Here is a 217,597-nt window from a genome sequence, read left to right on the forward strand (position 1 = left end):
GGGGGGGGAGGGAGAGCCGCTGGTCTTCCTTATGCGTGCGCCTCGGGAGGGATTACATCCGAGCTGGTGCACATCCTCGAGCTTACCTTACCTTGTAGTGCCGACAGGCGATGCTTAGAAATCCACAACGACTGCTGCAGCACAAAATCCAACAGGGTGGTGAGATTTCCTGTACATCATCGAAGGAAAGTGCACATGTAGATGCAAACAAAGATGCATTTCAAGATGAGAGAGATAGAGTTCATCAGCCTCAGATGGCAGATCTCATGCCACGCGCAACAACGACCAATCGGGACTGGGGTGCAGACAGCGGCTCCAGAAGCTTAAATGGACGATGACAGCTTGCGCTTTGCAAATAGGGAAATGGCCTTCTTCGTCATTCAGCAATACTATGGCGTGATCCCAAAGAAGAAGACTCCAAGTCCGATGAAGCCAGCGTGCCAGCGTGCTCTCTATGTATCCGTGTGTGTGGGGGGTCCACGGGAAGTGGAACTCTACAAGGACGCTATTCCCGGCGGCAACAACGAAACAAACACCCGCCAACGTGGGCAGTTGAACCCAGGCAAGCGAGGACAGCTAGGTAGCCGCCATGCAAAACACAAAACAACGTTGGACATATTGAAAATACGAGCGAGTTTGCTTGCTAATCAATGACGCAAAGGCCTTGCACAAGGGTCTCAACCGTGCAACTTTACCCCACCGTCGTGGCCGGTTAGGTATCAGTCACCTCCGGCCCGGCCCGGCCCCGACAACGCCAACCAGCAGGCCCCAGGGTGTATCATTTCCTTGACTCTCTCAAAATGCAACGACATGCTTTGCGCAGCAAGTCTTTACGCAGCAAAAAGTACTAGTTAGAAAACTCCATCTAATCGAGCCGGCATGAACGCTGACTCGGAGATCATATTTCTGTTCACTCGCTCTCTCAGAGATCATCCGACAGGGTAGATGAGTATAAAAGACCAACACCAGAAGCAAGATGCGCTTAAATTACTAACATTCAGTCAGTTGAGGATGCAGTAGCGTTCGGGCACTGCCCTTCCGCCCGCCCATTCCTTGTGCAACTTGGGATGTTTGCCATTTGTAATCAGTGTCTTTCGTCCTCAGCTCCTTGACTTGATCTAATTATTCGCTTCTCATGAAGTCGCTTATGGGTCATAGCATAACGTCTCACGGAAGTACCAGATGGCTACTAAGCAATTGCTCCTTCACAAGCGAATCTTGACGGCTACAAACGACGAGTCGACATGATTCCCAAAACGTAGCAACTAATAATTTCACCTGATACAATGTTGTCTCAGCTAGGTTTTCTCAATTTCCGACCTCCGCACCCAAACCTCGTCAATAACATCACCGCTGCCTTTGACACAAACCCATTGCCCTATTCCGTACTCCTTGGGCGCAACTCGACAGCCTCTGCCACCTCCGCCGACAATCAAGTTCCCAGGTCTGTAATTCTCATCACGCTCCATTCGCCGTATCACGCTTCCGTGAATCCTTACCTTGTCGGGAACATCGCGGACTTCCCCTCGCGGCAATGGCCATCTGATTGGTTTCCAACTGCCGTCTGGCCTGAGGTCTAGTCTCCTAAATGGGAGATACTCCATCACTCGCCACATGAAGACGCTGGCTCGATGCATGCCACATCCAAAATCAAGAGAATCGTGGATTTTGGCTTCATGTGCCGTCTGGATCATCTCGTTGAACGGTGTGACGGTGCAGTTGTGTGTTGACGTTTCCGAATCTCCTGCGTTCTCTGTCACCGAACCGGTTGGCGATGCGGGCCGAGAGCCGATAGGGGGAGAAGGGGCGTCGACATGAATTTCCGGAACTGCGATCGCTTCACACGGCGTGGGAGTCGGCGACTCTCTTGCAGTCTGGGGATTTGGTCCGGCTACTGATTGGACACAGCCCAGGTACTCGAGTTGGCCGAGGTCAAGAGTCAATCCTGCTCGCATAGCTTCTCTCACCATCCACACCAAAGGTATATGGCTGGCGTTCTTACGGCCAGGAACGGCATCCCATCCTCCTCCGATGTCGCCGTGCCCTCCAGAGAACCACACCTCATCAACATCCTGGTCGGCTTCGTCGTCGTCCGAGTCGTAGGTGAGGTCCTCCATGGGCGGCTTGGAGTTGATGGACGATGCGTCATGATCCGTATACGCGTGGCCTGTCCGATCTGTTGCTCGAGATCTGGATCTGGAGCGGCTGCGGAAAGGAGCGGGATGGTCTGCATCTTCTTCTTGTTGATGGACTCGGCGCCTACCACGGTCTTCTTTCGCCACGGCGTCATCGGGTGCAAGTGTTGATCGCCGACCTGGTCGATACTTTTCTTGAAATTCCTGCACTTTTTCGTTGAAAGGGTGATGCTCCATCATTCGCTTGGCTACGGTTTTCTTCCGACTCTTCTTGGGCTCTTGGTAAATGAGGTCCTGTCGAAACTTGGCGCGTCGCTCATCAATGCTGACAGCATGTCTGATGACCTTTGCAGAGGATCGTGCTGTATACGGGAACTTGCTGCGCTGCATCCACGCTGTCTCGAAGCGCGGTACACTGTTCACGGTATCGAAGAGCCCCAAAAAGCGGATTCGTCGAATCGGTCGCGAGAATGTCTCCCTAAAGCCTTTGAGAAACTGATACATCTTCTCTCTGTCTTCTTTACCTTCCGGTGTCGAGTTTGTTCTTCTGCATTGCCATTGAGAGAATGAGCTCCAAGCGAAAGCGACCATTTCCTCATTACCATGGGCAAGAAGACCGACGAAGTCCAACATCTCTGCTAGGAATCTAGCAACATAGGCGCCTCGGGAAAAGCCGAACATGTAGATATCGTCTCCTGGCGAGTAGTATCTCATCAGGAATCGGTATCCCCCCACAACGTGCTGATCGAACGAGGAGCCAACCGCAGAGTCCTTAGCCATCTGGTACCAGGACCTGCATTTGGCTCTAACACCGTTGTGCGTCAGGTTTTCTGACACAACGTATGTCCCGATACCGGCTATGATGATGAATATTTTCAGTGACATGGAGTTTTCACGCAATTGCGGCGGCACTCACGCTGATAGTAATGATCTAGAAACCCCGTCAGCCTCATCGTTCCAAAAGCAATTGATTGTATGCAAAAAGTCTTACATTGGTCATCTGCATTGCTGTCGAGCATGCGGAAAATTTTGAGAATATTGCTGTCACTGTCATCTCCACGGAATTTGTTGCCGGTACCATCAAAACATAGGATCAGCTTCCTACGACCACCACCATGCTGACCTCCCCTACAAGCTCCATTGCCACATTGACCATCTGCAGCGGCTGTGTTTGGTGGATGTTGATTGTTCCTTGATGGATCGCGTAAGTGATTCGGCATTGTGAAAATAGAAGGAGACAAATTTTCAAAGAAAGCAGTTCTCGGAACCCAACAATAGCTGGACACTGTTGGTGGGAGGTGAAGCAACCAATGCTGGCGAGGGTTAATTTTCATATACAATCATGGGTACTACAGAAGGCTTGGCACGATGCCCTGGATTGAGACACTCCGTAGCCCGTTATGTACTGATTGAGGTGCAGCGTAAAGTCAGGAAGTCTGCATGTTTCTAACTAATGGCCCTCATCGAAATGCAAGCAGACAATTCGAATCTGATTTGCGTCACCAAGCCGAACTAATACGTCTGTTTCACTCGAAGGATAAGACAAGATATCGTATTAGTAGACAGGCACAACAGAACAGGTAAAAAGTCCTACATACCGTACAAACTCGCCAGATCCTCCCTACGCTAGCACGTGCTTTCCTTCCGTTAAGCTGTATTCAGGATAAGAACAACGCTGATCTTCGCCAGCAGTAGAGGGTTGGATTCTGAATAGAGGCACTCATTGGCCAAAAGCCTTCCGAGACACGTAAAGCACGGGCTAGCGCAAGTACGAGTGTGACGAGTCTCTACGGCATGTCAAATTTTCAAAAACTCGCGAGTCGGCGAATCAACAAGAAAACACAGGTGATCACATCCGGCATTAACTCCGGTCCTATTGCTCCCCCAGCTTACGCCCCATGAGATTAGTTTGAGACAGATCTGCTATCCGCGCCCAGGAAAGGAAGTTTTCGGACCGCGGATAATTCGCACTAGCATTCTGAGGCGTGCCTGAGTTATTCTTTCAGTGAAGAGAGACACAATCATTTTCCATGTCTTGGTGGGAAGGGAGAAAATTTTCGAGCTTAGCAATCCTCGAGACATGACACCAGAAACGGAAAGCGTAAGCTCTTGTTTCGGACGCGCTTGTTCCGAGACCTGCCCTTACGCCCTACTACCTTAACTCATGTTGTCCAAACCCTGAGGAAAGATGCGGGTATGCGATAGGGGCACGAGACATGGTTGAGCCAGGTCTCACTACTACTCTAGCATCCCGCGCGAGACAGTTCGAATAGGCAAGATAGTGATTAATGTGACGTCAATGACGCCCGAAAATAATTGCCTGATCTGCGATGAATTGGGTTCCAAGACACAGCTGATAGTTAGTCAAACTCTTTTTGAGTCTTCAGAACGCCACATGCAAACCATTCCGTTGGAGGATGCTACCTCGAAGGAATCATAGCAAGTAATGGAGATTGAGCAACACTGCAACAGTGAAGTCTGAACTCACGACGTTCATTGCACAACATATACGAACAGAACGTACCGAAGATCGGGTACACGTGAAACGTTCTCAAGTGCTATGCAAGCTTCTAGTGGTCCGAACAAGCTCCTGTTGAGCGGCAGAGTAGCTTCTTAAGTTGAGGGAGGAGTTCCACTCGGAACACCATGGACGTTGTGTACCACATCCGGTAACTCTCCTTATCCCACTATCCCGTTAAAGCATCGCCGCGCAGCGGTTCCCGAAGAAACGTCTCACAACACCAAAGTAGTGCTTCGGAAGCTACCGCGAGGAAATGATCGGCACCGGTCAGGTCGATCAATCTCCCTTACGCCGGTACCACATGTAAGGCGGTACGGGCGTCAGGTCACGAACGGAGCTATCATGGACGGTTGCAGCTGTTTATTTGACCGATCTACCACCGGTGTCGCGTAACTGGCCGCCGACGTGGAACATACTTGTCTTAGACACTATCTGAGACAGATAGAGACGATCGTATTGTGTCACATTTGGCATTTGTGCTCATAAACCATTTTCCACCACCGCTGTAGTAAGCAATTATGCATGGACCGAAGCAGGAGATATCGAATGGCGGACATATGGATTACACACATCTTGCTCCAACTGGAAGGTATAATAAATAGACGCGGTCGCCCTACAAAACAGCGCTGACAGAGCGTTGCACCTGATCACAAGGATTGCTCACAATTGATGATTGCACGATGAAATCTTACAGAAACGGAAGCAATTCAAGCGCTGGCGCTGATGAGCACGAGCGCACCAACGCTGCTACCAGCAAAGAGAAGCCCCAACCTGGCCCAAGCCGAGCATCCGCTCGATATGGCTCACATGATGTCAAGAAAAAGGGATTCTCGAATCTACGCCAAGCCTCCAAGCGACCAATGCCTACCCAGCGCGGGGATGGGACTTATCCTTCAGAAGTTATTCGACCTACCATGGTCCAGAATCTGAAAGCCCTACAGGCCGCAGGTTGGTAGATCCCCTTGCTGGTACTGTGAAGTTGGGCAAATACTAACGTCGAGAGAAGATCTCAAGACACTAGTCCAGATCATCAAATCCAAGATCAAAGGGGAGAAGATCCAAGATGACAAAACCATGATCATGGAACGGACCATTCAGATTGTCGCCAAGCTCCCACATAACTCTCGCCTACGAGAGCAACTAACAAACACCTTCATTGAAGAACTGTGGGGATCACTCGATCACCCTCCGATGCTGTATATGGGCGATGAATTCAAATATCGCCGTGCTGATGGATCTTATAATGTGAGTTGAGTGGTAATAAAGTTCCATCAATGTGATCTAACGATAAGGTTGTAGAATCCAATGCTACCAAGGCTAGGAGCCGCCGGAGGGCCTTATGCCCGGTCTGTCAAGCCTCGCATTGTCACCCTCGGCGCTATGCCGGATCCTGGCTTGATCTTCGATTCCGTGATGGGCCGCACCAGTTACAAGAAACACCCCAATAATGTTTCGAGTATTCTGTGGTATTGGGCGACCATCGTCATCCACGGTGAGTCACTTCCTCATGACGAAACATCGCCCGAGACATAATCTGACGAATAGCAGATCTTTTCTGGACGGACTTCAAAGATATGACCAAGTCGAAAACGTCTGCATATCTGGATCTCTCGCCTTTGTATGGAAGCAACCAGGAGATGCAAGATTCAATCAGGACGTTCAAGGATGGCAAGCTCAAGGCCGATAGTTTCGCTGACAAGCGTCTGATCGGAATGCCACCAGGCGTTTGTGTCCTCTTGATCATGTTCAACCGGTTCCACAATCATGTGGCGGAGAATTTGGCTGCAATCAATGAGGGGGGAAGATTCACACCACCAGGTGACAGTCTCAGCGGGGAGCAGTTCACCAAAGCTCTGAAGAAGTACGACGAAGACCTGTTCCAGACCGCACGTCTTGTGACATCTGGCCTCTACATCAATATTACGTTGGTCGATTACGTACGCAACATTGTCAATTTGAACCGGACCAACACAACTTGGACTCTTGATCCCCGACAAGAGGCTGGTATCGATGCCGGCACACCTGATGGAGCCGAAGCAGGTACTGGCAATGTCAACTCCGCAGAGTTTAACCTTTGTTACAGATGGCATTCGTGTATCTCGGACAAGGACGACAAGTGGATTCAGAAGTTCTACAGCAAGCTTCTGGGCAACAAGGGGCAAATGTCTCCTCAAGAGATGGCCTGCGTTTTCGGACAATTCGAGAAGTCTATTCCAGATGACCCTGCACTGCGTACTTTTGCGGAGTACGAAAGAGGCGATGACGGAAAGTTTGACGACGACGACCTCGTGGACTGCATCAGCTCCGCGATCGAAGACTGTGCCGGAGCGTTTGGAGCTCGAAATGTTCCCCAAGTTATGCGGCCTGTGGAGATCATGGGCATCTTGCAAGGACGCAAGTGGAACGTTGCTGGTCTAAACGAGTTCCGCAAGCACTTTGGTCTCAAGCCCTACGACCGCTTTGAAGACATCAACTCGGACCCGGCTGTCGCAGACCAGCTCAAGAATCTATACCAGCACCCAGACTACGTTGAACTGTACCCTGGTCTCGTCGCTGAGGAGGCAAAGGCTCCCTTAACACCCGGTGTCGGCATTGCTCCCACGTACACCATCTCACGTGTCGTTCTTTCGGACGCTGTGTGCCTTGTTCGCGGTGACAGGTATTACACCACTGATTACAACCCCCGACACTTGACCCAATGGGGGTACAAGGAGGTGGAGTATGACTTGAATGTCAACCACGGCTGTGTTTTCTACAAGCTGTTTCTCAGAGCTTTCCCCAACCATTTCAAGGGTAACTCTGTGTACGCGCATTACCCCATGGTGATCCCGCCGGAAAACCACCAGATTCTCACGGACCTGGGGAGAGTCGACCAATTTGACTTTGAACGCCCCAAGCCCACCCCACCGAGGACCGACATTGTGTCGTTTGGCGGCGTCAAGTACGTTTTGGACAGCCAGGATCGATACAAGGTGACATGGGATGATGGTTTGTCCTTCCTCATGGGCAAGGGTGGAAGCCGCTTCATGCTTTCCGGAGACACTGATTTCCACACGAGCCAGAAGAAGTGCATGGGCGCCCAACTCTATCAAGACGACTGGGGTTCTCATGTCAAGAAATTCTACGCCGAGATGACGGAGCAACTCCTCCGCGAGAAGTCATACAAGCTTGCCGGTCAAACGCATGCTGACATTATCCGGGACGTGGGCAACATCGCCCATGTCCACTTCGCCGCCAGGGTGTTTAATCTTCCTCTGAAGACCAACAAGAACCCCAAAGGCGTCTTCACTGAGCAGGAGATGTATCAAATCTTGGCGGTCATCTTCGTGTGCATCTTCTTCGACATCGACCCAGCCAAGTCTTTCCCTCTCCGACAGGCTGCCAAGGAGGCAGCACAGTCGCTAGGCAAGCTGATTGAGACGAATGTCAAAATCACTACGAAGACCGGGCTTCGCGGGATCTTCACTGGTTCGGCGGATAAGCAAGATCCCCTCGCATCATACGGAACCAACATGATCAAGGGCCTCGACAAGGCCGGCCTCAGCACCTATGACATCGCGTGGAGCCAGATTCTGCCTACATCAGGAGCTATGGTTCCGAACCAAGCCCAAGTCGTAAGTTCTTGTCAATGCTAGAAATCATGTTCATGTACTAACCTACGCCCAGTTCGCTCAAGCGGTTGATTACTATCTCTCGTCTCCAGGCTCGGCCCATCTTGATCAAATCCATGCCGTTGCCCTAGCACCCTCCACGAAAGAGTCCGATGCGGTATTGCTTGGGTACGCCATGGAGGGTATCCGGCTTGCAGGCACATTTGGTTCCTACCGTGAGGCAGCCCAAGACGACGTCATCGTGGAGGATGATGGTCGAGAAGTGCCTGTGAGACGGGGCGACAAAGTTTTTGTTAGTTTCGTAAGTATCCGTACCGCCCACCGAGACTATTGTGAATTTCCATCTCATATGATTTCCAGGTTTCTGCTGCAAAGGATTCGAAGCACTTCCCGCAGCCGGAGGAGGTCAACCCGCGGAGGCCGATTGACTCTTACATACACTACGGCCTCGGCCCACACTCCTGCCTGGGCCGCGATGCAAGCCAAGTTGCTCTCACAGAGATGTTCAGAGCGCTTTTCCGGAGGAAAAACGTCAGGCGCGTACCGGGCCCTCAGGGACTTTTGAAGAAAGTCCCAAGGCCTGGTGGTTTCTTTGTGTACTTGAAGGAGGATTGGGGCCAAATTTGGCCGTTCCCTGTCACCATGAAGGTGATGTGGGACGATAAATGAGTTGCACGATCTACAGATACTCTAGATCTATACTACGTCATGCGACCTAGCGACGGGTAGCTTGCCGGCCGTGGAGAATGAATTTGAGCCTCCCAATCAGGTTGCTTTACTTCTGTCGGTGATCAATGTTCAATTTTGATGAATGGAATGAATTCTCCATTTAACAATCTGTGAAATAATGGGTTCCTTCAGCTGAGACTGACCCTTTTCGGAGAGTATCCGTGGACCAGTGTCACACGTCTCGGTATATCCACTTGCCATCCCTGCATATCCCTGCGTTGGTGATGGCCAGTTAGGGGCGATCTTTGGGTTGTGAGATGGGGTCGGTCCCTCATCCCTTGACAGCGGTAAGCAGAGACACACCGGGATCGGCATCCCAATCAGGCACTTTTGGCGGAGAGGGGTCCTTGTCTTCAAATGTTTGTGAACGCCTATCCCTTTGCGGCAGAACACACAATTGCTCCTGGTCAAATGGGGGATTTTGATGCCAAGCTTCGAGACAACAACCGCCTTGCGGCTTTGAACCAACCGAGGACAATTACGGTATACTTGTCAAGCTCCTGCCTGCTCTTGCCATAATGCAGACTGGGGATATACAATCCTGTTTTGCATTTTGTTGGTGATATTGACATTGTTCTTGTCCAGTACGCTTCTTGGGGGGCGAGAATTCATTAGTTTGCGCCCGGCTGTCTTTGTAGAAACTGAAGGCTTTTCCTAGAAGTGAAGACCAAAAAAAGGATCTGCTGGGCGCCAGATTGGACCAGGGCATTAAAAATCCCAGTTTCTGCAAAAGCTCTGAACATGCATGGCATGCAGCAGATCCGCAGGGAGGGGGACGGTGAAGGGTCAAAGCACGCTGCACTTCGCATAAGAAATGAAGGAGGAAGAGAAGCGGTGGCCCCAGCGTGCCTAGCGGTTGATGGATTTAACAATCTTGAATCAACTTGACAGTTTAACTTAGTAGGCTGACAGCTTTCGAACGTGCGGCCCGTGTTGTTAGGTTGAGCTGACCAAATCAGGCGCGCGGCCCATGCCACCCACGCCCACAACGTCAGTTTATTTCCAATTTATTTTCTGCCTTATCCCTTGAAATGCGTGGGAAGACCTGGAGCTAGAGATTGAGAGTCCTTGATCTGGGCAGTGGGATGCCGGAAGCGGGTAAGTATTTTCCCCCTCCTCCCCCTTTCTTTGGATAAGAGCACTGTTTTTGGACCTCGGGCGGCTGAACCCCCCACTTGCGGCCCTGATGTTGGCCAGTGATGTTTGGGTGCGTTTATTAACTCCGGACGACGTCGCATTTTTCTGTTTCGCATAGCCAAGCAACCCCTGAGTTTTAATATATCTGGGGTACAGCACCCAACCACGATATCCACCCTGGCGCGTGGACACTGGACCATCACATCAATGATCAGAGAACGGATAGACGGCCTACGTTGTAGCTGGGTCAGCCTCGTAGACCCATGTCCGTCCTAGGGGGCCATGTGCTGCAAGCGCATCATCGAACCTGCCATGTCGTAAGGTAGAGGGCACTCAATCCCGGGCCGTAGCACCGGCATTGCTTGCCTACCTCGGCCGGGTCTGGATCGCGCTCCGGGATGGCCCTCCGAGCGGACGTCACCCGACGGACCTCGCACTTCTATCCGAATGACTAGTTTTACTATTGAACATTCCCCTATTCGCCCAACTTCGTCTCCCGTGGCTCATCTTCCATTCGTCAGGCCATGATACCAAGCTACACCACTTTCCACGCTGCCGGGTCCCGACGATTCCCACATTCTTGGCCGGAGGAGTGCGGATCTACAATATCAGATGCATATTGCTGACCCCCTCCCCTCGCCTAAACGGGGCTGGAAACTGGGGCTAGGCTCTAGCCATGGCACCTCGAAGCAGTCAGTCCCGATTTGGGGCTTCCTTAGCCATGCCTTGTCGTTGAAGAAAACACATATAATCATTGGCACACCTTCTCAGGCAGCCCTCCTTTGCTCTTGATCCTTCTCTCCAACAACTTCATTTCTGTTGCCATTTGCACTGGTTGCTGTTCCACTTTCTTTTGCCCATCTGTGACGGGTGTACACTCTCTTTGACACTCTTGTGTTCCGTTCATTTCCCATCAAACGCCTCATTCCCACATAACGACGTTAGAACCACACATTCTCTTCCAAGCAGCAAACCTTACAATCATTCATCATGTTCAAGTCCCTCCTTACAACGGGGCTCTTGGCTGCGGCTGCGGTCGCCCAGCAGACAACCTCGTATGTCGACTCCGCAACCGGCATCACCTTCCAGAGGTACACCGAGACTTCTGGATTCTCCTTCGGTATCGCCCTGCCATCAACTGTTGGCAAGGACTTCATCGGCCAAATCTCTGCTCCCATCACCGCGGGATGGGCCTCCGTCTCGCTTGGTGGTCCCATGACCAACAAGCTTCTTGTTGTTGCGTGGCCCAACGGAAAATCTATCCAGACTTCCATCCGCAAGGCATCAGGATACTCGAATCCCGACGTTGTGACCGACTCCGGCATCACTCTCAAGCCCATTGAGTCTGGTACCTCGATCAATGCCACTGCCTTCACCTACACCTTCGTCTGCGAGGGTTGCATTACCGGTGACTCGACAACCTTCACCGGTACCTCCGATGATACCACCTTTGGCTGGGCTTACTCGACCACTGCCCTTTCCGACACCACCAGCGCTTCCGTCGCTCTCAACTACCACGGTGCTGGTTTCGGCCTCTTCGGTGCGAACCTCGCCGGTGCCAAGTCCGCTGACTACGCTACTTGGGCTGCGAAGGCATCCGATGCTGTCGCTACTCCCACCGCTGGCAACGGAACCTCCACGGCCGTTCCCGCCAAGATCACCACCACGATTTCCAACACTACCTACGACTACATCGTCGCTGGTGGTGGTGCTGCTGGTCTCATTGTCGCCGAGCGTCTGGCCGAGTCCGGCAAGAGTGTTCTTCTCCTTGAGCGCGGAGGACCTTCTTTGGCTTCCAGCGGTGGCAAGGCTACTGTCGACTGGAACAACACGGTCACCCAATATGACGTCCCTGCCATGGGTTACTACCTCGCGACCGCCAAGGAGACCAGCGAGTACTGCACGGATACCGCTTCTCAAGCTGGCTGCCTTCTCGGCGGTTCTACCATGGTCAACGCCATGATGTGGGTTAAGCCTCCCGCTCATGACTTTGACGACAAGTGGCCTACGGGCTGGAAGTGGAGCAACGTCGAGGAGTCTGCCAACAAGCTCTACGAGCGCACCCCGGGAACCATTCTCGCCAGCAAGGACGGAAAGCGCTACGACCAGGGCGCCTACGACGTCATGTCCCAATGGTTGGCTAGCAACGGTTTCTCCGAGGTCGACGGTCTCGCTGAGCCTAACAAGAAGGAGGCTGTCTTCACTCACCCCCCTTGGTTGATCGAGAACGGCATGCGCGGCGGCCCCGTTCGTGACTATCTTCCCCTTGCCCAGGCTTTGCCCAACTTCAAGTTGCAGCTCAACGCCAAGGTCATCCGCGCCATCCGCAACGGTACCACCATTTCTGGTGTCGAGATTGAGACCGCCCCCAACGTTCGCCAGATCATCAACTTGAAGTCTGGTGGCGCTGCCATCCTCGCTGCTGGCGCCCTCTCTTCCCCTCGTATTCTGTTCAACAGCGGTATCGGCCCCAAGGAGCAGATCCAGACTGTCCAGAGCGGAACTACCCAGGTCACTCTTCCTGCCGAGGCCCAATGGATCGACCTTCCCGTTGGCAAGAACCTCAAGGACCACCCCATCTTCACCGTCAACTTCAAGACCAAGTCGACTCTCAACTCTTTGCCCAGCACTGCCTTCACCGCTCCCAGCCAGACAGACGTCGACGAGTTCGCTCAGGGCTCCGGAGTTCTCAGCCAGGCTGGACAGCGCCTCAACTTCTGGACCAGCATCGAGGGCTCTGACGGCGGAAAGCGCTACGTCCAAGGTACTGTCAACTCTCCCGCCAACGACACAATCCGCGTCAAGGTCTACCTCACCCACGGTCTCACCTCCGTCGGTGCTCTCGGCATCTCTGCGGACGGCTCTACCAAGCTGACCACCGAGCCCTACCTCACCACCCCTGAGGACAAGGAGGCCATCATCAGCTTCATGAACCAGCTCATCCAGTACGCCTCCAAGTCCAACAGCACCCTGACTCTGTCCGGCAATGTTACCGCTGAGAGCCTCATCTCCGAGCACACCACTGGTAGCCACTTTGTTGGCAGTGCCATCATGGGTTCCACCAACGATGGGAACAGTGTTGTCGACACCAAGACCAAGGTCTGGGGCACTGACAACCTCTACGTCGTCGATGCCTCCATCCACCCTGACTTGCCTACTGGTAACACCCAGGCTATTGTCATGGTTGCTGCTGAGCACGCTGCCGCTCAGATCCTCGGAGGAGCTGGAAGCGCCGGCAACTCTAGCTCTGAGTCCAGCTCTGGTTCCGGCTCCGCCACTGGCTCCGGCTCCAGCTCTGGTTCTGGCTCCGGCTCCAGCACTGGCAATGGCTCCGGCTCGGGCTCCGGTTCCGGCTCGGCTGGTTGCAAGCGCTCCGTCAAGCGTTTCGAACGCCTCCAGCGTTTCCGTCGTGCTCGCCACAGCTTCTAAACATGTTGTGAATATGCTCTTATATGTGTATACTTCTTTCTAGGTGTGAAGCACTGCCATTTGTATATAAAAGTAAATAGTACCAAGACATGATTTCAGTATAGCTCTCTTGCCATCGTTTTCCATTTCTTCATATTCCAGAGGTAATCCAGAGTCCTGGGTAAGCCCGCTCATGAGATAAATCTGGTTTTCGTTGACGTCATCCAAAGGCAGTCCCAAGGGTAGTATTGATGCATCAAATGTCTTGTTTTGTCAATCGGTTTCCGTACATATCAAAGCCTCACAAGTCTGACAGGACTTTCGGGGTTCTGGGCTGATGACGACTGTAGCACCACACGCAATACGGGGATGTCACCCTCCATGGGCAAACTTGTCAAAGAGGGAGGCACCGATATGCAACCCGACTGTCAGGAGGGAGTAGCCATGGGTTTCGGATCGAAAGGCGGCATCCGCCAAGAAGCTGTCAGAGAGTATCTTGCGGGCGCGGATGCGGCCGTCGCATTGTCCTAAAGCTCCATGGTGGGACGCATGGCACAATGAGCTTTGGCAGGAAAAAGTAAATATGAGGGTGGGCCAACCGAAGCGATCTTGCTCCGCAATAATCAAAGGGTTCGAGACAGCATTTACACAAGGGGAGGTCATCTAGCCGGGCACTGTCATCGGCTCTTTAACTTTTGTTACAGAATTCAGCCGGCCTTCGCCAACCATAACGGATGTAATGAAGGCAGTAGACGACGCTCGCCATTCGTATGAAGTTGTACCGAGCATTTGGTGATTGACAACTAGACACGCCGGCTCAGAGGTAGGCTACCCACAACCTATCTCGGATGAAATTGTGTCATGGCGGAGTAGAAACAATGCGCAGTCCATGTAGAATCAATTCATCAAAAACTGGACTTGCGGCTCGCCATTGTTTCTCAAGCTTCTATGGTCTCTTTTGCGTGGTGTGGTTGACTTCGGCTGCGGCTGGCAGGGGTCAAAGAGGCTAATAGTTGGCCAGTTCTCAAGACCTTTCTTTTTCCACATCCTGCAAAGACTTGCAAAGAGCAAACGAGTGATTAATGTAAGCTGGAGGTCTGGAAGAGCCTGATTTGGCGCTAGCAATGCAGCTAGTATGGTGCAAGGCATCAGCGGAGGGAGGGGTTTCCAGACCAGCACACCGGGACGGAGCTTCCGAGGATCACTTGCATGAGGCCTGAATCCAAGACCCTGGGATAGGGAGGTAGGTTGCCCTTGTGATTTGACGGAGGCGAAATCTGTCACTATTCCATCAAGCACGAATAGTGCCCCAGGTTACCGAAGTGCATTGTCCTAGATCCGCGAAGGATCGGATGGCGCAACATCAACCTCTGAAAGCCGTCTTAACCCTAGTACGCAACTTAGAAGCTGGTTGCAGATTATTCTACCAGATCTATACTGCAGCGTTACATAGCCCCTCGGAAACTCATTTCATCCAATAGCCGGACAAATTAGAAACCGTCAATTACCCTCAAGTTAACTGCATGAATAGCTCACTTGGCTCAGTAAACAACGCAGCCAACCGCATTTATGATTTATGACTGCATGCATGCATGCGCTCCCTGGTACGTACAGTCTCGCCTCCACGACAAAGCTGTCTTCCGACTCGCCCTTCTGACAGATCTCTTAGAGACCTTGATCCACGTCAAGGTCCGAGACGGCATGGCTTCGGACGCTTGCTGTCAAGCGAGTGATACAAGGAGCTTTCCTAGTGTCGACTAGTCCCCGTAAGGGGCCTTGGCCACTCAGAGGTTTTATGTGATTGACAATTATACACACTAAGCCATCACATCGTGCGGGGCGACCAAGGATTACTATTCCAAAGCTTTGAATGTTTCCTTTTTGACGTGAATGGCATCCTTACCTTGCATCAACGAGGTCTGGCCCTCCTACAAGAAAAGATCCCAGAGGCCGTCCACTTGCGCAGACCCCTTCATCGGACTGCAATTCCGTCGTTTCCGACCCTTTAGCTCAGAATTTACACGTGCTATGGCCGTAGAAGTGATATATTTTTTCTTTCTTTTTCTCAAAAAGGTTTGACATCTTCATCGGAAGCGGACCAGAAGCCTCCTTAAGTTGAGATGGGCCCCGGCCGTGGAAATCATTGGTGTTGAATATGTGATTTCATTTCGCAAATTCTGTGACTTCCACAGCGTCATCATGTCTTTCCGCCCAATGAATTCAGATATTCTAGCAAGTCTTTCTAGGCGCAATAGCTCAACTGCAGCTCCATTCGTGATTGACGTTTCCAAAGACCCTGCGCCGAGGGTCGTCGGTTCGATATGGGCCATGATCTCGGTATCAACTGTTTTCTTATTTCTTCGAGTTTATTGCAAGAGAATCAGGTCGCGAGGCTTATGGATAGATGACTATCTTTTGGTGGTTTCTTGGGTAAGAGGTTACTAGAATCGTTACTATCGCATTTGTCACTGACGAACCATCTCTAGATCTTTCTTCTCGTTTCAACATCTCTCACTACGGAGCTCATGAGACTCGGGTTTGGCAAGTCCATCGCTTTCTCACCGCATATATTCACGCTCTCGTCTGTAAACGTCGTCATGAACAAAGTCGCCTTGGCCCTCAGCAAAACATCTTTTGCGGTCACAATGCTCCGCATCTCGTCTGGAGGACAGAAGGTTCTTATTTGGTTCCTGATCTTGTCTATGAATGCAGTCTTGGCAACCAGCGCTGTCGTGGCATGGAAACCCGCCTGCGATAGGCCGTCAGACTCTTATGAAGCTGTACTACCCGGATCTTGCTGGCGAGTTGAGGATTCGGTCATCATGCACATGGTATCAAATGGTAAGCGACATAAATGATGCATCCAAACACGGCTGTTTTCGGGTAGCAAGCTGACCCATTTTCTCAGGATACTCTGCACTCGTTGACTTCATTTTGTCTCTGCTTCCATGGCCGATGCTATGGAGACTGGCATTAAAACGTCGTGAGAAGATTGGAGTTGCCGTTGCTATGAGTCTTGGGGTCATTGCAGGTTTAGTCGGTGTGATCAAAGTTGTCAAAATAGTGACCATTGCCGAAGGCGCAGATATACCATGTAAGTTTCTGGATATTTCCCTGCTCCTTGGATAGTTCTGATCATTCTAAAGACCGCCTTTCGCTGCTCTTCATATGGGGACAGGCCGAAATCAACGTCACAATCGTCGCATCATCTATCCCGGTTTTACGGGTGCTTTTCACCGAAATGTATTCAACGACTAGATCTAGCGAAAGAGATGGATATTTGAAGTCAGACAGGCAAAGTGAGTTTCCATCAGATATTGGCATGAACACGTTAGAGGAGGGGCGGAAGATCGAGCTAGAGACAAGCCGCAATGTGTTGCGAGCTATGGGCCCATCAACGACTACGAACACCGCCATGAGGGCTCGGGAGACAGATATTGGATACAATGCGATGGATGAGATCACGCAGGGTACCCAAAGGCACACGCTGAGAAACTCTGAAAGCTACGAGGGCATTGAACTTGCAAGCGCGTTGAGATGATGGGCAGGACTTCCTCAGTCAAGACGTCAGAGAGTTAATGAGTAAGATTCCTGGATGACATATGCTAGTGTTCCCAAATGTCGCTTGATTTATGTGAAAATATTACCTAGACAGGTAGCATCTCTAAGCGCAAAAGTCTTGGATCACAGTCTCTATGATGGATGCAACCTCCCGAATGCTCTCTACGCTCACCCATTCCTCCTTGCCATGGATCCCGAAACTCCTGGGTCCATAGACAACAGATGGAATACCAATCTGATTCAATAAAGCGGCATCGCACCAGAAAGAACCCGCGACAGGCTCCTGTGCGTTGCCTAGACACTTTGCAGTGCCCGAGACGAAGGCCTTGACGAACTGATCGTCTGCATCCTGACCAAGAGGAGGCCGCGAGAAGGTAATACGAGGAGTCGTATATTTGAAATCCGGGTTAGACTTGGCGATACTGGACAAGATGCCTTCAATGTCATCAAGAATACTCTGCGACGTCTGTGCCGGGATGGTCCGGAACTCGACAGTCAAAGTGCAGCGCTCCGGATAACTTGACGGTTCCTCACCTCCCTGAATGAGTCCTGCATGCAAAGACGCCTTCCCCAGTCGAGAATCGGACGGCAACGTCTTTGAGTATTCTAACAGTGCCGTCTGCACGGCACCAGCGAGCAAGATTGCGTCAACGCCATCCTCGGGCCTAGAACCATGGGCTGCGATACCGAGGATGTCGATATCGACCCAGATGAATCCCTTGTGAGCAATGACCATTTCCTGGTTAGTGGGTTCCGGGATGATTGCGGCATCGGCCTTCCAACCGGCTCTGATGACCTCCTCGGTACCGAAAGAGAAGTTCTCCTCGTCGGCAACAGCGGCGAGGATGACATCACCCCTTAGAGAAGAGCCCGATGCCAAATTGAATCGAGCCATTGACGCCATGGCAGTCGCCAAACCCGCCTTCATGTCCGCGCTCCCACGACCATAGATTCGCCCTCCGTCTTCGGGCTTGAGCTCTCCGCTAAGCGGATCTAGGTCTGGCGAGTAACTCGAAAGGCTGACGGTGTCGACATGCCCGTTGAGCATGATGGACTTTCCTCCTCCCTTGCCGCGCAGCACACCAACCACGGAGGGTCGGCCTGGCCTCTCTTCCAACCAGTGCGCTTCAAGGTCGCGGTGTTGCAGCCACGCAGAAATGTAATGGGCAATTTCGGTTTCACCAGCACCAGAAGCCTTGGACAGGTCGGGGTTTGAAGAATCGATGGACGTGAGGATTTGTGTCAACTTGACGGGATCTTTGACAGACACATCCAGAGGAATCTTGTAGTTGCGCGGGCCTTCGGTGTTGAGCAGCACAACTACAGCGTCTTTGGAAAGGTAGGCCGGTCGTGGGCTCACTCGTCCAAGCCGTCGAAGCGCCGCGACCGTGGCGCCACCGCATGGCCCGCTCTTGACACCTATGGTCTTGAGATAGTTCACAGCCTCGTGGGCCTCAAAATCCGAGACGGTGGCACTGGCATCGACACCCGCGCGAAGGTCATCAAATGCCGTCAAAGAGACGGTGCCGCAGTTGAGCCCCTCCATAATAGTCCTCGAGGTATGAACCGTCACTGGCTTACCAGCTTTTAAACTTGTCCAAAGACACGGAGCAGTGTCGGGCTCGACGGATAGAACTGCACAGTCCCGTCCATCAGACTTGCAATGGGACACAACGGCATGCGCCAGAGATCCAACACCGACTGGTGTCACCATCAGAGTCGGCTTCAGCCCCTGGTCGGCTAACTGTTGCTCGGCCTCGCGGACGAGGGTGGAGTAGCCCTCGACGATCCAAGAGGGAATTTGCTCGTATCCCACGAAAGCATTGTCTTGAATCAATAGTCCGCCTTTGACTGACTTTGATGCTTGCCAGGCTTCTTCGACAGCGTCGTCGTAATGAGAGTTGCTCACGATGACGTTGGCGCCCTCGGAGACAATGTTGGTGACCGCTTCACTGCCAACACTACTAGGGACATAGATGTGCGCATGGATGCCAAGAATCTTAGCCATGGCTGCGACGGCTCTGCCATGGTTACCCTCCGTAGCGGCGTAGAGTGAGAGATTATGCGTTTGAGCGACTTTTGCGACATCGTCGAGGGGCGTGTCGGTGGGCAAGCCCAGATCAGCCGTGATGGCACGATACGTTCCCCATGATGCGCCCAGGATCTTGAAGGCTGGTAGCCCGAGTCTGTTGCTCTCGTCTTTCAGGTAGACTGCTCTCACGCCTAGTTCCTGGGCGATCTCGTCGAGGGGAATGAGAGGGGTTTTGGCAAAGGAGGGTAGTTGCTGATGAAAAGTCTGTACGAGAGATGCATCGGAAGTCGACTGAACTATCCCTGTCTCGTGGTTGAGGTACACGCTTCGGCGTGCGGTCGTCATGGCTGAACTTGGGGGTATCGTGATGCCGGAACTTCGACTGTTTGGGTTAATAATCTTGACTCGTGAGAGTGATGAATAGAACTCGGTGTTGAGTTGCGCTATCGATGGCATTTCCTGGGCTACTTATAACTTATATGGCTAACCTCAACATACTACATGGAATGATCACCATTACTGAATGATCATTATCGGACCTGAGGTGGAAAGGCAATTGGCGAGTCAATCGCCAAAAGGGGGGCCGAGAGTGGGGAAGTCTGTCGACGAAAGGCGCGGGCGATGCATGAATACTAATCAATAATGCCGCTTAATAAACCACTTCAGACTTTGTAATTACCAAGCACCAACAACTCGTGACTCACTCAATCATCCCTAGTACGACATATAATATAACCGCAGACCCGTTCTATCTGTCATTCAAGCCTTGTCGACATAGAGTTCACACATATTTACCCTCGTGGCGATCGGTCTTCAAACGACACATCGATGGAACTCCCATTCACCACCGTCGACGTCTTCACGGACAAGCCCTTTGAGGGCAACCCCCTGGCCATTGTCACGATCCCGGCCTCGGTCTCCCTGACGCAGGAGCAGAAGCAAACCATCGCCAGAGAGTTCAACTATTCCGAGACCACATTCGTGCACGAAGATGACGACCCCGCATCCACTGAGCGGCGCTTCGACATCTTCAAGACGACGGTGGAGCTTCCCTTTGCGGGACACCCCACCGTTGGCACGGCCGTCTTCCTCAAGCCCCGCGGCATCAAGAAATTGATTGCAAAAGCCGGGCCCATCGCCATCGACGAGACGGGCCCCGAGTCCGTACGGGCCGCTATACCCCACAATAACCGTCTCCATCAGAAGCGTTTGAGAGACCTGGGCCCCGGCCCGTACAGCAATGCGCCGCCGGAACTTGCCACAGCGGAGATTGAAGCCCCTGTCTTTAGCATTGTGGACGGCATGACGTTTGCTCTTGTCGAACTGTCCTCGCTGGAATTGCTGGCTTCTGCAAAGATTGGACCCATAGATTTCCGGCAGCAAGAGCTCTTGGACGAGGGCTGGCGCGAGACTTTAATTTCTCGATACTACTATGTGCGGCTTGGTACCGAGACCGTTGATGGGCGTGTTGTGCACAAGATCAGAACTCGTCTGATCGAGCCTGACTTGGAGGATCCTGCAACCGGTAGCGCTGCTTGCGCGCTTTCGAGCTACCTGAGTTTGTTTGAACTGTCTGGTGATGCACTTAGCTTCGAGATCACGCAGGGAGTCGAGATGGGCCGGAGGAGCAACATTTACATTGACACAAAGCTTGGAAAGAGTGCTGATGGTGCGCGAAAGTTGGAGACGTTGCATCTTGGAGGAACGGCAAGAAAAGTGATGAGTGGTACCATCTTTTTGGAATCATGACCAGCGGAGAACCTTCACGAGGCGGCCCCGTAGAGTACCTTAGTTAGTTGAATTTTTACATTTATACAGCAAGTGAAGTCAATGGCTATCTCGTGTAGATAATCTGACCTTAGATATTGATGTTCAAGCCGAGAGTGTTATTGAAGGTGACAGTACCCCAGTACGGCTCCTGGCCGGCGTTTCCAACATTGACGTAGGTGCTCTCGGAAAAGACACCGTGTTTCGAGAGCGCCAGAAGCCAATCCTTGATGTCTCCCTCAAAGGAGCCCTTCTCCAGGTCACCATACTGGGTAGGCGCGAGTAGTGAAGACACCGTGATGCCGGTGTCGGTGTTCTTGCCCTGGTACAGCTTCCACCCGTCCTTACCATAGAGACCGTCGATCGTGACCGTCGGTCCCTCGGCCCAGCCGATGGGAACCTGTCCACCCTCCCAGCGGAGCCATAGCATAAGCTCCTGGGCGTTGCTGGACGTGCTGTCGCCCTTGGTGTCGGAGGTCATGAAATCATAGACGACGTTGCCTTGGTGGTGGTCGGTCAGTAATCATCAGGCTAAAGATGGTGAGAATAAAATCTACCTTTATAGGCCGAAGAGTTGGAGACAATCCAGCTGTAGGTGCTTGGAATGCTCTGAATGTCACTGAGCTTGGTGTCGAGGTTTTGGGTCAAACCAATAAAGGAGTATCCCTTCACGACGTCCTTTTGGTACGTTGGGTCAATGTCCCAGATGCTGCTCCATTGGATTCGTTGCGCATCGCCAGAGCCGGAGGTGCCCCAGTAACCGGTGCAGGCCGATCCCTTGATGGCCTGGTAGGCGTAGTTCATCGAGTAGACGATCCACGGGGTGCCCGTGAGGACTTCATAGGCGTTGGGGGCACCGCAAAAGGTCTTCTCGGCGATGGCGACCGACGCGAAGGCGGCCGAGGCCAGGTGACGAGAGAAGTAAATCATTGCTTGTTTAGTTATCGGGAACGAACCCTGTAAAGACCGTGTGAAGCGACCCGCTGGTGGTGCAAAGAGAATGACAATGATGGTAGACTGGGCGTTGAATAAGATCACATTTGGGGCTGAGTGTCTGCTCTTACCTACGTTCTGAATAATGAAGGGAGTCTTACCCCAGGAAACCCCCTCCTATCGAGAGTATTTAATAGATTTTCGTGGGGAAGCAGGGGCATCTAATTAAGCAGAGAAAGCAGGTCATATTGCGGTTCGTCAATCTGAAACCGAGCGCCGATCTAAACATACCGGTCCGGACGGGAGATACACTCTCAGCCCACGAATCCGAAGACATTGGCCCTGGGCATCCGCGTCATGTGTTCTTAGCTTGATTGTGGAGCGATGTCAGCTGCGGGTTCTAGACTGTTGACATGGGAATGACCCCGGGAATCAGATCAATCGACCGGTTTCCTGGGCGTGGGGACTAGTTCGCTGAAGCGATCCCGGCTGCACTCATTTCAATGAGTTTCTCTGTATAAACCTAGATCCACCGCTCCAAGCAGCTATATGAAGGATTCGTACAATGTTGGAGCATCTGTCCGTCACATGATCGAAAGTTAGATGGCCTAATCAAAAGAAGTTGCATTGTTGCATGTAGTCTTGAGTGCCAAAACAATCATCAGACTGAAAAGGCTTCCGATCTCCATGCAGACAGATGCATGAGGTACTCGCGCAATAAGGCATGAAAGGCCGCGATAATGATTCGCTCATTAAATGCGAAAAATCTCTGGCGCCAACAAAAGTGTCAAACCCATCAGAACGGGCACGCCTCGCCAGTCGCAGATTCCGGCTGCCGTGGACATTTGCGGGTGGCGGCCCTTTTCATAGGGCGGTGAAGGCGGCAGAAACCCAACCGAAGAGTCAACCTGCATCTTCCTGTCTGCTGAAGGATCTGTCTGAGGTGCCTGGCACTAGCGGGGTCACAACAGCTCGGTCACTAGATCTGACATGCATGGCCGTTGAGAAAATTGAAGCTATTCGTACTTTAGTTCGTGCATCTGCCGAACGTGCCCCTCCCGCTTTTGCCCGTCCGTTGCTACCCTTTGCCATAACTTCCAAGATGTCTATGAATACCTCAAAGATTATTTATAAGCTTGCGGAGAATTTCTCTTGAGAACGGAGACGAGTGGACATAGCTCTACTCAAGATTAGTGATGGAAAGCTCTGGACTTACAAATCAATGTTGGAGAACAACACGGCATATCCAACTCATCTATGGTCTGATTGTCAAGCCGGGGCAAAAAGCGGAATGGCGGCGGAGAGCCAATGGACCCCGGCAGGGATGTAGCGGGTGTCGACCACGTCGAGTCAGTAGAATCCGTGCAAGATGGTAGCATTGCCGGACCCGATATGACGGTATGAGTGGGTATTGCGTCATGCCGACGCTATTTGAAGCTTGGAGCTCGCGAAACCCCACGGTTGCTTTGAAATCTTGAGCATCTCGATATAAAGGCAACGTCTGCCGGCGACGATATCATGTTTACTTAAAGAACTTTTCAAGGCAGACTCTATTGCATCAGCTCAAGTAGTCATACACAAACACACACCAAATTCATCATGGCTCCGACATCAACCAACGCCTGGTCCATCACCGGCATCGGCAAGGACAGCAGCAACTGGGACACCCTCGAGTTCAAGAAGGACGTGCCCCTCCCGGAGCTTGGTGACTACGACGTCCTCGTGCAAATCGAGGCAGTCTCCCTCAACTTCCGCGATCTGGCCATTCTGAAGGTAAGTTTGCTGCTTGACTGCGCCGCTCGTCCGGCAGACCAGCCACGGCTAACACCGAACTCCTCCAGGGCCTCTACCCGTTCCCCCTCAGCTTCCCCCGTATCCCGGCCTCTGACGGCGCCGGCCGCGTCGTCTCCATCGGCCGCAAGGTCACGCAGTTCAAGGAGGGCGACAACATCGCCACCCTCTTCAACCAGCACCACCAGTCCAACCCCATCACCCCCCTGGCCCTCGAGAGCGGCCTCGGCGGCGCCCTCGACGGCACCCTTCGCCAGTACGCCGTCTTCCCCGAGCACGGCGTCGTAAAGTCCCCCAAGACGCTCTCCGCCGTCGAGGCCGCCACCCTCCCCTGCGCGCCGCTGACGGCCTGGAACGCGCTGTACGGCCTGCAGTCCAAGGCGCTCAAGCCCGGCGACTACGTCCTGACGCAGGGCACGGGCGGCGTGAGCCTGTCAGCGATCCAATTCGCCGTCGCCGCGGGCGCGACCGTCATCGCGACGACGTCGTCCGCCGCAAAGGGCGAGGAGCTCAAGAAGCTCGGCGCGCACCACGTCATCAACTACAAGGAGACGCCCAACTGGGGCGAGGTCGCCAAGTCGCTGACGCCGGACAGCGTCGGCGTGGATCACATTATCGAGGTCGGCGGGCCGGGTACCGTCGCGCAGTCGCTCAAGGCCGTCAAGCTGGAGGGCGTTATCTCCATCATTGGGTTCCTGTCCCACGGCGACAAGCCCGAGGGAGACCAGCCCACGCTGCTGGATGCGCTCGCCAACATTTGCACGATTCGCGGGCTGTTGGTCGGGTCGAAGCAGCAGTTTGAGGAGATGAATCAGGCGATTGACGCGAATAAGATCAAGCCCGTCGTCGACAAGACGATTTTCGGCTTCGAAGAGGTCAAGGAGGCGTACCAGTACCAGTGGGACCAGAAGCACTTTGGCAAGGTCGTCATCAAGATTTGAGGTTGTCGCCGGTACGGTGTATGTACGTTAGATGGTGTAGTCTTGCGTGCTGTGTCTTGCGGTAGAGTGCACACGTGAGCGTAGTTTAATGCAGTCATGACCACCATGTTTGTTTGAGCCTGATTGTGACATTGAAATGGTGCAGGTTTCTTCTCAAGTTTCCTCGTATTGATAGCTGTGAGGTGATTTGGTTGATGATCACGCTAACGAACAACGCCTCCCGTCTCCGCTAGCGGCAGCCTCCATCACACCAAATCGATCTGCGATTGTGAAATGGGTTCTTCGTAGTGATGACAAGCGGTCCCTAGTCACCCTGTCTAAAGCAAAACTCCCCCGAACCAAACCCCAAAACTCCGTTCCCATTATGATGATGATGATTCCATCCCCGGATTCCCTCAGTTATTCCCGCTCAGAAACGTCTTCAATGCGACGATCAATCTTCTCCGCCCCATCGCTCTTGACAGCGCGTCCCTCTGGCAGGGCCCGGCCTGCAGAATCGTATTCGCGGCGCTCGAGGTAAACGGGCTCGCCCGTCTTGTAGGAGGCTGTCCGGACAGTGGTGCCCGAAGGGTCCCGCTCCGTCTTGCGCGCCCAGCGCTTCTCCTCGGTCTTGCCGTTGTGGCTGATGGACGAGGAGAAGGAGATTGACGATGTGAAGGAGAAGGGCATGGTGGATGGCTTTCGACTTTTGGTTCTGGTAGTGGTTTTTGGTCTTGGTTGATTTCTTGGTGATGGTAGGAAAGATGCTGTCAGCAAGGTCCAACGGGAGGAGGGTTAGTGCCCGGACTCAAGTCTGCACATCTGAAAGCAAGTTCAAACGCCTAATCAGGTGTATATGACCTGACCTCCTTCCTCCTCAAAGCGCACTTACATCATTGCTCCGCACAAACCACCCTGACGTCATAATATTGCATATTTTGCTTAGTCACCATACACAATTCTTATGCACAATCCTAGATGATTTTGCCAACAAACGCAATAAGTTTGTATTTATGTTCTGTGGCAAGGCTTATTGCTGCCGAGATACTTGGCAACATCAATCCAACCACATCCACAGTGTCAATGAAAGTAGTAGTGTAGTGGGAGAGAGCACTGAGTGTGAATCAAGCCTGAAGCAGCAGAGGAGACTAAATCTCCAGATATGAATGTGACGATTTAAAGATGAACATCGAATGGACCATATGGACATCAATATACACACGCATCCATATACACAGGTAAGGTAACTTAATCAGACTTACATCCGATGAACCATGAAACACATCAAATCTTCCGATCCTCCTAATTACCAATCTTAAACCTCGTCAAAACAGCAGCATGATCCGAAGTCCACTCATTCCACTCATGCCCCGGCTCCGGCGCCGGCTCCCCCACAACCACCACCTCCGACCCGACAACTTCCAACTTACTCCCCCTAAAATACACAAAATCAATCCTGTCCATCGGCTCCGGTCGCCCTTCATTCTCATGATAAATAGGCGACCACGTGATACCCGGCCTCGCCCGCGGGTCCGGATACACGACCCGATACGAGTCAACCAGTCCGGCCCCGGTAGGCTCCACGGACGTGGGCCACGGCACGTCCCCACGCCCGCAGTGCATCCCGCGCGTGGCATCAACCCAGTCGAGATGCGAAGGCGCGTTGAAGTCGCCCATCAGCACCACCGAAATCTCCTCGGCGCTCCCCAACTGCGTCGCCATGGTACCGACGACAGACGTAATCTGCGGCGTCCTCTTCGACTCGGCCTCCCGCGCGAGCACCTCCTCCACCGTCATATTATCAAAACAGAAATCATAGGGCCCGTAAGGATCGTATCCCAGATGGACATTCCACAGCGCAACCTGCTCCCCCTCCCCGTCAAGTAAAACCCTCACTGAAGCAGCATACGTACCGCCCTCGTGTGCTCCGGCCTCTGCAAGCGGATACCTGCTCACGAAGCCCACATCGCCACCCTGCCACGAGTACCACCCCAAGGCCTCCCCAAGCCGAGTAGCGTGCCCGCCAGTACCCTCCTGCACGCCAACGACGTCCGCGCCGCTGGAGGCGAGGAAGCGGATTTGCTTTGCGTGGTAGTCGGACACCTGCGTCCCGCCGTGCCACAGGTTGAAAGTCATGAAGGCCACCTCATCCAACAGCGGCGCGCCGGCAGGTTTGACGGGGATGGTGATCTCTAACCGGTCAGATGTTCCATCTGCAGCGGCAGCCAGCTCGACCGTGACTCTCGCGGAACCTGCGCGGTCAGGCGTGCCGGACATGAGTCCGTCCGCTGACACAGCAATCCATTCGCTCCCTTTGACCTTGTGAAAGGTCACCTCGGAACATCCCCCTTGGCTCCTCAAACCGTCGATCCGCGCCTCGTACCCGTCAGCGACCCGTGCATTCTTCAACGTAATCTCATCGAGGAGGAAAGCAACCGGCCCAGAAGCGTAGGGCACTCTAACCTCCGTCGGTGAAGCGAGCCATGCGTACCCGTCCATGGCGAGGAAGAAGGCGCGGTAGTCGCCAGGTACCAACCCCGACCCCTCAATCTTGACTGTCCCCTCGGCCTCAGGCGCATACCCCCAGACCAGCGACGGCTCTACAAATGTCTGGTTCTCTGGCCCGCCGCCCGAGGCGGGGTAGATGCCGATCCAGTTCTTCGCGTCAGCTTCTACGGTGGAATAGGAGAATGTGAAAAGGGATTCGTCGGGGAGGAAGGATAAACTTCCGGTTCGCCGTGTCGTCGGAATGGCGAGAGCCGGTGTTGAGTATTGTGCTAGCAGGAGCGTTGATAGAAGACGTGGAATGGGCAATGACAAGCGCATGGTGGCAGTTTTCCACACGGGTACTTCATGGTGAGCTAGGATTGCATGGTCGAAATGAATTCTGGAGAGGTGGTCAGCTTTATTCACCATGAGCTGGTTAATACAACCTCAACTCTTCAGGAGATTGATGCAATAAGCGTCAGCTTCAGTGGGTCGTTCAATCCTTTGGTGTAACCGCGCCACATGAACTCCTTGATAACTCAGAAAATTTTCTCACCTCGGAAAGCCGGTATACTTGGCGTGTCCACATGGAGGACTGATCTGCGCAAGAAATAGGAAAAGTCACGCCCGAGTAGATTCTGGTTTGGCAACATCAACAGGGGCTTAAGTCGGTGCCTGGCGAGGTATAGCAGACTGAGAGACTCAAAAAATGGAGTTACCTGCCATGTTGTGGATTAGTCTTCTTTTCTTCTATCTAACAAATCTATCCATCTACAACGAGCTCACAAATCCCGCTCACCCGCTCCAATGTACGCATACACTTCTCGCTACATGCTGACAATCTGGTACATGTTCTCGCCTACTTCTGAAAGCCCGCCTTCTCCTTTTCAAGATCGATGTCATCGTCGCCAATCTCGGTGTGATGATCATCGTCGCTGGAACCCAAATACTCGCCAAACACTCTCTGCTCAATATCCATGTCTTTCCACGCGACCCCGAGTTTCTTGCTGTTGCGGGCCCTGAAGAAGACGCGCTTGCCCCATTTCCAGGACTCGACACCAGCGAAGAAAAGTCCCGCGGCAATAAACACAATTCCCCATTCCCACGAAATGCCCTTGTGCTTGAAGACCACAGTGTTGATAACCGGGATGTAAAGTAGTGGGAACAGGGTGGCAAAGCCGATGATGATGGCCCAGAAAAGGAACCTGTTCCTCCATACGTCAATCATCCACTGGGTGAAATACTTCTTGGATCCTGGCTGCATCCGGAAGAATGACCGACGCATATCTACCAACTCCCAGGCCAAGAAGAGTGCAAACCATGTGAGGCAGGCAAAGGTCGTGGCGCGAGCGCGGAAGACGGTATCGCAAGTGTCATTGTACTTTTCGTTGCAGCTCTCTCCGAGCTCACCAGATCCGAAACCGTAGACAACCAGCGAGAAGCTTGAAAGACAAAGGGCGGTGATCCATAGACCGTAGAAAATCATATCGACTAGAAATTCCATGGTGAAAATACCCGTCTTGAGAGACTGAGGCGGGCGACGCATGATGTCAGGGACAGCGCGCTCAAAGCCAAGACCCATATCGGGCATACCAGAGGTGGCCATAATGATCCAGACGATTTCGACAGGGGCAAGCGGGAAGACTGAAAGTCCTCGACCATCTTTGAAAGTGAGCCCAACAAGCAATGTCCCAGCTTGGGCAATGTTCTCGGCAAGGACATGTAACACGAACTTTTGAATATTGTCAAAGATGCGGCGGCCCTCTTCGATAGCAGCAACAATAGAAGCGAAGTTATCGTCCGTCAAGACGATATCGGATGCATCCTTTGCAACATCTGATCCTGAAAGGCCCATGGCAATGCCAACGTCGGCACGGCGGAGAGACGGGGAGTCGTTGACGCCGTCACCCGTCTACTCATTCTGTTAGTATACTATCCAGCGAACTATGGGTGGCTACCAACTCACCATGGCACAAAACTTCTTGCGACGATGAAGAGCCTCAATCATTCGGACCTTGGTGCTCGGGGCACATCTCGCAATGACAAGCGGCAAGACGGGAAGTTTGTCAACCTCATCATCCCTGAGTGCATCAAACGAGGAAGCTGTCATTACCATGGCGTCGGCAACGTTTCTTGCTATGCGCTCCATTCGAGTAGGCAAAATTCCGACCTCAACAGCGATGGCCTTTGCAGTCTCGGGGTGGTCGCCAGTGAGCATGTGCACCGAAATGCCAGCTTCATGACACTGTCGGACAGCGGTGGCAGATTCCGGGCGGGGAGGATCGTACAAGCCAACGAGACCGCGAAATACCAGGTCACGTTCGACCGATGCCCGCTCAACTTCATCGCCCTTGCTAAATGTGCCTTGATAAGGCTTGCTAGCCAATGCTAGGACGCGCAGTCCGAGTCCTGCGAAAGCCTCCATGTTGCGGAGGATCTCCTCACGGAACTCAGGAGTAATATCCACCAAATCATCATCATCTCTGGGGGCGTATTTGGTACAGATCTGGATCACCCTCTCAACGGCACCCTTGGTGAGGGCGAAGTACTCCTTTGTTGTGTTGTTCTTCATGATGACGGACATACGCTTGACGTCAGAGTCGAACGGGAGCTCGGCAATTTCGCTCCACTCGGGCGAGTCGCTACCACTAACAAACTTGAGGCGATTCCAGTCGAAGCGGGAAGCAAACACCTGGATGGCGATTTCGGTGGGATCGCCTCGGGCATGCCATTGGTCATCTTTCTTGTTGATGGTAGCAAGATTGGCCAGGGACGCCACATAGAGAAAAGCGGAGAGAGCTGACCTGCTATTCTGCAACAGCTGGTCGGTCTTCATGATGGTTCCACAAGCGTCACCGCCCTTTTTGAAGTTGAGATGTCTAGGAGACCGCTCGTCGTAGCGGATATCACCGGTGGTGGGGTCCATCGGTGACGATGTGTTTTCAACGGTGTACGTGCCCATAGCAGGCAACCAAGCACCGCGGGCCAACATCTTGCCCTGGGTCAGAGTGCCGGTCTTGTCGGAGCAAATGTCCGTGACAGCACCCAAAGCCTCGAGGGACTTGAGGTTGCGAACGATGACGTTTCTCTTTACCATACGCTTGGTTCCAGCAGCCATAGTGATGGTGAGCACCACGACGAGACTAGCCGGGATCATCGATAGACCGGTTGCTACAGCGTAGATGATAACCTCCTGGGTAGCCTGGAACTCGTTCGCACCAAGAACAATAATGGCGCAGACAATGGCAACGCCGAACAGCAGCATAGCAAGCTTTGAGAGCTTCTGCTGTAAGGGGGTGCCGACATTGACGCCGAGAAAACGTCCGATAGCATCAGTTAGAGTCAGGGTATAGGCTTCAAGGTATCGGTGAGGCTTCGCTTTGCCATTAGGCTTGCGCTTGACCTCCCGGACCTTGGAGTCCTTCTTGCGCAGGGCAGACGCAATAGCCCCGATCTCGGTATAAACACCAGTTGCAAAAACGATGCCTTTGGCGCGGCCCTTGGTGACATTGGATGAACTATAAGCGACATTGAGACGATCTCCGGGGCCGGTACTATCGGGGAAGGTGGAGTCTTCGTTCTTTCGCACGGGGAGGGATTCGCCGGTCAACAGAGCCTCGTCGGTCTCAAAGTTGACCGCCTCGATCAGTCTGTAGCATAATCAGTTGCTCTGCTTGGTCCTGACGGTGCTGTTGATGGCATAGGATACCTGACGTCTGCGGGGATTGTGTCTCCCGTCTTGATTTCAACAATGTCACCAGGGACGATTTCACTCGAAGGGACGACCATGGATTCGCCGTCACGGACGATTTTGGCGGTGGGGGAGCTCAGGGAACGGAGAGAGTCCATTGTCTTCTCAGCAGAATACTCCTGGAAGAAGCCGACGATGACGTTGAGCAGAATGACAAAGGTGATGACGCCACCCTCGATGTAAGAGCCAAAGCCGAAACTAACAGCCATGGCGAGGATCAAGACCTGGAGAAGGGTCAGAAAAAGGAGGAATTCCGTGACAAAATTGGAGTGACTCACCATGGTCATGGCATTGGCAATCTGGGCAATGATGATCTTGATGGGCTGAACGCCCTCGGCTTCACCAAGGTCATTGTGGCCGAACTCGTCGAGACGGGATTTTGCCTCGTCGGCGGAGAGACCGTTCAGGGTGTTAGCATGGAGCTCTTCAGCAAGCAGCTGGTACGACAGCGCATGGGCTGGGTGGGAGAGGGGTTTGTTGGATTGACCCGAGACGTGGTTGTCGTCGGGCTTCGCAGCCTTTTGATTTCCCATGCCAGGCAAAGTGGAACAAAATTGAGGAGCTCAAAATAGGGTATTGAGTATTCCTGCCGACACAACAGAGAGAGACTGTCGCAGATGGCAGTGGCAAGAAGTGGCAGGAAGGCGGGATTGATAGCAGAGTCTTGTAAATAGGCGATTGAACAAGCCGGCAATGACGGGTTTCCCTGGAGACAAATATCGATCAGTCTGAAAGATGTTTGCGTGTTGAACAATGTGCAGCGTCAAGCAGGCAGATGGTGTAGCGTACTCAGCAAGGACTGGTCAAGGTGGCAACACAGAGGCAGGTTGTCAATTGAGTTGTCATTGGAGGGCTTGCAGCGTTCGTGATGGTGGGAAAGAGAAACACGGCCGCGCGGGTTGAATGGGTGGCATCGTTTGCCTTTTGAGGGCAGGCAAGCCATGAGCTGCATCGCCAAGGACTTATGGGATCCATTGATTGAGACGACGGCTGGAACGGTATCTTGGGATCAAGGAAAGAGTCGGGGGGAGAATTTGCGGACGGGCATAGATTGTCGCCCACCTAGTTGGCGACGGGGGCAGCAGCTGTTTCTGCGAAGATTTTCTTACTGGTGCGAGACTCGGCGAGGGACTCCATCCATCAAGCATTAGAGCCTTCTTGGCCTCCTTGGCCAACCTTGGCGAATGGGAACCCTCGACCTGTTTTATCTAGGGTAAAGTGCATATTTTTCAATTAGGTGGTCTTTGTGGGAAAGAAGCGCCACGCATATTGAGGTTGGAAAGTGTACGATTGGAACGATTACGTCAGATGCCAAGTCCGGGCGAGTTTGTAGGGAAAGAAGGGCGGAAACTACGGCCCCTGAGCATATATATGGTGTGGAATGGGCAGGTGCTGGCATCGGTGGGAAGGCAGGAAGGCAGGAAAGCATGCCGGTAAGGAGCGGACGCGGGCGGGCATGGGGAGGGGCACTTACCCCGGGGAAACAGACGAGGACCCTTCCTCCTTCCCCGTCGATTCGGGGCGCAGCCGGTGATGACGCCGATGGCATCCTTGGCAAACCTCACGTGCCACTACCACTCTCTCACACCTGGGGGCAACGCGAGGACGGGCATGGTGCACCGTCTGTCTGATTACGGCGCCAAGAACATAGCGGGGCGGCGCTTCCGGGCGGCGCTTCCGGGCGGCGCTTCTTCGTCGCAGGCTCCATGGCTCACAACTATTTCCGGTCCATCATCCGAGTTGCATCCGCGACGGATATCCTACCAACACCCTCCAGTCTGCCCAGATTTTGTACGTTTAGACTTCTTGGCCGTCGGGCCATGTGCCTTACCCATCGCTTCTAAGTGGACGTTACCGCCCAGCCATACCCGCTTCTTCAACCATCAAGTTTTGGAAACAGACCGCCCATCCACATCACTCACATGCGAACGTGTCCGAGTCATTCCAAGGTACTCGGCAGCTCAGCTATGAATCACATGACCCGACCATCGGTGAAGACCTACATCTTCCCACGGTCAAGGTAATGGAAATTAGCGGTAAAGCCTTGCACTGTGTACAACCTCGGTAGACGTTGTCTTTCCCGGCCTTCAGCTCCTGCGAACGCCTCCTCCATCGAGTTATGCTCGATCAGAGCACCCGGATCCGGGGTTGTGGACCCAGTTCCCAAAGCCGTCGGCACGGCCCCGAAGGTGCTCCGCTCCGGAACCAATTCGATCGGAGCGTTCATGAATCATCCGGAAACAATTCAACTAAAATGGCTCGGAAAGTTCGGAGAAGTCGAGCAGGGCGTGTCCACACAGATTCATCACTTACATTTCATGATAAATCGGACTGGACAATGACCTCCGTCCATATCAAATCTCTGTGGTTCCATTGTTTGCTACAAGTGGCTGCTGCCAATTGTCTTCCTGTGCGCCGGTCTCGAGGAGCATATAGAATAAGGTAAGCAATTTTCATTGCAGCACGTTTTTCCATCTATTGTTGGCGTTATTACAAGCAGTGCCTGTCAAGTACAGTCCAGGTGTTGCTTGCTCAATCTCTTCGTGAGGTAGGACTCCCAAGCGCACCAAGAACAATCACGGGACCAAAGTCTCCGGAGTTGAAGATTATTCCGTGGTGCGCTTGGAGACCATGTGATGGGGCTCCTTGGCAACCTGGGAACTACACGGAAAATAAGAAGTTGACTAAATCCACGTATCTTACCAACTGCTGGCAGACATACATGCTCTGACCTATAAGACGACCACTAGGAAATTCCCAAGCAGTTTGCACCTATTAAATACCGTTTCTTCCTGATTCCGGCCTCAAGGTAGCTTGCCTCGGTAGGTATGTACAAGGTTGACAATTGCTCATAATGACCTCCGCCGCGCGACACGAGGCAAAGAATCACTATGGCTGGGCTGCGATTCTGTCTCATTTCCATTGTGACTGGTATACCGGGGAAACGGCTAGTCTCACCTCAGAGATACAATTTTGCGACTGGTGTATCAAACTAGTAGTCATAGCAGCCGAAGCAACAAAAAGACTCGACATCAGCTTCGCAACTCAAGATGACCCCCCCGTGGAAAGCCCTCCTTGGTGGCATGCTAGTCATCGTATCAGTACTGCCAAATGTCACTGCTCAATATCCCAACCCGGGCGCAGTGACAGGCAATGTCAACGTCCACGACCCATCCGTCGTCAAGACTTCGGGCGGCACCTACATCATGGCCCACACGGGAACCAATATAGCCCTCAAAACGTCCACCGACCGCACCGCATGGCGTGACGCCGGGGCCGCGTTCCCGAATGGCGCCTCGTGGACAACCGCCTACACGGGTGGCGACTCCAATCTTTGGGCACCAGACATCTCCTACCGCAACGGGCAGTACTACATGTACTACTCGGCATCGACGTTCGGATCCCAAAAGTCAGCCATCTTCCTGGCCACGAGCTCCACCGGCGCGTCGGGCTCGTGGACCAACCAGGGCCTGGTCATCGAGTCGTCGAGCTCCGTCGACTACAACGCCATCGACCCCAACCTCGTCGTGGACGCCAGCGGCAACTGGTGGCTGTCCTTTGGCTCCTTTTGGACGGGCATCAAGATGATATCCATCAATCCGAGCACCGGCAAGCGCTCCGGCACGAACCTCGTATCTCTCGCCCGTCGCACCGTAAACGACGGCGCAATTGAGGCGCCCTTCATCACGCGTCGCGGGAACTACTACTACCTGTGGGTGTCGTTTGACTTTTGCTGCAGGGGTGCCTCCAGCACCTACCGTACCATGGTCGGTCGGTCCACCAGCGTGACGGGCCCGTACACTGATCGCAACGGGTTGAGCATGTTGAATGGAGGCGGAACTGAGGTGATGGCTACCCACGGCTCAATTTATGGACCCGGTCACCCGTCCGTTTTCACGGACGCCGACGCTGATGTATTTGTATACCATTACTACAATAGCGCCAACACTGCACTCTTGGGCATTAACCTCATTCGTTGGGAATCTGACTGGCCAGTCATCTATTGATTAAGCCTATTTCACAGTCTTGATAGATCTCTTGGGGGAGATTCGCAGTAGGAAACCAAAACAACTTTTACCTTGGCCCTCAATCTTATTCATCTTTCTAAAGCTTGCTGTTTAAAACCCTGAGATTATATACCGCTAACTAACATGGACTGTTGTAATTGCTGCATGAACCGCTGAACCCTTTCAGCCCGGTCAATTAGGAGCATTCTACTCGTCCTAACATGAACATTAGTTGTAAGAACAAACACATGTTCTTTGTAGATCGTGCACGACGAGGAAAATTACGTAGTCACTGTCTTGCCTCATTGTCATGGTTGCGTAGTGCCTACTACACTATTGAAATCTAAAACGGCCTTGCCTAAGGTCTCAATCAATTTTATCTAGAATTCATCGAGAACTCAGCGATGCAACTAGAGGGCTAGGCTCCGTGACTGAGCAAGCTTTCAAAGTATACATGGGAGGAGCAAAATCTCACGGAAAGGTTTTGCTACGAGATTTAAGTGTTTTCGTCTAGCAGAGGTCAATGCTTCAGTCATATTGACAGTAGGGATGACAGATAACAACCAAGTCAGGGGAATTCAGTAATCGGCCTGTCCATGATTTTTCTTAGAGATCACATGTGCATAGACTGCAAGCCTAAGATGATAAAAAAGCAATTCTGTTTCCAAAGTCTCTATGTCGTGCTATCTTTGGCTGTCTGTGAAACGTGACATGGAATATCTATAAAATATGAGAAAAATGGTCGTTCCAATTACTCCAGGAAAGTCGTTAAACGTCATCAGATACATTTGAATGGCATATTAATCTGCCTGTTGAAGTCTAGTGGCCACCACTTCCTTTGACCTGTTTCAAATGTATAGCAAGCAATTGCCTCAATGAAGTAATCAATGAGAGACGGAGTTTGTTACTTACCAGAGCAGTCATCTTCTTACATACAGCAATTCAAATCTCGTGACTTATAATAGAAATCTTTTTCACGGCGACGTCTTCACAAACCTCGACCAGAAGCCAAAGCGGCACTGCAATATCTTCAAGCTTACAAAGCTGGAAGCATAGCTGTGAAACATGGCGACCGCGACCGTCAAGGCTGATGAATCTTGAGAATCATAATCTTCGAAGGCTAGATGACAACCACCTGACAAGAGCTCCATACTGTAGTTGCCCAGAGATATCTGAATCTTGCCAGAAGAGAGCGCTCTCACATCGCCTGCTATAACATTACCCCTGCAATTTTAGGCTATCTTGGCAGCTATTTCCCCGGATTTTGTCTCGCTTTGACCACTATCGTTTGGATTTTCGCGACCCAGAGCGTTATGATTACAGACAGGGGTTCGAATTAAGTGAGATGAAGAGTTGAAGAGGATGCCTGCGATATGTTACATCGGTTAAAGATCCATCCGTACCCTTACCGGTACTCGCTTCGCCGGTCATCCACGTCTTCTAGCGTTATTGGTTGTCGAATCCACTATCAAATGTCGCTAAACACCAGAGTACCCAACACCAGTCCCGCTCTCCAATTGAACATGGCGTTGCTGTTGCTGCTGCTTATCCGTACTTACTACGTACTTCTGCGCCAACTTGACGCATTCGATTGGCGAGTGAAAATCAGTCAGCATGAAGCTCGAAGCAGGCACTCGTAAGCAATCATCCGTTCCAAACACCACCCCAAACATCCAAGTCACTAGGGAGGGCGTTGATATTTGCAGTTTGTTGTTCCGCCAAGGTTCGCAAATTGCACGAGGCGTTGATTGCTCAGTATCCGTACCATGGCCAAAATGCAAACTGGAGAATAGGGAGATGAGTGGCCAGAGCCGAACCTCGTTTAATTCGACCACCTGTAGGTAAACAAGGTCATGCATGCATGGCCTTTGCATCAGAGCGACCAAACCCCGCTGAACCACAAACACTTTTCTGGACTTTTGAAGTCTGAAAGCACAATTACCATGTAGGGAGATTGCGGGTATCTGTACTCGTCACCGGGTGGGTGTTAAGACTGCCCTTTTGGGGGGAGTGGGAGGGTCGTGTGGAGTGAAAACGTGCAGCTGCAGCAGATCCTGGGCTCGCTTGAGTGCTCGCTTCGCCATCCAACGTCGCTTAGCCAAAATGTCAAAGAGGAACTCCGAACAGAACGCTCGAGCTACTGGGGCTTTCGTCCTGCACGCGAGATCCCTCGGCTGGAGGTTGCATCGAAAATGCCACTGGACTGCATGCATATGACCCAACGTCCGCTAACCGCTTGTCCCAGAAAAGAGTCAAAGTCATCCTCTGTGCATTTCCCTCATGGCGTCGTCTGGCAATCCCCCCCCGTCTTATAGAGTCTGTTGGTTTTGCTTTTGCCTCCTTCGACTTCTCACCCAAAGCTATTTCTCTCCGCTCAGCAGCTGAGTTCCACGCTACGCAAGGCACTTCCGTCTTCTTAGCTCGAGACTTGGAAACTTCTGAGGAAGCCGTTATATCGCTCCTGCGAGGCTGTTCACCGCTCCCGGTTCGGTCTCACCCGGACGGCAGCAAGGCCGTTGATGCGCCCACTATCACTTCATGTTCCTTTCCACCCAGCGACCCAAGACATCTATCTACCTCGGGCTTTTCGCAGTTATTGACGTCTTCTAGAGGCGGGTTTCCGCTCTCGCAGCCAGCCCTAAGCGGCATGCGCCCGTGGTGGCCGTAGCTGACCGATTATCTCGCCCGCCATGTTTCCGACATCAACCCAGTCAGCCAACGATGACCGAGCCATCGTGCTCAAGATGGACAAACTCGACCGCCAGAGCTCCATCGAGACATCGGCACCTCCGCATGCACCTGAGCAACCCGACATGACGCGCTTCTCACTCTCTGGCGCCGGCCACATTTCCCTTGACGATGTTGAAGCAGTCGACGTCCAAATTCGTGATTTGGCTGTCACCGTCGACACCTCGCCTTCGTGGTGGGACCCTGCAACCTACCCCGAGCTGGTAAAGTCGAAATTCAACCTTAATCCAAGCTCCAAAAGTTTGATTTATCATGTCAACGCTTCCCTGCAACCGGGCACTCTGACAGCCATCATCGGCGGCAGCGGTTCCGGCAAAACCACGCTACTGAATACACTGTCGGAACGCATGATCAGTGCGCGACTCGCCCAAAGTGGCTCCGTCACCTTCAACGGCAACGAGGGCATTCACAATGCGCGGCACGCCTACGTCATGCAGCAGGACATTCTCCTCCCCTCACTCACTGTGCGCGAGACGCTGCAATACTCTGCCGACTTGAGGTTGCCGCCTCCCACGACGGCCGAGGAACGAGCTCGCATCGTGGAGGAGGTTATTCTGGAACTTGGTCTCAAGGAGTGCTCCAACACGAGGATAGGAGATAGACAGCACCGGGGGTGCTCAGGAGGCGAAAAACGAAGAGTCAGCATCGGTGTCCAATTGCTAGCCAACCCATCGGTCCTGTTCCTCGATGAGCCGACGACAGGTCTAGATGCAACGAGTGCCTTTCAGCTGATGCGCACGCTAAAGAAGCTTGCCACCAAGGGTCGAAACGTCATAACGACAATCCATCAACCCCGGTCAGAGATTTGGGATCTCTTCGACAACCTCATCATCCTCACAAAGGGAAGTCCAGTGTACTCGGGTCCTGCGAAGGACTGCGTTCCATTCTTCGAGGGTCTGGGCTTTAAGCTGCCCCCTTTCGTGAACCCCGCCGAGTTTGTGATCGACGTCGCCGCTGTAGACACCCGCACGCCCGAGCTTGAACAGGAGACAGCGGAACGGGTTAGCCATCTTAAGCAGGCATGGATACGTGAAAGCAAAACAACATTTGCGCCAACAGGCGAGGCAGTTGAGACTACATCAATAGGCTCAGGGGCCAGATCCAAGACCAGCAAGAACGCATCGTATGCAAGACAGCTCAAAGTCCTGACCAAGAGGACGTTCAAGGTGACATACCGCGACCCAATGGGGATGCTGGCATCATCCACGGAAGCGATTCTCATGGCGCTCGTGACGGGCTACATCTTTTATAACCTACCCCGAAATCTCTCGGGTATCCGCTCACGCCAAGGCGCGCTCTACACTGCTGCAGGCCTACAGGGATACCTGACTCTCATGTTTGAGGTCTACCGCCTCACGGTCGACATCCCAACCTACGATCGCGAGCATAGCGAATCGTGCGTCGATGCGATTCCGTTCCTCTTCTCTCGCCGCCTGGCTCGTCTGTTTACCGAAGATTTGCCCGTTCCGTTCCTGTTTTCCATCATTTTCTACTTCATGGGCGGCTTTGACCGAGACGCCAGCCAGTTCTTCGTCTTCTTCGCCATCACCGTGCTGAACCACTACATCGCCGTCACATGCGCGATTACATGTGTCACCGCGTCGAGAAACTTTCCAGGTGCGAGTCTGATCGCCAACATGGTGTTTACCCTGCAGAGCATGGCTTGCGGCATGTTCATCCAAGCGAACTCGATCCCGGTATATGTGCGGTGGCTGAAATGGATCACGTACTCGGTAAGCCTGGACAGCAACAATTTCAACATGACCGTACTAATGTGTTTTTTTTTTAGTTTTATGCTTTTGGCGCCTATTGTGGCAATGAGTTTGAAGGTTCCTTTTACGATTGCCCGCTGGATGGCGGGGCTGCAAATCCAGAATGCGTGCAGTACACGGGCCGGTTCATCATGGACTCTCTCGGGTTTCCGCGCAACTGGGTATGGAGGCCCATCGTCGTGCTGGTCGCATTCGTCATCTTCTTTTGCATCGTATCGGCCGTCGGACTCCAGTACATTAAGCAAGAAATGACCATTGCTCGTGCGAGAGTCTCCAACACTGATTTATCGGCTGGCAAGGAGAAGATGAAGACCCATTCCATCTCTGAGGTTCGCACCATTGACGTAGGACTGGATGACTTTGCTCTCGCTTTGGACAAGAGAGCGGCTTCGGGCAAAAAGCTCCCAACCAAGACGATCCTCAATCCCGTCAACACGACATTCCAAGCAGGGAAGCTGAACGTCATCATGGGCCCCTCGGGGAGCGGCAAGACGTCTCTTCTCAATGCCATGTCTTTGCGACTTCCCAGCAGCCTCAGCACTCGCTATCGGCTATCGGGCAAACTCACCTTCAACAACGCGTTGCCGTCTAATTCGGTCATCCGCTCAGTATGTTCGTACGTATGCCAGGACGACGACGCCCTCCTTCCGTCTCTCACGGTGCGAGAAACGCTCCGATTCTCGGCCGGGCTACGCCTACCATCCCACATGAGCAGCGACGAGAAATCCAAGCGCGCAGAGGAAGTCTTGTTGAAGATGGGCCTCAAGGACTGCGCGGACAACCTAGTCGGCAACGAGCTTGTCAAGGGCATCTCGGGAGGCGAAAAGCGGCGCGTCACCATCGCCGTGCAGCTTCTCAGCGACCCGCTCGTGCTGCTGCTGGACGAGCCGACGAGCGGGCTGGACGCCTTCACCGCCAACTCCATCATGGAGGTGCTGCAGGGTCTCGCCAACGAGGGCCGGACGCTGATCCTGACGATTCACCAGGCGCGGTCCGACTTGTTCAAGCACTTTGGAAACGTCTTGCTGCTTGCTCGGGGAGGGTCTCCCGCGTACGCCGGGTCAGCGCGGGAGATGCTGGCCTACTTTGAGCGCCAGGGATTCAGCTGTCCGGCGCACACCAACCCGGCCGACTTTGCGCTCGACCTCGTCACGATCAATCTGCAGCAGGAGACCAGGGAGGCCGAGAGCAGGGAAAAGGTGGAGGCTTTGGTCGGCGCATGGCAGAGACATGTCAGGATGCCTGCAGTCAATAGGACGGGCGAGTTGCCCGGCATTGACGAGGACCACGATACGATCACCTACTCCTCACCTCGGCAGCCCAACGTTCGAACTTCTCGCAAATCCTTGACCTTTGACAAGGCGAGCCTCGCAACCCCAGCCGAGCTGGGTGCCCTCGTCCGCAAACGCGCCTCCTTCTTCGTAGCCTTCCCCCTTCTCGTCCACCGCGGCCTCATCAACTTTCGCCGCCAGCCGCCGCTCCTCCTGGCGCGCATCATGCAGGTGGTCGGCCTCGGGATCGTCCTCGCGCTCTTCTTCTCGCCGCTCAAGAACGACTACTACTCAGTGCAGAACCGCATGGGTTTCGTGCAGGAGATTGGCGCCTTTTACTTTGTGGGCATGCTGCAAAACGTGGCCGTCTACCCCGCCGAGCGCGACGTGTTTTACCGAGAGGACGACGACGGCGTGTACAGCGTCGAGGCGTTCCTGGCGGCGTACTCGGTGCTCGAGTTCCCGTTTGAGATTATCAGCTGTCTCATCTTTGGCGTGCTCGCGGACCTGGCGGTGGGCTTCCCGCGGACGGCGACAATGTACTTTGTGTGCGTCTTCTCGTGCTTCGGCATCGTCTCGTGCGGCGAGTCGGTGGGCATCATGTTCAACACGCTCTTCAACCACACGGGGTTCGCCGTGAACCTCACGTCCGTGATCCTGTCGGTGGCCAACACGATGGCGGGGGTTCTCTCGATCGACATGCCGCAGCTGTTCAAGATCTTTAATTACCTGTCTCCCATCCGATACGGGACGCGCGCTCTGGCGCCGTACAGTCTGAGGTCGGTGACGTTCACGTGCGATGATGGGCAGAGGCTGCCGGATGGACGGTGTCCGGTGGAGACGGGCGAGGATGTGCTCAACTTGTACAAGTTCAACGTGGATCCGAATGCCAACATTGCGGCACTGGCTGGGTGTGTGATTGTGTATCGGCTGGTTGCGTGGGCCCTCTTGAGAGCTGCGCGGACGCGGATGGATGGGCGGAAGGGCAAGTGAGCATTTTGCACAGACACTATGAGTTGGTTAACATTCGCCCGTTTGTTGAAGAGCATAATCATAATCCCTTGAACAAGTGATGCCATACAGTTTGATGTTGCTCAGTCCAATCATCAATGACTGTCCCACATATGACTCCGAATTGGCGATGCCAATGATAAAGCTCCGATACAGGGGGACCGCATCAATTCGAAGCTATTCTGAATTCAGCCAAAAAGCCGAGCAGAGCTCAATCATCAGCTTTATCAGTAGCCGAGGAGAAGCTGCAAGGAAGACGATCCCACCACCCAGCCAGCAACATCCCAGCTGTGCGGTGCGAAACCAGCCACTAGGAGCCGATGAGCCTCCAATCCGGAAGCTGCACAACGCTGACGAACCCCGCATGAGGGGGATTTGAAGATTCGAAAATTAAAGCTCGCGCGTGAGCTGGAGAATGGAGAGAGGTGGTTTGATACGGATGGATACCTTATCGTCCATCCATCGCCAGTGCGATAACGGCGCCGATGGATCGGAGCTTGGAGGTGAATTTGACGCGAGTTCGGGTGAAACTGCGGAGAGTCGGCGGGCCATCGACACGCCGTGCCCTCAATTCGTCTCATTTGTCATACTCATGGGGTAGCACACCACCGATTGACCCCGTCGCGTCTTTCACTTGACCTCTTCATTCTCAACTTCACCCTCATCTCTCACTCACTCACTCACTCTCCTCAATTCCTGACAACACCTCATCCTCAAGGTTCCTTGCACAAGCGGGCACCAGACCCGATTGACACATTTCATAGCATCGTTCCAATTTAATCTGTTCATTGTAATGTCCGAGAAACTCCCCCTCGCGCATCCGGCGCCCGAGCTCACTGCTCCGGAACCACGCCGCGCCCGCCGGACCGCGTGGTGGTCCCTCATCCCCGCCGCCCTCCTCCTAGTCTACCTGCACAAGCCGTCCTCCGCGGCCATCCCATTCCTCGGCCACGGCCACCACCGCAACGCCTCGCCTGCCGCCAACGCCTGTCGCCAGGTCGACCCCCTCTTCCCGACCCAAAACTCCTCGGGCCTCACCCATCTGGACTCGTACCTCGACAGCCCCAAGTTCCGCAATGAGACCGTCGCCCGCCTCTCCGGCGCCATCCAGATCCCCACCGAGTCCTTTGACAACTACGGCCCCGTCGGCGCCGACGACCGCTGGGACAAGCTGCTCCCCTTCTCCGCCTACCTCGCAAAGACCTTCCCCAAGGTCCACGACACCCTCCGCCTCGAGCGCGTAAACACCCACGGCCTGCTGTACACCTGGCAGGGCTCCGATGCCGCCCTCAAGCCCACCGTCCTCATGGCCCACCAGGACACCGTCCCCGTCGCGCCCACCACCATCGACAGCTGGACTCACCCGCCCTGGAGCGGAGCCTACGACGGCACCTATGTCTGGGGACGCGGCGCCATGGACTGCAAGAACTCACTCATCGGCATCCTCGAGTCCGTCGAGCTGCTGATCGACGCCGGCTTCGCCCCCAAGCGCACCGTCGTCCTGTCCTTTGGCTTCGACGAAGAAGTCTCTGGAGAGCGCGGCGCAGGACACCTCGCGCCATTCCTGCTCGAGCGCTACGGCAAGGATGGAGCCGCCATCATCGTCGACGAAGGAGCCGGTTTCGACTCCCAGTGGGGCCAGACCTTTGCCCTCCCCGGCACCGCTGAGAAGGGCTACATTGACGTCGAGGTCATCGTCCGCACCCCCGGCGGCCACAGCTCCATCCCCCCCGAGCACACGGGTATCGGCATCCTCTCCGAGCTCATCACGCACATCGAGGCGAACCTCTACGAGCCCGAGCTCATCTCCGGAAACCCGTACCTCGAGAAGCTCCAATGCGGCGCCTCGTACGCGCCAGAGTTCCCAGACAACTTGCGCAGACTGCTGCCTGCGGACACCCAGCAGATGTGCAAGAAGAAGACGGACCAACTCGCAAAGGAAGCCGCCAAGGCGGGCCCGCAGGTAAAGTACCTCTTCACCACCTCCGTAGCCACCGACATCATCGAGGGCGGCGTCAAGATCAACGCCCTGCCGGAGCGCGTCAGGGCGGTCGTCAACCACCGCGTCAACGTCGGCGACAGGACCGCCAGCGTGCAGGACAAGCTGGCCGCGCTCGTGCGCCCCATCGCGGACAAGTACAATCTCACCCTCCACGCCTTTGACGGCGAAGCCGAGACGCCGTCGAGCATCACGCTCAAGGGTAACGATAAGGTGCTGGAGCCCGCGCCCGTGACCCCGACCTCGGTTGAGGGCGTCACGCCGTATGGCATCCTGTCCGGGACCACGCGCGCGTTGTACGGCGAAGAGGTTGTCGTTTCGCCGGGTCTCATGACGGGGAACACGGACACGCGGTACTACTGGGACCTGACGCAGCATATTTTCCGCTTCTTGCCCGGGTTCGACCCCGAGAGCGACGAGTGGGCGGGCATTCACACCGTCAACGAGAAGACGAGCGTCAAGGGCCACGTCAACCTCGTCAAGTGGTACACCATCTTCTTGAGGAATATCGATGAGGCTGAGTTTGCTTAAGCTTTTGCATCCCAGAGTCTTCGCAATGGAAGGGGCACCCTTGGTACGCAAATGAAGTCTGTATAATTTGTAGCCGCAGTAGGCGCGAGAAGGGCAGTTTCTTGAAAAGATATGGAACAGGAAATGTCATTAGTCTGCTTCCCGATTCGAAAATTGAGTTTCAATGCGCGTACGAAGATCCATCCTGCATGCCATGTTGTGAAAGCCTCAGCTTCTGTCCATTACATCACCAGTGCCATCTTACCGTCGTCTTCACCGAGACGGCGTGCATCACCAGCTGAGGAGCCATGCCTTTCAGGTGTACATGAATAATACATACTGGCGATTGAATACTATTTGTTTTCTAGAGGTCGAGCTCGAGCCGACTTATGCTCTCAACCTTTCCGTTCTTTCTTTCTTCTTCCCCATCGATTTCTTTTACATGCGTGAACTGGTCAGTCTGAATCGCAACGTTCGTAAAGCCGTAGTGAAGGGGCAAAATCGCACAAGCCGCAGAGGATGGTGGAGAACACCACTTCCTATTCTAGGTACCGGCCGCCGGCGACAGTTGATCGGCAATCTTCATCATGGTCAAATGATGGCATGAGCAGGGACAGCTCACTTTGAGCATCCTGGAGAGATAGCATTCGTCTCTGCCAGGAGAAAAGGCTTCCGGATGCCATCTGCAAGCACTACTAGCGTAGAAAGCAGCTCATACCGGCAGCTTATCAAGCTCATATATCATGTCTGATGGTGAAAGGCGGAGCATGGAATGATACCAGAGAATTGAAGAAGGGAAGGTAAACTCTCAGAGATCCCGTCACCACAAGAGTCAAATGACATCCCCGGGTTTTCCTGATCAGTGTTCTCCAAGTGGTACCACCGTACTATTCTACCATGTCAGACCTCCAAACCGCCCAAGAGAGAAATGATCTCCACGACCAGGTGACGAGAGCCCGACCGTGGCGAAGTGTAGATGGTTGGGTTACCCAGTCGACGAACAACCCATCAACCGGACGGGAGGTCTTGTCTCATCCACGTGGCCTACCTATGATCCAGCAACTGAATCCAGATGACTTCGATGCTTTGAACTGGTCAAAGTTTGAGAGAGATTACGTCTATTGCTCATTCTTTCGTACGCCGGCTTCTTATCCCTATCTATGACAACGGCACTGGTCACCTCGTTGCCGCTTCTTCAAGACAAATTCGACATCACTGGCTCCGAGAGCAACTGATCCTTGGGTCTCCCAGATCTCGGTCTATTTGTCGGCATCTTAATGTTTGCCGGGATTTGAAACATTTGGAGCCGCCGCCCCGTTCTGCTTGTCATGACTGTAGTTGCCCTGGTAGCCATCGGTTGCACGACGGCAGCCAATTTTCCTTGTGAGGCATATCTGGTGCTTCGTCTGTTTCAAGGAGTTAGTGCCAGACCAGTACTCAGCGTGGAGTTTGCCATTGTTCAAGACATCACGTTCAAACACAAGAGAGGCTTCAAGACGGGTCTCTAGATCTTGGCAATCGACGTAGAAGAAAAGCTTGTGGCGTTTGGTGAGTCCTCATCGAGTTTGGCCACAGTCACAGCCTGATCATGACCACTGATATTAGGCATTGTGGAAGTATTTGTCGCCTATACTGGAGTCCTGTGAAGGTAGTGCTGCTTTGTAATGGCCATGCCGTCTTCCTCCCGCTCGAAGTTTTCTTCTTGCCAGAAACATTTTACCCACGTATTTCAATATCCGGCGGCAACGAATGGGGAGAGCGTCCAAAAAACAAAGGTGTTGAGACTCTGGGTAAAGTTTGACACTGACTGACTCGGATTCTGCCTAATTCTCATCAATCTCAGGAAACCCGACAGTTTCCACCCGAATCCAAGAGATATATAGTCTTAAGAACTGTCCTATTGATGAAGTTTTTGGCAGAGCCTCGACTCTGGTGTGTCATCATACCGTGCATTTTCTTCCAGCATTGGTGGTCAGATAAGAGCACTAAAGAGTGCTCGAAAACTCATTGCTTATTCTATTCTCATAATGGGGCGAGTAGCATTCGCGCAATAGAACGTCCAGACCCAAGGTTTGCTGTGGCTTGGTCTCATCGCAGGCACTTTCGCCATTGAGATCGTCTGTTCCGGCCGCATCCTCGACAAACTTGCAACGCGCCTCGCCAAAAGTTCTAACAACATAACATCTAAGCACCTGCCAAGTATATATGGCTTGTATATCCCGGAGCCTCACTCGGAGTAGCAGGATGCATCTTGTGGTTCCTGTCCTTCGATCGTCACTGGCATTTGATAACCGTCGAACTCGCCTTGTTCATGTGGGAGAAGACGAACATCGAACTTCTTGTCCTGAAGTTCTCAGTTTGATTGATTCTGCAGTACTGCAGAATGACAGATGGGAAGTATGACAGGGGTAACGTTGGCGCCCACTGCATTCCCAGACCCCGTCTTGGAAATTATATCTTTGCGCGGATTTCTCCATATGCGAGTCAGCTAGTTCCTATTCAATGTATCCTTGTGGAAAAAGATACAAGCTCCTAGCTCGCTGATTTCCGCGTTCAACCCCCCTTGGTTTATCAATGATACGGTCAGCAGCTCTCGGTATGGCAACCTATGGATCCCTGATGAAATCAATACATTCATCCCAGACTAAAGGCTGTAATTGACTTTACGTGGAGCTTCGCAACACAGGGTCTTATAACTGTTTTGAGGACTCCATGCGCTCGCTGTATTCCTTCAGACATGGGGACACAAACCACGCGACGTTGGGGCGTGAAATGTAGAATGCATCAGGATAGACAAGATCCCACTCAAAAGTCTGGCATAATCCCAAATACCAGTCTACCAAGCCTTACAGCGAGAGTTCCGTACATGGAGTGAGACTTCGACGACGATGAGCCCGAGTCTTGGAGCCTTGGTCTTCGACATGGCTTCATGGAAACTCGCTACAACATCAGCAAGAATATCAAAGTCAATCTTGACGAGAATGGCGCCAGTCCAGGTTGTCTTGACCCAGTAGATCCGGAATCTGGGATAGAGCGTGCTGAAAATTATTTGCCAGTTTCCAACCATCCTGATTTGCCCTTTCAAATGGCAGTCCGCATATCATAATACAATCAAATCATAGCCGTCAAATCTTTGATCTCAAGTAGGGTACAGACAGGGTGGTGCTAGATTTATGGACAAAGGATGCTGCAGTGATGCTCGAGCACTCTCCGGCCGATAACCTTGCGTCAGGTAGTAAAAGCAACACACCGATGGCATACACTCCTGGACACACGCACCCTCCCTGACCTTAGGCCAAGAGGGACGGCGGTTGATTCGATGGCTGGCAAAAAGGCTGTTGCAAATGTTTAAACCCGAGAATGACTGAAGATTGGGAATGGGAATTTGTTGAGGCGTTGTCATGGTCCACCAGACGTTCAAATGTCAGGATACACTACAAAGTTGCTCAATATTCTTTGCTCGAAAAGCAAGCAACACGCCAAGACCATCCTCGGGATACTTTTGTCTGTGCATGTAAAACCCATACTTGGCAACATCCGAGCGAAGACAACCTTTCAGATTCTTGTCTCGTGTCTTGTGACCGCAGCGAGCCATGCTCAAGTAACGTTACGGTCCTTACACGAGAACGAGAATCAGGGACGCATACAATATCAAATCAACTCGTTCACCTCTCCCAAAAGGGAAACAATATTAAGAGCTTGTTGAGCCATCCGAACTACGTACGGGCGTGAGAGTGGCCCGCTTCAGCTCGCGCCGACTCTGATGTACCATGTGTCTCAAGTCAATCCAGAGGACGCTGATCTTGCACCGCCCCCTGAATTACTCTGATGAGCAGCCGGCATCCACATGGGCACACCTCTACATTGAGGCAAAGATGAACAAGATAAGTTTTCACTTGTACCTCTGTTCTGGGCACACTAGTGGTCAGCAGTCTCTTGGTCTCACATGTCGAATCTCGGACTCGCTGGCTGCTGCGAAAACCGAGAACCTGGAGGGTGAGGGAGCGCTTGATCATATGCTGCTGGGTTGTGGTGGTTGTCTACCCAAGCCAATGGATTGTGCCTCCGGCTCGCTATCGATGCACGCTCGTCTATGATCCGTCAACTCCTTCTCCCCGCTAGACAGAGACACTGCTAGTGGAAGTGACATGATAGAGGGAACGCCTGGAATGGCGCGCTGAAGAAATGGTTCATATGCAGGGGTGAGTCCATCTAAGCCACTCGCATGGTGCATGGTGCCCCGAATTGTAAGGTCAGTCGACCAAAGATTTGAGAAGCGAGCAGCCGGTGGGTACCCGAAGTTCGGTCATCCAGATTAGATCCTGTAGACTGCGGGAGATCTTCGTATGCTGCGAGATCCAGACTGGGCGAGGTGAGATATCGGAGCAGAAAATCACCACGGACAAAAGGACATCTAGCCACTTCCCTCGAAGAATGTTTCCGCATGTCACTCAAGACGAGTAGACTGGTAATGATGACGGAAGGCGATGCGGTGAGGCCAGGTTCCGAACCAGTTTTAGGCACCTGGGAACATACGGATGACTAGTTTGCGCAGACACCACCCTCGTGAACGAGCTAGATCTGACCTAGACAAGGTTAGTGGCAAAGAGGCGTGCTCGGGCTAGCTTGTCTCTGCCCAAAGGTGGAAATCTGGAGAAACAAATGAGGCCTTCACCGCACCTCTTGGAACGTTTTCATGGCGAAGCAATGGCCGAGAACCGCGATGCGGCCCAGAGTCTGGTGATTCGCGAGTAGACCGACGTCCATGTCATGACAGTTGGTGAGCTTTGGCGGGGTAGACGTGGTCGAGGCGCTGTCAAATGCAGGGAACTCCCTTTCCCCAAAGAGGTGGAATTGGCATGTTCCCTACAATGAGTTGACGTGTTTGGGTTTCCGGGTCTAGGCTGCTTGGAAGTTGGACACCGCCTTTTCCCGCTGGGTCAGTCCTGTAAAAGATGACGGCAGCCAGAAACAATGTCAAATTCTGGACAATGCCAGAGCCCTGCTTTTGTTTCTTTACGTTCGAGGCGAGCGCTAGACGTCGATCTAACAAGGCTGTGCGATGTAGGTCGGACACTGGAATGCGAGCAGTCGAGCGTTGGGGGCAGTGGTTGGCCAGCAGGTAATCGATTGCATTCTGTGGGGGGCCAGCTGACTTCAAAGTTATCCCTGCCTCCTTTTGCCTTGCGCTTGCGAATCGCCTCCGACGTGGTCTGGATGCTGGAAGTAAGAGGTAGGAAGAATCCAGATCCCATGGTCAAGGTTTGGCTGTTTGCTCGGCAAGCAGGATCTAGATCTTCGTCTATGCGGCCAGGATTCCTATCTGCGCTCTGTGGGCCGGGAAATCGTCAGTCAGCGCCAGCTGGAGGAGGCTGGTTCGCGCCAAAAGAAGTTTGCTACCCTGTGCGTTTGGGCCTGGCTCGAGGTTGGTTTCAATCTCGGTCTTAATGGCGGCTCGCGAGCCCTAACGAGATAGATCGGACGGTCTTGCCGCTAGATTGGCATCTGCCTGTCTCTCCGACGGAACGCTTGCCCAGGAACGTGGTGCGGGCGATCTGGCGGTGTGATGTAGCATCCGAACTTTGGAGGCACTGGCCGTCTTGAGATCCCTTTCGCTCCCGTGAGTGCATCGCCCCCATCCCCCAGCTGTGTGGGCAAAATGAACCGCTGCGCAAGGCAAGGTAGAAGCCATTACTGCATTCGCGGGAGAAGGTTGATGACGAGCAGCACAGCAGCATAGCTGACGCGGTGCATGAGAGGTTTGGAGACATGGACATGCTGGTGCCCAGGCATCTGGCCTGTTGGCCGCACAGCGTGATGAGCATGGGCGATCTTCCGCAACGTGTTGATTTGGTTCTGTCAGTGGCGACGGCGTCAGCCTGCGCTGTGTCGTGTTAAGCTGATATCCAGAGGCGCTGCGTCTCGTCAAACGAGTTGGCACTCGCTCCAGGCTTGAGTCGCAACAAGCTGGAGCTTCACGGGGGCAAATGAGGCAATCGTCAAGGACTTTGTCTCTGATGAATCATCCACTTGTTGGCCCCCTTGCGAAAATCCCCGAGTCTGCAGCGGACACCTCTCTGCAGCGGCATGGATGGTCTCAGGTTGCTCTCTGAGGAGGACCCCTTTCGGTTGAGGATGGAGACGCACGAAGGTGCAGCGGACGAACCACGAGCAAGATGCCTGCCGGGGACCAAGGACACAGGAGGAACAAGCCCGCACCGCCTTAGTCCCATTACCACAAGCCGCCAAGGGCAAGGAAGGTGAGTCGCAAAACGAGTCGAATGCGCACCAATGAGTGGAGGGTTGCGCCTGGCTTTCGGAGGGTGTGGTGGAAAGTATTGCCATGTATCTTTTTCGCTGCTCCTTTTCCCCCGCTACGGACAACTTTAGCTAGATTACCCCCTCGACAGGCATGGGCAAGGAATGGTCCTGTTGACCATGGATCTAGGGTTGACGTGAATGAAAGTAGTGAAGTAAGGTCCCCGCCCTGAGCGCGGCCATGGTAGCAATAAGGGTCGGCTAGCTGTGCAGTCCTTGTGCATCTTCTGTTGCAGCGAACTAGGCCGACGGGACTCGCGAGAGTGTGGAAGAGGCCAACATGAGAGGATGGGAGGTTAGGCTTGACAGGATGACAGGCAGGTAGCTATGTGGGTGGGTTAGCTGCACAATAAGTAGCCCCTCGCAGCATCATCTGTGTGTCCACATAGGCCCTGCAGGAAAGCCTTGAAATATAATATCCGTCCGTACTCCGTACCATCCATCGCCCAGGTACCACCAGAGAGGGGAAAGATCACAGTATCGAGATTCCGAGAGCAGCCATCAACCATGATCCATACCCAGACGTGCCAGAGCACATGTGTGCATACATAGTACACACCAACGCAGTAGTGATCAATCGAGGGTGGTGGTGGACCAGCGGGTAAGAGGTCGATTGGCATCGATTGCGCACTGATGATGATCCAATGTCGGTGGAGACCAACCGTCGACGGCACGCACCGTCTCGAAAGCCAAACAGGCGACGGGAGGTAGCCAGATCCGACAACGGGCCAAGCCTCGCGCTCGGGCGGCACCCTTCTCCGCCTTTATCGTCCTCGCTTGCTTCTTCACTATCGTCTCAGTTCAAACGGGTTCGGTTGTCGCAGGGTCTCCAAACGTTCAACTGGTGAAGCAACCCGGCGAGGTTCGGATAGCGATCGACTGCCCTCTGCACTGGACCACCGCCGTTGATGCCGTTGGGCTGGTTGGTCTTGTCCTCGAGGAGCAAAAGCTGTCGCACTGGTATGTACGTGATATGTGACAACAAACTGGGGTTGGTTGAGAAGCAAAGGGTCGAAGCGCAACCAAGTCCAGTATCGAGGCTAGCATCCTATGAAAGCCACGCTCGGAAAGTGCAAGGGTGTCAGTGGCTAGACAGCAGACTGGTTGACTGGGTTGGCCTGGCGGTCGTCTGGGTCAGCCTCGGCCAAGCAAGGACCCCTTGGCTCTGGAGTACCGAGTTAGGCAATCCGAGACAGCCCGGTATCAGATTACCCAGTATAACCAGCCGGGAGAAAGATCAAGTTGGCCTCGAGCGAGTTTAGCCGGAGCTACTGTGTGTGAAGTGTATGCTGTATTCGTACGCATGTCTTAGCCACTCGTCTCGTCCTCGTCGACGGCAGCACTAGCTAGGTAGGTACTCGATTCGTCTGGTTGGTGAGAGTGGTGTTGCGAATGAAGAAGCGCAAAAAGGCATCATGTATGAATTGTAGCCGTGGCAAGAAGAGGCTAATTCGCCAGTCCGCTCTCCCGAAGGTGATGCTGCATTCCTGGTGCCCGATCACCCTTTCAAAGCCCATGGGCCATGGCATCGCAAACCGGCCAACTTTTGTTGGAGATCTTTCGACCCAGACCCCGAGCAATACAGCGAACGGCAGCATTGCGACGAGATGCAACCATGAGGCCTGAGTCGCCAAACAGGGTATGATTGAGATGCGCAAATGGCGTCGAACCTTTCGCTACCTTGCCCTGGTACGAATATTTACCATAGTAGTTGATCAATCGCAGATGCGAGACAGCCAGGGTCTGGTCATCGTCGGCTTGAGATATCACGGTCCTCCTGGACGGGGGTGTCGGAATTATCCACTGATTGGGTGACATTGAAATCGCCAGAGACGCCATGGCGCAGTGTAGGTAGGTATCCGTAGCATATTCGGATGCCTCGCATTTTGCCGTCTCCAGGCATGCAAGCACGTTGCCAGATAACGCGTACGCGAGATCAAGTCAAGTCCGGTAGCCGTGTGGGATTCTTTCTCGTCCCATCTTGCCCCATCATGCCCAAGAAAGAAAAATGTTTGGGGCCCCGAGTCCCATGTGCCGGGCGTGGGGGTGCGCTCGCGTTGCGCCGGCAGATGTTTGCTAGCACTCCATCGGGATCAGGACCGACACAAGAGAACCGACAGCCATGCGGTCCCTCTGTTTAAGTTTGAGATAGGTAGCTCAGCGAATTTGCCGTTCGGCGTGAGGATTTTGCCGAGGCTTTAGCAGGTATGGTCTAGTGGTAAAGCGCCACCCCGTGTCGTGCTGTGACTTGAATTATGTGCAGACTCGCTGTCTTTCATTGCGCAGGTGGAAAGAGAAAGATTAATGGTGTGGCGTTGACTCAGGTCAACATGGGCACGAAGTCTTTGTAGCACCGAGTGTCGGACAATCGCCGATGGATGGGCCGTCACGTCGTCTTCCCGTCCGGCCATGGGAGCTCGGGGTGTCCAGCACGAAACGCGGAGTTTTCTCCGGCGAGGCAGATGTGGTGGAGGAGGCCAGGAGGATGCTCTCGGTTGTGGGCGGGGACGTGCTCCAGAACTGGATCAAGCTGCCTTACATAAGGCTGACATACTCGCACGAATCTGAGGCCGATTACCTAAGGTTCCGAATTGTGCATCCGTCCTCTTGATGCATCCGTATCCGTACCTTGCTTGACATTTACCTTAGCTACCTTGGTAAGGTAGGTAGCAAATGGGAGGTGCCTGCTTCCTCGGGCTGTGAGTGAGTGAAGGAAGCACGGAAGCACGGAAGGAACCTGGGGGTCGGGAGATCGAGTTTGGAGAAAGGAAGGGTTTCCGTTTCTAGGCAGCCAGGTTCTTGCTGAGGTGGGGACGGAAAGGCAAAGCCATGTCTGCTTCGTGCACAGTGCAGCACAGCACGAAAAGATGGTAGGTAGGACGGGAAGAGGAAGGGACGCACGACATGACCGGGACCTCTTCTCTTCCCTTGCCTTCCCCCTCAGGTATCCGTAAGGTAAGTAGGTGAGGTAGGTAGGCAGGTATCTTGCCTGCCCTGCCTGCCTCGCCTTGCCTAATGAAGAGAACATAACATAAGCAAATCTTACCTAGGTAAGCTACCTAAGGTACATTAGGCTGAGCTGTCTCTGGTTCGCTCCCAGGTTGTCTGTGTAATTGCCTCGTCCAGTTGTCAGCAACTGACTTTTGTCTCCTGCCATTCCGAAGCATTCACAGCAACGACAACCTGGACCAGGAACACCACTGGCTGGCATCGCCCTCTCTACATTCCCTTACTCGGCACCCCACGGATATTTGCAAATCTCTATGAGATGCAAGGATTGATGCTCCAGGGCTCCCCCATCAACAGTCAGGGTCGCCCAAGGCCCTGCAAGATTGGACTTTGTACGCACCGGGGGGCCACTAATATCCAATGCGCTAGATCCTCGCCCTAATCAAACCTGGAGTCGTTTTTCGACCAATATGTCGACATCCTCCCGCTATCCCAGTCTCTAGAGCCTCCGTGTCTCCGTGCCTCCGAACCCTGACGGCCCGCAGTCATTCGATGAGGTGCCGACCTTCTTCATCCTCTTCCGTGGGCTGGAGACCACCAAGAAGACGGGACGACAGCCCAAGACTGCCTGGCCTGTCTCTGTCACCACTCTGCAGAGTTTCCGTATAATCAAATGGATACGAATACCCAAGACAAAGTGCGACAAAGCCACCCAAGCAATGTCATGTCCACACCCTGAACCCCAGTCTCGTTGTTTACGAGCAATCACACGGACACGATGATAACGAAGAAAAATACGACAACTTTGAACAAGCACCATGGTGGCCGCGTTGAATCCCCAGCTCCCAAGCCGGAGCCCACGTCCACGCAGCCCAGCCCAGCGCGCCGCGTCTGCATTGCAGCTTGCAGTGACAGGGCGCCATGGCACCAACCAGGACGACGCAATGAGACTTCTGCCGCTCCCGACAGGTTTCAATTTAAGGCGAAATCCCGCTCGACTCCTCCACCTTGGCCAGTCGTGCGCCTCTCCTTCGCATCGCCATGCATCGCAAGTTTCCATGGCTCAGCAGTGGTGTCCCAAACAGCTGTCAACCCCACGACGCCCCCGGCCCCCCTTTCTCCTTGGGCGGCGACTTGTCTCTGCCCAAAGCTTCATTCCAGAGCTGCGAAGCTGAGGCGCTTCCGACGCCCCGTCTGGACTACACTATCTGTAAGGCCTTGCCGTGGTTGGTTCACGACTACGCGATGGATCAAGGGCAATCCAGACGGCGCTGCGTTTCCCGGCCCTTTGCGGCTTGCCTGGTCTTCCTTCACGACGCCGCATTTCGGCCGACAGGACTACAGATCCTCCATGTTTGTGACCCCGACTGGATCTCCATGCCATCCATCACGATCCTCACAGACTCCGACACACCATGCCACCTACCCACCCACCCACAAATGGCTCCGCGCACAGCACCAGCCAGTCACGCCGCACATCGCTCGCCAATTCTTTGCTGATTCGCCAACCGACGATAGACCACTCCGCCCCGTCTGTCTACATTGCCTCTGAACAGAGCCCATCGTCTTTCCAAATCCAGCCGCCTGCATATGCAGTGACAGGCCTCAGAAGCATGACCCTCGGTCTTACAGTCCACCATGATATCATGGTACAGCGCTTTCTCCTACGCTTCGCTGCCCCAACGCCCGTGGACAAGTACCGACCAACGCTGGCTCAATTCGCTTTGTGCCCGAAATGGAGCGAACCACCGTGATCCCATCTCTTCCCTGGACTCTCGTCCCGTTGGGTCCTGCACGACCAATACCATAGAGGACAAGGTGAAGAGCCTCCGATGACCATCTCCGAGTTCCTCTTCTTCTCCCCACTCTTCTTGACACAACGCGACGCGATCCTATGCGACGATGCACCCTCCCTCCTTTGTCAGGTTTGTCTCGCATTGTCCCGGCCAGTTTTCTTCGCCTCCATCACAGCTGTCGGCCAATTACCATCTCTTCGTTCCGCCAGCGGAATCAGTCCAAGGCCAAGGCGCAATATGGATAACACCATCGTGATGCCAAAGACTGGCCACTCAGCTGGCCTGACCTTGTCGACTCATGAGTCGTGTGTATTGATGATCGACTGTAGGTCCCCTCTGGACCCTCTGGGTCTCGTCATCGTCAAGACGGATGAGCGTGTAGAAACGGGCTGTCGTCTCTCATTTTTCACTCTCTGGTGGACGAATGCTTCCAACGTTCACTTATTCTCCCTCAATTAAGCAGTCGAGGTGGAGTCTCCGCGATACAACTTGGCCGCGCATGACTTGAGCCCAAGGACTCAAGCAGTGCGCGCACAGTCCAGCTTTCTGGCCAAGCCAGCCTCTGGTCAATGCGAAAAGAAAATCTACGATGACGAATCACAGCTCCTCGAGCCATCGGGGGCAGTTGTCATGCGGGTAGCGACTTGTAGTACTTGAGAGTACCTTACTGTCACTGGCAAGGGTGGTCTGCCACACTGCGCTAGCAACGACCAGGGCTGATGGAGGAGTCAGGAGGGGCCCGGCCAGATGTGGGAGCGGACAGGACATCGGCATGAGAGAGGCATCCATTCTCTCTCACACTCTCTCTGCCTCTCTCTCTCTCTCTCGGTTGCTCGTCTGTCTCTCGCAGTTCGCTCACGCGTCCTCTCCTCTCTAATTCTCGACGACAAGAAGCGCCGCTCCGCATAGTACTGCACCTCTGCAGCGTAGAGGGAGGAGAGATGCTGCCAACGATGCCCCGAAATCCACTTTTCATCCACCGTCAACGAGAGCCAAGCTGACGGATATTCGGTCATTTTTTCGGTTCCGTCGTCGTTATACGGTAACCACCGGGCTCTTTAATTAGCATGGCCTTCCTCGCGGCACTGACGGCACAGATAGGAACTGCTCTGAGGGCGGAGGAGCAAGGAAGCCGGCCTGGCGAGCATCAAGACCCCGGTTCTCCTCTTGGCACAAGTCGGTACGACGTGAGACCTCACCTCACATCCCACACCGTCCTTATCCACCCATGTTCGCCCATGTTCGCCCATCCATCGTATGGGAAACAAGACTAGGTACCCCCCATTCATTCGCACCTTGCTTGAGGGGAGCTACCCAATGTGCTAGGGGACCTTAGTGCGTGTGGGAGAAACATCGATTCTCTGCATGTCTTCCTTATTCACCTCGAGACCCTGTCGTTATCCCGACTTCCCACCCACTACCTACCAGCGCAGCTATCTGCAGATATGTATATGCATATCCCGCCTCTCGAAGCGGCTGGCCCCATATGCTGTCGTCCAACGACCCTCTTTGCTTTCCCACTCCATCTCGACGACAAGCTCGTTCCCAAATAAGACCCAGCGATCATCTCTCCACCCATCTTAGCCCCTCCATTCCACGTCGGCTTCTCAGCGATCAGCCTTTCCCTTCTTCTTGAGCGGTCCGCAGCGGTCTTGATCTTCAGAACACTTTTGTCCGCTTCCCTGTCTCATTCACCTCGACATTGGTCACTCGTCCTCAAGAGAGACACCATTTGACTGTCGTCCTTCCCCCCCGCCCTCACCCCGTCGATATCCCATGGATCTCACCAGACTCGACCATTGATCGACAACCCAAGTGTTCAAATCCCGTCGCCACCGCATCAGCTTCGAGTTGCCTTAACAACTGGCCAGAACCTCGTCGATTTTGAATATTCCGTGTTGGCATGGTCTCGATAGTGACGAGCCATGGATCCAACTTCTCTCTCGATGGCTTCGGACGAAGGGGAACTCTCGTGGTCGGATAATCACAGTAACTCGTCAGACGACAACATGCAAGACGAAATGCTGCTTCCACACCCAACAACCTCTCAAACAGCAGCGGCGTGGATGACTTCGGCCAGTGTTCCTCAGTCTCTCAGCGGGCAGCTGTCCCCAGTCAGTACCGCCATGGATGTTCCCAATTTAGACCCGTCCGGCGACCCGACAATGGTACACTCCGCATCTTCGTCCTGCACCGATTCCTGGAGCACCGGCCACGCCGAAACGTGTGATGGAGACGACGCTGACAACGACATCGTATGGGAACAGGATCCGGACGACATTCTCGCCATACCCAAAATCGAACCCCTGGACGACGACTTTAAGCTGGACGATGTCAAGGAGGCTCCATTGACGCAAGCACAAGTGTCATTAGTGTCGGCAGCAAACCCGCTGAAGCAGAAGCGGCCCCGAGGACGACCCCGCAAGCATCCCGTAGCGTCGATTATCAACCAAAGTAAGGTGACCAAGGGTCGGTCCAAGACTGGGTGTATTACCTGCCGGAGACGGAAGAAGAAGTGTGACGAGGCGAAGCCGAGATGTAAGTGCTGCCGCCGGGCGACTCCTTGGTCTTATCTGACTCTCAAGCAGGTATGAACTGCGAAAAGAACGCTGTCGTCTGCGAAGGCTACCATGAGAAGAAGCTATGGAGAAGTGGCAAGGAAAAGGCAACCAATGGTGAGTACTCATTCGTCGACATGGCAAACATGGTGTTTAACCCAAACAAAGATCATATTGGAGACGAGGAGTCACTCGTTTTCACCATGCAACCCCTGTTCAACGGCGTCGACACTATCGAGGACAAGATCTTCTGGAGACATTATGGTGTTCATCTCAGCAACGTTCTCACTGTCGAGGGAGAAGCCAAGAATGCCTTTAAAGATATTATTCTTCCTTTGGCAAACCTTCATCAAGGCGTGATGCACTCAATTTTGGCCATGAGTAGCAAGCACATTGATTTCGACACTCCATATGGCGCCAAGTTACTCGAGAGAAATCCGACGACCGACCGCGAGGCGCTTCAGGCTCGGTCAGCTTACCACGAGGAACAGGCAATGAAGACTCTGTACGCCGACATGAATCGTTCGGCTGAGGAGGACAGCGATGATCGCAACACAATATTGTCGGCGCGTTATGCCCAAATTCTTTGCCTCATCGTCACGACACTGATCGAAGGCGAACCTCATGGCGCGCATCGTGTCCACTTGGGCGGATACAAGCGATTGATCCAAGAGACGCCTCCGGAGGATCCCGTTTTCCTGGCCTTCATCACCGAATTCTTCCAATATCACATTTACGCAGACGAACTCCTCTGGCATCCCACACTCAACAGCCCACGCTTGGCTTCTGAAGACTGGAGCCCTCTTGTTCCGTTGGACTCACCTCGCCTTCTGGGTGTTGCCGATGGCTTGTTTCAATACCTTTGCCACATAACCACCATTCGAAACGCTATCCGGGAGAACATTTACAGGGGCGCTGAGACCGTGGTCACGTACCACGTTTTGTATCGGGCGCAAGAAATTCAAGAGGCAATTGAGCAGTGGATGCCTCTTTGGCCGCCAGGCGACAGCCGTCACAGAGTCGGGCTGGTTTACAAACACATGATGTTTTTGCATCTCTTCCGCACAGTATATCCCCCCACATCTCCAGAGCGACGGCCTTCTGTCTACTCTATAGCGACATCCATTGCCACCTCAACCTCATCATCTTCCTCCCGCCGGCACTCGCAAATCTCTCGGCCATCTACTGCTACAAGTTGCACCTCGTCTCCAGGCCTGAGGCCGAGCATGGCTTCCGGGTTCCCCTCTTCGATGCAACTCAAACGGGAGCCTAGCTCTCGAGGACCATCCAGGACGAGCTCGATGCATGAATCCGATGCCGGGTCCTCGAGCTGTGCTGTGATTGACGAACAACGGCCAGGCTCTCCGCCGCCAGTTCGTCGCCCGCAACAGCATGACAACCGCATTACTACTACGGTGGACGAGTCCCTATCGATCATGGAGGGTTTCAAGCCATCAGACCCAGCGCTCACTCTTTTGCTGATGCCAAGTCTGGTCATTGGTACTACTTGCTTCGATCCCACACAGCAAGAGCGACTTCGAGGCATCATTCGGTCCGTCCGGGGCTACACCGGTCTTCGCAATTGCGACAGAGTCCTCGAAGTCCTCGAAGAAGTCTGGCACCTCATGGAATTTGGTGACTGGATTGCCGTCTGGGACTGGCAGAGCGTTGCCAGACGACTGGGGCTTGACTTCTTGTGCACCTGAACTAGACACTTCGTGGAGGGTGACGCCAATCCATCCGTTCTGTCCTTGTACAAATTCGTCAGCCGTGTGTTCAACTTTTTCTTTTTTTTTTCCCTCTTTTTTTTGCTTTCATCCCGGTATACCCGCGCATTGTATTTTTTCTCTCTACCTTCCTCTCATTCACATTTTCATTTCCCTCGTCGGGTTCGCACTACTGTGGTTGGAGTTACTGGATGAAGCATGTCATGGGGACGACATCATGTACAGGGGCCACTTGCATCGCGACTTTGCACGACGCGCGGTATGGGATAGGCAACAGAGGGCGATTGGTGAAACTCGGCAAACTAGACAACAAGACGGATGACAGTTGGAGATTGCTAGCTTGTCACCCTGTTGACCCTCTTCTCCTTCCTCCTCGCATAGCGGCGTTTCTTATTGCACTTGGTAGGGTTGGCTGTCTGTCTTGTTTGGGTTTTTTTCCTGCTTGGTTTCGTGTTGGCTTTGGGTAATAGGACGGGCAGGGGATTGTCTGGCTCTGGGCGGCTCGGACTCTGTTCCGATTTGAATTTTTTCGCGATATGCGCTGCTCGTTGATAGCTTCTCCACCGATTCTCTTAGGGAAAGTTGGAAGCGACGCATGCAGTAGTTACTGTAAGCTATTGTCATGGCACTGCACTGGAGGATTTAGTCGCAACACAATACAATCTGCGCTGGTTGCGCCTTTCCTCACTCTTGCAAAGGTCCCACGGCTCGCATTTTGCCATATTTCTCACCTTCGATTGCCTCATGTTTGTCTGCCTACACCACAGGCCCCTCACCTTGTGTACCCAGTACTTTACGGTGGGATCAGACGTATGGAATGGGGTGACATGCTGCCGCGCAGCCGCCCCCCTCGGACGACTTTGAGAGATCCGACAGTCGCATCCGAAGGCGTGGTGCATGATCGGACAAAAATGATAGCTTGTGCAGTGAAGATCGCTATTTGCCGACAGGGCCACGAGAGCCGAATTGTCCCTATGGCCTTCTCCCCTTCCCCCGGTTCTCTCCCCTCGGACAGGTATCTGTACATATGAGATAAAGGTAACGGACAGAACTAACAAGAGTACAACGACTTTTTTGTGCGGATCATTACGGATACAGTCTGAGATCTGCTGCTGCTCTTCTCCGCTACCATTCTTTCCCGCAGGTTCAAGGTCGGATGGTGTCCTCCCGTTGGATGGGAGACCATCGATGGATGCGATGGATGGGAGCCGGGGTTTGGGTGGGTGGGGGTTTGAGCGCTGTGAGATCCTGCAGGGAAATGGAGACCAAACTTGCAATCTCTCTCCTCGCCGGATTTGGGGAGCTAAACTCGTAACAGCACGCTCTGCAGGACGGCGACGACGACGACGGCGGCGACGAAGACGACCACCCCGTCCCCCAAATCACATCCCCCTTGTCGTCAGTCGATGGCTGTCACTGCCAGGGGCCACGGGCGAACCGGGGGGCTTGATGGGTGCGCAATCTATTCGCAAGCTACCACTTTCACCACTAGTGCCAGGGAAGGACTCGAGAGATTCGGGGGGGGGGGGGAGAGCCCTAGTTCTCGTGGGGTTGGGGCGGGGGCCTGCCGGTTGGGGCGTGGACGGGGGGGCTTGTCTGTTCGCTGGTTTGGGGGGGGGTTGTGTTTGGGGGGTGGGGGGGGGGGGGGGGAGGGGGGGGGGGGGGTGGGGGGGGGGGGGGGGGGGGCGAGTTCGGGGGGGGGTTGGGGCGGGGGGGGGCGGTGGGAGGGAGGGGGGGGGGCTTTGTAATAGCCGTGGTTTGCTGTTGGTTTTTTTTTTTTTTTTGAGATGGCGGCAACGGACAAGACGGATGGGCCCCCCGTCCACCTCTCTCCCCCGCCCTCCCCCTAACTCTCGAAGGTGTGAGGAGGACACCACCATTTTTCGTCCCGTCGGTTACTCGGGCGGGAAGCCATGGCCGTGCTTGTTCATCCCCTCTCTCTCTCTGTCCGTCTCTCCCTCTCCATCCCTCTCTTTTCCTCATTCTCTCTGAAGTATCGGATGATTTTGATTTTGGTTTGGTCCCGCTGCAGACACAAAAGAGGTGGTGCAGCCGTTGTGAAAGCGGAGAGCTCTCCGCATTTCATTTGCCCCAGGGAGGGTCCCTGAGGAGAAGCCTAGGAGGGACCACTGAGGGGGGGCCCCCCAACGGAAGGGATCTGGTGGCACGCTGGCAGCTAAACTGCTGCTAAAGAGGGTGAGAGGTCGGCTCGGCTCACTGTGTTTGTATGTGTGCGTGTGTGTGTGTGTGTGTTAAGGTTAGACGATCTACCGCCCACGTTGCACAAAGAGTCGGCCGATGTCGTGGTGCCGGGGGGCGGGCTTCGGGAAGGTCGGCGGCGCGCTGCGGGTTGGAAAAAAATGGCGGGGGGATTTGTATTCGTCTTTGCTTTTTCCCAATCATTCACCAAACTTTGTTTTCCTTTTTTTCCAACACGTACCAGAGGTACTATTCCCACGTCTCGAGGCCGAGACATGCAGAGACATCAAACGAACGAGATGCGGTGCCACTGTGCCATTGTGCCAGTGCGGCTGACTAGGGGCAGGGGCAACGTCGTGATGTCGTCGAACAAGGGTCTACGTTATCTGATGGGCTGCTGATTGAACTTGGTCACGAAATGAGCAACCCGAGGTGCCGAGCCACCATACTAACGAATGGTACACGCGGAAAGTAGGGTTTGTACTTGCATTCAGCAGGGTAGGAAACGAATGATTGTGGAAGAAGAAGGAAATCTTAAAGTGTTAGAATCTACCGAGCAATCGACCATCGTACATGGGGGAGGAGGGGCGTGCAATATGTCGCAAAGTCCCTCCTCCCCAGGTTCTCAACGTGTTCTATCTTATCAGTACAGGACCATCACATTCCCAACCACGCAATATTTCGCCCGAGAAACGCAAGTCGCATCTGGATGAGCCACACATCCAAGTCATCACTACCACGTACGACGGACGACACGTATCCGGCAAGCCGTTGTCATCCTGTTCGTCTCTCCAGGCTTCATCCCATCACGGCCGAGTTCGCCGATCAAGTCGCATAATTGATCGGCAGCAGATCTTTGTCCGATCCAAGGGGTCCATCAGATCTAGGCTCGCACCTCACAATCCCATAGTGAGCCCTCGGTCTCGTCGGTGGACCAAGCATCGCCATCGTACTCTTGGCTACCTGCCCAACCCGGACTCAGGGGTACATGCCTCGATCTTCGCCCTCAATCAACTTGACAGTGACGCCGTTCTTGCCTTCACGGACAATCTCATACTTGCCACCGAGGACCAGATCTTTGGCGACAAGTTCGCGCGTGCGGCCGAGTGACTCAATATCACCGATGCGCTGGATCGTGGCCTCCAGATGATCCCTGAAGCCCTTTTCGGCGCAGATCTCCTGGAATGCGCGGTGCATGGGCACAGATGAGGCGCGGACGTCGGCGTTGGCAGCAATGCTGAAGAGGTTGAGCCGGTCCATGTTGCGGACAAAGTCGGCGCGCGTCATAATTTGCTGCGCCTTGTGCATCGGGAACGACGGCAGCATGTGGCCCTTTTCGTCGTCGTAAAGTTCCATGTCTTCTTCCTCATCTACGAGGGCTTGGGCGAGGACCATGGCGCCAGCCTGTCATTGGATGTCAGCTCAGCTCGCTCCTTCGGAAAATTCCATGCCAGCTTGTGACAGGGTGTAGATGGAAGAGGATTTTACGTACAGCCCACTTCTGCTGGTCCATCACGTCGTCGTCCATTTCGGCCCCGAGAATCCAGCACTGGTTGAGGAACCATGTCTTCTCGACCTGGCAGATGGATTTACAGGTTGCAATCATATCCCTACTCTTAGCAACGCGGTTCAAGAACGACAGCCGGCCGCCCACGAGGTCATACACCTCCTCAAGTTTCGTGTGGCTCAACTTTTCGTTGAAATACTTGATGCGGTACTTTGCGAGGGCTGCGATAGCTTGACGTTTAGGCAGGTCGCGCACCGACATGATCTCCATCCGCGTAGCCAGCTGCTTGAATCGCTCGTACACCCAATAGTCGTCCGTGTTGAAAACCATAGTCACGAGGTTGGACGCCGCCCACTGTTCCGCACGTTGCTGAAGAAGTTCGATCAGGTCTTTGCCATCATCATCGTCGCGGATCAGGTGCATTTGATTAATGATGACAACCAGTGGCTTTTTGCGTGTGGAGCGGTTGACCAGAGCAACTTTCTCCAGTTTGTTGAGGGCGCGTTCGATATCCAACAAGGCCGTTGTATCGCGAGGCCCGCGTTCGCTGAAATAACCGCCAATATAGTCTTCGTGAAACTCAAAGTCAAGGGCCTTGCCGAGGCGTATGCGCACAATCTCCAGATCTGCGTGAGCCTCAAACATGGCCACGCCTTCACCGTCGATTTTACGCATGGCTTCGATCAGCATGCTACTCTTGCCGGTGCCCTTTTCACCCAGGAGCAAGAAGTAGTGCCCAACCTCTGACCCATCGACTATCTTGTCGATGCGCGCCTGCTCCGGCCGCTGCACCCAGCGATCATCGGCCTCGGCGGAAGTTTGTGGTACTTCCTTTCCGATGGCGGCGAGTTCAAGAACAGGGTCACCGGGTGTGAATGCGCGGGTCATCTTCTTCAGGACGATGCGTTTGTATGTCTTGTGATAGGCGTAGCCTGCTACTGCGAAGCCGGCGGCAAGGACAAGAATGGAGGCGAAAGATGTAGCGGCGGACTCGAGCATCTTCTTGGGAAGACTGTCACCGCCATCGCTGGCTTTGGAGGCGATAGGTTCCGATTTTGAGTTTGATTGTGGTTGATCTGGGCCTGAGGTCAGCTCTGGTAGCAGCGTCTAGGTATCGCTGATGCCGGCAGGAGGATCTTTCACTTGAGATTCTTCATCCTTGGCAGAACATGCAAAGTCGATTCTACTCGGGAATGTATGGGCCGCCGGCGTTTACAAGGAAGATGTAACGAGAACCGGTTCGCAGTTTGATTTGCTGTTGAGACAAGTCGAGATCTGACCTGCAGCATCTTGGCTTGCAGAATCGCGTCTTCGGCTAAACGGAGATGTAGCATCCCTGTCTAGAGCATCCAGAAGAAGCGAGAATCTGACGCCCAGCCTCGCGCAGCCGTACCCTTTTGGAGTCTTGCAGGTGCCACATCCATCTCACCAACATGACACGAAGGGAGCAAACGAAGATGCCATGAGTGAGTGGAACGGTGCACCGACGGCGAGAAAGGGTGGGGGACGAGGAGAGGTAGAGACGGAGAAATGAGGAACATACGCGCACCAACTCACCGGATCTAACTGGCGGGTGTGTGGAGAAGTAGGCGGCGGCTGTCTTGACCGCCGATGAAGGTGGTGCCAATGCCGGTGCCGTCCTTGCCGGTGCTGACAGCGGCCCCCAAGGACGGCGGCGGCCACGCGTTCCAATCCACCGGGTCGGAGAGGGGCGCAACAGCATGAGCTGCCCACCCTTGCTCGCCAAAGCCATCGCTAATGTGTGATGAGCATCTGCAGGGCCTGCTGCGGCTCGTATCGATGGTGATCAATTGCTGAGAAGTCCTCGCCAAGTGAGAGCGTCTCGGAGTCGAGGGGCGCGACAGGTTCTGGCGCGCAGCAAATGTAGTGTCGAGAATTACGGCAGAGAGTGCGAGATTTTGGATTGTTTACGGAGCAAACAACAGGAAAATGAAAAGAAAGAAAAAAGGGCAGTCAGTATCGGTCAAGCCACAGGGGAAAAACAGGAAACACAACGTCGGTCCTACTAAAGGAGAGGACTCCGAGAGCTCCTGCCTTGCCTCTGCCTTTCTTGGCATGGTTTTCGACCTTCTTTTCTTGGCAGTGGCCCCTGCCCAGCTGAGGGACGAACGGACAAGTGGCGCAGACAGATCGGCGGAAGGTCGTGACACAGGTCGATATTGCCATCACGTGAGCAGCCGTCTTGTGAGGTGCCTAGATGTGGCTGATGCTCCAATTGTCCTAGTGTACGGATATGTACGGATATCCGTGCCTTAGTCGCCGTTTCTCGCCCCACGTGTCGAGTTCCGGATTCAGGTAGCTGTGGATCCAGGTACCGCAACGACGGACCGCCGGCGACACTTCATTGAGCTGCCGTCTGCTGCCCGGGGCACCAAATTGCGTAGATAGTTCCATGAAGCTGTGCCTTGCCTGGGAGAATTCCCACGGTTCTTGCTTACTCTTTCCCGGCGAGTTTGACACGAACACGATGAACTATCTCTTTCTTTTCCATCCCATCTCGCTCGTCCAAGATACCTAGAACACCTGTAATATAGATTATTAAGTAATTACGACTTGCAAGTACAGCCGCACATCTCCAAGACCATAAATCAATATCTCACCTTACCTCAGTCAAGCCCGAATATGCTATCTACTACCTGCGTAGCTAGAAGAACCAACGACTGGGCTTCTTACTATCCCAAGGAGTTGGGATTGATCCGTGTCTTGGTGACTGCCTGGCTTTTACATGCACTCGTGGCCCCCAAACCTCCTTCTCATATCACTCAATCTATAAAATTGCAGAGTCAAAACCAAAGCAAGAGGCCACCTAAGATGTATAGATGAATGTGACCACCAGGCTAGAGGCTATCATCAAGCCTAGGAAAACATGTTCACACAGTTTACCTTCCTGGCTGTGATTTGTTAAGGAGTGCTATCTGTCTACCTGAGGAGGTATCAGCAAAGATTGCAAGTCCCTCTTGTCTTTCATGTTGTCATTGTCAACACCACAATGCACCCTCACAGACCATCATCAACCCCTGGTCTGTGCATCGAGTTCACCATCGCTCCTTCCCTTCCAACCTGCTTAGCCTGACGTGCCTGCCCATCACGCGCTTCACTGCTTATTTTTCTCTCCCACCGAGCAGTTTTCATTTCCAACTTCTCTACCGCACACGTCAATTTTCCTCCTGTAGCCCTCACATCAACATTCCCATCTCTCGTTTCTTCACCCCTCGCCCCAAATCTTGTTCTTCCACAAGCCCTCATCATTATCCGTCGATTGGGGATATCGAAATGTCTGTTGTAGGCAAATGATATTTCTTGTTGTTGAAACCAGGAAATGTATGGTTTCAATCCTCTGTTCCTCTGATTTTCCAGACACTGATTGAACTTTGCGCAGACCGTTTTTGTCTTGGCCTCAGCATTTTGGCAGTATCTGAGGGCTTTGGTCATTGGAAATCCCGCTTGGATCATTTTATCCTGCACCGGAATTATTGCATCAGCTTTTCGATTCTTGCTTCATTGCTCCTATACTTTCCATTCGTCATCGTGCCTGGAACGTCCTCAACTGCCGGCCTTGCTCCATCGCAGAGATGGCTCCAAAGCCAAAGAAAACCGACAGCTCGCAGCTTTCGCGCCTTCGATCAGATTCAAGCCACTCACCTGCGCTCACTTCAGACAACCCTCGCCTATTTTCATCTTCCGCCCAAACACAGCCCCATCAATCCACTCCGAGATCCGATGAAGCTGCTCGATTCACTCCTCTCTCAAGACTTTTTCGACGTAACCGCACCAGTACTACACCAAATGATGCTCATCAACTGGCCTTGGAAGCCTCCCTTCCCATATTTGAGCCCAACTCCCCGGCCCCGGCCCCGGCCCCGGCTCCGCCTCTTCCCACTCCTCTCCTGGCGGGGTGCCCTGGTCGCGAGATCACAGGAGCAAAGTCCAACGGCCGCGAATGGGCTTGTGATTTGGACGAGCCTCCTGTCTTGGGCTATTCCGAAGAACTTTCCAAGACGGAATTTCATGAGCACCCACTTGCTCATTACATTGAGCTAGAAAAGGGCTGGGAGAAGCACCAGCTTGCTCTGTATGGCCTCATATTGCCTGCCAAAGTTGAGAACGGCACTCCTATCTATACCTGGGAAAGCGATCCCGAAGACGAAGAGGACATGGACAAGGCGTTGGTGCTTTCAAAGGAGAAAAGACAGCCTTCCAAGCCAGGTACACAAGGAGAACGACCTCGAACACCCTCGAACATTCTGCACAAGGTCAAGTCTTTCGCAACCTTTATTGCAATGTCTGATGTGGAGAAGGACGTTCCAGAGCTCCCAACACTGAAAGAACTGCTCGACCAGTTCGGCTTACCACCCGCAACTCCACATGAATCAGCTCCTCGAAGCTTTCTTCGTCCGACCAGATCCAGCAGCTCCCTCCGTCCAAAGACGCCCACTCGATCCGTCCCTAGTGCCACCAAGTTGCGCTACAAGCGAAGTGCCGGAATTGAAAGGTCCCAGATTTCCAACCCCATCGCCCCCGAGGAAATGAGACGGGTAGGCTCCGACTTCAGCCAGGCTATGGCTAGACGCAGCAGAAACGTTTCCGGAGGCGAGCGAGACTCGCTCTATGCGTCATCTTTGCGAAGCCCCTCGAACTTGATTTCACCATCCATTTCGTCAAGTGTCCCTCTCTATCTTCTTCAGCCTCAACACCCCACCATCTACTTTGGGAACAATGAAGCCCCTCCTGAATTCTGGCTTGCTCCCCCTCGGTTGTCTCCCATGGAGTACGCTCGGCAGTATCTCATTGCTAAAGCTAATGCAGACAGGGAACAAATGGACTGCACAGTCCGCAAGCCGGGTAGTATCTGGGCTTGGACAGAAGACTTCAAGGAGTTTCTTCTGCTTCCGCAACTTCCCGCAGGCCTCGAAAGAAACTTCTTACCAACCGATGGCAAACATTGGAAGCTTTCCAAGATGGCTCCGTCTTCCAACCACAAAGATGCTGGAAAGAGAAGTTCATTCATTCCTCTTTTCTTGGATCTGGGCCCTTCATCGCCTCTCATGCCTGCCCATTTCCACAGCAACTCATACTCTTTCATCGGCCCGGGCCATAAGTATCGTTCATCCAGTGATGGATTCTCCCTCAATCGTCCCGCTTCGGCCAGATATGAGAGCCTATTGCAGTCGACAAGGTTACTGCTAAACGATCCTTCCACCCCCATTGCTAACGAAGATAAGAATTGCTTTGTTGGTGTTTGTCTCAATACCACCAGTGAGTCGACGAACTCCTTTCATCCCGAAATGATACAGGCCTCTCCTTTGGATGGGGCTTCTGTTCATGTACAACCCCTGCATCTTGCTTCCCAACGAGCTTCCAGTGAAGCGCATTCGACCGATGCACTCACAGCCACCCTTCCTCGTCCTTGCAAGGCTGAACAGCTGCCGCTTGAGAATCATCGTCAGGTCAGCAATGACACACAGGCTGCATCGAATAGGCCAGCGTCGCCGAGTGTCTCCCTTCAGAGAATTACTGAAACATTCCCTTCTTCCACAACTAGTGTTGAGAGGAGCTTACCGACACGTCCTCCTACTACTAAGATGAAAGAAGTGTCACCATCACCTCAACATGGCTCTGCAAGTTCCTTGAGAAAAGCTCGTGGACAATTTTCAGCGACAGCCACAGCCAATAGAGACGAAAATAACGTGTCTCCTGTCAATTTTGATCACCCATTTGAACTGCCTCTCGATGGTTCTGTGTCTCCTCTCAGCGACTCACCGGCATCTGCACAGACTGAGGTTTTTGCGCCACAGTTCATGCGGAGACAAAAACTTCAACATACTTTGGACGACGCTTTGACGCCACAGGTTGAAGATGAGACATTTTACCAAAGCATGTCAGATAATGAAGCTGATATTGAAGATACCTCTTCCATCTACTCACAGGATAGTGCTGTTACAGCAGTTCGCCATCCTTTGACTGGATGTCGCCCTCCTCCTACAGACTTGATGTTGCTGGCGCCCACGACCAGTGAGTTTGGGAACGAAGAGAGTTTGACCCCGCGCCAAGAGGAGAACCTTCCTTCCAATGTCGCTCACTCTCAGGAAAGAGCCTCACGACGCTCACCGGTCCTTCAAGCTCTTTCATACACCCCACGTTCAGAGTCTGCTCAGTCTTACGCCACTCATGAGCAAACTTACGGCTTTTCTGACAATAGATACTCCCAAGCTCCATCTAGTACCATCAGCAACTTTTCGTCGCAAGCAACTGGACCTGCGGTGGATCAACACAATCGCTACTCTGCTGCTTCTCAAGTGAGTTCAGCCACGTCTGTTTCGACATCCGCTTCTTTTCGCCTTCCCATCCAGGAGACTCCGGCCTTCTTGGCAAACGATTATGCCAAGGCTAGCAGGAAGTATGCGCGCCATGCAGGCACTGAGAAGCCAGCCCCGGAGACGTCTTCCAGAATCACCCACTCGGGGGCTAAGGATCCTCTCCCGCCCTCCCGGAGCTCTGTCACCAAACATTCGTCATCTTCTTCTGGCCTCCCGACTTCAGTCACCTCACTTGCCGCCGATTCTGGAGCGTATTACCGCGAGAAGCGCCTTCCGAAACGCCCAGAGCCGGCCCAAAGAGATCCTGTCACCGAGGCCATCGAGTCTCGCAATTCAAACCTTCCGTCTCTACACGTCAGAAGACGCAGGGCTGTCCCGAGTCTTCCTCAGATATCAGCGTCTCAAGCATACCCAAAGCCGCTCCGTCTCAGCACGATGAAGAGCCCCGGCCCAGCTTCTACAGCGGCGAACTCCGATCGCGCAGTTTCCGCCGCCAGCACTGGGACTGTCGTTCCTTCAACTTCAAGACTCATCGCGGACATCGGAAATGAGTTGGACCGCGAGATGGAAGAGGTCTTGTCGCCTCGCAGTGCTGCCTTGGCTCAACGATCGATGACACCCAAGAACGATGCTGATGTTGCTACGCCTACTCGTCGACCCCGCCAAGTCCAGTCGATGAAGTCGATTCCCTTTGATGCGCCTCCTCTCCCGGCACCCAACAAACCGCTGCCTTCCATCCCAAGACCCAAGTCAAAGCCAGAAGCTGCTGGTTCTGCCTTCATCGATGCCAATTTTGGTCCAGGCCCTGCCAGGTCTTACGTTCCTGCCCGCCCGCCGCCGCCCATTCCAGTCTTGAAGCCCATTGATACCACTTCCCCGTCTGCTTTCGATACTTCTTTTGACGACGCCGTCACCCGAGCCGACTTTTCGATCAAGAGAGACCGGACCGTTCGTCCTGCAGTCTCCATGGCGGCGATGTCGCCTCGTCCAAGTAAGTTCCCCCCACGGCCTCAATTCTCAATTTGGATTCTGACAACAGACGTAGCACCTTTGGTCGACCAGCGCCAGCAGCGTGCTCATCAGCAGGGACCGGCGGCTTATGTGCAAAAGCCCGCCAACGTGCCCTCTCGATTCTTGGGTAAGATGGCATCGATGGCCGAGCTCAAGCACAGGAGAGACACGAATTCGAGTCGTTCGACCGACAGCGAGAATTCCGTGGGAATGAGGACTTTCCTTAGCGAGGACAGTGCTGCTCCTGCTGCGGCCCCATCGTCATCGAGAGACAAGTCTATGGAAGGCTCGAAGCGGAAGTTCCTGAGCAACCTTTTCAAGAGAAACCGAAAGGATGGAGAGAAGTAAATATCTGGTACGAGGAGAGTGTGAGGATCAAGAGAGACCAAATTTTGGAAGGGGATGTTCGCAGACTAAGTTGTGTTATACCTATTTGTACAATGACGGAAAAGAGGTGATACTCTGGGAATTAGGGTTTGTGTATAATGGCTTAGCAAATGCATTTCTCACTAGGGAGATATGCAAGTTGACGCAGAGCCGAACTCAATGACATGTTACCTGACCTCCCCGTCTTTCCTCTATCGTTGTGTGTCTATGCCTGTACTTGGCAAATACGGGAGAAAGACGATTTCTCGCGGTAGCGGTGCGGCCTCGGTTCCAGTCTCGAGAACCTCGCTAGGGTGTCTTGTCAATCTTGACAAAATTGTTGGTCGAGACAGTACAAGCCCAAAAGGAGGACATCCTAGTCGGAAGTCAACGATGGGCCGATGGCAAGCATGCCCAGGTTCCGGCGCAGCCATCATAATACGGGAGCAAGGGTCTAAATCATCCTTGGTGTCGATGAGCAATCGAAACATCGTTGGTGGGGTCCTTGACACCGAGGACCGTATTGGACTTTGGGGAAAGCCACCTAGAATCTGTGAGTTGGCCATCGATGCTAACAAAGAGACTGAAGGAGAAAATTAAGCTTTGATATGCAGCACAGCCACCTTGGGTTTGCGGAAGAGAACAATCGGCCGATTTCGTCATTCTCTTGACGTTAAAGATGATGTTCGTCGTCCCTAACCCATGTTTGGATCTTCTCGGTTGTGGAAGTCGTCATCCGGGCCCGGCGTCATCGGAATGAATCCTTCCGACCGCTTCGCTCGGGCCGGCAGGGGGAGACTCCCTGACCGCTGTGACAGCTTACGGCGTATGTAGGGACAAGATAAGGTAGCCAGCCATGTTCTTGTAGTGGACCACCAGGTCTTCAAAACAGTCTTTTGTGTTTCCAACGTCTACCACATACCAAGTGAACGGGAAAGAATGGACCGCGCGGCCTCGATGCTGTCCATTGTCCTCATTCGAGCTGGGCGATAAACAAGTCCCGCGAATTCGGTGACGTACGACCAACATTGCGCGGGCAGACAGCGTGGGCGGACTACGTAGAGTGTACGCGGCTGGAACACTTGTACTGCGGCGAGAGTCCCCTATCTCTAGTCTGTTTCCCAAATTTTCGAATTCCCATCAATGCACATTGTCTTCGTTTGTTTTGGCGTCGGGGCCCAGCAAGCGGCAGAGGCTGATGGAATGTATTTTGGCAGACCCGTATCGCCGGAACGGGAACGGCGCTACGCTCCTGTGCTAAATTTGGATTCACGCATACAATGTAGTACGTACGTAGTATACCTCCGTACGGCATGTCTCTATCCGTGGATTTGGAGAAGCTGAGGGTGGGCAGGGAAGCTCCTTGCGAATAAATTGATTGGACCATCCGAAAGAACTAGGGATCTTCCATTGTAATTTTAAGGCTACTATCCGTAGTACCGTACAATAAAGTAAAACTCAATCATCGACAGATCCGACACAGGCGCACCGCATACCAAGTATGCTCGTCCCTGAGATGAGAAGTTTTCGCATTCTCCTCCCGTGGAATGCACGCGCAAGGAAGACAATTGACTTTCGCTTGAGCTTTTGGTGCCGGAGCTTGCGTTACATGCCCGCCGGACCTTTCATTCGCCAGTTGAACTAGGCTGCACAAGATACCAGTGATCTGCCCCCCCCCCAACCAGTCTCCAAAAAACAAACTTTTATAGAAATTACGCACCCCACGGGGGGACTGGATATGCTGACAATTGCCAGTGGTAGAGAGAAACGGGAAGCCCGGACGGCGAGCCTCCGTCCTGACGGAACAAATCGTGACAGATTCCCACAGCGGCGTGTCTCACACGCACTTGTTTGAAGGACTCTTTTCGTCCAGGTGTTCATTCTCCATTCATTCTTTCATTCATTCTTTTGCAGACCCTTCAGACACTCATTCTTGACACACTCATTCTAGACGCTCATTCTAGACACCCTCACTATAGACGCTCATTACCTTTTGGACAAACGCGCCCGTTGGATTCGGCAACTATAAGAAAATCCACAACCACCACAATGAAGTTCTCCCTCTCCCTCCTCCTCGCGCCCCTCGCCGTCGCCGGCCACCCGACCACCGACGACGGCGCCCCCGCCCCCGCCGCCGCGGCCGTCGCCCGAGGCCACACCCACCACCACGGCGCCGCGCACCGCCTCCTCGCGCGCCAATCCCCCACCAGCATCGACAAGCTCTTCAAGGCCAAGGGGAAACTCTACATTGGCGTCTCGGGCGACAACGGCATCATGCAGCAGGGCAAGACCGCCGCCGTCATCCAGCAGGACTTTGGGCAGGTGACGCCCGAGTACTCGATGAAGTGGGACGCCACCGAGCCCACGCGCGGCGCCTTTGACTTTACCAACGCCGACTTCTTGGTCAACTTTGCCCAGACGAATGGAAAGCTGATCCGCGGACATACCTTGCTCTGGCACGAGGCGTTACCCGCGTGGGTTGCCGCCATCAAGGACAAGGCGACCATGACAAAGGTGGTTGAGACGCACGTCAAGACGGTTGTCGGCAAGTACAAGGGCAAGATCAGGTCGTGGGTACGTCAAGTCAGCGCGTGTTAGGACGGGGTTTTCATTCCGTGTTCCAATCTTTTCCCTTATTTTCCCCCTCTTTCCGTACCTTACCTTAGCTTACTGTAAAAAAGGACGTTGTGAACGAAGCCTTCAACGACAACGGTACCCTACGCAGTACCGTCTTCTCCAACGTCCTGGGCGAGGCCTACATCGGCATCGCCTTCCGCGCCGCGCGCGTTGCGGATCCCGCTGCGAAGCTGTACATTAACGACTACAACCTCGACAACGCGGGCTGGGGCAAGGTCACGGCCGTCGTGAACAAGGTGAACCAGTGGATCGGACAGGGCATCCCCATTGACGGAATCGGTACGTTTCTTACCCCCCGTCCCCCTTCACCCCCCATTGGAGCCGCCGCGAGGACGGGAGACGATCGCCGGGGGTTAAAGTACAACAAGATGACTAAACCTCCCCAAAAAAACAGGATCCCAAGCTCACCTCGCAGCAAACATGTCTGGCAACATCCAAGCAGCCCTCGAAGCCCTCGCCAGATCCCGCGCCTCCGAAATCGCCATCACCGAGCTCGACATCCCCGGCGCCCCGCCCAACGACTACGCCACCGTCGTTGCGGCGTGCCTCCACGTGCCAAAGTGCAAGGGCGTCACCGTCTGGGGCGTCAGCGACAAGCAGTCCTGGATGGCCACCGCCAAGCCCCTTCTGTTTGACGACAACTGGAAACCCAAGCCAGCGTACAACGCCATCGTCGCGAGGTTGCGTAAATGAATATAAAAAAAAAAGGGGGGTGAGGGTCGGCCAGCTGTGAGATGAAGGAATGGCATCAACTCTGGCGTTTTGCATCGCATCTGATGGCGCTTTTTATTTAAACAACGTGACTTGGACAAGGACACTCTTCATCGACCATCTCAAACCTCAACCGCTCAACTGTTCATGACTGCCGCATGGAAGTCGTCCCTGTCCAACCAAGCATGATACAGCCTCGATAAGTTGACCAGAAGCTTGTATCAGCAAAGATGGTTCACTAGGCGGCAGGTTATCTCCAGCTCCAGCCCATTCCACGTAACCCTAGAAGAGGGCAAGAAAAGCAGCCGACGACGACAAGTTCAAGAAAATGCGCCAGTACATAGAAGAGTTCTTGGGATTTCGGTCAGGCTTTGACCGAGCATGGAACAGAAAATACAATTCTACTTTTTCAACGCACGCATTTCTCATCACCATTCAGAACTATTCAGAACTATTCAGTCTGGCAAAATGTGGGACTGATCAAAAGATCTCTAAAACGGAATCATTGTGAACAAACCATTTCGTCACTTGTATGAACCAGGATTTTCCAACGTTGATCGATTAAATAATACTCATTCCTCATGAACGATGCGTCTTAAGAATACAAAAATGCCACCCAACGCCGTCGCAATGTAAGTTGTATGATACAGGACTTTTCTCTCTGGCCCAGGAAGTGCCAAGGGGAACAGAATGTAATATGTGTGTGCGGAGTTTCAAGTGTACGATGATTGTCGAACACAATAAGCAGTCCACGCGCTTAGGCAGAGGCGTTAACCTTCTCCTCCTCACTGGCGGACTCGTGGTGGTGCTTGTGCTCCTCGGCGCGCCACTTTGCAGAGGTGATGGGGTTGACGTGCTGGACGTACATGGTGTCAATCTCCTCGAGGGTGCGGTCCTTGGACTCGATGACGAAGAGGAAGACAATGACAGCCAGAGCAGCACAGCAGCCAGCGAAGACGAGACCGTAGAGGTAGTCAATCGCGTCAGTGATGTAGCGGGTGAAGAAGGATATGAGGCTGAGAAGGAGTTAGCTCGGTGTTTTAAATAGTTGGAAGACGGGGTTACGTACAAGTTCCAGAGCCAGTTGGAGGCGGTGGCAAGAGCCATGGCGGGGGCACGGTAGCGGGCAGGGTACAGCTCAGCAACGACAGCCCAGACGAGAGGACCCCAGGTGGTGGCGAAACCGGCGATGAACAGGCAAGAGAAGGCAACAAGAACGGCGCCGGCCTGGGGAGTGTTGGAGGGGTTGACAGTGTCGAGGGCGAAGTGACCGACGAAAGCGTAGACGAAGAAGCACATCATCATCCACAGAGCACCGGTAATGAGAGCAATGCGACGACCCGACTTCTTGACGACGACCAAACCACCAAAGGTGCAAGCGACGTTGACGGAGCCGAGAATGAGCTGAGTGACGTAGCTGTCGCTGATACCGGTGGCGGAGAAAACAGTCGTTCCAAAGTAGAAGAAAAAGTTGGCACCCGTGAGCTGCTGGCCGGCTTGAAGCACCATTCCGAGAATGGTACGGTAGAGCATGCGGGGTCCGGTGAAGATCTCCCAGATGCTGGTGTCGGCGCCGGCACTCTCCTCAGCGATCTTGGCGCGGATCTCTTCGATCTGAAGGTTGACAGAGGCGGCATTGGGCTCAACTCCGGCAAGCTTGGCAATGTTGCGGCGAGCCTCGTCCTCGCGACCCTGGCGGAAGGCGTGACGGGGGGACTCGGGGAGGAGAAGGATACCAGCACCGAGGATGAGGGCCCAGGCGAAGCCGAGACCGTTGGGGATGCGCCACGAGGCAGAGCCGGCCTTGTTATGGGTCGCGTAGTTGACAATCTCGGCGAGCCAGATGCCGAGAGTGATGAAGAGCTGGTAGGTGGAGACGATGACACCGCGGATGATGGCGGGGCAAGACTCGGACTGGTACATGGGAACGACGACGGACAGGGCGCCGATGCCGACGCCGTTAACGAGGCGGCCAATGGCGAACTGGTACCACTTGGTGGTGGAGGAGATCTCGATGATGATACCAATGCAGGAGAAGAAGGCGAAGATGGAGATGGTCAAGCGACGGCCGAGGGTGTCGGCAAGCTTGCCGGCAGAGAAAGCACCAACGAGACAGCCGATGCACAGAAGACCGACAATGGTACCTTGGCGAGCGGCGCTGAAGACGTAGGTGCCATTCTGGGCCTCACCGAAGCGCTGCATGAAATCTTCCATGAGGAAGAAACCGGAAACTTGGCCACTGTAAGGAACAACAAAGGGTCAGCAAACGGAAAGGCCGGCGGGACAGGCGGGTCTCAGGTCTTGAACGCGGCTGAGAGGAGCCCGGGAGGAGTAAGACATACCTGACATAACCGAACATGAAACCACCGATACTGGCAACAAGACCGAGGAAAGCGGCGGCAAAGGTGATCTTTTGCTCAGCCGTGATATCGGAGCCGGAATCCGGGGCGGGAGTATCGGCGTCCGTCCGATCCTTGTGCTCTACGCCCTTGCCACCGAGCTTGGGGAACTGCATGTTGGGCGAAGCTGACGATGCGCGTCGATATGGGGTTGGATATGTGGGGGTGGGTTTAGCTGTCTCGATCCAGGGGAGGATGGTGTAGAGGTGCGAATAACTCTGCTGGGTCCGAGGGTGAGGACAACGATGTTGTTGTTATAGTTGCTGGGTGTTTACTTGGAAAAAGAGGAGGACACTGGACTGGAAGACAGGCAGTGGCGGAGGGAAGGAGGAAGGTATTAATTATACCCTTATGTTTGAGGTGTGGAGAGGTCAAGGTTGTTGAGATAAAACTCTGATTAGTCTGGAGAAGTGTGGGATGGGAGAGTGGAAAGGGGGCCAAGAGTAGACGATGGGGGAAGGAGAGGATTCTTTTTGTATTAGATGAAGGAGGTCAGGAGACGAGCAGGTTCTTTCCAAGGTTGACAGCTTCAACTACCAACTGGTAGGTACTTTGGACTGGGGACTGGGTCTCACGAACACGGCTCCGGGTTGGGACGTACCTTCCTACCTTACCTTACTCTGTGCACATGACAGTATGGAAGGTAAGGTAGGCACTAGTCGGAAGGCACGAAGAAGGAAAGGAAGCAGGCAAGGAAGGAATGATCAGTTCCTCACCCCGTTCTCACCCCGTTCTCACCAATTCACCCCCGTATATCCCCGTTCGCCTCCGCATGCGTTTCCACTCTTGACCGATGGAAAGGTGCTTTTCATGCCTCATGATCACGTCTCTGACCAAACACCCGGCACAGGGTGGGAAATTTGCTAAGAGGAAAAAAAAAAAACTAGGTGAAGAAAACCCACAGTCCTGGCTGGCTAACCCACAGCCCACAACATGCAGCAAACGGACAAGTCGGGGGCCCGTGGGCGGACCAAGAAAAGTGCGGGCAGCAACGTACGTGTGTGGGCTGGACTGTGGGATAATGGCGGGTGAAAACCGGGTGAAGAAAGAGAAGTGGTAGATGCATGTGGGTGACGGTGGTTCTGGCCCAGTCCCGCGAGCAATACCGTGACCATGGTGACATGTCGGACCAGGGGGGAGGGGGGGGGGGGGGGGGGGGGGGGGGGGGGGGGGGGAAGGAGGGAGGGTAGGTGGGGGGGGGTGGAGGGGGTTCCGGCCCGCGCCCGCGAGCGACGCCGCGAGCCGGGGGACAGGGGGGGGGGGGGGGGGGGGGGGGGGGAACACGACCAAGACAGGAACATCCAACATCGTGGAAAGGGACCGGATGGCCAGAGCTCTCGCCGGTCGCGAAGGCTCACGAGTGACGTTGGTGGTACATTGCGCCGAGTACCTCCGGCCGACGAGCTGAGGTCAACCGTCAAGCACCAGCTGATGCACGGTGTACCGGGTACGGTGCGGCGTCGGTCGGCGGGGGGAGGGGGGCCCATGAACTGATTGACGTCGAGGCTCATTACACTTCTTCGGTCCAATGCTCGGCCACTAAGAGGAGTCGGTCTAAAGATGAGGCTCCCCGGCGGTGGTGAGCGATGTCTACACCTAGCAGCCGTACGTAGTATACGTACATACCAAGTGGTGGTTTGAGCGAAGGGCAGGGTGGCAGGGTCGTCTACGGTCTACCAGAGAGAGGCCGAGATGGACGGCGCAGGGTCCCGGTCACCCCAATAATCTGAATTATCTGATAGCTGGAATTCGCCGAATGGATCTTGCTTCTCGTCCTCTTCCGCTCTAGTCTCTGCTGCGTACCGTGCGAACCCCTGTCCAGAATCTTGCCTGTTGCAGGCAAGCCGCAAGGCGAGAGCCAGCAAGGCCCAGATAGGACGGTCCACAATTACACTAATCGGACCCTTTATCCTTGGCGGCTGCTGGAATCTATTTAGCGCGGAAACCACGAGATGATCCGCCCGCTGTCGCTGTCGTAAGGTGGAGACCCCGAAGCCTCCGATTGACGTCAGGCTCAGGATGCACCGATGCAGGTCCCGTCCCGTAGTAAGGTGAGTACCTTATGCTGCCACTGCGCCGCGGAGTTGTGAAGGCCATGGACGCATTGGAGGGACGGGAGACTGATTGATTGACTGATTGACTGACTGACTGCCTGATGGACTGACAAACGCAAAGCTTAACACGCAGCTTTGTCATGGGCGGGGTGCAGCCGAGAGAGTCAGGTTCCCTGCCCTTTCATGAGCCATCTGTTTCTTCGAGAAAAGATCGCTGGAGTCCTGGACCACATCATCTCACATCATACCATCAGACGAGTGGGAAGCCTGAGCAGATGCAGAAAACAATTATTCGTAGATGCGGAAAGAAACCGATGGTGGTAAACAGGGACATGGACTCATGGAGTGTACGAATAAAAGGAAGGGAACGTTGGAAGAAAGGCATCCATCCACCTCTAGGGCCCAAGTACCGTGCCGCAGCCACATCTCCCTTTTCCGAGTGCAAAGTACGTACTCTGCGCACCTAAGGTGAGGTAGACCAAGATCTCCACCGCACGCCGCACGCCGCACGGGCGGCATCTGCCATCTGGCATGGCACGGCCTGTCAGTGGGATATGGGAATATCATGGGTTTGCTGTGCAGCGCGGCGCGCCGCGAACTAACGTCCAACACATCACATATTGCCTCGTGTTCGCTGTCTGCGTCCGCGCCAGCGTTTACAACTACAGGTCAACTGTACAGTTCGGCCATTCCATCGTATCATTTCGTCAAGAAAACAACCCGAGATACCCATCATATCGTCCGGTCTCAACCCCATTCCCCAGACTGACCTCCGCACCAGATGACGAGAAAAACCAGTCCATCATCACGAAGGAACTGCAAAAAAAACCACAATGCAGCCGCATGGCATCGCATGGAATCGCAGGGCCCACGCAAGGTCCGAATAGAGAGCGACCCCTGACCCATGCCACCCATGCCACCCCTGCCGCCTTTCCATTCTTCTTGTTTTCCATCTGGCATTTAATGGTTATCTCCTCCCCTGTCTGCTGATCAACCCCTGACCCCTGCTGGTCCTCTTCGGCCCGGCAAGCAGATGCCGCCGCAATACGCCCCCTAGCAGATACCTACATAGTAGCTGTGGGAAGTTGTGGCTTGCTCCCGTTACTCTTAGCGCCCGGTTCCTGATAACCGCCATCTGTCTCTCTGCACACCTTTGGCGCCACTGTTGGTCAACGCCAAACCGTGATGGAGTGGGAGAGCGAGAAAGAGAGATGCTCTTGGAACTGAACCTTTCAAGTAAAGAACTGAGGGCTTGTGAGCGTAAAGACTATCAAGGCTCCAGGCTGCCGCTCGCTTTCGAAGCCTCAAGCCAGATCATTATTACACCCCCACCTTGAACCACAGCGGAACCCGGCCGGCACCCCCTTGGCCCACGATGGGGAGTCTAAGTTCTAACGAGAGACATTTGAAAAAAAAAAGAAGCACCGAGACTCGGCCATGAGTACCATGAGAGTATACCAAGTTGAGCCCCATCCTTTTTTCGTGTCTCTTACAAGCTACGAGCCAGCGAAACAGCGACAAAATGTGCTGGCGGCCACTACTACTACCTACACGGCCTGGGCACTGTTGACGAGATGTGGAAACTCCCATAGGAATAAGGGGAGGACGATGGAGCACGAGTCTTCTCGTCTGTCCAGAGACTCCAGGCGCGAATGGGAAAAAAGGGCCGAACAAGTCAGGAACTCACGAGACCATTGGAAAATTTACTTCAGAGTTGAATTAGATGTGGGAATTGAGGAGGAGCTATGGAGGAACGAAAGAGGAGACATTGAAAAGATTTGAGTGGAAGGACTCCTTTCTTGAGAGTCCTTGTCCAATACTCCATGGTGATGAAGCTGACGATGGATAAATCCTACGAAGCTACCATGAAGCTCCCGCATCTCACAGACTCAATATTTAGCAGTTAAGCCACCTCGTGGATAAGGATTGTATGTGGCTGGACAAATTGCCTTCACCTCACTTTGCGCTAGTCTCTGTGGCTTTCACCATCTCAAGGGCCAAGGCAATTATTCGGATCTTTTTTTTTTTTTTTTTTTTTTTTGGCAAAGCCTACCTTAAAATGTAGAGGTGGTCCATTGCGCGCGCAAATTCTCGCCTCACCTCGGCCGTGCGCCTTGAATGCGGATCCGCCAGGGTTTAAATCGGGCCCATCTCTACCTAAGGGCCCGAAGTGCGGCCATGCCGCTGGCCGCTGCGGTCCTGCGACCCGCTTTTCATGCCGGTGGTCTGATCGGATGTTTTCCGTTCGCTCGTTTTCCTCTTCGCCTTCTCCGCTCTCAGCGTCTCAAAGTATTCCGTACCCTTTCCCTCTGCTGACTGCCTTTGGTTGTTTTGTTTTTTTTCGTGCGTAGTTCCATGGGTTTTACATGTCCGATGCCCATCGCGATGGTTTGACGCCGTCTACTTCTCTGCTATCGCCGACGCCGATACTAATACTAGTGCTCTCCCATATATGATGATGTAGCGGCCATTGTTCCATCAACTGTCACGCAACCAAGATCTGACAATCTTCTGGACTTTTCGCCTCGCGAGACTTAACCCTGCCTGGCCTCCGGTCTCTCGATGTTTGCTGACCTAATGACTCGGCCACAATTTGACACCGGATCCGATGAATAGGTCACCGTTTGCACACACACACAGCGACCTCGCGCGCCGACACCCCCTTCCGCGACCGCGACGGAACAATGACGCCACACCACACTTCTCCAAGACAAATTCCGCGCCGGCGCGCGGACATGCTCCGAAAGGTGAAGCCATCGTGACAACTGACACAAGAGAAAGAGGGAGAGAGAGAGAAAACCCGCACGGAATGCCCGTGTAACCCCCCCTTTTCTTCCCCAGATGTCGGAAGACTCATCCAACACCAGATTGTGCATGTCGCCTGCCCCGGATGACGTTTTGCGTCTTGGGGTTTGTCACACCTTCCCACTCTCCCGGGACTCGTCATTGGAAATGCTCACATAGTTCTCCATTACACGTTTACAAACTACACCAAGCTGCCAAGCACAGTTTCTCCATTTTACTTAGAGAAGGGGACGGGCGGGGGGGGGTGGCCTCGGAGTAGAACCGATATCCCTCATCCCGCAGGCCGGTAGGTCCTTAACAAAAACATGACGCTTCCACAATCGCGGGTGTAGCCACACTTTGTCTCGCCACGAAAAATCTCGGAATGTCACAGCCCTACGGTGGCGGCGACAGCCGCAACAGAGTGGGCAGATCTGCGGCGGTCGGAGATAAACTGGTTTCTGCTGATGGCCGATACGGATACCAAGATGGCTGATTCATGAGCAGTTGGCGTATGACGACATTCCACCCAGGCCAGCCAATTTTTTTTTTTTTTTTTTTTTTGCAAATATCATTCTAGTTTGGGTGGTCCGACTGGCCACCAACGAGTCATGATCGGTGACGTAAATTCCTCAAAGCTCCTCACGACAGTTTAACGCGCAAAGGAAAGTAGAAACACGACGAGTGAGCAAGATGACTCCAGTGCAGCTTGTGTCGAACCATCTGGTGGGATTTACAGGTATCAAGTGATGTACGAATCCCCTCCTTAAACAATCAATAATCCGCCCCAAAACCTACCGCCACGACCTGACCCAAGCCTGCCTTGTCCACACTGCCCTTGCATGTGGCCCAGGAAATCGGTCGTCCCGGCGTCCTCTGCCGGACGCTGGCCATCAAACCGCATCCATCAACAAAGATCTTCCCAAGTCCACACCGTAGTTTTGCGGGGTATCATCACCCGTAACACACTACTTGCGTGATCTAATAAACCTCAAGGCGCCTCTGCTACGGCGCGCTCCACTCACAGCCTTCTAAGCCGCGGCTTCTGCCACTTCAGTGTCCTTGCGTCGGCGCTTCGCTGCATGAGCTTTTGTCGCAGGCGTGGTCGCCGCTGGAGACGCCGACGCCGGTCTTACATAATCATCGTGAGCTGAGCTTGAACCACTGTCTGATTCCACTTCCAGCACATGATAATATCGCGGCCCAAGCTGCCCGCCCGGTGGCTCAGGCCCTCCAGTCTTCCTGGCCCAGCTGCCTGTCGGCCGATTTGGTCTCCTTTTGGCTTTGAGGCCCGTGGGTGCGGTCGACGGCGGAACGCGAATTGGTGGCATGTCCTCGTCAACATCGCTATTTTGCACCGACTCCGGTTGCAGCGACGCCGCCGACCGAAGTCTGTTGCCGGAAGAAATACGATTCTTGGCATTTTCCCTCTTCTCCTTCAGGCGATCGGGAATCTTCTCGACCGCGTATTGCGCAGTGACTGGCTCGGGCGAACTACCGTCATGCTCCATAGAACGTTGTCTTGATGAATTACCCCCAGAAAGCCTAATCCTTTTCTTGGCCGGGCTGGGTCTGGCATCTTCTGACTCGGCTGGGGCTAGTCTGGAATTGGCGGCAGGTTGGAGAGATGGAAACGCAGATAGAGCAGTCGACATAGAACCGGCCATAAGTCGATTCGATTGTGCTGATGCGGCCAACGACGATGGTTGCTGCTGTGCAGATGGAGATTCAAGATCTGTCAGCCGGGTCTCGTCCTCCTCGTCACCTTCAGAGTCTTCGTCGTCTTCATCGTCGTCGGAAGCCTCATCGCTATCAATCACAAGTTCAGCGCTGCGCGGCTGGTCTTTTTTGCTCTTTCGACGATTGGCCTTCTTGGGAGGGTCAACAACAGCCATCTCGTCCTCAGTATCGTAGTTGGTATCCCCTCCGCCAAGAATTTTGGCACCCCGGGGGCCGCTCGCTTTGGCATCTTCCAGCAACCAACGGGCGCAGTCTCTAACTGACTTTTCCTTTTGATTTGGAACGAGCTGCCTCAGACGATACCACAGCAACTGGAGAGTCTTTTTGGGCCACTTCCTGCGGAACTCCAAGTCGGCAAGCTTGGTCCACTGAATCTTTCGATCGCGGCCCGCGCCTCCGGCCAGGATTGACCGGACCACCTTGTGCTTATCTTCGGGTGGCATTTCCTGGATCTGCTTGCGGGCCTTCTCCAACGTCCAGGTGACCTTTGAAGCGGGACGCGACGACTGCAGAACCTCGCTGGGGCTCAATTCCACGTTGAGAGTCTTGAACTTCCTCATGCATTGCAGGCGGCTGCGTTTGCGGCCCATCAGGTCACTGATCGTTTGCCAGTTTATGAAGGGTTCGTGAGGCTTCCGGATTTTCGAAGGTGACTGGTCAGTCCGTCTGAGTGAGGTGATGACGTGCTGGACCAACTCTCTTTCTTCCTCTTCAGTCCAATATTGACGGCCTTCCGTGCTGCCGCAAATGACGTAGTTCCGATAACGGTCACGAACGTCTTTCTGATGGCGTCCCAGCTCATCCGCAATCTTGGCCCAGCAATTGCCGTGTTTGGCGTGCAGCATCTCCAGCTTAGCATCTTCTTGAGACGTCCATCCTCCTCCCCGAGCCTTGAAGTTATGGAAGGACTGACGAGCAACGTCGATGATTTTTTGGCGGCGCCGGTCGGGAAGAGCGGCACATATGAAACTCCACATACTCAGAAATTTATCGCCGTCATATGGAATAGCCGCTTTAGACGTTGTCTTTTTGCGCTGTTTCATCTGGATGAGGTTGTTCATCTGCTCCTGTGTGAGGTTGTTTTCATCTCTATATTTCTCGACAATCTCAGTGAGCTTCTTCGTCTCTTCGACGGAGAACTGGCCCGTAACAAACTCGGGTGGTCCCTGTGATGCCCCCTTGGGCTTCGCAGGCTTCTTTGGCGTTGTCGTCTTTGCTGGTTTGTCTGTGATGGTTGGTAGTGAGCCAGTTGCGGCTGTCTGTTTGGCTTTCTTGAGCTTCATTTGAGGCTTTGTGGTCTTGGTCGGTGCCGGCTTCTTGACTGCGGCTACATCTATGTGAGGCACATGATCCTCGCCGTCCTCTTGGATCGCATTAGTCGCGTTCTCTTCCACGTCAAGATACTCTGGTGCCTCGTGGTCTGATATTGACTTCTCAAAGAAGTCCGGTTTGGAGCGTTGTTTCTTGGATGCAGTAGAGCGGTTAGACTTCTGAGCCGAACTGGGCAAGTTGCCAACCCCAAATGACTGTTCTCCGTCTGTCTCGGCATTGTGACGTCGAGTACCTCTGGGTGTTGTGGCGGGCTTCTCGATAGCTGATCCCTTCTTGGAATAGGTGGTTTGTTTTTTGGATGAGTTCTGAAGTGCATCGCGGAAAGTTTTGATCGGCAGCTGAGGGGTTGAAGCTGCCACCATGTCTTCGCTGCGTGTGCTCGTTGGACTTTCTCTCGGGGGCTGAGATGATGGGGGTAGACCATCAGCGAAAGATCCATCATCAGACTGTGCACTGTCTTCGAGGAGTGGTCCGGGCGAAGAGGGCCGGTTCGCAGTCTCGTCCAAATCCGCGTCTTGATCACCATTGATGCTGTGCTGGTCGGATGTGGCATTTTCGGGTTTTGCGACAATCGGTGAGCTTTGTTGCGCGGCCTCGATGGACTCTTCAGACTCCGAAGAGCTCTCTACCTGTTCATCCACAGCATCGTCCGTAGACTCCACGGCTTGTAACGTATCATACGGTTGAGCTGCGGCCTGGCTGACAAGACTCTGTCTCAGGAGAGAAATCTGAGATCCCCGTGACATGCTCCTCCGCCTCTGCGCAGCAACGCTAGGTGAAGACGCCAAGGCGTTCTTGTCATCGTCGGTCATATCGCCGTCTGGGCTCGGCAACACAGGCGTGCCGGAAGGTTGAGTGAAGAACTTTCTGGGAACGCCGAGGAGTTGCGACTGCTGTGACTCGTTTTTCATCTCCACAGGGTCGGGCTCGGAAGCAGGGCTGTGAACGATGGGTTGGGCGATGGTGGTGCTCTCAGGCGACTCGGGTACGACGTCCTCAGGCTGTGTCTCCTCCATGTCGACATCTTCAGCATCATCCACCGGTGTACGCGTCTTCTTTTTCTTTCTCTTCTTCCGACCCGAAGCTTGCGACGCGCCCGGTCCAGTGAAGTCTTCCGACGCGCGCTTGCGCTTTTTCTTGTGCTGGGTCGCGACAGGAAGATGGTCGTCATCGACCTGGATTGCGTCGCTAGAGTTTTTGATTTGGCCACCGGAGATGGAAGACGATGGACCTGCATCCGAGTGTTCCAGGTCGGTCGCCTTGTTCGCATCCTTGCCCTTCTTGCCGCGAGCCTTTTTGCTGCTGGATTTCTTATTCTTTTTGGACTTCCGTTTCTTCACGCCATTGTCCTCGCCTGACTCATGCGCGGCGCTCGCAGCATCTGGAAAATCGTCCGCTTGGGTCGAAAAAGGGATCATGGAGGAAAACGGGTCCACGTAGTCGTTAACGCCATCGAGACCGTCAGGGAAATCGTCATCGAGCCCGTCGTCGTTCTCTGGCGCCATTCTGGCTAACTGTCGGTCATCAATTCCGTCTGGGTACTCGGGCGGCGCAGTTGAAGGAAAAGTTCGATCTTCGCTGTCGTCGCGTTCTGGTCTTGCAGGTCCGGGGGACGAGTTCTTGGTAGGCGTGTACCGGTTGAAGATCCTCGAGATGGAGTTGAACATGGCGGAGTTTTGCCGGGGCGGCCTGCGGCGCGGGCACGCAGAACAGTTGTGAATGACACGACCGAGGGAGCCGAGGACAGTCGTCGCGAAGGAGGTGCGTCGGGGAGCTTCCTTCTGGGAGAAGGTGCTTGCGCCTTCGTACCTTACCTAGGTTCCCCTACCAAGATAAGATCGCGTACCGTCGACGAAGTGAAAAAATACGCGGGTGAAAAGTGAGACCCACAATTTACGATGGCGACGGCATGGAAGACTACTGACCAGAAGCTTGGGCCGCCCGCCCGCATTCGCTTCCCGCCTTTGGTGTCACAGTACTCCGTAAGGTACCCCAAGGTCTGAATAGGTATCCCGTGCCTTTATCAGTCGAGATTGCATCATCAATCAAGGGTATCACGCATCTGAAGAGAAATAACTTAAAGATAACCCCGCGGCTGTTCTCAGCTTTCATTCGCAAGTAAATAGAACATCTGAGATTTTTACTCTCGAAACTGCGCTATGAATGGGCACCTACGAAGCGAATTCGTCGCTATCAGCGGCCCGTTGTTGTGGCTGCCATGCTTTCTGTCCCTTTGATCTTCAAAATAACAGACGCAGTTTGGCTTTGATGTTGTCAGACTTGTCTGATTCATTATCTACCCCCTCCGCTGGAATTGGATTCATGTCTCACTGCGTCCCCACAACATTCATCCTCGGCCCTCGTAGGTTGGGTTTCATGGTAGGACCTTTATACATCACGATCAGAGCCTGGTGAAAGTCGCCATCTTACTCTCGAGGCATGAATATTCATGAAATGATCCTATCTTTCCATGATCCATTCCTTCTTATTCAAATCATAGCCCGTTTCATTAAATCATCGCTCGGCTAATGCTCCCACCACGTTCTATCCTCTTCTTCCTCCCCCCCCCCCTCACCATCGTCCAGCAAACCTCTCCATTACGTTGTCCGCTTCTCCGTAATGGCCTCGCCAACAGGCCCCTCACCAACAAACCCAAGATTCTTTCCTCCAAATTCAAACACCTTGCATCCGCGGACCCAAGTCTCCCTCACCCGACCAGCAAACTCGTGGCCCTCCCACGGCGAGCAGCGGTTCTTCCACCGCATATCCCCAGACCGCAGAGTCCACGCGTCCGCGTCGTCAAACACGCAGATATCAGCATCCATGCCCACCTTGAGCGCGCCCTTGCGGTGCGCAAGACCGACCTGCTTCGCCGTTGACTGGCTGCAGAACCGCACAATGTCCACAATCGACGGCGCGGCACCCTCGCCCTCCGCGGCGATGCGCGCGGCCGCGGCGGAATAGACGATAGGGAGGCCCAGGCCCACCGACGAGATGCCGCCCCACGCGGCGAAGAAGTCGCCCCGCGAACTCGCGTCCGCCACGGCGACCGCTGCGTCCTCTAGTGTCTTCTCTGCGAGGATCTTGTCGACACTCTCGCCTGGGATGGTCATGTCGATACCGGAATCCGAGTGGTGCATGTTGGGCGCGTCGCTTTCAGGCGGGGTCCGGCTCTCGAGATGGCTGGGTAGGAGCTTCAACTGCGGTGTACACGGAGAGTGGTCCGAGACGATGGTCTTGATGCAAGAATCCTTCGCCACGAGCTCCTCCCAGAGCCCGTCGCGGTTCGACCGCTCGCGGATCGGAGGGCAGCACTTATGCCGGGTGTCGCCGTCGGCAATATCCTCAGACGCGAAGCCCAGGTAATGGAAGCACGTCTCGGCAGTAATGTTGATGCCCCTTTGTCTGGCTTCCTTGAGGAGGGGGATGGCCTCCGTGGCCGAAAGGTGGACGATGTGGAGGTGGAGATCCGGCGCGAGGTGGGCCAGGGACAGGATCTCCTCGACGGCATACGTCTCGAAGGAGGGCGGGCGAGACTCGAGGAAGGTCTTGTATGAGTTGAGCGCGCCAGTGGGAGCCAGCGGCGGCTCGGACTGCTGGACCGCATCGCCCACCGAGTCGGCGATGGGAGGGATCATTTCGGCGTGGAACATGAGTGTCGTGGGAGTGCCGTTGAGCTTCTCCATGGCGAGGGCCACGTCCTGCGATGAGACTGCCGGGAACTCATCGACCTGTTGGGAAAGTTTGTCAGCTTACATGCTTCAATGGCGAACTGCCAGTGCTGCCAAGGCATATGCACTACTCACCCCAGACTCGATCAGGAACCCCTTGAAGCCTCTGACACCAGCTTCGACGAGGGGCAGCAAATCATCAGTGTTTCCGGGAATCACGCCGCCGTAGAAGCCGACGTCGACCCAGCACTGTCCTTGACTCGCAGCAAGCTTCTCCTTGAACCCAGCCACCGTGGTCGTGGGCGGGATAGCGTTGAGGGGCATGTCGACGACGGTCGTCACACCGCCAGAGGCAGCGGCCCTCGTGCCCGTCCAGAAGCCTTCCCATTCCGTGCGACCGGGCTCATTTAGGTGGACATGGGCATCAACGAGGCCGGGCAGCAGGAGCTTTGAGCCGTAGTTGATGTACTCGGTGGAGGCCGGGAAGGAGGTCTTTGGCAGGACTGCCGGGATGATGTTTACGATCTTACCGGTGGCGGGGGAGACAGTTATCGTTGCGGGTGTGAGGACGAGGTTGTCTTGTTCAAACGTGAGGACCGCCCGCGTTGAGACGAGGACCACGAGGGGCGTGGTGGTGTTTTGAGAGGCCGTCATGATGAAGAGAAGAGAGTGGTGGAAGGGTCTTGTGATAAGCTTATCTAGGAGCTTAGGGAGGTTCGATAAGGCGCAAGCCGCGGTATCTGAAGAGCTCTCCCCGCGGTGGACGTTCTTAAGAGCTTGCTGTTGCGTCTGGGGAAGAGCGAAGCTTATCTTGATCGCGGGGTGGCGGGGTGGTGAGAGAGATAAGATATGGCCGGTGTGGCTCGAAGCAGAGAGGTGTGTAAGATGTGAGTCTTTGGTGATGAGTGATCAACCAAACTAAAGGTGAGTGGTCTCGCGTAGTCGTTTGATGTACTATGAAACTCAGGAAGTGCAGGAATCCGAAGATGTCAGAGAAGATTAATGGAGAAAAGAGAAGAAAAGAGAAGAGTGGAAAGGAAGAGGTGCTCCCATCCGAATCTCTCTCAGAGGAAAGTCATTCCTGGCTCGATCCACGGCCCACCCCAAAGTCCAGACGCGATTAGGACGGCCCTCAGGCCAGCCATTCCCTTCCATTCGTTCTTCCAAGCTTCCATTTCCAGTTCTTTTCCGATAAGATAACGTCCTCTGACAGGAAGACAAAGGGACCACGGGAGTCAAAGGGACTGGCCAATCCCAACCAGGGAAAGGCGATCAGCCCAGCCGAGACGTCCCCTCTACCCCGTCATTGTTTAATGTTTACCCTGTTACGGATACCTACCTTCTTCGACTCGTCAAAGCCCGCCCAGGGACTCGTGTTCCTTGTGTGGGGTGCGTTATCGAACCCTTTCCACTCCCGAGTCCTGGGACTCTATCGACAACTTGACGCACCCCGGGGAACCCTGAAAGTCTTCCTTGTCGTTATCAGCCGCCGCTGATTGGCTGGCCTCTCGTCGGACATGGCCGTTTGCCGATCTAGAACGTCTTAGTCATCCAGTTTGAGCGAATGAAAAGCATGTGCTCAGGTACCTGTGACGGGGTGTTGTTCAGCAGCGGAAAACCCACCGCAAGTCCCATCACCATCTTGACTCTTCATCGGCCATTCTCGGAAATGTCGGGCGGAACGGGTGCCACTTTGGCTTTGTGTGCTTATCTCACTCGGGCTCCGGTGCCGCTGCTGCATCAAGGCGTCGTCTAAGCTTCCCTTGGGAGTTTCGATCGAGTAATGATCGAGTAAAACACCGCTCTTTTGAGGCATCTGTCCCACCAATTCATGCGCCCCGTCGGGAGGTATAGTCTACTGAATTTCCTCTCGTGACTTCTCGTGAGGATATTTTTCGTCTCCATGGCGCATATTCAAACCAAATTGGATTTGGTGCCCGGCCAAGCGGGTTCGATTCTGGAAACCATCTTTTCCCGTCCAGTGACGCCGTTACCATTGGTCAGAATTGGCTATTACTCGATCAATTCGCAATAGAGGCAGCAAAAGCCCGCTTTGTGTCATCGTATCCCACTACGATCAAGCCACCAGACACCGAGCACCGATGATGGACAGCGAATAAAATCGAGAAGAAAATGGCCCACCATCCGGCGCCGTCGTGACACAGCCGCCGCCCCCCCCGTGGACGACCGAGTCATCTCAAGCCGAGGAATGTCTCATTTGTTGGGACGAGCGATCCCGGCCCCGACAGACGGCTCGCTTTCTTCCGATCACACTATTCATCCGCTCATCAGCCTCCGAGTTCTCATCCCATCCCTGCTCTGTTTCCGGAATCCCAACGGCTGCAGCTGCTGCAGATACTTTGTTTGAACCGTGCTTGACTTTTTCTTGATTTCCATTTGTTGCAAGGTGGAGAGCCGAGACGAAGAATCCAACAGGTCTATTTTTAATTCTTCATCCTCCTCATCTTGTCAGGACTGGGAAGCTGTGTCAAGGATCTGCAAGCATCGGACCAGGCCTTGACTAAGCTTCGCACGTCTGACCGATCCGTACGTCTGGTTATGCTGTTGTCTTCTGCCACGCTGCTTCTAGAAGCGGCCGAGAAACGTAATGGGAAATCGCTTCTCCACGGAGCTCGCCGTCCTATGCCATCTGAACCCGTTCCCCGTGAGGCAATGTCTAAACCTCACCGAATTCTTATCGAGTAAGAGTTTCCCATCCCCCCAATCAGATGAAAGCCATCGAAATTCCATACATCGGGACATCCTCCACCGTGCAGTTCAGTCTCCCCTTAGGACATCATCACCCCTTGCATACTCGTTCCGAGTCCCGTCCAATGTCAAAAAAGGGAACTTGTCAGTGGTATTGAGCTGAAGTCATATGCCATCTCTACCCCGATGAGATCCCTCCCCACCTTGGCCTCCCGCCGCACCGTCTAATTGTATAATATCGTTACATGTACTCTGCAAAGAGCCCAGAGGGTCTGTTATACAGTGGTGTCGAGTGCACGTTACCACAATGTGTGCACTCCGGATTTTGGTTTTTGTACAGGTTTGATCGGCCAATGCCGCCAGTCGCTCACTTTGTCCTCTTCAGTGCCTTCATGGCCATTTCGATGAGGCCGTCCTTGGCCTCGCTGTCGGGGAAATCGCTAATGGCTGCGATCGCCCGCTCGGAGTAATCCTGGGCCAGTGCCCTCGTCTGCTCAATACCGTCGCTCAGAAGAACCAACTCGCGTGCCTGAAACCATGTTAGCCATAATGTTCCCCGAATTCAGAGTGTTGCTGCGCGCGCGCATCCTCACCCTAGCGACGTCACCCTCCTCCTCAAACTTTCTGCCTACCAAGGCACCCAATTCCGGATTCGTCTTCCACGCAAAGAGCAGCGGTGCGGTCGCGAGACCTAGCTCTAGGTCGGCACCGGCCGGCTTACCCAGCTCCTTCTCGCTTCGCGTGTAGTCGAGCATGTCATCGACCAGCTGGAAGGCGAGTCCTAGGTTCTTACCATAGGCATAGGCTGCCTCGACCGAAGCGGCGTCAGATCCGCCGAGGATTGCCGAAGCACGGCATGACTTGGAGATCAAGCTGGCCGTCTTCAAGTAGGTCTTTTGGAGGTAGTAGGTGAGCGCTTCCTCCGACCACACAGGTTTACGTTCATCCTGCTCAGTGTTCTTGAGCTGCATGAACTCGCCTTCGACGAGGTTCGCGATAACCGTGGCGAGGAGTTCAACGACCTCGGCATTCCTCAAACGGGCCAACGCGACGGATGCGCGGCCCAGCAAGAAGTCGCCGGCCAAAACGGCCATTTTGTTGCCGAACTCGAGGTTCGCCGAAGGTGATCCGCGTCGTGCGACGGAGTGATCGATGACATCGTCGTGGAGCAAAGATGCGGTATGGATCAGCTCGGTGATCTCAGCAAGGCGGCGCTGGGACGGGAGGATGTCAGACTCGGTCTCAGCAGGCTCGGGGGCGGCGCTTGTCAGGGGCGAGCTCGGGTTGACGTCGACGAGGATGTTCGGAGGAGATATCGCCGTATCAACGCTACCAATGGCTTGGCCAGACTGCAGTCGGGGACCCTTGGGGCAGAGGGCGGTAGCTCTCGACATGAGCAGGACGATAAGAGGCCGCATGTGCTTGCCCTCAGCTTGTGTGTAGTACTTGGCGACGCGATCCAGAGATGGATGGCCGGAACCAAGGAGCTTCCGGATGTTGCCCGTCAAAAACTTCATCTCTTTGGCCACTGTCCGCAGAGGGTCGATGTGCATGTCACCCTTAGGGATAACGCGATTGACGGCATTCGCAGCCATGTTGGACGCAACTGATACAGCGGCACCCCATGCTGAAGATCGTCTTGACGAAGAATGGTACAGGGCACTGGTGAGAGGTATCCTAGCATCGAGGGGAGCGATTCGTCGACATTGCGAACATCGGGAGGAAGAGGAGGAGAGAAGAGATCGTGACGTTATCGAAGTGCTGCGCAGCACCGCTGCTCCCGTACGGAGCTGCATGGCTCCTGTCTTGCTCCGAAGGAGGTTCAAAAGAATGTCAAAAGAATCGCCAGAGGGTCCGACAGCATCTAAATTAAGTAGACCTTGCTCAAGATCCGTGGCTGTGGCAATTGGCAGCTGAAGGCGGGTAGATGGTACAGGCCGATAACTTTTTTTTTCCCTCTCACGGCGAGAAATTCAAGCCACAGCTGGACAACACATCCGATCTTTCCCTTGGTGCTACTCCCCCGTATCACCTTAGGTAAGGCAGGAGAAGCGGATCCTGGGATACGTATATTTGGAGAAGGGCGGTGGGGCATCGGCTTTTTGATTGGTCTGCTGGCTTACAACCTGAGCTTGGAACAGGAGCTAAGCTGCCTGGCTGCCTCGGTCGTTGCATCGAGCATTGCAGGCGTAGCAGGCACGACCCGACGCTTGAATTATTACCCCGATCTGACCGATCTGACAATCGCTGTTTGGCGCTGCATGCCTCTATTACCAACCCACATCATTCCGGAATGATATGGTGACGGCCACACAATCACATCAGCAGCCATGGTTCGATTGACAATAACACCCGTCATCGCCGAAGGTCGGCAGAGGCTGGCTGAGGTCAGATTCAGACGGGATATCGCGGAAGCATCGAAGGACACAGAGCAAGCCCCGACGTCAGATGCTGCCCTCCAGTGCACAGCGACAACGAAAGCCGAAGAGCCGAATCCTCCCGATGCCGTGGTCGCCGACCCCATCACGCATGACCAGATACTGGAACTGTGGAAGAACTTGAAGACGGAGGGCATCGAAGACTTCAGTCTGGAGGGGTTGCTACGGGGCGCCAGGGTGTACATACCCCCGCCACCTCCAAAGCCGGAGCCGGTACGTCAGAACGATCTCTTTTTTTTCCCCCTCTTCTACTATGAGTCGCTGACCATGACTTCACAGTCTGCCGAGTACAAAGCCCTAATGGCCCGCCTGCGACGCGAGGAAGAGGAACGAACGTACCAGCGCATGCTCAAGCAACCGTCTCGGATGGAGGCCTTTTCCCAACAGTTCCCCAGCGCTGCCGCCCGAACACAAGCTTTTGCCGAAGTAAACCGCCCCATGCGCGAAGCAGACAATGGTGATGACGAGGTGACGCTTGGAGACGTGCAAAAGCAGATGATGGTCATCCTCAACTTCCTCATAAGCATCATTGGCGTCGCTGCCACCATCTGGATTGCGGCCCGATGGTGGAACGTAACTGCCCGGATATTTTTGACGCTCGGGGGCGCCATTCTCGTCTTGATAGCAGAGGTCGCCGTGTACTCTGGTTATGTCTGGAGGATAGGGGAAGCCAAGTCGAAGAACAAGGAACCAGAGGAAATCAGAGAGGTAATGCATTCGTGGGTGCTGGGTAAGGATAGTAAGGACGATCCAGCCGGAGAGACGATCACTCTTCTTGATACGAAATCGCAAGATACGGATGAAGGCATACGGCGAAGACTAAAGGGGCTTTCGTAGTCAGTAGGTTCCGTGCAACGGAAAGATTGTAGACTGTTGGCAACACTGCGCCCCATTCCCGGAGTTGCCAGGTCGCATCGCTGCGACATCCCTACACATGGCCAGCAACTCGCCCCAAGACGCCGTCTGCAACTCCGCAGCTATAGTCGATCCGTAAAGCCGTAGAGCGGTGCCGAATTTGTGTTTTGGTGGTACTTAAACCATTGTTGAAAGGCTCTGTCCGAGAAGGTATGTCAAGCACGTGACGGCGTGGGAAGAGTTTTAGAGTGCGCGAATCGACGCGTCGCTGCACGTCATCTAGCGCGACGCGCTTTGGGTGGAGGCCCAGAGCACCTGGATGCTCCCCCTGGTATGATGACCGGCCACTGCCTCTGTATTCTCTTCCAACCTCGGCCTCATTTCCCTCTTTTTCGGATGTTGTAATTCTTAATCGTTTTATGGCCCATTTGACCATCCCCAGCGACCGATCTCTTCTTGTCTCGACCGAATTCGGCTTTTGTCACCACGCCTTATCATCTGCCACACAAAGCTCTGAGCGCGCGCGTCGCGTAACAGCACATATGTATCTGCGCCTGAATCTCGACACCTCTTCGCCGTAGACAACGACACCCACTACCTTGGCTGGAGGCATGGACCAAATAATAGTCTCGAGGTACGCGTTCACATGGCTTTTGAACCTCCGTCAATGTTGCTCACCACGCACCGCAGCCCACGTTCTGGATCCGATTCCACTAGGACAACAACAGCCGATAAAAGGTATAGAACCTACGACGTGCATCAATCTCAGCCTGAATTGACACTTGGCAGACGAACTCTCAGAACCTACAGCAAGCGATCGCGCGCAACCGATGACGACGCTGGCCTACTACCTTTCAAGAAGCGGAAAGCCGATGTAGAATCGGCGACACGGTCCCCAGACATTCCACGGCTTCCTCCCGCTCAACCCGCGCCGCCACCGAGCAGCATACCCAAGAGTTCAATCCTAAGCTACTTCAAGCCCTGCCGGTCAAGCTCGGGTACGGAGGCGTCTGACCCATTGTCCGACTCTGAAAAGCTGCTCAACACCCCACCTTCATCGCCTCCCCTCTTCAGGAAGATTAAGGAACCTCGGCGTCTGAGGCTGCGACCTAGCACGCCTCTGTCGCATGCGTTGGACACTCTAGAGGTTGCGAAGGACGGAAAAGATGGAGGTGACGTCGCTGTTCAACAAACAGCACAAGGCACTCGTAGGACAAGATCACGAGGTGGCATAGAGCTGCAAGATGTCGACAAAAACAAGCTCAACAAACTCGCCGACCTCGAGAAGACCAAACCCCAGCCTACCCTGAAGAAAGTTTCCGCACGATCAAAACCTGTTCCGACTGTCCAGACGACTATCAACCTTTCTTCGAAACCTACTTTTATGGAGTGCAAGACGTGCCGGATAGTGTACAACCCGCTGCACCCGGCAGACGTCAAATATCACTCTCAACGGCATGCGGCTTTCCTTAGGGGTAGGGCGAAAGCATGAAATCTGGCGCAACATCTCTGGCATAGCATCTGTTTTGAAATAATGACTCAATGATACCCACTTAGCAATAACAAGAATATCCTTTGAATTTCGTCCAGTTCGTTAGAGCGTATGTGAAGCATGAGGTAACTAAGCGAGTGACGAGAAAGAGGGAAACAGGCAAAATGAGCGACAATGAAGGAATGATTGTCCTGCTCCAGGAAGTCAACCACAGCTCTCGGTATTCCAATCTCCTGCCACGCCTCGGATCTGATTGCGAGCCCGCACGCGCCGTGGCTCACAGTGACTGAAGCGCCGGCAGCTTTTCATCTCAACCCTCCATGGGCTCAACCAAGCCCATCCAAAGTGCAGCCGATTCGAATCTGATCGTGTGCCATGAGCACTCCTTAACCGATGCGAGCTGCCAAGAACACCGGGGCGGCAATGGCCGCGTCGGTCTGATAAAGGAAGTGGGCGGGCAGGATGAAGAGCGTGCCTGGACGTGTCAGCGGTCACCGCGACGCCTTTGAAGATGAGAATCAGGATTGCTTACCATAGCACACGGCATCCGCAATGTCGCAGTAGACTGACAACTTGGATGAGGGGAAGTTGGGAATGCGGCCGAGGTTCTGGAGGTTCTTGGTGTAGCCGAACAGGACGACGCCCTTGATCTGGTCCTGGATCGTCGAGCTCAGAGTCGAGATGGACGAGGCCATGACGGCGGTTCCCTGACTATTTGTTTTTCGACCACATTAGCAGAGGACTAAGGAGAAACCTGAGGGCCACCGCGTCGGATGTCTGCCTTACCTGTATCCACCGGCGACCACGGCCGAGTTGGGGCACTTGGTGTTGGCCAGGGTGAAGAGTCTCTTGGCCTCGTTGATGGCGGCGGTGCTGGTTCCCGCGGGGAGGAAGTTGGATGCCAAGTCAGCGCTGTATGGTCCGCCAACACCCTGAACCCAGACTTGGCTCGAGCCGTAGCGGCTCTTGAGGGCATCACCAACGATGGGGCCGGCACTGATTCCCTGTTTTCGACCGAATTAGCTTTGGAATCCTTCTACAACTCGGTGTATGAGACGTTTGGCAACTTACCATGTTGCCGGGCTCGGTGGAAGCGCGGGCAAAGATGAAGATGACCTTGGGGCAGGCCGAGCTGCTGCCGGACTCGAGCTCGTTGCTCGTCGTTCCAGTCTGGCGGACCTGGAGGTCGGCGACGCTGGTGTCGACGACTTCAACCGGGGCCGCGGCGGCGAGGGTGACGGCGAGGGAGAGGATGCTGAAGAACTTCATTTTGGATGGTTGGGAAACGAGTTTGGGATCCGGAGTTTGACTGGTCTCTGAATGAGAGCGGGCTGGCTGGCTGGGCTAGGCTTCGAGCGAAGGAGAGGAGGATTCAGGTTCTGAGCGAGAGCTTGAGTCTGATGAGCGAGATATTCAGGGTATCCCGGTAGGACCTTGAGCGACTATTTATCTTATTCAAAGTTCTTGTCCCAAGGAGCATCTACAGCTACAACTTCTTGTATGCCTATGTGCCCAGCCTTTGTCTTGCAGCTCACACGCTCGCCGGTCTTGTCGTGAGCACATCAGAGTCCGGCGCGACCCGACTGATCTTGTTCAGTGACCACATCGTGGAGACGGTCGTTGGATTCATCCGCCAGTCGCATCTTGCATCTTGAAGCCATCCCCAACGTGGGCGGGCCAGAGTCGGTCAGGGAGATGCTTCCAAGGACAACGATGCCACGTGAGGGCTGCCATTTCGCGACAGGACATCGAATTGGGAATGGCTCGGAGGAGCCTCCGCCAACCCCTTTAGTTACAGTGGGACGGCGAGAGCCTCGGGACAAGACCTCGACAACTACTAGACGTCCATAGAGCCGGTGTTGGAATGAGGGGAGGAGGGATATGCGGGCTTACGATGCCCCTCGAATTAGCCCCCATGGAAGTGTGTTGGTGAACACAACTCAACTATGTGTCTCGTCCAACAAGAAACGGCGATGCTCCTTTACCGAGACTTTCCGCGCTTGGAATAGTCCGAGGCCTTATTGGACGTTGATGGATAGAATGTTCTAATCTATCAATCTGTCGCAGAACGAACTCCACTCTCTCTAAAAGGGTCTCTTGGTTATGCACGACCCAAGCCGGTAGAGAGCTGCAATCCTCAAGCCCCCCCCTCCCCTGCAACACCCCGCAACGCGCACTTGGGGAGAACGTTGGATGCCTCGGCTCTGAGAGGCCGGACTAGGTCGTTTCGGGCGACGCATACATTAGAAGGGAGCCATAGAGAGGGCAGCATACTCAAGAGTTGCAAAGTCAATAGATGGAATAGTTTATTGTTTTACCCGTCGAGAGCCAAGAGAGACAGCCACGCCGAAAAGCACCGCTGGAGCCGTGCAGCCTGCATGCGCAAACCGGCCGGTACTTGGGTAAGCACAACAGGTGGGTTGTCTGGGGATGGAGGAGGACAAGGAAGAGGAGGCGCACGCCAGGTGTCTGCCACGCAGTCTGGTGGGTAAAAAGATTACTAGATGAACTGGAGCTATTCCCTATTGTGTAAAAGTTGCGAGGTTTGTCTCAACTTTTTTGGCGACCCCATCGGGCAAACGTGCTGCCAAGGGTTCGGGCGTGACAGCGGGGCCAGCCGACTTGCAGACTGTCTGTCTTGTCACTGTCAGTCATCGATTTAGCCGTTCCGGCATTCCGGGCGGTCCGTATGCGAGCCGAGTTGGCGGATCAACGGGACTTTGGCATTTTCTAATGGTTCTGGTCCGTACGATGTACCTGAAACTGACCTTGGTATGTGGGAAACTGGGAAACTAGCTAGTAGACTCATGCCGTTGTTGGCACTGGAATGAGCTGGCCAACGGACTGTTGTCTGACCAGGGCCCAACAGCGGGGCCTTGTGCGAGGTGGATTGGTCTTCCCCCTTTCAATTCTTTTCAAACAGGTTCTTAGCTTCACTTATTCATTCCTCAAGGGAACTCCTGGGCAGAAACTCCCCTCCTTTTCCCTAGAGTTCAGTAGTTCCTGTTTCAAGTGTTATCTCGGTTCCACCGAAAGCAGCATTTTGTCCAACATTGCAAATCTAATTGCGCTTTCATGCCTTTCGAAATCTTTGTGAAGAGACTTCTCATCTCTGTCTAAAGACATTGATAATACCCAGCTGCGTTTACATCTTATTCTGAGTTGAATTTACGAGTAATGGGACTTTTCCAGAGGGTTCTCAATGCCGTCATTGTAAAACGGGATCGACTGCCTTCGGTTGCTTGAGCGCACTTCCTATAGAGGTAATTTGTTCTTCAAACTACGTTGTTTATTAAAATATCTTCTGGCCAGATCGGGAACCCATTGTGATTCTTTCTCTCCATTCTTATATTTCCAAATCCGAGGGCGGCATCTCATTACTTGCTAGTGAATCTCGGAAAATTTCGATTTGTGATAACGCCAAGGCAAACGCCTTTCAACCATCGCCGTCATGGAGCAAATCCAAGAGGTCAAATAGGTGCCGCAACCCAATGGCTCAGTCAGATCAAAGTGATAACGACAGTGAATCGTTCATGGTGTGCCAGTCTCCAGAAAGGAAGCACACCGAGGCCATTATGGAAGATGTGAAGGTTCGTGTATAGGCTTGTGGAAGCATGATAGAGGTCTCCATTCTCAGTCACATGATATGGATTTCATTTCACAGCAAGTCTCCAAATTGTTTGGAGACAAAGATGAGTATCGATCAATACAACGAGAATCCCCAAGTTTCCACAGCACAATATTTAGCATACCCAGCCGCCATCAACATTATATACGGCTCCTGTCACGAAAGAAGCTTCATCGCTGAGCAGAAATGCGATAACGTGAGCCACCTCGATAGGCTCTGCTCTTCTCTTTTGTGCGGTGACTTGTAGACCACGCTTCACATCTTCGGGATTTTCTCCACGAGACAATGGCGTGTTGACAGAACCTGAGGGCCGGCATTAGCTTAGTTCCGTATCGTACCCAGCTTGGAGTGCAGTGAGGCAGACGGTGACGGGTGGATGTTAAAAAGGGGAAGAGGAGGAACTCACCGGGCGACACGCAATTAACGCGAATCTCTTGGTTTTCTTTGGCCGCTGTTCTTGACAACCCGATGACAGCTGCTTTGCTGGCGCAGTATGCTGCGTTACCAGGAGCTCCAAATTGACCGAACACACTCGCCGCAGATACCTGCCATGAAGAACATCATGTTAGCTTCTGTGCTGCGCCTACTATTAACTAGCCGGATACACGTGCAGCCAGTTTCAACGTTTAAGAGTAGACTAGAAACGTACGATGCTACCTCCGGCAGACATGGCTCCCAACTGTGACCTCAGGCAGTTGAAAACTCCTTTAGCATTGACTTCAAAGACGAAATCCCAGTCCTCGTCTGTAAGCTCCGCGACGGGGGCCGCGTGGGTGATGACGCCGGCCATGTTGACAGCACCGTCCAGCCTGCCAAACTTCTTCACCGTGTTCTGGATCCAAGTGTTGACGACGTCGCCCTTTCTTACGTCAACAACCTCGTACATATGGCTTGCGCTGTCTTCCAGAGACGAGATCGCCTCCTTTAGAGAGTCCTCGTTGATATCCGCCAATGATAGTTTAGCGCCGCGGGAGGCTAAGAGCTGAGCTGTTGCGAGCCCCATGCCGGAGCCGGCGCCGGTTACCGCGATCTATCAGAGTGGACTTTAGTGTGCTATCTAACGAGAGCGGGGGATCAAAACTTACAACTTTGCCTTGGAAGGAAGACATGGTGTGTTTCGATACTCGTGTGTGAATACGTGACTCAGCGCATAGACTGCTTGTTGATACTAGTAGCAAGCATGTTTCATGCCGTTCTTCGTGCCTTTATTAGAGGGAAGGTGCCAGTCCGTGGCACAGGGACAACCAGACTCGATAAGCAAGCATCCGAGTGGGAGTGGTTGCTCGCTAGGAAGAGCGGGGTATCTTGGAGTATAACTTACACATAGGAAGCTCGTACAGAATAGGAAACTTACCCCTTAGGTGCAGAGGTGGCGAAGCCCCACCAAATGGGTAAGTCAATTATGATCTGCTTGTGTGAACGCAAATCCGGGCACACCCTCTCATCCGCATCCTACGCACTATATCACTGTTGAGCTGAGAACAGAGACTGGTAGACGGCAAGTAACACGCCTTTCATGATATCAAGATGGCCTCGGCAGTGCCGCCATTCCCTACACATTTCTTCTCAACCCACCGCCTCTCAACATCCGCAAGAGAATCGCTGAATATACGAAGACCACTCCGACGCGCCCAATCCCTGAACCACTGCGCAAACGACTCCCGCACCTCTGGGTTGTCCGCCTCGCTTGCCGCAATCACCGCAGGCCACACCAGCCTGGCTGATCCGTATCCCATCGCAGACTCGGTAGCCTCAAACCGGAGCAAGCAGTCCCGCACCCCGATGACCTTGTCCTGTAAAATGTCTGCCTCCACGTCGTACACCCTCCGATAGAAGAATATGGTTAAGGCTAGCAACATTGCCTGAGACAGGTTATCTAGAAATTGTTGGCAGTGCTGCAGCTCCGGGTCCGAGGTCGGTAAGTCTGCTATGACGTACCCGGGCTGCCGTCTGAGTTGGTGAATGCGTCTCTCGACTGCCTTGGCGCGGAACATGAATTCTTTCAGACCTGCGGGACTCGAGCAGTCCGAGTCTTCTTTTGAACGAGCCAGTCGAATGACGAGCGAGAGGAGGAACATGTAGATCTCTGGGATACCAAAGATTTCTGGATACAGCGTTGCGAGCCAGACACCCGGTATTTGCAGATGCAGGTCGTTTTCTCCCTCCTCTCGCCCCTTGACCCTCAACATCTCCTGGTCAAGATTTCTCCAGCTTGCCAATTGGAACGACAGGCTATCCAGACTATAGGCACTGGCGTTGCTCGTTTCAATCACCTTGCGTACGTGAAGACGGTGTGGAGACTGCGTGCTTCCCGGAAACGTGGTCTCATGCAGGACTCGCTCAAAAGCGTAGCAGTGATGCAGCAGCCGGACTTTGCGAGATTTCTTCCTATTGAGGCCCTTGATGCGTATAAACTTTTCTGCTTCTAGCAGGTAGCACTCGACCTGATCCCGGCTGCCGGAGACGCTCGAGATTTGCACCATGGTCAGAAACGCGATCAGTATCGACTTGTACTTTGCCTTTTTCGGAACGTCGTAGGCTGTCTGCAGCATGAGACGGACGTGATGGCGAGCGCGCTGCTTGTAGTTCTCTGCCTGCTGGGACCACTTGTGCGAGTTGGAGATGCCGCCGAGGCTGGAGGCGCTGATGGCGAGCGTGCCGTAGAATGCCGTTAGGCTGGCGTGGTCCATGTCGTCTCCGAGAGTCAGTGCTGCTAGGCAACTCTTGACGTATGGTATGAATAGGATGTGCCATGGCGTTTTGCTGTGGCGAAAGGGTGTGAAGCCTCGCAGCACTGTTGTCGAGTAGTGTCGGAGAAGGAAGACGGCATCGTGGGGCACAGCGTAGTCGATTGTGGGAGCGATGGAGCAGTTTTCTGACGTGGCTAGCTGGTGGGACTGGGAATCTGTGAAGATGTTCGGGATACGAACTTGAACATCTTGGGAAGTAACCTGCATTGGCACCCTCGAATATTGATCGATACCGGGAAAGGACACACCGTCAGAGATATTGCGCACACGATCTAATCCCACGGGCGTATCCCACCAGTTGCTCACGCCGGGGAGGTCGCCCATGTTCCACCACTCGTTCGTGTTCCACCATTCAGTCAGCGGGCTTAATGGACGGTCACCAGAGCATGCAAGGGCGGGTCCCAATAATGGCGTTGTCTCTTGCACTGGAGCAGCGTCTGATGGAGGTATGAGCTCCTCGTCCGCATCCTCGGGACTATCCTCACCGACCTCTTGCGCGGTCTTTGGAGGGCTACCAACTGTAGGGTTGTTTGACTCTGGACTAGATCCGGTGCCAGCTTTAGAAGAATCAAGCGAGAGTCGGTGTACTCTGAAAGCCCCGAAAGGACCTCGACTGATTTGAACATTTTGAGAGAGGGGTGTCCTCTCGCATTCGTCTTCAATCTGGGCAATGTGCCAAAGAGTCAGTGCCGGCGGAATGCTGGAGACGAGCTCGTCGCTCATTGACTCGCGTTCCGATTCTGTCAACAGGGGCCTCCGAAAGCGCGCCATCCCGACGCTCGGAATGTCCTCAAAGTCGAAAAAGATATTCTTCTCATAACCGCTGCATGTGAGGCTTGAGGCTCTGCACATGGCGCATGTGGGCCGACCCTCGTCACACTTCATCCGGCGGTTTCGACACTGAAGCAAGTCAGTCCGTTTGATTCTAGCGACGGGTTCCGGACGTGATGGGTGACATGACATACAGTTCCACATCCGCCAAAGGACCGACTGCGCCGGGTGTCCGGGTCCTTGAGTTGCGTCATCCGGGGGTTGATGGCATCAGCCATTCCTTGTCCGCCAGAATCAGCTCAGGGATTGCACTTCCTTTTTGGCTTGTGGGCTGGACGTTTGTAGGGTTGCTGGCATAGGGATTACGTTTGTGATATCAACTGCTGATACTCTGTAAATGGATATGGAAAGTGATAACAATGGGCCGACTGCAACAACATATCACCCCAGCCGAGGGGCGTACCAACGAGACGAGATGGCTATCTGCGGAGAGATACCGTTACGGCGCTAACAATGGGTAACGCAACTTACCCTATTGGTTGGAGTGAGGGGGTTTGATAAGGGCGGGGGAGTAACCAACGACCCGGCTCACCAAAATAAACCTTGGGAACATGTTTTGGCGTCTGATAGCTGGGAAAGCTTTCCTATCTGATTCGAGCCACATCTTGCCAATTCGCCTATGCACCGGACAGGCGAGGAACAGGGACAACCGTAAGTTATCTCAATCCATGCTTCCAAGACTTGAATTCGTAATATCTTCAGAGAGCTGTGCCGGCACTAAGCGGTATTGAGGCTGGTCTTGTTGGTTAGTCCAGACAAGGTTCAGGTTAAAGGCCATGGGCAGCTTTTGATGTCCGGTATCGTAAAGTAAAGTTTAAAAGACAATGGAATGCCCTCATCCAGTGCGAGCCTAAAAGAGAAAAAGAAAATCTTGCACTTGACTGCTCTTACAACCGAACAACTTACTCAGTTGCCTCGAATGCGTAATCAAACCAACTCAACCCGTCCCAATTACGTCGAACTGGTCTCCAATGGCTCAAGACAACGACCCAGCGTCCCCTCTTTCAAAGGAGGGAACCTACGCGGACGCTTCCAACGATGGCAAATCGCATGATCAAGACCTCAGCCAACGTGAGAGCAATACCTACGGCGAGACAAATGTCGTCGCCCAAGGCGGCACGAAGCGGAATGTCAAATCTCGCCACGCCCAAATGATCGCCATTGGCGGTAGCATCGGAACCGGCCTGTTTGTGGGATCCGGCCAGGTTCTCGCTGCCGGAGGACCTGCTTTCCTCTTCTTGTCATACGCCCTAACGTCTCTTCTCGTCTACGGCATCGTCACAGCGGTGATGGAAGTCGGCACGTTCCTCCCCATCTCGGGTAGCTCCATGTCGTACTACTGTAATCGCTACACGTCTCGGTCCCTGGGATTTGCTCTCGGTTGGCTTTACGTGTATTCATTTGGCATAATTCTCGCCTACGAAATCACTGTTGGATCAGTCATTATCAACTACTGGCCGAACAACGTTCCAAACGGCGTGTGGCTGACGATTCTCCTCGTTGTCATCGTCGGACTCAACCTATCGCCTGTCGCCGTTTACGCAGAAACTGAATTCTGGTTCGCCAGTCTGAAGATCATTCTCTTCATAGGCCTATTGCTCCTCTCAGTGGTCTTGATCCTTGGCGGAGGGCCGAGCGGTGAGCGACTGGGTTTCTACTACTGGGTGGATCCGGGTGCGACCAAGGAGTATATCATCACCGGCTCTGGAGGACGCTTCACTGCTTTTCTCTATGGCTGGGTGTTCTCTGGCTTCTCATTCTACTTCAGCCCTGAATTGATTATCGTCATGGGTGGCGAGATGCGAAACCCTCGCAAGAACTTGCCCCTCGCCAGCCGACGCTTTTTCTACAGACTAATCATCTTCTACCTCCTTGGTTCGCTCGCAATTGGAGCCATTTGCAATGCCAACTCGGAGGGCTTGGTATCTGGCGCTGGCAATGCGAACGCATCGCCCTGGGTCATCGCCATCCGGAACGCTGGGATCCACGGTTTACCCTCAGTTGTCAACGCGGGTATTCTCACGAGCGCCTGGAGCTCCGGAAACTCTTACCTCTACATGGCCAGCAGATCTCTGTACTCTCTTGCGGTCGCCGGCAACGCACCCAGGATCTTTGCTCGCTGTAACCGCTACGGCGTTCCTATCTACGCCGTCATCGCAGCAAGCTGCTTCACCCTCCTCGCGTACTTGAGTGTATCCTCTGACGCCGGGGTGGTGTTCAACTGGTTCGTCAGCCTGACGAATACCGCTGGCTACACCTCGTGGGTGCTGTGCGCCTTCATATTTCTTCGCTTCCGCAAGGCCTGTAAAGTGCAGGGCGTCAAGGTTCCCTACCAGTCCTGGTGTCAGCCCTACGGGGCATGGATATCGATGGCTGCCTTTGGCTTCCTTCTGCTAGCCAATGGTTTCACGGTGTTCTATCCTGGAAGGTTCTCTGCATCCAGCTTCTTGACTGCGTACATTGGCATTCCACTTTTCCTGGTGACGTATTTCGGGCACAAGCTCACGGTTGGAAGAAAGGACCCGTGGTTGTATGCGCCGGAAGACGTGGACTTGACGAGCAATTTGCGGGAGGTGGAAGCAGAGGCGGAGATGTGGACGGCAATGGATGAGGTTGACAAAGAGAAGCAAGGCCGCTCAAACGAATGGTGGCGCAAGATCTCGCTAATCTGGGAATGATTTTTAGTCGTATGTTGTGAAAGTTGAGTACTTCTGACGTAGACATGGGAATTAGAGCATTGTGGCTTTGAAAAAATCAAACAACGTGCTCTTACCGTTACGGGTAATTTTGCACAATCCTAATTGTGTATTAATACTATTCAACGTGATTATGGCCTTCAATGAATGATTCGCAGTCTTGCAGTAGGCCGATAGGTGTATACCGTGAGTCGTGACGCATACAGCGTTGATCTCTCATGTCAGTTATGACTTTTCAGAATGTTTAACCAAGGTGAAAGCCCGCCATCGCAACCAATGTCGGCAGCAACGGATGCACTACAGAAAGTGTCCAGCTGCAATCATGAGATGAATTGGTAACTTGGCATCTCAACACCCTTGAGGCTTTAATGCTTGCTAAAGCCGTAGAGTCTGGCCCGGATCTCGGAAGGGCAGGATTACCCTTGGAGCTAGCCGGTAACTTGATCAATGCGGGGGAGGGGCCCGATAAGCGACTTTTGGTCAAAACCACCCAAATCCAGAGTTGGCAAGTTATCCCCGATTTGGGGCTACCACTTGAGATAAGCCCCCACCCGGATCAGCGTTGTTTGAGCTGAGCAACTCTGGCAGATGCTCTGGCAAATGCGACTGGAAAGTTGTGCAGACACCTTCTCAGCAAAATTGTATTTGCTGGCAGACAGTTTTTGTCTCAAGGACAAGCCGATGGTTACTAAGACATCTTACAGACTTCAAATAATGAGACGTCGCTATCCAAAGAGCAGAACCACCAATCTCACCAATCATTCCTATCAACATTTGGTGCTCACAACCAACACACCATCTGAACCCATATTAGATTTTTTGATTCCATCATCCCCGTGACCATGGGCTCTATTCCGACCCCTGTGGAAGAGAAGTTTGATGTTCTCATCATTGGCTCAGGCCTGTCTGGCCTTGCCAGTCTGCACCACATCCGAGAACAGATGCCCGATTACAGGGTAAAGGTTCTCGACAACGGTGCAGACGTCGGTGGAACGTGGTTCTGGAACCGCTACCCCGGATGCCGGTTCGACTGCGAGTCCGTGTCCTACAGTTACTCCTTTGACAAGGGACTCTTGGAAGAATGGCACTGGAAGGAGGCCTTCTCTCCCCAGCCCGAGACACAAAAGTACATCAAGCGCTTCGCCGAGAGAAACGACCTCTACAAGTACATTCAGTTCAATACTACCGTCAAGTCGGCTCGCTGGGACGACGAAAATCACAACTGGACGTTCGTGGACCAGGACGGAAACCGATACGTTACCACCTTTTTCCTCAGCTGCATCGGCTTCCTTTCGACGCCATCGCTGCCCGCTATCCCCGGCATTGAGAACTTCAAGGGCAAATCTTTCCACACGTCGCGGTGGCCGACGGATCTAGACCTTGCGCGAGACTTTGCCGGCAAGCGCATCGGCGTCGTCGGTACCGGGGCCACCGGCATCCAGACCATTACCGCACTGTCAAAGGAGCCGAGCATAGAGTCCATCAGCGTTTTCCAACGGACCGCAACATGGACCGTTCCGCTACGCAACTACGAGATCTCGCCAGGAAAAATGGAGGAGCTCAAGAAAGATTACGACAGCATTTTTGGCATCTGCCGCGCGACACCGTCAGGCTTCATGCACATGGCGGACCCTCGCAAGTCGATGGAGGTCACGGAGGAGGAACGCCTCGCTCTCTGGGAGAAGCTGTACGCCGAACCCGGCTTCGGCAAGTGGCAGGGTCTGTTCAGAGACACGTACACGGATCGCCAGGCCAATGAATTATACTCCCGCTTCATCGCCGACAAGATTAGGCAGAGAGTACACGACCCGGAGGTAGCAGAGAGCCTCATTCCCAAAACGCACGGGTTCGGCACCCGTCGCGTGCCGCTGGAGAGCGGTTACTTTGAGGCCTTTAACCAGGACAACGTGCATCTCGTCGATCTCCAGAAAGCACCAGTCTCCGAGGTCCAATCCGACCGCATCCTCACATCCGATGGCCAGGAGCACGAACTCGACATTTTGATTTACGCCACCGGTTTCGATGCCATCACGGGCTCTTTCAGCGCCATTGAGTGGCAAGGCAAAGACGGACGGCCGCTGATCGCGCCGAGTGGGACGGCCAAGGGCGAGCGCGCCGTCTGGGTCGACAACAGGCCCTACACGTTCCTCGGCATGACGGTGCCGTCCATGCCCAACATGTTCATGGTCCTCGGTCCGCACCAGCCGTTTGGCAACGCCACGCGGAACATTGAGCATGCTGTGCAGGTTGTGGTGGACTTGTTGAAGTTTTGCCGCGAAAAGGGGTACACGTACGTCGAGGCGACGCAGGAGGCTGCGGACGGGTGGACGGAGCATGTGTTTGAGTGCAGCAAGGGGTCGCTGGTCAACGAGGTGGATAGTTGGATGACGGGGGTTAATACGAACATCAAGGGCAAGCAGGTCAGGAGTGTGGTGCGATATGGCGGCTCTGCACAGGAGTTCCAGAGGCGGTGCAGAGAGGTCAAGGAGTCTGGATACAAGGGGCTTATCTTTGCTCAACAGACTGAAGGAGTCCAGCTGTAGTGTTCCATCATGTGTTCAGGATCCAATTCACTTTGATTCTAGGGACAACAATAGTGACGAGCACCAAATGTTTAAGGCTATTTCTTGCTTTTTTGTTTTTCTTCTCTTGCCATCGGGTTGTGTTCCTGGGAGTTATGCTATGTTGGCTTGTCAAAGGTAGAGTTTCAGAAGATGTGAGAAAGCCCAATGTCAGTCTAAATTCTGCCGGTGGGCTATCTTTCTGCAAATCTCGCAAGTGTTCTTAAAGCCAGGCTTAATGAAAAGCGTCATCTTTAGTCTTCTGATGAGGTAAGAACAGATGACGCGCAAGATTATCGGGCAGCGCCGGTGTTGATGCCGCGGAGTGACCCCGCAGAAGCCGTTCATAGGGCGGGGGAGGTTCGTCGCCGGAAGTGGAGTCGAGGCACACCCGAATTCAATGAGGAAAGTCTTCCCTGGTCGTCAACGGAAAGCCACACCCGATACCCAACAACACCGCGAAGATGACACGGCGATGATGGACTACTTATTGAGGAGGCCATAAACATACTATGAACGTATCATCATAATCATATTAATTGCAAAACATTATTCAGCCCCAGCTCCAGTCCCCCCAAACCTCGAGAACCGCGTTTTTCATTATTGACTTCCCCATCAGACCAGCTGTAATCAACATGGATGTCCCCGGCTTCGCATTGGTCACAGGCGCAGCTTCTGGCATCGGCAGAGCATGTGCCCGCGGTTTCGCCCAAGAAGGTTCCGCCGGCATCGCGCTGCTAGACCTCAACGCAGACGCACTGAAGACCGTCAAGGAGGAGATTGAAGCCGAGTTTGGAAAAGACCGCAAGATTGAGTTGCTCACCTACCCCATCAACGTTGCCAACGAAGAGCAAGTCGTCAAGGTCGTCAACGAAGCAGCCGCCAAGTTTGGGCGGTTGGACTACGTCGTCAACGCCGCCGGCATCGCCATCAAGCACCAGGGCGGCGCCGCCTTCGCCAAGACGGAGGACTGGCAGCGCGTGCTCGACGTCAACATTAACGGAACCTTTTACGTGCTGAGGGCTGCGGCGCAAATCATGTTGAAGCAAGAGCCTATTTTGTCGGCGATTGACGGCAGACCGTTGCAAAGGGGATCCATTGTCAACTTTGGCTCCATTCAGGGTGTTGTGGGCATCACGCTCTCTACGGCGTACACGACGACCAAGCACGCCGTCATCGGGCTGACCCGCACGGCGTCCGAGGACTATGCCAACCAAGGGCTGCGCATCAACGCCATTTGCCCGGGCTACACAGAGACGCCGATGACGACCAAGAACCCCGAGGTGTTGAAGGCGATGAAGGAGAGGGTGTCGACCGCGGTGCCGATGCAGAGGATGGGACGTCCCAAGGAGATTGCCGATGGTGTGTTGTACCTGGCTGGCGGCAGGAGTTCGTTTGTGACTGGGTCTGCGTTGATGGTGGACGGAGGGTATACTTCGAGATAGGCTGCTCCTGTCGGCGAGGATATCAAAATTTGTCAGTAGAATGAAGCTGGAGTGGATTCAACAATTTGGCTACACTTTGCTGAATACGACCTGAAAAAAAAAAAGATACTTTGCGGTACGACGGGCAGTGTCTCTACATTGTAGAAGCGGAGTTTTATTCACACACGCATGCATTCGAGATTCGGCACTTTTGTCATCCTTGAATAATTTCAGCATTTGCTATCCTTGCCTAGCGTTGAGTCATTAACCATGATATATCATTGCACCTCGTGCCACCCCCCAGGCGTTAGGACTAGGAGGTCCTAACCCCGCCCCGACTCCGAACATCATCCCGAGAGTTATGCACGCAGGCCGGAGAGTCGCCGTTCCGGAAAAGCGGGTTGTGCATAACTTTGCGTGAATCTGCCGGTCCATGACTCGCATCAGCAGCTAGGAGGCACGTATCAAACAATTGTTTTGAGATTAACGTCAGCTGCGTACTCCGTAGTAGATTCCTAATCTCCCTCCCCCATGAGCCTTCTCCGATGCGACTTGGGTCGGAAAACAAAATCAAAGGAAAGAATAAGGAAAGGGCAAAGGTAGCTTGATGCATCTGCAGATGGATTCCATCTACATTCAGTAAAGTGCTGTAGAGGTCGAGCTGTCCCCACAAGCCGCTGAAGGTTTGGCTTATGTAGCATCCGCGGGGAAAACTCTAAAAATCACCATCAATGACAACTTGATAAGTCTGATGGAAAGTCATATTCAGACGAACGACCTCACACGAACACTGGACAGTTGCTTCTTTGACATTGCGTTTCTTTGGTCTGTAGTATTAGAGTTAGGAGTAATACGCGATGACTAGATGAGAATTGCTGATTCAAATTCAAAGCCAAGCTATCTTGCCGCCTGGATGCATATAATCCTGCATCCGTCGTAAATCTCCACGTCCCAATCTGACCTACCTAACTCAAGGATCCCTCCGAGACATAAAGGAGGCAATATTACAGGCCCGCATCAACTGACCAGTGCCAACACCGCAAGGGAATGGGTCTGTGAGATTCAGGGGTGATTGTCTTCGAGAAAAGACAACCTGAAGCGTCTTTCGATGGCGGGGTTGCATAACGTTATGAACAGACTGCGGAAAGTTGTACTGCCGAACCACAACTTCCGCGCTAGAGGCCGGAATTAAGCCTAGTCGGAGCCGGACTGTCCCACCACCATCGGCAAAGACTAGATGAAGGGAGGCCACCAGAACATCTCTTTCGTCACCACGTTTTCAAAGCACCTGCAGTGCCACGCATGTTACGTATCTAGTGCGTTGGGCAGGGTTTCCCATACGGAGGGGGGACACAACGGGGTGTTCATCTCGGCTACCACGGGATCGTGAGCACTAGATCCAGATGTGCACCGTATATGCAATGCGAGAATGAGTGAATGATCGATCCGAGAGCGAAGCCAACCGGAACGGCGCTCGTAGTGGGCACGGTACAACGGGATTCAGCACCTAATATTGCCGCCCGTAAGCCGTTTTAATTCGGACCCTGTGATCCTGTCTTCGTCATTCCCGTTGTGGTTGGTTGTGTTGCTTTTCCGTCGCCCGGCTACCTACAAATACATTCGTCTCCGGCTTATTTCCCTGTTATAAAAAAACATCCCTTTCTCCCTCATCGATTGCTCTTGGCATTGCACCTTCTGCATATCCGTCATCTGCTCTCACTTGCTCACCTTTTTTGTTCCTCTTCTCTCCTTCCGGCGTATGCCCACAAGTTTCTTTGACGCGGCTGTCACTGTCTTAACCTCGCAATGACGCAAGAAAAGGCGGCCGACGATGTTGGCGAGCCTCCCGTCCACCAAAAAATACCATACTGGCGCATAGTCATCGATCAAGCAGGGATCACACAAGAGGTAGCCAACTATCGATATCCCGGCTCTGGCACCGAGGCAGATCCTTTTTTGGTGCAATGGATCCCCAACGACCCCAGGAACCCGATGCTCTTCAGCAGGCCAACCAAATGGTTCATCACATTCATGGTCTCGTTGACCACGCTGGCAGTGGCGCTTCTCTCATCAGCCTTTACGGGTGGCATCCGCGAAATCATCCAGGAATTTGCTATCTCCCAAGAAGTCGCGACTCTGGGCGTCTCCCTGTTCGTGCTCGGATTCGCCATTGGACCGTTACTCTGGGCGCCGCTCAGTGAACTCTTTGGACGGCAGTCGCTCTTCTTCGGCACGTATGCCATCCTGACGGCATTCAACGCCGGTTGCGCCGGCGCCAACTCGGCCACGACCCTCATCGTCCTCCGCTTCTTCGCCGGCGCCTTTGGCTCGTCTCCACTCGCCAACTCGGGCGGCGTCATCGCCGACATGTTCCCGGCCGCGGAGAGAGGCTTGGCCATGGCGTTGTTCGCGGCCGCGCCTTTCCTCGGACCCGTTCTCGGACCCATCATTGGCGGGTTTCTCGGGGCCGCTGCGGGCTGGCGATGGGTCATGGGCTTCCTTGCTGCGTTTTCTGGGACCCTTTGGCTTCTGGGAGCGGCCCTCGTCCCCGAGACCTACGCGCCGTATCTGCTTCGACGGCGAGCTGCAAAGCTGTCCAAGATGACTGGCAAGGTTTACGTTAGCAAGATTGAACACGAGCAAGGCAAGATCAGCTTGGCAGAGTCGTTCAAGACGGCCTTGTCGAGACCGTGGATCCTGCTGTTCCGCGAGCCCATTGTCTTGCTCCTGTCGCTTTACATGGCCATTATCTACGGGACTCTCTACATGCTGTTTGCAGCTTTCCCTATTGTCTATCAACAACAACGAGGTTGGTCACAGGGCATTGGTGGACTTGCCTTCCTCGGCATCATGGTCGGCATGATATTCGCCATCATTTATACGCTACCCGAGAACGGCCGGTATCAGCGAGTACAAAAGAGAAACGGCGGATTCGCCCCTCCGGAAACCCGCCTTCCATCAGCCATGGTTGGAGGCGTTGCAATTCCCATCGGTCTATTTTGGTTCGCCTGGACGAACAATGCATCCATCCACTGGATGGTCAGCATCGCCGCCGGCGTCCCATTTGGATTCGGAATGGTCTTGTTGTTCTTGAGCGTCATGAACTACCTCATCGATGCTTACACCATCTTCGCGGCGAGCGTGCTGGCTGCCAATTCCGTCATCCGCAGCTGCTTCGGCGCTGCGTTTCCCCTGTTTACGACGTACATGTACAAAGACCTCGGAACCAACTGGGCGTCGTCGGTTCCCGCATTCTTGGCACTGGCTTGCGTACCATTTCCGTTCCTGTTTTACAAGTACGGCCCGGCGATCCGGGCCCGCTGCAAGTTTGCCGCACAATCGGAAGCGTTCATGGCGCGGCTGCGAGAACAGGATCCTTCGTCTTCAGACATGGAGCCGGAAGTGAGCGGCGCACAGGAAGCCGTGGTGAGCGACGCCGTCGACACGGATGCAGCATCTTCCGACGATCGTTCCTCCCTACGCCGCGAGGGCTCGCGCCGTCGAACGATGAGCTTGGCCTCGACACGCCGAAAGTCCTACGACGGAAACCCGTACGATATCGACAGAGTCAACACGAGGGAGTCTTTCGCATCGACACACAAGTGAAGGAGGAGTCTGACACGTGTTGGAGCTATGCTTCAGTTGTCAAGAAAGTGTGAGGATATGATACTCGTTGGGAGATTCAAGACTGGAGAGGTAATTCTGTTCAATGTATACTTAGTAGATAATACTTGGCTCTCTTGTCGTTGATTGCTTCAGCTCAAGCTAGGTGGAATACCACATGCAATCTTGAACGAGATTAGAGTTTGCATGTGTGTTGCCCCAAACAGCCTAACCACCAATAACTAAGCTATCTTCAACTTTGTGTGGCCGCACAGATTCATCCGGCTCTCGGGACCGCGTCCGCGGGGGTGGATTACCTATTCGCAGCATCAAGACCCCAAATGTGACCCCCAACTTCCCCTCAACTCGGCAGATGCGGGGCATCCCGACAGCTGCGGTGGACAAGGCGGTTTTCACGGCATCCGAGTGGTCAATTGGAGGCGTGGCATGTCATCTTGCTTTTGTCGTGGCACCGTTGTGGCCTGCGCTTTTCACCCATCGCCTCATGGCAACAGAAGCGTCTCCGCACTCGGGGACGTTCTTTTGCTGGGCCACGGACAGTTTTGCTCTGCCTACAAGTCCGTCTGCGTCCCTTGAATATCAGTCTTCAGGCTTCTTCTACCCACCCAGTCACCAAACCACCCTCCTGTGAGTGTGAGCTGTATATCATCTCAGACTGATATAGTCGTCATGGGCCTTCAAGAGCAGGACGGGAAGCTAGTCTTCACCTACGACGCAGAGAAAGTCTGGGTAGAACCATGGGGGCCAGATTCTTTTCGAGTCCGGGCAACGAAAGCTCGAAATATGCCCTCTGAAGACTGGGCTTTGCTCCGGCCCAAGAAAGTCGACGTCAAGATCACCATCGACGACAAGACGGGCACAATCTCGAACGGCAAGATCAAGGCATCTATAACAAGCGGCGGTAAGCTCATGATGTGGAATTCCAAGGGCGTGCTGCTGCTCGAGGAATACTCCCGCCACCGACGGGATGTCTTGGATCCCAAATGCAGCGCCCTCGAGGTCGAGGCCCGCGAGTTCTTGCCCATTGTCAACAGCAACGACTACCACCTCACCGCCAGATTCGAAAGTGTGGATGCAGAGGAAAGTATATTTGGGATGGGACAGTATCAACAGCCATTCCTCGATCTCAAGGGTCACGACCTCGAGCTTGCGCACAGGAATTCCCAGGCCAGCGTCCCGTTCGCCGTGTCCTCGCTAGGGTACGGACTCTTGTGGAACAATCCGTCAGTCGGCAGGGCGATCCTGGGCCGCAACATTATGAGTTTCGAGGCGAAGTCGACTCGGGCCCTCGACTACTGGATTGTCGCCGGCGACTCCCCGGCTGAAATCGTCGAGGCCTACGCCGACGCCACGGGCAAGGTCCCCATGATGCCGGAATACGGACTCGGGTTTTGGCAATGCAAGCTGCGATACCAGACGCAGGACGAACTCTTGGAAGTCGCGCGCGAGTACAGAAAGCGGGAGCTGCCCATCGATCTCATTGTTATTGACTATTTCCACTGGCCGCTCCAAGGGGAGTGGAAATTCGATCCGACATACTGGCCCGACCCAGATGCCATGATCAAGGAGCTGCAAGAGCTCAAGATTGAACTGATGGTCTCGATCTGGCCTACTGTTGACCACAAGTCTGAGAACTGGGATGAAATGGTGGAGAAAGGGTACCTTATTCAATCTGACAGAGGCATCCGGATCGCCATGAACTTCCAGGGTGATACGACGCATTTTGACGCCACACATCCCGGAGCGAGAGACTACGTATGGAAGAAGGCCAAGAAGAACTACTACGACAAGGGCATCCGTGTCTTTTGGTTGGATGAGGCAGAGCCCGAATACACGGTCTACGATTTCGACACGTACCGCTACCACCTGGGATCCAACGTCTCCATCGGCAATATCTACCCCGTCGAGTACGCAAAAGCCTTTTATGAGGGCATGGAGGCCGAAGGACAAAAGAACATTGTCAACCTCATCCGGTGCGCATGGGCCGGGAGCCAAAAGTACGGTGCCCTGGTCTGGAGCGGCGACATCGCCTCGTCTTGGGGCAGTCTGCGCAACCAGGTGGCAGCTGGCTTGCACATGGGCCTCTGCGGCCTCCCCTGGTGGACCACGGACATCGGGGGCTTCCACGGCGGAGACCCGAGGGACGACAAGTTCCGCGAGCTCTTTGTCCGATGGTTCCAGTGGGGTGCTTTCTGTCCCGTCTTCCGGCTCCACGGCTGTCGGGAGCCAGAGCAGCCGCAGCATGGTACGACGGGAGGCGCTACTTGCCGCAGCGGCGCGCCGAATGAGGTTTGGTCGTATGGGCCTGAGGTCTATGAGATTTGTAAGAAGTACATGTTTCTCCGTGAGGAGTTGCGTGATTACACACGCTCGCTCATGAAGGAGGCGCACGAGAAGGGTACGCCTGTGATGCGGACGTTGTTTTACGAGTTCCCGAAAGATGAGGAGACTTGGAAGATTGGCCAGCAGTACATGTTTGGCAGTAAATACCTGGTATGCCCGGTGCTGGAGCCAGAGAAGAGGATCATCAAGGTTTACTTGCCCCATCTAGAATCAGGAGGCAAGTGGACGGCACTGCTTGAGGGCAAGTCAGACGCATATGAGGGTGGGAAGTGGATCGAGATTGATGCTCCTTTAGATTGGATGCCAGTTTTCAAGAGGGAGTGAGCACGCTACGTTCATTCATCATTTAAAGGACCATACTCTACATATTGCTTGCCGTCTCATGCTCTTCTCAGCAATGTCTCAAACCTTCCATGCCGCTTTGATAAGATCAGCCGCTTTTTCTCCGATTCCATATGCAGGCATCTGCGTATGACCGCCATGAAGAATAGGCATGATACTGCAGTCGGCAACCCGAAGACCTTTGACACCCTTCACGGAGAGTGTCCGGTCGACAACTACGTTGGGATCAGACGCGTTGCCCATAGCACAGGTTCCCGCCGCATGATAGCCTAGAAAACGGACAAATGGTCAGCAAACTATGCGTGAGTCGTATCGAGAGAGACTTACAAGTCGTTGCGTTGTCCCGGACATACGGTATCCATTCCTCGCGCGTGGTATGCTTATGGTGCACCAAATCGCTCGGCCACGACCCCTTGACAATATCCTTTGTCCCTTCACCTTGCATGATGATCTCATTCCCGAAGCGGCACGCCTCCGCCAGCACCTCCACGTCCAAGGGATCAGACAGGAAATTCGTGTCCACCACGGGGACCGCCTTGGCGTCGGTGTTGCGCAGCATCACCGTGCCGCGGGACCGGGGCCCGAAGAGCTCCGCAATCATGCTAAAGGCGTACTTCCCGTCGGTGGGGAACTGGTCGTACTGCTTCGGCCCGCCGTAGCACTCCGTGGTGAAGAATTCAATGTTTGGCTGCTTGGGCGTGAGACCCATGGGATCACGGCCGGGCTGCCGGGGGGCGTTGTTCCAGAGGTCCGAGTCGGCGAGGCGCTCGTCCAGACGGGCGTAGGCGAATGCTCCAAAGGGGAATGAGGAAAGGAAGCCGGCTTTATGCTCCTTCCACAGGGCGTAGGTCTTTGCGAGGTTATCGCCGTGGTAGACGTGGTGGTCGTTGGTCAGGCCGGCCTTTTCGGTTTCGTAGAACATGAAGACAATCTTGAGGCAACACATTTGTTATCAATTTGCCTTGAGGGTACAGGTCTCGGGGTACTTACAAGGTGGTCCATGAGGTTCTTGCCGACGCCAGGCAAGTCTACCAACGTTGGAATACCAAAACTCTCCAGCTCGGCCTTGGCCCCGATACCAGACCGGTTGAGGATGTTGGGGCTGCAGTACGCACCGCCGCTGACAATGACCTCCTTGCGGGCCCTGATATCAAAAACGGAGCCGTCGGCCTTGACGGCCTTGACACCTGTTGCCCTGAGCTCACCGTCCACGTTCTCAATGATGACCCTTTCGACATGGGTCTCGACGAGAAGGTGAAGATTGTCCTTCTTGTTTTCCTTGGTGACGTAATCTGCAGCAGTGGTTCTCAAGCCCTTGTAGACTGTTCTGGGTGCATGTCCACATCCGTGAGGGTTGTTTCCGTGGGAGAACATGTCGTGGTCTAGAGGTAGTCCTTTGGATACCATGGAATCCATGATGAGGTTCGATATGGGTGCCAGATCGTGTGGTTCAATATTAAGGTGGCCGTTGGTGCCATGGTCGGCGGAGGCTTTGAACCAAGGTTTCCCGTGAAAGTTCTCCGCCTAGATTTTTCCTCAGAGAGATCAGTAAATAAGGTAGCCAAAGGTTTGGAGACTGGGACATTTGACGTAGGATCGGAGATACTACGTATGTGAGCAAATACTAAAGTTCTTACCTTGCGAATGTATTTGAAAACCTCATCACCACTCCAGCCCTCGACTCCCCAGTCGTCGTAGTCCTGTTTGGCACCACGAATGCATAATGTGCCGTTGCAGCCAGAACAACCGCCGAGGAATTTTCCACGGCTCAGTTTCACCTGCCGGTTGTTGACGGCTGGTTTCTTCTCACTGATGACATTCCAGTCGGTCTCCTTGTCCATTAATTGGAAACATCTATGCAGGAGAAATGATGATTAGTTGATAGTAGACTCGATGGCTGGAAATTTGCTGATTACCCTCCTGTCATGTGAACGTTTTCAAGATGCTCATTGTGTTCACCAGCCTCAATGACTAGAACATTTACACCAGGAATCTCGGCAAGACGGCTAGCGACGACGCAGCCAGATGTACCACCGCTTGAGGACTTGATGTTAGCCGCCAACTGTAAATATTAAACAGGCTTTGCACCAAGGAACGTACCCGCAGACTATAAAGTCGTACACAATGTCTTGAGGTATAGATCCCATGTTGATGATGGCTGCACACAACCTTTGGGGTGTTTAAGGGACAGCGTTTGATAAAATAAGAGAAGTGGACGACTGTTGAGGTCACAAGATAACCCATGCAGCTCGGGCTGTTGCTCTTGTATGCGGACGCTGCCTGACAATTCCGATATTATTTCCGAAGTGCTTCCTTTGCCACTGTGAACCTCATACGCCCACGTCAAAGTCATCATGCGGGGGAACGCAGAAGGCACCGGACTCACTTAGTGCACAACTTGGGGAAACCAGCGTCGCTGCTGAGTCTCTCGAAAGCGGAAAAGATAAACATGATCTTCCAAAAGTGGAGACTCCAAGCCAACCGACCATTGCTTCTGACACGACTGTGCCGACTAACTTTGGGTGCATCTTCAAGAAAAGTAGTCTCGACTTGAATCGAACATAAGGCTAACTAACCTGTTCAGGTCAGGTAGGTGAGCAATGGTCGGTTGACTTGCACCCTTATATGCAGGGTTCGGGTTAGAGTCCATGCTTCCACACCAGTTGGCTCGAAGTCCGGGGTCCCCACAGGCCCAACGCGGGGCTGTTGAGGGTGGACTTCTAGCTCAACATCTGAGAAACATAGGCCAGTGAATGATTGTGCGCGGATCTTTACTGTGGGAATTTATATACTACACCTGCCCTTCTGAATTGAGAGAATTCTTATAATGGCGATCAAACCGTTTCGAGGAGGGAATTTGATTAGGCTGTTGGGCGAGCCGTGCCAGTTAAGCGGTACTATGTTGGGCACGGATGAATGTCGAATGAAGATCATCCTCTTGCAGACGGCCAATGAGGATCAGGTAGAGTAGATATGCAGGCAGTAGACAGGAGGTTGGAGGCAGCATCCTGAAGCGCTTGGGGTCCACGAGAGCTGTGGTTTGGAAGAATGTGGACCCTGCGGAACCGACAATCTTGCTCGGCATTGAGGCGGCGGTTCATCAAATCAAAGAATCTCCACAGGAACAACCCAGTAAGGGTGCGGCACAGCACCTTGGCGTATCCTCCCGAATGTCCCCCGGCACAGCCTGGGTAGCTTCAGTCAGAAATTAAGTTGACTCTTTGTTATTGAATGAGCCGATGCTGGGTCAAATGCAATCATCTATAGTCTAGAATACGTCAAAGTGTCGGGGGCGAAATAATATCCCCAATGACAGTCTGTTGTGACAGGGGTTGGCTGACGGGATTTGACGGAAAAGGAAGTCGTGGCTTTTGAGTTCCGGGGAGCATAACAAGCGTTGGCCGTAGTTGGAGCTCAGGTCCACCCGCTGCCAAACCCCGGGGGCCCCGTGGGAAATTTGCGGTGGGACAGGACTGTGGACATCGGGAAATGGGGTCGGACGGGAGATGCGCTGTCCAGGCTTCCATTTCTGGCGGCTTGTCCCACCTTATGAGAGATAGGAGTAGGCGCAGAGGTTCATCGGGGTAGCTTTCTAAGGCGTTACCCGCATGAGGAGGTTGACCGGCCTGCGAACCTACCCCTCTTTCTTGGGGGTGTACTTGGCAACGTTCTCCTCGTAAGATCATTTGTTTCCGACCTAGAGGAATTCCATTCCATCAAATTCCGGTTCGACCTCGCAGTTCCGAAGACCACGCTGTCATGGGATTCATGCATGGGCATGTGGACGAGGTCGAATGTCACAGGACCGAAGCAGGCGCCGGCCAGTACGCTACCAGATCAGGATAAGAGAGGAAAGGGGACACTTTTAGAAAACTTTGAGCCTTTTTGAGCTGCTCCATTGCGGGAAATTCCATGCAACAGTCGGACTTGATGCCGAACAAGTCTTGGGCCTCAAAATTAATGAGAGACGAATATCAGGGTTAGTCGGAAGCCGGGGTCTCAACACGACTCTGAAGGACCAAGAATGAAGCAGTCGCTAGCAGACCTACGATACAGTCACCTCGCGCATCTTCGGTACACTCAGACTTGGAATTCAAACCGAATAGTCGCCCAGGAATGACCCGTTCATCCTAGGACTCTCGAGTCAATTCAGCTTTGGGCTAGCGCACAACTTGCGTTGGGATTCGCGGGGCGGAGCTTGTCCGAGAATCGCGAGCTCTTGCAAATTGCGAATCACTCTTCTCGCATCCAGTTGGTCTTGTCGAAATAAGGAGTGCCATTTATACATGTACTTTTATAGGCAAAATTCCACGTCGCCAGAGGAAGGAATTATGGCGTATGTAACTGGAGACAAGTAATCAATCCAGGAGACGCGGCTTGCACTACTAAACATGATTCACGGGAATTCTCGGATGAGACAGATCGAGGTGATTCCGTTCATGAATTGACTTCTTCCTGAGTGAAATATTTATCGCTTACTTGTTCGGGCCTGCCCCTCTCGCAGCTAGTGTACAGCAAAATGGCAACCCTCTTTCAAATCGAAGCCTGAAAAGAGTATTAGCTTGGTTTCTTGGTCATTCTTCTCCGTACATATTCTCTGTGGAAAATTGTCGGCTTCAATTGGCAAAGCGATGATTATTTTACTAACTTGTGTTTGGTGATCTGGACTGTATACCTACCAATGCATTTGATGTTCTAGAGTCAACGTTCCGCGGTTGACTTCCACCTCTTTGAGCTGGAACCTCCTCATGGACGATGAGAGCACTTGCAAAGTCGACACTGATAAAGTTCCCATTCTTACACATCTTGACAGGCCACAATGGAACCAGCATTGAGGACACGACCGATATCGGCGCGACGTTGATGTTGGAGGAGATATCCAACTTCGAATTTGGGTCCAAAAGTCTGCTGGCAGGTTGGAACTTTTACATTACTCTCATTTGGTGCCTCAAAGCCTGCATTTTGTTCTTCTTCAGTCGCATCACGTTCATCCCCCCTTTGCCCTTGGACCGCGTACGCGTAAGTTAGTCTTCTCTCTGACACCTTGTTGCAGGCTTGCTACAAGACAGCAAAAAATTGTGTTGGGGCTTGTTCAATCGAAGACTGAAGCGGAGGCTTGAATGCGAAAGCAGGTACGCTGACTCGTGGAAGCCAATGTCCAAGGTTTACTGCCCAGCTCTCCATCTCATCTTCTTGTCCACTCAAGCGTGCTGCGGCTGACTGAGCCCATTGGATCGAGAACGCCGAAACGAAAAAAGAAAAAGTCGGATTGACCCATTGGAGTATCAGAAAAGACAACGCGCCTACCGTGCGCCGAGGTCAGTTGTGACAAGAAGAAGTCAAAACATTGGACGGTTGGCAATGTTTTCAACGCTTGTGCCTCATATCCCCATCAATAAATCTAGAGTACCTCTGCCAACAAGCTCTTACTTCCCTGGCCCACCTCATACTTGGTCCACGAGAGAATTTGCCCGTCATTGACGAATCTTGCCTTTTGGGTAAACCCTTGTCCAAGTCAGTTGCCCAAGTCTTTTTTAGGCAACACCTATGAACGACTAATTTCAAGCTTCTCTTGACAAGTCAAAGACAGATATTGATCTCATAGCATGCGTCAACGCAGTCGTAAGCAGCGCATACATGGTGACGATGATGCCTTGCCCGACTTCACCCGTCACACTCTCCGTTCGGTCCAGGCATCATGGGAATTCTTTCTAGCATGGCTACGAATCACATGGTTTGACATATTTGTCATGTCAGCGATGGGTGGCGCTGCTCTAGGCGTAAGTCATAACTCGAACGAAACAACGCCACAACTAAGACCAATGTGCTGTTGCAGATCTACAATGCCCCTCTGGCCGCGACGCGAAACTTTCCCATCACGTTTAACGGTACCGGGGATATTGTCTATCCTCAGTGGGCTTACCCTGATCGCGGCTGGATCATCGACACCTGGCTGTCCGCATTACTCTCCGCCCTCATTCCTATCGCGGTCATCCTCCTCGCCCAGTTCCGCGTGAGGAACATATGGGACGTGAACAACGGCATCATCGGCCTCATCTTTTCCATCTCGCTCGCCACACTGATTCAAGTCATCATAAAACAGTTAATCGGCGGCTTTCGCCCTTACTTTCTGGCCGTCTGCATGCCCGACATCACGCGCGCAGTCACCAACAACTCGACCGGACTCAACGCCGTCGGCTTCCAGCAAATCATGTACTCGGTCGACATTTGCACGCAGCCGGACCGCGACAAATTGAAGAATGCAATGACGTCCTTTCCCTCAGGCCACTCCACGGCCGCGTTCGCCGGCTACGTCTATTTATTTCTGTATCTGAACGCTAAACTCAAGGTGTGGGCAGACTATCGCCCGGCGCTTTGGAAGATTGCGTTGACTTTTGCACCACTTCTCGGCGCTCTGCTTATCGCCTGTTCCCTGACGATAAACCAAGCTCACAATTGGTATGACATTGTGGCTGGAAGTGCCATCGGAATTGCTGTGGCCTTTGGCTCATTTCGTGGATGCTACGCTGCTATCTGGGACTGGCGGTTCAACCACATTCCTCTCCAGAGGCGCGATCAGTTCGTTTACTCTCCGGAAGATGGAACGGAATATCGAAACGACGTGTTCACGAGATCTGGTGGCTGGGGAGTGATTAGGGAAGAAGCGACAGAGAAGAACTCGCCCAATGGACGAAGCGGTGCTTACTACGCTGCCCAGCAGACTGCGTATCACGGAGCATCAGATAGGGATACCCTGCCGTCACAACTACCACGAACACGCTATAAACAGCATAGGCATCGACCCCGGGGAGACGATGTCGTTTGATAAGCATTGAAAGGATCGGACGGTTGATTTCATAGACCAATGCAAGCCGCAACAGTCGCTGGCAGTCAATTCCTCTTGTTACAGTAGCGCGGAAGGCGGAACGAAGCGGTTCTAGTGTCAGTAACTACAAGCTCTCGTTGAGAAACTTTGCGCATCTTGGTATACCTTTATTAGTCTATCAATGCCGAAACGCAGTATTTGAATGCGCAAGGTTTTGAAAATATTCAAAGTTCAACGTCAGTTACCGTCAATGTTTACAATCGCTCGCGTGGAACCTAACCCTAGACTTGAAGCCTCCACCAGGCGTGCCAGGGTATATGATGATCTATCTAGATTCCATCCAGGAAGCGAAGCAGCCTGGATTCGCGCCTGCGGAGTCGGGCGTACGACATCCCTGCTAGCCGTTTCCCTAACTGTGGGCTCACCGCTCGTCCCGCACCTTGATGTTGTGCATCGGTCAAGGATACTGTTCGGACTCTTATCGTTACCTACCTACATAAATGTACAATAGTTGCCTCTAAGCTGGCCAGTCATCTCGGTAGATGTATTCCATGCCTCGCTATCCGTTTCATTTTCCGCACTGCGTGTTTGGCACAGATATGTCGACTACAAGGTGGAAAGTTCCAATCAACTCTATTTTGGTTTAGTGGACTAGGGATATCCGTCTGTCCAAGCTTTTTCAATTGCATAATGTTGACTAATAGTCTGAGAGACACGGCTTAGAGATTGATCATCGACCGATGACAACATAAAGACTCAGCAACCCGGGGTCAACTCCCAACCACCAGCCTTTCATTATGCCGCGCCCCTCTCTGCATAAGCCTCATCTTGCGACCTCCACCGCCATGCTGACGGTCATCCTCGTATTGCCCAGCAACAAGCGTGCGCACGCTCCACAATACAACCCTGTAATGATAGCAGCTCGCAAAACTCTGCCTATATACGAGGATCAAGTCCGACGAAGCCCACAATAATTTGTTGTCGGCTGACTCGGCGAAGCAGCAATAAGGAGAAGGATGCATTTCTCGATGCAACAATGACCTGATGCGATATTCCCCAGTTTACGGTCACCCGCAAAAGATTGAGTTAAAAAACTCCGCTTTCCCCGGATCCCCCCTTGGCGCATAGCTCCTCTGTCTACCACGGCTCCCTCGTCGACCTCGTCACTCGTTTTCCTCACACAATTACCCTCAGCAATTCTAGTTAATAGTCCTAATAATAATAATCAACCAGCTTCACGATGCTGTCCCCCAAAGCCGCCGCCCTCTTCAACTTTGCCCTGCTGGCCTCCGCCGCCCCGGGAGTCGCCCCGGGAAAGCGCCAGTCGACCGGCTCCGGATCCTGCACCGACCTGCATATCTTCCTCGGCCGCGGATGGAACGAGGGCTACCCAGGCAGACAGCAGTCCCTTGTGGAAGCCACCTGCAATGGCCTCTCCAGCTGTGACTACGAAGACATCCAGTTCGACGCGACCAACCCGTCGGGGTACCCTGCCGCGGTTGAGCAGGGCCGTGTCTCTGGAGTCGCTCAGTTCAAGGCATACAGCCAGAGATGCCCCAACTCCAAGATCGTTCTGAGTGGCTACAGCGAAGGTGCCAACATTGTTGCAGACATCCTCGCTGATTCCGGAGTGGTCGCCAACGCCGCTCCTGGAAACCAGGGTCAGTCTTTTTTCCCTTCTATCTGAATAATGACGGGCAAAAGTAAGCAGTAGACGGAAAACTGACATGAATTTGTACTAGTCTGCGCCGCTCTCCTCTTTGGCGACCCAACTCACGTCGCCGACCAAAGCTATAACGTCGAGGCCGGCTCCGGCTTGAGCGGCGAGATGGTCCGGTCGGGCTCCTCCCTGAGCAACCTCAACAACTTCGCCGGCGTCCTGCGCTCCTGGTGCAACGGCGAAGACACCGTCTGCGCCTACGGCGATGGGAGCCGGACGATGGGCGAGGACGCCCACACCAACTACTTCCAGCTCTACACCAACGACGCCGCCGCCTACATCAAGCAGAAGTGCGTCCCCTCCGGAACGACTCCGCCCACGGCGACCCCTACCTCCGGCCTTCCCGCGCCTACCTCGACGGGATCGTTCTGTGTCTCTGGCAAGGTCAAGACCGGCCTGTCTGACAACTACACCGGACTCTGCGACTTTGCGTGCTCCTACGGATACTGCCCCGACGGTGTTTGTGAGTGCTCTACGTATGGCGAGCAGAGGACTAGCCCTGGTGGAGACGGCCGTGATGGATGCCCGGCTACTGGTTTGGATGACAGCTACAAGGGGCTTTGCAGCTTCAGCTGTAGCCACGGCTACTGCCCAACCGGAGCTTGTGTGTACTGCTAAGCGATCATGAGGCGCTATCTGAGGATGCAGGAGCTGCACTCATAGTACATGGGAAGATAGACCAGCACATAGGCACCAAGTAATGCAATACATGTCAAATTCTGCACAAAAAGCTTTTCTGGCAGTGTCGGACAATTGTGTGAAAGTAAGTCGCGTAGCAAGGCAAATCTGCCTTTGTAGCTCAACTCATGAGTGGCTTGGCCCCGAATATTCAAATGACTGCACGCCAACTCAAGGATGTTAGTGTGTACTTGAGTTGTTTGACCCTCATCAGACGATATTGTGAGAGTTGAAAATCTGCCATTTCCCTGTTGTCTGACAGGCGGCTCTTGGTGTGACCGGATCGACACACTCTGGGTAACACCACATGGTGAGACCTTCGTATCCTTACAGAGCAGTCAGCTGTTGTGTTTGGAACCGACCAGTAAGGAACCAGACAGTTCATCCCACCCAACCCAACTCGTCAGATTTGAGTTCTATGCTGACTGGAATCTGGACATTCTAGCACAGGCCACGCTCGGGTGCGGACCCGATGCCGTGATGCGTTGTCTTGCCGGATGGACCGCGCTACCGGCACTTCCGACGATCCGGCCGCTCTTTGCCAGATGTGGCTTGTCGCGGCCAAGCGGAAAAAAAAAAATTTAAACGTCAAGATGACAGTTCCGAGGAGTGCGCACGGGGTTCCCAGAACCTAATCTGCAAGGACCAAGCCTGGGTGCCAAGACATGGGTGGCCGGCCAGTGGACCGCGGAACTGAACATGTGGGATGGAGGAGCGGGAGATTCAGACGCTCAAGTCTGAAATCACTGCTCAGACAAGTCTACTACTGGGGTAGGATGTGGAGGATCACATCTCGGGCAGTGGAAAGAGAGAGCGACGAGCGGATATGGGCATCAGGTCCGTAGCTCATGCCGTCTGGTGTTCCCTAGTCGCCTTTCCGGCCCCCCAGAAAGATGGCTGGGATATCATTTTGGGCCTAGCCACGCACGTTTCGGCCAACAGCAAAATCCCGCAGCGCAATCGACCGACGCGATGGGAATGGGGATTCACAGGTCAGCAATCCCATTCAGCATTGGCGTTCTTTGATGTGCTTTGAAGCACAATGTTCTACAATGTTCTTGCGGCCTGTCCTTAGTCACTTGGTTAGAGAAAATCAATCAATCCAAGGCAGGTGTGTAACTAAGGTATCCTCGCTGGCAGACAGATATGCGCCCGGGCCTCTTTACGCGGCCAGCTTACTTGCGGTTGTGACTGGACTGTTGGTTCGTCATATTGACAACAGCGATGCGCCCGGCAAGGGAGATGGAGATTCACCTTGGCGTCTAATACATAGTAAGACTGGGACTGCCATGTGACCACGACAGACCGGATTCCCTGCATCCTGATTGACGTCAGCCAATTCGACGTGGTCTTTGGTCCTCCTTCCAGCGGTGCTTTGCGAACGGATTTGCATTCTTCAGGAGCTGCTGGGTTCATGTTCATGTTGTCTGCTCTCCGCTTCTGGCTCTCCTGAAAATCGCTATTCAGTTCCATTATTTGGCTCCATGAAAAGCTCCGTCAAAGAAGTGTACCGCCTCAACGCGTGGGTGGAGCAAAACGTTTCTAATTTCGTTTTGGAGAATAAGGACGATCGACAGGAATCGACATTGCCCGTTCCATTGTTCCTGCAGGAAACGGGAGAAGTCAGAGATTGAGTCGATGAACGCGGCAGCGGGATGGATAGCATGCAACAATGGGTTGTTCAAATTCACCGTGGACTCTTTACTGCATCGCGCTATCCTGAATCCCATCCAGGCTCTCCGAGCAATGTCGGGATGGATGGCTGGATCTGTGTGGTGAATGGGGGTGGCACGGGTGGCTTGCGGTGCGGCGTTGTCACCTTTCCTAACCACAACCGGCTGGAGGGAAAGCGAAACAACTGCTGTCATCCTTGTATCATCTTTTCATCTCCCAGGTTCCTTGACTCTTGACTGTTCCGCAGACTCTGCGCAACCAACAACGTCTGTTTGACATCACTCGCCTCTCACATTACCCCCCTTGTTGCTCTGTACCCACGGTACTCCGTACGAATACATGAACCCAACGCACGTTTCTTGAGACTTGCGGGGGGGATGCAACACATCGGCCCAGTGCCACAGTTCTGCCAAACCTGCCAACGCTTGGCCCACGGAACCGGACAGGGTGTGACAAGGGGTGTAATCCATCACTGATGTCATTAACCCACCAACCGGCTGTCGCAATCACGGTACAACGGCATCGTCGCGCCTAAAGAGGCATGGCATTTCTTGTGGCGCCTGGTCTAGGCTGCTCTGGCACTCCAATGGCCTCGGTGAACCGTCCCAAACAGATCTGCTACTGCGGTTCGAGAAAACTGGGTTGTGTGCGACTTTAGTTGCCCATTCTTTAGAGGTTCAGTCTCTTTTTTTCTGTTTTTCACCAAAGCTCCCACAGCTCCCAAGCACCCCCAAGCTGGTAGTACGCGTCAGACTGGAGCAAGCGCCTCGTCGCCTCTTGGTCCCAGCAAGGGTTGGAACTGACACAACGCCGCACGAGGGCGCAAAAGCTCCGGCTTTGATCCACCACAATGATGAAATGGATGGGGTAGACCGTAGACCGACGTTGGAAAGACCGCCAGTCTCGGTCTTGTGTCCAAACGTCTTTAAAGTCTTTTGGCCGTCCCGCTTTCTTGTTGGAATTCTCATGATGTTGTAGGGCCTTTCTAACAACCGAATCACACACAACCTAATCCAGGCCACTCCTCCCCCCCCTCCGGTCCTCCGGTTGTCATTCGAACATGGCGCCGTTACAGAGTCGTATTCTCGTCGGCTGCGGCTTCATCTCTGCCGCCCTCGCCGCTGACAACGTCCTATCATTGACGCTCTCCGCATCAGTCCCCAATAATGTCTCCGGTACCATCGACCCGTCATTCGCCGGCTTCGGTATCGAGCTCGACCACCTGTTCTACTTCATGGGCGACGAGACACCAAACGACCTGTCCCTCAACCTCATCAGCAACCTAGCCAATTTCACCGGTCGTCCACCGCACATGCGATTGGGAGGAAACACGCAAGACTACCTCATCTACAACGACACACAAGACGAATGGCTTATCAAGCCGAACCCCCGCCCTACCGCGCCGGGGAACGTCCCTGCAGACAACTTCATCGTTGGCCCCCGCTTTATGGAGATCGCAAACCGCCTGCCCAAGGGTACGCCCGTCACCTGGGGTCTGAACCTGGGATATGCAGAGTCCGACTATCTCGAGAGGCTCACGACAATGGTTTCCCAGATTATCGACAGGTGCACCAACCTCAATCTCATGTCCTTTGAAATCGGAAACGAGCCAGACCTCTACGGCGACAACGGCTTCCGGCAAAAGAGCTCTTGGTCCGGCACCGAATACACCAAGGAGTGGCGGGAGCGCGCCAACGCCGTGTGGGAACAGGTCCTAGAACCCCGCGGGCTGCACAGTGACTTCTTTGAGGCATCTGCCTCGACTGCTTGGGTAGCTGGCACGGGATTCGAGATCAAGGATTTAGTCGAGTATGGAATCGACGACAAGGCCAACAGCTCCGACGTTGGCTTCATCACGACTTGGAATCAGCACAACTACTTCTACTTTGTCGGATCTTTCCCGTACCCCTTGACCCTCGACTATATGCTGCGCTTCGAGACGACAAAGGCCCAATTCGACTCGGCGATTGAGGCTCAAATCACTCAAGCCGAGAGGACCACGCACCCCTTTGCGCTCCGCGAAATGTCCGTCGTCGGACCGCTGGGGGTCGAAGGCCTCAGCAACACCTTTGCCGCCGCTCTCTGGACCCTCAACTTCCTCCTCTACGCCACAACGATCAACATCTCGTCCGTCCAGTTCCACATGACATATGACAGCAACGCCAGCGCCTGGCAACCAACAGCCATGTTCGGACGCGACCGCTTCGTCCGGCCGCTCTACTACGGCATGGCCGCCTTCGCCCAGACCATTGGCCGCTCGTGCACCGCCCGCGTCGCGCAGGCCGAGATCACGGACTACCCCTCGGGCTACAACGACTACATCAAGGCCTGGTCCGTCTACCAGGGCGACTCGCTCGCCTCCCTCGTCGTGCTCAACGGCAAGGTCGCCAACGTCTCTGACGCCAACAAGGGCAGCATCACGGTTGACGTGACCCTGCCCTCCTCGCTGGCCGGCGAGACGCTCCACCTGGCCTACCTGACCGGCGACGGCGCCGACGCGACGAGCGGAACGACGTGGAACGGCCTCAGCTTCGAGCAGGGTGACGACGGGAAGCTGAGCCAGGTGTCGAGCGACGACATCACGGTCAAAGTGGGCAGCGACGGCAAAGCCAGCATCCCCGTCCGCGACACCGAGGCCGTCGTCGCCAACATCGGCGCCAAGGTCGGCAGCGGGGAGCCCGACAGCACGGCGTGCGGTGGGCTCGCTACCACGTCGCAGGGGGTTGGTACGGCGACCACGTCCACGCCCGGGTCGTCGTCGGGGGGTGGCTCGAGCAATTCGTCTCCGGGCAAGGGGAAGGATGACTCCGGCGCGGCGGGGTTGGGTTCGGGAACGGGCGTTTATAACTGCATTGCGTGGAGTTTGGTGCTTACTATGGGAGTCTTCTTCTCATAAACTCCGGGAATAGAACATGATACCTAGGGCTTTTGCATTTCGGCGTACTTGGAGGAAGGTAATGACTACACGGTTTATTTTGTAATGCCATCAAAAGAACCTTTAATCATATGATTACTACACCGATCTTGACTTGTGTGTATTGTGACGCTCTCCCGATTCGCGATGATCTGCATGCTTCATCAAATCCAAGGTTCATTCCACCTACCAAGTACACCGTGACTAGGCCGTAAAGTGCTCACACCATGATACCTCATCGACGCAAATCTAGAAAGAAGTCGAAGTGTACTTCATACGAATGACGCCCGTTTAGATACATACTATATGTGGTTTAGAGTTGACGGCGCTACAAATTGACTTCTGGGACGCCCGGGTATCGTTGAATACTCTTCGAATCCTGCGTCTTACATACGCACAGGGCTTGATGCAGTCGATGATGCCTGTAGTTTAATGAGCTACACTTTTATCTGATTCTTAATGATCAATAAATGGTGTGTGATTCCGACGTACATTGTCTTTCTTGGTCTGACTGCGACAATTTATCGTTTGCCACGCTGGTATCACGATAGTTGTGGAGCAAAAAATGGGAAACTGGACCAAAGAAAGACCATAGTTTACTAGTCTTTTCGAAGAAAACCGACATGATTGAAGAGCAGCGAATGTCACGACTCATAATAATTGTACAAGCCAGCAAGGCAAGCTTGCAGAACCCAACGAGTATGCTCCTGTGAAGTATATACACGAATTTCGCTTTGGTTGCCCAAACTCGAAGGGCGATGGATGCCTGGCATTGTCCCGACGAAACAAAGCAACCGCGAACTGAACGAAATCGATTGAACATGGTTGGACATGAGTTCTAGCATGAGCCAGACTTCTTACCAGGACCTTTGTATAGTTGGCATGGGGTCTTGGCGTCAGTGCAGAGGTTGACAAGAGTCGCCTCGTCGCCGGTCCCCTCATTAATGCCAGTAACCTCACCGTCGCCGTAAGAATAGTCTCCCTCAATCGTGATGGCACGTTTGCAAGCACCGAACTACCGAATTATGAGTCAAATTTGTTCAGTGTGTGTGGGAGGTCATTCAAGAAACTTACCGTGCCGCAAGATTTGTAGACCTTTCCATATTCAGAGGCGTAGACGTTTGGGATCTATTATCATTGTAAGTAAATGAAATCGACTGCAATTTCTGCTCGTCAAGAATTCCGTTCTCTTACGCTGACACTTCCGCAGACGTTATGCTGGACAACATTGTCCGCAGCGTTGAAGGCACCGCCGCCCATGACACGAGTCTCCATGCCGGCCTCATCCTCCTTGCTTAGGCAAAGATCAGCAAAGATGGCCTTCACAGTGTTCTTCCACATGGTCATAAGAGGAGATGGCTTATATCGAGATGGTATCCTCGCAGATGTTCTAAAACCACACGTTTTCAATGGTGCAGCCACTACTAATGCAGTAGATACCCTCCATCTGGTCTTTCCCAATGATGGCGTTCTTTAGAGTGGCACCCCTGCGGAGGAGGGAGACGATATTTTCTACCCCCCTTTCCGTCTGAGCCATGTAAGCACTAGGTCCGCTGTCGAAGCGGAACATCTTTCCTTTACATGACTTGCCGGCCGCAACTTCAATTGGCTCAGTGTTTTTAATCGTCTATATGCTTCAGTGTGCAAGTTGAACGGTATGTAAAGTTCAGTATGTTTGCTAAAAGAGTGAAGACGTTTCCAAAGAAGTTGCTGCTGAAGATTTTGTTGATACTTTTTCTACTGCACGCTCAAACAAGACTTTCCTTTTCAATGATACTCGATATGCAGATACCTAGTAGGATGATAGAGAGGTAAATAGCCATCTCCTTTACAAACATACTCTTACAGCAAGACAAAAAGCCGAATGAGGGAGGTCTTGGCCTTTGAGGGGATTCCGCAAGTCCTCCACAGCCCGCTCTATCTGGCGGCTATCAGGTCCACTGATTGGCGTCCATGATCTTGTCGTGTCAAGGCTGGCAACGCTTGGTGGTGTTTATTGGTGGAATATAGACATCTGTACTAAATTTCTCAGCACAATCACTGCGGCATGCATCCAATCTGGAAACCTGTTCGTCAATAGTTTGATTTAAAAAAGATAACATTACATGTGGAAAATGGAGAAAGCTTGTTTAGAAACGCGTCAAGACATGTTGCCGTGCACAAGAGCCGGGCAAGATCACCGCCGTTTTGAGGTCTTCCCGGGGTCGGTCAACGGGGAATTGAGAAGATCGTTGTCTACCCTGCTGCCAAGACTCTGGGCCCTGCCACGCTTCGCACGACGCCCAAAAATACCAGAGCCTCGAATTGAAAAAGCAGCTTGCGGCAGCTTGCGGTGCTTGGATCGAGTCTAGGCCTCCGTTCATTATGTTGATTTGAATCATTGCCAATTTGGCTTTCCTGCTGGAAAGGTCCGGACTCTATTCAAGATTTGCCCCTGTTCTATGCCTCGGGATGATGAAGGATACCTTATTAATACTTGCTTTTGTCAAATTGAGCCGGTTGGAAGGTAGGACAAGTTTCTGTTAGTGAACCGACGTTCTTGAAACACTTGAAAGGCAATCAAAGTAAGTGACAGGCATGAGCGAGATGCCAGTTGGGCTTATGTAATGATTGCAAGATCCTAGGGTCCGCGTGAGGATGTCTTTTTATAGAGACAATCAGGCATTGATTAAAACTACATGTGAAAGAGATCAAAGCTTTCCTTCCCCAAGATTATGTACAGATCACGTAGCTTGGAGACACCCCCCAAGGACATTCCGTCAAGGAGTGTAAGAAATCATCAATGCACCAGGCACTCATGATGAGAAGTTCTTGCTTTCGTGATCGACCTGAACTGCTTCGACCGACGACTTCGCAGATTGACGGTTGAGCAGAGGCTTCAATCCGGGAAGGGCAACCACGGTAATGGCGAGCGTCATTTCGAGAATGCTCAGAGGGTCTGTAGAGTTTTGTAAGACGATAATTACGACTAGGGGACATGGACGTATAATACTTACAAACCAAGTTCTCCTGACCAGTACCAACTTTAAGGCAAATAAAGCGAACGATGGTAGTCAAGATGGTCAAGGTACCGAGCACAAAAGTGAGAGTCAGGCCGGTGGATCGCTCAAGAACACCTTGAATCAACAGGGTCAAGGGAAGGACATATACTATCGATTCAGTAGTTAGTGTCCATCCTTCAAAGGAACCATCAACGAGCGTTGAAGGAATGTTCATACCGCAGAGGTAGCAGGCAAGGTTGAGGGTGAAGTTGACGATGAAGGGCTCTGGCGCGTAAAAGACACTGCACGCGCCATCTTCCTGTGACCACTGCACCGAAACCTTCTTACCACAGAAGAAGGTGTCGTCCCAGAGTATAGCCGTGTACGAAAGGCAGACAAAAGCAGTGATACCCCAAAGTGCCTTGCGCATTGCCGGGCTGGTCGTTGAGGGGAAGTAGGCCCAGTAGAATGCCAGCATGCTCATCTTTGGAAATCCCATTCCGACATCGTAGAAATAGTTCGAGGCGAAGGAGATCTTCGAGACAGAAGTTAGTGATGAAAAGATGGGAGTGATGGCTTGGAGTATACCTTTGAGAGAGTGACGGAAGGTTCCCAATTGTCCATGACGCCGAGTCGGAAGGTCAAGGTATCACATATGATGAGGGCGAGAGCGTTGATAGCAGAGAGGACGAGAAGAATATCAGACCAAGTCAGCCTCTCTCGCAAGCGAAAGAGGCGGGTGTAAACGCGCAGAGCGACGAACACATATGAGGTTGCCAGTAGTATCCATTCGGATATCTGAAAGAGACTGGAGCGTTAGATAAGCCGTGATGAGGTCGGAGCATTAACAGCATAAAAGTTGGGGGACTAACCATGCAATCCTTTCCGTCTATGAAGTACGCCATGTCGTCGGATGGCTTCAGGAAACAGCACGGCACGGGTGACTGTAATGACTCGGGAGAAGTTGATTGTGTGCTGAGAGACTACAAGAGTTAGAGTGAATTGTCCGATTTAATAGAGAGGCCGACGGGTACGAAAAGTCCGCGTATGCTGGGATTTGGAAGCCGGGGTGGTTTTCGTGACATTCACAGGTAGGGGATCGATTGTCTATTGGTCCGGATATGAACCAAAGTGCTGCAAAGGTGGGATCGCCAAGATGCCAGCCATAGACATTGCAACACTTTGTGTGGATTCATTTGACCGTTGGGAGCAACATGGACAGGGAAAGTCAAGCGAGGTGGCAGATTCTGCAGATACTGATGCGTGAAACAGGCCAGAACCCTTTATTTTTTCTTATTTCTGCCTCTCCCGTCTCCGCCGGCGTGCTCTCTTTCGGTTCATATCCCCGGGTTCTTCTGAGTGGTATCACAATCTCTTCGTGCGTCTGCGCCGCACATGCGCAGAATTATGGTTGAATCACGCCAGAAATGATTGGCCCCTCGGTCGTTCTCCGTCAAACCCGGACCCGCCGGTTGGTTCTCGAGAAAGGCTCCCTTCCTCCTCGCTTCTGCCCAGTTTTTGCTAACCGAATGCCGGTCGACTTGAACCCTTGTCAACGTCCTCCCGCCGTTGGTATGTCACGCTCACTCGAGCGGATTTGTAGATCACACCCGATCGCTCGAGATTATTCAGCTCCACCTCGCTGCCCGACTCCTCCTCGGAAACCGCTCTCGCTGTCGCCACATATGACTCCCTTCCCGAGGACAGCTTGATGTGACCGCGACTGAAATTTGTCGGGTGTTTGTCATATGCCCGTCCGGCCGATCCTGTCTGACCTGTCCCGTACTTTGAAGTGGCCAGCCCACGGCGATGAAGAAGCGACTTTAAAGCGGGCAGGGACACGACAATAATTGCAGCAGCGACTTCCGTCATGGAAAGCACATCTATAGTCCGTTTAGTATCATCTCGGTTTCGTTTTGATTAAACGAGAACTCACAGACGTTCGTCCATGCGTGGATGGCTTCCACGGTTGCAAATCTTCCAACACTCGCCCCTATCGTAATGATGCCCGTGGAAAATATAGCGACCAGTCCAATGATGTATCTTCTGCTGAGTTGAAGACCTAGCAAGAGTGGAAATGGAATGGTAAAAACTACTGTCTGGTCAGCCCGGTAAACTGATTCGGCAGCTATAAAAGCCTGGCGTACTCAATACATCCGACACGAAATTCAGGGCCCAATCGATGCGAAAAACTTCTTTCGAGTCAAAAGTGTTGCAGCTTCCCTCTATGTCCCAATTGACAGACACATTTGGACCACACCAGAAGGTATCTAGAAAACAAGTCGTCACGGCGAACGTCACCGTTAGGGCGCTCACGCCGTAGAGCGCCTTTCGAAGGAGTGGCATCGTTGGCGGAATCAGCTTAAAGTAGAAGGCCAGTAACGCAATCTTTGGGAAGTAGATGCCGGTATCGTAAAAGTAGTTACCGGCAAAGGAGACTTTCATCAATCGGATCTGTTCTTCGACGGGAGCCTCAGGTGCGTTTGGGTCGTATTCGTCCATTCCGCCGAGGTTGTGTGTCATGGTATCGGTTGTGAACAAGGCGATAGCATCGAGCAATGAAACAACAAGAATCCAGTCGCTAATGGTCAGCTTCTGATGCTGCCGCACCAGACGAAGCCATAGACGTGCAAGGACGAGGACGATGGCCAATCCCAGAAGAACGGCCTCGATGGGCTGGATGTTGTGTGTCTTAGTTAGATCGGCCGAGAACATAGGCGTTTGCCTGCTATTCACTGGCAAGTGTAAGGTTAACTCACCACAACGGCTTCTTTTGCTACCCCTGCCATGTTGAGTGACTCGAGGAGCAGTGAAATGGATACTGGCTTCGCTTTTTGAGTTGACAAGCAAACAATCTTGCATACTTCGGGAACAACCTTGAACACATGAAGAAGCAAACATTTGGGACACAAGCAGAAGGCGGGCGGACGGCGGGCTGTAACAGATGGGCATGGAGATTTGTTATGGGTCTTCAGCAACTCTTGAAGAACCCCAAGAGTTACTAAGGTAATCAATTCTTCATGCGGGATGACGGTGACTTCTCAATTCCGCACACGAAGCGTCAAACACTGCAACAAGAAAGCAACCCAAAATGAGATGTTATTCTTCCACACACATCACAGTTGCTAGGGATGTAAGGGGGCGGCGCTCCGTCGTTCCACTGTTCACCTTAGGCATGGCGTATTGCCTAGCGGTCCCCTCGTCTTTTCCTCGATCACAGTGGCGTGGATAAGCACAGGTTGAAATCTGTGCAGCAAAGAACATGGGGTAACCACCTCCGGAACATCCAGACCGCGCCGCTGAGAGGACGAGATCACGCAACGCCCCATTTCTCTTTACATGGGTAGTCCAACACGATATGCTAGCGCCGGGGGTGGGACCGCGAAAAGCACGGTTCCGAAGAAGATTTGCGAGCAGAAAATTCCCTTGTCATCTTACACAGCTTTCAATAATCGGTTCTTTGCAGGCGGCTACCCTTGCCTTGCCGGGGTCTAAACCTTGTTTCCGCACAGATGCAGCCGAGCTGGCTGAAGCCTCTGGATCTATGTTGGAAGAGTTGTGTTGGACGCATGGGAGTCTACGCGAGGATCCTGCCCATCCACATTGGGTAACCCACATCAAAGCCTAGACGGACGACGGAACCGAAATCTCGCGTTTCTTGCTACTTTTCACCTTACTAAACCCTCCATATTAAATCCTTTCATGCAAGCACTGTGGGTTGGATCCTTTAGCAGGATCAAGGGCGGATTCCAGTAGAAGCCCCTGCATATTCTCAATGTTTTTGGGCACTTCAGTTAGTCATCAAACTTTTTCGGTCATCTGAGCGACTGGACATTCGCCCGCCTGACCGCGGGCTCTCTAAGTAGCACCCTCGTTCCCGCCAACCCGGGCCAACGGCAGGGCTTCTACCATTTTTCGTGAGCGCAATTTGTCAGAATAGTACTGTGACAACTTTGGAGGACGGCAGAGGAGGACTGAAACCGAACCTGAATCCACTCGAGTCCTGAATTGTGCAGAAAGTAATTAAGCACGCTTGTGGTGATCTTGGCAAGGGAGAGTTTCACAATCATCGTTTGATCACATCACCAATATTGAAATCCCTATGTAGAAATTTGCGATATCTGATTCATTGTTTGCCTAATAGGATGGGGCGACAACGCGCTCATACGTCTCTTCCGCGTATTTTTCGGCATCAAACTCGAGGATCCAATCTTCTCTTGGCAAAGCAATCGTTGTGGGATCCTTCTTCACTTTCTCCCAGTCCATTTTGTGCCACCTCTCACGAGTGGAGATTCCAGTCTTTTGCACAGCCCTGACGCGGTCGTATCTGTATCATCGAGCATCAGGATCCTACGTAGATAATCTGTAACAACAAAGGAAGGGCTTAGTCTGCTTACCGTATTTCCTTGTATGCACTGAGTGCGGTACGTATGTTTTTCTTTCCCGCGCGTCTCAGGCACACTGCCATTGTTACGCCGTCTTCCATAGCTTGAGTTGCTCCTTGGGTGCTTGTTGGTAAGAATGGATGAACAGCATCTCCCAGCAGGGCAATTCTTCCGCCTTCGCTGACCCAATTAGGAAGTGCATCGCGATACATGAGTTTCCAATCCACCAGTGACGGAGTTTTCTCGACAATTGCGTGGCAGATAGGATCCCAGCCTTTCAGTGCTTGGAAAACATCCTGGATTTTGCCAGGAAAAGACCATGATTCATCGATGTCGTAATCGTCCTTATGAGTCAATACCCAGGAGCAGTCTTGACCTCCCTTGAGAGTAGAAAATAAGAAATGGGCGTCTGGTCCTATCCAGCCATTGAAAGTGTCGCCATTCTCACAGAATTGTCTGGTCCGAGGATCTGCCAGCAAGGCATCGGCGGCAAACCTACGGCCACTCGAGGTTAGAGACAGTTTCAAGCCGTGATAATACATCTTGAAACCCACCATGCCCGCCAGATCGCATATCCGCTGCTTTTTGGCCTATCCTTGTGGCCAAGAACAAGTTCCCTTGCTTTGGATCGGACTCCATCCGCAGCAACAACGACGTCAGCCGTAGCCTTGGAAATTGTTAGCACGAATCCACCATTTTACAACATTAGCTTTCAGAGACATTGGGATTTCACCAACCTTGGTACCATTTCGAAGCTGAATCCCTGCGCCATCCTCATTCTCAAAATAATCAGTGACTAACTGATTCAGATGAATTGGAATCGCCAGCTCATCCTTCGCATAATTGAAGATGACTTCGTGAAGCTCTCCTCTGTGGCCATTGAGGACTGGTGCATCGGGGTCTGTAGGCGGTCTTTTCTGAGTAAGAACGACTTCACCGGTGTCCCACTTGTGGATTCTGAAGCCGTAATCCTGAAGGTCGATGCAAAGAGGTTTCAACTTGGTGACAATATCTCCATTGGACCATCGCTGGAAGATTCGACCGGCATTCGCACCGAAAGAGATGATATCGCCCAATTGCTTAAGCTCGGGGAACGATTCATAAATCGCAACGTCGTGGCCTTGCCGATGGCACTCGATTGCAGTTGTGAGTCCCCCAAAGCCTGCACCGACGACAATGACTTTGATTCCAGTCTTCGTTTCCGGCGTGGTCATTGTGAGTGCTAGTCTAATAAGCAGAGACGTTTGTATGGTATTCTGAGTTCGCTCTCTGCTCATTCACTGAAAAGATAGTTGCGTCGAGAAAATAATTAATACCAGGAAAGGAGAGAAACGCAGTTACACATCTGCCGAAGGATACAGTTTATCCTGACACATCTGCCGTGGGGTCATTATACACGAGATATTAACTACCCCACATTCGCCCTGCGCAGTGGCAACGGTTATGGTTTCCCGGCCAATCAGTGGAACGTTGTGCAAACTGCGAGCCACTTTGGGACAGGCCCAGACACTTTGATACAACGAGGCGTTGCCTTATTCTATGAACTGCTCTCTTTTCTATTCGCTGTGCCAAGAAGCTGACATTTCCAATTCATCCTAGTGTTCACCGTCCCCAAACGCAAACAACCTCGTGTCATCTTCTCATAATCGCCCGAGGCAGGTTTGCGTTCACCGTCCCCACACGCAAACAACCTCATGTCATCTTTCATAATCGCCCGAGGCTGGTTTGCGTTCACCGTCCCCACACGCAAACAACCTCATGTCATCTTCTCATAATCGCCCGAGGCAGGTTTGCTTTCTCAACTGCCGATCTCAAAGGCTGGGGACAACTGCAGAATGTTTGAAGTCTATAGAAGCCTGTGCCTTCCCCACGTTCAGATTTTGCACTCAAAATACTTGCATCGTCCAGTGTGAACGGGGATTCAAAGACCTCAGCCGAGCAAAAATATGGCAAACGCAAATTCTGATGGCATTCGGGCTAATATTTGGTGCTTTGTGGCGTGTGGCATGGTCGCCCTATCTCCGTTCCAATATGGACTAGACTTCGGGATCATTGGCGGTCTGCAGGCCATGCCCGGCTTTCTCAAGGTTTGCATATTTTCCCTGTCTCCGTCTGTTTGCTGTTCTCCTCCCTTCACTTACTTCCGGTAGGACTGCCGTTGACAGTTGTGTGTTATTCCAAGGTCTATGGCTACGAAGACCGAGGCACAGCTATTGGTTGGAACATTTCCACCACCCGACAACAGCTCATCTCTTCTTTGATGACGCTTGGGGCATTCATTAGCTCTATGCTTGCTGGAATAATTGCAACCAAACTAGGCCGGAAGATGTGCCTTTGGCTCTCTGCTCTACTTTGCGTTGTAGCTGATATTCTCATGATGACTACAACACACATTGGCCCACTCTATTTTGGTCGGTTGCTCATTGGTCTAGGCAACGGAGGTCTCATGACGTTCTCTCAGCTTTACTTACAGGAGAGCAGTCCAGCAAAATATCGCGGACTGTTCCTCACTGTTTTCCAATTTTGCGTAACGCTCGTGAGTAGCTTCCGTCAGAAATTATCTCGAAGGCTTGGACTGTCTAACTCTATGAAAGGGTACTCTGCTTGGCACGATCATAGACTGGGCAACTGCGCAGCGTCCTGATAGATCAGCCTACTTGATCCCTTTGGCAACTATTTACGTGATTCCCGTCTGCTTAGGCGTCGGTCTTTTCTTCGTACCTGAGTCACCGCGTTGGCTGGTATTAGACGGCCGTGTTGATGAAGGCCGCAAAGCTCTCAAATGGTTGAGGCCCGCTGATGCAAATATTGAAGATGAAGTAACCGAGATTCGGACATCGATCCAAGAACAACTCGAGCTGACAAAGACCGTCACGTTTTGGGACATGTTCACAAATGCAGTAGATCGGAGACGCACAGTTATCTCCATCGGCGCTGTGTCTTTGCAGGCCGCGTCAGGGTCTATGTTCATCATTGGTGAGTGTCGAATCAGCTCCAACTCATTTCTATAGGCTGATTCAAGTCACATAGCGTATAAAGCATACTTTTTCTCAGTCGCGCGAGTTGAACACCCCTTCGCGATGACGAACGTGTTGTCTACAGCCGCTCTTCTGGCCATCATTGCAAACGCTTTCATAGTCGTTCGCTATGGTCGTCGCCGAATCATGCTTATCAACGGTCTTGTGATATGCGGCTGCTTGCAACTCACCATGGCTGTGGCCTATGATAAACAACCACACACCATAACTGCCGGGAAGGTACTCGTTGCAATGTCATGTATTTTCATGATAGCTTTCAACGTAAGTTTTGCATAGAGGGTAATTAATTTCCAAGAAAAGATGACTAATGAGGCTTCAGGGAATGGTTGCACCCTACTCCTGGATGGTCGCTGGAGAGGCCCCGTCACAACGACTTCGCAGCTACACCTTTGGAGTTGCCTCGGCATGCGGTTATCTACTTGCCTGGATTGTGACGTTCACTACGCCGTATTTCATTAATCCTAGTGCACTCGATTGGGGCCCGAGATATGGCTATATTTGGTTCCCATCTTGCATCGTTTCAGCTGTATGGACCTACTTCTTCGTCCCTGAACTTAAGGGACGGACCCTAGAAGAGATCAACACGATGGTAAGACTTTTGACAGGAGCCTTTTGTAAAAGTTTAGGTTTTAACTAATATGTTTAGTTCACCAATCAATTACCGGCAAGAAATTTCGGCGCTACGAAGCTCCCAGCAGCAGCCAATTGAAGACGGTTGGTACTTCCAAAGACGATGTTGACGTCGCTCAAGTTGAATTGGTTGATCGTACTTGAAGGTTTCAAGCCAGCAGCGCCGTCAGCCAGATTGTCATGAGATGAACGTTTCTATACATAAATGTGATCAGAGATGGAAATGCGCGGCGCTTTCCATGGTAAAATATGGCAAGACTATTTTATATTCACCTGCAGGGTGCAGTAACTTTCATGGAGAATTATGTCCCAACGTCAATACATGGAATCGATTGTAAGGATCCATATGGAATGGGAACAGCCTCTTCAGATGCGACTTCACCTTGAATCAAGTACAGAGAATCCCAACTTGTTTCGTGAACTCTGCTAGACATAAGCCATACGAGGCAAGGTTCGTCATGTTGGACAAGATTCAATTATTGAGCTTTTTCATGCCGAACCGATTGGTCTTTGCAGCGGCGTATTTGAACGAGAGTAGACCAATCGAAACGTAGAATTATCAAGACAGAATGCGGATAATCGTGTTGACGACCTTTCCGATAGTTACCTTCCACCATCTCGTCCGTCCAGCAGCGAAGTTCAAGACCGTTGAAGTGTCATCATTTCCAGAGGCATAGCTCATCTCCATATCATAGACCATCTGGCATTCTCTCTGGAGTTCCTCCAAGTGCAAATTCCTCCTGACATGGAAAGCCCGTATATACCCAGAGACACTCTTCTTGATGCAATCGATGTCCGCGGCGGAGAAATTTTCATCCTCCACACACTCATCAAGTATCCGGCGATGTATGAGCACAAGGCCTCTGGCTTCAGTCAAGACGACACAAGCAGAACAGCTCGGGAACAAGCACTGTTGCTCAAGCTCGGATATTGCCGGACAGAACGCATGATCCGGTCCGCTGGATGAGCAATTCCCGTAGGCGTGCTGGTACTTGGCCACATAGAGGATCCTGGGGCATGTCTTCTCGCCAGTGACCATGCAAGGCTGGCCGATGTAACAAGCTCGATGTTTTGGGTCGCAGGCATCCCAAAGCCCGCTTTGCTGATAGGCAGCGAACAAATTTGCCATCGGACAAGATTGGTCTTTGCCTACAACGCAGAATTTTCCAACAGTACATCCAGTATGGAGGTCTGGATCTTGAACTTTGATGTTCCAGTTGATGACATGATGTTCGCCGCAGAACGCCTTGATAGTGGGTTGTGATTGAGGTGTTGCGGACATCTTGCTAAATGGTAAAGTCAGCTATACCGTGACGCACTTATGAAAGGAAATTCGAAGGTTATGTAGGAAGAGAGCGGAAATGGATTGACAGAACGCCTGGTATAGATAGCAGACAGAGAAAAGTGACAGATCCAGAACCTACCTCATATTGAAAAGTATTGGGAAAGTGGGTCGTCTTGAGAAGTTAAGCTATAGAATAGGCATTCGAACTGAGTAACAAGATAGCGGAAGAGAAAGAAGGATGTGGCTACTCCAGCTCACGCTGGGAATTGACTCCTCATCTGTTATCAGTGGGGATTTTATACTTTAATTGAACGCCAAGAAGTTTTCTCTTTTCCCCTTCTTAGGCGCTGTGGTCTGCCTTCCCTGGCATGTCTTTGGTCCCAGCAGTCTGGCCATGCAATGTCTCTGCCTCTTTCGTATCGGGCCGTTTGTTGCTGAAATACGATGATGTCTTGAGCGTTGCCCACTCCACAATCAAGGCATCGTAAACACATTGCTCATCTTTTGGCGGCAACTTCAAGATTCCTTCTAGGCGAGACAAGTGTGCAACGTGCCCATTCCTCGTCCATTTTGCTTGGGGTAAGAGAACCTTGCGTAGCGAATACACTATTTTATACCATAAGGCTGTGATAAATCAAGTCCATTTGACGTTTTGGGGTGTTTCAAATGTTTTGTTGTGGCCCAGAGCCAGGTCTCAAGAGGGAGGAAGGTGAGAAAGCAGGCGAAGGCATCCCTTGCGTAAGGCGTCCAGTGGAACCTGGCACACTCTCTGCGTGGCTGTAGCTGATGCTGGGGTAGCACGAGAGGTGTCTTGGGAAATTCTTGGCCAGGGCGTCTGAATCAATTGGCTTGAGGCCACGCTCGCATCTCATAATCCTTGCAAATCCGTTCCTCACCTTATGCCTCCATTTCAAGTACTTCACTTCATTTCTTGATGCGTTTCTAATATTCTGCATGACAATTCGGAATAGATTCCGTAACCGACATCTATCGTCATCGCCCTAGCACTCAGCTCGATCTTGGCACAAAAGGCTTCAAGGGTCAGCACAGAAATATCTTTTTGATCTCGGCTACACTGAGCGCTCTCTGTCTCTCTGTCTCTCTATTTTTCTCTTCCCGGATATTCATTCAGTCATTCGATACTTCTCCGGTCTTTGAGCTGCAATACTAGATGCCGTGCCATTAAAAAGAGCCCTCAATTCAAATGAGTATCCGTACCAGCAGCCCCCAATCCTAGCACAAAGTTGATGGACTAGCAGATATGAAATGCATAAATTCCCATTTTAACCATCCAAGACATCTTACCTTCATGTCGGGTGGGACTCACCCTGGATGAGCAAAGGAGCCGACTTCCCCAGCCATGTGAGGGTCAGAAGATTCCGCCGGTCTCCGAGCACCGTCAACGAAGCTGTCCCTTCCACATCAGCTAAGTAAATTAATTTAAAATATAAAAGAAATACATAAAGTGTTTCTTTATAGTCATAAGGCATTTAAGTTAATATTTAGCCTTTTTGGGTACGTGGTAGACTGCTGAGAGCAGAGAGAGCGTGAGAGGACCGGCGGAATTGTCTGATCCCCGCGTGCCAGCCCCCAGGCCGGCAGATATTCTGGCTGCTGTCTTGGCCGATTCCCTAGTCCATAGCATCGGAACCGGGCTATTTTAGCTCGAATTGAAAAACGTGATTTGTAGTGGACTAAGCTTCGCAAGCTTCGCCAACATCATACTAGTCGCAGGCCAGAAATGTGATCAACATTGATGTCTCGACCAATGTCTGCGGACACCATCCCTTCTGCAATGATTGAAATAAATATAGATGGCTGAGGCGTTTCTAATGATAATTCAAATGACGTTTCATTGGTGAATCATCGGAAATAACAGGTTCTTTTTGTTATCAAACTCAGGAACCGCGTCTCGCATATAGGGATAAATTGTCATTTCTTCAAGTCTTTGACCGAGGAGCAATGTCGTATACCCGAGGACGCACTCTGTCCCCGGTCCGATAGCGGAGACGGGGAGACCTTCTCTCAATGGCTTGTAGTCTTCCGACCACCCGATTACTCTGGCTGTCGGTTCCGGCAACGGCTGGTGCTGCAGTGACCCCGCCCTCGTTCGGTCGCCTGACAGTTGGGGCTAGTAATTATTCTCTTGGCCGTTTCTCTTGCGTAGTTAAATAAAGAGCGATTGAGGCATTTCCAAGGTTGCAACAGCAAAACCAGTGATACATACACGAACTAAAGAGAAATCGCCTCTTTATACAGCTGTTCTCCTTTCTTAAGCATTACCACCGTCCCCAGACCTGGGTACCTGACGACGAACACCTAGTCAAACTATTCATCATGGCTGGCCTACAAGATCTAGACAAGCACTTAGCCTCTCTGCGAGCAACTCCTTCAACACTGGCTCTCCTCAAAGACCTTCATACCCAAGCCCTCACTGAGCCTCCTTACGTCAGCACTGATAGTCAACCTGCTTCCGTTGCCTTGGAAAGATTCGTTGCACTGGAGCCGGACAAGTGCGCTCTGGTTTACCTACTTCTACGAGCCACAGGAGCGAGACATGTCATCGAGGCCGGGACTTCCTTCGGCGTCAGTACTATCTGGTTAGCCCTTGCCGTGGGACAAAACGCGACAGCTCAAGGTGCCGAAGGGAAAGTGATCGCTACGGAGAACGAGGCATCCAAGGCGAAGAGAGCCCGGGAGCATTGGAGGAAGGCGGGGGCTGAAGTTGAAAACTGGATCGAACTCAGGGAAGGCGACCTGCGAGATACACTGAAAACTGATCTGCCCGAAGAAATTGACTTTTTGTTACTCGACAGTACGTTATCCATCATTCTCAACGATTCTTTGTCGTATGGGAGTATTTTCATGGTGAACCAGGCTACTAACATTTTGAGAAGTCTGGTCGAATCTTGCAATGCCCACAATAGCTACTGTCAAGCCGCGACTCAAACCCGGCGCCTTGGTCGTCGTTGATAACATCATTTCTAGCCAAGCAGGTTACAAGGACCTGATTGAGCATTTGAATGATCCTAAGAATGGCTTCAAGAGGACGACGGCTCCGTATAACGGGGGCTTGCATGTTGCTGTGTATTTAGGTCAGTAGATAAGGTACAATCAGAAGCCTGATGACGGGTAGGACTTGTAATTAGAATAGCTCAACTATAGCACGATTCTGAATAACGAGAGTGTTTCAGGGTTCTTGGAAGAAACACAACAGCTTTTCCCAGACAGGTCCATCAGAATTCTCGTGCTATGTTCAAAAAGCCCGGAGCATTCCCTCATGCTCGACAACCAATGATCCGTCCTCTGGGAATCCAGGTTCGTGTCCTTCGGATCCCGCCCAGCCAGCTGCCATGGAGAAAACCGCCATTTCCACGGAAATACTGTGGTGGATACGGACCTATCGCAATCTGGTTGTACGGACGTATGTAAACATGAAGGCATCCTTGTGAAAGATTCTCTGGATCCCACGAATAAGTGCGCAGGTATGGTGTATATCCGTAGAACCGTGAGCTAGAGATGGGTGAATCGGCTCAAGTCTACCTCGAACGCGGGTCCCGCGACGAATTAGCCAAAGTCCGAACGGGATCAGCTCTATAATATCTGCCATACGACCCACACATCAAAGGGACTGACAAACTCAAGTCGATCATCCCAAGATTCCTCGAACGTGATCTCGATTGCCTACGAGCTAAGTTTTACTATCCTAGTGTGAGAGTGTGAAATGATACTGAGTTTTCGAACATTCGAGCTGTTCAGAAATTAGAGACTGGCTGGTAATGTGACCGTTTTGTCAATGAAATCTTTTATAGCTTCATTGAATTCTTCTTCCCTCTCCCACAATGGCATATGACCACAGTCTTTCCAGGCAATGTATTCCGGCCCTTCTCCCAAGGCGGCCTTGATCAATTCAAAGTGCGGGAATGTGATCGTCTCGTCAAAGGTTCCGTGCATCACCAGAATTCGGGATCTGCCCACCCCGTCCCCAATCTTGACTAGATCTTCGTCGCTCTTGTAGTGCCATCCAGCGGCAATGGCCTGAAAAATGACGCCTTTCCTCCGAGAAAATTCAGTATCTTCGGCACGCTCTGCGAGCTCCTCTGCCACAAAACGGTCGAGATTGGTGGGGAATGTTTTCTCTGGGTCTAGGGATCCGGTGTCTGGCGCATTGAGATATCTCTCAGTGAACAACCTATGGGCCTTGCTTTTGAGCTCGATGTCAGCTCCCTTGGGGAGAAGTATTGCGAACCGCTGCTTTATATGCTCCAAAGTGTGAACAGTTCGAATCAGGCGAGGGGCGGTAGAGATAAGAACCAGTGATTGCAATCGTTGAGGTATCAGAAGAGCAAGCTCTTGCGCAATCATGCCACCGAGGCTAATTCCAGCGATGTTGAGGTCTCGGGGGTAATACTCAGAATCGGTGTCGAGCCAGCCGATGTGTCTGAGCAGTTCGACAATATCTTTCGCCATATCCGAGGTGGTATATCTACAGTTTGGTTTGGCTGATTTGCCGACGCCGCGATTATCGAAGACAAGGGAGCTATACTTTTCGCCACACAAATGTCCAAAATGTCGATTTTGACGTTTCCATATATTCCGGCTACCACCAAGCCCCATGATCCAGACAATCTTCTTCGACCCATGGCCGTGAACTTCGTACCACATAGGAAAAGGTCCTCCTGGGCGCGATTCAGCCACTGTGGCGAAACCTGATAGCCTTGACTTGAGATCCCATTGCGTCGTATCATAGGCAGGGTGTCGCTGAATCTCTTCTGCTGAGAGACTTGTTGTTTTGGCAGACATCCTGTTACCAATTGAGGAGGCTCAAATGTGCCGATGGAGGTGTTGGGGCGGTATGTGGTGATTGTTGTGTGTATGATAGTACCAAATATCAACGTCGAGGACAATTTCCACCCACAGAAGATTTCGAGAGACAGGACTCAGTATTCGGCATGACCGGCAACACTCATCATTTGAAGGTTCTTGGTTGCTCGGATCTGTGTTTCACAGGAGCCGAGGTTGATACTAAATTGAGCGACACATCAGCACAGATCCTTCGGCCGACCAGAACAGCAACTCGATGTTAATGAGCAAATTGGCCTAGGCTTTTATCAGTTCGCTGAGGACTTCCATATCTCATTTACCGCAACCGATGGGCAGTTGATAACAACCAGGAGACCCCAAGGTACCCCGATAAGATGAAGACGAAGGCTTGGGGTTGAAACGGCGAGTGAGAAGGCGAGGCCCCATTTTGTGGTGGCGGGGTTTCTAGCTCTATCCTGTAGCTTCCCGGATGTTCAGATGCACCGATCAGCTCTTTGAGGTCGGCCCAGCATTTCTGCTATGCTTTCACCCCTACTAAGTGCTGAAAATATCGATACTTGCTAGGCATTGCCAGGTAGCTTTCTGACAGTCAAGAGTCCAATTTAACGCATCTTAGTGAAAGATTTCAAAGCTTGATACCTAGTCTCTTTCAGATTGCATGTGCTCACAGTAGACTATGTCACCACGCGTTGGAGAAGTGATTGTTGCGTTCTGCCCAACCCAAGCATTGACGAAATCGGTTTGAGTAAACAGTGCAGTCACGCTTCGCATTACACGCCGCAACACACTCAACTGCAGTCATTGTAGCTATCTTAGTAGTCAGCTGAGCATAGGTACACTCCACCACTTGACTCCGGTCAGCTTGCTCTTCTCTTATGCGCCTAAGAACGTTTGCCAATACACCCAGATTAGTAAGTATCTGTATCTGTATCGCGGTCAGGACCGCTTCCCCCCGACTGACAAGTGGGCCCTTTTGCTTTTAGACGCTGGCACCACTCCAATAAAAAAGTAATTCAAGGACTTGCAATCATTCATGTCGCGGCTAATGGATCCGTGGTCTTTTCGCTCTCCTGGGGTGACTTCAATTCCAGATCAGTCAGAGCTCCCGCAGGTCCAGCTGTTCGTTTGGACAAAAGATTCCTCCGTTGGCGCCTATAAAGCGACGCGTTTCGCTAAGCGCCCTTTCCGGGGTGACAAAGCCCTGGCGATTGGGGTTGACTCGCTGCGACTCTAACAGCCAAGCTCCGCTATCTCCAGTGTCCGGTGGCCTGTCATATCTGCAAGGGTTGGGACAAGGAATGGTTGGCTGTCACTGTTCGACGCTGCAACAGCAATAGCGCCAATGGTCAAATGACTGGTGTTACTATTTGCATTGAACATCGTGAGTCTTGATTCATCGGATGTTGTTCGCGCTCAAGAACGACGTCCTTTGCCCATTCGCATCTTATAAAGCAGAGTCTTCCGGGCTTTCCATAGCCACGCTGAATCACACTCACTGCGGTATTTCATTCCTCTCTTCATCATCTGGCGTCTGTGTTGCCTCGGAGTTTTCTGCTTTGCACTGCCGGCCGGTCTCACAATTTTGCACTATTTTCTCGTCGCAGTATCGTTTGATAGGCCTCTTGTGCCGGCTCCTCGACGGCTTTACCAACTTCTTTCGTTTCAAGAGCCATTTTCTACTGCGCATCTCGACAACCTGAATCATTACACACGTTCTCCTACCTCATAACAACAATGGGCAAATTCGGAAACGCTCTCAAGGCAGGCCAAAGTGCCGTTGAGCTAGGCCGCAACGTTCAAGGCCTCGCCGGTGCTGCCTCTGAATTCCGTTCCGCGGACAAGGCGGAGATGGGCCGCAAAGCTGGACGCGGCGTCTTCAACGAGGGAGCTGCGACAGGCAAGACCATGGGGAAGACATGGCTCAAGACATTCGAAGTCGTCCCCCGCCTGGTCTGCCGCGGACTTCAGTTTCTCTTCGCTCTCATTGCCTGCGGCATCTACGGTAACCGTGTGAGCGCGGACCGCAAAGCAAACGATGGCTTCTCGCCGGAATGGATCTTTGCCATCGCCGTGGCGGGAACCTCTGCTGTCACAGCCGTCCTCTTCGTTGCTGCCACACCACTCGGCGCCATTCCCTACGTCGGCAGCAGGATCAAGATTTTCAAGACATATCGCGCTTTTGCTTGGGACTTGGTCCTCTTCATTTCATGGATTGTGGTGTTTGGGATCTTTGCGGCGATTTTCCTCCACAGGGAGAGCGATGACTCGTACAAAGGTAGCAAGACGAGCTTGATGAAGGCTGCCGTCTGGATCGATTTGGTAAACGCAATCTTTTGGTTCATCTCGGGCGTTTACGGTGCCATCAAGACGTTTTTGGGAGAGAAGACAGACCTGATGACGGACAAGATTGGTCAAAAATTGTTTGAGAAGAAGCAAGCGCCTGCGAAAGAGCCTGACTATGCGGAGAGCGTATAGGCTACAGCGTACACGATCATCAACCCTTCGATTTGTATAGATAGTTCGAGGGGTATTTGGCAGTAAATGGTCTGTCGTTAGAAGGAGGCTTAATAAAAGATTTATGACGTGCATTACGGCAATACCCGACTAGTCCTGTTCAAGGCTTGTAGCTGACGCGTTGTATTCTCACCATCCCTCGCCTAAAGTGAGGATTCCTAGTTGACTACTGCTAGCAAGAAACCGTCCAAAATTGTGCGACCTGTGAGAACTGTGTGTGCGGTTGATATCATGGGAACGAGCGTCGCCATAACTCTCTTATCCTTCCCAACGTGAGTCAACAACGATTCCTTCCCTGCCTCTGCGTTTCCCTTCTCCAACACGTTCCACACAACGTTATCGACGTAGATGCATCCCTTCGATCGGGTCAACTTGACCGCCCAGTCGAAATACTTCTCCTGCTCGCCCCAAGAAGCATCGCAAAACACCATGTCAAACTTGCGCCCTTCTGCGGCCAAATTAGGGAGGACGTCCAGAGCGGCGCCAAGTATGATGTCGGCGCCGAGACCCGACACATTTTCAAGAGCAACATCGCGGTGCTTTGGGCTGATCTCGATGCTCGTGACGTTCGCACCCGCTTCCGCAAGCCAGATGGTCGAGTATCCACCAAGGGTGCCAATCTCGAGAACTTCTTTGGCGCCTATGAGCTGACACTGGATGGCGAGGAACTGGCCTTGGAGCGGGGAAACGGTGATCTCCGGCAAGTTGTGCTTTCGAGAAGTTGTGATTGCGTTGTCCAATTTTGTATTCGGTGTGAGGAGGTTCGTTCGAGCGACGCTTTCGATGGCGTTAGCAGCCGCGACGGTGTTTTGCTCCTCAGTCGACATTGTAGTAATCTGATTACCTTTGAATAGTGTCTTTGGGCAGTTTATATCTTTTCGGCTCAACAGCTTTTTAGCCCTGCTTTTAGGGGGTTTTTATAGTCAGATTCCTTGGTACCTCGGGCTCGCTCCTAAGGTATGTCATCAGGATTTTAGGTTCGGAAACCGAGACAGCTTGCTTCGGTATCATGTCTTTGGGGAACCTTTGTTTTTCGAGCGCACGCCCGTAATCGCGAAGAGCCGCTTACGAGGACCTCGGCCCTATCGGCCACCGAGAACTCAGAACTCTACGAACTTCCAAGGGACGCGTCTCACGCTGAATGACGCATGATGTAGCAATTGCCTGCTACCCTGATCCGCAAGTATTGGGAACTCTATTCGCAGATGTCGGACAGAAATTGCTTTGCTCAAGGTATCAAATCAACTCTTACCGACAGCCAAGTTCAAAGCCGGATCCATCTCGTGGGGCCGAAGCTGCCGCCGTGGCCGGGCGGGGCCGGGGGCAGAATGGGAGTGTCGCCATCGCGTGCACGGTGGTAACCCAAACCGGCCTCGATCCGCAATTTGCAGTCCTCTTTCGTATAGGATTTTGGTAAGGACCACTAAATCTGAAGAAGTGTCCATCACATCAGCAGGTAGAAAACCACGGTAAACAAAGCTCTTATATGAATGAATAATTACTCAGGAGATCGGTGCAGCTCATCCGAAGGGCATGGGTTTTCTGGACTCTGACTTGTTACAAAATCTCAGTCCCTCATCTCACTTTTGACAATCCATCTCAGCATTTCATGAAACTTTCTAAGCCTCAAGACAGCAAGTTAGAGCAGAGTTAGTCATCATTTCAAGCCTTCGCGAAGCTATAATTCCGCTATTAGTAAATTGATCCGAATGAGACAACGTCGAGTGCTGCTCAACTACCCTCATGCCTCTTTTCTTCCTCCAAGGCTTTTTGTGCCACGTAAGCACAGCGCAGAAAGTAGATGACTCTTCGGTTGTACAGACAACTCTTAGATAACATAGCAGTAGGAGATATTTTAGTAGTTGGATTCCTACCCCTTGCATCAGTCATTTCGTCGCATAATTAGCAGAGTGCCGAGAGTATGCGCATAGTCCCAATCGGGCCAGAGGCCCAACTCGGATGTTGAAACTCCTTCTGCCGACGAACATTTCTAGAGGTATGCCGCATAATTTTGGGGATGTGCTCAGGAGTAGCTTCAAATACCTCCAAGGCAAGGAACCGCATGAAAGCCGCTTCAATTAATCCGGAGAGGAATCGATGTCGAGATTGCGACAGCACAGCGAGAAGCGCCCTACTCTAGAGGTCCCAAGTCGTAATCTGTTACCGACAACTGTTGTAATTTTCTCTCAGACCTTTGGTGACAGCGATTGTGAAATGGTCAAATCTTTAGAATAGCTTCGCGTTGCCGGCTAAAGATGCTCTAGCAAACAATATCTGACCTGCAAACGGAGATAATCTCGGGGAAGGAAAGAAAAAATGCAATAGATCTTCGATGCAGCGATGAAGCTAACGGGCCGCCTTTGGTGCCCGCGGATTGCGTCCGGCGCTAGAAGCCGCAAGATCCACATCGTGTGATAATAAAGGGGGTCGCTCAATGTAACTTTCTCCACCAGAAAGCACATCGCACATCAGGCATAAATCTCCGTACTGTGCTACGATCTGGCTGAAAGAGGATGAAAGCACCAATCACTCCGCCAGGAAATGTCAACATGGCATTTCTTGAGGGGCACGTTTTGCTATGCAAGCTGCATGTATTTTCAAGTTCTGTGCTAATTGGACTGAGAAGCAGCCTGAGTCATTTCACTCTCGACGCAGTACGCCATAATAGAAGTCATTAGTGCCTGGAGAACAGACAGTAACTGCGACAACTGTGAAGGACATTGTTTGGTCGCGCACGAAGCATTCAACTTAATTCCACAGACGTTTTGGACCTCTCATGAATTACATTGAATAACTTCATGCAGGTATTATGTTGCCTCTCGTTCATTCATCAGTAATTACTACACCAACCGCGTCGTCTAGACCTCGTTATCCCCGCGCTTCGTCTCGACCTCCATTTCAAACTCTTTCTGCACTCTGATTGCACCGAAACCAGTCTTTGTCATGATCCTTTTCTGGCTATGATCATCTGGCAAGCTCTCGCTGCTGATATCGCCCAAATCTCTACCGTATACTCTTGTCTCAACCCCTGATCGACTAGCTTGACTGATGTTCTTCCTCGTGGGATCCCTCTCTCCGAGCTCGAGGTAGCTATTCTTTACCGCGGCTGAGGCAGCTGGGTCTTTTGACGATTTATTTTTTGAGCCAGTGAAAGACGTGAGGCGTGCGAGTGCGCGTTCGAGGAGGGGTCGACATGCGGGGAGGTTAGCGACCAGCATTCCGATGCCAACTTCTGCCTGAGCCCAAGCAAGGATTATGCTGAGGCCTTGCAGAAACTTTGCGGTGTCGTTCAGTAGGAGGAGGTAGTTGAGTCGAACAATCGGAGCCACCGATGCACTAGAAATTGTTAGCAATGGAGGCGAGATGTTCGAGGGACCTAAGTTGCAACGCACAAGAAACCCAAGCCTAGTAGGCCGATTACAGAGGCCTTGACCTTATTGGCCATCTGTAGCCTCCAGATAAGAGCAAATGGCATGATAGCAAAGATCCAATCAGTTGATATCGATACTGCGGCAACCAAGAAGGATAGGGCTGTCTGGATTTCTCGGGGTTTGCATTGTCCTGGCATGCTTTGATGCCAATTTTTCCTAGTCAATCTCGTCAGCACCTTGAGAACCACACTTGATTCAAAGGGAAACTTACTCAACTGGCGAACACTGGAAGAACAAATACACGCCAGTACCTCCTGTGCAGACTGTGACCAGGGCGAGGCACGTGTAAATGACGGCTTGGACCCAACGTTGGCCATTAGCAATACGTAGTAGGGTGAAACCAAGGGACCACTTGAGGGTGACCAAGGTAAAACACCAGAACTCCTGGAAGACATAAAACCACTGCATAGTTCGTTAGTCAAATATTTTGAGTGCAATGGCTTCTGCGGATGATGCATGACTTACAAAATACGAATTTGCAGTCTGTTCTGTGGACAGAGTGCTATCTAGCTGCCCAACACCGCTCCAGGCCATGCCTATTAAACCAATCTGCGATACTGCCCAAACCGGCTTCTTTGTGTTAGCACTGTCCACCGCATTCCGTACCATCCATGAAATGCGCATCAACAGAACGTACAATGGTAGCGACCATAGCCCAATCATCCGGTCCCCAGGCTTTCCTCTGCGCCCGAATCCAAAACCGCAAGATCATGGTGATGATGTCGAACGGTAACGGTACCAGGACCGCAGCGGCCATGTCTTTCGACGTAGCCGCGCCCATCTTATCGAACTTACGGATTTCGTGGTCGCTGAAGAACCAGCTTCGTGCTCCACGAGTTCGTTTCGAAGGGAGAGAAAAAGTGCCGGAAAACGAAACGACAAAAGATGAGGACCTGAACGACCCAGAAAACTTATAAGAGAAAGCAATGAGCATAGGAAAAGCAAACACGGATCATTCAATTACTTAATAGCGGCCCAAGTTCTTCTAGTAACAAAAGTTGGAATAGGATCCACCAACCACAGCAGCGGGAACTCTGCCGTTGCGGCACTGTGGTCCTCCTTGCCACAAAGAGGCGCTGGGATAAACATGAGAGGATAAATCAAACCCCTTGCAGAGCTCAGATGGTCCAATTTCGAAAGGATCCCGTAGGGATATGCTCTTATTTCTTGTCCACTAACCACGAAAGGACCCGACCTTGTCAGTCATCCTGCCCTGACAGGAGGTGCAGGAACGGAACGGAGTCAGTTCCCAGCTAGGCCACGTTCATCTGTTTCTGCATAGAACCCACCGGACAATCAATTAACCAGAATATCATTTTTACCGTACCACCAAGTAGCTTTTCTTCTGCCTCTTTGGTGTTCCCTCGCCTGAGAGTTGCCTGGCGTACAAACTCTAGTTGTGCTTTCTCGGTCGCCGTCCAGAACCACACCTGTGACTTGAGATCAGTACTATTATTCGAAGCTTTCGACTACCACCCAGCTTAGGCTGACTTAGTCGGTATACTTCCAACGTCGCACTCGATATTTCGCGAGATCGGCGGCTTCCAACAAAGACAAAGTTACAACATACACCATCCATGCACCGTCACATTCATGCCACTGTCTCGAAACGTATGGCCCCCATCCGAAAGTAGATCGATGCTATATTCGGCAGATCTCTTCCGAGCCTCGGGGAGTTCTTCTACAGTTTCCGGCGGTGTCGATCTGCAAAGAATCTTGGCCCGACCCATAATAGTGGACTCTCTTCTTCAACACGTTATGCACACTCGTGGAGCTTTGGATTCCAGTCGTATCCATAGTGCCCATAAATCCCACTCTATCGTGCACAACTGATGGCTAGCATCAATGCAAGACGTCGTCGGGTAAATGAAGAAATGCAAGATTGACATGACAGTTGGAAAGTGATGAAGGCTTCGTTGGTTGTTCTGAAGCAGAGGGTTATTGTTGGTCAACGTTGGATGAAGCAATCTCAAGCGAGAAGTTCAACACGGAGATTGGGGGAATTCTGAGCCAGCCCTGGCATTCTCCCCATGGTGATGGTGTTGATACTTGCGAGTTCCACGACTGATTTATACATATTGAGATCGGCAGAAGCCTTTGGCAGTTGACGTGTCTGCGTGGAGAGCCAAGATTCAAGATCCTGCTTAACCCCTAGTCTAGACTCCTTTTTGGATCCCACCCACCGTGCGGCCCGGCGGCACTGACCAGCTGGCTCGCTCACGAAGCGGACAAGCAAGCACTCATTACAGGCAGTACCAGCAGGACACAATATATAAAGCACACAATTTGTCACGTGGTGAGGGACACAAGATTCTCTCCGCCTCCACGTCACATTGTTTAGTCTGCCACTTCTTGACATCTGAGAAAAAATGGCCACTTTTAGGGTTTTCGAGGGCAAGCTTGCCATTATCACTGGTGCTTCGCGAAGTATGTGTTTTCAAACTTTTCAAGCCGTCTTCAGACAGTCTTTTCTTCATAGCAAGAGTGCACGGGCTTGAGATCGTAGTAGACTGACCAGTTTATAAAGGCTTCGGCGCCGTTCTTGCCGAACACTTTGCTAGTAGAGGTGCGAACGTTGTCATCAACTACGCCACTGGAGGCTCAACACCAAAGGCTCAAGCCTTGGCCAAGGATTTTGAATCCAAGTACAATATCAAGGCTCTTCCTGTTCAGGCTGATCTGAGCAAGCCGGAGGCGCCTCAGCGGCTTGTTGACGCCGCCAAGGCACACTTCACCGATGCCAGCGGCCACTTCCAGATCGACATTATCGTCAACAATGCTGCTACTGTGAACGCTCAGGGTATTGATCAGTTGGACCTCGATCTCTTCGACGAGACGTTCAACCTGAACTGCAAGGCTCCTGCTCTGCTTGTCAAGGCTGCTTTCCCTTACCTGCCCACGGATCGCTCCGGTCGCATTGTCAACATCTCCAGCGCAACCACTACTTGGGGCGTCTGGTGGCAAACATCTTACGCCGGCACCAAGGGTGCTATTGAGGCTATGACCCGTGTCTGGGCCCGTGAGCTGGCTGAGAGAGCCACCGTCAATGCCGTTGCTCCTGGACCGATGGACACTGGTCTCTACTCTGGACTGCCCGACGAGCCCCGCGAGGCTCTTCGCCCGTTGAACAATCTGACGCCTCTTGCCAAGGCCAGACCTGGTGTCGATAGCCAGGAGGTCCTCGACTTGGCGACAAGTATCGGCGGTCGTCCTGGTTACTTGGAGGAGGTTGCTGGAGTGGTTGGGGTTGTCTGCTTGCCTGAGAGTGGGTGGATGACTGGAAACCTTGTGGGGGCCAGCGGAGGAGGTGCTTTTGTTCGTTAAGCGGTGTCAATTACATATTAGACAGACAATACTGGTGTTTAGAGCGATGGTTTTCTCTTATGAGCTCAGACAGGTGAATAGATAAAGGTCATTAAAGACATGGGCGCAAACAGGCTGGCAGATCCCCCTGAGAACAAGCAAATGCTGACCAACGGGTAAGGTTTATCACTTGAACGTGCTGCGACCTAATAGGACGGTTAGTGACTGGCTACATAAAGAACGACGCCGGCGTAGCCAGTGTTAGGTTGGCCTGCCTTCCGTATGAGGGACAGCACTATGCCTTGGCCAAGCTAAGAACAAGGCATAGACAGAGAAGAGAACGGTGGAGGTTTTTACGTGACGCGAAGAAGATTATCAATGGGAGGGTGGAATGATCCTAATTCGAGACAGACGATTTTTGCTTCCAGGTTGACATTGCTCATGTTCATCAATATTCCGCAAGGTTGTTTGGCTTCTGACTTCCGCTGGCTTGCTTTGCTTTACTATGATTACGAATATAGCCTCCGGCTAAGGTTTATTATGGGTCATAAATCTGGGACTATATGTATATCGATGTCTTTCTAAACTCGGAGTTAAGCGGAAAGTTAAATAAGTTGTCTCAAGGGAGTCTGGCTCAGTCCACCGACACAGTTCCTATCCTCAGCAGATTCACCCACCCGATTCAAGAAATATGTAGCTCGTTATCCTACGGAGATGCCATTCAAAAGTTCTTGACACAGTCACCCTGGCAGAGTGCGCCTCTGTCAGAGGGGGTAAGACTGTAGGCTAACCGGGTAAGTACACGGGTTAGGCATATTAATCGTAAAAGTAACGTAATATATATATCTTTTTTATTATCCTTCTGAATGGAGGGACACGGCGAGCCCGTTTGAATACACGGGGTCGCCTCAAACACGTGACTGAACTACCAAATGACTATAGGGAAATGTCACAGTTCTAGCTAAGGCTGTTTAAATAATCCCGACTCTAGTAACATCTTTTCATTCATAACGAGAAAGAGAAAAATAGACGTTTTCAAAAGAACTTCCTTAAAGGGTATATAAGAGAGTATTTTAGTTTATAAAGTAGACCTGTATACTAATGTTCTTAACCAGGTGATATTCCTTATCTTTTTCTTGGCACGCTAGCCAAACCTTTTGAACGGCACCTCCGTACCTATATAAGCAATACCAGCACAACCAGGCATACCAATAATATGGGCTTACGTCCCCTTTTGCGCTTTGACAGGTTTTGTACCCTTTTTAGAAACTTTTAAACAGCGCCTCCGTAATTAGACAGCCTTTCGTCAACGATAAAACAAGGCGGTTATACTGCAGCGCCACAATTGCACGGAGCAGAATCGGGTTGCCCGATTAGTCACTAACATCTGCTCTCCCCTATAAATATTTATCACCCAGCATCTTTCCTCGCCTCACTGAACCTCATCTCGTTGGTCACGCCTACAATTGTCACCTCATCACCTGCCTACACTATGCATAGTAGCAAGCTGTTGATAGCAATTCTGCTGCCCTTTATGTACTTTGCATGGAAGCCCTGCTCACTTTTTGAATCTCACTTACTGTTATTAGGGCTGATGCGCGTACTCACGCAGCATGCTATTGCAATATCGGCTTCAATGATACGTGCCAACAGACCGCATGCGATGCCTACAGTGACAGTCATCAATTCTTCAATATTCCCGCCGATTACGTTGTAGGTAACGCAGTATCAAAGTGGGAAAATGATGTATGTCAGTCCTGTGCCCCTTGTATCTTACAGTGAAGACTTACCCTATGGATTAAATCAGAGGTGTAAATCAAAACTCATTGATTACCATTACTTTTATGGCATTGGAGGCAAGGAATGGGAAGAGCAGTGCCAGGCTTCATGCCACACTGGCTCGACATGCGATGATCTAGCTTCGCATGAAGATTGATGACTTGATAGGTCTCTGGGAAAAGTTTGATGCTGCGGCCAATTACCTGACTATGAGATTTCGGGTAGCAGAAGCTGAGGTTGCTTCCAAGAAACTAGTGAACAGTGATCTGGGGCGCTGTAAGCGTTATGAGGGTTCTCATCGTACAATCCGAGGTTAAGCTTCTTGGAGTTAGTCGGAGACTTATAGTTATTATATGAGTAGTAAAAAGACGTTTTTTACCAAAAGATTATAGTGTATTCGATTACTAAAACTTGTCAAGGAAAAGTAGTACTGTTAGTGTAAAAAAGGGGGCGAAACTCTCATCCCTTAATTTAAACATTTTCTTACATTAAGAAATTAGAGTTTAAGAGTACCGAAGCGTTCCCATTTAGCCAAGAGTACGAACTAAACAGATTGAGAAGAAACATTCCGAACTGGCCCAAAGACTATACGTTCTTTCAATCGACTTATTTGGGACCTTGCCGAATGCCAGTCGTAATCCGATCTGTCTCTAGAGCAAATTTGTGACGTTCGTATACCGGCTGCTAACGCTGAATCCGCCCACATTTACACCTGGAATCCAAAAGTTTTATTTCAAGAAACCTCTGATGGATATAATGGTACCCTTGTAGGCTCACAAAATCTAGTTTAGAAACCATTGATCATCACCAGGAGATTGACGGGACTTGGTGTTCAAGAGCAGATGTTCCTGTAATGGTCGCTGAAAGATCAGAAGTGGCCTCTATCTCGTTTAGGATACCAATCCTAACTCGGTCTTTAGACATAACACTTAGCCAGGAGCCCATTCCAGCATATTCGCGTGTGTTTCTATACTATTACACTATCCAGCCAAGCCGAGAAAATGCTTCGCTTATGGGAGTAGGTCGGTAAGATGGTGTTGGGAAAGTGATGAGATCCAATCCATCTATCCAGCTCCAACAACCGTTTCCGCCCGGGTAGATTTACTCACCTAGCAACGCCACATGTGGAGCTGCCCGGCATACTGCCGTACGAGACCGCTTACCGCCAAACGTCCCGTTCCGTGGCCTCGCTCCGCACGGCATATGCATACCTAGGCTACCCCTTGTGGAAGCCTCTCTTAGCTGAACTAAGCCACTTACTACTGTATGTGCCTCTCACTTGATCCCTCGCGTTGTTAAAATTCACTTTTCCGGACCTTGTTTTAATTTGGCGTATTTTGCTCAGGCCAGCTTGCTTTACCTACTAGCTTATGTGTTAATGGTCCACTCTACACGTGTTTCTAATTAAGTTGCCTTGGAGCCTCAATGCAGCGAAATTTGACTCTTGACCCACTCGTGGAGATCGGAGAAAATTTTGCAAGGAGTGGTGAACAAGAGCAAAAATGACCAAGACGCGAAAAGCAAGAGCGTCGAAAGCACCGACTTATTAAGTTGCGGCGCCAATCGCAAACTATAACACAAGGACCACACCTTGATCAAATGTCGTCTGATAAATCTGCGTGATATCAGAAGAGCGAGTCGTAGGGTGATTGCTCAAGCTGGCTGAAGCTGCCCAATGTTGTCACACTAACGTCGGCTCAACGGCAAGGCACTTAGTGAGACAGACAACACACAGCTGCAAATCATTTCCAGCGAAGGAAGGTAACAAAAGATTTCCCTTGATAAACGATCAGGTTCCTGCAGCTAGCAATAGCTTCCTCTGCGGCTGCATGATTCAGTCTTATCTGCAGACTGGTCGTTTGCGGAGTAACGTTGTAGAAACCCCAAACCCCAGATTCAAAGCCCTTTTGTTGAAGGGCCTCGGGATGGGCAGCATGAACTAATATCATTGATGAAAGTCAGGGACCAATAGGAGAGATAGATTTATGACCGCTTTATTCCCTTTAACCTCGCTTGGCGCCACCTGTTCGGGCCTTTTGCCAAGAGGCCCACTAAATCTCTCGTAAGTCGCCCGATGTGTCCGTTATTATCAATCAAAAAGATCGGCTTAACCGGCCGAGTGGAGTCCGGCAGGTGGTTTGGTCTTCGGCTTGTGGCGTGTGGTTGCAAAAGTTCCTGGGGCGATGTTCCCGACCCGGGCAAGACTTTTCTAGTGGAAACAGAAAAACATCGAATATGGGCGGCGAACGCCTCGGAGTCGTCCGACACCGAGGGTAAGGGCATGCATCTAGTGGTGATACTAATGAGTCTCCATTGCTCCCCACCAGGTCATGCCTTTGGAACTTTTCTCGAAATTTTTTTCCTCTTCTCCCTCTCTGAATTTTTACCTTTTTCTTGGTTCAGCTACTCTATCGGGCCTGTCTTGACATATCCATTGCGTAAAAATGGCCCAGAACCACGAGGACACGGCCGCAGAGTACGTAACATTGCGCATATCGTCGGTTTAACACCAAAGGAACCTGACACTGACAACTCGTATCTGCAGGCTCCATGAGACGTTGGGTGAGCGGTTACCCAACAAGGAGATTACTGATCTCGCGGGAGGCTACATCATGGCAGCCGACCCCGAGAAGAAGTTTTCCAGCGCCGCCGACTCAGAGTCGGGACCTACTCCTGACGGTGCTGAGCCCAATGAGTTTGAAAAGGCATCCCTGCGTCGTATTGGAGAGAACCTCCCCGCTTCAGCCTTCCTCATTGCTGTGGTCGAGCTCACGGAGCGCTTCACCTACTATGGTGCCCAGGGTCTTTTCCAGAACTACATCAACAACGACCCCAATGGAGCCGATGGTGCCAAGGGTCTTGGAATGGGTCACCAGGCCGCAACTGGTCTGAACTTGTTCTTCCAATGGTTCTGCTATGGTATGACATAACTATCCGCTTCGCTCACTCCTGGCGGCCAATATGGTTTTCACAACTAACACAAGGTTTCAGTTACTCCAATTCTGGGTGCCATCATCGCTGACCAGTACTTGGGCAAGTACAAGACCATCTTGGTCTTCTGTGCCTTCTACTGGGTTGGTCTGGTCATCCTCTGGACCACTTCTTTGCCGGCCGCCATGGCAAATGGCGCTGGCATCCCCGGTTATATCGTTGCCATTATCGTCATTGGTCTCGGTACGGGAGGTATCAAGAGTAACATTGCGCCCTTGATCGCCGACCAGTACCAGCGCCGCGTCATGGCTATCAAGACCGAAGCAAATGGCGAGCGAGTTATCATTGACCCCGCGATCACATACCAACGCATCTACATGATCTTCTACTGGTGCATCAACTTGGGCTCCCTGTCTCTCGTGGCAACTCCCTTCATGGAGAAGTACAAGGGCTTCTGGACCGCGTACTTGATGTGTTTCTGCGTCTTCAACATTGGTATCGCCACACTGGTGCTCCGCCGCAAGACTTTCGTCAATCGTCCGCCTCAGGGATCAGTCATTACTGATGCGTTCAAGGCTCTTGGTATGATGATTAAAGCTCGCAATATGGATGCTGCCAAGCCATCATGGCGGGCGGAACACGGCAAGGAGAAGCCTGTTCCCTGGAATGACCACTTTGTCGAGGAGCTCAAGCGTGCTCTGAGAGCCTGCAAGGTCTTCGTCTTTTGTAAGCCTAGATAACCCCAGCCATGTTTGGCTACAAGTCCAATGCTCGAAACCCATGCTAACATACTGCCAGATCCCATCTTCTGGGTTTGCTACGGCCAGTTCTCAACCAACTTCGTCACCCAAGCCGGACAGATGGAGGGACATGGCATGCCTAACGATTTCATGCAAAACTTTGACCCCATTTCGATTCTCATCTTCACCCCGATCCTCGAAAAGCTTGTCTACCCTCTTCTTCGCAAGGCCGGCATCGAGCTCAAGCCCATCATGCGCATCACCATTGGATTCTGGCTCGGTGCACTCTGCCTGGCCTACGCAGCAATCGTGCAACACCTCATCTACAACGCCGGCCCTTGCTACGAAGCCCCCGGCGAGTGCCCTGAGGGAATGAGCGGAGGCGCCTCGCTGCCCAACCATGTCCACATCGCGGTTCAGACGCCCGCCTACATCTTCATTGGCCTGTCCGAGATCTTCATCTCCGTCACCGGTCTGGAGTACGCGTACACCAAGGCCCCGCCCAACATGAAGTCCTTCGTCCAGAGTATCTACCTCTTCACCAATGCTTTCGGTTCCGCCATTTCCGAGGCTCTGGTCTCCGTCGCGGTCGACCCTAAGTTTTTGTGGATGTACACCGGTGTCGCTTGTTTCTCTGCCTTGGTGGGATGCATCTTCTACTTCACTTTCCGTCATTACGATGCCGAGGAGGACAAGATGTACGAGTTGGATCGCGATCAGCCCGTGTTGAACAACCAGGGCGTCAAGGAACTCGAGAATGACGAATAATGTCTATACAAAATTCAAAAGGGGCGACAGCTGTTGGATGATTTGTCATTATCACGGCAGGAGAAGACGACTATGAAATGCTCATGTATATTACGAACATTCAAGATGTATGATGATGGGTTTGGATGGTTTGAGCAGCCATGAATATATTAGCTTAATAGAATACCCCGATGCCCTCAAATCACTTGTGCAATATGACATTTCGTATTCATTGATGTTTCCAAAGTTGCTGTGCGAGAGGGGTTGTCCTCTAGGCTGCGCCAAGGAGTGCTCAGCTTCAAATTAGATTTTCTACTTCTCACCTGGATTCGATCGACGTTTGATTTGAGTCATGAATCTATGAAAGCGTGGATCCCGCGTTTGAAAGCAGTCAATAACACCTGCAATTCCTCACGAGCTGAATATCACAAACTACAGTTTATCAGCAGGGCGCACACGACCGATGATGGGACCTCCACGGTTTTACAGTATCATGGTGATAAAATCCAATAGGTGATCTAGAACAATGCTTCTTAAACTCTCTCATACTTTGAAGTCACGTCGGAGAGGCGATCGTGATGGAATGACCTTTGATCACATCATGAAACGGTTGACACTAGATCAACAAACTAAGGAACCTCACTATGGCTTGCTCAGCACCATGTTAAAGGAGTTTCCTGCATTCTCTGCGCTGGTAGACCTTTAAATCTATAAACTAATGTTTACAGTCCCATCGACTACTTGCATAATCTAAACTGTCAGATCATCTTGACACACGACACACGTTATGGCGGACGCCAAGCAAGGAGCTGACCTCTTCAATATGGCCAGGGACGGGACCGCGCGTTTGTGGCACAATCTAGAAATCAGGAAACTTCAAGAACCGACAACAACTGGCCGCGATAGGTTTTGGAGATGCCGGCAGAAAATCATCAAGTCTGTTCCCAACCCGCATTGGCAAGATGCATCAGCTGCAGGTGAACTCAGCTCTACAACTCTACATTATGCTGCAGATAACCGATTACAGATGAAGAAAGGCAGATCCTCCAAAGTTAGCGAGGAAATCAAAGTCACCGGTCACGGAATTCTTTAGTCGGTGACGGGAAAGCCTGGTGGTCGATGTGGAACGTAAGGCTCCGAGGACATCACAGCAGTGACAGTTGCATTTTATACAAATCAAAGTTGGTCGAAAGGCGATATGTGAGATCAAAGGTTCAAGAGAGTCTTTGGCATTTATTTCGATGTATACCAAATCATGGTTCCGTCACATCATATATCAAGTTTCAACGCTACAACCGCAACTTGCAAGAGAGTGTTCATCCACTCTTAGCCTGTCTAGCGTTCATTTGACACTTGGCTTGAAAAAATTACTCGTTGCGTCAACTGGAAATGCCCCTCTCGTAACGCCAACGTCTCACTGCACACATATGTCATGGCCAAAAAGAAGACAATGAAAGGGACGAGACTCGAACTCGCGCGGGTTGCCCCACCAGGAAACAGATGTTAAGCTGACCTTAACCTGGCGCCATAACCAACTCGGCCACCCTTCCGTGATGTGATTGATGATTGTTAAGTTCGAAAGTGTGAATATAGATCTGGAGGGATTAGGGCTTCGAGAAATGGGTCTGCAGATTCGAGACATTCGCCGGAGTGGGGCTGACGAAGGACCGCACCAGCGCTTATACCCAAACAAACAAATCAAATATAAGGTTCGTATTTAATTATTTACCTCATTTCTCGCGCTATATTTAATTATTTAATAAATAATTAATAAATTTAATTAATTTCCTAATCGGGAATAAATAAAATTATTATAAAAGTCCTTATAATATTAATTTATAAACTTTATTTTAATTAGCTCTTTTAATTAAAAAATTAACCTCTTATTTCTATAAAACCGCCGCGAAGCTAGTTTTTAAAATATTAAACTTTTTTTAATATAAAAGACTTTATTAATAATTGTTATGAAGTTAAAATCAACTTTGTAAAGCTAAATATCCTCTCGTAATCTATTATTATTATAAGGATTATAAAAATATAAAATATAAGTTTATTTAAAATTAAATAAGTTAGCCGATAGTTAATCTATTATTAAATTAAGTTAAGGACCGGTAAAGGGATAATTTATAAGTAATATTAATTAAACTTAGGCGCGTAGTTAATTATTACTTTTATTAGAATAACAACAACTAAGACTAAACGTACGGTATATTAAGAGTAACTGAACCTCTATTCAATCACGTAGATATTCCGACACGTAATTAGCTCTAGTCGCGTACGAAAATATATTCCAAAACACTTTCCTTATTATACGAATTTAAGAAGAATATTATAAAATAGAATTATTTTTTTAATTATTAACTTATTACCGGGATTTATATATATATCCCCCCCTTAGTTTATCTAATATTAATTAGTAAATTATATTGGATAATTTATAAATTAATTAATATAAAAAAATAAAATTTAAGCTCGTAAATTAAGCCGTACGAGCTCCTTATGTTTTATTTTTAAACTAAAATTATATTATTTTATTAATAAAACTAAGTAAAAAAAGTTTAGGACGACTTTTAATTTTAATTTTTATATAAAAAGAACTCTTTATTATTGTTTTAAAGTAGAACTGGATAAAGAATTATTTTTATATAATTAATAGAATTAATAATATACGTTATTATATAATAAATTTAATAAAATATCGTACGATTCGATACGATTATTATTTATTAAGATTATATTAGTATTATTTTTAAACCCCTAATTATTAAAAGGGAAAGAGATAAAACTAGCCTAATTAAAGATTAGAATTAATATTTTAATAAACGAATTTTTAACTAAACTAGACTCTAAATTATAAATAATATAGACGTATAAAAATATTAGCAATAAGAGTATAATCCTTTTAAAAAACTAGATTAATATTATTAATTTAATATCTTAAGATAACCCCGTTAACTTCTATATAAACTTATTAAACCTACGGATAACTATTTATTTTATACGAGCCTTAATAAATATTATTTAATTTAATTTAATAAAAAGATTATTATAAACTTCGCTTTTTAAAGATTTTAAAAAATAAATAAAAGATTATTTCTTTTAAATAAACCGTATTTTTTTAAAAGAATTCGTATAAATTTTTAAAAATAGTAATCTTTTTATATTAATAGGTAGGAACTATATTAATCGACTTATATAACTTATAAATACCTTTAAAAAAGAGCTAAAAGAGGCTTTATAATAATAAAATATACGGAGATTAATTTTTTATACATTAATAATCCCTATATTTACTCCTTTATTATTATAAACTATAGTTTAAAAAAGAACCAAATAGACATACAAATTAAAACCCGTTAGGTTAAATACGATTAACTAATTAACCCTAAGCGAGTTTCTTAAATAAGTTATATAATAAACCTTACTAAAAGTAAAGTTTTTTTTAAAAAATTAAAACTTTTTTATAAATATTTTATTATATAACCTTAGACTAAAAAGAACTTATATTTATATACGACTTTTTATTAAAACGACCGATTTAAAATAGCTTATATAATCTTATTACGATTATTTTATTTTAAAAAGAATTAAAAAAAAAATTATATTAAAAAACTATACGATATCTTTTATAATAAAGTTTAAATATTTATTAATTTTTACCGTCGTTTTAAAATTATAAAAGATTAATATTATATAGTTTTTTTAAATATATTTATTAATCGTACGGAAGAGTTTTATTTATATTATATTAAACTAAGGGAATTAATATACCGGCGTCGTAAATTAATATACCGGCGTCGCTTTTATACCGGCGTCGCTATTCGACCTTCTAATTAGTTTAAAAAAATATTATTAATATAATTAAATTCTATTATATATTTATAAAGTATTTTAACCTTTTTATTCTATTAATCCCTTTATTTTAAAATTATATTATTAAGCTTTTAAATCTAACTTATACTATTTACTTATAATAGCTTTTTTAATTAAAGTTAAAAATATTCTATAAGGCTAATCTTAAAATAATATTTATATTAATAAACCTCCCCTTTTACGAGAGCGACCCCTTTTATAAGAGCGATTATTAATTAATTATAACCTTTTACTATTATTTAATTAATCGCTATTATCTCCCTTTTTAAAAAATAGCTACTTAAACGTTAATTAATTTTATAAAGTTAATAATCTTTAAAAGTAACGTAATTTTATTATTAAGCTCTTAGTTAATATATTATAAAATACGCGACCTTTTATAAATAATTATTTTAATATAAAGCTTATATTATATTTTATTTATTATTTTTTAAAAAGAATAACGAAAACTTAACGGACTATTTTTTTACGACTTTTTTTAAAATATAGCTTTTTTCCTTTTAACGAATAGTCTTAATAACTTTCTTATTTTATAATAAAATAGTTTAATAATACTCTTTAGTTTATTCTATAAGTTATTAAAACTAATTAATAGCTAATAACAGCACTCTTTTAATAATAAAAATATATCCGTTAATAGTAAGAAATATAAGGTTTTTAAATTAACTTATTACCTTATTTATCCTTATATTAATCCTCTTTTTAAAACGAAGCGTTTTTTTAAATTATAGCCTTTTATTATATTCTAAATAACCGATCCTCTTCTCTTTTTATAACTAAAATTTTAAACTTATTAATTCTTAGCGATTTAAAATAAATTTATAATACCCTTTTCGATTAAGTTAATATTTTTATAAAAGCTAATAGATTTAGTATTATAAAACGGAATAAGTATAAAACTTAAGGCCGAATTATTTAATATACTTTTTAATATAATCGGTTTAGTAAGCCTAGGCCTATATAAAATATTAATATTTAATAACGTAAATTTTGTAAATACGGTTATAAATAGTAAATTATTATTAAGGCTTAAGAGGAGAGTAAATAGTTTTTATATTATTATCTAAACCCTTAATATAATTAATATAATTATAGCCTTAGCTTTAAAGCTTTTATATACTTTTTATATTATAAGCTTACCTAAGCAGTTTAAGATATTATTAAAATTATAAGCCGATAAGTTAAGATTCGGGCTTGCGATGTGCGTATTATTGTCTAAGAATAGTTTTTAAAATCCTTATTTATTTAATAAGATATTTATAATACTAAGGCTTATATAAACTAAAAGAAATTAGTTAGATATTTGCTAATTATAACGTTAATTAAACTATTTAATAAACGAAATATTTTATATATAGTAAAATAAATAAACAATGAGTTAAACCGCTTTATTAGCCTTATTTAAACCTTTCCCTATTATTTTTAAATATAAAAGCGATTCCCTAAAGTAATTAGTTTTAATAATACTTATAATATTAATCGTTTTAAGCTCCTTTTTTTCTAAGCTATTAAATAGACCTACTTTAAATCTATTTATAACGCTGCGTTTAGCCTTATTAATAATAAGAAATTAAAAGGTTTCTAATTTCTTTTAATAAGTATCCGCTAACTTATAAACCAATACTTAGTCCGTTACCCTACTATTATTATTATAAATTACGATAAGTAAATAAAGGCTATATTAAATAAGTAGTTTTTAAACGTTTAGTAATAATTTTATATCTACTATATTAATTTTAACGTTATACTTAGGGCTAAGTAAAAGTGGGTTAAGGAACGTAGTTATAATAATAATAGTAATAGGTTTAATAACAAGGGATATTAGCCATTAATATAAATAATAACTACGCTAAATAATAAAGATAAGGCTTATATTAATATACCTATTAATGAGCCCCCCTTTTATATGTATTATAAGGTCTTTATAATGTAAAAGCTTATTATTTTTATTAAGACTAAGCACGCTTTTAAAAAAGCCTAGATTAAGTTTTATAAAAAGTTTAATAATTAACGCCTAATCCTCTAATACCTCTATATAATATACCTACTTTTAAAAATATAATAGGCCCGCTATTTTATTTAAAAATATTAGAACTTTAATATTTGCGTTACTTTTAATATTAAGTTAAGTAATAATAATATTAAGAGTTATTTTTTAAACGATCTTAATTACTTATATCGACTTATTAATATTATATAAGATATAATTAATAACTAAGAGATACGTTTTAAATAAGCTTATATTAAAAATAAAGTATTTACGGGCCGGGAGTATATAAGTATTCGTTTTAAATATTTAGGCGAACTTTTAATAATACTTTCTTTAAAATATTTTATATTAATTAAGAAGTAATACCGGCTAGTAAAGAAGGTAATACCGTTTAATAAAAAGCTATTCCTAGCCCTTTTTAAAAACTATAGTTTAGATTATACTATTTTAATTAAACTAAGTATCTTATACTATTATAAGATCTATTTTAAAATAGTAAATTTAGCTATTTTTAATAAATAAAAAGTATACCCTTAGTAACGTTTTTAAAAAACGTTTTCTTTAGATCTATACCGGCGGATCCTTAACCTTAAGATTATTATATTTTTCTACGGTAAGCTAAAGAATATAATATAACTTATCTTATTATAATTAACCTTATTTAAAAAGGGCTAGTTAACTAATTAAGCCCGTATTACCTATAGTAGCTAAGGCGTAAGTAGTAAATAACAAGGTCGCTTACTTAGGAGTAAAAATAAGTCGACGTTAGTTAGGCTTATATAAAAGATAAGTTAGCTAAGTTAAAGCTAGATATTAAGCTTATCCTAGCGATAAATAAGGAGCTAGTTTAGTGTTCTTAATAAGGGGAGGATAATAAGGAATTATATAAGTGGACGGCTAATATAGCTTAGTATTTAAAGGAAACGGAGTTAGTAAGAAATAGTCTATAGTAATAATAAATCTTTATAAATACGTTATAAAAAGTAATTAAATAATAAGCCTTTTTAAAGGTTATATAATCCTTATTTAAAATTTATAAAACTATAATAAAAGTAAGTTATAATATATACTTTTAGAAATCTTAAATAAGAGCTTAAATTAAAAAAAAAGGTAAAAATAGCTATATTAATATAATTACCCTTACCGCTTTTATAAAGAGGTATTTTTTTTAAGCTAATTAAAAAGTTAAATAGCGACGCCGATATAAAAGCGACGCCGGTATATTAATTTACGACGCCGGTATATTAATTCCCTAAACTAAATAAAAGATAAAACTAAATTTATAATATATTAAATAGCTATTTTAATACTAATATTAATTATAATCTCTATTAAATCGATTAGATAATACTTATATTCGTATAAGTAAAAAAAGAAAACCTAAATAAAACATTTATTAAAGTTTTAAAAATACTCTTAAATAAACTTTAAATTATATAACATACTTTAAGAAAAAAATATTAAAAAGAAATTATATTTTATATAATAATAATTAAAATATATCGCGGTATTTTAGAATTAAAATTAATAATAATTTTTATATAAAGCGCTCTTTTTAGATTTACGGGCATTTATTTAAATAATTATAAATAAGACTTTTATATTATATAATATTAATTATATTAATCGCCGTTATATTTTAAACTTTTGCTATTTTTAAAAATTATTATATAATTATTTAAAACTACTTTTTTTAAAAAAGCTATTTTAAAAATTAAAAAATAATACGAAACTTTTTATACGATTATTTAATTTAACGCCTTAATACTAAAAGTTCTTAAATAAAAAATATTTTATATATAAAAAAGTAAGGTATTAATTTTAAAACTACTTTATAAAAAAACGTAATTAAATTAAAAAATAATTCTTTTAAAACTATTTATAAATATAATAAAATACATATAACGAGTTTAAAATATACTTATTAAAATATAAAAACTAATTAAAAGACACTTTATACGATAAAAAAAAATTAATAACGAATTTATTTTAATATATTTTATAATATTAATATTTTTATATTATACGATAGGATAAAATATATTTATTATTTTTAAAACTATCGATACTTAATTTTTTTATTATACGATATATATTTTATAACGTATTAAAAAAAATTATAAAATATAAAAATAGTTAAGTTTTTAATAATAAGGAAACCTTAATTTTAAATATATTTAAAAAAAGTACCCCCGTACAAAAATTAATTAAAATTTAAAATTTATAAACGTATAATTCAATATAATTAAAAATATAACGTTTATAAAATTAATTAAAATTAAAAACTTTATTAAATAAGTTATTTATTATATTTTAAAAACTTTAACACCTTTCTTATTTTTATTATAAAATATAAACCGTTTAAGGGCGTATTTTAATAATATAAATAATATTATTATATAACGAAACGGTACGACAATTTTAATCCTAAAGAAATAAAAATATCTATTTTTTAACTTTAATCGTACGGAAATAAGAGTGTTTTTTATAAAAAATTAATTTTAAAAATTATATCGACGTTTTAAATACTTTTATATAGATCGATTATACCGATTCCTAAAGGATACTAAATATAATAATATAAACGAATTAATCTTTTAAAAAATTTAAACCTTTTATCATTATTATTAATTATATAACCTAATATTAAAAAAATTTAAATTTTTTTAAAAAAATAATTATTATTTTAATTACGAAATTATTATAAATATCGTATAACTAAAAAATAAGAATATCCTATATATTATCAATATTAAAACTAGCTTTTAAAAAGTAATATTTCTAAAATCACTTTCCGTACGAGATACTTAAAATATATTATATAAATACTAAATCTATATATATATAAGACTACTAAATTATACCTTATACGACCTTAGGACGAACTTTATATTAATAGAGTTTAGGGTATAAATAAAAATTATAAATATATTATATAAAGAGATATTAATCGAAATATATTAAATAATAAGAAAAGTAAAAAGGGTATATACACCTTTATAATAAGTATACGAAATCCTATTTAAAAAACTTAATTATAATATAAATAAAAAAACGATTTTTTAAATAATAATTAAGGCTTTAAACGATACTACTAAACTTAATAAAATTATATTAACTTTATTAATCTTTAAAATATATTTAAGGATTAATTTCGATTTATTACCTTTATTAGATATTATATAACGGATAGAAATAATCTAAAAAGTTATAAAAATATTTAAAATAATTAAAATAGATATTAAAATTAATCGTACGATTAATACCCAGAATAGACTTAATATTTAAAAAGTCCTTTTATTACTTTTTTAAAACGACGTCTTTATTTAAAAGGAAAATTAAAAATAGATAAGACCTTATAAAGTTATAAATATTAACTATATAATAATTAAAATAAATATAGTTAATAACCTTACTTAGTTTCGTATAATATATATTAAACTATATTATTAAAAAAAGGCTATATATAAAAACTAAGACCTAGATATTACGACCCAACACGCATTACCAGACTAGGGCCCTGCCCCACAGGACCTACGGCGGCTATTATACTATATATATAATAATAAGAATTTAAACGGCCCCCCTTAAGACGGAAAAACTATAAATAAGTTATATAACTATAATCGTATAATAAAATAAAAAACGGACGTTTATAAATAAATAAAACGGGCGATTATAAAAATATAAAACGGACGACCGTTTAATAAATAATTAAATAATAATAAATAAAATATTATAAAAGATATATTTACGATTAAGACTTATATATAAAATAACCTAAGCTAGGTTTAAAGATAGACTTTTATAACTTTTTTAATAATTAATTTTTATATTAAATCTAATAATCGTTTTTAATTATTTTTATTAAAAACTTTATTAATAAGATTATAATTAATTACCGAAGCCTTACTTATTTTACGATTTATAAATAATAGCTTTTTTAAAACTATTTTTATAACGATTATTATTTATAAATATCGTAGCCCCGACTTTTATTAATATAAACTTTATTACGATTAACTAGCCGTAATATTTTAATTACTTTTATTTAATAAGTCGATTTTATAAAAACTTATTAAATAGTACGAACGATATTTACCGAATTTTTTTTTAATAAAAGTAAGAAGCTTTAAGTTTTAAATACTAAACTAACCTAAGCCGAAAGAGATATAAAAATACTTAATATTAAATATAACTTTAATAAGGACGCGGTCCTTAATAAAATAATATATACTTAAATACGCCGCGTTGTTAATTAAAATACTTAATATAATAAAAAACTAACGGACCTTTTTAATACTATTACTACTTAATTAATAAAAGCTTAAACTAAAAACGACCGTAATATTATTAAAATATAAAGAATATTTAACGCTACGTTTAAAAGACTTAAAAACGAACACTAAAAAGTTTTAAACCTCGTTAACTAAATAAATATATTTTAAAATACTATTAATATCGTTATTATCCTTTTTAATAAAAGACGATAAAAGCTTAAATTTAATATATTTATTATTTTCAATAGGACTTTTAAAACTTTAAAAAAATTCTTAATCTAAATTAAGAATTTTTAAAATTTTTATTAAAAAGACTTTAATAACGAAATCGAGAAAGTTATATACGCCGTTAGCTTTTTTAAAAAATAAGTTTTTAAATAGTTCGAACTTTTCTAAGAAGAATATTTTAATAAGGAAACCTTTAACAAATACTTTTCTAAAGTACGAAATATTTATTATAATTTTAAAAAATTTAAAAAAATATTTAAATTATTTTTTTAAAATTTAAATAAAAAACGATAAGCCGAGCGCGATATATCGTAATTTTAATAAACTAAGTTAGTAAAGGACTATTTAGCCGAGTTTAAACGCCTTAACGCCTAGCTCAACTATACTAATAATACTAAAATCTTTATATTTTATTAAGGATTAAAAAACGAAGTTAAAGACGAACTTGTTAAGTTTAATAAACTAAATAATTTTTTTTAATATACCGAACTTATAATTAAAATCGATAATCGTTTTTATAAATAAAAAAAAAAAAAGAAGGACCGACGATAGGAACTTAACTTAAGACGTAAATATTAATAATAATTTTAACATAATTTTAATTAAAAATACCGTTATAATAGGAATAATAATCTTTAATAAACTATTATTTATAGATAATATAGCGAACTTATAAACCTTAATATAATAAAACAAGACTAATCCTGTTAAAAAAAAAATTTAAATATTATAACTATAATAAGCTAAGATATATAGCTAAGGATTATAAATAGCTTAAACGAATTTAATAACGACCTATCCCTAAAAAACAAATTAATATTACCTCTAAAAAAATACCTTATAAATCGCTTTTATAAACTATATATTACGACGATAATTACTTTATTTACTAAAATAATAAAAAATAATTAAGATAATATTTTAAAAAACCTTTTAATAAAACTTTTATTATAATAAATAAGTAAAAAGTAGTTTAACGTTTTAAGACTATTAAAGAATATAATAAAGAGTATATTTAAATATTATTAAAAGTATATAAAATAGTTAAAATATAATTTATTGATTTTCTTAAACGAGCGTAAACCCTTACGATAATAAAAAGTAAATTAAAAAAAAAAATAATAATTAAAACTAAAGACGACTTATTATAGCTAAAGGATAAGATCCTAGCTCGTAAAGTACGGATTCTAAGTAAATCTATTTATATAATACGACGAATATTTAATAAAATAATTTAATATTACGAATATCGCTTTTTAATAATAAAGGATTATAATAAAAATTATATCTATATTTTAATTAGCTATTATAAAATTAGCCGATTACTAAAAAAAAGGCGATTAAATATAAAAACAATACTCGCCCTATTTTAATAACGATTTTAAAAACAATTAAAGGTTAAAATAAAAAAAAACCTTTTTTAATTAGAATACGAAATTAATAAAGAAATAGATACTATATATTTAATATATAGACTTTAAATGTTAAAAAAACGTTATTATTAACGTATTAAAAAACTAAGCGAAGTATATTATATAATAGACGCTTATATTCCTTAATATCTAATTATAAAAATAGTCCTTATTATCCTATAATAGTAATTATATAAATAACTTAAAATAATAATAAAAGATAATATACTCCGTTTAAAATAAAACTTTCTTATATTTAAAAAAAATATTAAGCTAAATAACTTAAATAAAGAAACTATCGACGATATATTTACGAAATTTAGTACTGAGGGACTAGATTACGACCCCTTTTTAAATAATATTAACGTATTAAATTATAAATAGTTAATAAGTTAATAATCGTTTTATAACTCGGACGAACCTTACGACGTCGCTCGACGACGTATTTAATTAAAAATCGATTATAAAATACTACTCGATATTAACGATTTTATTATTAAAAAAAAAGCCAATTTAAATAGGTAATTAAAATAATAAGAATTTATAAGCTTTTAAAGAGAACTAAATTAGCTTATTAAAGACCTAAAAAACTACCTATATAACCGATATATTTTAAATATATAATTTAATATTAAAATATTTAGAAATTATAAATTATTTCTTAGGGGGAGAGAACTTATTAATAAAAAAATAAATAATATTTACGATATTATTAACGTATTATATTTACTTATTAAAAAATAAAAGCGTCCCGATTTAATAATTAATTACGAACGGCTTATAAAGGAAGGACGGGTACTAGCCTTCGAAATATTAAAAAACTAAGTACGTTAATCGTAAAAAAATAACGAAAAGTAATTAAAATAGATAAGTTTTTATATTTTATAACACTCCTTAATAAAAAATATTTATAATTTAAACTCTAAATAAATGAATATAATATAAATATTATTATTAATAGTAACGTTTAAAAAATTTTTATTTTATTAAAAACGGTAAATAAATATAAATTATTATAAATATAAAAAACGAACTCGTATACTTTATAAATAATAAAAAGAAAATAAATTAATTATAACGACGGATATATTAACCGGGAGATTATATATTTTACGATATATATTAATAATTAATTAAAATAATTAAAATACGATATTACAGAGATCGGAGATACCGATATTATTTTAAAAATCTCGTAGTTACGAAAATATAATTTACGAATAGATTAAAAAACCGGCTAATTTTATTAAATAAACCTAATTATTAAATAATTTAATAAAAAAGGTTTAAACAAGTCTTATATAATACTTAACGAACAAAAATAAACTAAATATATCGCTTTTATTAAAATAATAGAATTTATTAAAATATTCGTACCCAGTACGGACGATCGAGGATCGGACTTATTCTAAATTATATTTAAAAAATACCGGATTTATATAAAACTATTTATTTTAAAAAAAGAAATAAAATTATTAAAATATAATAGTTAAGATATAAAAATCGAATTAAAAGAAGGGATATAGCTTAAGTTCTATTTATTATACTTTATAAATTAACTTAAACGCGACGAATTTAATAAGTATATCGACGATAAACTTAAAAAGGGTTATATAAAATTATTATCCTTTTTAATAAGAGTATTAATTTTTTTTATATTTAAGAAAGGTAAAAAAAAGCTTAGACTTATAATCGATTATAAAGGACTTAACGAGATTATTAAAAAGAATTACTATTTATTACCTTTTATTTTAAAACTTAAGGAAATGTTATATAGAGCTTAATAGTTTACTATAATAAATTTTAAAAGAATATTTAATTAAATTAAAATTAAAAAAAGAAATAAATAGAAAACGGTATTTTAAATACGTAAAGGACTCTACGAGTATTTAGTTATGCCTTTTAGACTTATTAACGCACCCGTTATATTTTAAATAATAATTAACTACGTATTTAAAGAGTACGTCGATATTTTCGTAATCGTTTATTTCGATAATATTTTTATTTTCTCTTTTAATTTTGAGACGTATAAGAAATACGTTTATATAATATTTTAAAAACTTTAAAATATAAAGCTTTTTATTAAGCCCGATAAATACGAATTTTATATATAAAAAGTAGATTTCTTTAGCTATACGATTATATTAAAATAAATTTATATATAAGTATTTAAAATAATAGTAATTAAAAACTAACTTATACTTATTAACGTTAAAGACGTATAATTATTTTTAAAATTCGTTAATTTTTATCGGCGATTTTTTAAAAACTATATTAATATTATTAAACCTTTTAATAACTTAATAAAGAAAAATATAACCTTTATTTAAAATAAAAAATATAAAAAAGCTTTTAATAAAGTTAAGGATTTAATTATTTTAGAATTAATAATTATAATTCCGGACCTAAAGAAACTATTTAAAGTCGAGATCGACGTTTCGGACTTTACTATAAGAGCTATTTTAAAATAACGAGATTAGTAAAGAGTACTTTATTTTTATATATTTTATTTTAAAGCGTTTTATAAAGTAAAACTAAATTAGTAAATTTATAATAAAGAATTAATAGCTATAATTAAAGCTTTTAAAAAATAAAGACTATAGTTTTTAAAAATTAAATACGAAGTTATTATTTATATAGATTATAAAAACTTTGCGAATTTTATAATAAATAAAAATCTAAATAAATAATAAATTAAATAGAGCGAATTCTTATTAGAATTTAATTTCCGAATTATTTATCGGAAAGGTTTAAAAAATAGTAAAATAGACGCTTTTAATAAACGATTTAATTATGAAGTTACGGTCCCTAAAAAAATATAAATAATTTTTAAATACGACGATAACGGTGATCTTATGCTTATTATAAAACTCTTTATAATAGTTAGAAAAGTTAATATTAGCCCGTTTAGAAAAATGACTTCTAAACTTATTATAAAAGTTTATAATATTTAAATATACGGTTATTAAAATATTATAAAAATATAAGAACGGATTCGTTAATATTATAATAAAACCGTTATAAAAATAAAAGTTATTAAAGCTATTAAGGATTACGATATTTATAAGAAAAATAAAAACAGCCTTTATAAGCCTTATAAAGAATTATAACTACTATTAGTACTTTTAAAAGTATAGTATTTAATCTCTTAAGACTTTATTATTAAACTACTAAAGTCTAAAAAACTATTAACGAATATATAGTACGATAGCATCTTAGTTATCGTCGACCGACTTATTAAATTTACTTATTTTATATTATATAAAAAAGTAAATAATATTAAAGAACTAATATATACTTTCCTTAAGATAATTATTATTAATTACGGTTTACTTAAAGAAATAGTTTTTAATAGAAATAAACTATTTATTATTAAGTTTTAAAAATTTTTAATCTCGCAACTCGATATAAATTATAAACTATTGACCTTTTTTTACTTATAAACCGATAGATAAATAGAAAAAATTAATTAAATTCTCGAAATATACCTCCGCTACTATATAAATTATAATTAAAATAATTAGGTAGTATTATTATTAATAGCCTAGTTTATATATAATAGCGTAATTAGCGAAAGTATAAAAGAATCCCTTTTTTATTTTAATTACGGATTTTAATTAATTATATATAAAAAAGTACGCGAAGGACTATAGGTTATAAAAACCGTAATAAATATAAATAAACTTAAGAAGATTTAAAAAAAAGCCTCTTTAAACCTTAAGTTTATATAATAGTGTATAAAAAAATACGTTAATAAATTAAAAATTAATAAATTAATTTTAAAAAAAGGAAATAGCGTATATTTCTTTTACCGTAATATTAAAATAAAACGACTAAGCGATAAGTTAAACTATAAAAAACTTAGACCTTTCGAAATTATTAAAAAAGTTTTATTAATTAATTTTAAATTAAAATTTTTAAATACGATGCGATGCTACCCGGTTTTTTATATTTTACTTTTAAAATTAGTATTTAAAAGCTTATATATTAAGGATCGTATTATTATTAAACTTAATAAATTAAAATACGAGGTCGAATAAATTATCGACTACCGAATTAAAAAAGGACGTAAAGAGTATTTTATTAAATAAAAAGATTATTGATATAAGGATAATATATAGGAACCTGTTATAAACTTTTAAAACTTTTAATAGCTTCTCGAGGAGTATTAAAATTAAATTTAAATTTAGTATTCTTAGTTATTATGGCGTTTTAATCGATAATGTTAAAAGCACTATTAGCTTACGCCTCCTAAGCTACTAAGGAAATACTTTTAATATCTTTAAGAAATTTTTTTAATATAATATAACTCTTTTTAAATACTATTCGCTTTTAAAAACGAAGGCGTTTTAATTTAAATAACGATTTATTTAATTTAACTTAAGCTTTTTAATAAGCTTTAGTTTTTTTTTATAACTTTATAGCTTTTTTTCGAAACTACGATTCTTTTATTTACTTTTTATAATTAAGGCGATCGGACTTTATTATTAAACGATTTACTATATTTATTAGTCGAGACTTATAAAAAATAAATCCTTAAGAAATTTATAAATATAAATAATATTAATAAAAATATCATACGAAATGCCTAGACGATAGTATATTCCGTAAATATCGGAATTAAAAAAAACTAAATAACGAATATTTTAAAAATAATAATTTAAATACGGTATTATTTTTATATTTTTATTAAAAAAACGAATAATATATAATAAACGGCGACGAAACGTAACTATTTACAATTTCGATTTTTTAATTTAATTTAATATAACGTTAATATATTTTAATAAAAATATTTAATAATTCCTTAATTTAAGAACGAACGACTTATTTATAAGCCTAAAGACTAGACTTTTAAAAGGAGGAGCTAATATTATAACTTAATACGTATTATTAAACTAAGGCCTTATTTTATAAGACCTACGGCGGCTATTATATTATATATATAATAATAAGAATTTAAACGGCCCCTTTTAAAACAAAAGAATTATAAATAAGTTATATAATTACGATTATATAATAAAATAAAAAACGGACGTTTATAAATAAATAAGACGGGTAATTATAAAAATATAAAATAGACGACCGTTCGGTAAACGATCGGATAATAGTAAATAAAATATTATAAAAAATATATTTACGATTAGGATTTATATATAAAATAGCCTAAGCTAAACTTAAAGATAGACTTTTATAGCTTTTTTAATATTTAATTTTTATATTAAATCTAACGATCGCTTTTAGTTATTTTTATTAAAAACTTTATTAATAAGACTATAACTAATTACTAAAGCTTTATTTATTTTACGATTTATAAATAATAATTTCCTTAAAGTTATTTTTATAACGACTATTATTTATAAGTATCGTAGCCTCGACTTTTGTTAATATAAACTTTATTACGATTAGCTAGTTATAATATTAGATTAAAGAGAAGTTTAATTATTATAATTACTAACTTAACTAAAGTTAAGAGGGAGGTTAAAAAAGAAAATAATATAATAAGGCCCCGTATAATAATTAATACGATTTTATTTAACTTAAAAAAAAAATAATTACGATTTAATTATTAAACTATAATAAAATAATATTATTACGACTTTTAAAAAACCGTATAAAGAATTTAACGCTATTAAAATCGACGCCTTTATTATTTAAAAAGTCTTTATTTTTATATAATACGATTAAAAATAATATAGATCTTTTTATATTTATAAAACTAAAATAATACGAGAGATTAAAAATAAATCTATAAAACTAATTAAAAAATTAAAATTAGTTATTTAAGGGTATAAAAATAAGGAAAAGGAAAGCATCTTTATATAAGCACTTATTATTTAAAAAATAAATTAAAAATTAATTTTAATTTTTAATTTTACCTTCGTACGAGACTTTAAAACGTAAAGCGAACTACGAAATATTACCTAAGTTTATATATAATCGTACGATAAGCTTAGTAAAACTATCGTTACTTAACTCCCTAAGGAACTCTAAAATAAATATTTTAAAAAAATGTTATTATATATCTTTAAACCTTTATATAAATTAATAAAGTTAAAGCTATATTAATATAAGATTTACTATACTTATTATATCGATAATTTTAATATAATATAATTATTATATAACTTATACTTACTTTATATAATAAAAAACCTAAAAGATTTTAAACTTATAATAATATAAATTAATAATACTTTTAGTTTTATTACTATATAATTTTTAAAAAAAGAAGAGGAATAGTTTAAACTTTATAACTTTTATATAAAGCTTAGGATAATTTTAATTTAAAATTAACCGATCGAATTTAATAAAGGCCGTATTTTAATTTTAAATAAGGATATTTTATTTAATTAAAAAAAATAAATTAAATAGCTTTATATAATCGATAAAATAATACCTAATACTTTATAATAATATATTATATAGCGAGTAAAAGGGGTATATATATCTTTTATATACTAGCTCGAAGTTATATACGACCTCTTAATAACAGCCTAATCTAAAAAACTAACGTCAGAAAATATAAACAATTTAAATATACGATTATAATAATAAATTAATAACCTAAACTAAGGGTTAAAATATATATTACTAAATATATTTTATATAAATATCTATATTTTTATTAATAGATTATTTCTTAATAACTCTTACCTCTTTTCTTAACTTAGATTTCTAATTATTTTTAATAAAGAAACTTTTTATATAACGATAAAATTTAAAATTAAAAGAAATATTATTTATTAAAACTTTATAAAATATAAACGTATTATATAAAGCGTTTTAATAAATAAGTTTTATAAAATAATAGCTAGGTTCGATAGTACTATTATTATTCGTACGATATTAAATAATATCTTAAATACTTTTATATATCTTAAGATTCTTTTTATTATTTACTCTAACTCTCGGTTATTATATAAATACCTAATTAAACTAAGTATTATAAATAAAAAAAGACTTATAATTAATATAATATTATTAAAGAAATCGTATAAAAAAAATTCTTAAAAATAAAATAGATTAATAAAAAAAATAATCCGTTAAACGCTTTTATAAAAAAGTCTTTAAATATAATATTTAAACGACTTATTTTAATTAATTATTTAAAAATTAGAATTAAAGTATATATAAATAGGTTAGAAAAAGAGGAATAATATATTATTAGTCATACGATATAACTAGTATATATAAAGATTATTTTTATTTTAATTAAAAATTGTTTTATTATTTATATCGTACGCTTAAGTATATATTTATTTTATTAATCTTTTCTTATTATTTCCTTATTATACAAATTAAATTAAAAATTTTAAATCCTTTATTTTAATATAATAAAATACTTTTTAGTAACTCCAGCACCCTTAATCGTAAGACGACCCTTAATCGCACTACGAGGACGATTACTACTAAACCGACCTCTACTAGACCGACCTTTACTAAACCGACCTCTATTAAACCGACCTCTACTAAAACGACCTCTATTAAGACCGCCACCTCTATTATTATTATTATTCTTATACGAACTATAACTAATATATTTATAACGAGTATTATAAGATTATTAAACGTATTTAATATAAGCTTTATTTTAATAATTATAGACTTATACGTATTTACGGAACCGAGTATTAAATTATTAATATTTTTAAATATAACTTTATATAATAAAGCTACGGGACTAAACTAAAATAGCTTAGAAATAACTTTTATAATAAATAATATAAATAAATAAAAAATAAAGATCTTTATTAATAAGAAAACGTATTTAAATATCGCACAAAAATATTTAAATAACTTAATACTTTTAATTTTAAAAAAATATTAATATAAATTAAAAAATAATAAAGAAAAGACCGTACGAATATTAATATAAAAAGAAATTATAAAGTTACGATTCGGATTAGATTTAGTAAATAAAATAATATAATAAATATTTTAAAAATCCGTATAAACTTTAATAGCTCTTATTAGGGTAATAAACCGAGTATTTTAATTACCGAGAATAAGTTAATTAATAAAAATAAGAGATATATTAATTCGTATAAAGTTAATATAAAAAGTTATTATTAATATATAATAAAAAAAGCTTTATTATTTAGGTTATTTATAGAATTAATATAGAGGTAAAAAAATAAAAGGCTAAAAAGGGGGCAAAGGCTGTTTTTATATATCCTTTTATATAAATACTTAAGTAAGTATTTATAGAGGTAGTGAATTAATATAGAAGGTCCGTATGGGTGATTTATTATAACTACTTCAAATTAAATAAATTAGTATAATAATCGTATATGTGATTTATTAATAAGTGTTACGGCCAGCTAGTCGTAATAAGGTTTATATTAATAAAAGTCGGGGCTGCGATACTTATAAACGATAGTCGTCATAAAAATAGCTTTAATAAAGTTATTATCTATAATTCGTAAAGTAAGTAAGGCTTTAATAATTAATTATAATCTTATTAAGTAAGTTTTTAATAAAGATAATTAAAAACGATCGTTAGATTTAATATAAGAATTAATTATTAAAAAAGCTATAAAAGTCTATCTTTAAACTTAACTTAAATTATCTTATATATAAATCTTAATTATAAATATATTTTTTATAATATTTTATTTATTATTATCCGACGGTTTATTAAACGGTCGTCCGTTTTATATTTTTATAATCGTCCGTTTTATTTATTTATAAGCGTCCGTTTTTTATTTTATTATAAGATTATAATTATGTAATTTATTTATAGTTCTTTTGTCCCGAGGGGAGCTATTTAAGTTCTTATTATTATATATATAGTATAATAGCCGCCGTGGGTCCTGTAGGGCAGGGCCCTGGTCTAGCAATACGTATTAGGTCGTAATAATAAGTTTAATTTTAATATCGACTTATCTATTAATTAATAGATAACTATTTTGTTTTTATCTAATTATATAACGGATTATTATTATATTTATTTAGGTTAAGGGCGTAGGAGTTTAATTTATTATTTTAAAGAATAAATAACTATCGTCGTATAATAACTTATTTATTTAGTTTATTAACTAACTTTATAAAACAATAATTAGTTTAATTTAGTTATTAATTTAAAGGATAGCGTACGTTTATTAATAAAAAAATTTTTTTTTAATATTAAAATAATAATAACTAGGACTAAACGTACGGTATATTAAAAATAACTAAACCTTTATTTAATTATATAAATATTCCGATATATAATTAGCTTTAGTTATATATAAAAATATATTTTAAAATATTTTCCTTATTATACGAACTTAAGAAGAGTATTATAGAATAGAATCACTTTTTTGATTACTAACTTGTCACCGGGATCTGTATATATATCCCCCCCCTAGTCCGTCCAATAACTTTTATTATTTAAGATATTAATTATTACCGGTATTACGAGTTTTTTATAATATTTTTTAAAATCGTAAGGGTAATAAAAATAGTTTATAATTATCGTAATAAAAGAAAAGGAAAAGGACTTATTATTTTATTTATATATTATCTTTATTAATAATTGTAAAGTCCTTTTTTTATATCGAATAGTTAATAGCTTTATTTAGGCGTATTTTACTTTTTTTTTAACTATTTAAATCTTTATTTAGGGTAAAGAATAATTATTATAACGTAAAATAGAGAATCGTTTAATTTAATATAATATTTATTAAAAATTTACTAACTATTAATAATTAATAATTAAAAGTATCTTTATAAATTAAAATTATTATTAAAAAATAGCTCCGCCCGTTCCTTAAATATATATTTAAACTAAATAAAATAAAAAATACTATTTAATATTAAAAGTTAAAAAAAAAGTTAAAATATAAATTAACGACGAGCTAACTATTAATAAAATAGTATTATTTATATTAATTATGATTACGACATTATAATTTAAAAAGCTATAAAATATATTTTTTTTTAAAAGGTTTATTATATAATCTTTTTTACTCCTTAAGATAGTTAATAAAATATTTAAGGCCTATTATTATTTTTTATAAACGGCTATAGCCGTTTCCTTTACCCTAACCTTAATATCTTATTATTTAAAAATAAAATAGCTTAAATATCGCTTTTAACTCGGTTAATAACTATTAATTATTATTATTAAAAACATCGTTAATAAAGATCCGTTATTTTAAATCTTTATAAACTTAATTAATTATTAAGAAAATATAAATTTTTTTTTTATAAAAAGCGCTATATTATAAAATATATTGAATTTTATTTTATATCATTATTAAGTATTAATATAAGCTTTTATAACGACTTTTCGAAAAGAGTAAATATATCGTTCTCGTTAATTTTATTATTAATTTTAAAAAAAGCTTTATATCGTTAAAACGATAAATAAATAAATTTAATAACGTTCTAAAGCTTATTAATAAGGCACTTAATATACTAAAAGTTAAGATCTTCTTAAAATTACTTAGCGTTAATTAATATATTTAATTTTTATTTAAATACCTTTTTATTATTATTAAATAAAAAGGCTTTACCGATAAGGTTAAAAATATAACCGTAGTACTTAATCTTTTAATTAAGAATATTTTTTTAAATATAAATATAAAATAATATAGGATATAAATAACTTAAGTAAGTGTCGTTATTTAAAGTATTATTATAAATAATTACTTCGATTTAATCGCTTAATTCCTAGTTATTTATTATAAATTTTATAATTTAAATAACGTACATACATAGCGAGTCGCCCATCATAGCGAGTCGCCCACTTCTAAATACCCTTTTACTATTTATATAAGTCAATTAAACTATATCGTATAAAATTAATTAAAACTATTTATCAGCCTCTTCTTTAAAAGTCTTTTAAATTATTTAATATATTCGTATATTATATTTAATTTTTCTATAATTACCGTATTACTACCTACGCGATTTAACCCCCTTTGTATAAATATTTTTTTAATATATATTTTCGTTTTTAATATTAATAACCCCCTTTTTTATTTAGATTACTTTAGCCTTAATAATATTAAATAAGCTTTTAAAACGTAGTTATATTTTTTTAACCCTCCGGCGCTTATTTAATATCTTATTTATTATACAAAGCCTACGGTACTTAATTTTAATAAAAGCTAATTTATATATTAATTTATTAATACCTTTAGCTTATAAATTAACAACTTCGTATAAATATATTAATAAATTATATTAATAGCTATAAATCCGTTTCTTAAATAAAATAAAGCTTCGTACGGCGTTATATATTATAATTAATATCTTTAGGTCTTAAAAGCCTTAGCTACTTAGGCGTAAATTAAATAGTATTAGCGTTTTTAATTTAAAATCTAAACGGGAAATAACTATTTCTAAGTTAAAAAGTATAATTTTAGCCTATTTAAAACTAACTTATACGTTTTTTTCGCTTATTAAAATAAAAAAGGCTATTTTAAAAATAAAAAAAAAGTCGTCTTTAATAATATATGTAATTTATATTTATATTATTTTCTTAATTTCTTTACTATATAAAGCCTTTAATAAACTAAAATAATTAATATTAAAAAGCTAAAGCTTATACGATAAATAAAGAGGTATATAAAAAGTAATAATACTACGCTCCTTATAATAATTATTAAATTTAATCGATTTATAATTATTATAGTTATTAAAAATTAAGAACCGCTTAATACCCTTTATATAAGATTTTATATATTTTTTAAAATATTTTAACTAATCTAAGCCGATCTTATTTATAATTTATTTATTTTTGCTAAGGTAAATACGCTATTTAGAAAGGAATTAACTATTAATATACTACGAAAAAAGGTAATATTTACTTTTTATAATAATATATAGAGGTAGCGCCCAGTTATCTATATATATACTTTAAATAATAAAAACTTATTCTCGATTACTAAGCTACTTTATATAAGGCCTTTTATAATAATTAAAAGTTATAATAACCTTTATATACAAAAATATTCCTATTAAAAAGCCCGTTTTATTAAAATTATAAATATTATAATCGTATATTCCGTACTTCGTAATTATATTTTATATAAAAATAAACTAAGCTTAGATAATTATAAAATCTTTAGTTAATACCTTTTAATAATCGATTCTATGTCGAAAACGCGTTTTTAATTATAATTAACGTCGTATAAAGTTCTTTATTTATCGCAATCCGATACGCGTTGCGTCGCGTTTAGTAAAAAAATAATTAGTTATATTTTATACGTTGTTAAATCGTAGTAGAAATCCTTAATTAATTAAGTTAATAATTTATTTAAAAATCACGGTTTCTTTTAAAAAAATTATTTTTTTTAAATTTATATAAGTTTTATATCGAAATAATAAGCTAGCGCGTCGGTCGCGAAGTATTATTTTTAAAATATTATAAATAAAAGCTACTTTTTATACGGATAAATTTAGGTCTTTTTTAATAACTTAAAATATAAAAATAATACGACTTTTATTTAAAAAAGAATTTATAATCGTATATAAAGAAAAATAGTTATTAAAATAGAAGGTATAGAAAGAAAAGAAAATAAGCGACTCGCTATAATAAGCGACTCGCTATGTATATACGTTAATATTAATTTTATTATAAATACTATATTAACGTTATAAAATAATAAGGTATTATATTTATTATTTAATATAATTTAAAAAATAAATAAAAACGGCGATAATAATATTCCGCGTTAGTGAGGTTTATAAATTAAATAATAAATAGACTTTTATTATTAACCTCCGGATTTCTATTTTAATTATATTTTTCTTTTTAATAAAGATCTTATTTAGCTCTTTTTTTATATTTCTATATAATAATAAGAGTTCGTTAATAGTATTATAATTTAATTAATAAAAAAAAGCCCGGAAATAAAGATCTTAAAAAGTTATAAATAAGCTATTATTATTAATAATATATCTAATTATTAACTTTTCGATTCTCGTTACTTAGCCCTTTGTAATAATATTAAAAATAAATTTCCGTCTTTTCAATATAAAATCGTATTTTAAAGATTTTAATAAATATAATAATTTATTAAAATTCAGATTTATTATTTAATATTTTAATTTTAAATAAACTATCGCTAAGCTTATAACTATTATTTTAAAATAAATAATAATATTTATTTTATTATAATAATAATAAAATTAAAAAATTTCGCTTCGATTATTTTTATTATAAATTTTTTAAATAAAGACCTTTTTTAAACGGATTTACGATTTCCTTAGCTTTATATTTTTTTATAATATTAAATCGTTGTTTATAAAAGTTTTTTTTTTAAATTATTTTTAAAAAAGCGAGGAGGTTATCGTAAGTATTAAAGTCGGTCGATAATATAAAATTAACATTTATTAAAGCTTATAATTACGAAGTAATCCGAAGCGGCTATAATATATTAAAAATCGTGCGACTTATTATTAATTAATTAATTATAATATAACGAATCGATTAATATATAATTTAATTAATTTTAATAATAATTATAATAGTTGTAAAAGATTAAAAATAGTAATATATAACTTCGTTAGTTTTATTAATATTAAAAAAAGGGGGTATTAATTAATTAAAGAGGTTTTTTTTAAATCTTAAATATTAAAAGGTATTAAATCTAACGCTATATATTATTTAGGCTTTTTTTTTTTAATAATAATTATTAATAATATTTTATATAATTAAATAATATAATACCTTATTTATAACCGTAAATAAAGAGTTATAAATTCGAATCTTATTATAAGAGTTTATATTATTTATAATAAATTTAATAGTTTATTTAAGTAATATATATTTTTAATTAACCCGGCCTCGGATTTTCTTTTTTCCAGGCGATCTCTATTTAATTAAATAGGTTAAATATAAGGCCTCACGATATTTAATTATTTGATTTGCTAAAATCTTTATATTTGATTGTTTGTTTGACTTATTTGTTTGATTGATTTGAATGGGTAGGTGCGGTCACCGCACACAAATTACCAGGCAGTGTACCAGTTACTGGCCAATGTCCTGCTGGAATCAGTGGTGATGGCCAACCGCGTCCTTGGGTTCTACTTTCTAATGTAATTGTGAGCGAGCTTCCATATTGGCTGCAGGTCAGCGCGTGGTGCTATCTCGTGGTCGTTGTGTCGAGTCAACAAAAGGCAGACCATGAATGATCATGTACAATGTTCCCGTAACAGAAGCAACTCCAGCTCCTCCTTGTCTGAAGGAATTCACCTTCTTATGTACCATGAGCCGTGTTATCTTTCTAGCAATTCATGCGAAAACTTGACACGGAAGACCGAACAGCCACCTCATATGTCAGAGTTTGTCCCAAGTCTCAGGCATGCGCAACCGCTTCATCTGAACTGCCACACGTCAGAATTCAAGTTCCGTGTGTAGTTTTAACCTCGCACCTGGGTCCGATTGGCGAAGCTATCAACTTGTGCTCACTTGGCGTAAAACTCTCCCCCATAACACATGGATGAACCCACCAATAGTCGGAGGAAGCTAGGACGGAAGCTTATTTTCTCAACATTGCTGACGTCCTTGATTGTTTCATAGAGGAAAGCTGCGATGGTCCCCTCGTGTCAAGGGCATGGGGGCATGGTACAGCGTGAAAGAGTTGTTGGCAGTCTGCTCGACAGGTAAGGCCTGCAGATTAAGATAATTTTCCCCCCGCTCTTGGAGTACGAGCTTTGGCAGCGGATCAAATTCGTTCAGTACAAGAGGTAACTACTATCATTTCACGGCTACTAGAAAGACCGCCGCCCTTTCCCGGCGTTCCGGTATAGCCTTCAAGCCATTGATGCGAATCCCAGATCAGCGTGGCGGCAGTTTGCCTTGATTGACCCATGGTCATGATATCGCCCACAGTCCAGCATTTCAGAGACCGTCACAATGGATGACTCTTTAAGTGTTCCAATGGGTAAACCCTGGTGATAAGATAAATTTACAGTCTCTCTGGGTACACCTCTGATAAGTATTCCGGTGTGTGTAGTACTTCTTAACCGCGAACAGTTGTGAAGAATGCCAAGTTACTCTATACCAATGAAAACTAAACAACGGCTGCCGCTTTACAAAGCAAGAAGCAACTGGTAAGCATGTGTCTCAAACCATACATGTAAGTAGATTAGAAACAGCATTGGTCTAGATCACCCAAATCCAACAGTCTTGATTCATGTTTCTAAGCCCAAGACTCTGTTACCAAGGACGCGATGATCCCATAACTCACGCCTCCGGCTTCCTCCCCCTCGCCAACAAAACAGTCCTCTCAACCTCAAAAGGCATCCCCTGATACTTCTCCTCCATAAAAGCCCTCAACGTCGGCATCAACCGCCCCTTCAACCCCTCCCTCTGCGCCTTCGTCCAGAACCTCTCCATGACCCCGTGCATGAAGGCCTGGAAGACGGTGCACCACTGGTCGACCCCGGAAAACGGCACCCACTTGGTCACAACGTCCACCTCCACGTCCACGAACCCGGCCGCCGTGAACATGCTCTTGACGAACGAGGGGGATTCCCACGCGCCAGGTCCCCAGGCCGACGTCAGCTCGATGGACGACTGCGGCCACGAGACGGGCTGTTGGCCTGGCAGGGCGAGGTGCGCTACCGCATCGCGGGTGTCGGGGATCCAGCCCTCTGTTACCCAGGTTGAAGTCGCGACTGTGCCGCCGGGTTTGGTGACGCGGAAGCATTCTGTTTTCAACGTCTCAGCCTTTCTTTCAGAACCGGTCAACCTTGGGAGGGAGGGATTTACCACTGAGAGAAATGTACGGATCGGATATGAGCATCAGAGCCATAGCGACGATGACAACGTCGAACTGGTCCGAAGGGAACGACATGTTCTGCCTCGGTTAGCACCTAGATCTCCCCCAGTTCAAAAAGAAGTGCATTGAAAAACAAAAAAATGGGCACAGGACACGAAATGGATAAAACTTACCATGATATCGGCCTGCTTAATCTCGCTCCCAACCCACCCCTCCCTCTCAACCTTCTCCTTTACGACTCCCAACTGGGCCTCGCTCGAATCCGCACTCGTCAACCGCACCCTACCTCTCTGTGCCCCCGGCAACTCCCTCATCATCTTTTGGATGTAGGACGACACCACCCCCGTGCCGCAGCACATATCCATGACCTCGACCACCTTTGTACTAGAAGATGACACCATCTGGCACAGCTGCGCGTAATCGACGAGGCACGGGGTCACGGGGAACGTGAGGTGCTCTGCGTGGCGGTAAATGTTGCCGGCCTCTCGATTACGCCAAAAGTCGGTGAGGTTGGCCTCGTCGCCCGAGGCGTTTAAAAATTCCGAAGTGGTCAGGTTGGAGACGACGGCGGTTGTAGTAGGGTCCTTGATGATGGGCTTATTGTTCTTGGTGGGATCAGGGCCCAGGTGAAGGGTGGTCGGGGTGCTGATGAGGGAAGACATGTTGTAGAGTATTGGTGATGGAAGATCGAACACAGTAGCTGGTGAAGTTGGGTGAAGGTTGGTGTTTCTACGCGTGTTTATAAGTAGTAATTTTGAAGACCTGGTGAGTTTGAGGACCACAAATTGCTGGGGAAGAGGACTGTCAGTGGCTCTTTTATAGAAACCTCTCAATTACAAGCTCAGAAGCCTCTTGACCAAGTCCTTTGGGTTCCCTCACCTGCACCAAAAAGGCATACGATGAGGCTTCCAAGTTCCGCGGACAAACAAACCCACCACCATTCTGTCAATCAAGGGGAATTTAGGATTTCCCCATTCAAATGAACGATTCCAAAAAGTCTTTTTTTTGGTATCGGGCTTCATGCCGAATATGCGGTTGGGTGTATGAGTGAAACGAGGCAGACGGCGCGGCCACCCATGATCCCACGACCGGCGGTGTCATCAAAACTCTGGGAATAATGACGCACCCAGGTTTGAGATTTAAGATTGAGCAGAAACTGTGGAAAGCCCCATCTGCTCAAGCTTCCCCGCCTTTCCAGTGAGATCGTCCCGTTTTGGGCAAAAACCTTCGGGAGAGCTCTTGACTGCCACTCCCTTTCCCAAAGTTTGGACCGCCCGCTCGGTCGCTTTTGCTCAACGTCACCATATAGGAATTATGTCGAGGCTTAAAGAGACTAACGGACTATCCGGGTGATGACGCCGTTCTGTCCTGTATGAGTTAGTAAATTGCGACTCTAATCATCCATTGTCCGTTCTTATACAAAATATACGTAGGATAGCTTGAATATGGTATTTCTCTTAGAGTCTCGCTCACTCTCAATATGTCAAAACCAAGAGAAGCTCCTCGACAGGCACACCTTCCATAAACAACACAGGCGAGATGGAATTAATTGTCAGCCCCCATCCAATACTTCATCTCAGCCCTTGACAACCCTATACTGTCATTCTCCCCTGGCCTGACGCACTACCTAAGCAAAGCACGTCAAAGCCTCGTCCCTCGATAGGCCAGGCTTCTGTGTAACACAGAACCTAGAGTCTAGGTCGACCTACCCAGACTAGGTAACCATCTCATATACCTCCCCTCCCGCCAGTCCGTAACCCTAGTAGTTGTTTCCACCCAATTTTCAACATTCGGCGCGGGAAAAGATAAAGCTATACCCCACCATTCCGATCTCTCTTTGAAAGAAACCAGGATTGTAAAGTCCGGCTAGGCAAAACCTTGGTCAAGCTCTTTCACCACAATTTGATTAAACACGGTACCTACTCCCACTGGTTGCGGCTGCATCTTTCACAACTTCTCACATCAGATCCGCCAGCGGCGGGCCAGCCAGCCAGCTCCCCTCGCCCCTCCCATCGGCATCCCAGAGTGCTTCCCAAGCTCCGACGCTTTCTCTCCCAATCCGTGATTGGGGCGTTGGACGCCGAAGCGGCGTGACAGATCGCAACCCCGCGGATACCCGTATAGCATGCCACCCCAACGCGCCGAGGAGGACAGGGGCGGGCTCCCTGCACACGGCAAATATATACCTATGGTCCAGTGTGGGATCTTTATTTAGCTAAATCAAGCCACTTCCTATTATATTTACCTTCCCGTTCCATACCTCGCATTCTGATACAATGCGAATATGAATGGTGGCATATCCAAAACTATCGCGGCGTTTGGACCACGGAACGGTCGTTGCGTAGGAAGCGGTATCCGGTGGCAGTGTGCTGGGCAACGCCACGTGTGGCGTTGCGATACATTAACTTGTACCTACTCATCTTTCATGTCTTCCCATGTCCAGCAACTCAATTCATCGTCCTCGCGCGGACTACCAGCTTGGTATTCATCCCACTCATCTCTAGTCCCAAACCCGTTTGCCTCAAAAGCTTGTGGTTGGCGGCCACTCGAGGACCACGTGGCCAAAACTATCGCGGGCCCAGCGACCTAGAACGCGGGACAGACGGCTCGCTGCACCTTGCATCCGGTGGTGGTCAACTCAAAAGCATTCCATTACTTCATATCGCATCCCAGAACGTGCGTAAATGTACAGTGCCCGTTTAAAATAACCCAGCCGCCCCTCCAGGGTGTATCAGTCCGCTTGGGGCCGTTGTCTACTTCAACTCCCATTATCTACAGAGCGCCTCCACCATGCCTCATTTGTCTTGTGCTGCCCTCAATGCATCCACTTCCCTTTGCAGAGCATCCAGGTCGGCGAGGATGTCCGCCCCCTTGCCCCAATCTGCTGCGCCATACTCTTGCTGTACATTATCCTCCGCAGCCGGCTCTTCTGGCACGTTGCTGCCCATGGCCCTTGTACTGTCAATGCTTGTCCTCCTCATCCCGTACCCATCCATGCTCCCGCGGCTGCTGCCTCTCTGACGGGGCGGCGGCGGTGGGGGAGCATTCTCCTTGCCCCCGCTGTTCTTCCTGCTCGGGTTTTCGATGCTCCTGACGCTGGGAGGCCGGCGCGTTGAAGTATTCCGCGCTGGGGGCGGTGGCGGGGGAGAAATCTTGGGAGGCGTATTCCCCGTAGCATGTGTAGAATTATCAACATCGGACGGTGCTGGGCTGGCAGCGTAAAATGAAGAATTGGGCGGCGGGGCTAATTGAAATGACTGCCGATGCGATGCATGCGGGCGCCTAGGAGGAGGCGGAGCCGGCGCAGTGATGCTCCGGAAACTCTCTGACCTCGAGCGCTGCGACTCCATCGAAGAGCGAGGCGGCGTGTCGGCCTCGTAGTTTGGCATACTCGGAGCGTTAGCCCCAGCATTGGCGGTTAAGGACTGGCTCCGTGCGTGGCCCCGCCTTGGTGGAGGGGCAGGTGTCGGCCTCTTGCCTGCCGCCGGACGAGCCGGGGTGGGTGTTGAGCTGGGAGTGGGGGAGTCCTGCTCCGGAACCTTGCCAGCGGCTTCCCGGGCAAAAATATCTTCCGCGTCGTCCCCAACGTGACTGCTTGGGGCGGGCGGTAGGGGTTTGTTGACATCAGACGGTGAAACAGGCGATGCATTCTCGGAGGAGATGTGTGGACGGCCCGCTGTCTGCACGCTAATCTTCCTACCATGCCTTGAGCTCGGCGGAGGAGGTTTCTTCTTCATGGAAAATGATGATGACAGTAGAGATCGCTGGTCTTCAACACCGCCGTCTGCGATATCCTGTGACGTCCGCGGCGTTTCCAGCTCTGGCGCAGCGTAGGATGCATTGGAAGTTGGGTTGGCCGGCTCTGGCTTCTGTGGGAACGGTGTCGCAGCACCGGCTTGGCCGGTGAGGAGCAGCATCTTGAAGGCGTTGACATCCATGGATTTGGTTGATCCGCCAGATAAAGGCTTCCCGTCCGTCAAGCGTTCCAAATCTTGCAGCGTCTTGCCAAAGGGGTTGTCGGGTGTATTGGTCGCGTTGGCAATGCGAAGCGGCGCAGCCTCGGGCAGGCCGCCGGGAAGCTCGGGAAACCGCTTTGAGAAGTGGTCGTCTTCATCGTGGGAATCATCGTCGCTGCTGTCGTCCTGGCGTCCGAAGCCTCTGCTGTGTACCGATTCTGGGGAGGAGGGAGATGAGGGCGGCGGCGAAAGGACCCTAACCTTCTTCACAACCTTTGGCTTGGCAGGTCGTGCCTCGGGGGGCGGGGGGCCATTTTGCCTCGGGACGCCGGAGGTGATGGACTCGAGAAAGGCTGATGTAGACACGGGCTGAGGCGTCGAGATAGACAGGGAGGTGGAAGGAGACTTCCTTCGAAAGGGATTATGTTCGGAGGCCATGTTTGCGACGGGTAAAGGCTCGGAATGGGCGGATTAATCTTGTAACGTGCAGTCCTGTCGTGGGAGGAGTCAGGCAGCCGCCATGGCCAGGGTCCCGTAGAGCGAGACGCGGACGTTGTTGTAATCACCGAGCTGAGACTATTGACTGAGGATGCGACGGCGTCGACGACGACGACAGCGACGACGACGACGACAACGACAACAACAGCGACGACGACGAAATTCCAACAGCCTGTTCGAGCTCGTTGAGGTTCGATTGTGGACAGAAAGGCTGGGCGGGCGGAAGGTGTCGGATGGATCGCTGTGTAGATCGAGGGGTAGGGGTTATTGGTGGTGGTGGTGGTACTGCTACTGGTACTGGTACTCGTACTGGTACAGGGTACGGGGTATGGCCACGGGTACTGCGGGCGAGCGTCAGTTTCGTCGGCCGGAAGAATCGGTTGGGACGTACATCAGTCGCAAGGGACGATGGAAGGACGATCTTGATTCGGTTGCGGGATGACGGGGAGTCCAATGGGGAAAACGGGGGATCCAAGTTTGTTGCTTACCAAGTGGCCGAGAAACGATGTTGCGTTGAAGCTGTGGTAGTTGGATGAGGATGTGCTGATAAGTGCTGGTAGATACGATGACAATAGACCGAGCTCGGTGGTAAGAGACGCAACAGTACGGCGTAGTATGGTGCGTGTATCCGTAGTGGCAGTGCTGCTGGCGAGTGAAAGTTGGGTTTGGACGTGTCGGGAACGGAGTGACGGAGGATGAGATGAGATTGGACAGAAACCAGACCCGTGGACGTCAGTCCGAGGGGACGGAACGGTGCGATTCGACACAATGCGGGTGCGGATAAGACCAACGCCAGGGGAGCTGTCTGCTTATCGGCGGTGGTGCTGGGTGCCAGTAGGTGCCAGTGGGTGGTGATTGACGACACTTTTGATGGGACCACCGGCGGGGGATGACGAAAAAGAGGAGCCCGTTTGGTGTATGCGTAGGACTGTATCCAACCTGTGCCTAGGCATCTAGGTAGGGTCGTCCTGTCGAGTCCAGGTAGGGCCGCCCGCTTGGTTGTTTCCACCTCAGCTTGGTAGGTAAGGTAGGTTGGTAGGTGGGTGAGGTGCCTCCGTTGAGGGTAGATGGGGTAAGGAGGGCAAGTTGCAAATGTGCGGCTGTTGCTGTTCCAGCCAAGGCAACTGCAGATGCAAGCTCTGTCGGCTCGAGACTAGGTGACTGAGGCAAGCAAGAGGCGGGCAGGCAGGTAAAAAGAGAGGAAGAAGCGCCCGTCTTGCCTCGCCTTGCCTTTGACTCCATTTCTTGTCAGCGTCGTCGACGAAGGAGCACTGCACAGGTACATGTTCAATGTACCCGGTACTTTCCAGGCGCCTCAGCGACAATTGCCCCCCACATCACATACCTCGAAACGGACGGGAGGACGCGCACGAGCCAAGCTCCAGATCGATGCTTCACGCTTTCCCATTCTCCCTCACTCACCAATGCTCACCACTCACCACTCACCTCTCATACACATCTCACAGCTCACAGACGGTATGGTCTTATGTCTCGTGCCTCATACCTCACACCTCACGGCGGCCTGTGATTCTTCGCCATCGACGCCTCTCGGCCATCCTACCTACTCACCTTTCGTTCTTCAGACCCTTCTCTCAGCCCAAGGGATATGATGCTGCCGCCTCATTCTTTCGTCATCAACCCTTGCCAGAACCTGTCAGGAACCCCTCCCCTGCGGTCCCCTTCCGCCCACGACCCTTCAAACGCCTAGATCACTTTCTCTCTCTCTCTCTCTCTCTCTCTCTCTCTCTCTCTCTCTCTTGATCTCTTGATCCTCTCTACCCCGTCGCCTCCAACTGTACGGTTGCCCCCTGCACCTGTCGCTCAAGCTGTTCCGGATTGACAACAGGGATCCCGGGACATGGATCAACATTCACAGGTGGAGGGGGAGCGGCCAGCATAAACACCAGCATGAACAACTCTCCGTACTCTTGAGAGAAACGCATCTTTGCCGTAACAAGTTCCAGGTTGTCTCTTGTCAAGTTGTCTCCTCTCCTCCCTCCCCTCCCCGCTTATATCAGACTAGGCAAGGTACGACTGCCTCACGGCGATGCACATGTACCCCCTACCTACCACTTTTGCAGCTCCAGTGCCCAATGTCATTCCTCTCGCAACCTCCAAAACATCAAGGTTTGTTTCAGGAACACCAATGGGAGAGCAAGCTCGGGGCTAGCTATCCACGTCACTCCTTGTCGCCGTCCACGCCTGCAACATGCACCGCAGCGCCGCGCACCGCTCGCTCACGTTTATGTGCACGGGCTACTGCACCAGACCTCATGCCGAGCAGCGACGACTCCTACCTGCACCACCGGCAACATCATAATGCCCGGCTGCGTTGAAGGTAAAAGTACCTACAAGAGTAAGAGACGGAGAGGGGCCGACGGAAAAGCCGCGACCAAGCTCTCCACCTCCACAGCTCGCCGCCTCGAAAGAAGCACCGAGCTCGACACTTGACACCGTTACACCTCCCGTCTTCCACCTCCTCATCCTCCTCCTCCTCCTCATCCTCCTCCTCCTCCTCCTCCTCCTCCTTTTCTCTACTTCTTTTGTTTACTTCTTCTCTCTTTCTCCAGGCTTATCCCCGCACCGTCACCTCCGGGTCTTCATCAACCTCTTCTTTCGTCCGACATTTAGAACGCGGCTGCGGAAGCACTCTGACAGGTTGCCCACATGATACTCTCCATCCACAATGTCCCGACTTTCTCCTCCATCTTCTCGCCTTCTCACGGCATAGGCGGAGCATACCTCTACTTACAAGCCCATCTTGAAATGCCACCATAAGTACCGTCTCTCCATGGAGAGTGAATCCGTTCTTGCTTGAGAGCCGAAAACAGTAAACAACCAAACCAAAACTTGCCGCGCTTGTCTATAAAGATCAACAACAGGGTAGGGGTCTCGCCGTGTAGCGCCATCTCCTCATCGCACGTGTCAACCCCGTCGAGTCCCACCGCAGCCGGCGCCATAATCCTCCCCAACTCAAAACCACGACACACGCCCACAGAAGGTAGACACTTGAGGCTAGATCCGCGTCGAGTATCCGCAGCTAGTCAAATAATTCCTTACTCACCGCTCAAACCAAAGGTAAATCTACTCGACGGTAAAAAATTTGGCTTGGCAATAACACTCCTTAAGAAACATGTTCACTCAACACTACCTTCAAACCAAGTTCACACCGAAGAATTGTAGGCGGTGGTGAAGAAGCTCGAGTCACCACTTCAATCCCTCTGCAAGTTGCAATCGACGGATATCAATGAGTTGGTTTCGCAGTTAGTAAACCCGTCCAAACCGGACTATAGAGCGTCAGAGGGTACGGCCATCACCGGCGGCGGGCGTGTCCGTCTCAGACCAAGTCACGTCCAGTCCCATGTGTCAGACCACTAATAACAAACCAGTGTAGTTGTGAGGGGTCAAAGTCGTCTAGAACATCGGTGAAGAACCCTCCAAAACCCACGGAATGCTCTTAGTACTGCACAGAAGCAAACCAAATTCAACCTCGAAAACCAAAAAGCCAATCCGTCGACTCGGCACCGAGTCATACAGAATAATTGACGGCAAGAAAAGACAAACGGCCCTTCTCCGTTGAGCCGTGAAAATACGGCACGTGACACACTGAGTCCCCGTCACGCCCGCCGGAGGCACAGACGCCTTTCCAACTCTCGGGCCTCTCTCTGTAGCCTCTCCCTCTCTGAGGGGGTCTCTACCTCATCTCTTTCTAGGTGTGGTTATCTCTGCGTCACGGGCAGGCTACCGTGCCGCCCGGGATTTAGAGTAGAGGAAGACCCAAAATGTAAACAAAAGAAAAGAAGACCCTTGGAGGATTCAGAACCGCGTCGGCTCCACTCCGAAACTCCCTGGGGGACCGACCTTGCCAGACTCCGGCATTACGGCTTGTCGCACATTTCTCAGACATCCTTCGTCGGCACCACAGCTCATCGCCCTCCTCTTTATGTTACGCTCCCGCTCTGTTTTCACAGCCAGATGCCATCTCCGTGACTCGTTCATCGCTCAGACCCAGGCGATCCTCAAAACGAAATGCTAGACAGTTTGTATCATTTCCTCTGGAACCCACCCCGTAATTATACGCGAGGCGCCGCATTTGCCATCGGGTGCCCCTGAGTACTAGGCTCAGAAGTTTCCTTCGAGGTTACAACGTCTGCCTCTTGCAAAACTCGAATCAAGCCTTCCAATCCACATCTTCAGTAGAGCCGCACATTGTCAAGGAAACTCATGTGAACAGTAAAAGGGTTCCTTCGTTGGTATATCGCGCGAGCTATAGTTACAGTAGTCGGAAAGGGGTCCGTCTCATGTCGTGAGAGCGGGATCAAGAGACGCCCGCCAAGCACGCAAGAATCTCCCTCAAAAAAGGCACGTAGACAGAAATTAACACAATCCCGACCCTCGTTCCCTTAGAGCCCCGAACCACGCGTCGCGTTCAGTCAAAAGCAGCCGCAGCATATAGAAAAACAAGACAAAACAAGCCACAAGACAAGAAACGCAGTCGCGTTTTCACCCCAGGTTGGTTTCCCACCAACGCTTCCCGGCCCGTTGCCCTTTCCCAGTTAGTTAAACAACTCCCGTAAACGCCTTTCGACAAGATTTCGTGACACAAAACAGTTGTGCGAAGAGCCGAGCAGATACTCGACGTTGCATCATCGTTCAAGGTTGGGTAAGGATGTGACCCTTTATGCCGTGGCAGCGGGTGCCTCAGCCTTGGCCTCCTTCTTGTCAGCGGCGGCCTTCTTGGGCGCTGCCTTCTTCGGGGCGGCGGCCTTTTTGGGTGCAGCGGCCTTCTTCTCCTTGGGCTCCTTCGCCTCCTTCTTGGCCGCGGGGGCCTTCTTCTCCGTCTTGGTTACGCGACCAGTCTTGGTCTTGCTGAGAACGGCGGGCTTCTCCTCCTTGGCCTGGGGATGTCAGTGATGATTATGAAACAGAGGCACACGGTCAACATACGGCAGCAGCCTTCTTGGCGGCGGGCTTCTTCTCCTTCTTCTCAGCGACAGCCTTCTTGGGAGCAGCGGCCTTCTTCTCCTTGGGCTCCTTGGCTTCCTTGGTCTCCTTCTTGGCGGCGGCCTTCTTGGGAGCGGCGGCCTTCTTCTCCTTAGGCTCCTTGGCCTCCTTCTTCGCAGGGGCCTTCTTCTCGGCGACCTTTTTCTCGGTCTTCTTCTCAGTCTTCTTCTCGGCGGGCTTAGGCGCCTTCTTGGCGAGCTTGGTACCACCGGAGGGACCTTGGAGGATGTTAGTGTTGCACAAAGGCAGAGACAGGCAGGTAGACGAGGACATACCCTTGGGCTGCTCGAAGACACCCTTCTCAACACCGGCGCGGAGGGCCTTGTTGAACAGGGAGTCGAACATGTTGTCGCTGACCGTGTTGATCTGGTTGTTGGCCTTGACGTACTTCTTCAGGGACTGGCGGGAAGATCCGTTGCGGTCCTTGAGCTGTAGAAGAGATGGTGAGTCAGTAAAGAGGAACACGGGATTGCATAATCCGTTCATCGTGGTTGGAGGTGGAGGGTGGTGGCGCGATCGAAGGTCACGGGCACTAGGTTCAGACGGCAGCTGACCCGACCCGTGGGCCCTTCGGTCGCGTAATCCTTTGCGCCGGAGATGAAGGAGCAGCACTACGTACAGCAACAATGGCATCGGTAATCATATCCTGTAGAGTATTAGCAACCAACGCGCCATGCAAAAAGCCTGAGTAGTTGAGGTACAAACCTGGTAGCTGGCGTGGGTGGACTTCTTGCTGGGGGCAGCAGCGGCGCCCTCGGTCTTCTTGGGAGGCATTGTGATTGTTTTGGGTGGTGTAGATGCGTTAAGCGGATAGGGGTGCAGTTAAGCGGGACACAATCGAAATGGCGATTGAAGTCGATTCAGAGACGAGGAAGCTTGGAGAAGTTGCGAAAATTAAATGTACGCGTTCTGGTTGTTGAGAAAGGCGAGAGATGAAGAGGTCCGGAACGAGAGGGTGGAGGGGGAGCGCGTGCGTGGAGGGGATGGGGCATGTTTTTATAAATGGGCGGGGACCGTTGGGCGCGGTGCGCAATCAGTAACTTTTGGGGACATTTGAGGTGCCTTCTTTTTTTTTTTAGCCTTGGTGCGGGTGTCTTTTGGGTCCTCCCGTCCCCCGTCCATTTTGAGGGGGATGGTCGCTAAACAACGGGGACGGGGGGGCCTTGGGCCTTCCCCCCTCAACTCTCACCTCGCACGTCGCTCACTCCCCATGATTGCACACCCATTCTACCCTCTTTTTCTCCTTCTCTTTTTACCTCTCCCTTACTCACTCACTCACTCGGCCCTATACCAGCAAATAACCACGGTAGACTAGACTAGCATGAACTTGAACGATATTCCCGTTGGACCTAACAGGGTCTTGGCGAGTCGGCAGGGTGCATTTATTCCATAACGACATAAAGCAAGTTTATCTCGAGTTGGATTCTGAAGTCGACAGTCGACAGCATACCGCAGAGCCTTGTGACGGTCACCTTTGACGTCTGCTTGTGTCGTCTCTCCACGCCTCATTGTATTCCCCATCTCCTTCCGCCTCTCTTTCGACTCGAGTTCGTTGTCCTCATCCGTCGGCGGCGTATCTACTTGGGTTCAAATCGCCGATTAGCGCGGGAGCGGGAGAGACGTGCGTGTCTATTTTGGACGTGTCTAGCCGGCGCGATGGTGGATGTTCTAAGAAATCCTCGGCTGGTGACATATTCCAGCATGGCCTCTCTCACCTCGGTCCATCTGCCCCTCTATATGGACCCGTGCCTTCTTTGCAGTATCTGTTTTGACGATGGATCGATAATTTGCATCTCTCGTTCGTTCATAAGTTATACGGCAACTGTGGCTTGTCCTAAGTTGAGTCGACGCGCTGCCATTCACCTCAATGAGACTGTTGGAAGACGCGGACAGCGGCCAAGCGGCGCCCGTCACTCCTCATCTAAGGCTCTGCCCAAGCCTCAGCCCAGTTCACCTCCTCCGCCCTCGCCGGAAGCACTCGAGCTCCCCGGCCCCCCAGCTCCAGGCCATGCACAAAGCTTCTGAGGCTTCTGTCGTTTCTGCCGTCACACCCTAGACGGATCCCTGGTCTTCCCTATTCGCCCAAGGGTTAATGTAAGTGTTGGTGGGTGGTTCCAGCACATCCCCCCTCGGGGTCGCCACGGGTGCAGTCATCTGCCCTAAGAGAGCCGGGGTTTTGTTCTTCTGGTGCTCTTCTAATTACTGCCATTCTGTCCGGCGGCTTGCCTGCCTGCGGTTTTCACTGGGGCTTGTCCCGGTGGGTTTGGGGTGTGAGTCTGTGAGATGAGATCTCATGAGAGTGAGAGAGTGAGAGGGTCAGAGAAATGACCCCAGACAAACAGAGCCACTGCCGCAGTGCCGCCCAAGTCCCTGAGTTCCTGAGCCGGCCAAACTGAGGCAGAAGGCGTCAATCCATCCATCCATCCATCCACCTTCTTTCGCTACGCATTCTTCCCGTCTGGTCAAACCCCAAGATCAGCCAGACCCAGGAAGGAACCATCAGTGAATGTGCAGGTACATGGTTCCTTGCTCCTCCTTCCCCCCCTCCTCCTGCACCACATGCACCACCTGCACCAGACCACAGCACCAACGAAGTGTGCACTCCTGCCCTGCGCCCATCCCGCCCGTTCTTTCCCATCCAAACCTACGGAACTGCCATGTTTTCTGCCACGCTCAATTGCCTCAGAAAGCAGCAATCGGGAGGCAAGCAAAAGATACATTGCCCTTGTACCTTATCCTCCTTTTTCCCTTCCGTCGCATTTTTCAGAAATTCTCCCGTTTCCCTTATTTCTGATTGGCCCTAATATTCCACGTCGTGTGTCTGCTGGCTGCTGCCCCGTGGTTCCTTCCCCTCCCCGTTCCGAATGCTCAGCGTCGCTGCGTCGCTCCCTCCGTCCCTGCTCTAACTCCTGAGCCTCTGATGCCGCACACGTTCGGGGCTCGCCCATCTCCCACCAAACCCATTCTCATCGCCCACCTCAACCGCCCTCTTTCCTCCTCGCCCTTCTCCTCTTTCTCTTCCCTCTCGAATCTCTCGTCTTCCCGATTCCTCACCCTCCATCACGGAAAATGACTCATTGCTCGCCGTTGCCACGTTTTTGAGCCTCGCACCCGTCGATTCACCACCCCCCGACCCGACCCCAATTTCCCTCCCATACTCACGCCTTTCCCCCGCCGAGTTGCCCGGTTATCACATCGTCGCCCAACTTCGTTTTCCCCACGATCGCGACTGCCGTCCGTCGCATCTGCCCTCCTGCCTCTCATTCCTAGTTTCATCATGCACTGATTCTATCATTCTGTCGCTCGAATTTTTCTCCATCATGCGATGCACTTTTTTGTCCGTTTATGACGTGTTGCGGTCCTGCTATCGCGCATCCTCTCCCCGACCCCGGACCCGTCTGTTGTGATTCGATCGCGCTTCGTCCAAATTGAAGCTATCCGCACATCTTGCACCACCCTCGTCACAATCACCAACAGCACCATTAAACGCATCAGAAAAACACCTGATTCCATCATCTAGGTCGACGGTCTGCTCGGCGATATTTTTGTTGAATTTCTAGCATTTTCCTGGCTCGATTTGACTTACACCGAGTATCGCTTCTTGTCCCATCGCCAAAAGGCCACGCGACCGGTGAAATGGAGTGGATCGCCTCGTCCGTGTGCCCACGTTCACCTCCTTGTCTAAACTCGGTCATCACGTCTTTTATGGCATCGCTGTGACCTATCTTGTTATTCTCTGTGTTTTTGAGCCGTTTGGAGCTGGAATGGTGCCGCCAGCGCCGAAGGCAGCATTAAGTGCGGAAGACGCGATGGAAGCTATTCGCGATTACACCAGCACTTCCGCTGAGTGGCGCATACCACCGCTCTACGCACGCAATTGGTGATGAAACTTCTTGTTATGAGCTGCTTAGACTTCGACTTTCATCGCCATTGTCTTTTCTTGTCTCTATGCATTAAGGTCGTTTATCTCTAGACTGCCGCTTCAAGAATGATGCATGTCTGCCCAAGGTGGAGGAGTCGAACACGTGTGTCCGTCCGTCACTGTCTCGTGAATTGGCATGACCAACACATCGTCGACTTCTCTGAAACTGTCCAGGAACCCACGAATAGTTTTCAAGTATGATGACAACATTGCTCAATGGAACTTGTATTCATGCAGAGACACGCCTTGTCAAGATTGCGTGGCCGTCCTGCGCCTTGCCAGTGGTGGGTAGGTAGGTACGATTGGTAGAGAGGGGGAAGGCTGTGTGTCACGTGGTGCCGCTTTTCAGCGCCCAATATTCTGCGCCTTGGGACGCATCATCAATGGGAGCAATGGATCGTGAATTGAAACTTATTAAAGGCTCTCCTGAGCTCTTCTGCTATGCGGTCAATGTTGCATTCTCCTTGCGAAGCCTTTGGGGGTGCTCAAGAGGCACCGAATCCGCGCAGCTAAGCCTCTGCGCAGCTAAGCCTCCGCGCGCCTGTCGGGTTGATGAACCTCGCTGAAAGGTCGCCTGCCTGTCATGCTGCGGGCAATCCGGTCACAACATGAAATTGAGATTGAACGGAGTCTTCAATATCAGAATCCTCAAATCAAATACTTTTGACGGGGGATCTTACAGTCTGTCGTCTGACGGCATGGCGGCTGATCCAGAAACTCAAGCCTGGCTGCGACCTCAATGTTTTGACTCTTGACGCGTGTGTCCCAGGCTTACCCCTTCTCGTTTCCATCAGCCGCCAGCAGAACAACTGCGTCAAATATGACTTTATATTTCCATGGGAAACGAATAACCTTGAACCGAAGTCAGATTTCATCCATCTTTCAGGGCCCTCCTTCCCTCCCGCTTGATGGTCAACGCAGAGAGTTGGCTGCAGGCAGCGACGCGTCCCCGTCGACCGGATGCGCCGCCCACCGCACCGCCGGTGGGCAAAAAAACGCACTGTACACTTTTGCGTTGGCGCGCTGCAGTGTCGTTGGTCGTCCGGCGTCCTCCCTGATCTGGAAGGTGGGGCAAAGGCATGAAGGACAGGAAGCTATGACCACCGCTCCCGTTGCAGCTTCGGAGCTGCCTCCCGCCCAGGTCCCCCCCGCGCGCAGCACGTCCCAGGAAGCAGGAAGCAGGTCGGTTGGTTGGTCCTGGAGTTCCTGGCACAGGCTCCGCTCCACCGGAGGATTACATAACACTTGCTTGCTTACCTCAGCTCATGGTCCTGGAGATGGGGGGTCGCACCTGCGCCAAAAACCCTTCAGCGCGTCTCACCGTCTCACGGATGCAGCCGGGGTTCTTCATGACTGCTTTCATCGCTTGCATTGAGTTGAACAAAGTAGAATATTGGGCGAAGGAGTGGGGCTAGTAGTATTCACATGCTTATAGATAAGGCAACTGTTGACTTTCTAGTTATTGGAACTTTGCAAGAGAAAGGGTTTAAGCCAATGTTGCATCGCATGCACCGCCACACAAGAGGAACCCATACTGAACGTTATTGCGAGGTTGCCTGTGGCTTACAGGGAGATACCGATTGGACTGCATCGAGTTGACTGTGATGAAGTGAGGGGATCAAGAATTAAGAATTAAAAGCTGCAAAAGACTTGACCTTGCCTTCCAAAGTCCTTGCCTTCCAGAATCGAGCCAGGCGCACGCCAATATTGCGGCTAAGCCCGACTCGGTATAGCCACTCTCCAGAAAGTACGAGTTGTATTACAGGGCAACTCGCTGAATCTCCAACTCTGCCGGATACCGAGGTTCCAGAAGGGCGTAGCGCAGAGACGATGTGAGCAGGCAGGGTCTTTTGTTATTCTCCCTCCAATATGTCTCTATCTCGAGAGCCGGGCGGCTGCAACTATGCCAGAGCTTGAATGCCGTGGTTTCCAAAGTTGAAGATGCCCAACGGCGTCGAAACACCGAGAGTCCGAGCCGGAACCCCCACGCCCCATCGCACCTTGCCAGCATAAACTACATTGGGCGCGCTCCAACTACCGACCCAAGCCAACGGGCGGCAATAACGCAGCCCGGGAATTGCAACTAGAATCCGCTGGGACGGGCCAGGCCAAATTCAACTTCCACCCAACTCGCTCTCTGATTGATTACCATGCTCTGCACCAACTTGCGACGTGTAGCCGACGGAAGCCGAGTTTCCTCACTTCCGTCATCCACCTTTCGCCGGCGTTGGATCAAAATTCTTCAACCCCCTGCTTCAATAGCATACCGTCGTCGCTGTTCTTCTTCTTCTTCCTCTGCTGCATTCTCATTCTTGTTCGCAAATAGATACCCGCGGGGAACGCCAAAGATGCGCAACTCGTTCGCCCTCGGCGCCGGCCTGGCCTGCCGCCTCCCTACACCTCACATACCTAGGCGATCGTTCGTGACCACCGTCGCACGGGGTCTCGCCGCCGCCGCCTCCTCAGCTCCAGCGCCCGCGCCGCCGCTAAATCCGCGATGGCTTTCCGAGTTGCAGGCGCGCATCAAGCGGTGCGCGGGGCTCGACCTCAGCGAGCAGCAGAAGGGGGAGTTGAAGGCTCTGCGGGAGGCTATCGACGGGCAGTGGTTGGAGTTGCTCGCCGGACGGGAGGGGTTCCTCACGGGCCCCGGGTGGAGGGGCCTCGACAGGCATACGGTGACTTGGGGAGACCAGGTGAGTTTTGTTTTGTTATGAGTTTCCTAGAGACGGGATGAATTGAATACTGATTGCGATGGAATCCAGGATGCAATGGTGAGTTGTTACCGAGCTTGACTCCACGGGGAAGGGGGAGACAAACTGACAAGTCACAGGGTATGGCTCGCCTCTCCAATGAACCACGAAACAAATTCTCACAGCCGTAGGTCATGTAAACAACGTCGTCTACAACAAGTACGCCGAGTCGGCGCGGGTCAATTGGCTTCGTAACTTTGCGACAACGGTGGATCCCGAGCACAAGGACGAGTGGAACCAGCTCATGAGCCCGCGGGACCTTGGCCTCATCATGAGAAGCATCAAGACGGACTACAAATTTGTGAGTGAGATTCCATCAAAGTAAACCAGCAAATCCCCAAATCGCCCGCGCTTTGGCCCCGCAAAGATCACATTAAGAAAAATCCCGAATCGCCCATACTGACAAACCTCCCTCCCTCTGAAGCCAATGGCCTACCCTGACCACGTGACGGTCCTCCATAAGCTCGTCTCCAAGCCGACGTACGGTTCAGACTTCATCCTGCTCGAGGCTCTCCTCATCTCCGACGGCCACCGCCGCCCTGCCGCCCGCTGCTTCGAGGACATCGTCGTCTATGATTACAAGACGGCAAAGAGGGCGCCGCTCAAGCCTTTTATGGTCGATCGGCTGCGGGAGACGTACGAGGCGCAGGAGAAGAGCAAGGTCGAATGCGAGGATAAGGTGAAGGGTTTCGTCGAGATTGTCGAGCGTCTCGAGAAGGCCGCGTGAGGCGTAATTTGTTGGGCTGGCGAGATGCTATTCTCTGTGGAAGAAGCGCGATTTTGAGTGAGATGAAAAGGCGCAAGAGCACTGCATGTTAGACTTAGACTATAGACCTCACACTGGGGAATCAATACTCAAAAGCGATATAGACGAACGGGACAGCCGTTGGAAGCGCAGATGTCCGAGGGAGGCTCCGGATCGGCGGGCGATGACGGCGCGAGGCTTTTCATCGGCTGAAAGTGGAGATCTGCGCGACATCGACGATTCGATGCCCGCCGGCGCGTGCGTGTGACCTTGATTCCCCCACCATCATCACCAAGACATAGCCTTGCATATCCCGCAACTCCAACCGACAGCTGGTTTCATTTGGGAGCATAGACACAACTCCAGATTTTCAAGACCTGTCCATCACCATGAGCAGCATCTCATTCCGCGAGCACATCCGCTGGATCCCCGATGAGGCGAGCGAGCCGACGTCGACCGTGGTGCTCACATCCCCGCAGCGCCGTTTCGTAGATCTCCGCATTCTGAAGCAGCCGCCGACGGTGGATGGCGTGCAAGGTAAAATCTTCACCTCCGCTCTAGATTATCCATGTCACTACAACATCCGGTGGCACACATGACTGGACCAACATACGAAAATCACAAATACTTGTGTTGATTCCCACGAACTGACATCCACCCAGACACGCACGGCATCGAGCGCTTGGAATGGGGCATCGCGGGGACCTCGTCGTCATCCCTCCGCCCCGACGGCCAAGGAGGCGAGGTGCGCCACTCGCGCTGGGAGCACTGGATCGACTCGCGCACGACGGCGCCCGAGAACGCGGCGGACGAGGGGGACATGTACGAGCAGCCCGACGGGCTGACGCTCGAAAAGGGCCGGATGGTGAACCCCGCCACGGGCCGGGAGACGGACTACGAGGAGCTCTGGAGGGACATTGACCCCGTTGCGGTTCTTCGGGCCGGTGCTGATGCTGAGGAGAAGGGTGTCGAGTGCGTCGTGCTCAAGTTTGAGGACGAGTCGACGGGGGCGCGGGGAATGGTTGTCTGGCTGGGACGGTTCTGTCAGGGGATCTCGAGGGTCGGGGAGGAGGTTGCGGCGGAGAGGTGGGAGTGGAAGGAGGGGGAAGGGTGGAGGCGGACGGTGAGGATCGGGGACCGGGCTTTGCCTTGCGAGGTCTTGTTGGTGACGGGTGCCGCGTTGAGTGTTGGGACGCATGTTGTTCACGAGAAGGTTGTTTGGGATGTGCTTGAGAGCAGTTGAATGGGATTGACGATGCTTACGGAGGGCTAGCAATGAATTATCTGGCTTACGTGTCTGTAGACAGATCCTAGATGTTCTCGATTGAGGAGAAAGAGGGTAAGATGCACTACAGTCGAGTCTGATGTTGCGAGTGTCGATTGCTGTGTACCTTTCGCGTATACCTGCTATCTAACGCTGCTCGTCTCGCTAAGATGTCGATGCATTATGAAATCTGGATTCCAATTCCGATTAGCAAAAGCAGAATGTCGGATAAAATAGCGCCAACCGAGCTTGGATAAATGCACAAGAACTTGATTTAACAATCCGAAACTTTTGGAGTTTAATCGGCTGGATGAGATTTGGAAGTCTTGGAACATATCATATACGACCCACGTAAAATTTGCCCCTGAAATAAGTGCTTCAACTTCGGTAATCGCATCCGATATTCTAGTCTACTAAATACAAGCTGTGAACAAGACCAACCACATGTAGGAATCATAAGCAACCTTCTACATCCAGAGGCTGCCTCTGCGATATCTGATTCCTAACCAGTCTAGGCTTTGGAGATAGCAAAGTTTCCAAAAAGCCATGAAAAGTTTGAACAGTCTCACAAACCCGATGACGAACCCACCAAGGCCATCAGTAATCTTTCTCCGATACAGCGCAGCAACGGGTATATATGTAAATGGCACCACCGACTTGCTAACGGTTCTTGTCTCGGACTCAGAAGCACTCAACATCAGAGTATCAGAAGAATCAACAATAGAGAGCAGTCTTGACCATTGAGCAACTATGGCAACAATATTCCACCAATTCTCCCGGTTTCCTACCGAGCTGCGACTACAAATCTGGAAATCCAATCTCCGGCCCTCGGCCCCGAGTTTTCATATCTTCTCCATCAAAGGACCAACTGCTACGTCAAACAGACTTGGACACAAAGAATCAATGCGGCCGCGCCAAGGTCGAAAATACGTCCTTGCCAAACCCATTTTCACTGCGGGAGAACGGCGTCCGTGGATGGAGTCAGATCCTTCGACATTTCTCATCGATGCCGGCCTATGGTCCGCCTGCAAAGAGTCCAGATACGTAGTAGCAAAGCATTACGCGTCGCTAATGGGCCCTCCCAAAGGCCAAACATCACGTGCAGCAGACGACTCAATCACAAAAAGCACGTCTGGATCAAGCATACTTCCACACCAAGACCTTAACATCTTCCAAGTCGCGCCTGACCAACGTATCGCCGTCGGAGAAGCACTGGCCGCTCTCCGACCGTTCTTTCAAAACAACATCTCTAGACAACTCCATATCGCCTTTGAATACGACGACACCTGGAAAATCCACGGCGGCGACAGTACCGAGGCCATGAAGATGCAGCCAGGTCCCCGGGCCTGTTTCATCAACCTCCTAGAGAGAACTTTGTGTGGGCTTCTATCGGCTAAACTATACCTCATTGACTACAGCGCAGAGCGAGACACAGTTGATGCCCCAGTGCTGTTCTCTGCGGGAGGTTATGAGCTCAGTGAGCTTGACCGTAGCCCTACCGGAGTTATGAGGACCAGGTTTGGGATTTCAAGATGGTTCGTGGAGCAGCTCGCAATACTGGGTGCAATGCACTGGCTATTCGCCGCACCGATGTGGACGCCTGGGTCCCTATCTTCACCCCTCGGTGACTACTTGGCTATAACGACCAGTGTGGTCGTGCTCAAATGTTTCGAGAAGAAAAATTCTGTTGATTGAGACTAGGAGGGCAGGGTGAAGGTAGTAGTAGGCTCTCAGCAGATGCATTATGGCTGAGGCTGCTTCAGGGACGTGTCGAAGAAAATAACGTGTTGCTTGATACTTGCACCATAGGACGATGGTTAACTGACAGTGAGTTATGAACCTATGTGTAACTTAGAATTAGCTCTATCCTCAACCCAACTGGTTGATTCCAGTCATTAGAGAGACAGGGCTTGATGTGGAGTTGTTCTGAGTCTGAATACATGTCTTTAACACGAAACTTCCCTTCGACAAAGAGTTTTCAGCCTGCCACGTGCCTTCTCATGTACCTTAAGCCAGACCTTCGCATGATTTATATGCAGGAATCCTCTTATTCATTTTACTTTCAAAGTAAACCATCCTACATTCAACTCAACTCACGTACCCTCAGCTGTGGGCTCACAGTACTCTACCCTAGCCTCTAAATCGCGAGAGTATGTCTGGATTTCACTCGGCCGTGTGAACAGAAAAAATCAGAACTTCCCTTTGCACTGATCTGTTAATTATTACAGCTGCGGTTCAGAGCATTGACAGTCATAAGCCGTCAGTAGTCAATTGATTAAGTGCTCAGACTAGAGACTGGTGAATACACATGCCCAGGAAACCAAAGAGGACGATGTTACATGTTGAAAAGCACATCATCACGAACTCAGATAACCTCTTTCACAGTGGTGACTTTGATCCAAAGTTCATTTCGTTCCAGTGGTAATAATGAGACTTTACATCAGAGAGGGGTAATCAATCCGATTTTCGGCTCTGGGAACTGTTCTAGGCAGGTGTCAGAGAGCAAGCGGGGAAGCCAAGACGCATTGCCGGCGACTTCCCAAAGACATACGGCCAGCGCTTACAGATTGTAGCATTTTCAAGGATAGGGTTTGCAGAAAGCCAGATTCGAGTCTAAGATCAGGCTATCTCGGCCGAGTCGCAACCCCTCGGCGCGATAACCTCAATAAGTCCAAGCGAACTGATTTGCATTGGCAGCGGGGCATTAGCCAATCAAGACGATCTGTAGAGTCACAACCGTTCTTCTTAGTCCTGGTCTGCCGTGCCATTGCATCTGTTACGTTACGTCTGCAGTTTTGTCCTGTGAACAAGAAGGCATTGCTTGCATTCTTGCTGTGGACTGATGCTGTCCATAAAGACCGCGGCTTACCGCGCCGTTCTAGACCGGCTTGTTTGAAACGTTCTGATATCTGCACGTCTCCTTCTGGCCACTTTGTTCGCAATGATGGGAGGGTTTAAGAGATTTGGCCTTTATACTCTGGCATGGACGTTACTGTGCATACATGTACCCTTCATCTTGGCCTACGCCGCAGCCGACACTGGTGTGAAGAGCATTTTCCTCTTCAAAGACGTTCTGCAGTCGAACACCACAGCACTCAAGACTTCCGGCTTCGATACCCTTCTCATTTTCCGGATCGGTCTCCTCGACAACGGCGACCTTGTGTATTACTCAACCGGAGATGCGGGCGACGCAGTCGACGCACCCGTTGTGACCAACGGCTCATATGTTGGTGGAACCGCCTTGGCGGAAAAGATCAAGTCGTTCAAGACTGGCACGACCAACATCAACAGAGTGGAGATCTCGCTGGTATCCCATGATACAACATTCCAAATCATCCGCGACTTGATCAATGCAGACGGGACAAGCTCTGACACAAAGTTGTACAAGAACTTTGAGATCCTAAAGACTGAATGGGACATTGACGCATTCAATAACGACGATGAAGGGGTCTACGACGTGGCGAGCACAGTCAGTTTCGCCCAGATGCTCGGGGAGATGGGGTACCAGTATTCGATCGCACCGTACACCAATAGCGGCTTCTGGGCCAACGTCAAGGCACAGATTGATTCTGCGAGCCCCGGTCTGTTCGATAGGGTGTATCTGCAGGTCTACGACGGCGGAGCTGGCAACAACCCCGGGACGTGGCAGACTACCCTCGGCACGAAGGTCATTCCTCTCCTGTGGGTGACTAATGACGCAAAGCCATCCTCAGGAACCACCGCGGCGCAAGCTCAGCAGCGATTCGAGAGCTGGTTCTCGCAATACGCCGTGGCGGGGGGTGGGTACTGGAATGATTACGATATTGAGAAGATGGACTCATCTTACTCAGATTATGGAGCAGCGCTAACCAGTGTTTTCTGATGTAATGGAGTGCAATGTGTCTCATTCTCAAGAAATAATATTAGTGGTACTTACGAATAGCGAGAGTTTTTCAATGTTGCGGTGTTGCCAAGAATTAGCCATTGTTTTGACTTTGGAGTTTGCCGTCTTGACGTTTTGCTTGCGCCTTAATACCTTTTGACATTTAATGCGACCCTGAGTTCAATAACGGTGGAACCAAACATAGCTAACCTTGTCAACTATTCGAGATGTAGAACAATCAGTTGTTCGCTCAGAGCACTAGTCCTGAAATGTAAGTCAACCCAACCATCCCCCTCCTTTTTCCGCCACCCCCCCGTTTCAATTTAAGAAGACCATAGGCAAGCCCCGACTTTATCCTGCCAAATGAGATAAGATATGGTTCTATGATCTAGTGTCCGACTGATCAATCACCACCCCAATTCGCAATGCGTATAGTGATTCGTTCAATTCTGACAATCTGGCAAAAACGAACACCACTCCGGCGGACACTCACAGGGGGCAAATCCACGCGCCAGGCTGGCAATGGATAATATTCCGAGCCAGCCGGTCATATCGGGCTAGTGCAAAGAGGAGACGTGACAGCCGTCAACACCATGAGAATGGAAACCGATTCCAGATTCCGGTTTATGATAGGGCTAGTTTGGAGGGGTAAAAGCGGAGCGGATTGCTTCGTCGAGTGCGAGGCAAATCAAACCCTATTCTGCCAGAAATATTTAAGACCAAGTCGCCCTACTTTCTTGGGCTAGCCGGCCTCAAAGTGGACTCGCTTTTGCTTAAGCTCTCGACACCATCTGACCACAACTCGCACATACCTACCGCGACGATGGACAACTTTCTAGAACGATGTCCACCTGGCTACGTCGAGGTTCTCGGAAGCCTCGGTGTTCAACTGGGCTACTTCGCTTGCGGGATAATCATGGAAAAGATGCGGCCTGCCTACGTTACCGCAACATCTCGTGAAATCCTGCACAAGAGCATCTTCAATCACTTCATTTTGAATTCCCTCCATTTCGTTATAGCGTGTTGCATGGGTGGCAAGTCGATTTTGTCACACAAATATCCCGCACCGTACCAGCTGCCGTCTTGGAGCGCTTTTATATCAGAACTGGCAATCGGTATGGTGTTGCGGGATGCTGTATTTTGGATCATCCACCGTCTGTTGCACATTCCTGGAGTATACGAGAGAGTGCACGCGAAGCACCACGAGATCAAAAACCCAGGCAACCATCATGTTTTTACCATCAGCTACATGTCAGCTGTGGATTTCTTCTTTTTGTATGCAATTCCGATAGTGTCTGTGGCAAGATTCCTGGACATGAAGCTCGTCACCACCTTGGTGTTCTCCTTCATTTCTGCAACGGGAGAACAGGTTAAACTTGTGTGGGGGGACGAGGCCCACGATGAGCATCACGTGAACGGGGCAGTCAATTTCGGAGCCTACGGACCTATGGACTGGGTCTGTGGAACTAGCGGTCAGTGAATTCCGTCAAGAATGGAGACGCACGATTGCTCATCTAAATTCGATCCGATAGCCTGACGCACTCCGAGATGCGCAAACGAATGTACAGTGGGAGGCTGTAGTATGATGGTCTAATTTGCCGTGTTCTGGAGGTTATGGACGGGTTGAGACACGATTGCCGTCGTGTTGTGTGTTGTTGACCGATTCGGTGCTTTCTTTTTGTTGAAGAAAATCACGGCTGGCATGTTCTTTGAAGTATACTCATGCCTACACCGCTAATAAGGGCGGTGTCTGACTGGGGTAGAATACAACGGCAGATCAGCTATAATTGTCGTTCATTTAAAAGTTGATTCTTTCTCTGCGTAACCCTTTCTTTCTTGAGTTTATAGTTGAAGTGCAAGTGAGGGTTTCTACATCAACTCTGTCCATTGGCTGACGTACATCACCATAGAAATTTTCAATTAATACGCATGTCAAGCATACGATGAAATATGAATCAAGTGAGCTATAGAATTCAGCATTTATTTAGTTTCCAGGAGGCATCATTCCCTATACATAATTGGAGCGGTGTAGAACGCATTCCTGGTCTTGGAATTCTGAAGATCGAAACTCTCAAAATACTTTTCGGTTAGGATTTTGAAACCGTGTCAACTCTTGCAATGACCTCTAGCTATGGATCGAAAGGTCAACTTCGCGTAAGGTTTTGGAATGCCAGTCTTTTCTCTGTATTGCAATACTCCTTGCTCGTTGCTGACCACTGTCAGTTGTGGTTAAATAAGAAACAAGTTCGGGGAGCTCCTCCATGCCCAAACCAACGGGCACTTAGTGTACATAAGGCACAAGACGTCATCATGCCACTCTCGGAGGAGGGTCTGTTTCAGTGGTGTGAACCTTAGCGCTAGCAACTTGAGATACTGTCCGCTGTAACCGTTTCCATCGAGATCGAAAACGAGCCGTGAGCGGAACGCTTAGTACGAGTGATGGTTGCTTAGATGCGGTGGAGCAGCCTAGCAGGGTTTTACGACAACTGATCAGGACAAAACGGCAAGTATACACAACAGGAGAATAGCAAACTGACCCTGGTAGGCATGGTGGAGGTTTGATCAGAGAGGTCCATTGTGTGAGTTATGCTTGATCCCGCTAGTTGACTGCCCAGACAGGATTGTGGCCACAATGGGACCCATATTGAAGCATCTGCACTGCCAACAACTCTCCCATTATATCTGTATAAATCACGATAAAGATCATTAGAGCCTTGATCGATGAACAAGCTGGATAACTCTAGATTAAACGAAGTCCATCCGGTCCAACAGTAAGTAGTTTCAAAAGAAATCAGAGCCAAGATACCAACATAATTCAAACGACGAGCCCATCAAGGATGGGCGACTCAACTGTCTCTCTACTCAATCCATCCATTAATCCCATAGACCCGTTCCACCGCTCATATATTCTGAGTGAGAACAGCTGTTGGTGCCTATGTGGGCCGCGAGGCGGAGCAGCGCTGGCATGGCGCATATGGCAATTAATCTCGGGTCTCTCCGAGAGGTGACAATTTCTATGCAGTGGTATAGCCAAAGTGTCAAGTGGGTTTTGTGACTCAGCGCCCAGCGAATGGGGAACGTGCCGAGCTGCTCGGAGCTCTTGCTTGACTCGTTGGGAATTACGAACAAAATCAGAAGGACGTAACGAGCAGCGTGTAAAGAGTAGGGTGGATGATGCATGCGCATTGTATCATATAAGATGATGCTGGCAGAAGAGCGATGAACATTTTTGTCGTTGGAATCCCACACGTAACCGCAGTTGGGCATCGGAAGCTTGATTAGGTTAAGGCCAACCTGATCCTGCAGAATGGAGTGCGGACAGAGGTGCGTGTTCATTGACGTGCTAGTTGATCAAGCTTGGGAATTAGCTATGCGTTGCTTTACTGATCTGCTTGGGAGTGAAGAGGGAGACGAGAAAAGCTAGGGGGTGTTTCTAAGCTTGGAGTTTATAAAATTGGTCATAAGAGACTGATATCGGCTTGCATTTGCATAGCCTTGATGTTCCATAACAACCGAGGAAATTCCTAATGGAATAACAGAATCTCTGGATATTGTATCATATACAATAATTTCTCCAAGACTTCCAACCAATCAGATCTCTAGATTAATGGAAGGGTGGCCGAGTTGGTTATGGCGCCAGGTTAAGGTCAGCTTAACATCTGTTTCCTGGTGGGGCAACCCGCGCGAGTTCGAGTCTCGTCCCTTTCAATTTTTGTCTTTTTCCCACTCAGGTTGCTGAAATGTTGCTATGAACCTGACGATCCTACCTCCTCTTTCTTTTGCGGTGAAGGTTTGAACGGGGCGAGAGGAAATCATGCCTCCATACGATGCAGCAGCCGGGCCAAGGTCCTCAACGCGCATACAAAGAAAGTAGTGTACTCTCACATGGGGGTATCTGACGATGCGGGGCAATCCGCTATCTACTCTTGCTGACCAGGTATTATATATCCACGCCGCCTGCCAACCGTCCAACCTAACCAGTCTCCCTCCTCCGGGTCCAATCTTCCCAATTGCATCTCGATGTGTGCCTTTAAATCGTATACTGGAACCGCGGACTCTCGTCGCCCAGCTCCGCCAGCTCGTCATCCGAGAGGTCGGCGTACTTGCTCTCCATCCGACCGCTCTCCCGCCGCTTGTTCTCCCGCCAGTACCAGAACCACAGAAAGCCGTACATGCACGTTGCCATGCCGACCATGCTCAGCGTCACGGCGTGGCCGCGGATGTATCGCGGCCTGTCAATTGCTTGGCTACGTAGGTCTACCGTCAGCCTGTGCGTGGGAGTAGCATTCAGGGTGAGGGGACTTACTAGATAAAGGACGACATGACGCCAGAGCAATTGCCAATAGTGAGCTGCATCCCGCTCGCCGTCGTCCGCTTGCCGTATCTCGGCGAATTGTTCGGGAGCTGCCAAAACCACATCGTCAGTCCAGGGCCAAGGTCCACTCAAGCATCATAAAAAGAAAACCCACCCATGCCAGCGGCAGCCCGACAACGACGTAGAGCCCCGCCGCCACAAGGAAGCACCCAAAGTAATGCACCCCGTTCGACGTTGGCGAAATGAGCACGCCGTAGCCGACGACGCTGATGCTCCCAAACACGACGCAGAACAGGCCGCGCTTCTGCGTGCGGTCCGAGAGGAAGGCCATGGCCATGTACACCACGGCGCCGAGGAAGTAGCACGGCACAGTCAGCAGCTGTACCTGCGCCGCCGTCCACGTCCCGAGGCCGTTGATGATGGTCGGGAGGAAGGTCGAGAAGCCTGGCCGTCGTCAGTCAAATCAACATGCCGCCCACAAGCTCTACAAGTGTTCAATCTCTCTGAACATGAGCACTCACCGTAAAGCATCGTATCGGCACCAAACTGCGCGACACAAAACACCCACACCTTCCAGTCCATAAACGCCTTGACCATATCCTCCCGACTAAACTCCTGCGCGCTGCTCGTGTTCCCATACTCCCTCCCCCTCCTCCTCGCCAACACCTCCCTCTCCCCCTCGCTCAAAAAGTACGCGCTCCCCGCGTCGTTGGGTAGCGCAAAATACGTCACCACACCAAGCACGACCGTCGGCAAACCCTCAATGATCATGATCCACCGCCACCCGCTCAGCCCGGCCACGCCCTCCATGTGCCCGATCCCGTACGCCAACAACCCGCCCAGCCCGCCCGCGATGGCGGCGCTGACAAAGAGGTATCCCACGCGCAGGGCGAGCTCGTGCTTGCTGTAGAAGAAGGTGAGGTAGACGTTTAGACCCGGGAAGAGCCCGGCCTCGACGACGCCGAGGAGGAGGCGGCATGCGATGAGGGCGCCGTAGGAGTTGACTAGGCCTGTGAGGGTTGCGATGATGCCCCAGGAGACGGTGATGAAGGCGATCCAGCGGCGCGGGGTGAGGAGTTTGAGGACGAGGTTGGAGGGGACCTCGAAGACGATGTAAGTTACAAAGAGGATCGAGACGGCGACTTGGAATTGGTTGCCTTGGAGGTTGAGGTCGCGCTCGAGATTGTAGAGGCGAGCGTTGCCGATGTTGACGCTGTGGATGTCAGAAACGAGGAGGGGGGGTTAGGGGGGGGGGGGGGGGGGGGGCGGGTGCGCCGGCGGGGGGGCGGCGCGGCGCGCAGGGGCTGGGTGGCGAGCGAGAGTTGGAGGGTGGGGGGGTGGGGCGGGGGGTGGGGGGGGCGAATGGTTAGGTTTGGGAATGAGAGTTTCACGCTCCGGTAGAGAAAGCTAAACAGGAAGGGGGGCATCGCGGGGGGGACGATGTGGATGTTTAAGTGGCGGGCGATTTTGTACTGGGCAATGCTG

At 49.1% G+C, this 217,597-nt stretch overlaps 59 protein-coding genes across 59 annotated transcripts; 31 read left to right on the forward strand and 28 right to left on the reverse strand.

The window, feature by feature from the left end:
* Positions 1-1,298: 1,298 nt before the first annotated feature.
* Positions 1,299-3,355, reverse strand: CORC01_09583 (uncharacterized protein; the record flags this gene model as incomplete). Its single annotated transcript, XM_022621212.1, has 3 exons — positions 1,299-2,992; positions 3,052-3,066; positions 3,127-3,355. 3 exons carry the CDS (start codon positions 3,353-3,355, stop codon positions 1,299-1,301), a joined length of 1,938 nt encoding a protein of 645 aa, XP_022472221.1.
* A 1,981-nt stretch (positions 3,356-5,336) lies between these two features.
* Positions 5,337-8,936, forward strand: CORC01_09584 (linoleate diol synthase; the record flags this gene model as incomplete). Its single annotated transcript, XM_022621213.1, has 6 exons — positions 5,337-5,604; positions 5,663-5,901; positions 5,956-6,148; positions 6,205-8,270; positions 8,323-8,568; positions 8,628-8,936. The coding sequence occupies 6 exons, from the start codon at positions 5,337-5,339 to the stop codon at positions 8,934-8,936; spliced, it is 3,321 nt and encodes a 1,106-aa protein (XP_022472222.1).
* Positions 8,937-11,123: 2,187 nt separating this feature from the next.
* CORC01_09585 (GMC oxidoreductase) lies at positions 11,124-13,562 on the forward strand (the record flags this gene model as incomplete). The annotated part of the gene is made up of 1 exon (XM_022621214.1): positions 11,124-13,562. The coding sequence occupies one exon, from the start codon at positions 11,124-11,126 to the stop codon at positions 13,560-13,562; it is 2,439 nt and encodes an 812-aa protein (XP_022472223.1).
* Positions 13,563-16,066: 2,504 nt separating this feature from the next.
* Positions 16,067-17,082, forward strand: CORC01_09586 (uncharacterized protein; the record flags this gene model as incomplete). Its single annotated transcript, XM_022621215.1, has 3 exons — positions 16,067-16,382; positions 16,450-16,635; positions 16,688-17,082. The coding sequence occupies 3 exons, from the start codon at positions 16,067-16,069 to the stop codon at positions 17,080-17,082; spliced, it is 897 nt and encodes a 298-aa protein (XP_022472224.1).
* A 123-nt stretch (positions 17,083-17,205) lies between these two features.
* On the reverse strand, positions 17,206-19,479 carry CORC01_09587 (diaminopropionate ammonia-lyase; the record flags this gene model as incomplete). Its single annotated transcript, XM_022621216.1, has 1 exon — positions 17,206-19,479. One exon carries the CDS (start codon positions 19,477-19,479, stop codon positions 17,206-17,208), a length of 2,274 nt encoding a protein of 757 aa, XP_022472225.1.
* Positions 19,480-19,962: 483 nt separating this feature from the next.
* On the forward strand, positions 19,963-20,883 carry CORC01_09588 (phenazine biosynthesis-like protein; the record flags this gene model as incomplete). Its single annotated transcript, XM_022621217.1, has 1 exon — positions 19,963-20,883. The coding sequence occupies one exon, from the start codon at positions 19,963-19,965 to the stop codon at positions 20,881-20,883; it is 921 nt and encodes a 306-aa protein (XP_022472226.1).
* Positions 20,884-20,992: 109 nt separating this feature from the next.
* CORC01_09589 (xyloglucan-specific endo-beta-1,4-glucanase A) lies at positions 20,993-21,930 on the reverse strand (the record flags this gene model as incomplete). Its single annotated transcript, XM_022621218.1, has 2 exons — positions 20,993-21,402; positions 21,459-21,930. Coding segments are annotated over 2 exons (882 nt in total), but the record flags the coding sequence as incomplete, so codon positions are not given.
* A 1,503-nt stretch (positions 21,931-23,433) lies between these two features.
* CORC01_09590 (zinc-binding dehydrogenase) lies at positions 23,434-24,566 on the forward strand (the record flags this gene model as incomplete). The annotated part of the gene is made up of 2 exons (XM_022621219.1): positions 23,434-23,607; positions 23,676-24,566. 2 exons carry the CDS (start codon positions 23,434-23,436, stop codon positions 24,564-24,566), a joined length of 1,065 nt encoding a protein of 354 aa, XP_022472228.1.
* A 399-nt stretch (positions 24,567-24,965) lies between these two features.
* On the reverse strand, positions 24,966-25,235 carry CORC01_09591 (uncharacterized protein; the record flags this gene model as incomplete). The annotated part of the gene is made up of 1 exon (XM_022621220.1): positions 24,966-25,235. One exon carries the CDS (start codon positions 25,233-25,235, stop codon positions 24,966-24,968), a length of 270 nt encoding a protein of 89 aa, XP_022472229.1.
* A 612-nt stretch (positions 25,236-25,847) lies between these two features.
* CORC01_09592 (endonuclease/exonuclease/phosphatase family) lies at positions 25,848-27,371 on the reverse strand (the record flags this gene model as incomplete). Its single annotated transcript, XM_022621221.1, has 1 exon — positions 25,848-27,371. One exon carries the CDS (start codon positions 27,369-27,371, stop codon positions 25,848-25,850), a length of 1,524 nt encoding a protein of 507 aa, XP_022472230.1.
* Positions 27,372-27,891: 520 nt separating this feature from the next.
* On the reverse strand, positions 27,892-31,316 carry CORC01_09593 (potassium/sodium efflux P-type ATPase; the record flags this gene model as incomplete). Its single annotated transcript, XM_022621222.1, has 4 exons — positions 27,892-28,944; positions 28,999-30,682; positions 30,742-31,007; positions 31,062-31,316. 4 exons carry the CDS (start codon positions 31,314-31,316, stop codon positions 27,892-27,894), a joined length of 3,258 nt encoding a protein of 1,085 aa, XP_022472231.1.
* Positions 31,317-33,833: 2,517 nt separating this feature from the next.
* Positions 33,834-34,790, forward strand: CORC01_09594 (glycosyl hydrolase family 43; the record flags this gene model as incomplete). The annotated part of the gene is made up of 1 exon (XM_022621223.1): positions 33,834-34,790. One exon carries the CDS (start codon positions 33,834-33,836, stop codon positions 34,788-34,790), a length of 957 nt encoding a protein of 318 aa, XP_022472232.1.
* A 2,690-nt stretch (positions 34,791-37,480) lies between these two features.
* On the forward strand, positions 37,481-41,574 carry CORC01_09595 (ABC transporter; the record flags this gene model as incomplete). Its single annotated transcript, XM_022621224.1, has 2 exons — positions 37,481-39,271; positions 39,328-41,574. The coding sequence occupies 2 exons, from the start codon at positions 37,481-37,483 to the stop codon at positions 41,572-41,574; spliced, it is 4,038 nt and encodes a 1,345-aa protein (XP_022472233.1).
* Positions 41,575-42,385: 811 nt separating this feature from the next.
* On the forward strand, positions 42,386-44,122 carry CORC01_09596 (peptidase family M20/M25/M40; the record flags this gene model as incomplete). Its single annotated transcript, XM_022621225.1, has 1 exon — positions 42,386-44,122. One exon carries the CDS (start codon positions 42,386-42,388, stop codon positions 44,120-44,122), a length of 1,737 nt encoding a protein of 578 aa, XP_022472234.1.
* A 5,423-nt stretch (positions 44,123-49,545) lies between these two features.
* Positions 49,546-49,731, reverse strand: CORC01_09597 (uncharacterized protein; the record flags this gene model as incomplete). The annotated part of the gene is made up of 1 exon (XM_022621226.1): positions 49,546-49,731. The coding sequence occupies one exon, from the start codon at positions 49,729-49,731 to the stop codon at positions 49,546-49,548; it is 186 nt and encodes a 61-aa protein (XP_022472235.1).
* Positions 49,732-52,793: 3,062 nt separating this feature from the next.
* On the forward strand, positions 52,794-53,030 carry CORC01_09598 (uncharacterized protein; the record flags this gene model as incomplete). The annotated part of the gene is made up of 1 exon (XM_022621227.1): positions 52,794-53,030. The coding sequence occupies one exon, from the start codon at positions 52,794-52,796 to the stop codon at positions 53,028-53,030; it is 237 nt and encodes a 78-aa protein (XP_022472236.1).
* A 4,059-nt stretch (positions 53,031-57,089) lies between these two features.
* Positions 57,090-59,428, forward strand: CORC01_09599 (uncharacterized protein; the record flags this gene model as incomplete). The annotated part of the gene is made up of 2 exons (XM_022621228.1): positions 57,090-57,702; positions 57,753-59,428. The coding sequence occupies 2 exons, from the start codon at positions 57,090-57,092 to the stop codon at positions 59,426-59,428; spliced, it is 2,289 nt and encodes a 762-aa protein (XP_022472237.1).
* Positions 59,429-62,626: 3,198 nt separating this feature from the next.
* Positions 62,627-64,908, reverse strand: CORC01_09600 (uncharacterized protein; the record flags this gene model as incomplete). The annotated part of the gene is made up of 3 exons (XM_022621229.1): positions 62,627-63,052; positions 63,141-64,231; positions 64,713-64,908. 3 exons carry the CDS (start codon positions 64,906-64,908, stop codon positions 62,627-62,629), a joined length of 1,713 nt encoding a protein of 570 aa, XP_022472238.1.
* Positions 64,909-66,748: 1,840 nt separating this feature from the next.
* Positions 66,749-70,852, forward strand: CORC01_09601 (uncharacterized protein; the record flags this gene model as incomplete). Its single annotated transcript, XM_022621230.1, has 3 exons — positions 66,749-68,407; positions 68,951-70,484; positions 70,539-70,852. 3 exons carry the CDS (start codon positions 66,749-66,751, stop codon positions 70,850-70,852), a joined length of 3,507 nt encoding a protein of 1,168 aa, XP_022472239.1.
* Positions 70,853-72,919: 2,067 nt separating this feature from the next.
* On the forward strand, positions 72,920-74,200 carry CORC01_09602 (glycosyl hydrolase family 10; the record flags this gene model as incomplete). The annotated part of the gene is made up of 3 exons (XM_022621231.1): positions 72,920-73,444; positions 73,537-73,786; positions 73,902-74,200. The coding sequence occupies 3 exons, from the start codon at positions 72,920-72,922 to the stop codon at positions 74,198-74,200; spliced, it is 1,074 nt and encodes a 357-aa protein (XP_022472240.1).
* Positions 74,201-74,975: 775 nt separating this feature from the next.
* CORC01_09603 (uncharacterized protein) lies at positions 74,976-76,733 on the reverse strand (the record flags this gene model as incomplete). Its single annotated transcript, XM_022621232.1, has 3 exons — positions 74,976-75,234; positions 75,288-76,457; positions 76,561-76,733. The coding sequence occupies 3 exons, from the start codon at positions 76,731-76,733 to the stop codon at positions 74,976-74,978; spliced, it is 1,602 nt and encodes a 533-aa protein (XP_022472241.1).
* A 5,753-nt stretch (positions 76,734-82,486) lies between these two features.
* Positions 82,487-86,194, reverse strand: CORC01_09604 (myb-like DNA-binding domain-containing protein; the record flags this gene model as incomplete). The annotated part of the gene is made up of 1 exon (XM_022621233.1): positions 82,487-86,194. The coding sequence occupies one exon, from the start codon at positions 86,192-86,194 to the stop codon at positions 82,487-82,489; it is 3,708 nt and encodes a 1,235-aa protein (XP_022472242.1).
* Positions 86,195-87,124: 930 nt separating this feature from the next.
* On the reverse strand, positions 87,125-88,852 carry CORC01_09605 (allantoinase; the record flags this gene model as incomplete). Its single annotated transcript, XM_022621234.1, has 2 exons — positions 87,125-88,258; positions 88,334-88,852. The coding sequence occupies 2 exons, from the start codon at positions 88,850-88,852 to the stop codon at positions 87,125-87,127; spliced, it is 1,653 nt and encodes a 550-aa protein (XP_022472243.1).
* A 2,422-nt stretch (positions 88,853-91,274) lies between these two features.
* Positions 91,275-92,703, reverse strand: CORC01_09606 (hexaprenyl pyrophosphate synthase; the record flags this gene model as incomplete). Its single annotated transcript, XM_022621235.1, has 2 exons — positions 91,275-91,436; positions 91,501-92,703. The coding sequence occupies 2 exons, from the start codon at positions 92,701-92,703 to the stop codon at positions 91,275-91,277; spliced, it is 1,365 nt and encodes a 454-aa protein (XP_022472244.1).
* A 534-nt stretch (positions 92,704-93,237) lies between these two features.
* CORC01_09607 (uncharacterized protein) lies at positions 93,238-95,692 on the forward strand (the record flags this gene model as incomplete). The annotated part of the gene is made up of 3 exons (XM_022621236.1): positions 93,238-93,558; positions 93,625-94,084; positions 94,782-95,692. 3 exons carry the CDS (start codon positions 93,238-93,240, stop codon positions 95,690-95,692), a joined length of 1,692 nt encoding a protein of 563 aa, XP_022472245.1.
* A 386-nt stretch (positions 95,693-96,078) lies between these two features.
* On the reverse strand, positions 96,079-96,961 carry CORC01_09608 (cutinase; the record flags this gene model as incomplete). The annotated part of the gene is made up of 4 exons (XM_022621237.1): positions 96,079-96,167; positions 96,225-96,403; positions 96,479-96,696; positions 96,764-96,961. 4 exons carry the CDS (start codon positions 96,959-96,961, stop codon positions 96,079-96,081), a joined length of 684 nt encoding a protein of 227 aa, XP_022472246.1.
* A 2,474-nt stretch (positions 96,962-99,435) lies between these two features.
* CORC01_09609 (uncharacterized protein) lies at positions 99,436-100,429 on the reverse strand (the record flags this gene model as incomplete). The annotated part of the gene is made up of 4 exons (XM_022621238.1): positions 99,436-99,623; positions 99,727-99,865; positions 99,970-100,350; positions 100,406-100,429. 4 exons carry the CDS (start codon positions 100,427-100,429, stop codon positions 99,436-99,438), a joined length of 732 nt encoding a protein of 243 aa, XP_022472247.1.
* A 405-nt stretch (positions 100,430-100,834) lies between these two features.
* On the reverse strand, positions 100,835-103,119 carry CORC01_09610 (uncharacterized protein; the record flags this gene model as incomplete). The annotated part of the gene is made up of 2 exons (XM_022621239.1): positions 100,835-102,970; positions 103,036-103,119. The coding sequence occupies 2 exons, from the start codon at positions 103,117-103,119 to the stop codon at positions 100,835-100,837; spliced, it is 2,220 nt and encodes a 739-aa protein (XP_022472248.1).
* A 753-nt stretch (positions 103,120-103,872) lies between these two features.
* Positions 103,873-105,579, forward strand: CORC01_09611 (amino acid permease; the record flags this gene model as incomplete). The annotated part of the gene is made up of 1 exon (XM_022621240.1): positions 103,873-105,579. One exon carries the CDS (start codon positions 103,873-103,875, stop codon positions 105,577-105,579), a length of 1,707 nt encoding a protein of 568 aa, XP_022472249.1.
* Positions 105,580-106,439: 860 nt separating this feature from the next.
* On the forward strand, positions 106,440-108,140 carry CORC01_09612 (uncharacterized protein; the record flags this gene model as incomplete). The annotated part of the gene is made up of 1 exon (XM_022621241.1): positions 106,440-108,140. The coding sequence occupies one exon, from the start codon at positions 106,440-106,442 to the stop codon at positions 108,138-108,140; it is 1,701 nt and encodes a 566-aa protein (XP_022472250.1).
* Positions 108,141-108,793: 653 nt separating this feature from the next.
* On the forward strand, positions 108,794-109,603 carry CORC01_09613 (uncharacterized protein; the record flags this gene model as incomplete). The annotated part of the gene is made up of 1 exon (XM_022621242.1): positions 108,794-109,603. One exon carries the CDS (start codon positions 108,794-108,796, stop codon positions 109,601-109,603), a length of 810 nt encoding a protein of 269 aa, XP_022472251.1.
* A 1,785-nt stretch (positions 109,604-111,388) lies between these two features.
* On the forward strand, positions 111,389-113,188 carry CORC01_09614 (major facilitator superfamily transporter; the record flags this gene model as incomplete). Its single annotated transcript, XM_022621243.1, has 1 exon — positions 111,389-113,188. The coding sequence occupies one exon, from the start codon at positions 111,389-111,391 to the stop codon at positions 113,186-113,188; it is 1,800 nt and encodes a 599-aa protein (XP_022472252.1).
* Positions 113,189-113,875: 687 nt separating this feature from the next.
* Positions 113,876-115,873, forward strand: CORC01_09615 (glycosyl hydrolase family 31; the record flags this gene model as incomplete). Its single annotated transcript, XM_022621244.1, has 1 exon — positions 113,876-115,873. One exon carries the CDS (start codon positions 113,876-113,878, stop codon positions 115,871-115,873), a length of 1,998 nt encoding a protein of 665 aa, XP_022472253.1.
* Positions 115,874-115,951: 78 nt separating this feature from the next.
* On the reverse strand, positions 115,952-118,038 carry CORC01_09616 (GMC oxidoreductase; the record flags this gene model as incomplete). Its single annotated transcript, XM_022621245.1, has 6 exons — positions 115,952-116,160; positions 116,219-116,822; positions 116,882-117,415; positions 117,529-117,745; positions 117,808-117,927; positions 117,992-118,038. 6 exons carry the CDS (start codon positions 118,036-118,038, stop codon positions 115,952-115,954), a joined length of 1,731 nt encoding a protein of 576 aa, XP_022472254.1.
* Positions 118,039-121,497: 3,459 nt separating this feature from the next.
* Positions 121,498-122,717, forward strand: CORC01_09617 (PAP2 superfamily protein; the record flags this gene model as incomplete). Its single annotated transcript, XM_022621246.1, has 2 exons — positions 121,498-121,671; positions 121,728-122,717. 2 exons carry the CDS (start codon positions 121,498-121,500, stop codon positions 122,715-122,717), a joined length of 1,164 nt encoding a protein of 387 aa, XP_022472255.1.
* A 1,240-nt stretch (positions 122,718-123,957) lies between these two features.
* Positions 123,958-125,055, forward strand: CORC01_09618 (cutinase; the record flags this gene model as incomplete). The annotated part of the gene is made up of 2 exons (XM_022621247.1): positions 123,958-124,378; positions 124,460-125,055. The coding sequence occupies 2 exons, from the start codon at positions 123,958-123,960 to the stop codon at positions 125,053-125,055; spliced, it is 1,017 nt and encodes a 338-aa protein (XP_022472256.1).
* A 2,794-nt stretch (positions 125,056-127,849) lies between these two features.
* CORC01_09619 (glycoside hydrolase family 79 protein) lies at positions 127,850-129,685 on the forward strand (the record flags this gene model as incomplete). The annotated part of the gene is made up of 1 exon (XM_022621248.1): positions 127,850-129,685. One exon carries the CDS (start codon positions 127,850-127,852, stop codon positions 129,683-129,685), a length of 1,836 nt encoding a protein of 611 aa, XP_022472257.1.
* An 856-nt stretch (positions 129,686-130,541) lies between these two features.
* On the reverse strand, positions 130,542-131,044 carry CORC01_09620 (polysaccharide lyase family 3; the record flags this gene model as incomplete). Its single annotated transcript, XM_022621249.1, has 3 exons — positions 130,542-130,718; positions 130,778-130,831; positions 130,898-131,044. The coding sequence occupies 3 exons, from the start codon at positions 131,042-131,044 to the stop codon at positions 130,542-130,544; spliced, it is 378 nt and encodes a 125-aa protein (XP_022472258.1).
* Positions 131,045-132,498: 1,454 nt separating this feature from the next.
* CORC01_09621 (archaeal flagellin N-terminal-like domain-containing protein) lies at positions 132,499-135,473 on the reverse strand (the record flags this gene model as incomplete). Its single annotated transcript, XM_022621250.1, has 9 exons — positions 132,499-132,641; positions 132,700-132,852; positions 132,922-133,219; positions 133,273-133,482; positions 133,557-133,667; positions 134,272-134,567; positions 134,621-134,776; positions 134,832-135,360; positions 135,444-135,473. 9 exons carry the CDS (start codon positions 135,471-135,473, stop codon positions 132,499-132,501), a joined length of 1,926 nt encoding a protein of 641 aa, XP_022472259.1.
* Positions 135,474-136,821: 1,348 nt separating this feature from the next.
* On the reverse strand, positions 136,822-138,346 carry CORC01_09622 (uncharacterized protein; the record flags this gene model as incomplete). The annotated part of the gene is made up of 4 exons (XM_022621251.1): positions 136,822-137,011; positions 137,082-137,564; positions 137,624-137,736; positions 137,807-138,346. 4 exons carry the CDS (start codon positions 138,344-138,346, stop codon positions 136,822-136,824), a joined length of 1,326 nt encoding a protein of 441 aa, XP_022472260.1.
* Positions 138,347-139,446: 1,100 nt separating this feature from the next.
* On the forward strand, positions 139,447-140,816 carry CORC01_09623 (uncharacterized protein; the record flags this gene model as incomplete). The annotated part of the gene is made up of 5 exons (XM_022621252.1): positions 139,447-139,605; positions 139,664-140,045; positions 140,100-140,368; positions 140,427-140,696; positions 140,754-140,816. The coding sequence occupies 5 exons, from the start codon at positions 139,447-139,449 to the stop codon at positions 140,814-140,816; spliced, it is 1,143 nt and encodes a 380-aa protein (XP_022472261.1).
* Positions 140,817-141,296: 480 nt separating this feature from the next.
* CORC01_09624 (uncharacterized protein) lies at positions 141,297-142,019 on the reverse strand (the record flags this gene model as incomplete). Its single annotated transcript, XM_022621253.1, has 1 exon — positions 141,297-142,019. The coding sequence occupies one exon, from the start codon at positions 142,017-142,019 to the stop codon at positions 141,297-141,299; it is 723 nt and encodes a 240-aa protein (XP_022472262.1).
* Positions 142,020-144,359: 2,340 nt separating this feature from the next.
* Positions 144,360-145,125, forward strand: CORC01_09625 (O-methyltransferase; the record flags this gene model as incomplete). Its single annotated transcript, XM_022621254.1, has 2 exons — positions 144,360-144,837; positions 144,920-145,125. The coding sequence occupies 2 exons, from the start codon at positions 144,360-144,362 to the stop codon at positions 145,123-145,125; spliced, it is 684 nt and encodes a 227-aa protein (XP_022472263.1).
* A 659-nt stretch (positions 145,126-145,784) lies between these two features.
* CORC01_09626 (glycylpeptide N-tetradecanoyltransferase) lies at positions 145,785-146,825 on the reverse strand (the record flags this gene model as incomplete). The annotated part of the gene is made up of 1 exon (XM_022621255.1): positions 145,785-146,825. The coding sequence occupies one exon, from the start codon at positions 146,823-146,825 to the stop codon at positions 145,785-145,787; it is 1,041 nt and encodes a 346-aa protein (XP_022472264.1).
* A 1,755-nt stretch (positions 146,826-148,580) lies between these two features.
* Positions 148,581-149,321, forward strand: CORC01_09627 (uncharacterized protein; the record flags this gene model as incomplete). Its single annotated transcript, XM_022621256.1, has 1 exon — positions 148,581-149,321. One exon carries the CDS (start codon positions 148,581-148,583, stop codon positions 149,319-149,321), a length of 741 nt encoding a protein of 246 aa, XP_022472265.1.
* A 197-nt stretch (positions 149,322-149,518) lies between these two features.
* Positions 149,519-150,187, reverse strand: CORC01_09628 (O-methyltransferase; the record flags this gene model as incomplete). Its single annotated transcript, XM_022621257.1, has 1 exon — positions 149,519-150,187. The coding sequence occupies one exon, from the start codon at positions 150,185-150,187 to the stop codon at positions 149,519-149,521; it is 669 nt and encodes a 222-aa protein (XP_022472266.1).
* A 2,031-nt stretch (positions 150,188-152,218) lies between these two features.
* Positions 152,219-153,725, reverse strand: CORC01_09629 (uncharacterized protein; the record flags this gene model as incomplete). Its single annotated transcript, XM_022621258.1, has 5 exons — positions 152,219-152,696; positions 152,753-152,947; positions 153,003-153,193; positions 153,257-153,361; positions 153,429-153,725. The coding sequence occupies 5 exons, from the start codon at positions 153,723-153,725 to the stop codon at positions 152,219-152,221; spliced, it is 1,266 nt and encodes a 421-aa protein (XP_022472267.1).
* A 1,435-nt stretch (positions 153,726-155,160) lies between these two features.
* Positions 155,161-156,115, forward strand: CORC01_09630 (short chain dehydrogenase; the record flags this gene model as incomplete). Its single annotated transcript, XM_022621259.1, has 2 exons — positions 155,161-155,218; positions 155,319-156,115. The coding sequence occupies 2 exons, from the start codon at positions 155,161-155,163 to the stop codon at positions 156,113-156,115; spliced, it is 855 nt and encodes a 284-aa protein (XP_022472268.1).
* Positions 156,116-160,317: 4,202 nt separating this feature from the next.
* On the forward strand, positions 160,318-162,312 carry CORC01_09631 (POT family protein; the record flags this gene model as incomplete). Its single annotated transcript, XM_022621260.1, has 4 exons — positions 160,318-160,349; positions 160,419-160,792; positions 160,865-161,530; positions 161,603-162,312. The coding sequence occupies 4 exons, from the start codon at positions 160,318-160,320 to the stop codon at positions 162,310-162,312; spliced, it is 1,782 nt and encodes a 593-aa protein (XP_022472269.1).
* Positions 162,313-189,258: 26,946 nt separating this feature from the next.
* On the reverse strand, positions 189,259-190,458 carry CORC01_09632 (uncharacterized protein; the record flags this gene model as incomplete). Its single annotated transcript, XM_022621261.1, has 3 exons — positions 189,259-189,725; positions 189,787-189,850; positions 189,970-190,458. The coding sequence occupies 3 exons, from the start codon at positions 190,456-190,458 to the stop codon at positions 189,259-189,261; spliced, it is 1,020 nt and encodes a 339-aa protein (XP_022472270.1).
* Positions 190,459-192,591: 2,133 nt separating this feature from the next.
* Positions 192,592-194,190, reverse strand: CORC01_09633 (uncharacterized protein; the record flags this gene model as incomplete). The annotated part of the gene is made up of 1 exon (XM_022621262.1): positions 192,592-194,190. The coding sequence occupies one exon, from the start codon at positions 194,188-194,190 to the stop codon at positions 192,592-192,594; it is 1,599 nt and encodes a 532-aa protein (XP_022472271.1).
* A 4,739-nt stretch (positions 194,191-198,929) lies between these two features.
* CORC01_09634 (linker histone H1 and H5 family protein) lies at positions 198,930-200,028 on the reverse strand (the record flags this gene model as incomplete). The annotated part of the gene is made up of 5 exons (XM_022621263.1): positions 198,930-199,148; positions 199,198-199,472; positions 199,530-199,683; positions 199,874-199,900; positions 199,960-200,028. The coding sequence occupies 5 exons, from the start codon at positions 200,026-200,028 to the stop codon at positions 198,930-198,932; spliced, it is 744 nt and encodes a 247-aa protein (XP_022472272.1).
* A 2,544-nt stretch (positions 200,029-202,572) lies between these two features.
* On the reverse strand, positions 202,573-202,770 carry CORC01_09635 (uncharacterized protein; the record flags this gene model as incomplete). Its single annotated transcript, XM_022621264.1, has 1 exon — positions 202,573-202,770. The coding sequence occupies one exon, from the start codon at positions 202,768-202,770 to the stop codon at positions 202,573-202,575; it is 198 nt and encodes a 65-aa protein (XP_022472273.1).
* A 125-nt stretch (positions 202,771-202,895) lies between these two features.
* Positions 202,896-203,138, forward strand: CORC01_09636 (uncharacterized protein; the record flags this gene model as incomplete). The annotated part of the gene is made up of 1 exon (XM_022621265.1): positions 202,896-203,138. A coding segment is annotated over one exon (243 nt), but the record flags the coding sequence as incomplete, so codon positions are not given.
* Positions 203,139-205,524: 2,386 nt separating this feature from the next.
* On the forward strand, positions 205,525-207,914 carry CORC01_09637 (uncharacterized protein; the record flags this gene model as incomplete). Its single annotated transcript, XM_022621266.1, has 7 exons — positions 205,525-205,873; positions 205,939-205,947; positions 206,052-206,227; positions 206,351-206,649; positions 206,810-206,929; positions 207,021-207,208; positions 207,334-207,914. 7 exons carry the CDS (start codon positions 205,525-205,527, stop codon positions 207,912-207,914), a joined length of 1,722 nt encoding a protein of 573 aa, XP_022472275.1.
* A 924-nt stretch (positions 207,915-208,838) lies between these two features.
* Positions 208,839-209,630, forward strand: CORC01_09638 (uncharacterized protein; the record flags this gene model as incomplete). The annotated part of the gene is made up of 1 exon (XM_022621267.1): positions 208,839-209,630. One exon carries the CDS (start codon positions 208,839-208,841, stop codon positions 209,628-209,630), a length of 792 nt encoding a protein of 263 aa, XP_022472276.1.
* A 1,246-nt stretch (positions 209,631-210,876) lies between these two features.
* On the forward strand, positions 210,877-211,797 carry CORC01_09639 (coagulation factor 5/8 type domain-containing protein; the record flags this gene model as incomplete). The annotated part of the gene is made up of 1 exon (XM_022621268.1): positions 210,877-211,797. One exon carries the CDS (start codon positions 210,877-210,879, stop codon positions 211,795-211,797), a length of 921 nt encoding a protein of 306 aa, XP_022472277.1.
* An 823-nt stretch (positions 211,798-212,620) lies between these two features.
* On the forward strand, positions 212,621-213,277 carry CORC01_09640 (fatty acid hydroxylase; the record flags this gene model as incomplete). The annotated part of the gene is made up of 1 exon (XM_022621269.1): positions 212,621-213,277. The coding sequence occupies one exon, from the start codon at positions 212,621-212,623 to the stop codon at positions 213,275-213,277; it is 657 nt and encodes a 218-aa protein (XP_022472278.1).
* Positions 213,278-215,827: 2,550 nt separating this feature from the next.
* Positions 215,828-217,539, reverse strand: CORC01_09641 (major facilitator superfamily transporter; the record flags this gene model as incomplete). The annotated part of the gene is made up of 5 exons (XM_022621270.1): positions 215,828-216,044; positions 216,104-216,201; positions 216,267-216,556; positions 216,634-217,325; positions 217,526-217,539. 5 exons carry the CDS (start codon positions 217,537-217,539, stop codon positions 215,828-215,830), a joined length of 1,311 nt encoding a protein of 436 aa, XP_022472279.1.
* Between the last annotated feature and the right edge of the window lie 58 nt (positions 217,540-217,597).

The sequence above is a fragment of the Colletotrichum orchidophilum genome, assembly GCF_001831195.1.
Source record: "Colletotrichum orchidophilum strain IMI 309357 chromosome Unknown Scaffold_88.1, whole genome shotgun sequence".
Lineage (NCBI taxonomy): Eukaryota > Fungi > Ascomycota > Sordariomycetes > Glomerellales > Glomerellaceae > Colletotrichum > Colletotrichum orchidophilum.